At 43.2% G+C, this 235,355-nt stretch overlaps 1 protein-coding gene and 1 long non-coding RNA gene across 5 annotated transcripts; one reads left to right on the forward strand and one right to left on the reverse strand.

The window, feature by feature from the left end:
* Nucleotides 1-23,676: 23,676 nt before the first annotated feature.
* Nucleotides 23,677-169,586, forward strand: FNDC1 (fibronectin type III domain containing 1). 4 transcript variants are annotated; one of them, XM_053294409.1, is made up of 20 exons: nucleotides 23,677-24,009; nucleotides 75,878-76,084; nucleotides 82,945-83,043; nucleotides 91,418-91,535; nucleotides 92,131-92,318; nucleotides 93,998-94,105; nucleotides 96,043-96,231; nucleotides 98,985-102,182; nucleotides 102,975-103,093; nucleotides 103,188-103,299; nucleotides 104,283-104,624; nucleotides 110,086-110,151; nucleotides 114,471-114,641; nucleotides 120,425-120,655; nucleotides 127,031-127,139; nucleotides 152,853-152,932; nucleotides 157,760-157,789; nucleotides 162,660-162,821; nucleotides 165,977-166,099; nucleotides 168,623-169,586. In XM_053294409.1, exons 1-20 carry the CDS (start codon nucleotides 23,913-23,915, stop codon nucleotides 168,736-168,738), a joined length of 5,865 nt encoding a protein of 1,954 aa, XP_053150384.1. In that variant the 5' UTR covers nucleotides 23,677-23,912; the 3' UTR covers nucleotides 168,739-169,586. The 4 variants fall into 4 exon arrangements, 3 of the variants coding, with proteins under 3 accessions (XP_053150384.1, XP_053150402.1, XP_053150394.1); XM_053294419.1 differs by lacking the exon at nucleotides 23,677-24,009 and adding an exon at nucleotides 84,123-84,167 and having other exon boundaries at nucleotides 76,069-76,084; XM_053294427.1 differs by lacking the exons at nucleotides 152,853-152,932; nucleotides 157,760-157,789; nucleotides 162,660-162,821; nucleotides 165,977-166,099; nucleotides 168,623-169,586 and adding an exon at nucleotides 133,426-133,538.
* Nucleotides 169,587-184,013: 14,427 nt separating this feature from the next.
* On the reverse strand, nucleotides 184,014-185,506 carry LOC128329107 (uncharacterized). The gene is made up of 3 exons (XR_008309516.1): nucleotides 185,447-185,506; nucleotides 184,632-184,797; nucleotides 184,014-184,122 (listed from the first exon to the last, which is right to left on the reverse strand). It is a non-coding gene; the product is annotated as an uncharacterized LOC128329107 (long non-coding RNA).
* Between the last annotated feature and the right edge of the window lie 49,849 nt (nucleotides 185,507-235,355).

The following is a 235,355-nucleotide window of genomic DNA, read 5'->3' on the forward strand; positions in this document are numbered from 1 at the left end:
GCCAAGGATTTGTTTCAAGCACATGTTCCTTTAGTTATAAGTTAATCTCTGCTGGAACCAAAAAAGAAAGAAAGAAAGAAAGAAAGAAAGAAAGAAAGAAAGAAAGAAAGAAAGAAAGAAAGAAAGAAGCAGTGGATACCAAAATAATCTTGTTGAGGGCTAGAAGAGAAAAACCTCAAACCCCATCCAGATCATCTCTTATCTCTTTATTTCAGTTGCCATCCACACAGAACAGAACGTACCTCATCACTGTTAAAAGCTGGAACTATTATTCCATTTCTGATGCCAGAGGTAATTCCACGGATAATGCTCTGGAGAGGTAAATTAATTACATCATGTTTGGTATAGCTGGATGTTCTCCTCATCTTTGTATTTTATTTATTTATATTTTTTACATTTTATATCCCACTCTTCCTCCAAGGAGCCCAGAGCGGTGTACTACATACTTAGGTTTCTCCTCACAACAACCCTGTGAAGTAGGTTAGGCTGAGAGAGAAGTGACTGTCCCAGAGTCACCCAGCAAGTCTCGTGGCTGAATAGAGATTTGAACTTGGGTCTCCCCGGTCCTAGTCCAGCACTCTAACCACTACACCATGCTGGCTCTTTGTAGTGTTTTCCTATTAGGCAGTGGCTTCCTTAAGGGGGGGCCCTAATGTCGTTAGTGGTGTTAGTGGGGCACAGGCCCCTAATGTTTGGGGGAGTGGCCTGCATCTCCCCTGCCTTGCTTCTCACCTCACCTCACCTCGCTCCTCCACTGCTGCTGCCACTGCTGCCTTGATGGCAGGAGAGGAACTAAACAGTGTGCCACCCAGTGGTGCCCCGTGAACACGCCCCCGAGGGGGCGGCGGGAGGCACCTTTACGAGTAAATGAATTCGGTGCTCACCTCCGCAGCGGTGGCACCGGAACGCTGTTCGGAGCCTCAACGTGTCACCCAGCAGCCCCTACAGCAGGGAAGCGCCTCCACCTCTCACCTGGCCACTGGTGGGGCTCAGCTGCCCACCATAGGGGCTGCTGGGTGGCACGTTGCAGCTCCGAACAGCATTCAGGTGCCATGGTGGCGGAGGTGAGCACTGAATTAATTTACTCTTAAAGGTGCCTCCCCCTAATTTTTTTAAGGTGCCTCCTGCCGCCCGCCCCCCCCCCGCCGGTGCATTTACGGGCCGCCACTGGTGCCACCAGTGTGTGAAAAGTGAGCAGGGAAGTGGATGTGGGTGTACATGCAGGTTTACCACGAGGCTTTACTGCAAGTTTGGGGCATAACTGATACTCTGATGCAAAAAGAAGATGTTTTTACCCTTGACATAAAATGGGCCGATATGGAGAGGAAAACCCGAATCGTGTGTGAAGTGCTCTCTGAAATATCGCAGGGACTATGGGGTAGATCTGGCCACCGGTATGTGAATGCACACCCACTCTCCAAAAGTAAAGGCACCGTTAAGTTGCGATCTGAAAAATCTCCAGCTAGTCCTGGGAGAGATGCCTTGGAGACCCACTGCCAGTCAGAGTAGACAGTACTGAGCTCGTAGATGGACCCGTGGTAGAAGGCAGCTCCCTATGTTCCTAGATTCCTAACATTGTCCAGCTCTACACCTTCACAGAGATCCAAGCAAGCAGCATACACTAGCCAGAACTTTGAGATAAATAGCTTATTTTCTTTCTTTATAATCCTATTCCTTCTTGAAATGTCAGAGTAATTCACCTTCTGAGCCTACTGCTATAGCCAAGAGTTACAGGACTGCTGGAACATTTAATATAAACATGAATGCCTTAGGTTATTAGATAATCCTATAAACACAAAGGCTTTGCGTAAGGAACTGCATGGCTGGTAGATGAACCTCATGAACAGCACTCAACAGAAGAGAGACAACTTGTATATTCACACAATCTATTGCATTTTGGGGGTGGGGGCATATAGCCCTCTGCTCATGGGGCAACTCATAGAGTTAGAAGCTCTTGGCAGCCTCGTATTGTTGGTGTGAGAGCACAAGAAGCAAGAACCTGTGCCTTAAAACTGTTGTGATATTCCTTCTCTGGCAACAGACCTTAGCCAGGGAATTGTTCTCCAAATCTCCAAAGCAGAAGAATGCCATACGAGGCATGGTTAAGGATGGGTTAGTGGTCATATAACTGGAGGAGGCAAGGCTACTTGCTGAAAGAAGTTACTCAGACTGCCAAACTGTCTTGCAGTCTATGTGGGTAGGAGTGTGCATGGAACCGGGAAGTGTGGTTCGGTTCGAATCAAACTGGACTCGAACCAAAATGGGCCCAGTTTGGTTCTGTGCATGTCGAGCTGGGCCCCAGTTTGACTCATGGCCAAACCGGTTTGAAGACAGCTGGAAGTGGGGGGGATTTCTACGTTTTGTTTTGTTTTTAAATTAAACTTACCACCTGGTCTGGCGGCCTCTGGGGGTTGCTGCCGTGGCTGCGGGAGGGTGTCCAACGATTCCTGCTCCCCCCTGCCGACCTTCCCCAGTTTTCTTAAGGCCAGTTTGGCCTTTTTATGGGCCTTTCCAGCCCTCTGCCTGCTTGTGGGGGCCATTTTGAAGGCCGCCATGAATGTGCACTGGCCAGTGTGCACGTGAATGTGATTCTTTAGCAAAGTGCCAAAAGAAGCTACCCACTCCAGTTACAGAGTAGAGTGCCAAGTTTAGTTGTTGAAGTTATTTAAAGAACATGCATGGAGATTGTTGTACAATCTAAACTAAATAGGTTAAGTTTTTTGGTGAAGTACATTACCTACCTTAAGTGGCGCAGCAGGGAAATGCTTGGCTAACAAGCAGAAGGTTGCTGGTTTGAATCCCCACTGCTACTCTATCGAGCAGCAGTGATATAGGAAGATACTGAAAGACATCATCTCATACTGTGTGGGAGGAGGCAATGGTAAACCCTCCTGTATTCTACTAAAGACAACCACAGGGATCTGTGGGCGCCAGGAGTCGAAATCAACGTGACGGCACACTTTACTTTACTTTACGTTTGAGATAGGAAAAACCTATCACCTACATAATGGATAGGTAGGGAGAGAGAGAGAGAGATGTTTTCATCTTCTCTCTAGGAGGAAAGAAAGAGGATTGACTCCCTTCAGGAAGTACCTGAGGAGTCAAGGCAGGGGTCATAGTCTAGAGTAGAGGCAAAGAAGGGACAAAGCTACCTAGTTGCACCCCATGGCAAAAGCATACCCTCTAACAGTTAGCAGATAAAAAACACACTTGTCATAACCAATTTCTCATACTGTCCAAGCCTCACGCCCACTATTACACATCACTGAAGTCTGGATCCCACCCTCTATTTGCATTCCACCCACTACATGGTTCCTTGATGTTATACAACCATTTACTTGAAGGTGCACTGAACATGTACCTGCCCACCCACCCTCTTGGAGATCTAATGTCTAGAGACTCAGGGGAGGGAGCTGAATCCTGAAGAATGACAACTCTAGCAACTCATTTGGGAGAAAAATGGACAAGGCATCCCCAAGAGTTAAAATACCAGTGAGAAATCCCAGCTGGAGCCTATGCTGAAGTTTCCAGCTTCACACACACACACACACACACACACACACACAGAGCACCTTACATTACCAAAACTCCCACTCTTCATCTGAAGGGCCCAGAGATTTGTACTTGGTTATGTTTATCTTCACAGCAACCCTGTGAGGTAGGTCAGGCTGAGACATAAGTGGCTGGCCCAAAGTCACCAAGTGAGTTTCATGGCTGAGTGGGTATTTGAACTCAGATCTCCTCAGTCCTAGTCCCACACTGACCACTGCACCACACTGCACCATACTTAAAACATAGAGAGTCTAAGGCGACTAATCCTACATACTTTCCCCCTAGTGGAGTTCCTTGCCTAACATTCCCTGAGGGGAAAGGACAAGATTAACTGATATTTGCTTCCTGTGAACTCCATCGATCAACCAAATCTATTGAAAAGATATTATAGTTAAAGGGTGTATTCTTTTCTTTCCTCCTCTCTTTCTTTTCTGTGATTGATTTCAATCACAGAGGCCCAAAGACCGATGGAAAGCCTATTTGGAACCAAATTTCTTTCCTAGGAGAAAGTCTAAATCAGTTTCAGCTGAGAACAAATTGCCATATGAGGCATGTTTGTTGCATGTATTATCAAATCTATGGCCAAGACATTTTGAAATCTGTGCCAAACATCACTTGAGTCTTCCATTGCTTCCCTTAAATCTGGATTAATTCTGCTGATTAAACTACAGAACTGCGCTTTGGCTCTTGGCCTTTCTCTTGATGTAACAATAAAAGATCACAGAGGCAATTTTCCCTAAACATTTCCTGTATTTCAGTTGATGCCAATTGCTAAGAAACTGGTGTCATGACCAATTAGGTAGGTGAAGTGTCATCTGAAAGCGAATAACAACAACAATATACCACCTGACTGGATCAGGCAAATTGTGCCCAAATTAAATGAAAGAAAAACCCACTTGAATAGTTAGAAACACCGGACAGCCACAACATTAGTTCAGGTTTATGTGTTTTAGCCACAAGGCATAACAAACACTACAGCATGGCCCACCAGTAAAGAAGAATGGGGAAGGATTATAGCTCATTAGAAGGGCATCTGTTTTGCATGCGGAAGGTCCCAGGTCCAATCCCTGGCATCTCCAGGCAGGGCTGGGAAAGACTCCCATCTGAAACCTGGGAGAGCTGCTGCCAGACAGTATAGACAATACTGAACTAGATGGACCAAAGGTCTGACAGCTTCTTATGGCAGCTTCCTATGTTCCTAATTGGTCACACCGATGCGGATTGGATCTTGTATACACTTGTTTGGATTCTATATTCTTGTATGCTACGTAATACATGTTCTGTTTGTGGTCTCGAATACCTGCTGGCGATTGCTTTTTTAGGATAACAGCACAGGAAGCCAGCTGATGTTTGTGGAGATAAGCTGGAGAGATTGCCCCGGAGTAAAGAAAGATTTGCCTAGAATACACCGTCACAGTTTGGTAAAGTGACACATCCCCACCTCCTGGTAGGAGGAGCTGAATTAGGCAGGATGTATGAGGGTAAAGGAAGATGAAAGATTGTGCTGTCGAGTCAGTGTCGACTCCTGGCGACCACAGAGCCAGGAGAATACAAGGGTGATTTACCATTGCCTTCTTCCGCGCAATATGAGATATATATCGCTGCTGTCCTTAGAGTTTAAGGAAGAACAAAAGGAGGAGTTTGGGACAGATTTTTTTGAGTTACTGGACTGGAGGCTAAGAGAGAGAGCAGAGATCTGAAGTACCCTTGGAGTGTAGGGTCTCAGGGGTGTAGTTATAATTGGACAAAGTTCGACAAATTGGACAAAGTTGGGGGAAGAAATGTCCCTGAGGAAGTGGGTGTCAGCTGGACAACAGCTTGCTCTTCACTCCCTCCCTCCTGGGTCCTGGTTCTCCTAATAAGAAGGTGCTAGGACAGGGGCCCATCTGCACCTTTTTGTCCTGGAGCCCACCCAACTTTGCTATGCCCTGCAATGGCTGCTCTCTGAAGAGCAAATGCAACCTGTTGCTGCAGCTTAGGGATGTGTATGAAATGAATTTCACAATTCATTTCGAGTGTAAAACAAATAGCAAAATCCTTGAACCGATTTGTCGAAACAGCAGCCAAGCTGAGTCAACCTCAAAATGATTTGAGTGATTCAAGTGTTTCAGCCATAGGAAACAGTGGGGAACTTGAAACACCCCATTGTTTCCCATGGGTAGCTCCTAGGGACACCAAAATGGGTTGTGTGGTAGGGCATGATGGGTGCTACTACCACACAACCCACAAAAGAAATGGGAAAGCAGGCAATTTTAAACCAATTTTTAACCTTTTCCCCCAAACCCCCATAGGATCCTAGAGTGCACAAGACAAGTTCTGTATTGCAATTTGTGGTGCATTTTGCATCTCTTCCTTGCAAAACACTGCAGATTAGAAGCACAAAGTAAAAGAGAATCTGTCCCTCCTAACACAGAACACACATTTTTTCAAACACAGTCCAAAAATTGCCAAAAAATAATATTGACACAGAATCCACTGCCAGCCACAGTGCCTGCATTAAAGTAACACCATTGAGATCATTGATACTCCCAGCACAGTACCTCCAGTGATTGTTGGTGGTGTCTATCTTATGTTTCTTTTTAGACTGTCAGTCCTTTGGGGACAGGGATCCATCCATCCTATCTATCTATCCATCCATCTATCATTTCTCTATGTAAACGGCTTTGGGAACTTTTGTTGAAAAGCAGTATATAAATATTTGTTGTTGTTGACATAATTTGCTCTCTCACACACAGTTATGACTCCATTGCAACAGCTGCCACAGCAGCACCCTTAGCAGCAAGCATAGCCATAAGTTCAACTAGAGCAACTTCAGCCACGTTTTGACTGAATACACCTTGCAATGCAGATTGCGGAACAGACCAGAGCAGTGAGTGAAGCACAAGTTAGTCCCAAGCTCATTTCACAGCAATCACCAAGAAAATATCACACACACACACACACACACACACACACACACACACACACGAGTTGTCACTGTCCATTTCTCACCACAACACCATCTCACAAACAAACCAAGCCACAACTCAAGGATGGAAGGCAGGCACCTAAGTTTTGCCTTTGTCAATCTGAGATACAGCAAAAACAGATAGTTAATAATACAGCAGCAATAACACAGCATACTATATACTCAGTGCTGAGAAAAGAAAACCAGCAAATCAAACCTTCCTTGATTCCTTCTTTTCTCCTCTCTTTAGGTATCCTCTTCAAGAGTATACTAAGGGCTCTCTCTGCCTCAGGCCCTTTGAAAACATTTTGAAATTTCATCCTTTTTTGCTTTCCCTCCTCCCTCCCCCACACAGTTGCCCATGATAACACTTGACCTGTATGATAACAAGCCAATCAAGAAGCATGGAGATCTCAAGCCAATCAGAAACCAGTGTCAGAAAACCAATCAGCAAGGGGGGGAAAGCCCACCAAAATGGTGCTTGAAACACTCAAATCGATTTGAGCTTGAATCTGAATCATTTTGATTCGAAATTGAGATAGGCCCTTTATTTTAAGGGTGTTTCATTTTGAGTTCGAATCACTCAATATGGCCTATTTTGAGCACAAGATTCAAATTCAGATCAATTTTCACATCTCTACTGCTGCTTGTAGGACTGCTTTCCTATTTAAATTCCATCTAAAGCTCAACTTCTATATTTATAAATAAACCAAATATTACAAAAACACCATACGCCTCAAGTGATCTCTCCTCCAAAGGAAGCTGGCCTCCAAGTAGCACTGCACCCTTGGAATGTCTCTCCATCCACGCAAGCTGGTGATGGTGGTGGGACATGTAACAATACTGGATTTGTAATTACGGCTGTCTCTTGCATTGACTGACTTCGTGGCCTTACTTTGTTTGTATATGTGTGGGCACTTAGGCTGCAATAGATTTGTAAATTCTGAAGGTGCCTCAAGACTCTTTGTTGTGTTTGCTGCAGAAACAAGAGTGGTCTTCCTGTGGTGTTAAAGTTTCTTTTATGCTGCAGTTTGCTAAATTCTATTCAAAAAAGCTTAATGTACATATTATACATATATTCTATGAACAATAGTGCAAATAACCCTAACCCTAACCCTAACCCACTGCATGCATTTTACTAATATAATGTACCCTTTCTGTATGCACTAGGGATGTGCATGAACCTGTTCGGAGGCCCTTTTAGGGATTTGGCCAGTTCAAAGGCGAGGGGATCCCTTTAAGGGCAGGGGAGGGTGCTCTTACCACTCCCGCCGCATTTCCCCCATTGGCGCTGCACTTTAAAAGGGTCCGGCATGGCAGCAGCATAGTTCCCTGCCACCCCATTACCTTGGTAGACTGAAAGTGACTAGAAGTACCTAATGTGCATGCACATGCGTTGGGTACTTCTGGTCACTTCCGGTCCAACAAGGCAATGCGGGGGGGGGGCAGAGAAGTACGCTGCTGCCCCAATGGACCCTTTTAAAGTGTAGCGCCGGTGGTGGAAATGCAGTGGGAGGGGTAAGAGCACTCCCTCACAACCTTAAAGGTATCCCCCCGCCTTCAAGCCCCGCCCCCCCCCAGTTCCGTGCACATCTCTAATATGCACTTCTAAGGGAAACAGCATGCAACATTAAGGTCACCACTTGGGACTCTATCATACATACCTGTTTTTGTTTTGTTTTGTTTGCTGCATGGGAAACAGTGAACAGTTGCATAAGTTTGTAGTTAAGACATTATCTGAAGAGACTGCAACATTTGTTTTTTAATGGATTCCATCTGTATGTCAACTCAGATTTAAGTTACTTTAACGATACCACTGTCTGCTTTTAATATCTCTCTGAAGAAGTGCTTTGTGATGCTCAAAAGCCAGAATACTGTTTCACTTATGCACATTGGTATGGCATTAGTACTGGTATGGCATTATGGCAACCCTTATCCATACCATGCTCTTTCAGGCATCGGGCCTATGACTTATTGTGGGCTTTAATGCCCCCTAGTGACTAAAATATTATCGTTTTCATTTGATTTATTTCAAGTACAGATTAGAAAGTCCATGGCTTCAAGAAACTTCCAGAAGGCAGCATGTAAAAAATACTGAAAATTATTCCAAGTGTAGCACCTGAGGAATCACAGGTAATAACAAAAGAGAAGCAGAAACATGCTTCATCCAAATGAGAGGACAGAGGGGAATCTGCTCTCTCAAAGCTGCATGCTTGGTGTTTCCTCTGACTTCTATCCTGCAATCCTTATTTTCAGTCTTAAAAATAAATGTAAAGCTCAAGGTTTTGGACTCAGAGACAGTTGCACACTTTGATGAGTCAGGCTATTGCTGGTAGGTCGGAATCTAAGAGGGCTTCCTTAGATTTTCTTTTTTTAAAAAATGGATCTAGGCAGGGCAGGATCACAAATGAACAAAGATGCTGCTAAGAGTCAAGAAAGTTTTTTTAACCTGCCTCGTTGCTACCAAGTATAACAATTGAGTAAGTGTCCCCCCCCCCTTTAAAATGTAGAATCTGTTTGTTGTACTGTGAATTTATGATATATTACTTTTTATTGTATTTTGCTTTGTTACAATCTATGGTCAAAACAATAAAAACATCTACCTACTGACCTATGTCACATGGAGTGGCATGTTTTATTTTATTGCAAATGCCTGAGCTGATGAAGCAAGAAAATGTACTTAATCCAGCCATATTTTAGAACAAAGGTTCTCAAGCTTGCGTCCCCAGATGCTGTTGGATAACAACTCCCATCATCCCCAGGCACAATGGTCTTCAGACATTATTATGGGGATGATGGTAGTTGTAGTCCAACATCTGGGGATCTGAGCTTGGGAACCCTTGTTTTAGGACAATGTTATGGTTCTCTTTCTCTCCAGACTTTTTTTTTTTTTGCATAGATTAAAAAAAACTTAATAACTACAAATAAAAAAACAGGTGTTTCAATGTACAGACGTCAACTTCAGTGTTCCATGTTCAATGTTCCACTGAAGTTGATGTCTATACATCAAAACATCTGTTCTTTATTTGTAGTTTTTGATTTTCTTTTAATCTACACAGTAAAAAAGTCTTGAGAGAAGAATTTGGTGTAGATCTATTATGTGTATTGCATCACCATTGTATCAATTAAGGTCATGTTTTGCAATACAAAACAAAAAGAGTAGGTTATAAAAGTTCTTCTCTTTGTTCTAGTATTCCAGCTGATGGCTGAGGATTAGATTGCAAGTGGAAAAAGAACAAGGCATACAAGTACATCAATTCATTTATATAAAACATCCAGGCCTAGAAACATCGGAAGTCCTTCACAAGGCCTGATTTGAAATATTTTTTTAAAAGGAAACTTAGGGCAGGAGCATGAATGTCTGATAATGTGAAGTGTTTTCATTATGAACTGGGAGCCACTTCATAATAATTGATCCAGTTGTGCAAGTGGTTCAGAATGACAGGAAACCTGTGATGGACACATGGAAAACCAGTCCCCCAGATTGGTTGTGTTAATTAGACAGTAAGCCATAGCTTTTGAAAACCACCTATGTAGGCATTCAGCCCCTGTCCAGATTCTAATGAGTTGTCTGGATAGCTTTAGCATGATTCTGTCATGAATGGGACAGCACACTTACTGTTGAATTCCAGTTGGAAGCTAAACAATACTTTTTGGTTTATGTTTCTTTGCAGTTTGGATTGAAATTCCAGACTGTCTCTTTTCCATTGTCCTCCTTTCTAAAACGTCAGAGGCCTTAAACATATTTATGATGAACTTTTAATATCATGCCCACGCATACATCCATTGGGACACCTTGTTACGTTCTTCAGCTCATTTCTTTTTAAGCAGAAATTAAATGCTGCCAGTTTGTAATTCCATCTCCTGCTTCCCCTCCTTCTCTTGTGGGACATACCCTTTGGTGCGCCATATGCAATTTATTGGATGCATGTATGGGACCATGGAGGCAATTATGCACATTCATTGCTGCAGTTCTGGAAAGACAGTGGATGTATGAACAGGAAAGGAGAGCTGGTCTTGTGGTAGCAAGGATGACTTGTCCCCTTAGCTAAGCAGGGTCTGCCCTGGTTGCATATGAATGGGAGACTAGAAGTGTGAGCACTGTAAGATATTCCCCTCAGGGGATGGAGCCACCCTGGGAAGAGCAAAAGGTTTCAAGTTCCCTCCCTGACTTCTCCAAGATAGGGCTGAGAGAGATTCCTGCCTTCAACCTTGGAGCAGCCGCTGCCAGTCTGTGAAGACAATACTGAGCTAGATAGACCAATAGTCCGACTCAGTATATGGCAGCTTCCTATGTTCCTATGTTGAAATGTGCATAGATGAGTCCTGAAACAACAAGCAACAAACTGAACTGAACTGCACTAGCTGTATACAGGCAAAATGATTTCATGCTCTGCTTGAAGAATACAGATTGGAATGGGCAGGTCAAAGTAAAATATAAATGAGCTCTAAAGTAAAAGGTAAAATGTGCTGTCAAGTCGTTTTTGACTCTTGGCACCCACAGAGCCCTGTGGTTTTCTTTGGTAGAATATGGAAGGGGCTTACCATTGCCTCCTCTCACACAGTATGAGATGATGCCTTTCAGCATCTTCCTATATCGCTGCTGTCTGATATAGTACCAGTGGGGATTCAAACCGGCAACCTTCTGTTTGTTAGTCAAGCATTTCCCCACTGTGCCCCTTAAGGTGACAAGATCACATTTCCAAGCACTAACAACTTCTTGTGATTTCCCCTAAAACATATGTAGGTTGACAGGACGAAGAAAATTACTCAAAGTATTCCTATTGAAATTAAAAGGACAAGTTGGGCTAAGTAACTTTACTCATCATGTCAGCCACAGTCAGATATGAAGTTGGATTGATTCAGGACCCTGGCTGGGTTTACGAAGCAATGAATGATGGTGTTGGCATCAGGAGATGAATGAGCTACTGAGAAAGAGGCCAAACCCAGGCGCGTAACAATGATAGGGCAAGGGGAGACAGTTGTCTGGGGGCCCCACTGCCTGGAGGGGCACCCCAGAGGCACCTCATGTGACTCCCCATTGCCCCCTGCCCAGCCCCATAGCCTCTCAGCCACTTGCCCTCTTCGCCATCTCTCCTGCTTGTTCTGCTGGCCCGCAATCGAAGCAGCAGACAAGCTGCAAAGAGCTCCTTTTCTCCCGCCTCTCAGCTGATCGGCGGGTAGGCGGGGCTTCCACGGAGGCCTCGTGTAGGCCGCAGTGAAGCCTGAACTCGAGTAGGGCCCAAGCAAGCCAGGAAGGAGGAGGCAGCCAGAGTGCTCTCTGTAGCAGAAGACCCCTTGCTGCCCTGCCCAACCCAGACCAGCATTTGCCAGGTAGAGTGTGAACTCCTTTTTGTGGTTACCTTTCCCGCCCCCCCCCCATATATAGGGATCTGCTTGCCATAGGGCTTGGATATGGGGGGGGGAGGAGGGACCGAGAAGTCTCTGAATATTTATTTTGAAACAGCTTGGAAAATTTGCTGACTTAAAAAAACTATCTAAAAAGTCCTATAAGTGGCTTGTTTCATGGCAGAAAATTGCAAAAACTTCTGGAACAGTATTTTATTAATTTTATTCATTCATTCATTTATTTATAAATGCACTTATGTTCAAGTTGTTTTGCAACCCAGAAGGTCTGAGTGAGAACTGTGAAGCATGTGTGGTGCTTTTATTTTATTTTTCTTGTGTGTGAACTGCTCCCCAATAACTTGCAGGGACTTCAGGGTAAATCTGGCCAAAATGTGAATGCAGCACCTCCATTCCAGAGGAGATGTGTCTTAAAGGGCTTTAAAAGCCTCCTGTGAAAAACCTCCTGCAATCAAACTTGACTGAATTTGTTCAGAATTCTGAGAAAACAAACATAGGCTCACCCTGCATGGTTGAAAGTCTCCTTTGCTAATCTGCAGCGAGGGGCCCATTTTAATAATTCATCTTTCTAGTATGTTCTAGGCATTAAAAGTAATACAAATGTATAGTACTCAATGTATATCACTATATATTGTGATGTGTGTGTGTGTATTCAGTGAAATGTATTTGCAGGCAGCATACTTATTTTGGAATATCAGACTTAAATCCTTGGGGGCCTGGGGTGTGCGGAGGCCCTGGACTTGGGGGGGGGGCATTTTAAAATCTTGTCTCTGGGCCCACTCCAACCTTGCTACGCCCCTGGCCAAACCAGACTGAGGTCTGCAGAAACCCAACATCATCATCTTTTATTTAGAAAATGCTTAAACTTGACATTAAGGCATGTGAAAAAAAGAACTTGAGGATATTATTAAATATTGACAAACAATTTAAAAAAACACCATAAGCAAGAAACAAGCCAAGGAGACAGTTGGACTGCTAAATGACAAAGGAGTGAAAGGATAACTAAAAAGGGATGAGGTGACTGCAGAGAAGCTGAACAAATTCTTTATAGAGTTCTTTGGAGAGGATGTTGGTACATACCCCTGTCAAAACTGTTTCCCACCACCACCACCCCAGAGTGGGCATCTGAAGAAGTGAGAGAAATAGACAAGGCAAGAGATAAAGTTCTTGGGTTATCAGAAGAATTAAGCATCAACAACTCATTGGGTCCAGCTGAATCATTCCAAGAATAGATACAGAAATAACAAGGCCTTCACTGAACACATAATTTATGAAATCAACTGCTGCAAGATTTGTGATGGTTTCTGATTTAGATAGCTTGAAAAGGTGATCAGACAAATGCATAGTTTATCAATGGCTGTTAGGATGACAGCGGAACAGAACCTCCATGTTGAGAGGCTGTATGCCATTGAACACTTATTGCTGGGTAGCTGGCACAACAGCTCAGCAGGACTGTTGCCTTCCTTCCCTGCTTGTGGACTTCATGGAGACGTCTGTCTGGGTATTGTGGGGAAGAAAGATGTTGGAGAAGATCAATCCATGGTCTGATCCAGCAGGGTTCTTCTCATGTTCTTATGTAAAGCTGCTAGCTGCAACACAAGAACTTTAAAAATCACAGGATCCTGTCATCAGACTTGTGGCTATCTAAGAAAAAACTCTTCTGTATCTAACTCATTGCAGCCTGCAGAGGGAGTAAAAGCCAATATTTGTACTTGAACCTTCACTTTTTTTGTACTTGAACAACAGTACCTTCACATTTATTTGTACTTGCATATTTGTATATTTGTACTTGAACCTTCACATTTATTTAAAATACCTACATCTCCCGTTTTCATTATCTAGCATACAAAGCAGCTTGGAAGAATTAAAACATGACAGCCACCAAAACCCCATTTATTCTCTAAAAATCAAATCTATATGACTAAATAGTAAAAACAGTAGAGAACACATCATTGCATTTCTTTGAATGACTATCTTTGAAATGTGTTTCAATTGTTGTCTACCTACATTTTTATAATAAAGGTCTACATCGGGGAAAGTGAAATCCTGAGGAGTTGAAATGACTTAAAACATGAGACAAATCCCTCAAATGCTGAAAACATTATTTAATAAAATAGACCTTGAGTTCCTAATGCACTTCAAACAAATTGGTTCTTCCTTAGAGTAGGGATGTGCAGAATGTTCCGAGCTCAGAATGTTCTCTCTCGAATCATAGCAGGTATTCTGTTCCAAAATGGAATGCCTTTTAATGAAGGTCTCATTCCATCAGAACAAGCGGCTTGACCTGTTATTCCTATGGAATGTTCTGGACATTTGCGTTCTGCAGAACGGAATGCAAATGCCTGGAACATTCTGTCAGAACAACTGGAACGAGCCCTTCATTTGAAGGGCATTCCATTTTGGAACAGAAGACTCACATCAGCCTGTTTCAAGTGAGCACGTTCTAAACTCAGAATGTTCTGCACATTCCTACCTTAGACTCAATAGTATCTTCTGCTTTCCACGAGTGCCAGAGCTGTCCATCAGCCATGTTGTATCAAGGGAATATGAGCCAACAGGCCCTACCTCAGCCAATGGTATCCATCCATTTTCATAAGAATGTAATACTTATGAAAATGGATTGATACCATTGGCTGAAGTAGCCAATGTACAATGTATTACTTCAGCCCTATTGCCATGCCCAGTAGTTTTCTTTTACTGTCTGCCAAAGTTGTGAAAGCAAAGATGGATTATAATGTATTAACAGATTGATTACAGAATTGGGAGTATTTCAATGGCAAACTTCATAGTGATATTCAATCATTGATGGGTGGGAGAGATAATAACCTCTCAGTCAACTCCACCAAGGACTGTTTAGGTAGTGTGTGTGTGTACCCAATTTATCAACTTCTTTTACAAACATGCTGACACCAGAATCACTGTATGAGGGATGAGACAATCAGCTCTTCTGAACTTTTGCAATGACACATTGCCTTACTAGAGACGTGTGCATTTTACTTTTTGATGGTTTATTTTTGTGCTCACTCTCTTTTTTATCAGCAAAGGATTACAACTGTATGTTCTTTTTTTAAAAAAAGCAGTACCTAGCTCTGTCATACCTCCCTTCATGCCACCTCTGTTTATTGCTTTGATAAGAAGACATGCAGAAAGAACCACAGTCTTTTGGCATTAATATGCTGCCCTACAAATAACTGCTTCCCACATGCTTTTCAGTGAACAACTGCTTTGCATCATTCACTCAGGGATGTAATTTATGGAAGACTCAACATCAAGTGGAATTCTTCTTCTTCTTTTCCATGTGCATTGCAATAGCCACAAATGTGAACCATGAATTTGGACTGCAAGCCTTCCAAAATGATTCCCTTTACACCCTCAGTGGAGTTAATATAAACACCAGACAGACCATTGACAGACAATTTAAATCACTGACCACTGGGAAGCAGTCATTCCTGCTCATTCTGCATTTGCTATTGTTTAAGGACATAGGGCATAGGAAATTGCCATATTCTGAGTCAGACCATTGGTCCATCTAGCTCAGTATTGTCTACACAGACTGGCAGCGGCTTCTCCAAGGTTGCAGGCAGGAATTTCTCTCAGCCTTATTTTGGAGATGCCAAGGAGGGAACTTGGAACCTAGATGCTCTTCCCAGAGCGGCTCCATCCCCTGAGGGGAATATCTTACAGTGTTCACATTTCTAGTCTCCCATTCATATGCAACCAGGGTGGACCCTGCTTAGCTAAGGAGACAAGTCATGCATGCTACCACCAGACCAGCTCCTCACTTTGTCAGGGGAAACTGACACATATGCCGAGAGGTGAAATCCATCTCAGTTTCCATCTCTTGATGGGGTGGGGGCAGCCCATTTTTTCTGCTTGCTTGTATTAATTAACATATGCCATTTTTTTAAAAAAAAGCCCATTCCCTTCTGTCAGGGCCCTTATCCCAAGGGGGTAGCAGAGGCTGAGTAGACCATCCCAGTTCTCTACACAAACACAGTAATACGAGTTTTCTTTACCTTTAGAGCTAATGCTATGGGATACAATAATGCCTGTTCTGCAGAGAGGAGCTCTAGGCTTGTCCCATATCAACAGTCTGACTATGCCCCATGGTAGGCTTGGCGTTGTCAGGCCTACCTCCCTCTCCACTGGCATACTCAGTTCTCGGCTAGCCTCCTCCTTGACTTGCTGCCTTCTGGCTCAACGACTCTCTCTGCTTGCCTACTCCCTTGTTTCCTGCCCTGCTAACTGAGCAAAGAGGCACCTTTTGGTGGTGATTCTCTTATGTTTAGCAGGGGGCGAGCAACTGTTCCCATCCAAACCCAGCACAGCATCCTTTCAGTGGCTGTTGCTAGTGTCTACCTTATGTTTCTTTTTAGATTGTGAGCCTTTTTGGAATAGGGAAGCACCTTGTTTCCTCTTTGTTTTTTCTTTGTAAACTGCTTTGTGCACTTTGCTGAAATGGCGGTATATACATGTTTGTTGTCGTTGTCATCATCGCTTGGGTGGGGCTTTCCCAGTGGCAGGCCAAGCCATTTTGCTGCCTGAAGCAAAGAACAATATGATGTCCTCACACCCACTGGTTTACCTGGTGGAGATGGTAGAATAGAGGAAGGGAGGGAAATCTCTCTCCCTTTCCTTTTTGGTGCCTGGCCTACTGCTATAGCTACAAACCAAGGCATGCAGGGATATGTAGTTTCCCATAGAGGCAGGGAGGGAGAACTCGATTTCTTCTTCAGCTCACATTAAAAATGATACAGTCTGAGCCAGAGAAGAACCTTTGGAGGTCAGCATTACAACCACTAAGATTCATTTTTGCAAGCCAGGGAATAAGGAACAAAGCCACATAACTATTTACAAAGCAAATGGTAGACAAAGATGGGAGATGACATGAGACGAATTCTGGGCAGAGCTTGGAATGGAGATTTAGCACCACCACTTGATGGGGGGGGCGGGGCATCATCTTACCAGTTTGTTTCTTTCATATCCAACTGAAAATACAGCAAGTTTATACTAGCAAACCAAGGATCAGACAACATAAAGACACTAAGGAAGACAACACACTGGGTTTGGCAGCAACTGTGAGTTTTTCATATCAGTGTCTTCTATTTTTCAAATTTGGACGCACAAAATAGAATCCCCTTGGTCCTAGTGATCATCACCTTCAAGTATAAACCTCCATCCTGCCACATCATTAAGACAGCATGGGGCAGATGTGTCAGAAACATCTGGCAACTCCTCTCATAACAGTCACAAGTTGTGGGAACATGCCTGTATGCCTAACACTTCCATAAGCCACAACGAGCAGCCATTAAATAACAAATATCACCCCCAAGGTCTCACATTCTCTTAAAAGATTCCAAAATATTGTTTTGGGGGACAAATGACAAAAGCAGCCCTATTTGCTTCTGTGAAATGTGTGTGTGTGTGTGTGTGTGTGTGTGTGTCCTCAATGTATGAAACTTTATTTATAATACCCACTGAATATAAAATTCAGCGCATCCATTCATTCACTTTCTAAGAGGCATCTCTACACGACGCTGTCAATGTGGAGAGCATAGCAGCCGGCCAGTGGGATCTGACTCAACACACACTGTCCCTGGGTGTAGAAGGGAAGAAATCCAGGTAGGTGATGCTAACTCCTAGTCCGCTGGATCCTGAGTGTTTCTTTCCCCAACTCAGAGACGCCTAGCTCCTATGGTGTGAGGTCAATAGCTTTTCGTTCCCCAGCTTTCTGTGGGAAAGAGCAGAAGGACATGTCACCTTTGCTATTCTGTCCCCAGCTCAACAGAAGCAAAGGTTTCACTCCCTTCCTTTCTTTTTCAGTGCTGTGATAAAGTTGCTATCGTAGGATCAATCGGTTTAGGGATGGGAGATGTTTATATCTGGACAACCTTGTCCTGTGACAAATGAAATCATATTTTTGTTTTGTTTTGTTTGTTTTTAGAGTGAAGGGTAGTACAGGAATCTAGAGCTCTTGCTTTCTTAGCTCCACAAATTTGGGCTTTTCCTGAGGTCTTTTGTGTGCATCTATGTATGATCCATGCTTTTTTCAAAACTGCTAGCTGTTCAAAAAGCCAACCTCAAAAAAATGTCTGCATGCAGGGGCTTTAGATTGGAGATAGAAAATATTTAGTAGACAGTGGAGCTCTTCTCACGATCACTGAGAAGAACTCTGGGGCAGTCTGCAGGGAGACTGGGTTTCACTTACCCTGCCTGCAGATGACTGGCCTCCCTTCCCTCGGCAGGCAGATTGCCTGCCCAGACGACTGGCTGTGCTTCCAGCAGCTGTGGGGTTTGGGATGCTGGGACACGCCGCTGTGCGCCCCCTGCCCCGGGAGCTTTAATAATGCACCACATGAGTGCAAGTAGCCGCGGTTGACAAACGATCAAATAAACAAGGTTAAGGGTTAGGGTCACACAATCAAATAAACGAGGTTTAACCTGATTTTAGAGGGAGGCTACTTTGGCGGGTTTGCCACCGTGTAGCCGCTGGGATCGGGCCTGATCCCGGTGGTTTACACGCAAGTGCAAAACCAGGCTAGGCTCCCTTATCCCAGTTTTGCATGCGTGTTTCATTTTTCAGTTTCAGTTTCATTTTTACAACTTTGGCTTGGTTTGCACAATTGTTTGAATCTAGGTTTAATGTGTGTTACTGACATTAGTGTGATTGTGTGAACTCATGTCAAGGTGGCTTATGGTCCAAGATGAATCTGAAATCCCCACTTTGGATTGGGTTCATAAAATTATGTTAATATCGGTAGCCTACACTAAACCTAGTTTTGAACAACTGTTTGAACCAGGCGATTGTTTCACATATAGTGCTTGCATGATCAAATACAAGTGGAGACAAACCAACAAAGAGAGAGAGAGAGAGAAAGCCATGTTGGAAGTATCTGATTATGATGCAATGATATCCCGAGGAAAGCAGATGTGAGATGAGGATTGGTGCACAGCCATGCCACATCTGAATTTAATGTGAATATGAGCTTATTCTAGTTCCTGCTGAAAACAGTGAGAATCTTTTCACAGACTGCAAAAGGGAGATGTATTCAGCCATGTTAGCATATATAAACATGATTTTTTAATTATTATGCAGTGACAACAGCAACAATTATGTACATAATCAAGAGAGAAGTGTTAACAGTGACAATTAGAGGTTTGGATAAATCTCTTCTTCCTGGATGTTTTAAACGGGCCTTCTAAATTATGGAAGTGTTCTGACTTTCCGCACTCCATCAGCACCCCACTACTGGCAACACGAAGGTAAGAGAGCAAAACATATTCCACATAACCATGGATACAAGTTTGTGCTTATTGAAACATGGCACCCAGGCGGATTCACTGCCTCGTTGCATTCAGTGAGGAATTCCATTTGTCATCCCCGCTTCCCCCACCCTCCAATGTTCTCTGAGGCTCTGAAATTTGCAGAGGTAAGCCAGCTCAAAGGTGCCCGAGAAACTGTCAGTTCCACTCCTACACTCTGAGTCCTTTCCCAAGTTATGTTTGCAATCTCCAGCTGTTAAGAAAAAGTCCACTGAGAAGTTTTTACGTAGCACATGCACCAATTGAAAGAATTTGTAACTGAATAATCATATGCCTTTAACTATTTAAATGATTGTTTTTAAATATATTTGCATATTTGATTAAATGCCGTTGAGTTGGTGTCGACTCTTAGTGACCACATAGATAGATCTCCTCCAGGATGATCTGTTTTCAAGTTGGCCTTTAAGGTCTCTCAGTGGTTCATTCATTGCTGCTGAAATCGAGTCCATCCACCTTGCTGCTGGTCATCCTCTTCTTCTCTTTCCTTCAACTTTCCCTAGCATTATGGACTTCTCAAAGGAGCTAGGTTTTTGCATAATGTGTCCAAAGTATGATAGTTTGAGCCTGGTCATTTGTGCCTCAAGTGAAAATTCTGGATTGATTTGTTCGATGACCCATTTATTTGTTTTGGTATCCTCAAAAGTCTTCGCCAGCACCAAAGTTCAAAAGTATCAATACTTTTTCTATCTTGCTGCTTCAAAGTTCAGCTTTCACATCCATAGAGTGTCACGGGAAAACCCATGGTCCGAACAATTATAATCTTTGTACATATAGACACATCACGGTATCTAAATATCCTTTCTAACGCTTTCATTGCAACCCTACCAAGTGCTGGTCTGCGGCGTATTTCTTGACTGCTGGGATTCTTTACTGTTGATGGTCGATCCTTACCAACCATCAATATGAGTGTCTTTTTGAAATATAGAGGCAAATGTAAGATGACTTAGAAATGTATTCTCTTAGCATTTTCCACTTGAACTAGAAAGCCCATTCAACAACAGTCCTGAAAGGTGATATCAAAGGATCCAGACTGCCTTTTCCTCTGTATCACCCGCTTTCCCTCTAATTTACCAGTCTCTTCATTTTTGTTTGTCTATGGCACTCCAGCTGTTGTTGAATTGCAACATTGCAGCTGCGGAAGGGGGAGTGATGCGAGTGGTAGGGATATGTGAACCGGCTTGAGGTAGAGCTGGTTCATCATTAAACCAGGCCTGTTTGACGACTCACCCTTGAGCCTAACCGGGCGCAGTGCGGTTCTGTTCAACCTCGAGGCAAACTCCCCGGGCCAGCTCAGGGGATTGAAAACAAACAATGTTTTTTAAACAAAACTTACCATCCAGTCCGGCAGCCTCTGAAGGGTGCTGCCACGTCTGCGTGGGGGTCTCCAATGGTCTCCACTCCTCCCCCGTCCCCCCTGGTCTTCTTAGGGCTGGTTCAGGCCTCTGCCTGCTCATGGTGGCCATTTTGAAGGCTGCTGCACATGTACGGCACACTTGGGTACTCTTTACACATTTAACTTTTCCTATGCTGAAAATGCATCCATGTAGGAGAAAGCATAAAATCCATGTGCAGCTCATGTAAATCATAATGAATATGCATGTGTGTTCTTGCTGTATAAATGCAGCAAAATACATGCGTGCTGTATTTTGGGTGATGATTAGCCCGCTTAGCCCGCTCTCCCCACAGACGATTGCCCGCAGAGCCCTGGGTGGCTGGATTGGCCACCCACATGACTACCGGCTCTGTCACAGAGCTGGTGGGAGCTGCGGGGATTGGGGGCCACTTGGCCCCCAGAAGTCCCACATGAGTTCACAGGGCATTCTGGGGGGACCCCCGAGCCTGGGAGGCCTCTTGTAGCCTCCCGGTTGGGGGTCTACTCATGTGTCGCCACACACTGCAGCGGCACATGAGCTCATTTAAGGGGGGGATTAGGTGGGCTAGCCACCTTGGGACCACGGGGCTCACCTACGAGCCTGGTGGTTCTGATGATCAGCAGCAGAGCGAGACTGCTGATGGCCTGTGTGCGGCTGCGGCGGCCGCCCCAGTGACATCAGACACGGGGCTAGCCACGCCCCCGCATCTGACATCAGATGCGGGGGGCGGGGTCTGGCTCCCAAATGGAGCCTTGAGGCTCCATTCAGGAGTTGGAGTTTAACTCCCGAAGGGGCTGCGAGGCTGCTGCTGCATTCACAGCGCAGCCAGGGAAGAGTCGCTCCTGGCTGTGCTGTGAATGCAGCGACTGCCTTTTAACTCCTGAAGGGGCCGCGCGGCCCCTTCAGGAGCTACTTAGGCTGGCACTGCCAGGAGCAGCTCTTCCCTGCGAACGTAGCACCAGCCTTAGTTTAGCTCCCGAAGGGGCCATGCGGCCCCCCCGCAGGAGCTGAACTAGCACCCCCCGCGTCTGACGTCAGATGCGGGGGACGTGTCGGGGCTGCCAAGCGCGGCCCCTGATTGGGCGTGGCCCAGGTTCCTTGAGCCCGTTTGCCCAATGATAGCTCTGCCCCTGCTGACGATCACCAGGAAGCAGGCTTGGCTCCCTTAGCCCGCTTTCTGGTGACCATCAGAATAACTTCATAGAGTCCATGATTATGCCTTAGTGGAAGTGCTTTCTTCTGTCAGCCCTGTAGCTCGCTCAGTGAGGCGGAACTCCTGTTGGCAATGTTAATGCTTTTATAAAGCTGGCAGTGGCTTTCCCCCCTGCCATAAAGGAGGTGTGTGGTGGGTTATTTTTGTTAGGATTAGCTGAACTTTGCATTTCTAAGCCTTGTAATGTTTAGCCTGAAGGGTATGTTGATCTTCGGTAGACGTTAACATGGGATATTGTGTTGCTGGATGAAGACATCACATTGAGTGATGATCCACACCATATAGGTAACTGTATAGTCTGGTATCCTAATTGGAACAGTGTTCTGCAAAAAGGATTAAGAAAAAACGATTACTTTGACCATAATTTTTGGAATGCATCAAATTCAGTGGGGAAAACAGACTCTGCTCCTTGAACTTCATTTTGTTTAATCCATCAGAATATGGCCCAGAGCAACGACAAGTGCTTGCATGGAAGAGAATCCAGTGGGTGTACATACCTGCTATATTGGAAACCATACCTCCTGGTTTCCAAAACATGAGCCCGCCGGTTGTCTGGGGTGGTACATGATTCCTCCTCCCATGCAACCTTTGTAAAACAATTGATTAACCATACTTGTGAACTCAGTCATGAATGGCTTTTAGATTCATCACTGAAAAGTAGTGTTTATGGGAGAGGAATTTTATTATTTGATTCCTATTCTGTGAATAGTTTAATTAAAAAGGCATTTTAGTACATGCAGATTGTCATGTGATAGCAATTGAGGGGTGACAAAAGAGCTTTCTTCCAAAATTCCTTACTAATGGGGTCCTTCATAAAATATATTTCATCATCGAGGGAGGATTGAAATGTGTTGTCATGCACTCACATGCATTTAATTCTTTAGTGAAAGCATACTTAGTGTCAAGAGGTACATTTCATTGCTGTCTTAACAAATTTTGGTGGAGTGGGGAGAGAGGTGGGTGCTAGAGTGAGCAATTGGGACAAGAAGAGGAAGGATGGTGGGGGTGGTGTTGGTGTTTAAAGGTTTATTTTAAATGTGATGTACTTGAATGGACAGACCAATTCAAGTTCTGGCCTCTTATTGCACCAGTTTCTCCTCAGAGAAAAAGAGCTACAGCATCCATGCAATCAATTCAAAAGAAAAGTGCAGACTCAAAATCACTGGTTTGGGTGGATCTGAACTGAACAAAGCTTAAGGCAACGTGCGCTGACGAGGAACACAAGAAATGCACCCGCCTATTCTGCACATTCTACACAGAATGAAGTGCTGGTATAGAATTCTACTATACCGCTTCGGACTGCATATGGGGGTGGGGTGGGGCTACATTATGAACACTCCCGACGTAAAAAAGTGAGGGGCTGGGATAGTGGCTAAAGGGTTGGCCTTAGAGTGAGGGGCTGGGATAGTGGCTAAAGGGTTGGCCTACCACACAGGTTTAAATCAATCATGAAGCTCTTTCGATGACCTAGTCTCCTTTGCCTAATCTACCTTACAGGGTTGTTGTGGTGATGAAAAGGGGATGGAGACCATTATGCTGCCCTGATCTCCTTGGAGGAAGAGTGCTATATAAATGGAACAAATAATAATAATAATAATAATAATAAAAACTCCCTACATGAAGACTGCATCTGGGAGACAAGCAGAGCACAGCCCCTCTCACTAATGGTGCTTGTTTACCATATGTAGGAAAAACTGTTAAAAAGAAATGCGGGGGAGAAACATTCGAATATCTAACCCCCTCTTGCCGTCTAAAGTGGTACAGCCCAGGATTCTACAATTATATCACCTTTTATGTTACGACGACTCAATAATTGAGGGTCCTCTAGTTAGGCGTCGTGGCTGCAATGTCAGCGTCGGCCAGCAGGTGGAGACAAGGGGATGGGGAGAAAGAACCGCGGGGGGAAGCGCTGTAGCGGCAACTCGGAGCTCGAGATAGCAATGAAGAGAAGCGGCGAGCGACGACGGCACCGACGGAGCGCGCGTGTTCTCTGCCAGTAGGCTTGGAGGGGAGCTGTGGAACCAGGCGGCGCCTTCTGCACGGGCTTGTCACTGCGGAGCCCCCTCTTGGAGACCCCACCCCAGCTCAATCTCTCCCAGCTGCGGAGCTGCGGCTGATCTTTGCTCCCAGCGGCTCCATGGCCGCTCCGGCTTTGCGGATCCTGTTGCTGTCCTCCTGGGCGCTTCTTTTGCTGCTGGCTGCGCTGCTCCACTCCGCCTCCCCAGCGGCACCAGGTACAGTCCCCCTTCTCATGGCTTCTCTCTGCGGCGGGGAGGGGGCAGGATGACTCAAGGACCCCGTACACTTCTCTCCGCGGGGCATCTGAGGGGCCGATGAGGGGGGCTCCGGCTCTTGGCGTGCATTTTAAAATCCCAGTCCCGGATCCAATATGATAAAAAGGGGACTTGATCTCCTCCTGTCTTCTGCCCATCCGCTTCCATCTCGATATAGCTTTCTCTGTCTCCTTATAACTTGTCTTCTTGCCTTCCGTCCTGCCTACTTAGCATTCTAAACGGGGCAGGGACCGCGTCTAGCCTGTGTTAGGTATAGCAGCACATGCATATCGCGCTGACATGAAAGTTAACAGTCGGGTTTGGCTCGTGTGTGTGTGAGTGAGAGAGAGAGACTTACCTCCCCTACAAAATATTTTTATTTATGAGGGGGGGAATGCTGTTAAAAGCATCTTGTAAACAGTCGCTTCCTGGTTTTAAAAAAGCCTTACAAGTGAACACATTTCAGAATCTCAATCCCACCCACTGCCCCTGAAATTACCCCACCTCTTATATCTTCTGGCTTCATGGTACCCAGTGCCAGCTGATTCCAGTCCATTTACCCAAGAACAAAACTTTGTGACCAACTGGGAGTCCCAGCCCTCTGTCTGGGAATCAGTCTTGGAAAGCAAATAAGTCCAACTGAAGTTGCTGGGAATTACTTCTGAGTAACATGCATAAGATCCGGTTGAAAGTGCAGTATCAGAGGAGAGCAGGGATGAGAATATTGGATGAGAAATAAGATCTGGATGCCACAGAGAAATAAACTGGTGTGGCAGATTGAGGGAGAATTTGTCATAATTACCATTGAGAGCTACTTTCCAGGGGCTGAGATTTCATTTGTTCTGTAGTTCCACCTGGGATCCCCAGGTGGGGTCCCCACCTCCTTTTCTCAAGCTGCTGTGCTTTGTATACATCTCTTGACTTGCAGGAATGGAAGAAGTCGCTGTATGTGTTGATACAAGTTCAACATGCAGCCAAGTGCAGGAGGAATTCCAAAAGCAAAGTTTGCCTAGAGGGGTGGTGCCTTGTCAGCCGTCCTTGATATAATTGTAAAGACAAGGGACCAAGGCTTGTAGTCCAGCTGTAAGTCCTAAACAAGAGTGCTTGGAAGGAGGTTCTATTTGTTGGAGGGTGTAACTTACCTGTGATGGGGTTTGTGACTAATTAGCAGAGCACTAAGGAAGCTAGCCACTCCAGTTACAGAGTTGAATGCAGAGTTTAGTTGTTGCAGCTATTTAGAGAAGACACATGGAGATTCTTGTAGATTTAAAATACTAATTAGATTTATTAGTATTAACAGCAGGAGAGAGGGTATATGCACATACCTCTTGCCTGTGGGCTCCCTAGAGGCATCTGGTGGGCCACTGTGTGAAACAGGATGCTGGACTAGAAGGGCCTTGGACCTGATCCAGCATGGCTGTTCTTATGTTCTTATTGGTGAAGTACACTTTGGACAGGAAAGACCTAATCCTACCTATGGGCTACATAATGAATAGGTAGGGAGAGAGAGATGTTTCCATCTGCTCTCTAAGAAGAAAGGAAGGGATTTTGACTCATCACAGGAAATGCCTGAGGAGTCAAGGCAGGGGTCATAGAATAGAGGTAAAGCAGGGACAGGTAAGGAGACCCTCACTAGCTACCTCTACTCCCAATGCCCCTAGTGGTCATTAGGATAGTCGGTGCAAAAGGCCGATGCACTGGAACTCTTATCTCCAACACTCTTGAAATCATTGAGACATGTCTCCAAGAAAAGGAGAGTAGGCTCATGTTGCCAGCTGAAGAGGAACCCCCCCCCCAACTCTGCTTATTTGTGTGATTACCCCTGCTCTGGTAATATTAGGCCCTTGTCCTAATGTCAGTGGTGATATTACAATGATGAGTCAAGTAATTTGCACCATGATTGATTGGACTGTTTTCATAATGAGCAGTTTGTGTCAAAGGCTAGCTTTCTTTTGACTTTGCCTGCCTTCCATCATATTTAACATGATACACGTGGCAAGGAATGAACCTTTCCCTGTGCATTGCAGCTCTGTTTCTTTTGGAAGGGTGTAGCAGGACACTGGTTTCTGGGGAATGGCTGCTGGAGCTCCATCATATAATGTGGAATGTCCTGTCTAGAAAGCCTATGGCTAAAACACCTGTACCTCTTTCAGAGCTCTTTTCTTCCTTCCCTTAGGCCCCTGATGCTTTTCTGGAATCAGTTTTGTTTGCTGTGGCTTGCTAACTTCTTCCCCACTTGGCCCACCCTCTGCCTCTCCCACTCACTCTTGCAGCCTATCAATCACTCCGGAGAGATGGAATGTTTTTGCTGATTAGCTTCAGTCTAGAGCCTGGCACTGAGACTAAACTCCACCCTCCCTGTTAACACAAGATTAATGGTGTATGGATGGACAGATCAAAGATAAAATACTTTGGAGAAAATCAATCAGATTAGTGGCGGGGCGGGAGTCTTGTCTTTGTTTTGAATAGAAGCGGTCACAAGATTTCAGAGTCTGATTGATCTGTTCTATGTAAAACATCTGCTGGCTCCCAGAAACATCAGCATCTTCAGGCTCGAGAGGTAACTGAAGCAGCCATTGGGCTGCTGGATATATGGATAATTCAGAGTTCCAGCTGAAATGACATTCATGAATCCCTGTCCTGGATGTTGCTCTCTCTCTCTTTTCTGTTGCACTTAATGCTCAGCTGGGCAGTCTTTATTGCTCTAAAACTGGATGTCATGCATCATCACCACTGATGATGGTTTAAATGTTTTATTCTTATTTGACTGTGGATAAATCCTTGGTGAATATCTTATTTTTGTGCATGAGGCTTGCTTCTTCCCACAATGGATTTGATATAAAGCAGAACAAAAGCTCTCGTTGGACATTATTAAGTCTCTGGAGAGCTAATGTCTGAGTGGGGCAAAAGCAAGTGCACCTGCCTGGCTAGCCATGTCCATGCCCCCATGCCAACACTCTCCCTGGCTGTGCCCTGGACACCCCCAAATTTAGCACTTTTGTGGAGACAAGCACTGAACATAGGGATGCCCAAGGGGCATGGCCAGGGAGTGCATCTGTGTGGTGTGTAAGGCTAGCCAGCATGCTCCTATTTGCCTCCTTCATGCCTTGGACCTCCATGAACATAATTATGTTCAAAGAAGGCTGAAATGGCCCAGGATGGATTAACATACATTGCACAGACTGATCTGTGGTGATAATACATTTGAGTTGAAGGGTCTGGAATAGCAAATGGCCTTTAGTTTCATTCAGCTGTGATTGTGTACTCGAGGTGAGAGAGACTTGGTTGAGCAGACTATTCAGATCATGGTAGCTTATTTGTACTATCTCAGTACTGAGGCAAGTAGAGACCAGTATAGACCCAGAGCTGCTTCAGAGCATAGCTTGCTGCCCATGTTATCAATAGGGTGCTGTAGTGACCAGCTTCCCCTCCCTCGGGTTAACTGGAAGTGAACCTTGTCTTGACTGACATGCTGGTGAACTCCAGGGCAGCCAATCATTACACCAGGTGGGTGGGACCTAGCGAGCAGTTGCTGGGAATTCTGGGAACAAGAAGGGCAGTCTTTGTTGGAGAGAAGTGTGTGTGAAAAGGCTTAGTGAGGGGCAATGGAGTTTGCTCCCTCATGGTCAAAGCCAGCATGGAGATTTCTCTCATGGAATAACTTGGTAAGTCCTTAAAAGAAAGGATTGAAGGAAGCTTGATTCTCCTCAGGAATTGGGTGAGTTCAAGGAAAAGGGAATTCAGCATAGGTAATAGTTTGTTAGTCAGATTGCATGTTAGAAACTTATATTTCTTTGGTGTGTGTTTTGCATATTCCTGATACTGTTCTATTGTTTATCTGTAATGTAATTAAAATAAGAAACACTAACCTATGCTCACCCTACCTAGGGTGTTGCAAAAGACTCTGTAAACATTTAAGCATGCATTAAGACAACCTATTTTTGTAACCTACTAAGTATTTTTGAGTGTATCTAAGAAAGCTAGAAGCCTCAGATGGAAGCAGTCTGTAGTAACTGAATAAAACATTTTTTTTAGTTCTCTTCTTTTTACAAGCCTCTCCGAGTTGGTCTTTAACTCAGGATATGGAGGTTTACTCTGGTGCAAACATGTCCTCAAATATTTAGCAACTATCAGTTTGTACTTGTCCAAGAGCCAAATTGAGAGTGTGTTTTTCTGGCTTATCCCACCCCAAACCCAGAGAGTTTCTGTAGACAAAAGGGGTGGTGGTGAAATCATTTTTGAATCTACCGATAATACAGAATAGTTTTAGGAGAAGCCTAGTCAGGCAGCTTGGCAGGGATGATTTAGCATTTCTTTCCCTCATGTGAGCTTGCTCTGAGACAAAGGCTTTAATCTGCTACATGTACACATAAAATTGGGGACATGAGGCTGATGCAGTATTTTCTTCCACCACATATTCCCCAGCCAATTCACAGCTTTCTTCCACTGCTTGATTCTGACACACTCAACACTCAAAAGAATTCATATTTGAGCTGAAACAAATATCAAATTCTTAGAAAATTTCAGATATCTGTGAATTCAGCTTCTTGATTTTTGAACATGTTCCAACTTTGTTTCAACTTCAAGGAATCTTTTTTTAAAACTTAAGCATTTGTGTTGAAGAATTATCTAGCAGTTATATGTATTAACTTGCTGAATTCAATAACCGTGCACATTTTAAAGTCCAGATCCCAAAGTATCCATAATAAGGAATGTTTTAAAAATATGTATATTGAAGAGGAGAAATAATTAGATCTGTTGCAAACAAACTTAAATGAGGATAATTTTCATTGGGATGCCACCCTCCTGACTGGTTTATTCTCCAGCTGAAATGAAAATCCATAGTAGCTTGGTTGGGCTGCATTTATTTCTTTTTCTGTATGTATTCCCATGAGGACACCAGCATAATTTAGGCAGGTGTAAGAATTATGCCCCAAGGAGGTTTTCCATGCAACTGCTGCTTATGACCTTTTCCTGAACAGATCCTGCTGGATCAAACTTTTGGAAACTGGAAAGATGTTCATGTGTGCTTCTTCTGATATATCCAGAAGAAAATGCTATATCCAGTCAGGACAATGATTTCAGCAGTGTTAAAAAGATGCTTGCAAATAAGTGAAGAAACCCCTGATACACCAATAATTGAGGAATAGTGTAGGAAGGTTTGGTTGTTTATGAATATGCGTAAATTAATCATATTGATTTAGGTGTGATCTGGCAGATTGCTATGGCTAATTTTCAGGAGGATTGAGATTTGTTTTTTGTTTGGTTTTGGCCTTAAAAAAAAAAAAAAGCTTTCACATGCACCTTCGGGTATTGTAAGTGTGGCAGAGATGTTTATTATGTGAATAGTCATGTATCTCTCTTTTTTGCATTTATGAGATGTAGATTTTTTTAAAAAAAGGATCGTGTGATGGTGTAGTGATTCCTGTGACTATATAGGAAGAGAGACGGTTTGGGTGGAGCACTGACAGCTGTGTTTGGCCCTGCCCCACCTCCTCCAGGTGTGTCCATCACTGGGGCTGCTGCTGCTACAAAGAGGCTGAGCAGGCTGGGCCAGGGGTGTGAGCCTCTTGGCATGAGCACAAGGGCTCTCATCCTTGGGGTGAGCACCCTCGGGCCTCAGAGGTCCTTCTTTTTTTCCGTCAAGAAGCCAGCAAGAGAGTATGTCTGAGCGAGTCTTGGGCCTGGTTGTTATCAAACAGAGGACCTGTGGTTGTCTGGCCTTAGGAGGTGTGTCTGGGAGCAGTCCAGGCAATTGAGGCCTGTTCCTTTTCCCAGCTCTTCTCCCAGCCCTGTGGCCCCAGGGAGCTCACAGGGTTGAGAACACTCCCTCGAGGATTAGGTTGCTGCTGCTGAATGCCAGGTCGGTAAACGCTAAAACATCCCTCATCCATGAGTTGATTGTGGATGAGCATGCTGACCTGGTATGTGTGACGGAGACCTGATGGGATGAGCTGGGTGGGGTTGGTCTCTCTCTCTCAGCTCTGTCCTCCAGGTTTCCTGATCTTACAGCAGCCCCACCTGGGAATATATACCTGTCCTAAAACAATTAGTGGCAGAGGGGTTCAGCCACACACCCCAAAAGAAATAAACTGAGGTGTGTGTGAATGTGATGAGCCTTAGCCACTCATGGCATAATTTCACATATGCTTTGCATGTGCTTGGTCTTGAAAGAAGTTTTAATGCTGTTCTGATTCTTGGCAAAGAGCCACACACGACACTCAGCGCTGATTAAAGCATCTTTTTGAGTTGTTGGCTTTATTTTCATGTCAGGAAGCTGCATCTTGTGCTCAACCCCCCCCCCCAGTGGTGTTTGCTCCAGGAGGCTCCTTTTCCTGTATCTGACAAAGTTCAGTGACTGTTCACCATGCTGAAACAACACTGCATAGTTTGACAAGACTGCACAGTTTGGCTTCGACAGCTGTTCTGCTTCCTTCCTGCACAATAAGAAGCTGAACAAATGAAAAAGCCATAGCTAGCTATCTTGGTTAGCAGTAGCCCAGGGAATGCAGATCAGAGTAGCTGGTTCTGTAGGAATTAAAAGTGTTATTATGGTATTTACCTGAATCCAAGACTAGGTCCCCCCCTCACCATTCTTTGAAGTTATAAATCGGGGGGGGGGTATCTTAGATTCAGAGTCTTCAGGAAAATACAGGTATAACCTGTCTTTAATCTCTCTTTTTTAAGGTGGCCGTCTTAGATCCAGAGTTGTCTTCTATTTGGGTAAATACCATAACTTTTGCACTCGGAGACTGCTTGCGTGAGCGGCTCTAGACCTTTCATAATTTATTCTGCACCAGTTCCATTGACTTAAGCAAAATCAATAACGTGCATGAAGGTTTCCTTCACCATGTTGTGTATTTTGTGGCTTTTAAAAAAGGAGTGTTTCAGAGTAGATATCAGTATCTTTTCCCTTGAGGGGAAAACGGTAGCTGAGGGGAAATACTGATGGGCAGAATAGCCCACAGGGAAAGTGTTAGCAATAGCAGTAGCAATAGCACTTACATTTATATACCGCTAGCCGGAGCTCTCTAAGCAGTTTACAATGATTTTAGCATATTGCCCCCAACATTCTGGGTACTCATTTTACCGACCTCGGGAGGATGGAAGGCTGAGTCAACCTTGAGCCCCTGGCCAGGATCGAACTTGTAACCTTCTGGTTACAGGGCAGCAGTTTTACCACTGCACCACCAGGGGCTCATTTAAGCACCTCTCCTCCTGTGCTGCTGTTTTGATCACATTCAGAGCCTCCACAGCTGCAGTAAAATAAAAAACAAAAACCACCTGGAGAAACTGCATGTATCCCTGTGTTCTTACTGGGCCAAACTGCGCACTGAGGCTGTGCACACGAGCAGCCAAACCCAGGCTTGGGCAGCTTTGCCTGGGTTTAGCTGCTCATATGCAGCGCTGGGGTCGTGGGCGATCCCGGCGCTGCCTCCCCCACAAGCCCTGGCGAATTTAGCCCAGGTGAGCGTGCCCTTTACTTTTTATTTGAATTTACCGCAGGCAAGTGTGCTCTTTATCCCAGGTTCGGAGTCATAAGTATGCTTGGACTGCCCACAGCCTGAGCATACACAGAGTTGGACACCTACAGCACCCAGCTCCCAAGGGAATCCCCCAGTACAATACGCTTGTTGCACGGTGCATTGTGGGATTATTGGAGCCCAGAAAAATGGAGCAGTGTGGATCATGTGGGTGTGTGATGGTGCACCGATGCAAACATCGCCGATCATCTGGGGGGAAAGGTAGGTCCATCCCTGCCTCACCGTGCCTCACCCTTCCTGCCCCATTATGGCCGTGAGAACAACCTTTTATGTGAGTAAGGTTGTCAGTCTTCCAGGGGCTGGGCTGGTGCCTCCAAGAATTGATATCAATCTCCAGATGACTGTTGAATCCTGGAGATAGTAATGAGTTGATTATGAAAAATATTAGGCAATGAAATGTCCAAGAATAGCTTCAGTCCAAATTGGCAAGACTATATGTGGGAAATCTATTACTGGATCTTTACACACTGTCTCTTTTTTTAGTGTAACATATTCACGGGGTCTACCAACAAGATTGGAGTAGTGTCATGGGTGGAGGGGGAGGGGAGAAAGTGAAGAGTGTTTAATCCTTTCTCCCATATTGTGTTCCTGATCTAAATCACTTCTCCCTGTATGAGGAAGAAAAGTACCATTGATAATTTGGCCATAAGAAATTGGGAGACAAAGATCCTGCCTTTCCCCTTGAGTACTCTATAACAAAGGAGTGAGCTTCAGAGAACCTATTCTTCTCACCCTGCTGACTCTAGATAGAAGGTAATGCATGATCCAAAGCAGTATGGGTTCATCTGTACCCAAGATCTCCTTGAACTCATCATCCACATCTGGACTGAATACAATAGCAATAGCAATAGCACTTACATTTATATACCGCTTTATAGCCGGAGCTCTCTAAGCGGTTTATAATGATTTAGCATATTGCCCCCAACATTCTGGGTACAAGGCATAGAAGGTGGGTTCAGGCAGGGCTGAGGTCAGAAATTGGCATTGCTGGGTAGCTGCTAAGTCCCAAGGCCCCCAGAAAGGTGCACTGCTGAACCCTGAGTCCACCATTGTGCCCACGGTCTTCATGTGGTGGTGGCAGAGTGTCTTTCTCAGGCCCATCCTGTAGGTCCCTTGAAACGTAGAGCCAGTCCTGACTTTGGGTATATAGATGAACCTGGTATCATGCCAGGTCTCCTATTGTATTTTCTGCTTAGGAGTATGCTGAGTGGAGGAGATGCACACAAGGCTGAGGCTCATTTCCCTCTGATATCATTCATTCATTTATTCATACAAACAATGAATATTGATATACCGCTTTTCAAAAAAAGTTTCCAAAGTGGTTTACATAGATGGATCCCTGTCCTCAAAGGGTTCAAAGTCTAAAATGAAACATAAGGTAGACACAGGCAGCAGTCACTGAAGGGATGCTGTGCTGGGGCTGGATAGGACCAGTTGCTCTCGCCCTGCCAAATATAAGAGAATGTGTTGTTTCATTTGTATGTGTTGTTTGCATACAAGAATAAGACTGAATAAGACTCACTAATACATCCCCTTTACAGCTTATTTTTTGGTTGATAGTTCAAAGTTAGCTTCCCTCTGAGCTGCACAGATTTTTGTACACTCACTTCCATTTTTTGAGGCATCTCAGATCTTTCCAGGTGTTCATTTGTACCGTGCAGTAAAAGAACCTCTTTCATTCAGCTGTAGTGAGGGATCAAAAGTCTTTGTCCCAGCAAGTAGGTCTTTCAGAGGGGAACTGCATTTGTTCACCACTCAGACGACGACAGTCTTGGTTGCCAGAACATGTGGCTCTTCTCTACCCCATTTGGACTAGCTGATAGCAATTGTGAGAGCAGTCTGGCGATATAGCTTTGTCACCATCACAGATATCTATTGGTAGTCCCCAAATTTCACTGGGCATGAGCTCCACAGTTCCCAGTCTCCCTCACTTCTGATATTTTGGAACATTTAACTTTTGCTTCTTTAAACACTGGATTAGCCTCATGGGTTATTGGGATTAATGATTAGCTATTTTCATTGTAGCATAGGAAACTGTCTTATACTGAGTCAGATCATTGGTCCAACTAACTCTGTATTGTCTACAGTCACTGACTGGCAGCAGCTCTGCAACGTTTTGAGTAGAAATCTTCCTCAGCCCTGCCTGGAGATGCCAGGGATTAAACCTGGGACAGAGCAGATGCACTAGCACTGAGCTATGACCCTATCCTCTATAGCTTTGCTTGGATGGGAAGGGTGCTGTTCAAATCCATAGCTGAACCCCACTGCTTGTGGTGGAGAGTGGAACCTTTTGGGGAAATATGGCCCTGCCTTTGGACAGTGAGCATCTGCAAATCTGATGTTTGCACTAGGAAGCTAGATTAGGCCCTGTATATGGAACTGATTTAGAAATCTGGAATAATCCATGCTCATGCCACATATAGCACAGCTATAAAGCCTTCAGGAGAACAAACTGAAAACATTCAGTGTCAAAACAAGGTCTGTTAAATTTACTGATTTGAATGCACCGTTTCATAATGGAGCAAAGTAAGCACTCAAGAGCTAATTTCTTAGGCACACAAAAATATAAGGGAATTTGTTACTGAAATACTGTAGTTGTGTCATCAGGTTCTAGGAAGAAAGATTCACTTGATATTCCTTGTGGTCATGGTTCTGAGAGCCTTAGAAAAAAATCAGATGGCTTCTTTTCCCACCATAACTCCCTCTCACGGTGAAGCAAAAAATCTGCCCAGTGCAAAAGTGGTCATGTGATTCCATGCTTTGATGCCACAGCTGGGTAGTACCTTTACTAGGACCAGCCAAAATAACACACTGTGAACAGTGAACTTCTGAGTTATCAGAAGTTTTTCAGACTGAATGTAAAGCAAAGCAAAAAAAGAAAGTGTGTGTATGTAGTTAGGCACTCTGTAGGAGCTCAAAAGTCTGTACTTTAACAGTTTTAAGATGGAATGCAGGAGAAGTTATGCTAAATAATCAGCTTCACGAAGTGCGAAAAGTTGATTTCAAGATGCACTCCAGACTTCTAGGACAAAGAAACAATAATAACTCCCCCCCCTCCCCACCGCCGCTTTTGGAAAATATACAGTCTAGCAGTTACCTGCTTCTGTAACCAGCACTGATCAAAACCTGTGGGCTTCTTGATAGGCAGAGAGCAGAAGTAAAGAGAAACATGGCTTCTGTTCGTTTCAGTTGATTCTGTAGCTAGTGCCTGACCTGCAATTAATCTCCAGTTTTGTTGCTATAAAGACTACCAACAAAGCTGGAGATTAATTTTAGGTCAGGCACCAGCTACAGAGTCCATAGAAGCCAAAGTGGATAGTATGAACTAGTGGGTGGAGGGCATAGAAACCCGCCCTTCACAATAAAGTCACACCTTCAGGTGATAGTGTTTATTTTTCTTCAGCAGGCCTGCCTCCAGGTTTCAGAGGGCCCTTGGCAAAGCGGCCTTCTATCTGCCCTCTTGTACCTGGGTGGACCCCAGGAGAGTTGTGCTGCCCTGCTAGCATAATAAACATGTCACAGGCACAGAGGTGGTCTCAGGGATCAATCGTGGACCCTTCTGAGGTTCCTTGGCCCTTGGCAGCTGCCCAGTGATGCTGACCCCTGGTGCCAGCCCTGCTACTGTATGCTAAATGCAGCGTTCTCCACAGAATGGTGGCTTTTGTATTTTTTTTCTAATGGGCTCACAAGGCTACTTTTAGAAGACTTGCATGCTTTGATGGCTGTTGTGGTACTCAGTCCAGTGAAGACTGAGATAGGCTTGGTGGGAATGACTGTTCTAGGCTTTAAGCCTGTATCCAGCCATACTGTGTGCAAATTCTATAGATTTCAGCTAGAATTGCTTACTTTCAGGGTAGGTCTTACTTTCTGGGAAACAGGGTATGTAACTTGACTGAAGAGCTGTGCTCAGGCAGCTTGATGTTATCAACAGAAATGATGGTTTGTGCATTGTTAGCTAAAGAGTAATCACTAAGGGTGACAGTTTTTATTTTATTTTAGAAAAATGCTGACTCCCTGGAAAGAGTTAAGGGATTGGACCAGCGCAGGAGAAGATGTGGCAGAAGAATCTCATGCATCATAGGTATCAGTGTTTCCTGTAACAGGGATTCCCAGATGTTGTTGACTACAACTCCCATCATTTCCAGCTGCAATGGGACCTGTGGTCGACAACATCTGGGAATTCCTGTTGTAGGAACATTGATGGGTGTAGTCTGGTGGGACCTGGAAATCACTGGGCAGGATCCACACTAAGTTAGTCATGACTAACTTAAGTAAAGGTAAAGTGTGCCATCGAGTCGATTTCAACTCCTAGCACCCACAGAGCCCTGTGGTTTTCTTTTGGTAGAATACAGGAGGGGTTCACCATTGCCTCCTTCCACGCAGTATGAGATGATGCCTTTCAGCATCTTCCTATATCTCTGCTGCCCGATAGAGTACCAGTGGGGATTCGAACCGGCAACCTTCTGCTTGTTAGTTAAGCATTTCCCCCGCTGCGCCACTACCCCATTAATTCAATGGGATTTAGTCATGACTAACTCAATCTGGATCCTGCCTACTGGTTTTCAGATCCCAGTACTGATTATCTATCAGTACATGGTTTTACCAATAGGCGAGTAAAATATTGGCTGCTTGGCAGGGCATCCTCAATCATTAGCCCTAAATCTGCTCACTCTCAAGTCTAGCCTCTTGACAAATTTAGTATAAAAGGGCAAGTCATGCAGTGAAATGGAGGTTTCCAGGAATAAAACTGGGATGAAGCCAAGGGGGAAACTACCTATGGTCCATGGAAGAGCACTTCTCACAGCTGCTGAACTGGTGCAGGGGCAAGAAATGGGTCACAGCTTCTGTGCCAGAGTTGGGTCTCTGGTGCTGATAGCCTTAGGATTGGTCACCTGTGCTTTTGGGAACATAACATCAGGCTGTACTTTTCCTTGTAAATGTGAGGCTAATGGATATTTCCTGACATTTTTCAGATTGTGCACCCTTTTGGGATAGGCAATCACCTTCCATTTTCTTTTCCTATATATGTAAACCTCTTTGAGAACTTGTTTTGTTGAAAAGCAGCACAAATACTTTGATAATGATAATGAAAATGATTTTTTAGATTGTGAGCCCTTTGGGGACAGAGATCCATTTTATTTATTTATTACTTCTCTGTGTAAACCACCCTGAGCCATTTTTGGAAGGGCGGTATAGAAATCAAATTGATGATGATGATGATGATGATAAATAAGCATAAAAGCTTCAAATGGTATCATACCTTGGTTTGTAGTGCACATGAAAAGACTATGAATTTCTACTTGTGCTATTAAGACTACAACTATTATACATTATTTTTGCTAGTCACATGAATACTGGACAAATGCATACTAACACAGGACAAAGATATAGTACTTTGTTTTTAAACAGCAAAAAACTACTTTTTATTTAAAAATCGATATAAGTGTGGCTGCATGGGCATGTTCCTTTCAGAATGTGATCTTCAGAAGTAAACACGTAGGATGGACCAGCCCTGGGGATTGGCATTGCTGGGCAAGTGCCAAGGACCCAGGGCACTGCTGCTCCCTGAGACCACCTCTGTGTCCCCTTTGTGTAGTGGTGGCAGAACAACTTTCTTAGGGACCACCCAAGTAGGAGCGGGCCATGGAGGGCAATTTGATAATGGCCTCCTGAAACCAGCTCTCAGCACTTGGGTCTCTCTTCAGGATTAAGATCTATGGAACAGGACAGTGATTAGATTTCGATGGGCACCCTTGTACTGCAGTGGTATATAACCAGAATGCTCAGATCTCTGCAGAGATTGCACATCTGCATTACAGCTGGTGCAAAAATGCTAATGCAAACTAAATTCTTTAGTTTGGATGGCCTCACTCACTTTTGCATTGGCTGTGCCAGGTCAGGGGATTCCCAGGGCAAGGCATGGGCTAGAAGAGGGCTATTGCAGGAGGACAATTCTGTTGGAAGAGGGGTCCCTGTTTCTTAGCTTTTACCTGTGCAGTGGGGTGGGACAAGGGCCACAGCAAGAGCAACACCTTCATCCCTACTCTCTGTCTCATCCTTTGTGCAATAGCAAAGCCTTTTGGGAGCTCTGGGAAATAATCTTGTCCCAAAGAGTAACTGACTCATATTGGACATTGGTGGCACTAACTGTTTTGTGTCTAAGTTAAGCAACTGTTGAAGTTGCGAGGACAGGGCTACTATTTCACATTCACATTAGTTATTTTGCTTGTTTGTTTGCAGGACCAAGAGCAGGGGGGTAGTGGAGGGGGGATGTGCAGGGACGGAGCGTCGGTACTTCTCAGCTTCTCTGGCTATTGGGGTGGGCATGTCATGGAGAGTGCCTGCACGCTTCCTTTTAAAAAATGTTTTTTGATATTTTGTATATTACATACATATTTCCCCACCCTCCCATCCCTTCGCCCCACCTGCCCTGCTCCAACCCCAAGCCCAACCTCCCCTCCACTAACCAGCCTTTGTGCACTGCACTGGTTGGGGGTGGAGGTGGGAAAAGAAAGGAGAGATGGTGGGTGGGGGCAGAGAGAGCAGAAGAGGGGGAGCAGGAGGGGAGGGAGAGAAGAAGAGAAGGAGATACATACCGTTGCACCAATAGATGTGGGTAAATCAGAAAGGGTGCTTGGGCTTGTGTTTTGTTTGTGTGTTTTAATTATTCTAAGAATAGTTCAATAAAGGTGTCCCAGATTTCTGACCATTTATGCAGTTTATTTACTTTTATGAGAGCCCAGTGCGCCTGCACTTCTGAATGTGCAACTACATCACTGGCTGAGAGGGGCTGGAGTAAACAGGCAGACAAGTTCCAAAGCCTCCGAGTGTAACGAGATAGCATTATGCTTGGATTGCCACTAGGTGTCTCAAATAGCACATCAATATCGTCAAACCCTATCTTCTCCCACAAGCTGCACTCATCTGAATGCCAAAGGAGAGTTCTTGTCAAAGAGTAATGCTCCTAGAATTCTATATCAGAACATCACCGTCCCATCTCTCTCTTCAATGCTGCTGATAACAGTAACAATGAAATTAAATAGATATGCCATATATACTGTGCATGATTTTGTTTTTCAATAGGATATTTTTATGAACAGGACTGAGGAACCCATCTTCTCATCCCATATTTTCCCTTCTATGGTAAACTATCTAAAAGGAAATGTGATATTTAAATGGAATTAAGAGTTAGGCTGACAATACATTTTTAGAAACAGCTATAGGTTGAAGATTAAATGAGTGGGCATGAGCCAGCTAAAATTAAGTCATTTATTTCAGCTGGGGAATTGCTTAAATATTTCTTACTAAAATTAGTTTCTAAAAATAAAAAGAAATTCACACTTTGAGATTTCAGGTATTTGATATTTGGCACAAACATCTATATTTTGAGAACAACTTTTGAAAAGTCCAAAACCTGGATTTCATCTTCAGAATCCAAATTTCATATCAACCACCATGTTTGGTTTGCTTTGAGGCTATTGCTTAAATCTAATTAATATCCTGGCTAATATATTTTTCCCTGCCACAATACAAATAATAGTATTGGAAAGCAAATTATAATAAAATAATTTTAAATAGCATTTTATTTGTCACATTTGTATCCTGCAATTCCTCCAGGGGTGTACTGTGTACATAGGTTTATCCCATTTTATCTTCACAATAATTCTGTGAAATAGGATAGGCTGAAATATAGTGAATTAACTGAGTCCTCCTAGTAAATTTCATGGTTGAGTAGTAATTTGAACCCAGGTCTCTCCAGTCTAAACTGGACAATCTATTCTCCTCAACACTCTGGGATATTTTTACAGGATGTAATAATAATTTAATAAAATTGTGTGGCTGATGCGGTATCTTTGGTTAATCCGTTGCTTGATCCAGGACAGCTTTTGAATGGAACTTTAGTTACTTGTATTCCAGTCCTGGAGTTGAAGCGGGCCAGCAGCAAGAGCACTGAAAAGCAATATGTCCTTGTCCTTGCCGCTCTGTACATAATATCTATTTCATTAAACTATTAATATTCCTGATTCCACTCCACTACCTTGTCCTTGCATACCAGCAACAGCAGGTGAGAAGGCATGCCCTCACCTCTTGCCTGTGGGCTCCCCAGAGGCATGTTGAGAAAGATGGAAATCCTCTTCAGGCCAATGTGAATTCAGGCCAATCCTCTTCAGGCCAATGCGAATCTATACTATCACAATAGTGATAGTATAGATATTAAAATATTAAGGCAAAACCTTAAACTTAAAGTATTAAGGGAAAGCATTCTGCCATACTGAAACAGAAAAGGACGACTGCTTTGCCTTTTTGAGATGCTTTTAAAAATACCCCTTTTTGAGAATGTTTGACAATTGCTTATAAAGAAAGAGATTTTAATAGCAAATGGGCCTACACAAGATTCTAGCGCTTGGTAAAGTTGCATTTTAAAAACCTCACTATTCTTGCTGATCCATCAGATATCTTCAGAGTAAAAGGCAGTTCTAAGGCAGACACTTGATTTCTTTACTGTGTGCACGTTAAAGCGTCAGTTTGTGTTCCTTGACTCCTTTTTGAGACTCAGAGAATTTTGGCAGTGCCTAATGGAAAGTTAAACTTGCACAGTAGAGATGGAATGGAAAGATTTTACATAAACATCTGAATCTTTTCTGGACTGAAGAAAAATCTTGTTACAACACATGGGCTGGAGAATAATTTCACTATTTGTGCCTAATCATCATAACCCCAGATGCACACAAAGTTTCAGGACACTGAGTGTATGTATATCTGGTTTTATAAGTAAAGGTAAAGTGTGCCATCGAGTCAGTGTCGACTCCTGGAGACCACAGAGTCCTGTGGTTGTCTTTGGGAGAATACTGGAGGGGTTTACCATTGCTTTCTCCCATGCAGTATGAGATGATGCCTTTCAGCATCTTCCTATATTGCTGCTGCCTGATATAGGTATTCCCCATAGTCTGGGAAATATACCAGTGGGGATTTGAACCAGCAACCTCTACTTTATGAAAATCTCAAGATAAGAATGCATCACTCTGTTCTGAGAAATTATAGACTTTGTTGTAGATATTTTACTCACTTCCATAGTTATTAACTGTTACTAATTGCTTGCTACAGAGCTTGTCAAATCCCAGACACCAGGGAGCCATGATGGCACCTAAAAATTAACTGTGGTACCTAGACTAGGATATTCAGAGAGAGTGAGATACTGTAATAACATCTTTATTTGCCCCAGGCAGCAGCCCTGTTTTCTGTTCTAAGCATGTTAATTATAAAGGGGATAAAGAGAAGCCCATTTACCTGCCACTTTCACAGTATCCATCACTAAGCTGGTAACCTCCAGTTTTGACTATTGCAATGCGCTCTACGGGGGCTGCCTTTGTGCATAGTTCAGAAACTTCAATTAGTTCAGAATGTGGCTGCCAGATTGGTCTCTGGGGCAACCCGGAGAGACCATATTATGACTGCTTTGAAACAGTTGCACTGGCTGCCGATACATTTCCGAGCAAAATACAAGGTGCTGGTTATTACCTTTAAAGCCCTGAATGGCTTAGGTCTGAGTTATCTTAGAGAGCACCTTCTTCTGCACGACCCGCACTGCATGTTAAGGTCATCTGAGGAGGTCCATCTTCAGTTACTACCAACACGTCTGGTGGTGACTCAGAGGCGGGCCTTCTCTGTAGCTGCTTCTGGGCTGTGGAATGCACTCCCGGCAGAAATCCATAATCCAGTGAGTTCATCATTGGCCTCTGTGAGAGCCCTTAAGACCTATCTGTTTGGCCTGACCTTCCAGGGTTTTTAAACCATTTTTTAACCGTAAAGGTTTTGCCTGGTCTTTCAGCGTTTTAAAAACTGTTTTTACAGTTTTCGATTTTAATAGTTAATTGATTTTAGTTTTGTTTTAATGTAAACCGCTCTGAGCCATTTTGGAAGGGTAATTTAGAAATCAAATCAATCAATAAAATCTAGTAATTTGCTCAAGTGTGTGTTGTCTGACTTCTAAACTTTTGAGTGGGCTTCTAGATCCAAAGAAATTTTGCCTGGCTTACTAATAGCTCAGTACTGTGATCCAGCAGATTGGACTTAAGGACTCTACCTCCAGTGAAAGAACTCATCTGCTGTCATTGTGCACAAGTTAAGACTCTCCACCCTATACTACTTCTGTTGTATTGATGGATGCCCTTCAATGCAGGGTCACGTGTATTGTGGCAGTGGTGATTGGAAGGGAGACAACAGTCCCCTTCGGGATGTGGAAAATCTGTCTGAGAAAATTTTCTGAAATTTCTCCTGGGGGAACCCTGAAAACCCTGAAATTCAGAGAGAATTTCCTCTATAGAAAAATGTTTCCACATCTGGCCCTAGGCTTTTGGACTATCATTAGAACAGCAAAGCCTGGCACATCTGCTCCAAACTCTTTGGAGAATAAAGGCAGTCAGCACATGCAGACACTTGGTGCAGAATTTCATTTCAGGTTGCAGGTGGGGATATGAAAATCTGAAAGCTTCCTTTAGTGAGAAACTCCCTGCCACTGAAAAGATAGTGTTTTTGGGAGAAAGTCCTAGGCTAGCCTTTTCCCCAACATGCTTTTTTATTCATTCATTCATTTTTAGATTTTAAACCCACTGTTTGCCAAATGTCCCCAAGGTGGCTGACAGTATAAATTAAATGCAAAACATAATCAAACACATCAAAATAACTACAGAGACATTGAACTGTGGAAAATCAAATAAAAATAGTAGCTGTCCCTGCAACAAGGCCACCAGCAGCCCCTTGCCAAAGGGAACATAAGAGTTTTTAAAGTCCTCTTGAAGGCTGGGAGGGATGAGGCAGCCTGAATCCTCTGTAGGAGGGAATTTCAAAGCCTGGGGTCTACCACTGAGAAGACCCTGTCCCATCTGCAAATCAACCAAGTTTGATTTCCAGACAGGCAGATTAGGATTCTTTTTCAAGGATCTTAATGGGTTGGTAGAATCACATGGCAGAAGACAGTTCTTAATGGGTTGGTAGAATCATGTGGAGTAGACAGTTCTTAAGATATGTAGGGCACAAATCGTACAGGACCTTGTAAATAACTACCAGTAACTCAGAAACAGTTGAGAAGCCATTGAAGTTCAAATGAGATTGGGTTAATGTGATCCAGTTAATGTGATCCAGTTAACAATCTGGCTGCAGCATTTTGGATCAGCTGAAGTTTCTGAATACTTTTCAAGGGCAGCCGCATGTAGAGCATGTTGTAATAATCCCAATTGGGTGTGACCAAGACATGTAATAAAATAAACTAGCTGGGCCAGGTGCAGAGCATCTGCACCTCTGATGGCCCGCCCGGCCTGCTTCTCATCCCCCCTCCCCGCTGCCATGGTTTCTGATCGGCTTTCAAGCTGGCCCATCCCCGCCTGCTCCCAGCGGCCGGGCCAGCCTGCCGCCGCCGCATTCTGGCGGCCGGGTCGAGCCGGCCCACTGCCGCCGCCTCCTCATCCCGGTGGCCGGGCCTGCTGACGCTGCCTCCTCATCCTGGTGGCCAGGCCCGCCACCGCCTCCTCATTTCGGCGGCCATTTTCTCCTCATCACTAGTCTGGCAGCTGCTTACGAACTCTTGCGAGAGCTCCCACACATGGGATTAGCGACAGATACGCCTAGGAGAAATAAATATATTGATAATAAATAAATAATGGGTGACAGATCTGCTTTCTGGGTAGGGTTGCAGCTGGTAGACAAACCAAAGCTGAGCAAATGTGGAAGCCAGATTGAAATGGGTCAAGATCATCAGTTTCATCGAAGGCCTTCTGAAACTGAGACACCACCACATGCTCAATCACTTTGCCCAAGAATGGGAGATTAGTAGAAACCACCTGGTCATTGTTCCGGTGGAAGGATCTAGTTAATCAACTGCTGGGAGGTTTTTATTTTACACAGGAGAGCATTCAAATATGGAATCCCATGCTTGCAATCTGAATTCATACCACCCCAGAACTGCCTGCATATGTAGACTGGCTTCCAGGATAAAAGAGGAACAAGTTAACATGTAAGGCCACTTGCTATAGAGTGTGGCCTTCACTGCTGCACTGCAAGTTACTGTTTGTGCTGCTGTGACTGACACAGATTCATGGAACAGGTACATTCTGCACCTGTCAGTGAAAGGAAGAACCATTGAAACCAATGGTACTTTGACTTTGTGCTAAATTGTTGTGTGTGAGAACTAATATTAATTTGTAACTACTGTTTTGAATCAGACAGTAAGAGTGCTTTGCTGGGACTATTTTGCCAACCACAGATCCCCCTAACTTTATATGCCTTACTCTACAGAAGTTTTTGTAGCTTGGAGGGTTTCCCCCAGAAAAATGGAGTTTAGCCAAGTTGATACATTGCAAGTGAAGAATTAGACACTTGTGGATTTTGCTGGAATGAAGCTTCTGCTTCTGCTTTTATGTGTAGGTATGCATAATGTGTTGCTTGAAAAGAATATGGCCTCTCTTGAGGCAAGGTGAGAAAAGACATGGTTAAATAAAGGTCAACTTGTGCATTGTTTTCTGATATCATATTTTTAGAGTTAGGTCATGAAAGCATTTATTTTCTCAGAATAGAATTGCAGTAACTGAAGGTGACATTTTCTTGGCAATAGAAGCATGTTCTCTGTCACTATGCATCTTATCATATGTATCTGTACTTACCATTTTTCTCCATTAGAAAATCTTAATACTTCTTTAGCTTACATGCACCAGGTGTCAGCTGGCATCCTTTTATGGGAAAAAGAAGTGCTCAATCCAGGGTTAAACTAGACATGATGTACGATATTTTAAAAACGGTCATAAAGGCCAGATTTAGACTGAAGCTCCAGGGTGGAGGAGAGGAGAGTCCAACCGTTGCCCCCATGGCACTACTCCAATTCAAATTGCCCACCAAAGCTGCTGTGAATTCTGTGTGCTGCAGGGGCAAATTACAGGTGCAAAAGCCGTGTGGGGGCAAAGGGTTACAATCCCCTTCCCCCTATGCCACAGCTCTGATCCAACCTTTCCCTCCTCGCAGAGCTGCTTTTTCTTCAGATCAGCTGTAGATGAAGTTGCCACATAACTTCTAAGGCACAGTTCAAGGCAAATGCAGAGGTTCTTTCTTGCTGTGAAATATCTGAGGCTGTGCCAGTATAGTTAAGACCGAGAGTAGTTTCAACATTCCCCTCTGAGGGGAGGGGAGAAGAAAGTGAGACAGGCTGGGGAGCTGCCACCCTCCAGCTCCTTGTCCCAGCTGAAAAGGCCTCCCCCTGCCCCCAAACAGCCACCACAGAGCAGCCCAGGACCATCTTGCTCTGAGGGGAGGAGAGAGGAAGTGACACTAAGGCCCAGGTAAACAGGTACATGGGTGGCTTGATGCATTGTCCTTTATTTAAGTTTTCTGTAAACTGCTTTGACAAGCAGTATAATTTATATACTGCTTATATACTGAGGATAAATAAATAAACATTCTACCATTATAAGCCCTGAACATTCTATTGCTTAGAAAATCAATGTGATTTGTCTGCTCCACCTGGCCATCAGCACACATTCACTAGGTGACAAGAGACACTTCCCCTACAAATTTGGTAGTCCATTGAAAAATGGCGTAAATAGAGCACTTTAAACCCCTGTTCAAAAGAGAAAAACTTCAAAGGGTTGGTGCTGTTCTTTCAGACTGAGGGAGTGGTATTTAAATGATTTTGTAGTCCACACTTTGCCTTGGTCTTTCAGTTGGACATTGGGCTGGGGAGGGATGCAGACATTCAACAGGTGTAGTTTCCCTAATGCTTCCTAGAGATGCCCCTGATTTCTGAGATGCCCCTGATTTCTGCCTGATGCATCTCTGATTAAGGGAAAGTGGGGGTGCATGGAGCGTCATTTCTAAAGCTGTCATCATATACCAGACTGTACAAAGTCTTTACAGCTTATATGGTGAGGAAGTTAAGGTGGGCACCTTAACTTGCAATTTCCATTCTTTTTAGAGCACTAGTGAAAATGTAAAGCATCTTAACTCGCATCTTAAACCAAAGGTTTTTGGATGACTGATATATTGTAGTCTGTCATGAGCTTGACAGCCATTCCATTTTTGTACTCTCAGGTATGCAGCAAAACCAGAATTGCAATAAGTTGATTGTTGTGCAATTTACATAATCATCCAGTGATGGCAAGTGATGTGAAATTACTGCTCATTAAGAAGGGTCTGAAAACCACATGGGACCCATCAAGTGAAGCAGACAATGGTACAGCATACTGTGCCCTGTGGGGACACCTTGAAAAGCCTTGGGTAGTATGTCAGTGAAGGTATCTATTCCCTCACTAGTGAGAGGTGGCTAAGTTAAAAATCCGTACCCAGATTCACTTTTAAAATAAACACAAGCATGGTCATTCACTCAAAACCTTGTACATCTGTACAGAATCCTGTATGTGCAAACAGTGTAATGTCTAAATAGGGCTAAGTATGTTTAGGCTCTGCTTATACTCTCTACATCTTAAGAGTGGGAAGGAAAGTCGCTGTGGTGTCCTTTCAATAGCCCTGTCTTTCAGTATGAGTCCATGCTTTATATTGATCCTCATGTCAGACACCACAGAGGAAAAGGATGACTGTTTAGTAAATTAGCTGATCAAGTACAGGTTGAGTATCCCTTATCCAGACAACCGAAATCTGAAATGCTCCAAAATCCAGGCACCACGCCGTAACAAAAACAAAAAACAAAAAACAAAAGGCCTCAGCTCACTCACTCACAGATTCCCAATTTTACTGCTTTTAAACATGCAGTCAAAACTTACTTATTTCAGAGGGCTGTTAGTGACAGGGGTTGTGTCTGTAATTCTCTCTAGTTGTGGCTCTGTTTTTATTGTGAAGCTTTTTAATGTTTTTGATGCAAATATTCCAAAATCTGAAAAAATCCAAAATCCGAAACACTTCTGGTCCCAAGCAGTCCGGATAAGGGATACTCAACCTGTAATGCTAATTTAAGCATTATGATAATTGATTACTGACAGAAGAATTCAGCAGTGTGGAAGTCTGCATTGAATTTAGAAATGTTGTGCACAATGTACACAGTTGTAGAATGAATAAAATGTACCATTCTGATTATGTGTACAGAAAGTGAATTGGAACATTCTTTATTCACTTGCTTGAATAAAACCACTTCTTACTCATTCATGGTGTTTCGCATTATCCTCTTTTGCCCCTGTGTTTTTTGTTTGTGCAAGGATTAATACTCCTTTTTTGTAGATCTCCTGGCTTTCCCTGAGAGGGACAAGGCACCTGAAATGCTCCAAGAGAATGAAGTGATAAGGCTTGCAGATACTCTGGTTCAGCAGTAGTGTCGGTGTCAAAAACATCAGGGGCTGGTATAGGTCACACTGGGGTTGTGTTACAGAGCAATGTTGGTCATGGATGCAGATTCCCCCCACCCCGCCGTTAGTCACTTCAGACACATGCAAAACCTGTTTTTCTAAACACACATGAAAAATGACTAGCAGAAGATTACAGGCTATTATGATATATTATTGTAATAGTCTGTGTTTGGTAGATCAAGGTGAATAGTTTCCCCCAGTGGCAGCTATCATATGTACCAATAGTTTATATATGGCTTGCAAGAATGGACCCATCTAATGTTGGGTGCTTGCATGAGGTGGCATGGGGTGATAGGAATTGTTAACAAGGGCTTGTACCAAATGTGGGCGTAAACTGCGAGCTGATTTTGTGATATTTAAAAATATAGTTATGGGAATTGTAGAGGAGGTGCAAGAAGCTAATCTGTGCCAAACCCTGAACTGAGATTGAATTTTTCATAGTCCAAACCTTCCAAATAGCTTAGGCCACCTAATTCTGATAAATGTTCCACAAGAAGAGAGCAGAAGAGACCAAAACAGTTCTGCATGCAGGGTTTTTAAAAATCAACTCAAAATGCTGCTGTAGTGTCTTCCAGATATTATTTATTTCAGAGTTCAGTCCTGTCCTGGAGAACAAGAACTGGAGAATAATTTTAAAAAATTCAAATATAGGGTATAACCCAATATATAACAAAATGGCATTCTGTATAGTCAGTGGTAGACATGATTTGTTGGTGACAAATTGGCAGGTATTGATTGGGATTCTGATGAAAAGATCAAAGACACTAGCAGATAGGGCTATCAGGAGGAGAGGAGGTAGGAACTTAGGAAGCTGCCATATTCGGAGTCAGACCATTGGTCTATCTAGCTCAGTATTGTCTTCACAGACTGGCAGCGGCTGCTCCAAGGTTGAAGGCAGGAATCTCTCTCAGCCCTATCTTGGAGAAGCCAGAGAGGGAACTTAGAACCTTCTGCTTTTCCCAGAGCAGCTCCATCCTCTGAGGGGAATATCGTACAGTGCTCACACTTCTAGTCTCCAATTCATATGCAACCAGGGCAGACCTTGCTTAGCTAATGGTACAAGTCATGCTGGCTTCCGCACGGCCATTTCACCTCTACTAGGCAAAGGAAGAGGCAAAGTGTCGGCAAAGGGAGTGATGGAGTAACAGGGCAGAAGACTCTGCAGCTTCATTCTCCATCAGTTCCTTTGTGGTTTTAAAGGTATCCAGATGAATGCCTGGCAACTGAAGTCAGTGGGAAGACAGAAGCAGCACTACTTTTCCCCAGTTGCTACTTGCACAACTATTTTGGCATTTATTTAGTGGCAATAATTTCTAAATGCTCAAGTGGCTTCTAAACTGGGCCCTGGGAAATTTAATAGACTCCTTATTCAAATAGTGTCAGATCCCCTTTTATTGTTCCCAAGTAATGGTATATGAACTGAACATATTTATTTCTTGTGGTTGAAATGTCTGATCTGCCTGAATACAAAGAGATTTCTGCATTGGTTTTAAAAACTGTTAATCTTTTATAGTTAAAAAAATGCACTAAGAATTCCAGGTAACCTCATCTGAAGCTTTATAGTGAAGAATTTCATATAAATCGGGCATTACTGTTGGGCACAGATATCTTGCCCAGAATTCTTGGCACAAGTCTTGTGAATTATGGCAGGCTTCCCCATTGTTTTATGGCAAGCAACTGAAGAATTCCTCATTCTGTGCAAACAAAAATGGAGAAAAAAGGAATTCTTTGAAGAAATTGCCCTGCGACAGACAAAGAATTTACACAGAGCCTGCCTTAAATCTTTTAAACTGATGGGCCACGTCCCAAAAGAGATCAATTTCCTGAATCGGAAGATTATAACAAACCTCCCTCCCCCTCTCTCTCAAAAGGTGAAGAATTTGGCTTTGTGTTACTGTCTGTGGAAACAACTTCTGAAGACTAGGGAAAATATCCCTATCAGTTGAGCTAGGACTGCATCCTTGTCCCTTGATTCCCATACAATACCGTCTCATGCCATAAATACATATAAAGCTTCATCCCCCAAGCCAGATCATTGGTCCATCTGGCCCTGTACCGACTGACATTGGCCCTTCAGTGTTTTGCAAATAAGTCTTTCCCAACCCTGCTGCCAGAGGTCCTTACATAGGCTACATAGGCAGCTGTCTTATACTGAGTCGTAAGGCAGTATAAGTCAGACCATTCATCCATCTGTCACATTATTGTCTATGTTGACTGATGGTGGCTCTCCAGGTTTTCAGACTGGAAACCTTTCCAGCTCTACCTGGAGGTTTTGCACACACGACTTTATGCCTCGGGGTATCTGAAGAGCGAATCTGCTTCGTGGCAGATTTGCAAGATGTTTACTTCGGGGGATTAAACTGACAGTTCACAGCTCTTTTTTGTGCGTCCCCACCAGGTTGCTCCAGGTGTTTCCTCCAGCCTATCAGAAATAAGAAGAGGTGATGAGAGGGGTTTTTTTTTTTTTGGTAGTTTGACAACTCTTAATGGAAGAGCAACATGTTGTGAAGCCTTGCCTTTCCGATTGACTGCCAGCAAGCTAGCTGCTCCCCCCTGTTGCCCTTCCTTCTCCACAGTCTCAGAGACAAGAACTATACTTGGCGGTGGCAGCAGCAGCAGCAGCAGCAATTTCTGTGTCATGAAGGAAAATGCAGCCAATGAAAGCAGCTCAGGTTACATGGAGGAGGAGAACAGCCTCTAGACATAGTAGCAACCAGAGCTCTGTGTGTGTGTGTGTGTGTGTGTGTGTGTGTGTGTGTGTGTGTGTGTGAGAGAGAGAGAGAGAGAGAGAGAGAGAGAGAGAGAGAGAGAGAGAGAGAGAGAGAGAGAGGAGCAGTCTGCTTCTGAGGGCCGTAAATTCAGATGGATGGGAAGCTGAACTTACATAAGGTTGTTGTGAGCATTTCTCTACTGGAAGGGCTCACAACTCAGATATCCTCAGCTGCTTGGATAATGCGGTCTCTAGTGCACTGCACTGGGGATCTTTGTTGTTGCAACTAGTTACCTATAATCAAATGAATTTCCAGAGATGCATAAATGGTATATCTGCTCTCCTCTTTTGAAAAATGTGGAATTACTGGCATGGCCAGCCCACAATTCTGTGGGGCATAACAGAAACCCCGGTCCGCCGCCCCCCCAACTTCTGAAACTAGAGGATTTTAAAAAGCCAGACATACTTTGCGCCAAACTAGTATACACAGCCTCAGTTCGGGGGAAAAAAGAGTCATGTCTGTCGTGATCCCTGATAGCCCGCAGGGACTTTGGAATAAGTGCAGCAAAAATGTGGACTGGAACACTCCATTCAGGAGTAGATTTGAACCAAAAGCCATGTGTGTAAAGCCTCCTGGAGATGCTCAGTATTGAGCCTAGGATCTTGTGTATCCAAATCAGGTCTCTACCACTGATTTAGGGCCCCGTGTTTTTACTGGTGCTCTGACTGAACATGGGGGCTTCTGTATGCAAAGCATCTTCTCTACCACTGAGCTAGTAATCCCAGTGAAATTGTTCTGAGGCAAAAAAAAATGTTTTTACTCAAGCACTAGAGAGACAATGAAGATAAAGTAAGCTCAGTAGATAGAAGCCTACTGAACATATACGATCCCTTAAAAAGGTACCTGCACTGCACCTGCCTTGCCACTCTAACATCTAAAAGTGTGGAAAGTGGTTGTCGGGGCACAACTTTGTTCGTTCATCATGAGCACAGGGAGCCATTTTTTAGTTTGTGGTGACTGACTTGGGTAGCCACTTCACCATAAATGTGTGGGGTAGGAGTTTGGGGCAGGAGCTGCAGGGGGAGTTATGCAAGATTGGAAGCTCTGGAGCATGCCCCAAGTTCCCTGTCTCTTCCCCTGCCATGTGAATATTTTAGGAGGGAAGATCACTAACTAGCTGTCCTAAGGGCGATTGATTGGTAGGTGGGATCAGACATTGTAAATTTAAATTAATAAACTAAGCAAGGCTTGCAACCTCATTCTCAGGATGGTTCAATGTGATATCTCCTTATTACCTTGATCAGTTTTAAACTTTCTCAGTAGCATCTGGAATTGACTTCCATCACAGGCAAGGAATTATTTATCTGGCTTTAAAGGCAGTTCTTCCATTCTTTTTATTCTCTCGTATGAAGCTGGCGCTTTGTTCTGATCCTAGTTCTCCTTATGTGTCTGACTTTTATACTGGTTTTTGTTCTATCCTTGCACAGCCTATAGAAGCCAGCAGCCTTTTCTTCTGGATGAATAGCAGACTCATATAAAAACCTTGTGCTCTACAAATTAATGCAAACTTTTATATACTATGCTCTGCTAGTAAATGTCAGTGTTCTTTTCTTTCAAATGTACCGTATTTCATAATCAGCACATTTCAGATGCTTTGAAAATTCAAGACGGCAAGCTGGAATTATGGTTATATGTAGAACAGATGTATGAAATAGGTTGCCTCTTGAGAAATATAGAAAGCTAAGAAGAGCACAATAAACACCATGAGGCACAAGCTAAGCATATGGTGGTTAATCATATGTTAATTATTTATTTGGACTTGATGGTGCATTCAGTGGAGGCAACTCAAGGGGAGAGACCATAGCTCAGTGGAAGAGCATTTGCTCTTCATCCAGAATGTTCCAGATTCAATTTCTGGCCTCTCTATGCTGCCAGTCAGTGTAGACAGTACTGAGCGAAATGGACCAAAGGCCTATTCCTATGTAACTTACATAGAGGTTCTTGAGATAACATGCACTCTCAAGCATAGGAATGGAGAGAATGGGAGGACGTGTTAGAATAGAACGTGGTAGTCACAGGGTGGTAGGACATGGTAGCTACGGGATTAACTCTGGGTCAAAGCCATTCCTTCTGCAATGTGTCTTCTCCCCTCCCCCTGCCCACCCTGCTGTCAAAACAAAGGAGGTGTGGAGAAAGCAGTACCAATGGCAACCAGACTTACTGGTAGTCTACTCCATGAGATGGAGGTTGAGATATTGGCCCTTCACTCCTTACTCATCCATCTCTAAATGGTCCTGACCTCCCAGAACACTAGCTGCTGACCAGAGCAATTTTGCATTTGAGAAGGCATGTCCTAAATTTGAAGGAACTTGGAGTTTCCACTGTTGGATGATTCACAAGTTCCTGAGTGCTGTTTCACAGATTATATATTTATCATATGCACACAAATGCACGTTTACAGTCCTGTGCATCATGCAAAATTCTGGTTTTTAGAATGTGAGACCTTTGGGGACAGAGATCCACTTTATTTATTTATTATTTCTCTGTGTAAACCGCCCTGAGCCATTTTTGGAAGGGAGATATAGAAATTGAATGATTAATAATAATAATAATGATGATGATGATGATGATGATGATGATGCAAGGTACACAGGCTAGGGAGCTTGCTGCATGTATATATATTGGTATTTTGTTGTTTAACTTGGAATTTAGCCCTGCATTGGGCCTGAAATATTAGTTGTCCAGATGTGGGCTAAGAATGAATGTGTGGCAACGAAGTTGTGTGAATGTTTCACTAAGTGGAAAAATCTTTTTCAATAAGGGTTTATAATCCACCTGGACATGCAGGGGCATCATACACACAGACCTGAATGCTGGGTGTGGGTTTTCACTGCACAATAACCATATGTCCATGTGGATCCAACACAGAATGGCAAGCCATATATAGAAGTCTGTTGCTGGGTAAAACATAGAAGAGTCTCAGGTGGATTTCAGGGCAAACAGGTGGGATATCGGATATGCAGAAGGAATGATACGGAATGCTGCTCTTGGCATAGAAAGGAGAAGTATGTCTTCAAGTTACAGCTACAGTAGCTCCTGGGCTGATGTTAGGTAGCTGGAATTCTACAGCTGCTCTCAATATTGCCACATCACAAGAATTGTGAATCTATGTATGGGAGGTTACAAGAGAAGATTATAAATACAAAAAGTAAGGGTTAGCAGCATTTAAATTTATGAAGGTAGGAACATAACTACACTGGCTGCCAAAACACAAAGTGCTGATTATTTCCTATAAAGCCCTGAACATCTTGGTCCCAAGGTATTTAAGAGACCACATTCTTCATTATGAGCCCTGCTGCCTATCGATATCATCAGGGGAGGTTTGTCTGAGGGTGTCACCAGCTCATCTGGTGGCGATTCAGAGGCGAGCCTTCTCTGCAGTTGCCCCAGGGCTGTAGAATGCACTTCTTGCTGAGATTAGAGCTGCTCCATCCCTGATGGTTTTTAGGAAACAGCTAAAGACACAGCTCTTTAGCCAAGCTTTTTAGCTGAAGTTTTAGCTGATGTTTTTAGTTGAATTTTATTGATTGCTTTAACTTTAAATTTTATATATGTTTTATATGTGTTAATTTTTTTGTTTTGTTTTTGTTGTAAACCACCTAGAGACTTTGGTAGTGGACAGTATATAAATGTGCTAAATAAAATAAAATACGAAATGGAAACCCCCATTTTATCAAGCAGTGTGATATAGAATTGTTTAATCCAGGCCTACAAATAAGTGTATAAAAGTTTGGTTCAGGCTTCTAAACAGAATGTAAACCAGTGGGCCAGAATGAATTGTTCGAGTCAATAATGTGAGGCCCCTTGGCCAAAAGGTAGCAAATACCAGAGCCTAACAAGAGATACTGTATGTAGCCAAGGTCCTGAGACAAATTCCCTACTCAAAAGAAAAAGAAACATAGCTGGCACCAGAAGATACTGATAAGGAGTAGGGAGGGCGGATAGGCCAAACAGTAGCTTATGCCCAAGGCTAATTGGCACCACATGAAACCATCCGTTTAATTACAAAGACATGTATTGTAGGATTTACTGATCTGCTTCCTTTAAAAAATCTATATAAACTGGCAACTGCATATGTTGAGTTCGCAGTGCGTGTCAGACTTCTGACTTGTACTCTGCCTTCATGATCATGAATAAAAAGCGAATTTGAGCACACACACCTCATTGAATTTGACTCAGTTCTGTCAGGCAATGAGCTCTATTGCGGGAACCTTGTCAAATCCTCTTTAGTTCAGTAAGACGCCCCATTCTCTGTCAAATCTTGATGGAAGAATGAACGCAAGGGGCTGAATTAAACAGGAGGGCAAGGTTCCAGAGGATTTTCCTGCAACAAGTACACCTAATTTGAGGCACTGCTTCCAAATTTTGGGAAAAACAAAAGGCACATTTACATTCCAGTGACTTCAGTGAGAGAAAGGGCTGAATTCCGTCTTAGTTACACAATTTATCTCCATATTTACCTTCACATATTCAGTGAATGCCCAGAGGAGTCGAATTCTGCTCACCATGCCCACTCTGACACTGGTGTGCCCATCTCCTGACTGCCTCACATTGGGGTAAAGATCTGAAAGGAGAGCCTAACTTCTGTGCATGTACCTGTGCACACCTCAGATTCATTTAAATGGGCTTTGGAATGACTCTCAGACAGAAAGAGATTTATCAGAGTTGGTTGGATTGCTTGGAAATAGGTCTATTCTAATTTATTTAGTACTGAGTCAGAAGCTCAGCTTGAAGATTTGTATTTGCTTCAAAGAGACTAGAAGGGCTGTTTCACTTTAGCTTCTTCTTTATTGTGGCATGGACTTTTTTAGGTAAACAAGTTGCCTGCAAAAACTGATGCCATAATAAACCAGTTTGAAATAAATCTATGCCACAGACTTAAACTTATTTAACAGACATATCATCTCCCCAGGGAGCTCTAGGACTTGTAGTAATTATCTTTTTGTTGCTGTGTGTGTGTAAGAGAAAGGGATGGGAGTCTCTACCGTAGATTTTTCAGTATGAAACTTTATTTCCGTGATGCTTTGAGGGAAGGCACAAAAGCTATATTTGGTTTCTAACTTCCAAGGTTTGTATTTTTTTTGCTAATATAGACTAACTTGTCTGTTCTTTTGAATTTGTTTGCTTCTGTGTGTAGGCCAGGGTGCTGCATAATTGCATCACTTTTACACTATTGTTTGTTCAGTATAAAACACAATTAATGCACTTGTGTCTGTCCATTCTTCATAGACCTAATTCTTGGCTCCGCTCCACTACCAGGAGACAGAGTCTCTAATTTTGCAAACTTGGTGGTCTTTGCAACTCTGCAGTCACTTTGGGGTGGTTAGGTTGGCTTTCTCACTTTGCTAGCTCCACAGTTTTTCTACAACTGGGACACACAATGCATGCTGGGATTCCACTGGCTGAAGTCCTTGGGTTGGCAGACCCTTTGAATACTGTAACTGAATAGCCGTGGTGTGACTGCTTGTTTGGGTGATTTTGTTCTTTTATTTGTTTAAATGTATACTTCCTCTTAGCCAAAAGCACTTTTAGATAGGCAGATGCACACATTAGCCTGTAAATAATGGACAAAATTAAGTCCTTAGTCTGTGCAAAGCTTAGGAAAGCAGCAAGTTCTGTGTTTCTTCATATTTTATAGCAGGGGTGGCCAACCTGAGGCTCTCCATCTGCTGTTGGACTACAGCTCCCATCATCCTCTCAGCTGTGGCTGGGGTGAATGGAGTTGTGATCCAGTAACAGCTGGAGAGCTTTAAGTTGGTCATGCCCTTTCCAGGCTTTTAAAGATCCATCACATGCTTGGATCTCATGTGATCTATGGTCAAGACAACTGTTTGCCCTATGGGATGCCTGAATGAGTTGGCTTGCTTTCCCTATTATTTTATTTTAATTTAAAACATTCAAAGATTACTAAAAGCCAGGCTAAAAACATGCATCTTATGGGCTCTTTTAAAAGCTGGTAAAGGTGTTAAACAATGAATATCCCTAACCTTTTAAGCCATTAACTTGTATGTAGTTTTGCACATATCCTTTGGTAATGTTGTGAACTTGCAATAGCTTACAAGGTCAGATGAGTAACAAAAATGAGCTGAACCTTGATGGTAGTGTTAGTGGCTAGATGGTGAGACCCTTAATAAATACATTTCAGGCTTTTGGGAAAACTATGTCAGTCCTGGTGATGATTCTCTTATGATGGCTGCAAGCCTCAAGTGGTAACTATGATATATGAAAATGTTATAAGTGGCCTCTCTGGAGTATGTTCCATAAGTCCAAAGACACTGGTTCACATGTACAAATTTGCTAGGTATGACCACACATTTACGTCATCCACTGTTATCCCAGATATCAATGGTTTAAATGGAACCTCCTTGTGCTTGTACAAAATGAGTTATTGGTAACTTGGGCTGCAGTTCTGCTTTCGTAAATTCATATGCATCTTCATGTCTGCAGAGGGAAGGCAGTTCTGATCCCCCAAATTATTAATGAGGCAAGCATGCGGGAAAGAGTGAGTGAGCCCTAGCATTTGCATGACCAGCAGGAGAGGGGGTCATAGCGCAGTGACAGAGCACCTGCTTTAAATGCAGAAAGCTGTAGGTTCAATCCCTTTCATCTCCAGGTAGGGCTGGGAAAGACCCATGCTGAATCCAGCTGCCAGTCAGTGTAGACAATACTGAGCAGATGGTATTGTCTGCTCAGTCAATAGTCTGCCTCAATAGAAGGTAGCTTCATTCTTGTGCTAAATCCCAGATCGTTGTACGTCAGTCATGCAGATGGACTTTCAGGAGGGAGCAGTATCATTGGTGGGGCCAGGGTATCACAGCATCCCACAGTAGCTGGAAGTACTCACAGGTGAGAGGAGCAACTTGCCCCTGCCATGGAACTGGAGCCATGGGATATTTCATTGGTGGGTGCCATCAAGCAGTGGTGGATGCTGTTCTGCTCTTGATCCCATGTACTGTAGTTTTGTTGTTAGTGATTTCTTATTTGATATGCTCACTTCCACAACAGCTGAGGCCAAGGACTGAACATAGAGGAGGCTGTATCTGGCAGAGATGTGCACGAATCGTTTCTTGCTATTTAATTCAACCTCAAATCAAATTGCAAAAACTTGAATCAATTCATTGAAACAGCCGGCCAATGCTGGGTGGTTCAAGAATCAAATCGAATTTGTTTTTTTTAAATCATGTGATTCACCCATAGGGAACAATGGGGAACTCGAATCACTCCATTGTTCCCCATGGGTAGGTCCTAGGGACACCAAAGTGGGTTGGATGGTAGGGTATGATGGGTACTACCTACTACTGAATCCACAAAAGAAATGGGCAAGCTGGCATTTTTTAAATTTTTTAAAATGCTCCCCAAACCTCCCCCCCATAGGATCCTATGAGAGTTTAGGTTTAAAACTGAAAATCACCCACTTCTTTCTTTTGTAGATTGGTAGTAGGGAGCACCCATCACGCTGTACCACCAGACTCATGTTGGTGTCCCTAGGACCTACCCATGGGGAATGATGGGGTGATTTGAGTTCCTATGGGTGGAACAAGTAGAGTTCAGTACAAGCATTTTGCAACCCTGCCTTGAAAAACAACACTGTAGAACAGAAGCACTCACAGTCCCTCCCAGCACAGAATAACACACTTTGCCAATCATGCAGTCCAAAGATGGCCAAAAAAGAATCACCAGAGGTGTAACTATAGGGGGGGCAGGGGGGGCACGTGCCCCGGGCGCCATCTTTTCAGGTCACATGGGGGGCGCCACCATGACCAATTTTTTTAAAAAAATTTTAATACAAATTTCTCCTGCTCAGTGCAGCAGCGCTGCAGCAGTCAAGGGAGCGCATTGGCGCCCCCTCCCCCACGAGCGGTCCCTTCCACGCCACCCACGCCCCCCCCATTGCTTTGCTGGCGGCCAGTCAGTGGCCTGGCTTGGTGGCGGGCGCCTTTCATGCTGCTCACTGCGCCTGCCCTTGGCTGAGGCTCGCTCGCTCCGTCGCTCGCTTAGTCTGGAACAGCCAGAAAGAGGCCCTCTAGTGGCTTGCCAGCCAGAGGGTCTCTAGTCAGTGACGCACGCATGCGCGACTCGGCCGGTGTGCCGAGTCGTGCTGCGCATGCGTGCGGTGCGTCCGTCCTCCTCTGTTTGCCTGCACGTGGTGGCGCGGTCGCCGTCGCGGAGTTTGCTGGGGCTGGGGCTGGGGCTGGTGGCTGGGGCTGGGGCTGCACTGCAGCAGGCGCAGGCAGGACGACGAGGACACACACGGACACCCGCACGGAAGAAAGGATTCGGCGGCGGGCGGGTGGAAGCAGCAGACCAAGTGTCAGGGTGAGAATGAGTTGCAAAAACTACAGAAGCCACATGTGGGGGGGGGGGACATATTAAAGAATCAGGCTTTTATTTAGCTGCCCAACTATGGTTCTCAGGTGCCCAACAGGTATTAATGTTTGCGTTATACGTTCCTCTCTCCGCCCCAAAAGAAAGAAAAACAATCATAAAGATTCTTTGGCACTCAATCTTAAATGCATGCATGTATATGGAACTGAGAGTCAATTCCCACAGCCTGGGTAGTACAGCAGTGTGAGTTGACTCAAGCAGTGTAACATAGCTGACTGTGCATTGTTACAAGGTGTTTCAAGAGAGTTTTACCATGAGTTCTGCTTGCTGGCATGCTCATTTTTGCACTGTGAAAGCTTGCCTTGTGATCTCAGTTTACGCTGAAGTGCTCCTATAACAGCTCCATCTCAGAAAAACCTGCAGTGTTAGCTTTAACAAGTGCCTGTGGTATCCTGCTAAAGACACAAAGTTTGGCAAGAAAAATGGGGGAGGGGGTTATATGCTAGGACCTTTGGAGATATTCTCTTGCTTGTGAGGAAAAATCAAAGTATAATGTGGTGTGTATCATCATTGCATCATAATTCTGTTGTTTGAGATTCAAGCCAACTTCACAGGGTTGTTGTGAGGAAAAAACACATGTGTGTCAGTCAGATGTATGCTGGGGGGGCGGCGGCAGGGGAGGTGTGGCGGGGGGGCGGGGCGCAATTTCAGTGCTTGCCCCGGGCGCCGTTTTCCCTAGTTACGCCTCTGAGAATCACTCAACCAGAATCCACTGCCAGCCACAATGCCTAGGCTGCAGTAACATCATTCCACAAGTTGCTCTCTCACACAATTATGACTCTGTCCTCACTTGCAACACCTGCCACAGCAGCACCCTTTGCAGCAGCAAGCTTAGCCATAAGCTCAACTATAGCAACGTCCTCAGCCACATTTCAACTGAGTGAGTGCTTGGCTACAAGCAAAATAAGAAACTAAGATTCCAAGCAGCACTCAGATAAAGCCACTGGTGCTGCTGGTACAATTTTTAAAAAATCAGCAGGGGGCAAAATAAAGCAGTTGGCACTGCAAATTAAATGGAGAGAGAGAGAGAAGCCAGGTAGTCACTTTCTGTCTGTCTGTCTCTTGCTCCACTCGCTGGGGCCAGGCAGGCCCAGACCACCATGACCACCGCCGCCACCACCACCACCACTCTATTCTCACTGCTTCTGCAGTCTCTCTCTGATCCTTCTCTCCTGGGACACAAAAGCAATGGCTCTCTTACTCCAAGCAGCTCCTTGTATACATGTCACTCCTTTGGCCTTCCCCTACCTGTTTCCTCCCAATCAATGGGGGCACAATTGCCCATGCCAACACTTGATTTGAATGACAACAAGCCAACCAAGAAGCAAGGAGATCTCAAGCCAATCAGAAGCTGGTGCCAGAAAAGCAATCAGCAAGGGGAAAACACATCTGCGACATGAATCACTTGGATCAATTCAGGTCGAATCAGGCCTGATTCAATTTGACCTTGAATTAGGCTCTCTATTTTAGGAGCGATTCAATTCGAGGTCAAATAAACAAATTTGACCTCAATTCACAGTCAAATTGAATTGCACAACCCTCGATTCACACACAAATTGAATTGCACAACTCTGGTAGCTGGCTGAGGTCCTCTCACTCCTCACAGATAATTTGCTGCAAGATCCATTTAAGTAGTCAAAGCTTCTCCCTTTGTATGGGTTGCTGCTGCAGATTGAAGCCCCAGCGCCCTTAGTAGTACTCTGTCAGTGAGAATGTCTATAGAGAAAGACCTCCTCAGACCTATTTTTAAAAGCCTTTAGTGAGAATTATAGCAGATAAACAGTTCCTTGCCTCAAGCCACATTTGTTTTAAATGGAATACTTTCCATATGGCTTTCTGGCTGATTTGGTTCCTTTTGTATCCTTTGTCCCGTGAAAACTCTTTATACTAATTCTGGCTGGAAAGCAGTAATGCTTATTGGTGGAGGCTAAACTGATCAACTGCAGACTCCCTTCCTGCCAAAGCTAACCACCACAAGTTAAGTTATGTGGCTGGTAGGAACATATTCAGTCTTTATTAAGAGAGAAATAAAAACTAGGCAATAAAAATATTTCTTCTTCATATAGGAGTAGCAATAACTAATTTTACTGCCAAAAAAAAAAAAAGCACAGGGAGAGATAGCAGGATGTGGGTGTGTAGCTCTGTAGATCTCTGAAAACTAGATAATTAAATGTCTTGGAATAAAACAAGCTACATAACGGAATATCATCTACGTGGCTCTGTGACTGAACCATGCTGAGCTGCTAGAAAAATTACTTCTATTGATTATAGGGCTCATATCTACTAGGGCATTCTGTCTGAGTTACACTACAAGCCACAGAATCTGTAAACGAGACATAGCTAGCTGGTAAATTTAGGTTTTCACTGCTGGGTTGCTGGAAAAATGCAAACCAGACTAGAAGTTATCCAGACAGACTAGTAGTTAAAAACAAATGTTTATAAAATATCTGAAATATAAATACTTATTGAAATGTTTCTAATTTATAGAAAGGTCGCAGTTGATCAGATTGCCAGTTATGCAGAGATTATGTTTAGAACATATTTGAAATATAAATACTTACTGAAATGTTTCTAATTTATGAAAAGGTTATTGCTTATCTGATTGCTATTTATGTAGAGATTACATTAAAAGGATAGTTTATTGTACTATCTAGTACATAAGCCTGTAAATTAACTGAGACTACGCAAAGAGCAGAGTTCTTTGGATACATTTGCTAATCCAAACCTTGTCAAATGTTGTCCTGGATCGTTCCTGGACAGCAGACTTTACTGCAGGTTCACTGCGAGTTCGAAGTTGCCCAAAAAAACCAATGCAAAAAGTGGATATTTTTTACCCCGGATATAAATCCAGCTACTCTGTAATGTGTCACGAAAAACCCGAATTGTGTGTGAAGTGCTCCCTGATAGCTCACAGGGACTTTGGGGTAAATTTGGCCAATATGTGAATGAACCCCCTCTATTCTATGCAATCTAAAAGCCAGGTGTGAAAAATTTCCTGGTGAAAAGCAGGTGCCAGGCATGTGTTCTGCGACCAGAGAGTGTTGGTGTCCTCTGAGCTCTCCTATGTACTTCTCAGAGAAAACACCTTTAAAAAAGGGTTTTCTGTGTAAAGTGTTTTGAGAACTTTTGTTGAAAAGCAGTATATTTGTTGTAGTAGTATGGATGCACTCTGAGGGCACATGTAGATGTATCCCTTCTTTATAGTTTAGGGATCAGTATCGGGCTGCATTCCCCATAATGCTGGGGAAATCTGAAGGAAAGAGAAGAAGAGGACGACCAGCAGCAAGGTGGATGGACTCGATTACGACAGCAATGAATGCACCACTGAGAGTCCTTAAAGGCCAAGTTGAAGACAGATCACCCTGGAGAGAATCTATCTATGTGAACGCTAAGCGTCGACACCGACTTGACGGCACTTAATCAATCAGGTTGCAAGGTTATGCACTAGGGTGTTCACAGACCAATCTTGTCGGTTCGGTCCACGAACCTGTTCAGCTTGTTCAATGCTTTAGGTCGAACTGGTTCAGTGGTTTGAGGGCCAGTGAATGTGGCACCAGCAGATGGCAAGAGGCACCTTTAAAAGTGAATTAGCAGGTCCTTACTGGCGGTACCGCTACCAGGCAGCTTCAGAGTGCAGCGCCCCCCCCCCCAACAGCCCACACGGTACCGCTGGTGAGGCCCCACTGATTTACTTTTAAAGGTGCCTCTCACAGCCCCGCCCCCAGCACTGCCCTCAGCGGCCCTTGAACTGCCAAATGAGCCAGACTTGTTTGCGGACCTGGTGAAGATCTCCCTTTACAAGCAAAGGGGAATCCTGCCTTTAAAAGGTTTCTAAGGGCAGCTGGTGGTGAGGGTGGGGAGAGGGCACCTTACTGGTGGTGGTGGCAGCTCCTCTAAACCCTTGCGCTCCTCCCAGCAGCACAGCCCGAGTGGCGGTGTTTTCCACCTCCTCAGATGTGCGGAGGCCATTTGTGCGACCTCCATGCAGGCATGGAGGCCATTTGTGCAACCACCTTTTTTGATGCTGGTTCAGTTTGAGTTCGAACTGGTCAATCTTGGCTGGTAGAGTGAACTCTGTCACCATCTCAAGTAGCCTATGAGAATATACTCTTGGTTTCCCCCCTATATTTTACATTCTCCTGTTTCTTAAAAGACTATACTTTGCATACAGTTGGACACTTTCTTTCCTGTTTTTTTTTTTAAAGAACAACTAAAACCACATATTTTTAAAGAGGCTTTTAAATGCTCCATCTTTGGTTATGTCTGGTAGGTTCATTAGTTTTTATAATTCTGAATTTCTTGCTTTTAAAATAACTTTTAATTTGAAATTTAATTCTGATTGTGGTTTTAGCCGGACTTTTAACTTGTTTACACAAATTGGTTAATTTTATTACTTTTATTTTGCATTGTATCTATTTTATTGTTGTGAGCCACCCCAAGCAGTAGTGTACTGGAGGGGCGAGGTATACATATTTTAAATTTAAAATAATAATACAACATAACTGCTCTTTTCTCATAACATCACATAGTCCATTTGGATCGTTGGCTTTAGTTGCTGGATCATACTGAAAATATTCTTTGATCCGCTTGATAAGATGGATTCTGTTTCAAGCTCTTGAGCATCAGTAATTGTTACCTTCTGTTCTATATAACATTTTCTTCTGGTTGTACTTTTGAGTTCAGGTTTTTCTGGTCTCTTGGTAGGTGGTATTTTCTATTTTTCCGTTAAACTGTCCCTAAGTGTATGGCATTCCAGCATACCTCACTTGTCTTCTGTTCTGCCTGTACTATGCTTTTACCTCTACAGTGACACTATGTATGGTGTTAAAACATAAGAACAGCCCTGCTGGATCGGGCCCAAGGCCCATCTAGTGTTCCTGTAAGTCCCTGTACCACTGCTGGTTCCTAATATTTATTTATTATTTTTATTTATTTATTTATTCGATTTTTATACCGCCTTTCCAAAATGGCTCAGGGCGGTTTACAATTAAAAACAGAAATCATTAAAACCAATAACAATTAAAACAAAAATACAAATATGAACACCAATTTAAAAACATCTTAAAAACAATTAAACTATCAGAACAATTAAAACCCTGAAAACCAGGTTAGCTTTAAAACAATTAAAACAAATTAAAAACCCTGAAAGGCCAGGCCAAACAGATGGGTTTTAAGGACTCTCTTGAAGGTCACTAAGGATTTAAGATTACGAATTTCTGCTGGAAGTGCATTCCACAGGCCGGGAGCAGCTACAGAGAAGGCCCGCCTTCTCTGTAGTAATATCCATTTTATTAATAACTAGCTGACCCGTGCGGCCGCCGCCGCCCTGCGGGGGCCGAGTGCAACCGCCGCCGCCTCGCCTCCGCGGCCGGGCCCGGCCAGTCCCGCCGCCTCGCCTCCGCTGCCCGGCCAGTCCCGCCGCCTCGCTTCCGCGGCCGGGCCAGGCCAGGCTACCTCTCTCTCTCCTCCCGCCCCCCGTCTCCGGCGGGGCAGAGTGCGGCCGCCGCCGCCAGCGGGCCTGGCCGGCCCCAGAGTGCCGATGCCGCGGCCGGCCCCAGAGTGCTGCCATCAGGCCCGCCGCCTTGCCTCTGCGGCCGGGCCCAGCCCGGCCAGTCCCGCCGCCTCGCTTCCGCGGCCGGGCCCGGCCCCGCCGCCTCGCTGGGCCCCGCCGCCTTGCCCCGCCTCGCTGGGCCCGCCGCTCGCTGGGCCCCGCCACCATGGCCTGGCCCGCCGCCATCGCTCTAGGCCCGCCGCCTCGCCCCGTCTCACGGCCGGGGCCGCCGCCACCTTGCTGGGCCCACCGCCTCGCTGGGCTCCGCTGCCGCGGCCCTGGGCCCACCGCCTTGCCTCCGCAGCCGCCCAGCAAGCGAATTCTCCTGGGTGTGCTGCCAGCCAATCAGGCGCCTCCTGCAGCCCAGCCAATCAGCTGGGCTGCCGGGACGCATTTCTCCTGGGCACACCCAGGAGAATTATATATATAGATATCCATTTTATTTAAAGCATCTTCCTTCCTTCAGAGGTTTGAGCAATTTGGTCCTCTGTTTTCTGCTTGAGATTTGAATACATTATGTTTTTCTTTATTTCAACTCCTTGTGATGTATGCAATTGTCTAGGAATGCCGTGTGGAAGAAAACGCTGCTTTCACACTATGAGGCTATTCTCACGGTCATACAAAATCGGAAGGAAGCCTAGTCCGGTTTTGCATGACCATGAGAACCACTGGGCTCACAGCCAAGCCCGGTCTCACCCAAGAGGGTCACCCGCTAAAACTACCCTCCCCTAAGCCCAGGTTAGCGGAGCAAGCGTTCCGCTAACCCGGGCTTTTCAATCATGTATTAACGCGGCACGGGTCCACGCTGTGGAAACTCATGAGTAGACCCCCGACCGGGAGGCTTAAAAGCATCCTCTCTCCAGCATGCCCTGCGCGCTCGATCCCCCCAGCCCCCGCCGGCTCCGTAATGGAGCTGGCAGTTGTGTGGGCCGCCCAGGGCTGCCTCCCTGCTCATCTGTGGGGAGAGCAGGCTATTGACCTGCTCATCTGTGGGGAGAGCAGGCTATTGACCCGCTCTCAAGGCGGGTCTCAATGATTGTGAGACCCGCCTCTGTGTTTGGAAATCCAAGTAGATTGCTTTATTGACACAAAGACAGTTTCAGCTGAAAATGGTTCTGAGAGAGCCCTTGCAGGTCACAGACCTGACCAGATTCCAAAGACCCCTTGCAATGTACAAAACACTCTTATCTTGTCGAAAGAGAAAGGAAAATTTCCTTGTCAAAATTTCCTTGTCAAAAGGAAATTACATCATTTTTGTCTTAGTTTGCTCAAACACTTCAATCGGTTAACTGGAGGGTTACACATGTATATTAAAGCGAGGAAGTTACAGTGACAATCCATATTTATCCTGCATGATCAGAATACTCTGGGAGAGGTTTTGTGAAGTGCAGTTCCTGTCACTGTCTGCTAAGGATTGTTCAAATTTCTAGGGACCTTTTCCTGAAATTTATTTCAAGCCTAACTCCAAGCTTGCCATTGCCTGCCTGCCTACCTGCTTGTTTTCTCCTTGCATAGCATTTCTGCTCAAAAGCTCTTGCATCAAGCTAGAAAAATGGCTTTGGTTTGGTCATGCGAGGAAAATGATTTCCACAGCCGGAACAATGAGATTTCAGTTTCATTGCTCATTAAGAACCAGTGCTGGAGGATGCTTCTCCCACTGTTGCTGTGTTTCTGTAGCTGAGCAAGATTATGCTTATGTCTTGATTGTTCTGTTTTTTCCTTTTTAATGATTATTTTTTCATTATTTGCACATACATCTCAACTAGACCATTTGATTCTGGGAAGTATGGATTCATAAATTGTTTAAAATCTTACTGTTTGGCAAACACTGATAATTCAGCTGATATATCCTGGGAAGTATTGTTGGCTATAAATGCCACTTTGTTTCCGTCATGGAAAAGTGACCTATACATTTAACAAACAAAGGAGGCTGTGCACATGAGCAGCCATACCCAGATTAGGGCAGCCCTACCTGGGTGGGGCTGCTTGTGTGCAGCCCCTGGATTGAGTGCTGGATCGATCCTAGTGCTGCCTCCTACAGTGGCCCGAGTTTTTTACCTAGGCTTTTACCTGGGTTAAAGTGCGTGCTATTTACCCCAGGTCCAAGGTCATGTGTTTCCTCCGCTGCATACAGAGTTGGATACCTAGAGTGCCCAACTCCTGGGAGAATCCCCCAATGTACCGCACTCATTTCCCAGTGCATTCTGAGATTCCTTGAGGCCAGGAAAATGAGTCTCAGCCTCCAAAGATCCATGCTGCATGGAGCAGCATGGATTGTGTGGGCATGCAGTGGCGCGCCAAAGAGAGAATAGTTGCTTATCTGGGAGGGATGGTAGGTTCATCCCTGCCCACTCTCTCTGCCCAACCAACAGCCGTGTGTATGACCTTAATGAATTCTTCACATCTCATTATTGAAGCTGACTACTGTGCTTACTTTGGTACCCTAAGAGCTGTACATTTTCTGCAGTCTGCTCTATTATCCCATAATGAACAAATAGTTGTTTTGTTTCCATGACAAATCTGATCTAATTCACTATCTTGGTCTGTTAGGGCTGTCTCGAAGTGTCATTCTCACTCTATGGCATTTCCTTTTTGATATTTCAAACATGTGGCGCATCTGGATACCATATCTTCTATCTGACTCTTATGCCGGGTCATATAGTCTGTCATATATCCTTTTGCACAGTTCTGTGCCAAAATGTCCTGTGTGGATCTTCTTTAATATGCTTGTTATCAATAATTTTTGGAATAACAATTTGCTCTCCTTGGAGTAAAAGTCTCTTTTCTGCTGTTAATTCTCCTTGATGTTACAGAAGTCCCTTATTCCCCATAGCATTTGGGATTTGATTTTGGGCCAACCTTGTCTCATCCTAATAAAGTTTTCCATAGTTTCATCTTTTCTCTGTTTCTTATTTCCTCTGCTTTTTCTTCAGTGGCTGGAAAGTCCCTAAATGTCATGTGTATGTGGTGCTCCAGATTGTCTTCCTCTGTAGTATTCTTTCCAGGTAGAAATGCCATAGATCACATGTCTGCTACAGATATTTTTTCATGGTTTGTAGGTGATTTTTCAGATTGTACTGCTGAGGATGAATAATAATACTTTATTATTATTCTCATTATGTTCTCACATGTTCTCACATTAGAGGGTTCTCATTATGTTCTCAAATGGTTTGTGGTCTATCCTCCACCATTTCTGTATAGATATATTGATGGAACTTTGCCATAACTACTACAGTTGCAAACATTTCTTTCGAATCTGTACATAATATTTCTTTTGGTGACAAACCTGGAGAAAATCTGGCTAGGTAGTTAGGCATTCCCATTGTAGTTAATAACTGTAATCTGAATGTATGACTCTCAGTTCCTTTTTTATTACAGTTTTGTCTTGATTTAGATTGATTCCTTCTGGAGTTAGTGAAGCTATTCTCATGAGCAAGCAAAACTGGGCTAAGGGAGCCCAGCCCAGTCTTGCTCGCTCATGAGAACCACCAGGCTTGAGGGCAACCCCGGTGGCTCCACGGCGGCAAGCCCACCTATGTAGCCACCCCCTTAAATGAGGTTAATGGAACGAGTGCTCCATTAACCTCATTTTCCGGATCATATGTCAGTCATGGCTGCTTGCAGCTGTGGTGAACACACTTGGGGGGGGCGGGGGGGGATCCCAGGAATGCACCCCACACTTGCACGGTACATTACTGGGGCTCTGGGGTGTGGAGCACTGCATGATGGTGCTTTCCTTCACCTGACCCCCAGAGCTGCCAAGTGAGGTGAGGCATGGGCGGCTCACAGGAGACCTCCTGCTCATCTGGGTTGGTGAGTTGTCCACCCAGTAACAGGTAAGTGATCATCTGTGAGGAAAGCGGGTCAAAGCCACTCTCCCCACAAACCTCCTCTCGGTGCTTCACACTGCTTGTGTGAAGCGCCTCAGTGTATAACCAAAATAAGTACTACTGTTGAGCCTAATCTGCATCTTATTTGAATTTAGTTTTAGGTTGTTCTCTCTCCACCTTTTCAGTACTGCTATCATGCTGAGATATTTTTCCAGATGGAGCCATTCACTAATATGCCATCGCTAATGATTTTCAAACCTTGTAAACTACTCTTATTTATTTATGTATTTATTTATTTATTTGATTTCTATACCGCCCTTCCAAAAATGACTCTGGGTGCTTTACACAGATAAATAATAAATAAATAAGATAAATAAAATGGATCCCTATCCCCAAAAGGCTCACAATGTAAAAAGAAACACAAGATAGACACCAGCAACAGTCACTGGAAGTACTGTGCTGGGGGTGGATAGGGCCAGTTACTCTCCCCCTGCTAAATAAAGAGAATCACCACGTTAAAAGGTGCCTCTTTGCCAAGTTAGCAAGATTCCTGAGATCAAGACATTCCAAAAGATACACCGGCATAGACCAAAGAGCAAGTCAGTTCCCAAACAGCAAGTTTTTTGGTTTCTTCATCATTTCAGCTGTCAACTGGAAATATCCAGAACCCTTGCTTGTATGAATGGACAATATTCATGTTGCTTGCATAAGGGGTGGTGGTGGAACAATTTGCACCAATCCCCCTTCTGTCTTCTCCCTCTGTACTCCCCAGACTCTAATCCTGAAAGTCTTTCAGTCCTCAGGAATGTATTTTTAGGAGTGAGATGCAGAGGGAATGTATTTTTTCAGTGAGATGCAGAGGGAAGGGGCGATTGCCAAAAATCACTTCTCCCTACTTTACTCTTCTATTTGCTGAAGTATCCATTGGGATGATGCCATTATATTGTTTGTACATCCAGAACACTAAAGTAATTGGGTTTAAGTTGGATAGTTTTTGTTCTATCCTATAGCGTAGGAGGTTTGTAGTGCTCTCTCATGATTACTTCATCCAAGTGTCTTGGATCAAAGAAAATTCATAGAAGAAAAACAATCCATTACTTTTCTTCTGTGTGGCAAGCATAGACTTTTTGTGCTCTGTAGGTTCATCAACTTTCAACAGTACTCAGTTTGCTCCATTTGCTTACTTCCTATTTTAATTTTGTCTTTGAGAGCAACAGGAACCTTTCCAGGTGCATGGATAACTGGCTTTGCTTCTGGTTTCAATTTTATTTGACACTGATGTTGTACGCAGCCTAAATTTATAAATACATCTGCAAAGCATCTTTTTTACTTTTTGCTGTGCTAGTTCTGAACTCACCAGCCTTACAATATGTATCAAGTTCAGCACCTTGCATGCTCAATACCATGCACTAGTATTGCTGGAGTTTCCCCTACATGCAGTTCTAGAGACTGAATAGCATGATTGTATTCATCTCAAGTTGTGCCTGCTAGTCACACTTAGTGGGTGCTCATATCCTATCAAGATTGGTATTTCCTAAGTTCACCTCATCTGCTAGAATTTTCTGCTACTTCTGTGCTGCTCCTAGAGATGCCAATGAACGACGCCATGTTTGGGCTTGAAGAAGAACTTTCGAGGCTTGAAAAACACTGCTTCAAATCGGTGATGACCCCCCAAGAGTTCTTATCTGAGTCTAAGCTTGGAGAAGTTAGCCAGGCAGCTTCCCTCCCTCTCACTGCAAGCCTGCTTGTCAGCCCCACAAACACCTTCCTGTTTTACTTACTAGTCCAGTGGCAGTGGCAGCAGCACTTTGGTGTGTAGAGAAGAGGGAAAGCTTTTCCCCCCACCCTTTTCATTTTTTGTATGCTGTGACACGATGCAGGGAGTGAGGAGGCTAGCTTTCCTTCTACTATTGTTGCTCTTATGACTGCATTGGAGCCTTTTCAAACAATTTCTAGTCCAAATTTCTTTGATATCCCCCAGTTCTGTTCTCTGCAATGCATATATGTTACATATAACTCCTTTAACTTAAACAGACAAATCTGCACTGCCTTGGTTTTACCAACAAGCATTGTTTTTCCAGGTCTCACTACAAAGGAAGGTGAGCAAGCCTTTCTAAACATCTAGCCTTTCCCCCTTCAAACAAACTAACAGGAAGAGGGGAGTTTTGCAGGGGCTGTTTCTCTTTAAAGGGTAGGTCTTAGTCTCTCTCTCTCTCTCTCTCTCTCTCTCTCTCTCTCTCTCTCTGTGTTACTTGTTAGGGTTACTTGTTAGGGTTAAGATATTGCAGGGCTAGGAGTTCTTAGGAGTTCTTACTTAACTCCAGTGTTTACTTAGTGGCTGCCTGGAGGGGGTGGAGTCAGCTAGGGCTGGGAGAGGCCCCACATTCCTTTCCTTTGACTCACATACTGTGTGACACTCGGAAGGCTACTCTACATATGAGGTGAAGGCCTACATATGAGAGCCTAGCGAACAGGGATAGCAAACAGAACGTAGGAGTTTTGCAGGAGTTTAGCGGGAAGTGTGTGGGGGAGCCTGGAACAAGCCCCTGTGATCACAAGGATCACAAGGAGCCTGGTGGAGAAGAGAACGTAAGTACATATCCCTCCCTCGTTTCCCTCATATTCTTGGGAAAGGCTGTTTGGACAGTTAAATAGTTGACCATTACAGCTGAAACCTATCCTAATAAACTATCTAATAAATGGACAATAATCTCCCTAAATACTGTAAACAGCCAACAAAAACAGCATGAAGATAGAAGGTCAGCAGGTGAAGGGTCACTTCCCAGTGTATTGCACAGAGTGCCACATGTATGACTATTTGCCCCATGGGCAGAAGTCATGGGTGTGTGCTCGGTGCAAGGAGCTCCTGGCTCTCAGGGAACAAATCCATTCCCTTGAGACAAGGTGGCAGATCTGGAGACTCTCCGAGAGACAGAGAGGCATGTGGACAAGACCTTCAGGGATGTGATAGAGGCATCCCACTTCAGGACTGGTAGCTCCTCTGCTGTCGGGGAGAATAAAGGTCTTGGGCAAGGAGGACATCGGTCTGAGAAAGAGGGAAATGCTCCTTTAGAAGGGACCCCTTCCGTGGACGATGAGCCCATATCCTCTCGCACAGGGGATACTCCTCTGGGGGGTGGGGGCCTCCTTGTAGTTGGTGATTCGATCATTAGAGGGATAGAGAGATGGGTTTGTGACCTGCGTGTTGACCGCACGGTGACTTGCCTGCCTGGTGCGAAGGTTGCGGACATTACGCAATGTCTAGACAGGCTCCTAGGCAGTGCTGGGGAGGAGACAGCTGTTGTGGTGCATGTTGGCACCAACAATGTGGGGAAATGCAGTCGGGAGGTCCTGGAAGCCAAATTTAGGCTGATAGGTAGCATTTTGAAGTCCAGGACCCCCAAGGCAGCATTCTCAGAAATGCTACCTGTTCCACGCGCAAGTACAGTGAGACAGGCAGAGCGGAGGGGTTTCAATGCGTGGATGAGACGTTGGTGCCGGGAGGAGGGGTTTAGATTTGTTAGGCACTGGGACACATTTTGGGGCAAGCAAGGCCTGTACAAAAGGGACGGGCTGCACTTGAACCAAGATGGAACCAGACTGCTGGCGCTTAAAATCAAAAAAGTTGCAGAGCAGCTTTTAAAATGACACCTGGGGAACAGCCGATGGGAGCTGGGCAATATCCCGTTTGGCAAAAGCCATCCTTTAAAGTGTGAGGCTGCAAAGAATTCAGATATAACAGAAGGGGACAGAGCAGAACCGCACAAAGAGCAGACGGGAGCCTGTGCCAGCAGGTCAAAGAGTCAAAAGAATAGCATACATCAAGGGAGAGATTCAGCATATAGGTGCTTATATGCCAATGCCAGAAGCCTCCGAGCCAAGATGGGTGAGCTGGAGTGCTTGGTCGCTAACGCAGAAATAGATATAGTGGGCATAACAGAAACATGGTGGAACAGTGAGAACCAGTGGGACACTGTTATCCCTGGGTATAAACTCTATAGAAAGGACAGGGAGGGGCGCCTTGGAGGAGGGGTAGCACTGTGTGTTAAAGAAGGGATAGAATCTAACAAGCTAGAAAACCTAGGTGGACTGGAGTCCTCCACAGAAACCCTGTGGGTGATTATACAAGGCCGGAAAGGGAACATTCTACTGGGGACGTGCTATCGCCCTCCGGAGCATAATGCCAACAGTGACTGGGAGTTGCAGGAGGAAATCAGGGAGGCGTCAAGGAGAGGCAGGGCTGTAATTCTGGGTGATTTCAATTACCCACACATAGACTGGGTAAATTCACATTCAAGTCAGGACAAAGAGGTCAAATTTCTAGATACGCTAAATGACTGTGCCCTAGAACAGTTGGTCATGGAACCAACCAGAGAGAAGGCGACCTTGGATCTAATTCTGAGTGACACCCAGGACCTGGTGCGTGACGTCAGTGTCATCAACCCTTTAGGGAACAGTGACCACAGTGCCAGCAAATTCAGCATACGTGTGGGGAGAGAATCACCAAGGATGTCTAACACAGACATTTTGAATTTCAGAAGAGGAAACTTCTCCAAAATGAGGAGTATGGTGAAAAGAAAGCTGAGGGGGGAAATCAGGAGAGTCACTTTGCTCCAGAGTGCATGAAGTTTACTCAAAACCACAATACTAGAAGCCCAGTTAGATTGTATACCCAAAAGGAGGAAAGGTACCACTAAGTCCAGGAGGATGCCAGCATAGCTAACGGGTACCGCCTAGGAAGCCATAAAAGGGAAGAAGACTTCCTTCCGAAATTGGAAGGCCTGTCCAAACGAAGAGAACAGAAAGGAACACAAACTCTGACAAAAGGGAGGCAGTTGGACCATTAGACAAAGGGGGAGTGAAAGGGATTATTAAGGAGGATATGGAGGTTGCAGAGAAGCTGAATGAGTTCTTTGCATCTGTCTTCATGGCAGAGGATACTGAGCGTATACTGTACCTGTTCCTGAACCAGGCTTTTTAGGGATGGAGGCTAGAGAGCTGAGTCAGATAGAAGTGACAAGGGATGATGTTCTAAACTGTCTGGAAAAACTGAAAGCTAACAAATCACCAAGGCCGGATGGCATCCATCCAAGAGTCCTCAAAGAACTCAAATGTGAAATTGCCGACCTTCTTGCTAAAATATTTAACTTATCCCTGAAATCAGGCTCTGTACCAGAGGACTGGAGAGTAGCAAATGTAACACCGATTTTCAAGAAGGGATCCAGGGGCGATCCGGGAAATTACAGGCCGGTTAGCGTAATGTCCGTTCCAGGCAAATTGATGGAAAGCATCCTCAAGGATAAAATTGTAAAGCACCTAGAAGAACAGGTCCTGCTGGGAGTGAGCCAGCATGGCTTCTGCAAAGGGAAATTTTGCCTCACCAACCTTTTGGACTTCTTTGAGAGTGTCAACGAGTGTGTGGATCAAGGTGATCCAGTTGACATAGTCTACCTGGACTTCCAAAAAGCTTTTGACAAAGTTCCTCATCAAAGACTCCTGAGGAAACTTAGCAGTCATGGGATAAGGGGACAAGTACATGTGTGGATTGCTAACTGGTTGAAAGACAGGAAACAGAGGGTAGGTATAAATGGAGAGTTTTCATAATGGAGGGAAGTAAGAAGTGGGGTCCCCCAGGGATCTGTACTGGGACCGGTGCTTTTTAATTTATTCATAAATGATCTAAAAGCAGGGGTCAGCAGCAAGGTGGCCAAATTTGCAGATGATACCAAACTCTTTCTGGTAGTGAAATCCCAAATGGATTGTGAGCAGCTCCAAAAGGATCTCTCCAAACTGGGGGAGTGGGCGACAAAATGGCAAATGCGGTTCAATGTTAGCAAGTGTAAAGTGATGCAACATTGGGACGAAACCCCCCAACTTCAAGTATATGCTGATGGGATCCGAGCTGTTGGTGACGGACCAGGAGAGGGATCTTGGGGTTGTGGTGGACAGCTCATTGAAAGTGTCGACTCAATGTGCGGCAGCTGTGAAAAAGGCAAATTCCATGCTAGGAATCATTAAAAGGAGATTGAAAATAAAACGGCTAACATTATAATGCCCTTATACAAAACTATGGTGCGACCACACTTGGAGTACTGCGTACAGTTCTGGTCACCACATCTTTAAAAGGACGTTGTTGAACTGGAGAAGGTACAGAAGAGGGCAACCAAGATGATCAGGGGCCTAGAGCACCTTTCTTATGAGGCAATACTACAACACCTGGGGCTTTTTAGTTTAGAATAAAGACGACTGCAAGGAGACCTGATAGAGGTCTATAAAATCATGCATGGTGTGGAGAAAGTGGAGAGAGAGAAATTCTTTTCCCTTTCACACAACACTAGAACCAGGGGTCACTCCATGAATTTGATTGCCAGGAGGTCTAGGACCAACAAACGGAAGTACTTTTTCACACAATGCGTAATCCACTTGTGGAACTCTCTGCCACTGGATGTGGTGACAGCTAACAACCTGGATGGCTTTAAGAGGGGTTTGGATGACTTCATGGATCAGAGGTCTATCAGTGGCTACTAGTCTGAGGGCTGTGGGCCACCTCCAGCCTCAAAGGCAGGATGCCTCTGAGTACCAGTAGCAGGGGAGTAATGGCAGGAGAGAGGGCATGCCCTCAGCTCCTGTCTGTGGCTTCCAGCAGCATCTGGTGGGCCACTGTGCGAAACAGGATGCTGGGCTAGATGGGCCTTGGGCCTGATCCAGCAGGGCTGTTCTTATGTTATATTAAATTCTAGGAACATTGACTGACATCTTGACCGGTGCAATGGGAAAAGCACTGGTCCTTCTGAAAGGTTAACTAACTCAGTTCCACTGCTGGCTCAATGGTAGGGGCAAATTTGAAAATCTCCTCTTCCCCAAAAGTACTCTGTACCACCCCAGAATATGTTCCTGAGACTGGTTCTGGTCTAGAACTCTTCAGAAGCAGTGGTGTTTATTCCACTGAACCTGTGCTTCATTAGTCAGAATGAAGGAGGGTGCACTTACCCCCGCCATGTTTCCCCCACTGATGCTCGGTTTCCTCAAAGTCCGTCAGGGCGGCAGCATACCTCCCTGCTGCCCCGTTGCCCCCTTTACCAGAAGTAACTGGAAGTACTTGATGCGCCTGCACTCTCACACATGTGCACACTGAGTGCACGCACCCAAAATGCACTCTTATGAGTGTGGCAGGCGCGCTGAGTACTTCTGGTTACTTCCGGTAAAGGGGGAAATGTGGCGGCAGGGAGGACTTTGAGGAAACTGAGCGCTGGTGGGGAAAACGTGGCTGAGGGTGGTGGTAAGTGCACCTTCCCTCGCCCTTAAAGGCAGACATCCCACCACCTCAAACCTTCGAACTGGCCTGTGTTCAAACTTATTCAGAGGCCCATAAATGGGCCTCCTAACAGGTTTGTGCACATCCCTAAAACTCACTGGATGACTGGGCTGGTCACATATGTTTCCACCTAACCTGCCTCACAGGATTGTTGTGAGGATAAACATAACCATGTATACCTCTCTGAGCTCCTTGGAGGAAGAGCAGGATAAATGTAAGTAAATAAACAAGGCTGGATTGCCTTATTGAAAATAAATATTGCTGCTTTTGTTTTGTTTTAGTTAGTGCCACAAGAAACTCAGTGGGGCCATGAAATTCTTAAGGAGAGGTGCCAATGGAAAGACCAGCCAAAAGTTCTTTCTTAACCCACTAAAATACTGAAGGGGTCTTTAAGTGCTCTAGGAAGTTAAAAGTGCTAAGCACCCTCTCCACTGCCAAGGTCCAGTTTTGGACTCTGGGATCTGAAGGAGAAGCAGTCACCCGAGGCTACTTCCCCACTGTCAGAGAAGCTGATCCTGACATAGAACATCTCCCTTTACAGAGGGCACAGGTTCTTCTTCCATTGTGTGTGTGGCTTCAAGTCTTACTAAGACCTGGAAACCAAATCATGACAATCCTAATGGATCATAGTTGCTCTCATTGCACCTCTGCATCCTCAGTGTGCATCCTCCTTGTAAGTGATATAAAGTAAGTGAGCCCCAACACAATAACCCTTTCCAATTGTGAATTAATTTGTGTGTCTCCACTAGGTTTGTGCCTCTCTCTAGGTTTGTCTCATAGCCATAGAGCCAGTTTGGATGAGTGGCTGCCATTGCATGGGTGATAATCTAAATTGCCGCACTGCATGTGCTGTTTAAACAGAGTTTTGTAGTACATGTAGAGGGGTGATTCTGATGAACAGACATATGACAGCAGACACTCATCTGAATTATCTCACTGTGTCATACCTTTTTCTGCTCAAGTAATGAATCTTCAAATAATGAAGTAACTTCGGAAGCATCCTTCCTTTAACTCATTAGCAGAGGCAAGCATATGAAGAACACTTAAGAGTAACTCTTTATTTGTGTGTCTCTCTGTGTGTGTCATTTTTTTAAGAGAAGGAAGTGCCAAACAGACCTTTGAGAACACGCATCCGATCATCACCTGACAGGTCATCTCTTCGGTGGAGGCCACCCTATTCTTCAGGTCTAAGGAGCCCTCGCAGATATCCAGGTTACCTCTCGGGATATGGAGAAAGCAGCAGAAAAATAAGTTATAAACCACTGCCAAAAGAAGAACAAGGCCATGAGATTAAAAAAATTGGTAAGTCGTATATGTGTATTTTTGTGATTGTGATAAGGTATTAACGCACCAATTTTATTTCATGCACAGTAACATTTTCGTATTCCTCTGTGATGCAGAACTGTATCTGTTGCTTCTCTCTAATGATTTGGTCCAATGTGTTATTTCTTCTATTACAAGATTATTATGAGCACACCTTTGCCAGTGTGATTATCTTTAATCATGGTGGAGATGGTAGTTCATCCAATTGACTTTCCAAACATGCTCCGAATACTACTTTAAAGGAGTTTTTGGAGGACATGTAGAGGGACAGTTTGGATTAACTGTGCCCTCATGCTATTACAATTACAGCGCAAGTGGAGGAAGACTTGGTGCGAGTCTGACCAGGCACAACACAGAGCACATTTGAAGACCTATGCTCTGGCAGTGCGGGCAGCAAAGAAACAGTTCTTTTCTGCCTGCAATGCTTCCGCAAATTGAAATCCAGCTGAGTTGTATAGGGTTGTGAAGGGGCTAGTATGTACCCCTCCTCCTTGAATTTAAACTTGGAACCATCGGTCACTCGCTGTGGCATTTTTTATGACTTTTTTGTGGATAAAATCTCTCATTTGGGCTAAACTGGATTCCACAGTTACTGCAGAGTCTATTTTGGAGGTGTCTAGCAACTCCTCTTATGGGATTAGATTGGATCATTTTTCGTTTGTGACTCCTGAGGAAGTGGACAAACTGCTTCAGACTGTGCGTCCTACAACCTGTTCTCTTGACCCTTGCCCAACTTGGCTTATCTCATTTGGTAATCATATTATCAGAGAGGGACTGGTAAATATTATAAATGCTTTTCTGAGGGAGGGCAGGATGCCTCCTTGTCTTAAGGAGACTATTATTAGACCACTCTTGAAGAAAGCTACACTGCCCATCAGAGTTAGCTAATTAGACACCTGTTTCTAATCTTCCATGGTTGGGCAAGGTGGTTGAATGAGTGGTGGCCTCTCAGCTCCAGGCAGTTTTGGATGATGCAGATTATCTAGATCCATTTCAAACTGGCTTTCATGTGGGCTATGGGGTTAAGACTGCCTTGGTCGGCCTGATGGATGATCTCCAACTGGCTGTTGACAGAATGTGTGTGACTCTGCTGAGGGAGGTGGAATTGGGTGGCACTGTTTTACAGTGATTCCACTCCTACCTCTCTGGCAGATTCCAGATGGTGTCACTTGGAGGCTGTTGTACTGCTAAGTGAGAAATGAAGTGTGAAGTTCTACAAGGCTTCATACTGTCTCCAATGCTTCTTAAAATCTACACGAAACTAGGGGTGTGTGAACCGGCTCGACGTTCAAGAGGTTTGAAGTTGAGCCAGTTAGGTTCGACAGTCCGGGTTCGAACCAAACCACCCCCTGTTCGGTCCAACCCCGGACTGAACACCCCCAGACTGTTCGAGGGTTGCGAGGGTTTTAAAAAAAATTTATGTCACTTACCCCCTTCGGGGGAGTTCTTTGAGGGGGGGTCGTTCGCAGAGGTTACCCCTTCCCCACTGGCCTCCCTTATTGCTGCTGTGGGCCTTTGAACTGAGGCATGGCAGCCATTATGGATGCCGCCGCACCTGCGCAATTGGCCTCTGCGAGGCATGGGTCATGCCAGGCCTTGTAGAGGCCAATTGCGCAGGTGTGGTGGCATCCAATATGGCCACCATGCTTCAGTTCAAAGGCCCAAACTGGCCGCTGGTGGCAATAAGGGAGGCCAGCGGGGGAACCTCCGCATACCCCACCGCCGCCTCAAGGAATTCCCCCGAAGGTGGTAAATGACTTAAAAATTTAAAAAAAACCCTCGTGATCTGCCCCCGAACTGAACTGAGAGGGGTGGTGGTTCGAGGGGTTGCTGGGCTGAACTGGCCTGGTCAGGTTCGAGTCCGGTCCAGACTCAAACCAAACTGGGCCAGCCAGTTCCATGCACATCCCTACATGAAATCACTGGGAGAGATCATTAGGAGGTTTGGTGCTGGGTGATCAATATGCTGAAGACACTCAGATCTAATTCTCCATGCTGATCTCATCAGGAAATAGCATATCTTCCTTAAATGCCTGCTTGGAGGCAGTAATGGGCTGGATGAGGGATAACAAACTGAGGTTGAGTCCAAATAAGATGGAGTTACTGACCATGGGGTGGGGGCCAGGACCAGAGACATGATTTAGATCTGCCTGTTCTGAATGAGGTTACACTCCTCCTGAAAGATCAGGTACGTAGCTTGGGAGTGCTCCTGGACCCAAAGCTCTCCCTGGTTTCTCAGGTTGAGGTGGTGACCAGGAGAACTCTTTATCAGCTTTGGTGATATGTCAGCTATGTTTATTTCTAGAAGCCAATTGAACATATAGTGGTACATATGATGGTAACCTCCAGGCTTGACTATTGTAATGCACTCTATGTGGGGCTGATTGAATAAAAACAAATTTTATTGTTTTTATTGTCCTGTATTTTAATCTGTGACTTTTAAAAGTTTTCAGTATTGTACACTGCCTAGAGTTGTACATATCAGGTGGTATAGAAATTTGATAAATAAATAAATTAAAATAAAATAAGGAATGGTGCACTGTCAGAAGACGTACACTTACGACGCACTCACCTCTTTATCATTTGGGTCAGGTGATAGGGCAAAGTATCATCTGAACTGGCCCTTCATTGATTTATTGGAGGAGGGCAGTTTTTAATCTGCATGGGTTAATTTTAATCAATGGCACTTCAAGTTAAGGGCACCCTTTTGAGGCTATTTTGATTGTGATATGTTACTGTAATAAGGAATGAACAAGAACATATTAAAGATACACAATAGATTTTGTTTATTATGTAGGAAGAATATGTGAAATTAGAACAGTTATCTCAGATTTCCTGCAGTGTATCAAAAAAGTACATATACTGAAATTGGATAACCCAAATATATTTGCATTTAATCAAATAACCTATGCATTGGGAAAATGTAGGTTTAAATTTTTAATCAGTTGACACCCCTAAACAGTATTATTGTTGCCCTAAGTGTATATACTATTTGCTTTTTTAAAATTAAAAAACATAAAGCAAGATTACGCCCCCCCCTCCCCCAAATGGCTTTCAGTCCAAAAAATATAGCCTAAAGAGCACAAGGTCATGCTTAAGGAAAATAACAGTGTCTGCCCAGAGCACATTCCAGCAAAAGTTGAACACATAACTCCCACAAATTTAATTGGGACTTAACTTTGACTCATCCCATATATTTCAATCCAGACATTTCTTCCAGGAATTGAAGTTTATACACAGATGGGCTTTTTCTTTCAGTCTTTGATGAAGAGGTGTTCTCCATGCACATATCTGTTGTGTATGCAGAGCTACCATATCGACAGAGGTAAATAGAATACTACTGACTTTGCTGCTCTGTGTGTGCAGTTCACCTCTTGGATGACAGTCTGTCTTGCATACTTTTTCCTAGAGCTATTTTGAGACTATACCCTAAATTATATTAGCACAGATCAGAGTGTTGCAGAAAGCTCTAAAAACTCCCTTTTGGTATAGATGCTATTATGTGTCTAGAGTAGACTTTTGCTATGAACCTAAACACAGTGAGGTTATTCTCGCTACCGCTGGCAAGTGGGCTAAGGTAGCCCAGCCGGTTTTCCAGCGGTCGTGAGAACCTCCGGGTTTGTGGGCGAGCCTGGTAGAAATCCCACTTAATTCTCCCTCCTCTAAAATGAGATTAGTGGAGTGAGCACTCTGCTAGCCCTGTTGTCGTGATCGTGAGTTGCTGCAGCATGGCTCTGCACCATGGTGACTCACAAGGAGACCTCCGACCAGGAGGCAACAACCGGCCTCCTGGTATCGGGCGTCTCTCCAGAATGCCCCGTGTACTCACACAAGGCATTTTGGGGCTTCTGGCAGCCAGCCAGCTCCCAATCCCCACCGCCCTAACCGGCTCTGTGATGGAGCTGGTAATCATGTGGGCGGCCATTCTAGCCGCCCAGGAAGGGTGGGGTGCTCATGTGCGGGGAGAGCGGGCCAAGCCCGCTGTCCCCACCAAACCCTCCTTGGCTCTCCACATTGCTCATATAGAGAGCTCGGTGTCTACTGAAATAAAAAATAAAATAGAAATAATTGCTTGCTGGACTGTTATAAAGAAATGAGTTCCACATATAGAGAAGGAGTCCAACTAGTCTGCAGATTTCAAAGTTCCATCAGTAAATATTTAACCCCAGATGTTGCACCAAACTTTGCTCTCAATGCAAAAGTTTATGTTCAAATGCAATGCAATGTTAATATTGCTCTCAATACAAATTTTACTTTCAAGGATGATGTTCTCACTGTTCAATCCCTGCCCGCCCCCAGCAAAAAAACCCAAACAAACCTGAAAATATTTGGGTAACTCAAAAATCAAATCAACTTAAGATTTTCTGTTTTCCATTAATTACTTTTATTTAATGTTAGATAGTATTTTATTCTCACCTTTAATTCAAGGGTTGTTTTTCTTAATATTGTTGGGAGTGGAAATGGCACCTTTTGAAATTTGATGGTGTGCAGTGAAACACTGACTGGGATAATAAATTAGCATAAGATAACTCAAATTTTAATTGGTATTTAAAGAACTTATATTAGCATTTAAATTAATTATCTCACAAGAAAAATATAGCTGTCAGTGACAGACAGTTTGAGGAAATCTAAATTTTAAAGCTGTAGTTCTTGTATCTTCAGCTTTTTGTGTAATGAAAGTTAACATTTTAGAAAGATGAATATGGGTCCAGGAATTTGGGGGAAACCTGGTCTGCATCTAGATCTGTCTGTCTGAATATCGCATACAAGATTAATACTGTTTAGGAAATCCACCCAGAACTATATCCAAAGAAAGTCATGGCTAAGCACCATTGAAATCAATGAGACAAGTTAGTTATATCAAGAATAAATCCCATTCATTTCAATGTGATGTAGTCATGGCTCCCTGTCTTTGGATACAAACCTATAAGGTTGTTTTCTCAATCGCTGCTACCTGAGTTAACCCTCTTCTACCCACATAGCTCTGGTCATCTGTGGCAGCAGGAGCCCTCTGAGCCAGAAGCGCCATCCCTGATTGTCTACCCAGGTTAAAAGTGAGAGGAAGAGGACAAATCCCTTCCTATCTCACTTTCTGGTCATCTGTGCCACCGCCTGCCTAGAATCAGTGCTCATTTTTTCAAAGAGTCAGGGGGAAAGAAGGGCCAGGCAGAGCTGAGCTGCTGCAATGCTGAGATCAGCAGCTTTGTTGCTCATGCATTGCATTGTGGGATCCTGGAGGACCTAGTGTGAGTTTCCCCACTTCCATCTGAGCTCTGCAGCTTACCGCCGCACTGCTCGTGTGGGTGCATGAGCCGCAGAGCCAGAGTCGGCTCATGTCGTGTGTGAGCAGGAAGGTAGGATCTTGCCTTCCCTTCTCCCCCCACCTTTAGTCATGAGAATGCCCTTTATGTGTGAAAGGATCCATCAGATTATTGCAAAATGTAAATAGATGGATACAGCCATGCCTGAAACCAAGTTTAAGATATAGATTTTCATGCTCTCTTGAAGCTGATGGCCAGAGCATTAGGGAGGGTCCCTTGCATGCAGGAAGTCCCAGACGCAGTCCTTGGCATCCAGTTCCAGGTCTGGGAAAGGAAGACTCTGCCAGAGGTCTTGGAAAGCTGCTGCTAAGCAGAGTAGACGATGCAGGGCTCGATAGGTCAGTGGTCTGACTCAGCATGACAGCTTCATATGTTCAACCAATTTTCAGTAAATTTTCTTAATTCTAAATGAGCACATTTGTATTATATACCTATTGGAGGGAACTCCTAATTGTTACAAGGTGTTTAGGGAAGGAGTCAGGTTTTTACCTTCCAATTTTGTCTTTTAGTCATGGGAACCTAACCCATTTTTATGTGTGCTGAAAACTTTTGTTGACAAAATATTAAATAGTGCCACTGAAATGGGAGCATTTTATTTACACCCACACACACACACCCCCACACAGAGACCACTGAAAGGAGAAACTCACAATCCCCCTGCTCATTTGGCAAAGAGGCACTTCTTAATGTGGTGATTCTCTTTATTTAGCAGAGGGAGAGTAACTGACCCTGTCCACCCCAGGCACAGTACCTCCAGTGACTGTTGCTGGTGTCTATCTCATGTTTATTTTTAGATTGTGAACCCTTTAGGGACAGGGATCTATCGTATTTATTTATTATTTCTCTGTGTAAACCACCCTAGGCCATTTTTGGAAGGGTGGTATAATCGAATTAACAAATAAATTAAATAGATTAATAAATTAAATTAAATCTTATGTTCTAAATTGTTTTAAACATTGACCTGTCTGTCTCAATATGAAACCAACTATTTCAGAGCTCTATTAGAAATGCTTCAGTTTGCATTTGAATCTGATGCTCCGGTTTGTCTTAGCTTTAGTCTGTGGCAAGAAGCTACATTTTCAATGAACTGCAGGGGCAGATGCTCCTCATTTAACTTTTTTTTGGTAGAGGAGAGGAGAAACACTTTTGAGGGGAGACATAGTTTATTAGGTTTGGTGTGTGGTGCGTGAGTTCAGTAGCATGAGATTGGGTGGGGGTGTGTGTGCTCAAATGCTTGGGTGGGAGGATCTGCACCCCTGATGAAATAAATGCAGATCATGTGGACATGTGGTGGTGGACCAAAGAGGGAATCGTCACTCATCTGGGGGGGGGGGTAGGTAGGTTCATCCCTGCCTTCATCCTGGGGGGGTAGGTAGGTTCATCCCCCGTGCCCACCCAACCAATGGCCATGTGTATGACCTTCACGAGTCATAAATTCCGCCTTAAAACACTGACATCCTTTGAACTGTTTCTGTAATAAAGGTAATAGAATTGTGTATGTTTCCCTGTTGTATACAGCATCTGAATCAGTGTATGTGGTTTCACTGCAGTCAAGGAACTCCCAAGGACAGAGTCAATCTGCACATCGGACTGCTTTAACCAAGAGGAAAGCCACAGGTATCTTCCTGAAGTCAGCATGTAAACATGGCATATGCCTCATTACTTTAAATGGCACGTTTCTTGTGCACTCTGGAATGAGTTGTCTCATTCATTTATATACATTACCACCACACGCATATTAACTAGTGCCTGGGGTTGTCCCCTTTTTCGCTGTATATCCAGCACAAGATATCTAAAGTTGTTGCAATTGCTGTTTGAGACAAAACATCTAAAGCCGATCCAGTAATAGAAATAGTAGGCATCCCAGTGAGGAACTACGGATTAAAGTATTTTATGTGATAAGCAGTTGCTTAGCACTTCCATGCTTTAATATAGCAACAGGGGTGGGGGATTCAAATCAGGACTATGGCATGAGAGGAGGGAGGTTTAACCCCTTTGCCCCCGCCATTGCTTCAATCCGGATTGGTTCCACTGTAGTAATTTGCCCCAAGGGACAAAGAGCTTCAGAGGGGAGGGCCTGATTCGGATCATAGTTGGGATAAAGGGTTAAAGCCCCTCTACCATGCCATAGGGAGTCCCCACAGCTCGTAAACATGTCTCTAGCTGTAGCAGTATGCTTGTAGGGAACTACACCATTGCTGCTAGCTATCAAGGCAGCAGCATTTTAAAAATCCAAGTCCAAGAGAGAGGCTACTGCGCATCTGGCGGGAAGGCTTCTGATTAATCAGCGCAGCACTACCACCTTGATTTAATTTGGACACCCCTCCAGTGCATCAGCAAACTGTTGTGCATTACCGAAATTGGATCAGATAAGAACTGATTCCAATCAAGTGCACCGATGCACAGCCCGGCTATTTAGTATTCAGGGAACTGAACTGAACCCAAACCTGAAAACTAGTTCAGGGTGGTGAACTGAACTCTCAATTGCCTTGTCCCAAACCCTGAGCACAAAAAATGATAACAGGTTCAAGTAGCTCAGTAATCAGGCACTCAGCTTTAAGTTGTATCATTGATGTTTTGTTTTCCTAGTTTTTTTAATCCCACTGTATGTATTTTGTATGTTAAACCTTTAAAAAATTAATATTAAAAAAGAAAGTTTTCCTCAACATATAGTTATAATTCTACTTATTTTATAGAATTACACTGCAAGGAAGAAAGTTTGATGTTATTCTGTATTAAGTGTAAGTGTCACTAAACCGATTTTTAAAGTTTATGTCCGAACCAGAACTGAACTGGAGTGTTAAGATTCCCTTAGTCACTTAATTCACTGTAATTAACATCTCAGATCCATTGTGGCTGCTTGAAAACTGGGCTAGCCCTTCAGTGGCTCTCTGGCATTTTCCTTCAGTTGTGTGACCAACAGGTGGCCAGAGCTCCTGGTGTGTGTTATCAGATGAGAACATGAATGACAGCTGGAAAAGTTTTAAGGAGGACTTGATAGCTGCCTTCCTACACTTTCCCATGCACATAATCTGTATAAGAGAAAATGTTGCCCTTCCCATTCAATTCCCAGACAATGTTTTTACAATCTCTAGACCCTTGGAATATGGGGAGAAAGGAGAGATTAAGTTGAGCTGTCATGAGAATTTTGCCTGAAGCAAATTTGCAACAGAGTCGAAGCATCTGAAGAATTTCAAGGGAAGCCAGCAGTTTGATACGATCAACAAAAAATTTCTGGCAGATTTTCCACACCCTTTGGTTTTGCATGAAGTGAAGTTCCAAGTGAATTTAGAATTTTCTCCCTACTGATACATTGAGAAATGTTGAAAGAACTCTGAAGGGTTTTGATTGGCCTAGTGACGTTCTTCAGAGAACTTGTTATGATGAACAGCTTCCTCTACATGCAAGGAGGACAGGGCCATGGTGAGAATATCACCTGGCCCGATGTCTCTAAAGGACATGCCAAAGCAATTTCACAATGTCCTCTAATCACTTGTGAAGGGTGTTTATCTGAATTGTCCCTCTACACACACTCCAAAACCCTGTTTAAGCATGTAAGTATGACCTTTGGTGTGGGGCTGGGAACATCCTCACTCGGCCCCATCCTCCTTGCTTGTAGAGGAGGCTGTTCATATGAACTGGCTCAGAGGATTCCCTCTGCCATGTTCAAGAACAGTGTATCCCTATCTGGGGTCCTCCAGATGTTGCAGAACTAAAACTCCCATAAGCTGAACTCCCATTATGGAAGTTGTCGTTCTGCACAACTACAGTCCTAGTTCTACTAGAACTGTACTAGTTCTGCACAACTGTAGTTCTGCACAACTACTCTGGAGCCTGATGGACTCCAGGTTGGGAACCATTGTTCTAGAAGAAAGACTACAGATATGGAAAACCTAACATTCATTCTACACTGCATAGGCCCATTCAGACTTTATTGTAACTGTGCATTGCACATGCTTATAATTTGGCCTTTGTGGAGTGTACCTGGAACTCATCCTCCACCCTGATGAATCTGTGAAATGCCAAATGCTGTTTGACATATGGATGGCAGGGCTATATATCTGGGTAGTGGACAAGGCTCTCTAGATGCCATTGTAACCATGCATACTATACATAGTGACAGTAATTGATATGGAGGTTGCAGAGAAGCTAAATAAATTCTTTGCATCCTTCTTCATGGCAGAGGATACTGAGCATATACCTGTTCCTGAACCAGGCATTTCAGGGATAGAGCCTAAAGAACTAAGTCAGAAAGAAGTGACGAGATGATGTTCTAAACTGTCTGGAAAAACTGAAAACTAGCAAATCGCCAGGGCCGGATGGCATCCATTCAAGAGTCCTCAAAGAACTCAAATGTGAAATTGCCAATCTCCTTGCTAAAAGTATATAACTTAACCCTGCAAATCAGGCTCTGTACCAGAGGACTGGAAAGTAGCAAATGTAACACCGATTTTCAAAAAGGGATCCAGGGGCGATCTGGGAAATTACAGGCCGGTTAGCTTAACGTCCATTCCAGGCAAATTGATGGAAAGCATCCTCAAGGATAAAATTGTAAAGCACATAGAACAGCAGGCCCTGCTGGGGGAGAACCAGCATGGCTTCTACAAAGGTAAATCTTGCCTCACCAACCTTTTGGACTTCTTTGAGAGTGTCACCAAGTGTGTGGATCAAGGTGATCCAGTTGACATAGTATACCTGGACTTCCCAAAAGCTTTCAACAAAGTTCCTCATCAAAGACTCCTGAGGAAACTTAGCAGTCACGGGATAAGGGATAATGTGTGGATTGCTAACTGGTTGAAGGACTGGAAACAGAGGGTAGGTATAAATGGAGGGTTTTCAAAATGGAGGGAAGTAAGAAGTGGGCTTCCCCAGGAACCTGTATTGGGACTGGTGCTTTTTAATTTATTCATAAATGATTTAGAGGTAGGGGTAAGCAGTGAGGTGGCCAAATTTGCAGATGACAACGAACTCTTTCGGGTAGTGAAATTCAAAACAGATTGTGAGGAGCTCCAAAGGATCTCTCCAAACTGGGGGAGTGGACAAGAAAATGGCAAATGTGTGTCAATGTTAGCAAGTGTAAAGTGATGCACATTGGGATGAAAAATCCCAACTTCAAGTATACCCTGATGGGATCTGAGCTGTCGGTGATCGACCAGGAGAGGGATCTTGGGGTCGTGGTGGACAGCTCATTGAAAGTGTTGACTCAATGTGTGGCAGCTGTGGAAAAGGCCAATTCCATGCTAGGGATCATAAGTAAGGGGATTGAAAATAAAACTGCTAATATTATCATGCCCTTATACAAAACTATGGTGCGGCCACACCCGAAGTACTTTGTACAGTTCTGGTCACTACATCTAAAGATATTGTAGAGCTGGAAAAGGTGCGGAAGAGGCCAACCAAGATGATCAGGGGTCTATAGCACCTTTCTTATGAGGCAAGGCTACAACACCTGGGGCTATTTAGTTTAGAAAAAAGACAACTGTGGGGAGACATGATAGACATCTATAAAATCATGCATGGTGTGGAGAGAGAGAAATTCTTCTCCCTCTCACATAACTCTAGAACCAGGGGTCATCCCATGAAATTGATCGCTAGGAAATTTAGGACCAGCAAACTGAAGTATTTTTTCCACACAATGCATAATCAACTTGTGGAATTCTCTGCCACAAGATGTGGTGACAGCCAACAACCTGGATGTCTTTAAGAGGGGTTTGGATAACTTCATGGAGGAGAGGTTTATCAACGCCTACGAGTCGGAGGGCTGTAGGACACCTCCAGCCTCAAAGGCAGGATGCCTCTGAGTACCAGTTGCAGGGGAGTAACAGCAGGAGAGAGGGCATGCCCTCAACTCCTGCCTGTAGGTTTCCAGTGGCATCTGGTGGGCCACTGTGTGAAACAGGATGCTGGACTAGATGGGCCTTGAGCCTGATCCAGCAGGGCTGTTCTTATGATCTTAATGCCTGAATTTGGCTCCTGAAGTGTGATGCTGTGATTTGTTGCACATTGATTTATTACTTCATACCTAAGATGAGATTCAGAATGGAAACTCTTATAATTTCCGTATAAACAGAGATCCAGCTGCAACATGTTAGGACTGAAGACAGAACAAACAATGATCAATGAGGTCATATCATCCACCCTGAGTTGCAGTAGGAGGAGCAACTGGTGGGAAACAAAAACTGGAGACCGTTTTCCATGTTCCAACTTCAAGATGGCTGTGCCAGCCCATCATTGTATGTATGAATTCGTAGGGCAAGTTTAGGGAGGTTGCCCTGAAGAATGGCAACATCTATCTGCTTGATCTTAAACAGCAAAACTCATCTTGGCTACCGTATAAACAGAACAAATGTAATGGAATAATCTTATCTCCTGTTGGTTCAGTCCAAAGCTATGTGATCTAATTTGTCCCTGGAAAAATATGTAATCCTAGTTGCTTAGTGGTGAATTGAGAACAGGTGGTGTAAGATAGGAAGCAGAGGCTCTGGCTGGTTTTAGCCCATTGACTTACAGTGTGTTGATGTTTGTTGAGCATTTTGTGCTGGCTTCAGGGAAAGGAAAGTGTCTCAGAGAGATCTGTGGGTGGCATAGAGATGGAGGAAGCGTGGATTGGAGCTGCCGTTGATGAATTTCTAAGACGCTAGAACTCAGGCATCAATGGACACCCTGCTTCTAATCTTAATAAGGCCTTGCACCCTATTTCCAGGTGTGTGCAGGCTTGTCGTGATCACTCGGTAGTTAGAAACCAGTTCTGTGCAATGCTTAAGAATATCTCTTTATTAATTTGCATAATTGCACTGATTCTTGTCTGAGGTTCAGATTAAGGCTTTGAAAATGTGCAGTTATCAACAGCACTCCTGAGGTTACTTCTTACGCCAGGAGTCAAGAGAGCACCCCCGGGGCATGGTGGATGCTACAAAGTGATATTTCTTCCATGTTGGGGTTGCAGGGCTTGAAATTTCAGTGAGTTAGGCTTGTGTAAGGCCTTCTGGGTGCAGGATTAGTCAAGGAAGTGGTAGTTCTTAATCAGTGGGATTGGTATGGCAAGATTTGGTGCGTTCCAAAAATGAATGGATGAAGTTTGTTGTTTTTGTGCTATTGAAATCTAGAAAGAAGGAGGGCCTATTGAAACATTGTGTTTTTTTCATACACTGGACTACTCCCCAGATATTTGAATACAAACTCTTAAATGTGTAGCTTGGTCTTGCTTGTTTTTTCTAAATAGCAGTTGTGGGGAGAGGGGAAAATCCAGACAGGGACCATGGCTTGGAACTTTAACTCTTTCCCCCTACTGCTATACCAATCTGGATCCTTTCTCCCTGTGGTTTCTATTTTCCCCAGGAGGGAAGCTCTTGTTGGTGCTGGGGAAGTAGCAGGTGTGAGGGGACACAATCCAGATCAGGATCATGGTGGATGGAAAGGGTTAAAGTCCACTACCCCCATACTGTGGTCCCAATCTGGATTGCACCTGTTCCCCTGGCTGGTATTATATCTGGGAAAACATGCACACAGGACCAAGCTACAAATTTAACATAACATGTAGTTTGTCGCTTTGTATAGTGTACCTGGAACTGATCCTCTGCCCTGATGAATCTGTGAGCTACAACACTTTGGAAGCCAGCTTCCAGTTCACAGGTTCTTCGGGTGGCAAACCCAATGGCTAACTCATTTGCACAAAGTGTGGCATGCGAGTAGGGACACATGCCTTTTCAGAAGCTGTAGCTGAATAATATTTCATACACAGCTGGCTAAGCTCATATAGGTTCTCAGTTGTACATCTGTTTGCTCAAGGCAAGCATAGAACAACAACCATTGTATTGCAGTCTTACTTATTAATAGCATCTTTTGGTGATTTTTTCTTACTTCACTCTTTATATGATCCACAAGTACTGAAGTTTTTAATTTGCATATGAAATTAATCCCAGTATGTGCCACTTCTTCTCACAGCTGTATTTTGCAGTCAGTGCCTGCTGTATGTTGCTGGTACACAACTCTAGCCATTTGGGGTATTGATTGTGGTTTTACTTCCATGAATAAACTAGTCTGTAGTGGCAGTCATGGTGATGAAAGAGCCCTTGTTTCATGAGGATCTCCTGAGACTGAGTGAGAAGGGCTTATTACTTAGGAATAACTGTATAGGTGAGAGCACTTTAAACCTAGGAATCTACTGTGTCAGACCATTTGTCCATCTAACTCAGTATGATCTAAACTGACTGAGTAGGTATTGAGCCTATTCTCACGACTGGTGAGAAGGGCTCCACAGCGAGCTGCAGGGAGGATGGGTTAGACTTACCTTCCCCGCAAATGACCTTTTCTCCTGGGCTGGGTGCACTCCTCACACGCCCAGGCAGTGGAGAGGACCAGTGGCCCGGATGTGTCATCCCAGCCCCCAGAAATACCATAATGATCTACTTCTCCATGTCAGCTTCTTCAGGCGTTGGCATATCCTCCCTAAATGCCTGCCTGGAAGCAGTAATGGGCTAGATGAGAGAGAATAAACTGGAGCGGAATCCAGATAAGATGGAGGTACTTATTGTGAGGATCAGAACTCTAGAGACGGTTTTGATCTACCTGTTCTAGATGGGGTCACACTTCCCCAAAAGGAACAGGTTCGCAGTCTGGGAGTACTTCTGGATCCACACCTCTCCCTGGTTTCTCAGGTTGAGGCGGTGGCCAGGAGTGCTTTCTATCAGCTTCAGTTGATATGCCAGCTGCGCCCGTTTCTCGAGATCAATGACCTCAAAACAGTGGTACATTTGTTGGTAACCTCCAGACTTGACTTATGTAATGTGCTCTACATGGGGCTGCCTTTGTACGTAGTCCAGAAACTTCAATTGGTTCAGAATACAGCAACCAGGTTGGTCTCTGGGTCATCTTGGAGAGACCACATTACTCCTCTGTTGATGGAGCTACACTGGCTGCCATTAGGTTTCCGGGCAAAATACAAAGTGCTAGTTGTAACTTATAAAACCCTAAACAGCTTAGGCCCTGGGTATTTAAGAGAGCATCTTCTTCGTTATGAGCCCCTCCGACCATTGAGGTCATCTGAGGAGGTCCGTCTCCAGTTGCCGCCAACTCGTTTGGTGGCTACACAGAGACGGGCCATCTCGGTTGCTGCCCCGAGATTGTGGAATGCGCTCCCTGTTGGGATACGAGCCTCCCCATCTCTGGCAATTAAAAAAACAACTTCTGAAAACCCATCTCTTCAACCAAGCTTTCTCAGCTTTTTAAAACTTGTTTTTAAATTGTTCTGATTATTTAATTGTTGTTTTATGGTGTTTTTAAATTGTTAATTATTATTTTATGCTATTTTTGTTTAATTATTTGTTTATTAAATATATATTACATTTTTGTTTAATTATTAATTGATTTTAATGGTGTTTTAATGTAAACCACCCTCAGCCTTTTGGAAGGGCGGTATAAAAGTTTTAATAATAAATAAATAAATAAATAATGTACCGTGTGAGTGTGTGGTGCATCATGGGAAGCCCCCCTCCCCAGGCTCGCTGCTGTCCAGCAGCCACGGCTGCAAGCAACCGTGGCTGCCAGACAATTTTAAAAAAAGGGGGGGGGGTAAAGGAGTGCTCTCTCCCTTAACCTCATTTTAAAGGGTGGCTGCTTTAAACAGGCTACATTTTAAACAGGTGGCTACTTTAAACAGTTCACTTGCACATGCAAAACTGGGCTGGGCTCCCTTAGTCTGGTTTTGCACGCGTGTGTGAATAGCTTCATAACCTAACTCAGTATTATCTACCCTGAGCAGCAGCTTTCCATGATTTCAGATTAGTATTATCTACCCTTCCTGGAGTTGCCAGGGATTGAACTTGGAATTCTCTGCATTCAAAGCAGGTGCACGACCACTGAGCCGAGCCCCCTCCTCAATTAGTCATGCCCCAGCACAGAAGTGTAGTGTAGTTTGGATGCAATGCCAACACTAATAAAATATGATGTCTATAATTCTCATTACTGGCTCCCTGCTTTGGTCTCATTTCAGAGGAGGATGAGGTGGAGGAAGCAAAAGACATCACTGTTCGAGTTATGTCATCCCAGTCAGTGCTTGTTACGTGGACAGATCCCATCTCTGAGAAACAGAAGAAACCTGTTACCTCTAGGTACTACTATGACTACTTTTATTTATATACCACTTTTCAGCCAAAAAGAGGTTCTCAAAAACATATTTTATTTATTTATTTATTTATTTACATTTTATATCCTGCTCTTCCTCCAAGGAGCCCAGAGCGGTGTACTACATACTTAGGTTTCTCCTCACAACAACCCTGTGAAGTAGGTTAGGCTGAGAGAGAAATGACTGGCCCAGAGTCACCCAGCAAGTCTCATGGCTGAATGGGGATTTGAACTCGGGTCTTCCTGGTCCTAGTCCAGCACTCTAACCACTACACCACACTGGCTCATAGAAGGAGAAGATGATGATCCCCTTTCCCCAAAATGGCTCATCAACAGCCACTGGAAGGATGCTGTGCTGGGGTTGAATAGGCCCAGTTGCTGTCCCCCTACTAAATAAAAGAGAATCACCACTTTGAAAGGTGTCTCTTTGCCCAGTTAGCAGGGGCAAGGCACTACCAGACAAGCATGATGTTGCTCTTTTTGGTATGCCAAAGATGTATATCATTTCTTTGTATATCATTATTATGAGACAATGTCATTGTAATTGTTCTGTAAATACTTTCCTCTGAATATTATTCTCAGGCAGTACAATGTCCGTTATCGAGAAAAAGGGGAATCAGCAAGGTGGGACTATAAACAAGTACCCAACAGACGGGTGTTGGTGGATAAACTGATTCCAGACACCATGTATGAATTTGCAGTCCGAATTTCGCAGGGAGGAAGGGAAGGCAGGTGGAGTGCCTCTGTTTACCAAAGAACTCCAGAAGCTGGTATGTCTTGCCTTTATATTCAAGTGTGTGTGGATGTGATTTAACTGTTAAATGCTGGTTTTACAAATTAGAATTGCTTCACACATGGATGTGCATCACCTGGCATCTCATCACATAGTGACTCACAGCTAATGGAGCAAATGTCTCAGATGAAAAATATTGTGTTTGCAGATGTTGTGTTCAATGTGCAGCTGCCGCCCAGTTGGAAGAAGTCATGCATTTAGCTCCCCTCTACCCCACTGTCACATCCAGTACAGCTTCTCTCAAGTTGTGATGTCACAACATTCTGTATTTCTCCCCCACATCCCAGCAGTGTGGATCTGCAGAGGCTGGGACTCGTTTCCCTGGCCTCTGGATATTCCACAAAGCACCATGGAAGGAGCACAGTGCCTTGGGGGATTCCCTCATCAGATGGGCACTCTAGGAGCCCATCTCTGTGTCTGGGCTCTAGGCGCCCATCACAGGATCCTGGAAGCCAGGTTGAGTGCACTCATGCCCTTAACCTTGGCTGAAGTCCGAGCTTTCAGTTTGGGTTTGGCTGGGCGGGAGTGCCAGAATCTGCACAGATCCCAGCATTCCACACAAGCAGCCCAGCCCAGCCTAGGCTCTAGGCTGCTTGTGAGAACAGCCTTAATATAAGGTTTCCTGTTTGGTGACAGCTGCACATTTTGGCTAGTTAGGCCCAGAGGTGATATGAAAACCTTGTTTATGGTGTTGATCTGTGCTGGCAGTTTCACTCGTATATGCAGATTGTTTTGTTTCTTGGGATCATTAAGCCCCATTCAGATGTTTGGAAAGAAACCCCTCTCATAGTTACAGCCTCAAGTGTGAGTGGCTGAAGAGAGGGCTTGAGTGCCAGCTCTGGGTTGGGGACTTCCTTCCCGCTTTCAGAGCTGTAACCATGAGTTGGTTTCCCCCCACAAACATCTGAATGGGGCTCTATTCCTTAATGGTTCTAGTTAGGAATGCTTTTTAGAAGATAGCCATTCTAAGGCTGGACACCTTTAACCTGTTCTGTCCCCTAGCTTCCCCTAGCTGTACTCTCTCCTAGCTTGGTGAATGAATGTTCTGCTTCCTCTTTATAGCAGCCATTTAGATGTTTTAAAATTGCTTCATGTTATGCAAACTCCTCCCTTTAACTGCCTCTCTCTTAAGTAAAGCTGTCGAGTCCTTCACTCAGTCCACAGAAAAACTGTACTTCTTCTAGCCACTTTGTCTCCATTTGTCTTACCTCTTCTTATCCACCAAGCAATATGTATTTGCGTGTATATCTTTGGCTTTACATTTTCGAAAAGGTCATATGGTAAAGTGATGAAGTGTAAACACTAAGGATGTGCCGAAATGTGATTTGGCTTCCGAATCGTGGCACAATCCCTTTTAAAATCAAGGGCTTACCCAACCCCTTTAATGCGGATGAGAGCAGATCCATCCCTGCTCCTCCTCCACTCGCCACCCCTTCTGTATTGGCAGCGCTTCCTCCATTTATCAGTGCACGCTGGCCATGCTCTTCCCCAGCAACCTGCGCGTGATGTTGGCACACGCATGGCCTCCATGCATGTGCAGCGGCCATTTGCATGGACAGCAACCAGCTGAATCACGTTTTGAGCACATCCCTAGGAAACACTGAAAGAAACTGGATTCTATTGTACAATCCCGTTATTTGCTATTCTTTTCCACAGCTCCTACGAGCGCACCAGAAAACTTGGACGTTGTGCCAATAAGAGGCAAAGCCACATCTGTTACTGCAACCTGGGATGATCTTTCAGAGAGTGAAGGAAAAGTGAAAGGTAGGTAGTAACTTAGTTGATATATAGAGCAGGCGATATTAGCGGTTCTAAACTACACAGATTATAACTGCTGAATAAAATGAGCAACAGAACAAAACTACATCTGCAATCCTGACCTGGATCCAGCAGATGCAATGTCATCACCTGCTGCTTGCTATATTAAAGTTCTGCTATTCTAAGTAAAGCTGTGCAAGGAGTTGATGGTCTGCTGACAGGTTAAAATGACTCTGGTCGTTCACATTGCTGCTACTGGTTTATTCGTATGCTGGAAGAGAGCAGAATAGTGTTCTACTTTCAGGTGTTTTGCCATTTGTCTTGGTGACTGAGGATTTATCTATACCACAAGTCAATTTTTTTTAAATGGCCTTACTATGTAAGGCCTAAATATATTTGCCAATATTATTTCAGTGAAAGGATGGGATGAAACCCTGTAGGGGCACCCAAGAAATTTAGGGTTTGCGATCTTTGTGTGCTCCCAATTTTTGGTTGTGTGGAAGCAAGATAAGATGAAAACTTGGGTAGAAGTAATTGTGTGGAAGCAAGGTAGGAGGAAAAGCTACCAAGGTTTTCCTCCTACCTTGCTTCCACACAACTGAAAATTGGGAGCACACAGCTCCAAAACCAGGTAGAACACAGGTTCTGATTGTGTGAATGACCTAGGTTTTTTTACGTGGAAGGGATATGCATATGAATAAATAAAACATTTATTTATGCATATGAATAAATAAAACATGGAGGAGCATTCAGTCATGCAGATCTTTGTTCTCAGCCTATAGTCACACAACCTTTTAGACAGATATGATGCCATACTGGCACGTCGTGGAATAGAGGCTGCAAATCATAATATATTGACATGCATACATTAATTTAATTTAATTTATTTATTTATTTACATATTTTTATACCGCCCAAAACTTATGTCTCTGGGCGGTTTACAACAGATAAAAACAACATTAAAACATTAGTTAAAAAACAAAAACAAGAAATTTAAAACACAAAAATTAAAATATTTTTAAAACAATGTTCTAAAACAACATTAAAAACAATCAAAACAGCATCAGTTAAAATACATATTTTATTAGCCTACGTATGAGGCTAAAGCCAGTAAAGTATTTTAAAAAGTGTAGAAATAACCTGGTTTTGATTGTTGTATATCTAAAATTATGTGTGTATGCTAGTTTGTATGAACTGCCTCCTAGACCCTCTACTTGCCTTACCCTGGCTGTGAGTGAGAGAGTGCTGCACTGCTGCTCCCTATGCCACTGGGTTAGTGTGTGAAACCACAGGGCTTGTGGGAGAAGTCCATGCTGTAGCCCCTCCCTATATTATTACTCCAGTTTCTAAGGGGTGTGTGTGATGATGATGGGATGGGGAAGAGGAGCTATAAGACTGGGCTCCTTCTACATAGCCTGCAACTTATCTTCTGCCACTTGGACAGGAAGGAGCCATGTTTCAGCACCTTTCATGCCACCAGCATAATATACGAAGGGGGCAATAGCTGTGATTCTAAAATGAAAGGAGTCTATCTCTGTCAGCATCTTGACTGTTAGAATGTTGCTACTGAGATCATATACATTACCATGTGATAATTTTTCTTTATTGCAGTTGTTTTTCCAGTCTTTGGTCAGCTCTTTTATAAGCAGCTGATATTTTGGTGTCTGAGGTAGTGATGGCGATATAAATAGTCATACTCTATGCTGGGTGAGGGGTACTCATGTAAATATATGTGGACATTTGTGTCTTGAAAGGCTGATTACATGTTATTTCAACTTACTGTATGCAATGTCTTTGATGCCCCATCTGTTGACTTGACGTGCATTGCCAGTGTATTAATTTTAGTAATGCACGTTCTAATTCATCCTACCCATACAGTCTGTCCGCTGGAAACAGGATTGTTTTCAGTTTCCTCCTTCCAACCGTCTGCCAAATCATTTCAGAATACATTCTCTCATACGCCCCTGCTCTCAAGCCCTTTGGAGCAAAGTCCATTACCTACCCGGGAGACACTACTTCTGCCATAGTGGATGGTCTGCAGCCTGGGGAGCGCTATATTTTCAAAATTCGTGCAGCAAACAGGAGGGGACAGGGCCCTCAGTCTAAAGCCTTCAGTGTTGTTTTGCCAGCAAGTAAGTATGGTGTCTTCATGGTTCAGTTTCTCAGTGTCCTCATTGTTGTTTTCACTGTATTCCATTAATATCATTGGATTGCCTGGGAATTGTGACAAGCATGTTTTTAGTCTCTGCTTGTTTGAGGGCAGTTTTGAGAGCAAGGGCAGTTTTCCAGAAGCATTTCCAGATGGGGCTTTTAGCTCGGAATGGAGGGCGTGCTTTTGCATATTGGCTGGATTCGTGCAGAAGTCCATGTGAGATACTGGGGAGCACTTCACACACAATTTGAGTTTTTCATTGCCCGATTTATGTCCAGGGTAAAAAAAATTGCCCGATTTTTGGCCTTGCCCGATTTTTTGGCTTTGCCCGATTTATGTCCAGGGTAAAAAAAAAATCCACTTTTTGCAACTTATTTTTAGTGGGGGGTGGGGTGGGGGACAAATTCAAACTTGTAGTAAACCCATGGTAAAGCCTGCTGTCTGGGAAAGCTCCAAGTGAGTGAATGTGCTGCATCCATACCTTTGTTTGGAGGGACCCCAGAACATTTATTCTTAGGCATAAACTGCTGTAGGATTTGGGATCAGACTAAAGAGAAGAACTTGTGTCCCAGATCCTGGATCTATAGATCAGTACCATAGACCTTAATTTTAAACACACACACAAACACACACACACACTCACACACATACTGCTACCTAGAGAGCAATAGCTATACAACCCATTGAAACCTTGCTCAAGGGTCCCCAAAGTTGGAAGAACAACTTTGTTCTTGAGCTACTTTCTTTTCATCTGCAGAGCTCATTGGTATGACCAACTACTGATTTCTGGGAACTTTCACCAGTTTTTGGCATCAAGGACTACTAAATAGCACACAGTTCCATCACACACAGTAGGGATTGTTCTTTGCATAAGCCTCATCCTCTAAACGATGTCTGCTAGAACCTTATTGTAATAGGATTTGGGGTGAAAACCAGGCAGGCATGCCTTGAAATAGAATGTGGGCTGCATGCTCTGGATATGTGGAGATTCCCACATTGCCTCACATATTAGGGTTTACATATGTTGTTGAACAACAATATAAGAATGCTGTACAAGACTATATTCACATAATATAAGAATGTGTCATGGTGAGCCTGTGACTCGCACACTCACCCTGTCTTTCCTCTCCCCTTGGTACATGAGATGGCAAACTTGAAGCTTCTGTTCAAGTTTTGTAACTGTCAGCAATCTCCCTCCTGGGCCGCCTCAGGCCTCAGAGACAGAGGAAGGGGTTTGATTCATCCGCTTCTTCCTCCCTCTAACAGCGCTCACAGGGTTGGTCTCTCTCCGGAAAACCACAATGCTCTCAGTCACACCACACGTCTGCCCATTCTTAAAGGCTGTTGTACATCCTGGGTTGGGTGTGGTGGTGGTGGTGGAGGAGTGGTTGGCTGCTCCTTGGAAGCTGTGCTGAGTGTCGATGCTGGCTATGGCCCTGTCATGGGGGTGGGTGAGCACTGCACCCAGGCCGACTGGACAGTAACAAACTGCAGTTTCACGTATCATCCAAACATGGAGAACTGTGTTTTGTACAAACAATAGTGGGTTAACAAACCAGGATATTGTACTGTTATCTGACTCTGGTTCGATATCTTGAGTAGTTAATGAACTATGATTTCTACAAACCACAGTTTCCCATATTTGTATACAATAGGGAACTACATTTCATTACAATCCATGAATTGAAGCTTTAAAGTTCTTCTCCATTAACGTTCTCATCTCTTGCACAAAGAAGGAAGGAAGGGGAATATGTGAACCAGAGGCTCACTGTGGCACATTCTCAAAGCAAAAAATAAGCTTATAATTGCCCGCAAAGATAAAAATGAAGGAGAGGAAGGAATATATAAGCCCATGGCTTGCCAGTGTACTGATAATTCTAAGCCATGGTTTAAAGTTAGACTAAATTGGACCTCAGTGTAGAACTGAAATAAATTTGCTTCCCAACTCTCTCTACTGTGATTTTAATGTCAGGTATTCATTGGATGCTTCAATATTTACTGAATCTCTGCCAAGTATTTGATGCCTATCTTTGATATGTAGCTATGTTTTAGTTAAACATTGGACTTTGTGATGGTATTTAGTATTTGCATGGTATTTAGTATTTGACAGTATTTATTGTTCATTTCTTAAAAATATATATATCACATCATTTCACTCCTAATGTGCAGGTGCCCAAGGCACTTAATATAGTAAAAAATCAGTATGATTGTGAGATACACACACACACACACACACACACACACACACACGACTATAACACAGTGATCAAATCATAACAAAAAATGAAGACTAGCCAAAATAAGACCAGCATAAAAACAGAAACAGAATAGCCAGACAACCCAAACCCACAGAGCAAAATTTAAATTTTAAAAGTCTGGTGAAACAGATGGGTTTTAAGTTGCTGTTGGGACACCAGTAAGTAGGCCCATCTGACCCCCTGTGTCAGGGAGTTCCACCTGTTGGGTACCAACATGGGAAAGGTTCTCTCTCATTTCATTGTCTAACAAACCTCTGATGGTGGCAGGACACACAAGAAGGCTCCACTGGCTGACCTCAGTGGACAGGCAGTTTCATATGAGAAGAGGTATTCTTGTCCTAAGTCTTCAGCCTTAATGTTGTGGGCTAAAAGTTCACATAAAAATGCAAATTCAAATTTTAGTTCAAAGTTTCAGACTCTTTGATATTTATTTTATTTATATAGATGTTTTTGCTGTATCTCTTTCTTTTTGCAGCCGATACAAATGAACCAACAGTTGATCAACAAACAGATGTCAAGGAGGAGTTAGAGCCTAAAACATCTGGGAATACTGTGCCTTCTTCTCCTTTTCAAACCTCTTCTGCCTTGTCTCAAAAGCTCTCACCCTCTAAGCACGCTTCTGGTCATCCCTCCAGTTTTCCTGGTGGTAGAGAGTCAAAAAGTTCTGTTTCTGACCTCAAAAATAAACTTTTAGCTGGTAGTGGCATCTCCCCGAAACCCCAGCCATCTTCTAAAATGGTCACAGAGCTGAAAACTGATTCTGACAACACAGAAGATACTGGTGACCACAATTCCTCCAATGAAACACCAATGACACAGCACCAAACTCAGGATATTAAGAGCAGTGTTAGGCCACACTCACCTGCTAAACCTTCACACTCTGTCATTTCCTCAGGAAGAACATCACTTAGATCACGTACACCAGTAAAGAATGGTCAGACAAGTACTGATAAGCATAGGCCATCCTCCTCCTCTTCCTCCTTGCCACACACACCTTCATCAGCATCTTCTACAACTAAACATACAAATGATAAAAAAAAGAGTCTAGAAGAAGACCCCTCTAATCTTCCTTCTTCCCCCAAAGTAACTTTAGGTAATCTGCCAGTTGAAAGTGATGATCAAGTTGACAGTAGAGAGGAAAAGCCAGTGATGTTTCCTAAATCTTCTGAAGATCCCCGTTTGATTTTACGTTCAAATCAGCAGCCTTCTGCATCTCGGAAGGTAGTTCAGAGTCATCCTACCAAATTGCTCACCCCTTCTATATCAACCAAGTCTTCTTCATCCACAGCCTCACATTCTCAAAGTCATTCTCGCCATCCATCTTATAAACTAGCTCCCTCTGATACCAGTGATACACCTGACAATTATAAGAGTAGAGAAGCAGGAAAAAAAGAGCAAAGACCAAATTCCAGGCCTTCTGCTTCTCAGGATAGTTCATCTCCATCTGTGCAAACGAAGCCTCTCTTGCATACCAATCGCCATGGGTTAAGAGATCCCAGAGTAGTCACCTCTGCTGTTTCTGCTGCTGCCACTCATACTTTACCTCATTCACATGATTCATCTGCTGCTAAAGAGAAGCCTGCTGGAAGACATGATTCTGATGATAATGATCGTGAAAACAGTGCAAGAGAAGATGAAGAGAACAGGCAAAGACCATCATCTTCTAGAGTTAATTCTAGGCCTTCTTCAGGTCAGCCTGTATCTGAACGTTTTAATTTGTTCAAATACAGATCAGCTCTTTCTGCCAACAGATTTGCAAACAAATCCAATAGTATCCACAATATTAGGATACCACCATCTAAAGCCCCATCTTCCACACAGTCTCTAAAGGTTCATCCTCAGACCAGTTCTCATTTAATGTCAAGTAGCAGTCACAAGTCTAATTCAAATACTGATAAAGATAAAGAACTGGAGGGTGAAGATGAAAGTCCTCTACCACCAACACGTCCCCATGGTTATTCACTATCCTTTTCTAGACAGTCTTCTTCATTAGATTATCCCAGAAGGAGGAGTTCTCTGGCTGAATCTAGGAATCCTCACAGAGTTGCATCCACTGACAAATCTAATCTCACAAACACACACGAAGGAAGCTTTAGTAAGGAACGGGAAGACGCTACTACAAAAACAGATCTTTCACTTAAAGCTCCAAACTCTGACTCACAGCCTTCAGTATCTGGCCAATCTCCCTCATTAAGCAGAACAAACCAGCGCTCCAGTTCTAGTTCTCATCATTTAACAAATGGTCAGAGTTCAAGGTCCAGAAGCTCATCCTTATCCACTGATTCTGTAGCAAGAACACATGTGGAAAAGTCATCTCCTTTACGGTCTCCTGCTTCCAAATATCAACCTGATGATCTAGATAGCAAAGATGCAACTCCTAAGTCAAAACAAACTTCACCTTTGTCCAAAAATCCAAAAATAGGAAGTTCTCATGCATCACCACGTAAAACTCTCCGTTCAGAAACCAGCCATTCCCAAAAGGCTGATCAGTTACAACATCAACCCTCATTAAATTCAGGAAGCTACCTCACAATCACATCCCTCCAAAGTAATGAAAAATTAGAGGATAATGAACATTTGGAGGAAAACTATTACCAAGAGGCAGGTGATACAGAGGAACAGAGGAGTTCTCATTCAGAACCAGCACCTGCCAAAGATATCTCTACACCCAGGAGACCAAAAACATCTTTGTCTAAGGGAAGTAGTGGTACTCTTTCAAAGCATTCTGATTCTCAGACAAGAAAATCTGGTGAAAAACCTCCCACTCGTCATGATTCTTTAACCTCCTCCAGGGGATTAAGTTTGTCACCAGGAAAACATCTTGGGTCAAAGATTATTTCTTCTAGTGAAGATACAACTGATGCATATAAATTGCCTGCATCTTCCCATCAATCTAGAAATGTTCAGCCAGTATCTACCTCTGTCAGGGACACAGTCCGAGAGCATCACTACAACAGAGAAACGTCTTTATTTTCAAAATCATCCTCCACTTCTCTGAGACAAACTCATCCTTCAGTGCCTCATTATCCATCTGGATCCAGAGTCCCTAGTCGGACAGCATCCCAAACTGAAAGAAAGCATGGACTCTTCCAACCAGTTCCAACAAAAGATGAACTTTCTTCCTCTAAAGTGCAGCAGTCACTTTCAGACAATGAGGATGATTATGAAGATTATGATCAGTCAGAAAGACAGGAACATCCCACCTCATCTTCAGCAGTAACAAGGTCATCTTCCTCCATTTCTAGAGGCAGTAAAAACCTCAATAACAACGTTGCTGGTGACAAAAGTAAATCACCAAGTTCTGCTTTACCTCATAAAATAAGATTTACTGGTGCAAAAGAATACAAACAAAAAGAGGAGGAGGTGGGGGAGGGGGAGGAGCAGGAACACCCCACACCCAGAACATCAAAGACTGCACTGCTGGATAGATCTACTTCTGTAACTTCCAGATCTTCTCAATCTCCTAACAGATTGAATACTGTGCCGAAAGTAAGCTCGGCTTTGCCACATTCCTCTGGATCTGCTTCCGTCTCTTCCCAGCTTCATCTCACTCACTCTGCTTATCCAACACATTCTTCATCATCTCCCTCAGAGCCCCCCAGTCAGCGAGTACAGAACTCAAGATTATTAAAACCATCTCAACGACAGCAAGCTAGGTTTCCTCATAGACAAGGTAATGTGTTGTCCTTGATTATTTTATGTGACAGTCCCCTTTCCCCACTCCTGGTTTTAAAAGCAAATATTTCATGATGAGAAGTTCCCCAACTTGTACATTGAGATCCCATGAGTGGGGTTTGTCTTTGTTCTAGAACTGTCTGTTCTATTACTTCATTGAAAGTGACATACACCTTTCAATCTTTGCACCATTTCCTTCCCAAATCTTGAGTGCAACCAGTCTACCAATTCTCCCATCATGCCTTACTAGTGGGTCCTAATTCATTATCTAATAATTGCTACTGAAGAGGAATTCATTGAACCTAACAAGATGGGCTCAGCAACTAGTGAGTGGGTGTTCAGTATTTTCATTAGACTTATTCAACGGATACCCCGGTGGGTCAATTGAATACGCTTTTTTATTAGACATGTCTGAATCTTGTATGACTATCTAGCATGTAGAATTATAATGAAAAGCAAGGGCCAAAAATCTTTCAGTGGTGAAATTTACCGGAACACAAGAATTCCCCTTGGATTAGTGCAATGTGTAGGCAAGCCCATTGTATATTAATTGCTCTGATGACAGACAGCTCAACTCACAAACCTCCTGTGCAAGTGTACTTAGCATATCTCTAGCATATTCCCACTGAACATAACCAGTCTAGTCTAGTTTAAGCAATATCAGTATGTCACTGTTAAAACCAAATAATCATTTCTGCTAAGCTGGTTTTAACTTGAATTTGTTAATGTACAATTTCACTGAATTGACAAGGTGATGAAGGCAGCATGTCTTGTGCCATGTGTATTTCAGGTAACGGCGGCAGACCCAATCTAACATCAAAACCAGATCTAAATAATAAAATAACACCTGGTAATAATGGAAAACGCAATGGACAGAGAGTAATAAATGGTCCACAAGGAATAAAGTGGGTAGGGTGACCTTATTTGAAAATCTATCATGCTTATAAAATTTATTTATTTTTCTTCATGTTGGAGAGCCTTTCAATCTACACATTGCTTTTAGATTGTAGATCTTGACCGGGGGCTGGTGCTGAATGTTGAAGGAAGGTACCTCCAAGATTCACAAGGGAAGCCTCTTAGAGTTAAATTAGGAGGAGATGGGCGTACTATTGTTGGTAAGCAAAGTATATTTTTTGGTTAACAGAAATCAAAACTGCTATGAACTGGGACACAATGTGGATTCTTTGGGCCAAAATACCTGATTGGTTACTTTCATTTATGAGCTACATAGATCTCAGCTGAATGAAATATACATCACAAAAAGCTATCAAAGAATGGAACTTTTGTCTTGCCCTTGTGGTATTCTTCAGATACCAAATTTAACAGTTTACTAAAATGGCACCTGGCACCCCGTGCCATGAAATAAATGTGGTGATACAGCACTTGTTATAATTTGGGTTTTACTGCAATGTTCTGGGGCACTGGCAACTTTAGGAGCATAGGAAGCTGCCTTATGCTGAGTCAGATACTCCATCTAGCTCAATATTGTCTACACTGATTGCAAGTGGCTTTCCAAGGTTTCAGGCATGAATCTTTGCCATCCCTATCTGGAGATGCCAGGGAGTGAACCTGGGACCTTCTGCATGCAAGCATGAAGATGCGCTTCTACTGAGCTATGCCCCCCACCCCCCGCCAATGTTTGCAAAAGCCACCATCACTTGATATGATGCAGTGGCACCTTACATCCTGATCAGATTTCTTCAAGGAAGTCCCATTGAAATTAAAAGGACGGGTTAGGCATGTCTAACTTGTTCTTTTAATGTCAATGGAACTTGCTTGAGGAAATATAATCAGTATGTCAGCCTCTATGTCTATGAACTGCTATGAATTACTAAGCTGGTTTATTCTAAAAGCCAGTGGTTCTGTCTAAGGTGGGTGAATAAATGTGGAGGTGTTGGTAAAGACCATTAAAGAAACAAAAGTCTGAGAATACATACTTTATAGAATAGGTATATATGATGTTAGTAATTATTCTTAAAGAAATTGGATGGAGATAGTATTGGATAAATAGCGCATATTGAGTTTTCCGAAATATTCAGGGTTTCTGAAGGAAAACTTCATGGAATTTGAAGTAAGATTTCATCTCACTGTGTTTTAGATTCTAAGGGAGCTCCAGTGGTCAGTCCTGATGGCCTGCCTTTGTTTGGACATGGAAGATTTAGCAAACCTGTAGCAAATGCACAAGATAAACCAATAATAAGCCTTGGAGGAAAGCCACTGATAGGTCTTGAAATGGTTAAAAGAACAACCACTCCTTCTACAACAACAACTATCATCACCACCACCACTACTGCTGCTACTACCACTCCTGCACCAACAACTACTGAGCCACCAACAGAAAAACCATTGCCTACCTGTCCCCCAGGCACCTATGCAGACTATGATGAAATGGGAAATCTTCTACTGGGCCTTGATGGTCTGCCTGAATGCAATTCCGAAGGTACCACATTTTACTCCAGCTAAACATCAGTGGTATAAGCCATCAATGATATAAGGCTGCACAGTAAATATTATGCATCAGGGAAAAGGCCTTTATGTTCAAATAAATATTTCTGGTTGCTGTGCAAATAAGGCGAGTAAGATGCAGGTTATTGATGCCTCAAATTAGCCCTGGCCATGAAATGAACAACTAGTAGAGCTATTATTTTAGTCTTTCATTTTCATATCTCGATATGGTTTCTGTTGTAGTAGTGCAAAGTTGGGGTGGGTGTTTGAATTTGCAAGGCTGGAAGACAAACCGAGAGCCTTCCTTATAGACTTTTATGGAAAATTGTCGCATTCCATTTTTCAAGCTGGGAGAATGGATATCCTGTTTCTGAGTTCCACAATAATAGGAGTTTTTGTTGAATATCTCACCCCATGTGTGGCCTTGTACCTCGTTAGCTGCTCTGTTGGAAGACAGTGGGACAAAGGTTTGGTCCTTCATCCATTATCATGTAGAGCAGGGCTTCCCAACCTGTGGTTCTCCAGATGTTGCTGAACTACACTCCCATCATCCCTAGCTACAGCTGTGGCTGGGGATGATGGGGGTATAGTTCAGCAACATCTGGAGTACCACAGGTTGGGAACCCTGATATAGAGGACACTTGAAACAGCTTCTGTATTATGCTCTGTCCTTGTCGTTGCCATAACATATAATGATATGGTAAATTACCCAGTGAGTAAGCTACAATAGCATGCATATAATGATTTAGCAAATTGGTTCACAGTATTGTCTTGCCAGTTCATAAGAAGAATCAACCCTGCCAGCCTAGATTTAGAAATTTGATAGGATTTCCCTCACCACTGCCTTACCAAGTAAGTTATTTGCACATTGCCTTAAGTTACCATTGGGAAATGTTTGTGTCTGTGGTTTCACTGAACATTCCTTGGTTGTCGTCAGCATTGTTCAGAAGTTAAACTTTTTTGTGTGTAAATGCACTGAATGGGCATTATCTTGTCACCACCTACATTTCAACACCTTTAACATGGAATGCCACATCACGAAATGACTGCATTCATTCAGCTGGATGATGAAATACTTGCAGACATTTCCTACAGAAGAGGCCACTCACTGGATTTGGTATCAAGTAGGATCAGGAAAGGCCACTCACTGGATTTGGTATCAAGTGGAATCAGGAGTAGCAAAGAAGAGGCTGAAATGAAAGGATTGGATCACTGACAATGAACTTGAGAAATAAACTAAAATTTCAGCAAGAAAAACTAGATGAAGACTAATATCCCCCTTTCTGTAAAATTGTATTAGGTAAGTAATCTGTATTTGAGTATTTCTTAATCCTTTTTCTGATTGGAGTCACTATTGTTTGATAATACTGTTGGCTATGATCCAATAAACTCTTTTAGGCATGTGCAAGGGCTTTCAGTTGTCTTTACAAGGAGCTGTCAATCTTTCCTGCATTGCAAATTGCTTTTTGAAACTCCCAGATTCACCATGAAGTATGAGCCAATGGAGGATTTAGAAAAAGGGTGTATAACAACAGGTGTATTAAGAAAATGCCGTTACATGTACTGATCAGCATAATGCCCACATATTTCTCTGGAATATAGATATTATTGTTAGAAATTCTATTAGCAGCACTGTTTTTATGTGGGCCAGTGACTTCTGGCCTTGTGATGCTAGGCATGAAGTAGCTATCATTGGAATGAATAAAGATTTTACTAAATTATTTTAAATTGTATACAAACATTCTACCTGAAGCCAACTATGCTTCTATGAGGGAAAAGAAGGGTTAGTTTGATATACCATGTTGGAAAGTACTTCTGAACTCTATAATCATTTCTGAGTTCTTCACCATAAATTGTGAATTTATAGCCCCCCTACCTTGTATTATGATTGTAGCTATTGTATTCATACTTACATCAAGCTTACTTACTTACATAAATTACGTGTATGTGTGTGTATGTGATATGAGAGGCCACTTTTCTTATAAAAGTATATATAATTGTGCTTACATGGAAATCATTACCAGAGGTTTTTTCCAATGGTATACAGGAAATTTATGATATACAAAGTATAAAAGGAATCTTGAAGCAATATTGGAAATGGCCAATGAGGGCAGTACTTGGAGAGTTTTGGCTTTGGTGAACTATGCCTGCAAGTCAAATCTCACATGCCCCCTAACAATTGTGGTTCTGATCTCAGGTTCTGTGTAGACAGAGCTGCAGAGTGGCAGAGAGTCTGCTTTACATGCAGAAGGTCCCAGGTTCAATCCATGGCATCGTCAGGTAGAGAGAGATCCTGCCTGAACCCCTAGAGAGCTGCTGCCAGTCAGTGTAGACCATACTGTGAGTTAGATGGAGCAATAGTCTGACTTGTTATAAGGCAGCTTCCTATTTTCCTCTGATGCATACATGGAGTTCTAAACCAGGATAGCAGGTCTGAGAGGAGAGCTGGTCTTGTGGTAGAGAGCATGACTTGTCCCCTTAGCTAAGCAGGGTCCACCCTGGTTGCATATAAATGGGAGACTTGATGTGTGAGCACTGTAAGATATTCCCCTTAGGGGATGGAGCTGCTCTGGGAAGAGCAGAAGATTCCAAGTTCCCTCCCTGGCTTCTCCAAGATAGGGCTGAGAGAGACTCTTGCCTGCAGCCTTGGAGAAGCCTCTGCCAGTCGGTGAAGACAATACTGAGCTAGATAGACCAATGGTCTGACTCAGTATATGGCAGCTTCCTATGTCATTGAGCTTCCACATGGAACTCAGTATGTGGTGCAGCTCGCTGGTACATAGAAAGGTTGTTCACACAAATTAAGCGCTGGGGCTGGGGATGTGGGGAAGGCAGGATTCTTTCTGCCTCCCCGCCCCCAGATGATCCTCATCCTCTTCTTGGCAGTGCTGCTCACGTGCCCACATGAGCAGTGCTGTTAGCAATAGCAATAGCAATAGCACTTACATTTATATACCGCTCTATAGCCGAAGCTCTCTAAGCGGTTTACAATGATTTAGCATATTGCCCCCAACATTCTGGGTACTCATTTTACCGACCTCGGAAGGATGGAAGGCTGAGTCAACCTTGAGCCCCTGGTCAGGATCGAACTTGTAACCTTCTGGTTACAGGGCGGCAGTTTTACCACTGCGCCACCAGGGGCTCCCTTGAGAAAAGCGTGGAGATCTGGAGGCCAGGGGGATGCAACCCAGCCTCTAGAAATCCCATAATGTATCATGAAGGGATTTGCCCACAAGCTGGGCACTCTAGGCACCCAGCTCTGTGGCTGCTTGGGCTGCAGACACACAACTGGGATCCTGCCCTTCTACCTGGGTAATAGTCTGGAGGGGAACCTTGGGCTACCTGGCAGGTGAGCACCGGGATTGGCTCAATCCTGGTGCTCCACACAAGCAGCCCTACCTGGGTAGGGTTGCTTGTGTGAACAGTCTCAGATAGTGTGTGTGTGTGTGTGTGTGTGTGTGTGTGTGTGTGTGTGTGTGAGAGAGAGAGAGAGAGAGAGAGAGAGAGAGAGAGAGAGAGAGAGAGAACACATGGGTAAATGGTGCTACCCCTGACATTGAAGTCAATGAATGTGCATGCAAAGATTTCCTTGGGTCTACATAAGTGCTTAGGATCTCTGCCAAAGTAATATTTTGATCTCTCTCTTCTTTCCAGCTACCACTTCTCCAGCTGCTCTGGCCCTAACATTGCTCTTCACACAATATCTTTCATGGAATGAGGCAAATCTATAGAGAGACTGATGCACTGCACAAAAACAGCTGTTCTTGTACAAAGGCTCAAGATTTAAGGGCTCTTCTGCCAGATGGACCTGTGGCACGAAAGGATGCTACCTGCGCCGTTTCTGTTATTTACATACTGAAATGCCTGGACTATAACAATCCCACCTGGAGTGTTACAACATTTCCATGAAGAATGAATGTGTCTTTTTCAACAGTTGCTCTGAAGTTTGACTTGCTGGCTGACAAAAGCAGTAAAATAGCCACTGGAATGAGGGGAGCATCGTGAGATAGCTATTCTGTTGATGCCTTCTGAGCAACAATTATGTGAAGTCACAGAAAGACAGATACAGTCTTGCTTTACATATAACCCAAATGATGTAAATATAAGCCTTCTACTTCCTGAATGGTCTATCATGGCAGAAAATCACAGAAGCATATTCCACAGAATATACTGTTTTTTCTCAGAAATCTGATATATTGACTGCATCAGTCTTTTGTTTGGTTTCAAGAAAATGCGGTGGAAGAATGCCGCTGTGGGTTCTACTAACCCTTTGGCCCAATTTCCTCACTTCGGGATTTATAAAGATGAGTTTACCAGATTTGGTTCTGTTTTACAGTCAGAGAATACATGAGGAACCCAAGCTTATGTGGCACTGAAACTCCAGACGGCTCAACTTCTTAGAACTATAGTCAACAAAGCCATTAAAAGCCACTTTTATAACTGCTGCTATCACATTACTGGAAAATATAGGCCTATAAACTTGGGGAACAGTAATAAGCTTGAAAGTATTAAAGGACCGATCTTTCCATATTTCCTGCATATCTGAGCTTCAGTAATTTCCTGGCTCCTCAGGGTTTCTTTTCTTTTCTTTTAAAGCGGACTTGGTAAACCCCACCCCCCCACCCCACTTATTCTTGTGAATTCACTTGATTGGTGCATAGTAGATCTCCTGTAAATCTGTTGGTTGGTTGCTTGGATGGATAGTCGGTAGATAGACATAAAATGATGTGGTTAATATGATCTTAAGAAGAAATGCTGGCAGTGCATTTATGGAAGACTAAGAATGAACTACTTTTCCTATTTTTTCCACCAAGGTTTGCTTTGGCATTGAAACCACAATTGCATTACTCAGGCTTTTTTTTTTTTTTTAGAGATCTGAAATGTAAAGACATAAACAAATGTATTGGTTAATACAGCTAATTTCACTGTATTGGCTATGCTCGGAAACAATGCTGTGGTTCAAGTTTGGTTTATATCTGTTCATTTGCTACTGAAAACTTTGGTTGATTGTAGGGATGTGCACGAGCCAATTCAGCGCCTCCTTTGGGAAGCACCGAATTGGCTTGGGTGCCCACAACCAAACTTTTTCTTCTTCATATTAGCAAATAACAAAAAGGACTTTTCAAAGTTTTTCTTATTCTTCAAAATATGATATATGATATGCATTGGACAAGTCAAATTTTTTGATAGCTGTTGCATAGGCTCCAGAGGCTTACTTAAATTTATGTGCACTTGATATTTTTTGCAGTTCACTTTTCAGAAGCGACCCCCCAATTGTGTGTGTTTTTAAAATTCTCTTTGCTTCAAAAATAGTTGTAATATATAGGATGGCTATTATTGTTTGGTTGATGACCATAGCAAAAATTAGTCATAGATTGTTGTTTTAATTTTTTTTAACAAAGTCATAGGCAAAAGGGAGCCAGATTCATTGTTTGGATGTCTTCTTCCTTCCATAGATACATTCTCAGGGTTTGATGCAGATGTGAGAACAACTACAGAGTCTTACGTGATATACGATGAAGGTAATGACTGATAATAAAAATCCTGTTTTGAAATAATGTGACACTTTTCTTTCTTGCCCTCTTCCATAAAGACATTTCCAGGAGTGCATTCTATGATCTCATAGCCTAGTCCCAGTTGTATCTGAAAAATAAGATTTGACCTGGTATTCTGATCTCAGTATTCCCAGGTAAGGCTCAAATCAGAAGTGATGCTGGCAAATCGGTGTGTTTAAACACAGGTCTGTCCTAGCCATCTAGAAAGAGAGGTTTGGGGTCTGATTTAAGCAGCAAAAGGTGTGCACAACTGAGAAATACTGAACTCTACTTTGACCCATTATTTGCTCTCCCTATTCCCAAAGGTTTTTGTACCCGCCAAACTCAGTCCCTGTATTGAAGCTTGACTTTGGAGGAAAGTGCCTGTGTAGGAAAGAGGGAAGACTGTAGGATAGGAACAATGTGTGGATGCCCCTTTTGCTGCTGAATAGCCCTCTTTCTGCAATATTGGCGCAGATCTTGGTGTAAATACACACATCTTGCATTGTGTTCTCTAGTTAATATTATTTACCACATATGTATCCTAATTTCTTTCAGACAGTTTAGAGTGGCATATAGGGGTTTATCTCAGTTTACCCTCACAGGTCACAACCTGTAGATTTTGATTGTTTTTATGATTGCTTTGATGTATTCAATAATGATTTTATTTTTATTTTTGTTATATATTGTTATTGCCTTGTGCATTTTACATTTAATGGCAAAATGGGATACAAATAATTAATAGACAAACATAAATAGATCTTTTTCTATTAAATAAATAGATGATAGATTAAGCTGAGAGAAACTGATTTGTTCAAGGCCATCCAGTGAACTCCATGGCTGAACAAGGATTTTGACTTTATCTCCCTCTCTCCCTCAGTTCACCATACTAATTCCAGGTTGCCTCCCCAAAAACATCACTGTTGCATTCTCATTGTTGAAACTTAGTAGCTGATGTCCTTTGTCCAGTTAATCTAGTGCTGGTAGTTAGCCACACCATCTTAGACCAGTTCTGTAAAAAACAAAGAGGCTGTTCTCAAGAGCAGCCACACCTGGGCTTGCTCAGGGCTGCTCATGTAAAGCAACAGGGTCATGTGGAAATGTATGGTGGTATGCATGTGGAAGCATAAGCTGCATGGCCCATGAAGCAAAAATTGTTTGGTGGAGGGCGGGGGGGAGGAGCACTTCTGCCTTACCCCTCAGGATTCCCTGCCCGGCCAAAAAGGTTGTGTGAATAACCTTGATATATAGTAGACAACTCTACAAAATTAAGATTCAGCATCATCCACCTAACATTCATGTGTGGCCTACAGCCTTTTGATAGGAGAGGAGAGCTGGTCTTGTGGTAGCAAGCATGACTTGTCCCCTTAGCTAAGCAGGGTCTGCTCTGGATGCATATGAAAGGGAGACTAGAAGTATGAGCACTGTAAGATATTCCCCTCAGGGGATGGAACTGCTCTGAGAAGAGCATCTAGGTTCCAAGTTCCCTCCCTGGCTTCTCCAAGATAGGGTTGAGAGAGATTCCTGCCTGCAACCTTGGAGCAGCCGCTGCCAGTCTGTGAAGACAATACTGAGCTAGATGGACCAATGGTCTGACTCAGTATATGGCAGCTTCATATGTTCCTATGATAATTTGATAACACCACCTTGAGATACATATATCGGGTGGTATATAAATAAAATAAAATCTTATACTATAAGAGAACTGCAGCCAAAGTTTGGTTAGTTCACATCAACATGTGAGACCTGGTGCAAGGCCTAAAATGGATACTCTTGTCACATTAAGAATATACAGCTATGTAATCCACAGCTGGGATCCTGTATAAGGAGAGCCTAATAGCAAATTCCACTCTGGCCTGCTAAGATACACTCTGCCGCCAAACAATTTCATTTCCTATGACTGTACTAGAGAGTAGAGTACTAATATGGCTGGGGAAGTGTTTTGCAGACAGCGGATCTGCTCCTTCAGTATTAGGGCCAAATTAGGCATGAGGTTAATTGTGTCATTGGCCCTTGTATGTTCAGTTTTTGTAACTGTAAATAGCCACCTGATCAGGTTGCTGATCAGGAGCACAGTACACGAGGAGGGGGAATTTAACCGCCCCCCGCCCTTTACACTGTGGTCCTGATGAAAATGCCTGTAACTGCAATTTGCTCTGTAAGGGAACCTGCCATTGGTGTCAATGCCAGCGTCCCTCCCAGAGCTAATATTCATCTGTCTGTCTGTCTGTCTGTCTGTCTATCTATCTATCTATCTATCTATCTATCTATCTATCATATTTTATACTGCCTGATATATACATCTCAAGGCGGTGTACAATATTTTAAATTTTAAAAATCAACACAGATTAAAATACATGACACAATAAAAACAGTTATTAAAATAAATTATTAAAATTATTAAAATTCTAATTAAAAGCTTGTGAGAACAGGAGAGTCTCTTGAGGGTCTTCCTGAAAATAAACAGAGAAGGAGATGCTCTTACTTCAACAGTGAGCATATTCCAAAGCCCTGGGGCAGCCACAGAGAAAGCCCAGTCCTGAGACGCCAGCAGACCTCTCCAGAAGATTGTAACAGGCGGGAGGGGTCATGACAAAGCAGGCGCTCTCTTAAATAGCCTGGACCCAACCTGTTAAGGGCTTTATAGGACCAGCACTTTGTTTTTCACCTGGAAACATATTGGCAGCCAGTGCAGTTCTTTCAAAACCGGTGTTAAATGATCCCTTCGTGTTGTTCCAGAGACCAATCTGGCTGCCGCATTCTGTACCAATTGTAGTTTCTGGACTACGTACAAAGGCTGCCCCACATAGAGTGCATTACAGCAGTCAAATCTGGAGATTACCAGCATATGTACCACTGTTTTAAGGTCATTTACCTCTAGAAATGGACGTAGCTGACATATCAGCCGAAGCTGATAAAAAGCACTCCTGGCCACTGCCTCAACCTGAGAAACCAAGGAGAGGTGTGGATCCAGAAGTACTCCCAGGCTACGTATCTGATCTCTCAGAGGGGAGTGTAACCCCATCCAGAACAGGCAGATCTAAATCATCTCTTGGGTCACGACCCCCCACTGTAAGCACCTCCATCTTATTTGGATTCATCTTCAGTTTGTTATCCCTCAGCCAGCACATTAATGCCTCCAGGCAGGCATTTAGGGAAAATATGCCATTTCCTGATGAGGTCAACATGGAGAAGGAGATCTAGGTGTCAGTAGCATATTGATAACACCCTGCACCAAACCTCCTGATGATCTCTCCCAGTCGTTACATGTAGATGTTAAAAAGCATTGGAGATGGTTTGGAGCTTTGTGGAACTCCACACTTCAGTTCTCGCTTTACAGAACAATAGTCTCCAAGTGACACCATCTGGAATCTATCAGAGAGGTAGGAGCAGAACCAGTGTAAAAAAGTGCCACCCAATCCCACCTCCCTCAGGTGGACCAGAAGGATACCATGGCCGATGGTATTGAAAGCCACAGAGAGATCCAAAAGTATCAGCAGAGTCACACTCCCTCTGTCGATAGCTGGTTGGAGATCATCCATCAGGCCAACCAAAGCAGTCTCAACCCCATAGCCCACACAAAAGCCAGTTTGAAATGGATCTAGATTAGGGATTCTCAAGCTTGGGTCCTCAGGTGTTATTGGACTTCAACTCCCATAATCCCCAGCCTCAGTGGCCTTTGGTTGGGGATTATGGGAGTTGAAGTCCAATAACACCTGAGGACCCAAGTTTGAGAATCACTGATCTAGATAATCTGCATCATCCAAAACTGCCTGGAGCTGAGAGGCCACCACCCATTCAACCACCTTGCCCAACCATGGAAACTTAGAACAGGTCTATAATTAGCTAACTCTGAGGGATCCAGAATAGCTTTCTTCAAGAGTGGTCTAATAATAGCTTCCTTAAGGCATGGAGGAATCCTGCCTTCCCTCAGAGAAGCATTTATAATATTTACCAGTCCCTCTCTGATAATATGATTACCAAATGAGATAAGCCAAGTTGGGCAAGGGGTCAAGAGAACAGGTTGTAGGGCGCACAGTCCGAAGCAGTTTGTCCACTTCCTTAGGTGGATAATAGCAGCTATGGAGGGATAGGAGTATTTTTATCAGTGTTGTTGTACAGGGGTTAAGGTTTTTTTTAAAAGCCCTTGCCATGGGACCAAACCTGATTGGGGCCCACGTGAGTTCTATTTAAGTTACAAAATGAAGAAGCAAGGGCCAATGACATCATGTCTTGCTTGGCCCTTATATGGCACTAGAATAAACTGCTAAATACCATATTAAGATTCCATCTCCTCTCTTGTCTAGATTATGAGTTTTTTGAGACTACTTTGCCTCCCTCCACTACTACTACTACTACTACTACTACCACCACCACTACCACGGAAGCACAGTCTGAAATCACCTTTCCTGAGTTTAGTGTTGCTGGCTCCGATCCTCTGTCAGAATATGATGATGCTGGAAAGAAACGATTTACCGGTATGTTCAAAACTTGCTTCTTTCAAGTAGTAACAGATTAACTAGTATATTCATTCTCCATTGTATTATTATAGTTCCCCAGATTTATTTATTTTTTAAGACTGATTCACATGGCCATTTGTGGCTGTTTCCCCCCACCCCACATGAAGATTCTCTGAAGATCAAACAGGAAATCTGTATATGAATCTCCTGCCCTTTCCCCCTACAACTGTAAGTAGCTGGATTTGGACTGGGGCTACACCATGGGGGAGGACATGTTAAACATTTCCTGCTGTATCATTTTCCAAATAGAAATTGCCCCACTTCCACAGTTAGGGTCACTGTTTGTCCAGCAGAATAAAACATGCCAGGTACCCAGTATGGCTCCTTTATGTATTGCCACATGAGGCAACTAGCAGCTTGGGAGGGCAATCTCTATTGAGAAAATAGCATGGGAGAAAGGGCTAAATTCCCTCGGACATTCTGTGGTCCCAATCTGAACTACACTCCACCCTCCACACTCCCATCTGCTTTTTGTTATGGGAAAAATGCATAAGCCTGTCATGGGATTTCTGTCATCTTGTCTCGTTTGGCCCGATGTACATGACTGTTTGAATCAATTCGGATTTGCATTGCTGTGTGTTATGTGAAGTAAAGTGTGTGCCGCCAAATCCATTTCGATTTCGACTCGTGGTGACCACAGAGCTCTGCGGTTGTCTTTGGTAGAATACAGGAGGGGTTTACCATTACCTCCTCCCCTGCGGTATGAGATGATGCCTTTCAGCGTCTTCCTATATCGCTGCTGCCCGATATAGGTGTTTCACATAGTCTGGGAAACATACCAGTGGGGATTTGAACCGGCAACCTTCTGTATGTAGTACTCACAGCTTTATTTCTGTGATTGCTGCAGAAGCATTTAAAAAATAGATATACAGCCATGATCACAAACTGCTAAAGAAAAATATGCTCCCGATCAACATGATATTTTGTCCAAATGACCATGGACACCTGCATGCTCAAGAATAATTATGTAAGTAAAATTGATGGCAAGTTTGACCATATGACTCCAACCATCCCTGCAGAATTTTGGCATTTCTTATTATTAAATAGCTCATTGAAGGGCAATTGCTAAAACTGACCCTGTGGTTACTTGAATATTCCCCTAGCATAACAGGGTCTTCACCCTGAGCAAAGTATTTATGTCTGCTTTTGTAGTGCCTCTCCAGTAATATAGCAAGAATGATCAAGACTCTCTTACATTCAGCTTTGCTGAGCAGCCCTGTAATGGTAGTTGATGCAAACTGAAACCACTCTCTTTCCTGTTGAGAGAACATTCCATGTGGTATGTGGTAGCAAACCCAGGTTTGCTGCTGAGTGACTGCAACTTGCAGCCAACCCTGGCTTTCTGATGAATGTTAAGCCCAAAAAGTCAGCATGGCAATACCAACATGAGGGTGGGGGTGGAAGGAACAGAGGTAAAGGTTAGCAGGTGTACAACTAAATGGAAAACCGTCAGATTAAAGGAATCACTATGGCTGGGTTCACACATAATGGGGACAGTCACACATCTGTTTGTTGAAAGTAGCTGAGCCGAGCCAGAGGTAATGCCTCCTGTCTGTGCCTCCCAGCAAGGCCCTGGACGCTATCTCAGCCTGCCTTGCACTGCACTGCCCTTTGACTGGCAAGTATTCCCTGTGCCAGCCACCTCGCAGCCTTGGTCCCAACTATAAAAGGGGTGAGCTCGCCTGGAATGAAGATCATGAGTTCTGACATAGAACACACATTAGTGGGAACAGCACTTTATTTGGCCAGCCAATTTCAAATCATGGGTACACATCTCAGTTTGATGCCCAGAGTGAACCTCAGGTTCCTGCCTTCATGTGGGCTCAGATGGTCAGTTACTAGTTTTACAAGTAGGTTCTGTGTTATGTGTGAAACTGGCCTGTCTGTTACCAGTGGATCCCACCAGAAATGTGATAGCCTGGGTGAGAATTGTCTCTCATTGCCCTGCAAAATATTTTCTCTCTTACATTGTGTCCTTTCTAAAAACTACAAAATATGGTAGTGGTGGGAGGCGGATCAAACCAGGATATTTGCTTGACAGCACGCCCAATTCTGTACACAGCTTGAAAGAGAAATCAGCAGGAAAGGGAGACATGAGCCCTCTGTTGTTGTTGTTTTAAAAAAAGATGAGGCCCACTGTGTAGCAAATATCAGCGGCAGATTCTTCCTTGAATGGTGCATTGAGAGCCACTTGGAAATCACATAGGCCGGTAGAGGGATTTTTTTAAAAAAAAGAATAGATAATTATCCTTGTAGAAAATGCAGAAACTACCATTGAGTTTGTAGGGTTTCTGTGATGAGAGCTGGTCTATGCAGGAAGAGGGATGTCAATTGTTTTACCATTCCTGCTGTTGCTCTGACAACAAAGCAAACATGATGCTAGAAGGGTCCTTAATCCTTTGCAGTCTCTAGCGGTGGGGATGGGAGTTGGGGGTGATCAGCATCATGAAGCATGTGATGAAAATTACCTATCCCAATGAAAATTACCCCCTGTCCCCAAAACTATTAACACCCAGAGGGAAGTTCCCATAACCATCATCAATAGGATCTTCCCTCCTGGGACTAATGGTTGCTTCAGGGTTTTTATTTTCATTGGGAATGCAGTGAGGAGGGAAGGGGTTAAGTATTCTCCCCACACACAGCAATCTTGAAAATGACTCCCCCCCCCCGCTATTTTACTGTACAAAAGGAAGCTGGAAGGATTAGTGATGCTTCTAACATCACATGTTTTCACCCACACTTTCCCTCTTTTGAAGCTGTTCCCATTTCAAATGGGCCAGTGACTTTAATAGTCTTTTATGGCTGCGCCTCTGTTCTAAAAGTCTACCACTTGGTAATAGAGAAGTGAAGAAGGAATGTACTGAATTTCTTTATTTTCTTAACTCAAACCCAACACATAAAAGAGAGAGAGAAGGAAAACACAGAACCACAAATACTAATTTAAGTGCACAGCACTCTGCATCTTGATATAATTGTTAACAGCTGATTTCCTCTTTGATGAAACAATGCATATTTTTCATTAAAGTTCACTATATGATGGGGAATGAAGCACTCTGCATCTCTACTTTAGGCCTACAAAGAAAACAGTCATTTAAAAAACAAAACCAATAAATAATATTTTTGTGTGACTGTGGTCAGGACAAGACTCATCTCTGGGTTAAGGCTCCATTCCACAAGAAGGAAAGGGGGACAGGAGAATGAAAAGTAGTAGATGACAATTGTTGGAGTTCTCAGCCACAAAGAAAATTCCTCCTATCCTGTGTGAGAAAAAACTCCCAGGAAGCACATTTTGAAATAGGAGGACATGTAATTATCTTCCCTTAGGAAGCTTCTATTGAAATTCTATTGAAATGCATTGGGCATTGTGTTTGAACCAGTACATTTTTATTAGGGTACCACTTTCCCTGCTTCTTGCTTCTAAGGTTTCTTACATGTCTTCTACATAAAGCTATCTGGGCAAGTTATGTGTTATGTGCAAAAGATAGACCCTGGCACGTGTGCAACGTGCTTCCTGTGGACTGCTTATCTGTTCTCAAAAGTGACTTTTCCTGTAGTAAAATCAGGATCTGTTTAGGCAAACTTGACAATAGACTCCACAACCTAAGATGTAATATGCTGGAAGAAAGGGCTAACATAAGCCTCAGCGTGTGCCGCTGCCACACGCAGGCTGCTGGGAACAAGGAACCAGCCACACACGTTCTTTTTGGCAACACAGCACCACGACTGGAATGGTGGTGGGCAGTGGAGGAGCAGGTAAAGGACCTGCGTACCTGCACCTTAAAGCTACCACTTGCCTCTCACCGAAACATTTTGGCTGCCGCAACTCGAATTAGAGGTGCCGAAACTATTTGTGCACATGCCTACTTCAGGGAACACTTACTGACATTATGGTGTATTGACTTAATGTAGCCAGTCAGATTTGGCCATGAGCTGCCATCACTAAGGCAGTTGAATCCATTAAAAGTAAGGACAATGTGTTCTCTGCTTGTCACATGAACAATCCTAGCCAATCAAGGATTGTTCTAACATCCCCCCCCCTTTCACAGCAATCTGAAAAAAGGGATTTTCAATGCTGACAGGTCCCTTTCTTTTGGCACAGCCCTAATATTAAGCCACATTCAACAGCAAGAAGGCATTTTATTCTAATTATTTTCCCTCATGCAGTGACTTATTGGGAGTAGCTAACAGATGACTGAATTCAGAAACCAGTTCACTACAGGGCTAACCACAATATTAGCTAAGATAGAGAAGCAGGAATAGCCGTGACTTGCTGCTGCATGTCAGTGTGTGGTTATCCCTGGCTTCCACCTAGGCTGGCTGTGTGGCGCTTGCTGTGGTCACCTGGACTTTATTTATGTCCCATTTCCTGGCTTATACCTAGTCTCTAAGGCAACTCATTATAAGAGAAAATTAACACACAGTTAACATAAGATTTTTTTTTCCTAGGCAGTGCTGTCTAAGAATTACTGAGGAAATGATGATGTAAAGTGTCCTCTCCCAAATCCAGAATTTTTTATTAAGAGGTTTTTCTGTCCCACCTTTAGCCCTTCAAAGGGCTCTCAAGGCAGCTTACAAAAATAAAGCACTAGATGATTTTGTCCTTAGGAGGCAGGGCATCTCACCTGGACAGCTGGCAGCTCCTGGCTCTTTCCAGGGGCAGAGGTGACTGCAGAAGGCTCTGGGATGGGAGAAATAATGCTGTGAAATGTCCACTCCTTGAGAGAGATCATAATCTCTCTTGCTTTTAATTCCAGTGCAGTGCTTTTTTGCAGTCAAGACCTATGACTAGATGTCCAACTCATTTATGTCAGTTGAATAGCTTTCCTCTCCTTTCACTGACAGTGTCTCTCAGTCATTTGGAATTAGAAAAGGGCTTGAAGTGTCCAAAGTTAAATAGATGACGTGCTGGAAATAACTCCCTGGAGGGCATGCAAGTTAACAAGATAAACTATAGACAGTTGTTCTTATAAACAGTTCATGGCATTCAGGGGGAAAGAGGGAAGAAATTATCCTTCTAGTGGATTCTATTAACTGTAAGTGAACAAACATTTCCAGCAACTAGCAGAAAAAAAACACTTTTCAACATTAAGATATCCTTTTGAGATAACATATTTGCCGCTTAATTCTTCAGCTACGTTTGAGTGAAGTTCTTATTGTTATAAAAAAGAAATACAATGTGGATACAACCATTGCATATACCCATACGTCCTCTAAGTTAGCAACTGAGGTCTAGTCCTGCAGTGTTCCTAAAAGGACCAGAATTAGCTCAATGGCCAATAGTTGCCAATCCTGTAGTGCACAATGTAAATCCTGGATTAGCCAAGACCTGCTTCTGAGATTCATGAACATACACTAATATGTACCAGTTCCTTGTAGTTCTCCATTTGTTTACAGCCTCAGACCATGCCTCAGACCAAGTCACAATGAATATTTGTTGTGCTAGCTGTTTCCACAGCACTAGGTTTTTATGTGAATTTTAATACCACTTCTTGGAGCTTTCCAGATGGCATCAGTTTACAGACTTCAAAATTTTAGCAAATAGTAGGAAAATATACAAGTTCTAAGTCCAGGAAATGAATGTCTAATTTGCAAGGTTTGAAAAACAAATGTATACTCTATTTGGTTTGCAATTTCAATACACTGTGGAAATTTTGTTGAAATGTCAGGATTTTTTCTCCTTAATAATCCATCTATCTACACAGACTTTTAGGCTGAATATTCTCTTTCTGCATCTCTTCCAGCTCCTTATGTGACTTATATAAACAAAGATCCAGCAGCTCCTTGTTCACTGACAGAGGCACTTGAACACTTCCAAGTACAAAGCCTGGATGAACTCATCCCCATTAACCTAAAAGACACAGAGATGCGTCCTCAGAAGGCCCCTCACAACATCACCATCGTAGCTGTAGAAGGCTGCCATTCCTTTGTGATTTTAGACTGGGCTAAACCTATTCAAGGGGATATGGTAACAGGTATGGTACTGCAAACTTTTTCACTATGAGTGTTGGATCAGTTATTAATGGTTGTTTTATCTTATGCCATCTGCACAAAGCAAATTCATTTTGTCCACTGTAAAAGTAAATTCTGCCCAGAGCATGCTAACTTACTACACTTTTTTTTTTAAAGTGGGGATAATGTTTGGAAAATATTTGTCACATATGGCATTCCAGGAAAATATAAAGAGGAAGGTATTGGTGCCAGTGGAAACTCCTCTCCTGAGGCTAATGGCAGCTTCTGGTGCACAATTTAAAAATCACCCCTTTGGCCAATTTCTTTGAAATTTGGGTGGTAGCTTCCTTCCACCCATTGAGCACTACCACCCACAACAACTCACTCTGGGCCATCCTGCTGTCACTCACACAGAGTTGTGTGGCTGCTGAAATCCCCATTATTTCCTATAGGTACAAGCTTAAAGACGCGCAAACTTCAAAAAATTGTTAAAGATCACCCCTTTGGCCAATTTCTCTGAAATATGGGTGATAGCTTCCACTCATTGGGAAATATCACCCATCCCACTGTGGCCACTAAATGGAGGTGTGAATCTCTGAATTTTTTCGGGTCTGAATCCAGGTGATTTGTTTTGTACCTGAATCTGGGCAATTGAGCACACGGGTGATTTGTTCTGTCTACAAATCACCCTAATCAGCTAGATTTGGGTACAAATCATTTTGTACCTGAATCGATTCACACATCCCTACTATCTACTTCAGCACCCTGTTTCACACATGGCCGACCAGATGGGGTGTACATGGATTGATTTTTGAAGTTTGGTTCAAATCTGGGACAAATTTGAACCAAACTGCCAGTCTATGGACAGGTTTGGTTGAACTGGTCACGCAAATGGCCTCTGTGTGCAGAGGCCAGGTCAGTTTTGGAACCCCAATGCTGCGCGGGCAAGCAAACTGCTGGGGAGAGCATCAGACTGGTAAGCACCTTACCTCTACTTTTAAAGGTGCCCTCTCACTGCCCCCACCTTGGAAGCCTTTTAAAGTCAGGATTCCCCTTTGCAAGCATAGCCCCTCAAACTGCCAAACCGGTTTGAAGCAGTCCACGGAACAAGTTCAGTTTGATCGTGGACCAGCCCACTTCTCCTGGAGGCCAGTAGAGTCCCTGATTGAACTGTCAAACCGACCCGGTTCATGGTGGTGTCACGCCCTCGATCTCCGACAGCGAGGAGGAAGGGGAAGCTGTCAACTTTCCTGCTGATTCAGGAGTGTCTGAGGGGCAGAGCCCGGCTGTCAGCGTTCAGGAAACGGCTGTGGTAGATCCAACTAATGATTTAGAGCAGGCACAACAACCTGAGTCAGCAGAAAGCATTAGGGACCAATCCGAAGGAGAGCTATGCAATGAAACACCACTGACTCCACAACAGCGCAGGATCACGAGGCGTAGGACGCAATTAGAGGCTGTTAGGAGGAGCAAACGCCTGTTGCTGAGGGCTGACAAGCCTTGAATTCCTACCAGCTGGGAGCTCTCGGCTTGCTCTGTAAATCACATCTCCAGCCTCCTACTCATTGCTGAGAATCAACATTCGTCAACATTCCTTGGCGACAGTGTTCAGCCAAGCCATATCCGATTTCAGCAGCTCCTCTTGCTTCGTGAACTTCCCTAGCAGCTGGCCAGATCTTGACAGGTGGACCAGTTCCGCAGGGGTTTGTGCATACCCCTATTCTCTCTTACTCTTGCTCCCCTGCAACTGATATTTAGAGGCACCTTGCCTCTGAAGCTGGAGGTGGCCTATAGCCACCAGACTAGTAGCCATTGTTAGACCTGTCCTCTATGAATTTGTATAAGCCCCCTTTAAAGCCATCCAAGTTAGTGGCCATCTTCACATCCCATGGAAGAGATAATTCCGTTGATTAATTATGTGCTATGTGCAAAAGTACTTCCTTTTGTTGGCACTAAATTTCCTGGCCTTCATTTTCATGGGATGACCCCTGGTTCTAGTGTTGTGAGAGAGGGAGAATAATTTTACTCTCTCTACTCCATAACCTTTCTTGTGCCAATTTCTTTGCCTACCACCAGAGTTTTCCAAAGCAATAAGTTTAGGATTGCAGGCTGAAATGGCTGAATGAAAACACTAAATACAGTATTATTCTTAAAGCTAATCTTTATTCTTCTTTTTTCATAAAGAAGACTTTGGGATCAAATTTTTTGCTAGTAATTATGGAACAGCTGAATGAAACAGCAATTAATGTTTCAGGTTCAGGCTTGGATTTTTCAGAAGCTTGAAAAGGCTCCCCCTAATCTTGTACTGAAGGTTCTTTGCACAAGTCATATTGAAACGAAATCTCAGATATCCCTGTCCTTCATTCCATAAAGCCAAAGTTATTAATTCGTGCTTTAAAACTTACTACCAAATTAATGTCCACATGGCTCCCTTCCTTATTTCATTTTTCTCACCTTTGAAAATGGGCCGATCCAAGTTAGTATTGGATTACTGTGTTGATCATTTCCACCTTACTCAAAAGTTCAAGGAAAGCCACCAGGTGCATTGGTTCAAAGCCAGACAAAGAGAAAATAATGTTATGCAGATGCAATGCAGAATGTAAACTGCATTCAAAGCAGATTAATCTAGATTTGCTGAATGAAAAGCATATTCATGTATTTTGTTAAGTCATGAATGTCCTGCCGGACATGAACAGGTGAAGCTCTTGTCAGGTATTGTGTTTTAGTGCATAATCAAAATTGTGGAAATCACTACTGAGGCAAGAAGTTATAATGTGGTGTGAGCTTTCCCATGCTGCCATCACACCTCTCCTCCAAGCTCTCCCGTCTGAACCCAGTATGAACGTAGACTCCTCCCATTAGCAGAACTAGCAGCCCTGTGACTTGTAGCATACATCTTTATTGCATGTGGTTGGGCCCAGGGGCGTAACTATTGTAGGGCAAGGGGAGACAGTTGTCTTGGGGCCCACTGCCTTGAGTGCCCCCCCAGAGGCAAGTCACATGACTGACTCCCCCAGCCACCCACCCGCCTGGGTGTCTGAGTTTCAGTGAGGGGGGGACAATTTTAAACTCTTGTCTCTGGGCCCACTCCAACCTTGCTATGCCCCTGGTTGGGCCAGCAGATGAACTATCATCCTAACCATCCCTAGCAGACTTCTTATCTGTACCCTGCATTTAAGGAGGCCACTACCCAGTTTCACTTTTAAAACAAACACATGTACACACAAAATCGCATACAAGTGTTCAGACACCTGTATGGACATGCAGTGTAATGTCTGAATAGGAGTCTTAGAAGTGCCCAAATCCACTTGAAGAATAAGAAAGCAGTTCTAGAAGTTTTTCTTAAAGGGAAAAGCATGCTGGGCCTGTCTGAGTAATGAAAAATGTCTTAGACTGGCCCTGGCCCCATTATCTTTATTATTGCTGCTACTACAACAACAGATATTTATATACTAGTTCCATCCCCAGATGGGAGCCAGCACTGATGCTGCCCCACCCCTACCACCATGCCCAGGCACCACCCTTTCCCTCCTCGCCACCAGCCTCAGCAATTGGGACACACCCTGTGGGAGCAGTGCAGAATGTGTGGACGGAGGCTAGCTGAGCAGTGAGGGCAGGGCACCCTCCCTGCAGGAGACTGAGCTGGCCACTGCCAGTTCCTGGAGAAGACGAGGTGCTGGTGGTGACTGAGTTTGCCTCTTTTCAAAATTATAACCCACTGCCCTCACCACCCCCATCCCCCTGGAGCAGTCCTCACTGGCCTCTACCTGGCTCCTAATAGTAGAGGCCAGCATAAGAAGGATCCAAATATACTGAGGAGAATTATTGCCCCGCAGCACAATAATACTAGTTATTCCATGCTTTTTTGGACCATGTTTGCTCAGGTTGCTGTTAGGACCCCCATCCTCTGCAATGGCTGCTTTCCCCAGTTTTAAAATGTTATGATCATTCACCCAGATTCCCCGAACCCCAAAGAACCCACACGTTCCCTTGCCCACATATTTTTACCATTAAACAGTGTTTCCAGATATGCAGGTTATGTCTACTTTGCAATTCTTTTTGTTTTTTAATGTAATACTTCCTTCCTTAGCTTTTAGTGCAGGGGCTTAGCATCAAATAGTGCCAAAATATTTCACTTCTGGCTACCAGCTGCATATTTCAGGTAGATGTCATATTGATATGGAAGTTTGCAAATCTACCAGGAGACACAATCTGACTTGTACACAATGAGTGGTCTGTATGTGGCACTCTCCAAAATGACCTCACAATGTCATATTATGTTGTGAAAGTCCCTCAGTAGCTTGTACAGCCTAAATGCTGTAAATGGTGGTTCCCCAAATAGCCACCAGTAACCCCTCCCCAAAGTTTCTTTCTTCCAGATTTAGCTTATTGCATAGGATTTTAATGCTGTTGAAGTGTCCCAAAGACCCCACATGTCATATTGCTTAAATGACACACTGTTCATAAATAAGTTCCTTTCTTTAACTGCCCCTCCCACACACACAGCCTCCCCCAAACAATACCTTCACTCATGCTCTAAAAAGCATGCTCGTGCTTATACTTGTGCGCTGTATAAACTGTAATGACTTTGTACAGTCTTGTATATTATTCTGGCTTTAGAAATGAGGCTTCATGTGCTTATACTTGCTAGAGATGCCCCTGATGAATTTCTGCCTGATGCATCTTTATAAGGCACAGTGCTTCCCCAGAATACCACTTATATATTAAATGTCCAGGCAGAAAATCAGGAGGTCACCAATCCAGCCACAGTGGCTTCCTATAGCTCCACCGGATGGATTTCTGCCTGATGCATTATTATAAGGCACAATTCTTCCCAAAAATGTTGTTAACTATAGTAAATATCCCAGCAGAAATGCAAGACATAGAGGCTCTACACATGATCGGTGTGTAGAACCTAATAGGGTTTGGCAGGGAGAGGGGGTCCACCCTGGTCTCTCCAATCAGCTGCCCACAACACTACTGGCTCTGGCACAAAGCTGGTAGGGGTGGCAGGGATCGGGGGCCACTTGGCCCCTGGAAGTCCCTGGATGCTTTGCATGAGTGTGCAGGGCATTCTGGGGAGACCTCTGATGCCGAGAGGCTTGCTGTTGCCTCCTGGTCGGGGGTCTACTTGCGAGTCGTTGTGGCACAGAGCCATGCCGTGGTGACTCACAATAAACTAAATGGGGTTAGTGGAGCACTCGCTCTGCTAACCTCGTTTGGGGGGGGGAGCAATCAAGCGGGCTAACCACCGGGAGCCACACAGCTCCTGGTGGTTCACATGTGCGGGGGAAACCGGGCTGGGCTCCCTTAGCCCTGTTTCCTCCGCACATTTGAATAGCCTCAGAGTATAGCAATTCTGCATATCATTCTTCCAGGAAACCTCCCCCCACCGCTCCCTCCTGGCTGCTGGCAATACAAGGGCTTTCTTGGCTTTTGATCTAAACAGAGGAAGGAGGAAAGATTGCCAGGTTGGAATTCTTCCTGACTTTGTGCACTATATTAAACTACATGCATCTTAGTGCATGCCAGTTCAGAGCAAGAAGATGGGGAGAACAGCAACATTTCCCATATTTTCATTGCCATGGATAACAAATGGTATCTCTTACCTAATTTGTATGAGATTAGAACCCATGTGGTGATCTTTGCAATAGGCTGCACCATGCTTTTGGGACATGTTCAATGCTGATGCCTTTACATATGGTCAGTGTCTGACATCCTGACTAATGAAGAACCAGTGCAATGGAAACAGCACTGGTGCTTCTGAAAATTTGAATGTACTCAGCTCCATTGCTGACTCAGCAGTGGGGATAGCTTTCAGTGACTTCCTCTTCCCCAGGAAATGTTCTTTGACAACCAAAAATATGTCCCTGAGGGTCACAGAGCCCTCAGGAACATATTTTTAGGTGACACAGTGGGCTTACAGGGAGAGGGGAAGAAGTACACACACACACACACACACACACACACACACACACACACACACACACCACACTCTAGCATCAGTGCAGCATTAGTATGAAATTCTTCTGAAGCTACACTGGTGCCCCACCTGCTGTTGCATTGGTGCTTTGTTAGGCAGGATGTCAGCCAACGCCAGCAAGTGGTTTGCAACTGCCAGTCACTGCTGCAGGGCAGTTGAAAGGGTCTGCAAGTAAGCACTTGCACACTGCTGGCTGAGGTTCCCCACCACCACCTCTGCTGCTGCCTCATGTCAGTTTCTAGTAAGGACAGAATTTCCCCTCCCCTCTGATTGCCCTGTAGCAGCAGCCATGATTTCCAGTTGGAACTGCTTCACTGGGCTGACAGTACTTGTTGTCCTGATGGTTGTTATGATGCTACATTGGATAGTAGGCCTAGTTTATTGTCTGATGTTCTTGTTCTGTTTTCCTTGGCAGGCTATTTAGTTTACAGTGCCTCATACGATGACTTCATCAGGAACAAATGGTCAACCAAGTCTGCAGGAAACACTAATTTGCCCATTGAAAACTTGAAGCCAAATACAAGGTACCAATCTGGTTTGGGATGTATTGTTAATTTTAAATTGTTGTTAGTAGCCTAATGATAACATGGATTACATGGGTAATCCATTATGGTTAGGGATAGAGAAGCATTTCAGGATGCTTCCCTCCATCTGCATATCACCCAGCTAAAGGCTGTCTCTGTAACAGTATAGAGATTTCACTCAGAAACTCCAGTTTGCTTGGATGTCTGTGGCCAATTTCAGGTGGGTGTGCCAGGCTTCACAGTTGGGGAGGCTTCCATTTCCCTGTCAGTGTTTGAGAACTTGTGTGGACTCTTTTGGAGCCCTAGTAGCCCATGTTCCCATGTCTTCAGAGGAGACCTTGTTCCCAGAGGTCTTTGGAGGAGACCTTGCTCTGAACGGTACTGTCATCCAAGACCCAACAGAGAATGACAAGGAGCAGGGCCTTCTCAGTGATGGCACCAGTCCTTTCTGCTTAGAAAAACCCATTGAAGCAGTTCACAGGAATCTTTTAGGTGGCTAGGAAAGCCTTTTTGGTTTTGAAAAGTTTTTTTGAACATCTGGTGGCTGTCAATGGTTGCAGGTGGTGGTCTGACTGATTAATTTTGACTCAGGGTTGACTGAGCCTTCCATCCTTCCGAGGTCGGTAAAATGAGTACCCAGAATGTTGGGGGCAATATGCTAAATCATTGTAAACCGCTTAGAGAGCTCCGGCTATAGAGCGGTATATAAATGTAAGTACTATTGCTATTGCTAGTGCTATTGCTAATTACTTAGTAATTACTGCAATTGTTAAACTTTTAAACAAGTGTTGTTATGCTAGGGTTTTTCTTGCTGCCAAGTGAACTTGTGTGTTTGGTGGGATATGACTTAAATAAATAAATTGCACTGAATCTGGTACTCCATTGAAACTTTGATACCTCTTGGTTGATTGTAGCAGCTTGCTCAGCATTAGGAGCAGCAGGAGGTTTTCACCAGCTTCCAAGCTTCAGATCAACCTGGAGCGGAATACTTGGGTCCAGTCCTACTATCCTTGGGAGAAATCTTAACGAATCCAGAACTGAGATGCATCTGAATAGTCCCCACTTTATTCACTTCTGGGTTAATGCAAAAATAGGATATATACTTGGGCATAAGTCAGCAGCTCATAAGTCATTAATCTGCTCACACAAAAACTGTGACACAAGACTGTGAAATGATGCTTTATATTATGTCCTATTGGGTGTATTAAACTCCATTAAAGATGAATGCCCTTTTCACATCGGTTCCATCAGAGATTACTTCCATCAAGCCAGTCCTTACAAACTGACTGGTTCCCATTATGCACTTTAATAAACAAATAAGGATGTTGGGTATATGGGGTGGGGTAGAGGATTATAATTTTATTTTATTTTTTTTGGCTTAGAAATGTGGCATGCACCATCAGCCAAATATCATTTGTGTTCTTCGAACTTACAGGCTGAAATAACTGCATATCTTCTGACTTAAAAATAGCTCTTCAACCACTGGCAAAATTTACGTTATTGGGCAAACATAAACTGGAAAATTAGGTTAGCCTGAAACCATGTGTTCACGATTATGTGCAGATTGTGAGGAATCTAATTCAGTAAGAGTGAGTTACTCGCAGTCCAATCTTAAAGCGTACTGTGATATTGAACAGCAAATGGAGCATATGTTTATCTCCCAAAAAATGGTTGTTTAGGTTTAAACGAGGGATATATTTTAATATATCCATTCAAATGTTGATCATATAGTGAAATCAATAGTGTTAAAAGCAAAAACAGTCAGATGATCATATAGTGAAATAGTATTAAAAGTAAAAGCAAGCAGTTGCTTCATATTCCCATGCTAAATTCAAGATTTAAGCTTTTATTTATTTTAATTTTATTTATTTATTGTTAAATTTATATATCGCCTTTCATTAAAAATGGCAATAAAAACATTAAGCTAAAAATATAAAACAAATCTAATTTAAAATCTATAAAACACAAACATAAAATCTATACATGAATAAAACACACCGAAGCAGCAATAAAACAATCATGTAAAGGCCTGGATAAAAAGCCAAGATTTAAACAGCTTTCTAGAAACTGTGATGGAGTCCCAGGCACGAATTGCCACTGGGAGAGCATTCCAAAGTCTGGGGGCAGCAACACAGAATGCCCTGTCCCAAGTGCAAAACAGCCGAGCCTCCCTCTCATCATCATTATTGTTGTTGTTGTTTACATAGTCAGACTGGTGTTATTGACTGGTTTGTTTTATCCAGACATCGAGTCCTTCCCAAGGACCTGGGATGGCTGAATTCTATTCTCAATATTGTTGCTTTTGTTATAGATATCGTCACAGAATATAGGCCATTCCCAATAAAGTTGCTTTTTGTAATTGGCTGATGGTGATTTCTGTGGCCCCTATGGTGTTCTTCAAGTTGTTTTGGAATTGCACCTCGGGTGCCAATAACCACTGGGATTATTTTGGTCTTTTTCTGCTACAGTCTTTCAATTTCAATTTGTAGATCTTTGTATTTGGTGATTTTTTTCTATTTCTTTTTCTTCTCTTCTACTATCCCCTGGTATTGCTATGTCGATTATTTTGACTTGTTTTTCTTTCTTCTCGACTACAGTTATATCTGGTGTATTGTGTGTCAGATGTTTGTCTGTTTGTAGTCGGAAGTCCCATAATATTTTTGCATCTTCATTTTCTTCAACTTCTTCAATTTTATGGTCCCACCAATGTTTGGCTACAGGTAGCTTGTATTTTTTGCAGATGTTCCAGTGTATCATCCCTGCTACCTTGTCATGCCTTTGTTTGTAGTCAGTCTGTGCGATCTTTTTACAACAGCTGATTAGGTGGTCCACTGTTTCATCTGCTTCTTTACAAAGGTGGCTGTTTGTGGTGGATTTTTCTACTTTTGCTCTTATTGCATTTGTCCTTGGTGCCTGTTCTTGTGCAGCCAATAGTAGACCCTCTATTTCTTTCTTCAAGTTGCCATCCTTAAGCCATTGCCAGGTCTTGGTGATGTCTGATTTTCCACTTATATTATGCAACTATTGACCATGCAGTGGCTTATTTTTCCATTTTTCTGCTCAGTTCTTGACTTGTTCTTTCTTGTAGGCCTGCTTTGTTTGATTGGTGTTGAATAGTTTCTCGTTATTGACCATTTGAAGTGCATCTTCTTCACTGTCCTTGATATATTCTTCAAGGCCTCTTTTCTCCTCCTGTACTGTTTGATGGATTTGCAGCATTCCTCTTCCATCTGAGCTGTGAGGGAGGTATAGCCTATCTACATCACTGCGGGGGTGCAGAGCATGATTGATGGTCATTATTTTCCTGGTTTTATGATCTAGCGTCTCTAGCTCTGCCTGGGTCCAGTCTATGATTCCTGCAGTGTATCTGATAACAGCTATAGCCCAGGTGTTTATGGCTTGTATGGTGTTCCCGCCATTGAGTTTGGACTTTAGGGTTTTTCTAACTCTCCTAATGTGTTCACTTCCAATTTTTCTTTTAACTTCAGCGTGTGTGATGTTATCAGCCTGGAGAATGCCCAAGTATTTGTAATGTTTTTTCTCTTCCAGGGTCTTGATGTTGCTTCCATTGGGCAGTTCTATTCCTTCTATTTTTTTTATTTTTTCCTCTGTTCATTATTAATGCAGCACACTTGTCTAGTCCAAACTCCATTGCTATATCGCTACTGAATATACGGACAGTGTTTAGCAGTTCTTCGATTTCTGACTGGGACTTTCCATACAAATTCAGATCGTCCATGTACAGCAGATGGTTGATTTTACTTGATGTTTTAGATGTTTGGTATCCGAGGCCTGTTTTGTTTAGTATTTGTGAAAGTGGAGTCATGGCGATTACAAACAACAGAGGGGTAGTGAGTCCCCTTGGAAAATACCTCTTCTAATGCTAACCTGTCCAAGTGTCTCGCCATTGATTGTTAACTGTGTACTCCACATGCTCATTGCTTTTTAAAATAAATATCTGAATGTTTTTGCTGACACCTGTTGTTTCTAAACATTTTAGTATCCATGTGTGAGGCAATGAATCGAAGGCCTTCTTGTAGTCAATCCATGCAACACTTAGATTTGTTTTTCTTCTCTTGCAATTTTCTAAAATCATTTTGTCAGTCAGCAGCTGGTCTTTTGTGCCTCTGGTGTTCGGGCAATTTCCTTTCTGCTCAACTGGAAGCTGCTTAATAGTTAATAAGTGTTGCATCACTTCATCTGCTATTATTCCAGTTAATAATTTGAACATGGTTGGCAGGCAGGTTATTGGTCTATAATTACTTGGAACTGCACCTTTTTCTGGGTCTTTCATTATGAGATGAGTTTTCCCAGTTGTTAGCTATTGTTCAATATCACCTCCTTGCAAAATGTGATTGAACTGTTTTGATAGTTGTTTATGAAGGCTTGTTAGGTGTTTAAACCAAAAGCCGTGCAGTTCATCGTCGCCTGGTGCAGTCCAATTTTTTATTTTCTTTGCTCTTTTATTCTGGTCTTATTAGACCTTGCATTTGTTGGTTACATTTTTCGATCTCCTTCACCCAGCCTGCTTTCTTATTATAATCTATTGGATTGTCCCATAGTTTCCCCCAGAATTGCACTGTTTCTTCTTTATTTGATATTTCTATGTTACTTGCAGTTTCTCCTTCTATGCTTTGGTAGAAATGTCTCTGATTCGACTGTTTGGTGTTTTCATTCTTCAGCTTCTTGTCTTTCATATCTTTCAATTTACTAGCATCTGATCTAAGCCTGGCGATTTTATTTTCTAATCTAATCTTCCATTTAGGTGATTTACTACTTTCTTTTTTGACAGGTCCACTGATCTTATATCCGAGCTCTTGTGTTGTTATTGTTGCTGCACTGTACATTAGTTGGTTTGTTTCTTGCAAATTATTGGTTGTTATTTCTGCAAGTGCAGCATTGACATCTTTTAATGCCTGAGCAAGTTGGTTTTGGGCAACAGTTTTTAGAGCTGGAAGTCGAACCCTGGTGGTTGTTTGGTTCATGTGCTGTTATTTTTTTGCTTTAGTTCTTGTTGCTTTTCTGTTAAATGGCATTCAGGATTTTGAGGAGGTTGCCTGGTTTTGATTTTGAAACACTTCAGCAACAGTGGCATCCTCTATTCCCAACACCTCCTCCACCTGCACCTGAGCAACTTCTTCAGTTGGTGGTAATTCTTCTTCCATATCTTGAGCCTGTGTTGCTCTTTGCAGTTCTTCCAGCTCAACTTCTGTGAATACTTTATTTCTTATTATGAATCTTCTCTGGTCTGCTAGCCTTTGTTCTGTTATTTCTGTATCTGGATGCTTCGCTTTCCAAGTTTGGTACACTCTTTTTAAATAACCTCTTCTAGTTGGACTAGACTTGTAATAGTAGATCATTATTTCCTTGTTGGCATTTTTCATATATTTTTTCTGGTTAAGCGACGTTTCTTCCAGTAACCTTGCAGTCTCCAGCCCTGGTTGCTCAACTGAAGATCCTGAGTCCTGTTGCCCACTTGCCACCAGATGTTGAGGGACTCCAGCACCTGGTGCAGTCCTTGTTGACCCAGGTGACGACCGATCCGATATAGATTTATTAAAGTTAAGTCTCACCATATTGTTGATGGGAGAGGCACTCTTCATCTGGCTCCTTTGGTGAGACCTGTCCAGTATGGTTGGACCTCTGGCATAGCTCTCACCTTCCTCAGAGCACACAAGCCCCACAACCACGCCAAGGTAGTGCCTCACTGGGGGATGATGATGATGATGATGATGATGATTTATTCTGCTCTGTTGTAAACTCTGAGTTAGAAATCTCCAAAGTGCTAAGTGTCTTTTTAAGATCTTAGAACAGAGCTACCTAGCAGCTCATATTTAGCAAAATGTACAGTTAAGACGAGTTCTGCTTTGTGGATGCTAGATTAGCCTACAAAATTAGGTACAGATTCACCTGAATTAGTAACCTGTATACAAACATCACTAAAATGTTCATTGATACATCAACATTAATTCAATCAATTAATTCAGTTATAACTGCTAATGAAACTGGGAATGTGGATGAGATCTGTGGCAACTGAGTGATGTATGAAAGCTGTTTTATTTGCTTGAACCTTTAGTATAATTGTGGATAGGTTTTCTTTTAAAATACGTAATGCTGCTTAATTCTTTCTAAAGCATGGTTTGAGGATAAGGAGTGCTTTCAGGCTCTCTCCCCACCCATAAGTGCTCTTCTTTGAGCAAACTGTAGTTTTCCATTCCAACTGCGAGGCAAATGATGGTTTGCAAAAGCCAAGCGTGTGATTCTAAACCAAGGATTTAAACTACAGGTGGAGAGCCAGCGTGGATCAGTGGTTTTGAGTGTAAAGCTAGGATAAGGAGACTGCGTTCAAATCTGCATTCAACTGTGAAGCTCATTGGGCGACTTTGGATCTGTTATTCATCTCTCTCAGCTGTACCTACCTCATAGGGTTGTGGTGAGGATATAAAAAACCATGTACTAAGATATAAAAACCTTTGAGCTCCTTGAAGGAAGAGTGGGATAAAATTTAAATAAGTGAGTTTCAGTCTCCAAGTTGGAGGCAAAATATGGTTTGGGCAACTAATAGTTTCCTTGGTTTGAATGCATTACAAAATTATGGTTTCCCAAGCAAGGAAGGGAGGGAATTAGACTGCACAGGAGGAGGAGTGGGAAGTGAGTGAGTGAAGGATGCACACAGTCCTGTGGCACATTCCTTATCTTCTTAATCATGGCTGGAAATGTTAATTTGGAACACACTTCCTGCTGAAATAAGAGCCTCCCCATCCCTTACAACTTTTTAAAAGGCAGTCAAGATGCATCTGTTCACCTAGGCTTTTCATTAGATCTCGTTTTAATTGTGTTTTTAATAGTTTTAACATTTTAAATTTTAATTGTAGGAATGTGTTAGTCTTTTTTTAATCTGTTTTTTTATTGTTTTGTTGTAAACCGCCAAGAGACTTGCATTTTGGGCGGTATACAAATGTGTTAAATAAGTAATAAATAATTCTGAAGTGTTGACTGTTGAAGCTATAATTCAATAGAAGGTAGGATATAAATCGTTTAAATAATTAAAACAATGCCATAAATCAAAACACATCAGTGTAATTAAAAAAATATTATGGTGTTTTTAGCATCTGATTCAGCTTTCACAGATTTGTCGGTGGAGGATTCTAATAACTTCCCTAGGACTGGATCAGAGCCTCAGCCCAAATTTCTGTCTGGTAGGATGAGATCATTTTTGTCTGTGTTTCAGAACTACTAATTAAATTTTTAAAAGAACAGTGAAGTTTTTAGCATTTTGATTTTGAAAGGATCCATGATAGACATTACTGCTTGGAATAATATCAAGCAGTTGAAGCTAAATCCAAAGCTTGTTTTACAATATTGTGTGGTGATGTGCTTTCATAACAGAATTAATCATTTTACAACTTGCACATTCACATTAAAACACTGCATTTTTGTGTCTTTCCAACTAGTCTGACAGAAAGCTTAGAAGGGAGGGGAAACGTGAGATATTTTCTCGGACTTTCCTGGAAAGCTATGGGCCATTATGAGCCGAGAAGGAGGATAGTTCCCAGCCAGTTCTTTTTTCCTGTAACACTGTACATCTGTACTTACAGAATTCAATTTCATTTTGAATGTTTAGCCTTTTCTCTAAGATAATTCCAAAGCTTCTCTGATTTGGGTCATATGTAAAGGTAACTGTACTTTCCACTCTTTCAACTTTTCACTGAAGAAGTTGACAAGCATGTGATCCTAAATTGGCAGATGTTTTCTCACAAATGTACAGACTGTAAAATGCATAAAATATGTATGTTAGTTTTCAAAGCATCCCTTCTGGCTGTTCTTGTGCTATTTAGTGGTCTCTCAGTGCTTGCATTAAAGGTCCCAAATTTCCCAGCTATTGTAGTGCTGTTCTTTCGCTGACCCTTGATCAAGGCTAGAATCCTGCAAACTACATATCACCAAACTCAGTTTAATAGGATTGCAAACTCTGCAAACCAGAAAGAGTTTATCTTTACCTTTAAATACACAGATGCAGCAGGAGTCAGAGCAAACATGATGTCTACCGTTCATTCACTCCCTGTCAATTTCATATACTCCTCTGATAAAGCAAAGCAACAGCTGTGCTTTATCCTAACCCTCTGAAGAGGAGTCTGGTTGGTTGGGCGCCCCCTGGGCATTGCGGCAGGTCTCTTCCCCTTCCCCGACGGCGCCTTCTTGGGGCCCATGGTGCAGGTGCCCCCAGGTTACTGGGCGGTGGGGGGGGGGGTAAGGTGCCGGCCGCGTGCACACAAGCTCCTCGCGCGGTTAATGCATTGGGGGTGGGCGTGGGGCACTGCGAAGTAACAGGCCTAAGGGTGCCTTCCCTTATATGCTCTCCCCCCCAAATGGTAAGCCTGCTAAGGAAGGGGGGGTGCACGCATGACTAGCCTCTGCTCCCCGTGGGCCAAAGGCCTGCCGGATCCCAGAACCGCCCTCCCAGGCCTTATCCCGGCCTGCCCAACCCCCGTGCCGAGTCCCCCAAACCTGGGCCAAGTCAATCCTGGCTTGTTGCTCCTTTCCGGCCGGTCTGTGTTCCTCGATTCAAGCAGGATCCCTGAGATGAAGATGATCCGGGGGGGGGGGTGATTCAGGAACTCCAGCCCTATGGCGAGCAAGCTCACAGCGTTAGTGGGGCTTAATAGCAATACCACTTACATTTATATACCACTCTATAGCCGGAGCTCTCTAAGCGGTTTACAATGATTTAGCATATTGCCCCCAACATTCTGGGTACTCATTTTACCGACCTCGGAAGGATGGAAGGCTGAGTCAACCTTGAGCCCCTGGTCAGGATCGAACTTGTAACCTTCTGGTTACAGGGCGGCAGTTTTACCACTGCACCACCAGGGGCTCAAGAGCCCAAACTACAGCCCCCAGGCAGGCAGCCAGCAGGAGCCCCCAAGCAGGCGGAGAGCCCCAAGCTACAGCCCCCAAGCAGGCGGAGAGCCCCAAGCTACAGCCCCCAGGCAGGCGGGGAGCCCAAGCTAAAGCCCCCCAGGCAGGAGGAGAGGCGGCTATTACGGCGTGCGTGCGTGCATCAAAGCCCGACTCTCCGCCAGGCCCTACCGCCCTTGGTAGGGGGACGGCGAGGGCCAAACAGGCTGGCTGCCGCTGCGCGAGTCACGTGAGCACTCCGATGATGGCGCCGATCAGGCTGCACAGGCGCTGCAAAATGGCACGCGGCATCTGCCGGGCCGCCACCGCTCACGCACTCAGGGTGCTGGGTGAAACAACGGGCGGGCCTCGGGCCTGACTCTCTGCTGTGCCCCTCTGCCGGGTCACTCTTCGGGCCAGGCCATGTGATCCGTGGCCTAGCCGGAGCTCCTGCCCAGCACGTCCGTCCTCTCTGCAGCCGAGAGGCAGACTGAGCCAGCGCAGGCGGGCTGCTGGCTCGGTTCTTCCGGCCCCGCCCCTGGAAGTGGCCAGGGCCAATCAGGAGGAGCTCCCAGCCCCGCATGCTCCTGGGAAAGGGGGCTGGGACAAACGAGCCACGCCGCCGAAGAGGCGGCGAGCTGCTTTCTTCCCACGTGAAATTGCATATGTTTTTTGAGTACATGGGTGAATGAAATGCTTCACATACGAAGTGCTTATCAAGATGGAGCTAGATGATATGAGTGACATGGAGATGCTTCCATCTCTCTCTTCTTCCCCATCCCCCTTTCCTGTTAGCATCTAGTTCAGAGCAGATCGAAAAATTATCTGATTGCAATTTTGATGAAATTTGAGGGTTCAAGGAGGAAGCAACAAAACAGGAGAAATTTCAGAAGTAGATGAGCAATTCATGTAAAGTTTTGATGGAGGCAGCTTACTGCTGTTTGGCAGTGACAAGAACGGGTGTTCTCCCCCCCCCTTTTTTTTTTCTTTTCTTTTACAGCCTATGCTGCACCTTTGCAGGTGACAGGAGAAGCAACATTGGGAGTGCTAGGTTTCCCAGGGGATGGCTCCATCTGTCTGCCATTTTGGTTCCCACAGTGCTCCTAGAATGATGCTGTGCCAGCCCTATTCGGACATTATAAGAAGGAGGTTCCCAAAGCATGCCAGAATTCCCACCCTGGCATATCACTGATTCACACACACCTTGACAAATATAACTCACAATGTAAATGTGATGGCAGGTGCTTCTATGACCAACAGGCTTGGGTGCCTGAGCCTCCCAATCACAGAAACACCCGCCATCATGGTGTACAACATTTGCCTCTTCAGACAAAAGCTGTTATTGTGATTGACGTGCTGGGGGCAAATAAGTGACATGCTGGGGCAGGACTTCTGGCACACTTTGAAAGGCTTGTACTCTCATACAGCCTCTTTCTTATAACATCCGGATAGGGCTATTAGGTAGTATCAATCTGAGGGGGACTGAGGGGTTATTTATTTTATTTATTTATTGTATTTATTTGATCAGATTTGTACACCGCCCCAAATTTTCTTCTCTGGGCGGTTAACAACAACATAAAAACAGTTAAAACATATACAAAAAACTTAAAAACACTTTAAAAATAAACCAGAAATTAAAACCCAAAATTTTAATTTTGTTGGGGTTGGGGTGGAATGATGGCTGGATGGAGTTGACTGCCAGGAAAAGGTTTAGCACTCCAGTTCTGCTTCTGCTGCTAATATAAAGGCAGAACATAAAATGAGAAAGAGACATAATGGCGCAACACAAAAGATTTTTCACCAAAAAAGGGTGCTTGCTATCACCTCTAACCAGCAGTGAGCTGCTTCCTACAAAGCCTTAAGAATATTTCATACCCACCCCCTGAACATGCAAAATGCCCTCCCATATTTGCTGCCTCAGAATGGGACCCATTCAGATCAGCAGTACTCATAATGGGGGGCTGGTCCAGCATGGTGTAGTGGCTAGAGTGCTGGACTGGGAGACCCGGGTTCAAATCCTCATTCAGCCATAATACTTGCTGGGTGACTCTGGGCCAGTCACTTCTCTCTCAGCCTAACCTACTTCACAGGGTTGTTGTGAGGAGAAACTTAAGTATGTAGTACACCGCTCTGGGCTCCTTGGAGGAACAGTGGGATATAAAATGTAAATAATAATAATATGATTTAAACTGCATGATTAGGGTTTGAATTTTCCAGCCCCACATTCTTATGTGGGGATGACATATTGGGGTAGGGGGTGAGGACAGAGTGCTGCATACTTGCTTCTCCACATATGATTGATTGCCACTTGGACAGTTCATCTGAACTGGCCCAAAGGGTCATTCTAAGAGGACTCTTGGGAAGAAATGGTGGTAGACAGTGGACTGAGAATTTCATCAGAATTTCTTAGTCCCACCTCTGAACAAATTGCAGAAATTGGCCCCCTATTTTCTCCACCTTGAGAATTTGGAGGAGAAAATGAAAGGGATAGTTTGAATTAGCTCCCTTTCACTAGCAAAGGGCCTTCAGAGGCCCTTCTCTGGGTGCCTCTGCCAAACGAAGTGAGGTGGGTGGCTACTTTGGAGAGGGCCTTTTTGGTGGTTGCAGCCCATTTATGGAGTGGTCTCCCCAGTGCGGATCATTGCTTTGTTCTTTTAAATGCCAGCTGAAGATCTTTTTGTTCACTCAGGCCTTTTACATTTTAAATTTAAATGTTTAAAAATTGTTATCTGATTGTAACTGATTTTTAAAAATGTTTTTAAAAACGTTTTCGTATTGCATTTTGTATTTTCTACCCCTCCCCCATTATTTTGGTCTGTTATGTTTTAATGTGGTTTTTTAACCTCATTTTTTAATGAGGCAATGTGTTGTAAGCTGCCCAGGGAACAATTTGTTATGGGGCGGCTAACAAATAAAGTAGTAGTAGTCGTCGTCGTCGTAGTCATAGTAATAACAACCACTGACGTGAAGTGGGGCAGAGCAATGAATAGTATGAGGATATCATGTCACACAATTGATGGTTCAGACATCACACAAAGTCAAGGATAAGTCATGGTTTTGTATGACATCCCGAGCCTTAGGAGCAAGCTCTCCCAACTCCCCTTCTCTCATACAAGTTGAAAGAATTGGGAGGAGAGCTGGCCTTGTGGTAGCAAGCATGGCTTGTCCCCTTAGCTACGCAGGGTCTGCCCTGAATGCACTTGAAAGGGAGACTAGAAGTGTGAGCACTGTAAGATATTCCCCTTAGGGGATGGAGCCACTCTGGGAAGAGCAGAAGGTTTCAAGTTTCTTCCCTGGCAACTCCAAGATAGGGCTGAGAGAGATTCCTGCCTGCAAACCAGCTGGTGCTAGTCTATGAAGACAATACTGAGCTAGATGTACCAATGGTCTGACTCAGTATATGGCAGCTTCCTATGTTCCTGATTCTACTTCCTAGTTAGAAGGCAGGATGAGTTATGTCACCTGAACCAACTGATCTTGGTTTATTCTAACCACATTGCTGGAAACAAACCTAGATTTGGACCCAAGGTCTGAAGTGCATTTCAAATCCAAGTTTGTTTCAAGCGCTGTGGTTTAACCTTGACTTCACACTGTTGATGGTTCAGACATCACGCAAAGGGTAAATCATGGTTTTGCATGACATCCTGTGCCTTGGGAGCACCCACCGAGGTCGTGCACATTACCTCGCTAGGGAGGGCGGGAGGGCTGTGGGGAAGCAGGAGCTTTCCCGACAGATGAGCAGCCACCATCCTCCCCTCCACCACATTGCGAGCCCACTTGACTGGCGGTGCAGTGAAGGGAGATGCTGGGAGTGGGAGGACTTCCCCCCTCCAGCATCCCAGGGGTGCCCTAGGTCACAAGTGCAGCAACTGCTCTCACTGGAGCAGCCGCTGCATTTGGCACAGCTGCTCCTCCCCCCCCCAGCTTACTGCCAGAAATGTTGGCAATTTAGTTTAGTTGGCAATTGCCCAGACAAAAACCTTAATATTAAAACCGTAATATTGATTCTAAATATTTCATTGATATCTTTGTAAAATTTTATAAGGTGTAATTTCAGTTTGGATTCTAGTGGGAATTACAATAAGTATCAATCCATATAATTGATGCTTTATGACTCTGTCATATATTTAGAGACACTCCTCATCTTAAGTCTGACCTACTTGTGTGTCAGATAACTTTCAATGACAGCCACAGCAACCAGGGGTTTAGAAACGTTAGAGTGGGCCCTGGGACAAATGAAGGTTCCCCCCCTTCAGTTTTTGATTGTCTGAATGACCTCATTGTGTTAAAATAGATGTTATGAGGAAGAGAGGGAACGAGATACAGAGTAGCGGCAGCTCCGTGTCTCTTAAAACATCTACTTCCACCCTCAAGCAATGGGTTTTTAAAAGCAGCAATATAAATAAGTACCTGGATGGATGCCTAGAAAGCAGCATGGGATTGCTATTTGTTTGCCATTTCTGGAAAAGGTTTATTGGCAGTTCAGATTCCTGTTTTGAAGTGTAGTCTTGTGAGTAAGTCATAGGACTTGGAAATGAAGAACTCTGGGTTGCACTCCTGGCAGCTCTGAGAACTTGTAGTGTACAAGTCACTTGGAGCTCTCTCTTAAAATTAAGCAAACGCAAGTGTTTGTATAATTGCACCACTTAATTTTGTGCTGTCATGCCTGAAAATTGGGCGGTTGTATAGCTGCCAAGCTGCTTTCTTGTAAATTCACCCTCTGGTACCAAAGAGTACTTCACCCATCTTCAAATCCATTTCAAACAGTCTGAGGACATATTTGTGGCCTGTAGTGATTCCTAACATTCGGCCTGGTTAGCTTCATTTTCAATTTTAAAAGATCTGGAGGCTTTTCTCTCCTTAGCCTTAATTTTAGCTTCTTTCTTTTTAGTCCTCATGTCTGAGCCATTTATCTGTCTTGAGTCTGGGATTACTGCAATATGTATTTTGTAGTTCAGAAATATATCTTGGTCATGCTGAACAACCATTTCACATGTTCAAGAACAGTCCTGCCATTGACAGCTTCTGGGGTTGGTTCTCCCAGGGAGAGATCTGGCCTCAAGGAGCCAGACCCTAAAACTACCCCCACTTGTGTTAACAGGTGAGGGACATGGAACTGAAAACAAAATCTTCTTCCCACCTTCCCTGTCCTTCAAGCATGAGTCTATAACCCTCTCACTGCCATTTGCCTGCAGTGGTGGGCAGACAATACCAGTCCACCTCCACTCTGAACTCCACAAGGTCTTCTTCCCCCGTTTTGTTTGAATGCAAAATGCACAGAGCTCCATTGTTTTCCCCTCTCCCATGGTCTGCATTAGGCTTGGAGGCCAGGAAGTTTTTCACATGGGGCTTTTAAAGCTCGATAACTCACATCTCCTCTGGAATGGAAGGTGTGTGTTCACATATTGGCCAGATTTACCTTGAAGTCCCTGTGAGTTATTGGGAAGCAGTTCACACACAATTCGGGTTTTTCACTGTGCATTAGAGTGTAGCTCGATTTATATCCGAGGTAAAAAAAAATCACTATTTGTGTCAGTTTTTTGGGACAACTTCGAGTTCACAGGAAAGCCTCCCTGTAAACTCGTGGTAAAACCTGCTGTGTGTAAAAGTCCCAGGGGAATGGTGTTGACGGAGGAGGCATTTTCTGCTGGCTTAAAACAACTGGCTTAAATTGAAGATTAAATGAGATAATAATAAAAAATATATATAGTGGCTTCCATCCCGATATCAGTCTTAGCCTGCATTCCCTGAGCTGTGGAAAGCCTCCTCAGCCACAGAAGAGAATGAAGGTCTGTGTTTAAACCACCAATGCATATTTCCACACCAAGAAAGACTGTGTCAGGGAAACAAAGCAAAGGAAAGAAAACATAGCTTTCCTAAATTCCAAGCTTTTATGTGGTTTGTGTCTGCCCCAGCCAGTATTAAATGGAGAGTGAAGTTATGAGGGCATTTCCCCCGCCCTCCTGTGGTCCTTAATTGTATTCAGAACCATTTTCAGACAACAGCAAGCTGGAAAATTGTTCAGTTTTGGCCACAAGTTTTGTCAGGAGGGAAAAAGGGACACATGCCACCGAGGGACATTGAAATGCCAATTTTGTGTGCAGAATATTGATGAGAGAATAATTTAAATAACACTATCCCTTTAAAAATATTGTAAACAATTCTTCCTTGTAAGAGCAGCAGCACATCTCCTACTCTGAGCTGCTTCTAGGGACATGGTTGCAATAGAACAAGATGGGACATTGGTCTCTGGGTTACCGAGGAAGAAGACAGCTGGCCGGGTAACAGCTTGCTCTTCACTGTCCCTGACTCACTGACACACCAGCCTCCCATCACTGGACTTGTCTTAGTTTCAAGCCGAGCCCTCTACAGGAGGGGAAGGGGAGGAGTGTTGGGCAGAGTGCCCCCCTTCTAACTGCTCAGGAGCTTAGGTTCAGCTCACCCCTCCCTGAGCCTGACTGACAGGCGCATATTAAAGAAATGGGGGAAAGGGAACCTTCATTTATCCCATGGTCCACTCCAACCTTTCTAAACCCCTGGTTGCTGTGGCTGTCATTGAATGTTGTTATCTGACACACAAGTAGGTCAGACATAAGATGAGGAGTGACTCTAAATATATGAGAGAGTCATATAGCACCAAATATATGAATTGATATCTCAAAACTGCAATTCCCAGTAGAATCCAAACTGAAATTACAACTTCTTATATAATTCCACAAAGAAATTAATGAAATATTTAGAATCAATATTAAGGTTTTTATATTGATTCTAAATATTTCATGAATATATGATATAAGAAGGTGTAATTTCAGTTTGAATTCTAAATATGTGACACAGTTTTTATTTGGTCTTGTTTTTAATTTGTTCTAAAATTGGTAAATATTTGTCAGTAATTCAGTATGTACTCAGAAAGGAAAACAGAGGTCATTCACACAATCAAACTGTGTCCTACCCAGGGTTTGGGAGCTCTGTGTGCTCCCGGGTTTTGTTTGTGTGGAAGCAAAGTAGTTTGAAAACCTGGGTAGAAGTGATTGTGTGGAAGCTACCCAGGTTTGCTGTCTACCTTGCTTCTACACAATCACTTCTACCCATGCTTTCTTCTTAACTTGCTTCCACACAACTGAAAATTGGGAGCACACACAGCTCCCAAACCCGGGTAGGACACAGTTTTGGATCATGTGAATGACCTCAAAGACTACAACTATACATTAAATGAATGGTTATGAAGCAAGGACCTCATAGATAATCAAGAACCTGAAATTGCAGGGGTGAGAAGAATTCTGTATGTGAATGTGGGGGTCATGCAAATAATGGGCTTTCATGCAGCATGATAAGGACACCCCACACATTGAGGCTATTTGCACGATGGGGCAAAATCGGGTTAGCGGAGGCTAGGCCGATTTTGCCCCATCATGTGAACCACTGGGCTCGGCTGCGAGCCCGGTGGTTCCTAGGCGGGTAACCCGCCTAAGTACCCCTGCCCTTAGCCCGGGTTTGCGGAGCGAGCGCTCCGCAAACCCAGGCTATCTAATCGTGAGTAGCCGCGGTGCAGCTCCACGCCATGGCTACTCGCAAGTAGACCCTCGGAGGGGAGACAAAAAGCTGCCTCCCGGCTCTGGGGGTCTCCTCAGTATGCCCTGCGTGCTTGCGCAGGGCATACTGGGGCTTCCGGGGGCCACGTGGCCCCCAAGCTCCCCAGCCCCCGCCGGCTCTGTCACAGAGCCGGCAATCGTGTGGGCGGCCGATCCGGCCATCCAGGGCTCCCTGCCCGCACACTGGAAGAAACCAGGTCTCACTGATCATGAGACCCAGTCCACTATGTTTGCAGCAGCAAACACGGGTGCTACTCCTTCTGCCACTCCAGAGAAAGCACATAAGGTGTTATTATTTCACACAAGCATATGCACATCTTAAAACATTGCTGTACCTGTGATTGGGAAAGCTGATTGGGTTGGGTTACCAAGATGCATGGATATTGGCATTTAAAGATGCATTCACTTTTTTGTGTAACATCCACACATTATGAGGTCATTCACCAGACCTCATTTCCAGGGGGATGGCAGGACCAGTCCTACCTTCCCCCACATGACTGCCGCTGCCGCCCCACACACCGTGCCACGCTCCCAGAAAAGTGTCACTGCAGCAAACAGCTGGGCAATAGAGAGGCGGGAGGAAGGACGCTCAGCCTCCAGAAAGCCCACAATGCACTGAGCTGCTCATGTGGTGTACTGAAGTCATTCTAGAGGCCGGGCACGCAAGCAGGGCTGCAGGCAGTCCATGCTGCCACATAAATGAATGGCAGCATGGACTTTCAGACTGGATAAAAAAATGATCCTGGGAGAATATTCCCGCTTGTCAGCAGTGTATCCTCTGGTTCCACAAGTGAATCATGAGCCACTTGTTCAGTGAAATAATGAATTCACTATCTGCATTACATGTCCAGCCAGTCAGTAGAACTGTAGGTATTCAAAACTAAAAGGAAAAAATCTCATTCCACACAATCTTGCAAAATCACCTGTTTTCCTGCTTGTGCAGGAAAATGTCCTCCTTTACACCCATCCACAACAGTGCGAAGCCACCTACTTGGGTGCAGTGTGTACAAGATGTACTTGGAACCATGTGGCCTGGGCTGATACAGTCGGTTTTCCTATCTCATCCTGTCCTTGTGGAAGGGGGGAAGGGAGGAGTTTTTAAAAGAACTGATTGGCCATGAGCACATTTTCACACACATAGTGCGACCACGTGGGATAGCACCACAGGTATGCATCTTCCATGTGAGTGTAAAGCAAGGTTGGTACTGAAATTGTGAAAAAGTAACATTTGAAACAAATTTCAGGGTTCCTCCAAAAGGGGAAGCCAAATGAGATTCTATAAGAAAAGTGAAATTTCTCAGGGGCAGATCCACATGTCCCTGGGGGCTGTGATCACTATTAATTGTCTGGGGATGCCATGCTTTACAATAATGAAATACACTGTTTTGAGGGTTGAAAAAAATTCTGAAGAAGTCTGTGGAAAGCTATTTGACCAGAAGCAGGTCTGTATGCCTTTCAAGGTTTAAAATTATTTGCAGCCATTTTAAGCCATTGTACTTAAGGTAAGTTATGAATCTACAGTGGCTCTTTTGAATTACCTACATGCCCAACATGCTGTTCAACTTTCTCTGAATTTTTACAGATAAGTGACTTGTTCTTGGCCAGTCTGTTCTCGGCGTGGCATATACTGCACTTTGAAAAATTACAGGTGAAACTCGGAAAATTAGAATATCGTGCAAAAGTCCATTAATTTCAGTAATGCAAATTAAAAGGTGAAACTGATATATGAGACAGACGCATTACATGCAAAGCGAGATAAGTCAAGCCTTAATTTGTTATAATTGTGATGATCATGGCATACAGCTCATGAAAACCCCAAATCCACAATCTCAGAAAATTAGAATATTACATGGAACCAAGAAGACAAGGATTGAAGAATAGAACAATATCGGACCTCTGAAAAGTATAAGCATGCATATGTATTCAGTACTTGGTTTGGGCCCCTTTTGCAGCAATTACTGCCTCAATGCGGCGTGACATGGATGCTATCAGCCTGTGGCACTGATGAGGTATTATGGAAGACCAGGATGCTTCATTAGCGGCCTTCAGCAATTCTGCATTGTTTGGTCTCATGTCTCTCATCCTTCTCTTGGCAATGCCCCATAGATTCTCTATGGGGTCAGGTCAGGCGAGTTTGCTGGCCAATCAAGCATAGTACACTGTATACTTTTCAGAGGTCCGATATTGTTCTATTCTTCAATCCTTGTCTTATTGGTTCCATGTAATATTCTAATTTTCTGAGATTGTGGATTTGGGGTTTTCATGAGCTGTACGCCATGATCATCACAATTATAACAAATTAAGGCTTGACTTATCTCACTTTGCATGTAATGCGTCTGTCTCATATATCAGTTTCACCTTTTAATTTGCATTACTGAAATTAATGGACTTTTGCACGATATTCTAATTTTCCGAGTTTCACCTGTACAAGTGACAGAGAGGAGCTTAACACAGCTACCGGAGGATAGAGTTTTTATTATCTCCTCTGTAACTTTGCCTTTCCCCCCTTTTTATCCCTATTTTTATAACAACAGTTTAACTAAGCCAGGATTTTAACCTCTTATTAATACTGGAGTATTTTGTGACTTAAATGTGGATTCAAATCAAGAGTGCTTTATCTAGTTTCGGAATTTCCCTGAGAACACAAGATGGGGGGAAAGAAACGCTCACGTCCAAGCCCAGCTGCTGATTCAGAACAGCAAAGATTTTCTAAACAATCCAGAATTGACTCTTTTGCTACTGGAAAAGTAAGTCAATCATCTTCTGTTCCTCTCCAAAATAGATTTATGCCTCTCCAGATATCGCCCTCTAAGCAAACGGCTGGAGAGTCAGACTCTTCACAAAATGCTCAGTGCCCTTCATTGTTCTCTGATAAAGATTTGGCTGATTTGTTTATGAAGCATTGTGGTTTAATTGCTGGAACTTTCAACCATTTAACAAAAACACTAAATAGTTTGGAAAATAAACTCGACACCATTAAGTTGTTGCTTGAAGACAGGTGCCCGGGGTCTCCGTTAGCATCTTGCAACCCCCATGATGCAAAGGGCTCTCAAGCTGTGTATTCTCAGTCTGCTGACCCCTTATTTTTTCCACCAATTACTGAACCAGTTGGGCTAAAATTGCAGCCTTGCAATATTTATCTTCAAATTGTAAACTCACTACTCAACCGTGGTCGTTGGTGTTATAAATCAGTAATTTTGTATTCCCTGCAACAATTAACTGGACGGGACATCCAGGGCAATGATATTGTTGCATATTCCTTTTTGCCCAGTATGAATAATTGTCAAAGGCTTATGCTTGTTTGTAAATCACCCTGGCTCCCAGAATTACTTCTCTGATCTCAGAGTTTCTTGAATCAGTTTGGAATAAAACCTCAAAGGTGTTTTGCCACTTCCAGAGTTCTGCCCCTGGTCATGAAGAAGTTAAAAACACAGCCGGCCAAGCCTGTTCCTGCAAACTCCTTATCTCAGTCTAAAAGAGAAACAACAGAAGCTAGAGCAGCAGATCGGGCGAAATGCCAAGGTCGTTTTCTTCACAATAATTCAGCATGTGATGTGTGCTAAAATCTCCACCACAGCCAGTGTCCTTGGACATATCTACTCTTATTCATCAAGAGTCATTAGAAACTTTGAATGTGCAGCAGTCTCTGTTTGTGGATGATCTCGTGTCTCTAAATGAGGGTTCAGTAGATCTCCTTTCTATAATAGTTCCAGAGAGAAATTATGGAAGCCCTGAGCATGCTGTTGGAGAGAATGACCAGCTGAGTACTCAACTTAAGCACAGACTCTTGAAAGACCCTAGCTTTGTAAAACAAGCTTATTTGGCATTACAAGAAGCTGGTCAATTTCCTCTTGATAATATTGCTGGTTTGTCTCTTGATCCTCATTTTGATTCGCTTACTACTCTCTTGGTTTCTGACCCTTCAACTCCTTTCTGTACGTCAGATGGAAAGGCTCCTTATTTGAGAGCAAGTCATCTTTCTGATGGGTTGCCTTCTTCGCTTCTTGACACCCAACACACGCTTACTCAAGAAGAAGTCTTAGAGAAGGAGAAGGATCCCGCCCCTTCGACTCAAATTGATGATCATACTGACAACCTAGCCAGCTTGCCTCAAGCTTGACTGTCAACATCGAAGGAAACAGTCCATTTGTGTTCCTGGAATTTGGCTGGCTGGAGAACAAAATCTCGTGATCCTGATTTCCTCCAATTCATAAGTGACTTTGATGTGATCCTTATTCAAGAGACCTGGTCACAAATGGAGTTATATTTACCTGGTTTTAAATCTATGTCTTTGGGGGCAATATCCAGCATGGCGAAGGGGAGGCCTCGTGGGGGCATAGCAATTCTCATTTCCACTGCCCTGCAATTTACATCTATGCCACTGGGTAGATTGGATCAACTTGCCTTGGCGGTTAGGGTAGATGTTGGTAACATATCTCTAATTTTATTGAGTGTCTATATTCCCCCTATTTCTACACATGCTGAAATAAGATCGACCAGGCAGAAAATGGAGTCATTTATTAATGAGCTCCAAATAACCCAGAATAACTCATATTTAATTGTAACAGGAGATTTTAATGCTAGAATGGCAGCAGGTGATGATTTGCTTTTTTCCAAATTTCATCAGCATCCCCCTCCTTATGATATTCCCGCCCCCCTACTTGTTAGGAAATCTAAGGATGTTGTGGGGAATTTTGCAGGTCTAAATCTTATTCATACTGAATAAGAGCTGACCTCCATTTACTAAATGGAACGCTTGCCTCAGATTACCCGGCAGAATATTTGCATTGGGCAGGACTTAGGCCGTCTCTTCTGGATTATATGGTGGTTTCTAGAAACCTGCTACCCTATCTTAAGGATTTTCGGGTTATTACACGTATTGAAAGCGACCATTCCCCTCTGACTCTGTTGCTGGCATTCAATAAATTATTTCGCTTAGAGGCTTGTCAGCCTCTTGCTGAGGAAATGGAAACGGGTTGAATTAGATCTAGATGGACACTTGTTTTCCAACAATGTGTAGATAAAATAATCTCTTCTTCTGAAGTAGTTGACCTTCGGGCAGATATTATTACAGGTTCCCAAAATGGTATAAGTTCCTCTTTAGTCGAATTATACAACCGATTGATTGCTTTTTTTACATCAGCTCTAGTAGCTATGAATCCAGCACCCTTGAAGGCTATTAAATACACTTCGTACACCTGGTTTGATTGGGAATGTTTGGAGGCTAAGAAAAAACTTACCCAGTGCCTTAAATTGTATGACACAGGTACTTCTAACATAGCACCATCAACAATAATAACTCTTAAGAATCAATATAAGACTCTGGTAAAAAAAAACACCCAAGAAATTACAGGCTAAAAGAGCTGGATGGGATGAACTTATTGCTGCCGCCAAACTTAAAAACCAAACTCAATTTTGGCGTCTAATTACAGTTTCTATGGGTAGAGTTCCCTCTTCACCTATATCTGTGATACCAGCTGAAATTTGGGTACGTCATTTTTTCAATTTATATCAAAAAGAGGGACCCGATATTGCAATAGTAGATTATAATCCTAGTCAATTGCCAAATTGGGATCCGGTTACTGTTTCAGAAATCAAAGCACTAGTTAGAAATTGCAAGAAGGGAAAGGCCCCAGGACTTGATTGTATTATAACTGAATTGGTTAGTAATAACCTTGATTGGTGGGCTCCCCTCCTTGCTTCTCTTTTTACTTACATAGATGCTTCAGCTATAATCCCAGAGGACTGGGGTGTTTCAATAATAATACCACTTTACAAGAAAGGTTTAAGGGAGGATCCAAATAACTACCAACCGATTAGTCTTCTTAGTGTTGTCAGCAAGTTATATGCCAGGCATCTTTTGAGGAAACTCCAAGATTGGTTGGATGATCTGTGTATCCTAATGGCTGAGCAAGTGGGGTTTCGAAAAGGCTCCTCTACAACTCATCAAGTATTTACATTGCAATTTTTGGCTGAAAAATATTCCTTTAGACCTAAATCGTCCCTTTTTACTGCTTTTATAGACTTCAAGGCAGCGTTAGATTCTATATCTAGGGACAAACTCTGGCTGAAGTTATAGGAATCATCTATAGACCGCCGTTTACTTTTATTAATTTACAATTTCCATCGTAATACCCATCTCAGAGTATAATGCTCTAGAAAAGGGCACCTCCCGTCTGAAATTCCTACCTATAAAGGAGTTCGGCAAGGATGCATCCTTGCCTCAGTCTTGTTAAATTTTTACATAAACTCAATAGCTTCACATTTTAATGATTTGGACTTGCACACACACACACCCCAAACTTGTTGGCAGACATGTTTCATTATTGCTCTATGTGGATGATATTGCCCTTTTATCTCAAAAATCTTAGCTCCGTAAAGACTGTATTAGTAATTTGAAGTTTGATTTTGTAAACTTTTGAAATTTTGAATTTTCTTATTAATGTTATTAATTGTTATTGCTTGTTAATCTGGTCTGTGACTGCAATAAACATACTAAACTAAACTAAGTGACAGAAATATTTAAAAGGCATCCTTTTTTTTAATCTGAATACTTTTTAAAAATCACAGTTAACTTGCTAATATATTCAAACAACATCAATCATCCCAATGTCAAATAACAGTTTTCATTCTTGATGAAGAAAAAAACCAAGGCCTATTGCAAAATTCAGTATCTAGTACAGGATAATGCAAACAGCAATCACTCAAACTACCTACTAGATGTAAAAAATGCAAACTCTGGCTGACTTATTCACTAAGTGTGCAGAGACAATATATGCAAATTGCTTCTGCAGTGTTTAGTAATTCAGAGTCCAACTGCAAGTGCGGGAGGGACAATTTTTGCCCCTCTCTCCTCCCCACAGAAGTGCTCTTTAATACTCCAGAATATCACCCTGAGAGTCGTACAGCCCTCAGGAATATGTTAGGGTGTTAAAGAGTGCTTTTGCGGGAAGGAGAGATTGACAAAAATCACACCCCATCACAGCAAGACTCTGCATTATTAAACACTGTAGTGTTTTGCATGCACTGTCTCCACATGGTTAGCCGCAGTTATTTCTACATATGGACTAAATTGGCTCTTGCCCTTTTTCCTTTTACAAAATGACCTCTTTAATGTGCAAAAACAGGATGTTAAAATAAACATAAACTTACTGACATATAAGCAAAGCAAATGTTTCATTGTAAAAGTGTAGAAGAAAATGAGCAAACATTTCTCCTCTCCCTTCTCAGTTGTTTCTACTTTCCATTTGGCTACTGTATTTAAGGCTTGAAGTGTTACCAACTGGCATGCCGAAAAGAGCATTGATGAACAAAGACAATGTATATGCAGTATACATAAATCTGAATGGGATGCATTGTACCTTGGTTTGCCTGATTGTGTGAGCTTACCCAAATCCTTCTAACCCAGGTTGCTCAAAGCAGGGTAGCCATCTCTTGTACTCTGCTGTTAACCAAGGTAAGAGGAGAGAATTGCTCTCCTACCTTGCTTTTCTGGTTGTGTGGATCTTCTTACCTTTTCTATCAACAGCAGGCCTAGAAACAATAGAGCTGTGGCTACAGGGGCTTCTGTCTGTGAATATGCCATTCTGCAGAGCACACTCTGTGATCTGATAGCTACAGAAGCTTCAGCAGGGCTGGGCCTGCCTCTTGAACATTTGAAACCAATCACAGGGCAGCTGCTGATTTAATGAGACTCTCCAGTCTACTGGCAGTGAAAATCATGCTGGGAAGGCTTTTGCGGGAGTTTCTATGCTTCCAGCTCTCAGTTTCAGCAGTTAACTTATTGCCTGGCTTAACTCTATGTTTCCTCAGGTTGCTGGGATTCTGGTCATCTCTGGCTACTAAGGTCAAAGCTCTCTAACTCTCTACCCATCCCATGTGGTCATGTGAAAGACCTTAAAATGTTTTCATTCTGCTCCTAATAATTTGGAGGGATCTTCCCTTCTGTTGTTGATCTCTCCAAATGCTGCTGACACTAGGGATGTGTGGACCGGTCCGGCAGTCCAGAGGATCGGTTCAGGGGTTCAGGATCAAACTGAACCCCGCCCCCGGTTCTGTCCAGACCGGAACCGAACCTCCTGACACATTCACAATTTTTTAAAAAAAATTAAAATAAATGTAAGGTACCTTTAGCCCCTTCAGGGGGCTTTCTGTATGCCACAGGCGGGGGGTGTTTCCGCAAGGGTTCTCCCCACCGGCCTCTGAAGTCACTGCCACAGCCCGGGAAATTGATCATTTTTGGCCTGTTTGGGCCTCTGTAGTGTGCTGTGGTGGCCATAACCCAGGGCCTCACAGAGGTCATTTGCGCATGCACAGTGGCCATTTTGGAAAAAACAAATGGCCACCGGCACGCACTACAGAGGCCCGAATGGGCCAAAAATGATCAATTTCCCGGGCCATGGCGGTGACTTCAGAGGCTGGCAGGGGAAGGGGAACCTCACGGACACACACACCCATCCCCCCGCTGCGTACAGGAAGCCCCACAAAGGGGCTAAAGGTATCTTACATTTATTTAAATTTTTTTTAAATCACAAACATGTCTGGACCTGGACCGCACCAGGGAAGTGGTGTTCGATGGGACTGGACTTGGCCAGTCTGGTTTGAGTCTTGTCCAGACTCGAAGCAAACGGGGCCAGCCAGTTCCATGTACACCCCTCGCTGACACATGCTATTCCCTTCTGTCATAGACAGTAACACTTTTATTTTTGTCTTTTATTGAAAACATCACCTAATGTCCACAGTTTCAGGAACTAGAATCAGACTAGCTGCCACTGCCAAAAGAATATCTGTTATTTCCACTTGCTTGAGTCCATGTTTCCTGACAGGTTTTAATAGTGCCCTGATTATTCAAGATATCACACAGGCTTTGTAACATGGTATTTGGTCTTTGGGATGGATTGGACAATATGTCTAATCTAATCTATGTCTAATCTAATCTAATCTAATCTCCTGATCCAGCGAAACAGACTATGTAATTGGATGGAATTCAAACATTCCATTTTTGCATGTATGTGCAGGAACAGTTGGGGTAGAGAGTATACCAGTGGGGAGGAACTGTGTGCATTTGCTACTGTTATTTGAAATTTTCATTTAAAGCATTCAGAATGAAAAAAGCAACTGTTTTCTGTTTGAAAATGTCCCAACTTTTAAATCATAGTTTGATACCATGAATTTAGTACTATTGTAATGGATGCTTGTTTTCTCTCTCCTCTTCTTTGTTTAGGTACTATTTTAAAGTCCAAGCGACGAATCCTTATGGCTATGGACCTATAAGTTCATCTGTCTCCTATGTCACAGAATCTGGTAAAGTTGTTTAAAATTGTGTGTTAAACTTAGAAATTGATTCCTGCTAATAGAAGTCCAGTTTGAACCAAGGCTAAAATAACATTACTGAATTTTCTACTGTGAGAATTTCAGAAACATTACCAAAACTGTGCCCTTTTTCCATGCTATAAAATTGTTTTCACACTCTTTCTCACTTCTAAAAACTTTTGTTCTATAAGCCCCAAACTTTAGCTTATTCGGTTTGTCAGGAACCGTGGCCTAGACATCTTTCTTTGATTTTTTTTTTTTTTTTTTGGTAATGTCATTTAGATTTGTTTTCCCACCTTTTCCTGAAGCCACAGAACAGGTTGCCAAAGTTAAACATCTAAAAATACACTCCAAATACACAATGTACAGCATAATACAATTAAAACCCCTGGAATTCCGCTAATAATAAATCCGCCTAATTTTTAAAGTAAGGTATGAAAGGAGGGAGGCAAGACTGGAGTTTGAGAGAGGTGAATAGGTAAGGGATAAGTTAGTGTAAGTTCCAAAGTAAGGGAAAGAGAAGAGAGAATTGAAAGATCTTCTGAGGATTAGCAATAGCAATAGCACTTACATTTATATACCGCTCTATAGCTGGAAGCTCTCTAAGCGGTTTACAATGATTTAGCATATTGCCCCCCAACATTCTGGGTACTCATTTTACCGACCTCGGAAGGATGGAAGGCTGAGTCAACCTTGAGCCCCTGGTCAGGATTGAACTTGCAACCTTCTGGTTACAGGGCGGCAGTTTTACCACTGCGCCACCAGGGGCTCATTGGGGCTGTGGTTGAATTAATATAGACTTAAACCAAAACAAGACTTTGAAGGTAGAAACTGGCAAGATTGCATTTCAGGGTCAAACAGAGAGAACTGAGTCTAGCAGCTAGAGTTGTCAAATCCCTAGTTTTGGGCCTGACTGAAGACAGCCCCAAACCTATCAGGTATCAGCCCAGTATTTGGCCACCTTCCACTCCTACTGCCTCTCCCCTCTCCTCCTCCATTCAAAATGAAGTATTTACTGCTGGCTTGAGAAGTGGACAGATTTTTGTTTGATCAGTTAATAGTAGGCAACCAGCAGATCCTGCCTTGTGAAATCACCGGACCCTGCCAAATCAGTGTGAGGATTGCTCTAACTTTGCATCCCTACTGGCAGCAAAGTCTTGGGCGTGAACCTATACCAGTGGCTAGAATTTGTTTTAAAGAATCAAAGCCTAAGTCAACCTGTTTGGACCAACTCAGACATCTGGCTAGCCTCAGCAAGACCACATCTGAGAATATGTAGGGACATGGCTAGGTTCATAACCTGGACGTGCTCACATGGAAATAGCTTATGAGGTCATTCCCATAATAAAAAACTGTGTTGTAGCCAGGTTTGGGAGCTGTGTGTACTCTCAATTTTTTTATTGTGTGGAAGCAAGGTAGGAGGAAAACCTGGATAGAAGTGATTGTGTGAAAGACATCAAAAGCATGTGGCTATTTGCTGGTTATAGAAGTGCACATCTTTGGATAGCACAAATGCTTTAAAAACATGTTAGAAAGGGTAAATTGATGATTTTGGGAGGTGGTGACAGGAGTAGCAAGCAATTTTTGGTAGTTCCATCAAGGGGTGAAACATTGACCTAGCAAAACCTGGGGGACCTGTCAGGCTTTGCATCAGCCTCAGCCAAACAAGAGTGAGTAAATCGTTTAGCTCTTGCAGATTCTAATACAGGAAGCCAACACTTAACAAATGTTGCTAAAGAGCTTCTTAAGAAGGCCAACTGCCCTCAGGGCTTCCTAATGTGAATTTGATCCTCCTTACCCTGATAGTGGAAGAGAAGATTAAATTAAAACATGAAAAAGAGGAAGTTGAACGTGCTTTTGCTAGATTGGCGAGACACTTAAAAGTAGTGTTTTAATTGCGAGCAGCTGAGCAGTTGGAAACAATTGTGTCTGGAAGAAATATGGGAAACAATTTTCCATTTCATTTTAAAAATCATCCTCTGTTGAAGCTTGTTCCATTTATTTATTTATTTATTTATTTATTTATTTATTTATTTATTTATTTGAGTTATATACTGCCCTTCCAAAGTGGCTCAGGGCAGTTTACAACAAGGTAAAAACAATTAAAACCAGTCAACAGTTAAAATCAAAACTATAAAAACAGAATAAAACCAATTAAACAATTCAACAGCTAAAAAAACCCTAGAGAACCAGGGCAACCATTTAAAACAATTTAAAAACAATTTTTCAATCATCTAAAACCCTGGAAGGCCAGGCCAAACAGATAGGTTTTAAGGGCTCTCCTGAAGAGAGAGAATGCTGATACCGTTATTGGAGGTTAATAATTTTTAAAAGTTTTCTTATAATGTCTTTAGCAAGATATTCTTTTTTCCATTTTATTTTTGTTTGAATGGTTGGTCATCATTTATTTGGCCCAATTAAATAACCAAATACAGTGTGTTGATCCCTTAAATATGTTTGCTGGCTTCTGCTGCCATAGACTTGGGTCCTACAATAAATCCCCTCATCCCAGTCTGATCCTAGAGTTCCTGTTTTAGGAACACGTTTATCCATCAAAATTCAGTTAGTGAAAGTAAAAACTTCAGTAAGTAAATGATCCTATATAACAAATTTAGAGAGTTTAAAAAAGAAAGGAATGTGTTTCTTCAGTAGTAATTGCTGGAATCCCAACAACACACATACATGACATCTATCCCATACTACAGGTTTCTGAGTCCCTCAAAAAGCTCCTTCTGGGGCATCCCGAGGAACAGGGTGGAAAGCACCATTGAGGACTGCAGGGCAAGGGGGAATCTGCAGAACTGGGAGGAGGCACCTCATGGATGGTACCTCCCCCTGATTTCTGAGGTTTCTCCCCTCCTGTAGCCCCCTGCACAGCGCTCCATGATGTTCCTGATGCCCCTCAATTCTCAGGTGTGATGTGTCAGGGGATTCAGGGAACTACAGTGGGGAGCAGATGGTGGGGAAGATGCCTTGCAGTACTGGTGCCTGGTTTTGGGGGCCCTGGGGCAGGATTCTACATTGGACACCCCCCCATTGTTACATTTTCTTCAAGCTTAGCAGTAAATGGGAAAGGAGACTCAGCACCAAGTAGATGGTGGCTTCTTCCATCCTCCACATCCATGAATGGGGGGAATCTTAATTGATGATGACAAAGAAAAGCTACTGCCATGTTCCCTCCATTTATAGGGAAGGTGGGGAAAAGAGGAGTTGCAGGCTTGCAGCCACTGCCCAATCACTTGGCAGCAGCTTCTCCCACCATCCCCATCAGACAGGCTGATGTACCATTGCAGGGGCCTTCTGGAGAAAGCCTACTGTCTACAGAAGAAGGCAAGAGAAAGCAGTGGCAGCAAGAGTTCCTGAGTTGCACTGTTGCTGCCTTCTCCTGGCACCCCCATTTTCAAATGATGGTGTTCCACAGGCACTCCTCAAGTTACAAATATCTGACTTACAAACACCTGTATTTACAAACAAAGCTCCATAATACATTACATTAAGGAAGTCCCCAACTTACAAATACCAGCCTGCCCATACAAACAAGTTATCCCACTTGGGAACTATATGTGTTCCGAATTCTGAACATCTGATTTATAAATGAACTTTTGGAACACAATCCATTTGTAAGTTGGGGATTTCCTCTATTGTGCAGAGTGTCAGACTATTTCTTTTAATTGTTGCCCATTCAACTTGCTATCTAGCTTGCTATTTCACATAATTATTATAATGCTGGGTTATTGTTCATCATCATTCTCTATTTAAATTTCTGGTTGAATTCCTATTATACTTGGTTCTGGACTGTTGTCCATCATAATTCCCCATCCAAATTGGTTACTGGCTTGCTGTTTTCACATTGAACAAAGCTTCTGCTAAACAGATTGGCTAAACAGATTGGTAGGGATGTGCATGAAGCATTTGGGCACTTTTATTTTGAGGCGCCAAAATGCTTCAAGCTTCACCAGCCAAATTGTATTGGCAGGGATGAGTGGTCGCTTTAAGAGGAGGAAGGCAGGTCTTACCTGCCCCTCTGTTGCTCCTCAACTGCCCCAGCACGGCTCTGCCCATATTAAGCAACTGCGCTGTCTGTTCTGAAAATCCACACTGCGCAGCTACTTACTGCTTGGGAATAGGAAGTTCCCAGCAGCCCACGGGTGGCATTGGCATGTAAATTGTGCCTGTGCATGTGTCGGTGCCATTTACATGCCAGTGCCACCTGTGGGCTGCTGGGAACAGGGAACTTCCTATTCCAAAGCAGGAATCAGCTGTGTGGCGTGACTTTTCAGAACATATAGCACAGCTGCTTTATAGACAGCGCTGTGCTGTGGTGGCAGAGGGGCAACAGAAGGGCATGTAAGACCTGCTTTCCTCCAGTTAAAGCGACTGCTCTCTGCCCCCGACCCCCAATGTGCATGATACGCTTCGTGCACACCCTCACAGATTGGGGTGTCGTGCACTTTCACTATTTTGTACAATTTTCTTGAGTGCAGAATAAGTCGCCAGCTTTTGTCTTTCTCTCTCTTTTTGACAGATCCATAATAACATATTCAGAAATCTATTGCTATACTTATCAAAACTCTTCATATGCGAATATAACTTCCAGAAATTAAAATAACAGTTATTTGTTGTAGCCGTAATATAATTTTAAGGAATTCCAAAAATAAAGAAAAACTGAGTATATTTTGTTTTGAAATATAAATGGGAATCAATCAAAAAATTCTATCCACCAACTTTTTGATGGGCAGCATCTAGTACATGTTAGCTTTAATGGACATACATCTTCAGAGTAAATCACCCAAGTGCTTTTTTGTTGTCTCCTTGCAGATAATCCTCTACTTATTGTCAGACCACCAGGTAAGTCTCACTGCTGTTTCCAAAGAGTATCTTTTGCTGACACTGTAACATGTAACCCATAGGGGAAAGTGAAAGCAGGGTATGGGATCCTCCTTAGTGCCTTGTACCATTATACACTTTCCTTACATCTTCTGGATCTGACCAGTGCTAGTGACAGAATACTGAGATTATTGTTTTCATATATTGTAAATTTTTATTGACATAAAAACAACTAAGCTTTGGTATATACCTGGTTTTACTATGTTATGAAATTTAAGTTTCATCTATGTGGAACCTCAGTCAGACCAACCATTAATGAACACAACTACTACTGCTACAAATATTTATATACTACTTTTCAACAAAAGTGCTCAAAGTGGTTTGCTCAGAAGATCAATAAGAAATAAATAAGAAGGTTCCCTGTCCCAAAATGGCTTACAATCTAAAAGGAAATATAAAGTAGCCAGCAACAGCCACTGGAGGCATGCTGTGCTAGGGTTGAATAGGGACAGTTGCTCTCCTCCTGCTAAATATAAGAGAACCACCAAGTATTGTGGCTGATGCAAGATTTTCCCTTGAGATTGTTCAAAAACAGTCGTACACAGAGGAACAAAGAACAGGACTTGGGAATATTGAAAGCATTGTCAACTGAAATGTACTGTATTGCAGTTTTTTGGTAGTTCATTGTACTTGATTCATTTATTCATCCCATTTCATCTTAGCAAACATTAAAATTATGCAAAAATGTTTTTATAAGGCTGTTCTAGAAAATACTGAGCCTCTTCTCACGATTACGGAGAAGGGCTAGAGGGCAATCTGCAGGGAAGGTGGGTTAAACTTACCTTTCCCGCAGATGGGGGGTGGGGCGGGCTGTGTTAATCCTGGCCCCCAGAACTACCAGGATGCACTGTGTGAATGCATGGTGCATCATGAGGTTCCCCCCTCCCCTCCCCTCCCCAGGCTCCCAGCAGTGTGGCAGCCGTGGCTGCCACTTGATCCAAAAAACAAGGTTAAGGGAGCACTCGGCTCCCTTAAGGGAGCAAGGTTAAGGGAGCACTCATTTTATAGGGTGGCTATTTAGGCAAGTTTGCTTCCATTTAGGCACCAGGATCAGCCTGATCCCAGGAGTTCACACACACGTGCAAAACTGGGCTGGGTTCCCTTAGCCCAGTTTTGCACGCGTGTGTGAATAGCCTCACTGTGTGAGCCTTTCTGCATGACTAGTTTTCAGCATGTTCAGTTCTTGGTTGGGGTCCCAATTATGCTTATGGATTGTATGCACAATATCTGCTTGACATTGCTCTTCTCTTACTAGAATATCACATTTTCACACACTACGTTTGAAAATGGGGAGTCAGTCTAGCCCACTATTCTCCTCTCTTCCACTTCCTTTGGGGATTCAGGGGCAACTTCCTGCCCTTTCTACTTCTCCAGTCTCAGTCACCCCAACCAGCAGCACTTTACCCTCACTTAAGTAAGCCAAATATTTTTCAGAAGCTGGCCTGGATTAAGGAATGGATTCATTAGAAACACCACAGTGCTTAGTTTGTGAAGAAACCCAAAAGGCCTAGCTCGTGCCTTGCTTACAATGAAAGTGCGCCTAAAACTTGCTCCAGAATATTTTAAGAATGTTCCCCTATTCTATTCTATTCTATTCTATTCTATTCTATTCTATTCTATTCTATTCTATTCTATTATGGCTTAAAATATGAATGGACTGATAATTTTACCACAGTGCTTCATATTTAATATTAAAAACTTGGCAAGTGCCAAATAATCCTCTCAAGCAAGCTAGAATATATAATGCAATCCATACAGCATGCTTCACAGCAGCAACTGTTGTGAACTTTGGTCGGTTTCAGCAAGATTTGTTCACAGGGACCACTATGCTGATGAACAGCAAGGGAATGTTGAGTGTGCTGATTCAAATTCATTGTGTAGTTTTCTTTCCATGAGCACTTCATTGTTTTATGTGCACAGAGAATATTCTGGCTGAAATGCTGGAAATAATGGCACATGTGAGAAACTTTATGCACAAAAGAAATCCCATTAAGCTCAAGTCATTTGTACTGAAGCCCATTTCAGGAGTGTTCAATGGGACTATTCCTGCGTGTTATTCGTGAATTTATGTGTTTACAATGTTGTGGCTTGCTTCTTTTTGAGAAAAAAGTATCTATTAAAGAAAAGACAAAAAGCTTTGTCTCCCCCTGCCCCCTTTAAAAATGTGGTTCCCATGCAGTGGAACAGTTGCCAATAGCATAAGAGAGACAGGGCGCATAAGGGAATTTCTTGAAAGAAATGAAGCAACAACTTTCACACCATAAGCTTCCAGCAGCTTTCTTGTCTCAAGTGTGGCTAGAGTTACACAGAACAAGGTAGATTTTTCTGTTTGATCTATTTACAAGTTGTAGACAAGAATGTTATTTTATGTGTCCTGCCTGCTCTTGCATTTTTATTTTAACAGCCTGATCCACACATAGTCTTGTAAGCTGAAATGCATAGGTTTAAAAGTCTATCATGCCGATTGCCTGATCAAGCGATTTGCTGCAGGCACAGGGGCCCTGATGCAGACATGGGGCTCTCCCACCCACATTGGCTTCCCAATTTCAGCCAAGGGCATGATCGTTTGTCTTCCTAGATGGTTGTCTTTGTTGAAATGATTTGAGCAACCAGTTGGCACTGGAGCTTACACATGGGACTTTGAATCAGGATAGTTGCTTTCCAAAGTGAATATTAACTGATTCTCACCACCCTTCTAATGCCAGGTTGTGGGATACGAGATTCATGGTGAGCATTGATTCCACGCTGACGTAGTCTTCTGATTTAATGGTGTCCAGATTTACCATGTCACCTTTCCAAAAGTGGCACAGAGAAGGAATCAGAGGGCTGTTTCAGCACTTTGTAGCCTGTTTCTTTTCATAATCAATGCCATATGAGTTGTCCTGTAATACTTCCATTTACATAGATTGTGGATTTGACTGTTAATAAGTAGCACTATTTAATTATTGCACCAGCATAATTTAAAATAGCTAAAGCAAATGAGTGGCTAAATCCCATTGTTTGGGAAAGACATGCTTGGCTCTCTTGCTTATAAGGAAACTGTTTTGTTTTAATGTTAGCTTCAGTGGTAAAAACCACAATTTAAGTTCAGAACAAAACTCAAAAGCACTTATATTTCCCAACTCATTCTAAAATGTCCTGTTAATAGATTGTAATGCACACAAAATCAATAATAAGCCTTTACATGGTCTATTGGCCTTTGCTCTCTTTTTAGATAATATAAAACCACAAGAGTAAAGTTGTTTAAATATTTGTTTTGACAAAAAATTTAAAAAGTATTAATGGTTTGAAGTCCTGGCGGGGGGGGGGAGTATAATTGTTTCATTGAACAACTTTTATTTCACATCTCTCCTGCACTCCAAAAAGATTAGGCTCTATTAAGATTGTAAGGTATGATATATTCTAACAAGTCAAGAGCATTCAGAGGTGATGCTGGATGAACATAATTCCATTATGTACTGTAGGCTACAGGAACAAATATATCTTTACCTAATTAAATATGCTATAAGAAAAGTGGCTGAATACAGACTCTGCACTAGCCAGTGAAGGCTAGCTCTAACTATGGCCCAGTCTAAGTAAATGATTTATAGAGGTGATTCACACGAACATCCTGCTGGTAAGGCATGGGGGGAAAGTTGCACTTAACGAACCTTCCCCCCCAGATGACCAAACGTCCCTGTCTCAGCTTCCACATGGACAGCCCTGCTCCTTGGAGCTCCGTGAAGCAAGGAGTAGGGTGGAGGGATCTGGGGCCGGAACTTGTTGTTCCAGCCTCCAGGCATCCCTCAATGCAACACACGGCATGCACATTGCACTGGGGATTCCCCCATCAGACAGGCACTCTATTCACCCATCTCTATGACTCCTCGGGCTGCATGCAGCCCAAGGAATCACATGATTCCCGGTAGCCAAGGTAAGAGTGCGAGAGCACCCTTAACCTCAGCTAAAAGCCAAGTTTGTTCAGCAGGTGGGGGACTGGGGAGTGGAATGATCCACGAGGATCCTGCTTCTTCTCACAACCAGCCTAACCCTGCTTGAGGCAGCCCAGGCAGGGTTAAGCTGGTTGTGAGAACAGCCTTATAATGTGGCAAAAATGTTCCTGGAGTGTACTTCAGGCTGCAGGTTGATGACTGCATGTCTGAAAGCTCCCCTACCTTCAAAAATAACTCTATCCCTGCACATCTGACCAGGCATGTAGCATACTCCCTGACTTCTTGGGACTTGTTAGATGTGAGGAAGTCCCGATCCTTGGTTTTTGTGGGCCTTAGTTGCAACATGTTTTGGCTGGGTTTTGCCTCCTGAATTTACTCTAATCGAATGTAAATTTTGTTGTGTGGGCTTTTTCCTTTTCACTTTCCCATCTTCAGGACTTGGCTGAGAGGCGCTTTGTTTTCCAGCCAAAGAAGAAGTCTTCTCACTGGACATTCTTTCATCTAGTATAGAAGTTCCTAATTTCCTTAGCCCTCTTTTAGATTATGCCTTGATGCTATTATTTTACTCCATTCAGCCTACTCCATTTACATTCCATTCCAACCACCCTGAAGGGTCTTGGTGGAGTATAATAGATTTGTGACTGGTTGTGATCCCAAACTCATTTAATTGTAACAAGCTCCATTAAAATCCATAGGCTTCCAAGTGAATGTACTCAGGGGATCCGAATATTGGATAAGACTTTCCATGCATTCTTACAATAATTGAATGCATGAATTAATTTATTTTGCTTCCATTTATCTTACACTAGTTAAGCTAAGGGTTTTATCTTTGCTTAGCTTTAAATAAACAAACTTGATGGCTGAACCTCTGGGTGTGTTCTTTTAACTCTGCTTTTTAGGTGGTGAACCCATCTGGATCCCATTCACCTTTAAATATGACCCTACATACTCTGAATGCAGTGGAAAGCAATATGTGAAACGGACATGGTACAGGAAATTTGTCGGTGTTGTTCTTTGTAATTCATTGAGATACAAGATTTACCTCAGTGATGACTTAAGAGGTAGGTCTCTGGATCATTTTACATGCTGTGATTTGATACAGAAAGCTCTTATGAGCAGTCCACTAGCAGATGAATTGCTTTGCACAAGCATGCTTAAATCCAGGCAGTCAGTGAATTAGCCTTATTCCCATTCTCTCCAGCCCCATCCAAGGTGTGCATGTTAGACAAACTCCTGTCACTTGAAAGCTAAATGTCTATTGTGCTATAAACTAAAGGAAGTTTGCGGGGTGGAAACATACCATGAGTTTTAAAAGGTGATCATTCCACAGAATAATTGACACAAGGGCAGCATTTTGTATGTGATAGAGCGAAACATTTATTAGCCCCAGGGGTAAATATCCCCCTTTATGCACCTTCTTGTGTATTACAGGGGATGATTGATTCTTAAGTGTTAAACACTCATATTCTCATACAGTTTTTTTGGGGGGGGGGCAGGATTTGAGTGACAATGGCATAGTCTTCTGTTCAGTCTTCTGTGATTATTGATGAAATTGACTGCAAGCCCAGGGTCTCTGTGGGGAGGAAAGATCCAAGGTCAAGTCTTTGCCAAGTGAGTTCTGGCCAGTATGTGTGTGGAAGAGTGTGGCTGACCATTGTGGGAGGGGTTAGTGGGTGGATCCTTCATAGTAACATCTTCCTGATGACTTCCCACAGGGAAATTTTATAAAGAGAAGCATTCAGTTATGAGGCTAATACCTGGAGTTGGAATTGGTACAGCTTACATTCAAATGTATCATCTCACTGAACTACTCGGCCACCATGATTGTGTAATCATGTGTGTCATCTCTATGTAGTCTTATCATCTAATGAAGTTCATAAGAAAGAAATCCAGTAATGTATTTGAAAATTATGGAACTAGAGTAAATTGAGAGTAAAAAGCATTCCTTAGGGCCAAGAAACACAGTATATTAAAACAAATAGTTTGGCCCTGTGCATTCATTTTTCTCATTATAACTAGCAGCCATCAGGATCAAGATGGCAGTGAAGTGGGAGGAAGTACACTTTATTTTAACCCTCTACCTCCAATACTGTGTTCCTGATGCAAATCACCCCTCCCTCCAAAGCTGCTATTTACCAAAGGCGGCTTCCCTTCCTGGAGCAAATAGCAACTTGGGGAGGGGCAGTTTTCCTGATTAGAAAATACAATTGTTTTCATTAGCTGACATCTAGACTACCAAAGCTCTGGTCCTATGGGAGAAGCATCAGTGCTTCTGAAGAGTTCGACTTAACTCAGCTCCACTCCTCATACGGTAGGGTGGGGAGATGTCAACAATCTCCCATCCCCAAGGAGTGCTTTGTGCCACTCAAGCATATGTCCCTGAGGGCTTCACAACCCTTAGGGACACTTTTTGGATGTCACAGAGCACTTCCAGGGGAAGGGGTGGTTGTTGATATTCCCACCCCACTCTGCAAGAATGGTGGAACTTAGATAGTTGAACCCTGGTGTATCTCCCATTATACTGGTGCTTCATTAGTGTGGATGTCAGCCATTGCAAATAGTCACTGCAGGATGGGAGTAATCAGGATCAGGAAAATCAATCAAGTTTTCCTGATCACTCCCACGCTGCAACTCCTATTTGCAATGAAAAAGAAAAGTGCACATGGTCAAACTGCCAGTTTAAAGTCATGTGTAGTTGGTCTTCAGAGAACTGCAAATCAAAATAACTACTTTTGCCATTAGGAAGGAAACATGTGCATCACCAGAGCGCAGACCTGTTTTCTAAGCCCACTACAACTATTTTTCCTTTGTGTGAATTGACCCAGACATGTATGTTGTTGTCTACTGATCTATAAAGGATAAGAGAGTGCTGCCTTGTCCCAATAATGCATATTCTTAATTACACGTGGACTCATTTCATAGACTGCAGCAAGCAAGTGGGCTTGCTCTAAGCTACTTGCAAGTGGGTCTGCTCTAATTAGCTTGTAGCTACTCTTAGCACAGTGGCAGAATGAGCTAGTCTAGAAGACACGAGAACTTCAGCAGCAATTCTCAGCCAACAGCAGACATACAAAGCTGTTTTATTGAGTTCAGGAATGTTGGCCAGGACCTCTGGCTTTCTTTCATACTGTGCCAGTGGATTCTTTTACCATAACACTCTTATTATCTTAGAAATATATAAAAATAATAAATAAGATCATTTTTGAAGTCTGCACCCATCATTTCCAGATTAATATTAAATATTACTTTTGTCTGAGCCTTTTCTTGCCCTCTTTTTAAACAGGAATATCTGCTGTGATCTGTTCTTGAGGCCAATTATATCAGGGCAATTAAACATTTAAATGCCCAGAGGAAGACATAGAGACCCTTGAATATGAATTCAGAGCTTTCCCACATCTTTAATTTTTGAATATAAATAGAATTGTTATGCATGGGTATTTAAGAGAATGTCCGCTTCCGTCATGAGCCCCACCACGCATTGAGATCATCATCAGGAGAGGTCTGTCTGCACTTGCCACTGGCTCATTTGATGGGGCCTTCTCCGCTGCTGCCCCAAAGCTTTGGAACATGCTGCCTGTTGAAATAAGAGCCTCCCCATCTCTAACAACTTTTTAAAAGTCTTTAAAGACGTATCGGTTCACCCAGGCTTTTAATTAAATATTGTTTTAATAGTTTTAACATTGTTTTAAAATATTGTTTTAAATTTTTAAATTGTTGTAATGTATTAACCTTTTCTGTTGTCATTTATTTTGCTTTGTTATAAACCACCCAGAGACTTAAGTTTTGGGCAGTATAAATTAGTTGACTGCTAATTTAGAAGCCTGTGACTGCGCGCCTTAAACAATATAATTTTTTTAATTTGTGTGTGTGGATGATCAGAATTTGGTAAAACAAGACTGCAAAAGCCCACAGATGGTTGGCACTAGCAGTGCTGAGAAGAGAATTTTGCAGAGAAGAGAGCGTTAGAATCTGTCTTTACCGTTACACAGGCGATTGGCACAGGTGATCTTTATAGCAGTTAATTTGGTGCAGGATTGCCACATATACAAACCCTGGTAGTAGATATAGGATTTCCCCAAATACAGCACCCTTTTGCCAGTAAGAGACCTCGTGAAGTTATGGTAGCTATGGGCAGAATCCTCTTTCTGCACATGAAACAACACTCTTGCAGTACTGAAGCAGTTGTAACTTCTAACCACATACACCACTTTTTCAGATACATTTTACAGCATTGGGGATAGCTGGGGAAGAGGTGAAGATCATTGCCAGTTTGTGGATTCACACTTGGATGGAAGAACAGGACCACAGTCATATGTAGAAGCCCTGCCTACCATTCGAGGTAAAAGAAAAATAAAATTCAGTGTATTGAGTACAGAAAATTTATACTGCACAGCAATTCTGGGTTGGACTATAACTGGTTTTTGTCCAGGTTTACAAATTTTATTATTTCCAAGCAAATTGTGCCTTGTGGTCCCTAGTAAAGAAAGCCTGTGAAGTGCATTGAATTTATGTTGTGCTCTAAATTGTGAACTTGCCTTTGGTTATTTTGTTTTATTATTTTCAGGCTGTAAGTGGTGGTGTTTTTATAAACCTTGGGTTTTTGGTGTCAGAAGATGAAATATGCCGCCACAGAGCTCATAGGATCATAATGTGCAAGAGTAGTTAATCCAGATGTACATGGCTAGTCATAAGAAGCAGAAATATTAAACACAAAGAAATTATGGAATTGGCACAGTACTCAGCATTTCAGATAGTACACCACATATGTGGAAAGAATGCTGGGAATCTGCTAATGCTTTAAGCAGTCAGATTCTTTCTACAGATTGGGAAAGAGGTGTCAAATGTTGATTTTTATTTTTTATTTTTAAATGTTGCTTTTAGCCCTGTACCTATTAATTTCTTATCTTAATTTGCCCCCTGTTTGGATTGCTAGTACTGCTATTTCACCCTCCCTGCCCTTCCATGCTACCACCTCTTTAATTAAGGACATTTCTAGCTACTCAGGATTTTGGAACAATAAATCTTGAATTATTAAGTTGTTTTGAATCATCCAGACATCTTGCCTCATAGAAGTACATCTGTTGCAGGTTCTGGGAAACTGCATTTTCCCAGAACATAGATCACATCTTTTTGTCCTAGGGAAAAAGTGGTTATTTCCCCAGCCAAGCACACTATAGCTGTGTGGAATGCAGTGGTGCCATAGGCATCTCATGGATCGTGATAGTTGACATCACTGCCATGACAAGCAACATAACTTCTTAATGCCTGTGCCATGTTCTGAACTATTTTTTTTGGGGGGGGGGACTTCTAAAAGTTTCATTATGTCCCCAACGGTGTACATTCCCTCACTATGCCACTGCAGCACTGGAGCATTCAGCCACCACTAGTGTTTGGCTTTTTTTAAGCACCCAAGGCTTAAAATGACTTAGTTCCTTCTCTTTATATGGCATTATCATTTTGTGAATATGGGTGAAACTGATGAAAATAATACTTTTTCAGGAAAGGATTGTTCAAATGAACCTGCGCTGAAACTTGACAAAGCAAATGGGAAGAGTTTCAGGATAAGATATTTGGTTGTACATCATCTTTCTTTGGCTCAGAGCTAGGGATGTGCATGAACCTAGGTTTGTGCACCAGTTAAAAAATGAACCGTTTCATGGTTTGGCGAATTGGTTCGTTCCAGTTCAGCCCAACACGAACCAGTGTGGTGGTTCAAGAGTGGCACCAGGTGGTGGGCAGCGAGCGGCACCTTTAAAAGTGAGTACAGCAGGTCCTTACCTGCATGACCGTTCCATGCAGCTTCCTGATGCTGCGGCACTCCCCGCAACAGTCCTCACATGGCAGTGGCACACACATGGCTTCCGGGCATGCACGGAGACCATGTGTGTGCCAGTCCTGCTCTGCCACGCACGGGCTGTTGAGGGGAGCAGCAGGAAGCTGCATGGAGCAATGGTCATGCAGGTAAGGACCTGCTGTACTCACTTTTAAAGGTGTCACTTGTTGCCCACCTGGTGCCACTCTTGAACCACGAACCAGTTCATTTTTGAACCACTGCACAGACTGAGGTTCATGCATATCCCTACTTTGAGCTAAGTTGCAGTGGGAAATCCAGATGGCTAGCCCAGCAAGAGTGCCAAGCTCTGCATATAGCTCTCAGCACTGTCATCTTGGATCTTCCCATGTGACACTGTTCCTGCATTCTGCCACTTCTTGCCATGGCACTGGGAGATGCTGGCAATCTAAAATATGTGGTAATGTGTGCGAGAGGCTCCCAGTAAAAGTCCTAATGTTCATGTCTGGCTCTGAAGGTAACTGATATGTCTACAAGAGTGGACAAGTCAGGTCAAGCTGGCAATCCACTATATAATGATTCCGTCAAATTTGCTACTGGCTCAGGAGAGGAACTGGCTGTCTTGACTTTAGAGTAGTGGTAGAAAGAATTGAGCATCAATCATTTTGCATGGAAATGGATAAGTTCACAGACTAGATGGACTGGAGGTGAGAGACCATCCAGAGGAAAGCTGGAGATAAGTGTAAGCAATAGGGTTGATAAGAGAATGTATTAAGTCAGGGTACAGTACAGGAAAGGCATACTACCCAAAGAAGAAGCTGTCCCTTTATGTCAGTCATCTTTTGTACCTCACAAAGTGAAAGGAAATGTTTACAAGGTGCTTCTTATAGCACTGACATAGGAGGGTTCAAGTTGCATACTGTGCACAACCATACAGTCCCTATCCAGTGAGGCAGCATGCCCGGACAACAGGGCCTTGCTCCTTTTCAAATAGCTCCATCTTCTCTACTATAACAAAAGCTTTCCTTTGCTGCTATTAAGCTATTAACTTTCACATCTTGGCTCCTACAGGTTATTATCGCCAGTATCGACAAGAGCCCGTCTCATTTGGACGCATTGGATATATGACACCATATTATTATGTGGGCTGGTATGAGTGTGGTGTACCCATTCCAGGAAAATGGTAACTCTGCTGTGGTCTTCGTGTCATTCTTAAGCACAGCGCACCCACCTGTGCCTTTCAAATGACTGTCATCAGAGGACTCTGAGCAGTTGGTTTGGAAGAAGATACAAGAAAAATACATGGAAAGGAGGCAATGAAGACCTAATAGACATTGATGAAACTGTATAGGCTTTTGTCAACCTAAGTCTATGGTCCTGCTTGATTACTCTGCTTCGGAGCACAGACAGGAGTCAGATTTGGTGCCTGGCTTTCCTTCTCCTTGCCTTTAAAAGGCATGGAGTTGTGGCTGTAGTGGGTGCTACCTGTGCTCAATGAAACCTAATATATTTGACTAGCCACGAAAAATTGGAATTGTGATATATCTTGCAAGGAATGACTTAAGCATGCTGTGCTTGCATTATGGAATGCTAACCACTTTCCACTGCTATTAATGGAATTCTCTGTTACCTCCCACTGGCAGAGTCTTATGCTTCAGAATGTTACTATGCAGTCATGCTGTGTTTGCACCCATGAAAACCAATCAAGGTTACTCAAGACTTATCCTGTGAGTTTGCACATTGTTGGATGAAACACCAGGTCATAATGTAAATTCAGGTTTCAAACCACCACCAGTACTGTATGCTTGCAGAAGTACTACTTACAACTGAAATTTTCTTGTTGACTTTGATAAATAAGTCTATGGGATGATGTTTTATGTAAAAGGTGCTATTAATTAACAAATCTAAAAATTTTATTCTGTGAAAAATATACTATGCACAATACATTAACCATGTAAAGAACCAGGCTTCTCTTCTTGTGAGTATTGTTGAACTGTAAGATGTTGATGTTTGTATAAAATAGAAGAATCCCGCATCAGGCTTCCTAGCAAGTTATGTTTCAATGAGGGTGAATTATTTGGTGCATATATTAATGTGACTAATATTCCAACATAAGCATCAGCCCAACAGCGTAACAATGTAGAAATTAAACTTCTGTTTGATGCTCTTTGAAGCCTTACAGATATAATCACAAGCCAATTAAATTGTAATACAGAGATAACTTAGTCTCAAATGTGACTGGTTACAATCCTATAAACATTTTCTTGAGAAAAGGTTGCATTTGTTGCAGAGAAATTACAGGAAGCAACTTTAACTGAGAAACAAGAGTTTACTATTCATTAATAATTAAACAGAGGCTAAGAAAACAATAAACTAACAGTCTCTTATGCAGGGAAAGGGAGAACCTCTCAGTTTGAATACCAGTCAGCAAGTGAGGAGGAGACAAACAAACACAGTGACTCCACCCCAAAGCCAGTACACAAATACATTCAAAGATATACAAGCAAACCCCATATAAAGAACTGAAACAATGTCCGTGGCAAAATCCCAACATTCCCCTTCTCATGGTCTCATTCCTGAATTCAGAGTCCTATATTTTGTTTTATGGTGTGAAGCAATCTTTTTCTTTCCTGATGGCAGCAATTTTTCTTTCTCTGAATCTGGCATGCCTTCAGTTTTGTACCAATCTGTAGGTTTTGGCATTTTCGCCTCTCTGGAAGCCAGTGACAATCTTTTAGGTGGAATCCCTTTATTAACTCTGCTTGAGTGTCTCATTTTTTGTTCCATCTCAATCTACCCTTCTTGACTGGAACTCTCTGGTTTAGGGGTGTGCATGAATTGTCCGATGCCAAACTGGTTCAGCTCTAACTGGACTGGTTCAGCAGCTTCATCGTGAACTGAAGTGCAGGCCATTTGTGTGACCTCTACACATCCACGGAGGCTGGAACTGCACTGCCACCATGTGACTTGCTAAAGGGGGAATCGCCCTGCACTTGGGCTGCACCAGGGGGGCGAGCAGCAGCTCTGGCAGCCATGCAAAGCAGGGGCGTATCTAGGGAGGGGCAGGCAGGGCACATGCCCCAGGCGCCACTTGAAGGGGGGCACCATTCTTTTAAAAAAATGGCTGCTGAAAACAAAATGGACACCATGCATGCTCAAATTGGCTCTGTGAGGCCCTAGGCCATGCCAGGCCTTGCAGAGGCCATTTGAGCATGCACAGTGGCCATTTTGTTTTCAGTGGCCATTAAAAAAAAAAGTTTAAAAACGGCCACCGCACATAATCAAATGGTCCCTGCGAGGCCCTAGAGGCCAGCAGGGGGAGGGGGGACCTTTGCAGACCCCCTACACATGGCCTTTAGGGAGACCCCCTGAAGGGGCTGCGGGTAATTTCTTTTAAAAATATATAATATGTCACTGTACACATATTTAGTTGGGCACTAAGTACAGAGAATCAGGGCTTGTGAATACTGAGCTGAAGCTTATGAGCTAGGATTGTATTCATTTGCTCTTACTTTGCTTCTTGTGATAAGTGAGTTAAATGTGATGTCTTAATAATATGGCTATTAATGGTGAGTTTGAATCAGTGTGAAATCCTTAGTATTAAGGCCCACTGGGAGTTTCTTGCTCTCTTTCTCTCATTTTAACTGTCTTTCTGAAATACTAGAATATATTCCAAGCAGTGACACAGTTTACTTTAATTATTTTCAGAGTATCTGGGAAAAGTCAAATTCTCCATTTATTTTTAAAACTTATATAATAGTGATGCTACAATGCATAGCAGAGAATTAGACAGGCACTTCTGTTTAGTTTTCCAAGTACACCTCCACAGAGTTTTGGGGTATTTCATGAGCCCCAGCATACTGAAATTTGTAGTTTCCCAGCATTTTTTGGTCTGGCTATGTCCACTGCTGAATAGTTTTTGAAATATCAAAAGATTAATAATAATAATAATAATTCAATTTCTATACCGCCCTTCCAAAAATGGCTCAGGGCGGTTTACATAGAGAAATAATAAATAAATAAGATGGATCCCTGTCCCCAAAGGGCTCACAATCTAAAAGAAACAAGACAGACACCAACAACAGTCACTGGAAGTACTGTGCTGGGGGTCGATAGGGCCAGTTACTCTCCCCCTTCTAAATAAAGAGAATCACCATGGTAAAAGGTGCCTCTTTTCCAAGTTAACAAGCTTGACTTGTATTTTTCAGCTGATATTATGGTAAAGTTATCTGAAAGATGGGTGTCAGATGTTTGGACAGGGGGCACAATTTCAGTGCTTGCCCTAGGCGCTATTTCCCCTAGATACGGCTCTGATGCAAAGCCAATAAGAACTTTAAACTCCTTCTCTCACCACTGCCCCCACTGCCACCCTTTAGAGGATTCCCCCCACCCCTTTGCTTTTAAAGGGGAATCCTCACCAGATTCCCCTTTACACGTATAGCTGCTCAAATGGCCAAACTGGTTCTATCAAATGGACCGGACCGGCCAGTTGGTTCAACCGAATCAGTTTGGGGACAGCCGATGCAGTTCTAATTCAGTCTGAATTTGAACCAAACTGCAGTTTTTGGTTCGTACACACCCCTACTTTGGCTCTGTCTCAATCTTTCCTTCTTGATTGGATGTCTCTGGTTCTGCCTCTGATTGAGTCTCTCTGTTACATCATAGTCTATGATTACTTGTTAATTTTCATTTATTGGAAAATCCAAGTCACAATCAGATATCACATTGGCATTTGACTTTTGCCTAGCAGTCTCTGTGATAAGATCACGAATTCTGTAGCTTTTGCTCTTCAGTTAATAACCTATGAATCTTCTTTCTTCTGCAATCTAATTTTCTTCTTAGTTCTTTAGGAATATATGCATATGCTTTGCATCCAAATGCCCTAATATGCTTGAAGTTAGGTTTTGTTCCATTCCACAATTCAAGGAGTGTTACTCCTTTAGTTTTAGCTGCACATTTATTCTGCAAATAAGTTGCAGTCATGACAGCTTCTCCCCAGTATTCATTTTCCAGACCTGAGTCAAGAAGTGTACTTCTAGACATTTCAGTCAAAGTTCTGTTCTTTCTTTCTGCCACTCCATTTTTCTCTGGAGTATAAGGCATTGTTCATTTAAGTATTGCTCAACATCCTTCCCAGTATATTCCCCACCATTATCAGTGCGCAACGTCTTAGGTTTTCTTCCAAACTTGTTGCTTACTCTAGCCACATATTCTTTAAGTTTTGGCAACTTTTCACTTTTCTCTTTGAGTAGGTAAGTATAAACATAATGAGAAAAATCATCTATGAAAGTCAGGAAATAGATATTCTTTCCTGGTGTCTTTACTAGGAAGGGCCCTCAAATATCACTGTGAATCATATCCAGAACTCCATTGAATTGCCTTTTTGTGGTTGATGAATATGTTCCCCTTGTTGCTTTTGCTTTAATACATTTGATGTATTTGACTTCAGATTTGCAAGGTTTAACTGTAGGTTTGTTGCCATTTGTTCTTTTACTAATTTTTAAAAGCATTCCTTGCTTGGATGTGCAAGTCTACGATAAGAAAGATTCATGCAGTTGTGCACACTCATTTGCAACATTAGTTTGCTCTCTTGCAATCTGTCTCATACAGTTCATTTTTCAACATGCCTTTCATTAGAAGCTTTCCTCCTTTGAAAATAAAGCAGTGGTCCCTTGTGAAAAGAACTCTACATCAGTGCCTTGTAGCTGTTTTTACACTCATTAAACTGTTTTTGCAAACTTGGAACATAGTATGCCCCTGGAATTCACACCAAGATTACAGATAGTCTGTCCCTTTCTCTTATGCAAACATTTGACGCCTATTAACAAGTGATATAGGACTTCTATGTTCCACCCTTATCGCAGAGAAATCTTGCAGATTATTGAAGAAATGTGAAGTAGGGATGTGCGAAACGTTTCGGGTACAGAACGATCTGTACCCGAAACAGCCAATATCGGGTGATTCGGATCTGAACCGAATCACCCTTCTAGCCCTCCGAAATTTTTTTGGGCCAAAACAAATCACCCCCGTTTCGGCTCCGAAATATCTGTTGTTTCGGCCCTCCATTTTGTGGCCAATAAATGCCTTCTTGTTCCGCCTCCATTTTGAGCAATTTGAATTTCCCGCATTTTTGCCTCCCATTGACTTCAATGCAAAAAGGACTGATGTGACGTCTACTCAGATTTTGGGTCCCAGGGGCAAAATAGTGGGGTGGGGTGGTAGTGCCTAATGGGTGGAGGCTACCACCCCAATTGCAGAGGGATTGGGCAGAGGGCTGATTTTTTGTGAATATTTGAAGTTTTAGTGTCTTTGCGGCATATTTGGGGCATAACGTGGGATTGGGGGCAGAAGAGTGGGGTGGGGTGGTAGCACCTAATGGTTGGAGTTTACCATCCCAATTGCAGAGGGATTGGGCAAAGGGCTGATTTTTGGTGAATTGTTGAAGTTTTGGGGTCTTTGTGGCAGATTTGGGGCATAACATGGGATCGGGGGCAGAAGAGTGGGGTGGGGTGGTAGCTCCTAATGGGTGGAGTCTACTACCCCAATTGCAGAGGGATTGGGCAAAGGGCTGATTTTTGGTGAATTGTTGAAATTTACGTGTCTTTAAGGTTTTTCCTCATAAGGTGTAATGGAGGTTTCAGCAGCCCCATAACTGCACTTGGGGGGTGCTGGGGTGGCCCAGAGCGAGTGGTGGTGTATTGCACATAGGGTGCCAACCACCCCCATGGGTTGCTAACCCATGGCATACAGGGTTCTGTTGTTTCTGAGGTGTTCTGAGTGTGGATTCTATGATAGCAAATGAGATTTTCAATGAGACACCATGAATCCACTCTCATTTGCTATCATAGAATCTACACTCAGAACACCTCAGAAACAACAGAACCCCATGGGTTAGAAACCCATGGGGGTGGTTGGCACCCTATGTGCACTACACCACCACTCGCTCTGGGCCACCCCAGCACCCCCCCAGTGCAGTTATGGGGCTACTGAAACCTCCATTACACCTTATGAGAAAAAACCTTAAAGACGCATAAACTTCAACAATTCACCAAAAATCAGCCCTCTGCCCAAATCCTTTGAAAAAATTCAGGTAGCTTCCTTGCCCCTACCTTGCACTACCACCAACCCCACACTGCTCTAGGCCACCCCTTTCCCCCTGACGTGAAGCGATACACCGTCCATTATATCTAATGGGGGAAAACCTTAAAGACGCGTAAACTTCAACAATTCACCAAAAATCAGCCCTTTGCCCAATCACTCTGCAATTGGGGTGGTAGCCTCCACCCATTAGGCACTACCACCCCACACCACTCTTTTGGCCCAGATCCCACGTTATGCCCCCAATCTGCCCCAAAGACACTAAAACTTCAAAAATTCACCAAAAATCAGCCCTTTTGCCAATCCCTCTGCAATTTGGGTGGTAGCTTCCACCCATTAGGCACTACCACCCCACTCCACTCTTTTGGCCCCAGGACCCGTTTTTTAATCTGAATCAATTCAGATTCTGATTAATTCAGATCCGAATCGAATCGGGGTTGATTCGGAAGGGCCAGATTCTGATCCAAAACTAATCGGGGGTGTTTCGATTCGGATCCGAATTGAAACACCGAAAATCCAAATTGCACACCCCTAATGTGAAGTAGCTCCACTATCTAAATATATTTTGTTTCTACTTTGACTTGCATCAATCCTGCAAATGATTTCCCTTGCAATGCATAATTTCTCATTATCCTCAGCATTATTTTCATTGCTTTCACTTTTTATTTGTTAGAAAATCCATTTTGTGGAATTTAGTCTCTCTTGTTCCCTTTTCTCTGTTGAGAATAATTCCCTTGCTTTTTATTAGGATATGTATTCCTTAAATGCAAGGTGTTTCCACATATAAAACATTGCCCAACATCAACAACTTTGCAGGCTTGATTTTTAACTTTTTCCTCCCTTTCTCTTTTCTTTCTAAAATCACATTCTTGCAAGTATTCCTGCAAAAATTCCAAGGTCACTTTAAAAAAAATATTGCTGAATGTTGATGATACTTTCGTATTCCTTAGGCAAGGTATTAAGCAAAGTCCATTTTTTGCTGGTTCCGGCATATTTATCTCCTGCAGTTCCAACTCTTTCAGTATTTGCAAAAATGAACATATGTGCGCTTGCAGACTTTTTCGCTCTAGGAATCTTTTATTACTATTCTTTCTTGAACGACCTCTTTCAATCTTTCCTACTTCTTTCTTGCTAGATTTTTGTTTTCTATTTGATAAATTAACTGATTGCTTACAGTCAGAGATATGTGTCCCATGGCTTGCTTCTTTGCAGAATCCCATTCTCATTGTCTCTCTTCATTCTCTGTTGGTCTTTGTTCCTCTAGAACAGGGATTCTCAAACTTGGGTCCTCAGGTGTTATTGGACTTCAACTCCCATAATCCCCAGCCTCAGTGGCCTTTGGTTGGGGATTATGGGAGTTGAAGTCCAATAACACCTGAGGACCCAAGTTTGAGAATCACTGCTCTAGAACAAAAGATAATCCAAGAGTATTCAACACATCTTCACTCTGAAGGACCATTTTCTGTAGTTTGTTTCACTGAGCAGTTCAGCCGTGGGATGTATCCCCACAGATTCAAAAGTAGTCATCTTGTCTAGCTTTCTTGCCTATAAACCCTTTGTTATCTCATAACACATTGAGGCTGCTCTTGTGGAGCTCTGGGATCTGCAGGGATCTCAGTGCTGCCACCCAGCCTAACCCTGCTCCCAAGCCTGGCTCTTAGCCGAGGTTAAGGGAGCAAGCACTCCCTTAACCCAGCTACCAGGATCATGTGTCTCCTCAGGCTGCACACAACCCAAGGAGACACAGAGACAGGTGCCTAGAGCACCTATTTCATGGTGCGGTGCATTGTGGGATATCTGGAGATTGGGATGTGTCAACCCAGCTTCCAGAGCTCCATGCTACATGTTGTAAAGTGGATCCTTTGGGAGCGTGGTCCTCCCAGCACCATTTCCGTGAGCGTCTGGGGAGAAGTTTGATTTGGGGCTGCTTGCCTGCCTGCCTGATAATGTGAATGGCCCCATTGCTTCACAACTGAGCCCATAGCCCAATGTTGCAGGAAAATCACAGGAAGCAACATAAACTGAGAAAAAAGTTTGGTATTTATTAATAATTAAACATGGGCTATGGAAACAGCAAACTAACAGTGAGGCGGGTCTCACAATCCGTGAGACCCGCTTTTGTTAGAACTGCGGGGAGAGTGGGCTAAGCCCGCTTTCCCCGCAGATGAGTGGGCAGGGAGCCGTGGGCAGCCGGATCGGCCGCCCACACGATGGCCGGCCCCGAGACGGAGCCAGTGGGGGGAATGGGGGCCGCGCGGCCCCTGCAAGCCCCAGTATGCCCTGCATGAGCGCACAGGGCATACTGGGGAGACCCCCGAGCCAGGAGGCTGCTTTTAAGCCTCCCGGCCGGGGGTCTACTTATGAGTAGGCACACAGCAAAGCCGCACCGCGGCTACTCACGAGCCTAAAAAGCAGGTTTGCCGGAGCGCTCGCTCTGCAACCCTGCTTTTTAGCAGGGGTTCTTGAGCGGCTTACCCGCTCAAGAACCACCGGGCTCGGCTGCGAGCCCAGTGGTTCTTACGACCAACAAAAATCAGGCTAGGCTCTCCTACCCCGATTTTTGTTGGTCGTGAGAATCGCCCCCATCTCTTTTGTAGGGAGAACCTCTCATTTTGAATAACAGTCAGCAACTGAGGAGGAGACAACCAAACACAGGGACTCCACCCCCAAGCCAGTACACAGACACATTCAAATACATACAAGTATGCCCCATATCATGCACTGAGAAAATGTCCTTGGCAAAATCCCAACAGCATTGAACTCATTGTATAGGATCTTATTTATCTACATTTGCTTAAATTCAAGAACTTGGTCTTTGACAAGTTGAAGATGTGGCTTCTACTTCTAATTGATTGCCAGGAAATTTAGGACCAGCAAACAGAGCTACATTTTCACACAACGCATCATCAGCTTGTGGAATTGTCTGCTACAAGATGTGGTGACAGCCAACAACCTTTAAGAGGGGTTTGGATAACTTCATGGAGGAGAGGTCTATCAACAGCTACTAGCTGGAGGGCTGTGGGCCACCTCCAGCCTCAAAGGCAGGATGCCTCTGAGTACCAGCTGCGGGGGGAGTAACAGCAGGGGAGAAGGCATGCCCTCAACCCCTGCCCGTGGCTTCTCAGAGGCATCTGGTGGGCCACTATGTGAAACAGGATGCTGGACTAGACAGGCCTTGGGCCTAATCCAGCAGGGCGGTTCTTATGTATTTTAATGGGATTCCCTGCCCTTTTGTTCATTTGTTGTTTGTTTATATCGGGATCCAAACAACTGTGAAACTAGTTCCATTAAGCCAAAGGCTTTTAGACTTGTATTCCTTTAACACCAGCTCTTCATGCCACATAGCAAATTGCTTTTGAAACAGAGGTCTTTCAGAAGCAGTTTGCATGTAATCACTGACGGAGCCAAGGAATGGAGGCCCAGGTTCTGCCCCATCCCCAGAGCCCCCACTGTGTGTGTGCCAGTGATGCTCCTTCTGTGTGACGTCATGCACATGTGGGTGTGTCCCAATCACCAGAGGGCTCACGTGAACCCACCGGAATGAATTATTAGCCAGTGTTTGCCAGCTGAGTGCATTTATTTCCCTTCCTTTCCCTCCAGCATGGGAGAGAGAGGGAAGTAAATAACTCAGCCAGCAAATGCCCTTCCGTGGCTCGTGGCTGGGTTCTTTGCACCCATCCACTCAATGGTGGCTCTGCCCCTGCTTGTAATGTAACATTCAGGTCAGCTCTTCAAGGGAAAAGAGTCCAAACATGTGCTGGGCTAGCCTGAGCCCTTTGCATATCTCCATCTCTAAGTAGTTCTTGGGATGTTAAATAGCACCCCACATAGATCAAACCTATTTTGACATTCTAGTTTATCTTGTGAGTACTACTCATATACCATTGTCTGCTATGAAACTCCTGTTACTTTGATACACCAAAATACAATGTGGAAACATCATATTCTCAAAGATGACCCTGGCTGTAATCCAAGACTCTGCAAGTCCCCAGTGCATGCAGGAAGCTCCATCTGCATAAGAGTTTCATTCCTCATGCTATTTAGTGTCAGTCAATGCACCATATATACACCTTCACTGCATATACAGAATGTTGAAGAGAATGCAGTAGCCTTACTGATACCAAGTCCATGTACACACTGCAGCTCTTTGAATGCACAAGAGCCATTTCATCCAGGGGTTAGAGTGCATTAAGTTTTACACTGAGCATCACACACTCAAAATTGGTATGTGTGATGGATTATTTCTTATTTCAAGAAATATTCTTGGAGAAGATCACCTTCATCAGCATGGGAGCTAGGGCTTCTCTGGCCAAACTGCTTAGGGATTGGCATCAGTGATCACATAGCCCTCTCCTCTAGGAAAGGGTAGCAGCCCCCTCCTGCAAAAATGGCTCTGACCCAACTAAAAGCTGTGTTTGTGTGTGTGTGTGTGTGTGTGTGTGTACATTTACATACAAAGTAGCTGCTTCTGGATCAGTTGCTTCTCAGTCCTCACAGTAGGAAACTGAGAAACAATCTTGGAAGCCTCCAGGCTATCTCTTTTTTGTGCCAGAAGAGCTGAGGTGCTGATACAACCTGTGCAGCTCCAAAGCAGTGCCCTAGAAACTTACACACCTTTTCTGAGCTAGTCTAGCCATACGACCTGTCCCCTTAGGGTCCACCCTGGTTGCATATGAATGGGAGACTTGAAGTGTGAGCACTGCAAGATATTCCCCTCAGGGGATGCAGCTGCTCTGGGAAGAGCAGAAGGTTCCAAGTTCCTTCTTTGGCTTCTCCAAGATAGGGCTGAGAGGGATTCCTGCCTGCAACCTTGGAGAAGCCGCTGCCAGCCTGTGTAAACAATACTGAGCTAGATGGACCTATGGTCAGCCTCAGCATATGGCAGCTTCCTATGTTCCTATGTAAGAGGGATGTACCTGAGAATCCTTTTCATTTGGCACAAGAGATGCTGGGGAGTTGCCAGTCTGGCAAAGAAGGTGGACAAAACTTTCCCACCTAAGGTAGGTGGGGAAATGTTCCATCTAAGGTAGGCCAGCACCCCCCCTGTACACTCAATGCAGATACAAACTAGTGGCCACTATATCAGCACAGAGGTTTCCGAGGTGCTTCACCATTTAACATAATAAAGACTGGAGAACTACCAGCCTGGCTCAGAAATGGCATGCAAGGAAGTAGATCACAATTTCTAAGCAGGCTGACAGCTTCCCAGCCCTCCCAGCATTAAATATGGAAGGGTGAAGATATTTCCAGGGGGGGCTGGGAAAGACCCCCCCCCGGCAAACCATGGTGAAGCTGTTGCCAGTCAGCATAGACAATGCCAAGCTGACCAATGGTTTGACTTCCTTCTCCATATCATTATTATGTCATGACAAAAGGACAACCAGTGTTTTTTTAGGACAACCAGTGTTAGCCAACTGCAACCTTCAGGAAGTTATCCAGACAATTCTACAGTACTATCTAAGTCTGTTGTCACATCAAAAAAATGGCAGAATGTTGACAGCCTGGAAAAATCTCAGAATACCTGAGTTAGCTTGGGAATGAATATAAAGATGGTTTTCAAATATTTTCTTCAGCACAATTCCAAATATATGAAACATATCTAGTTTTTAAGGCTCTAAAATGTATGTTATATTGTTCAGTCATTTAATTGTATTGTTTCTGGTTATCTATCTGGTTGGGGCCACAGGACATACAAACCCTAAATCTGAACTGCTTGAAAGGGAAGTCAATCATTTAAAGTTTCCTTTAGAATAAGAAAGTTGGTAATTCAATATTTCACTTATGTTAGGAATGTTCATTGAAAAGTTGCAATGACTATTTCAGAGTGAAATGTCTGCAATGTGGTTATTCGGAAACCAGCCTTAGTTTCTACCTCATGAGAGTTTTTCACACCCGGCTTTTACTTCACATCTCCTCTAGAATGGAGGGGTGTGTTCACATATCGGCCAATCTACCCCCAAAGTCCCTGCGAACTATTGGAGAGCACTTCAAACACAATTCGGGTTTTTCATTGCATGTTAGAGTGTAGCCCAATTTATATCGGGGTAAAAAAAATCCACTTCTTGTGTCAGTTTTCAGGGGCAACTCACAATAAAGCCTTGCAGTAAATCTGTGGTAAAGCCTGCTGTCTGGAAAAGCTTCTGTTATTTTTGAAATGAGAAGACACCCCACCCAAACGATGTGGAGTGTGCTCTCTTGAAGCATGAAATGCAGTTAGAAACACAGTGAGGAGATTCTCACGATCAGCCAAAAGTGGGCTTAAGGGAGCCTAGCCCGCTTTTGGGTGAGCGTGAGCACCACTGGGCTCACAGGCGAGCCCAGTTTCCTCAAAGCAGGTAACCCGCTTAGGTAGCCCTCCCCTTAGACGAGGTTAGCGGAGTGAGCGCTCCGCTAACCCAATCTATTGGATCGTGTATAGCCGTGGTGCTGCTCCACGCCGCAGCAGCACACAAGGAGACCCCCACCGGGAGGCTGAAAGAAGCCTCCCGGCCCTGGGGGTCTCTCCAGGATACCCCATGCGCTTGCGTGGGACATCCTGGAACTTCTGGAGGCCACACGGCCCCCAATCCCCGCAGCCCCCGCCAGCTCCATGATGGAGCCAGCAGTCATGTGGGCAGCCAATCCGTCCACCCAGGGCTGCCGGTGTGCTCGTCTGCGAGCCCGCTCTCCCCACTAACCCCATTCAGGCAAGTCTCTCTTATACTTTTTAGCTTTGTAAATAAGAAGAAAAACAACAACAACAACTATGTGTGTGTTTATGTAGAATAGTTTTATATCGTGTGTGTGTGTGTGTGTGTGTGTGTGTGTGTGCGCGCGCGTGCAGCTTTTTTACCATAAAAAGAAAGAAAAGACAAAATGATTACATAAACATCTCTTGAGCTTCCCAATTCAAAGATTATATAGTCAAGTCAAGTCAAGTTTTATTTACGGTCCTAGACCAAACAATCCATGCATGCAAACAGCAGAACAATTTATAGAAAACTCTATAGGTTCTCATTATACATCTTAAAAGCAATATAACAAAATTTGGCTACGGAGTTAAAATTTAAAACATTTTCATCAGAAAGTAAGAATTTAACAAGTTGTTCAGCAGATCGATCTGTCTGTTTACAGACCAGAGGTAAAATTAAGTGCTCCCTTGGTTGCCTATGTAATTTACAGGATAACAGAATATGCTCAATAGATTCTATTTCCCCACTGCCGCACCTGCAGTAGCGTTCTTCCAAGGGAACACCACTGTATCTCCCGGCTAATAATGCAGAGGGAAAAGAATTTGTTCTTGCCCTTGTAAATGCCCACCGGAATTTGCTGAGTGTAATATGGGACAAATAATTTGATTATATATAACTTGTTACAAATAACAATCCAAAATTCCCCTTCCACCCTTCTTTTGTCCTTCCCCTGTAGCGAAAATTACAAACCAATATAAGTAATGGATAAGGCGACCCTCAATGTTAAGAAAAGCCAAACATTGGGTGTGAATTCAAACCTTGTGATATGTTAAAGTTTATAAAAGATTCCCAGGCTAATGTAAATGTTTCTTCCGAGTTATTCCACAAATAAGCTGTCACCTTAGCCATCAAAGCATATTCCCATAATTTTAATAGATAAACATCCAAAATTGGAATTTCCTGTAATTGCCAATTAGCAGTATAAAGAATCCTGGCAGCAGTAATCATATTTAAAGATAGCTCTGTATATTTAGCAATAGCAATAGCAATAGCACTTACATTTATATACCGCTCTATAGCCGGAGCTCTCTAAGCGGTTTACAATGATTTAGCATATTGCCCCCAACATTCTGGGTACTCATTTTACCGACCTCGGAAGGATGGAAGGCTGAGTCAACCTTGAGCCCCCGGTCAGGATCGAACTTGTAACCTTCTGGTTACAGGGCAGCAGTTTTACCACTGCGCCACCAGGGGCTCTGGTGGTATATATTTAGTAGGTATACTGGCCTTAAGTCATGTTTAACAAAAAGAGTTCAGGTGAATAGGGGAAATTTATGTTTAGAATTTGCTGCATCTTACCGTGGATTTCCCCCCAAAATTGTTGTACTTTAGTGCAAGTCCACCACATGTGATAAAATGTCCCTGGATGCTGCTTACATTTCCAACAGTTCCCTGGATAGTTACTATCCATCTTACTGATAGTCATAGGAGTAATATACCAACAGCAATACATTTTATATCAGTTTCTCTTAAAAGACTATTTGCTATGAATTTAATATTCACTTTCCATAGTATTCCCAATTTTGCATTTCAGTTGTTTTATTTAAGCTTCACATCCATTTAATCATACAGTCTTTAACCTGTTCTGTTTCCGTGTCATATTCAACAACAACTTGTATATTAACCCCAGTAAGTGGTCAACACTCTTAGTTATTAATGCTTTGAATTCTGTTAAATCTCTAAGCTTCCCTCCTTGGTTTTGTATCTCTGTCTGCATGATCGAGCTAATTTGTAAATATTGGAACCATGGAGGTTCCTCAGACCATTCTTGCGTAATAATTTGGAATGATTTAGGTTTTAGTTTCCCAATGGTTAAGTTTTGTAAGCTATATGCTTTCTCTTTCCAGGGATCATACTTCTTGGATTTTTCTTCTTCATGAAAGAAAATATTCAAAATAGATGCCAGAGGCTATATATCAGGACTAATCCTTTTCTTGTATTTATCCCAAATGTTCAGCAAGCTGTTTCGAATTGTGTGGGATTTTATCGCTGGATTATTCCTTGTTATATTAATCCATAAAATTTTATGTAACCCTTCTGATAGATCTGATTCTGCCATGTCCATGAACAAACCATATGGTACTGTAATCCAATCTGAGATCCATGTCAAGCAACTGGCATGGTAGTATAATTTCAGGTTAGGAACAGCCAATCCTCCCCGTTCCTTAACATCTTGCATAATCTTGAACTTAACTCTAGGTTTCTTGTAAACCCAGATAAAAGAATGCATATGCCTCTGCCATAGATTCAGTGTTATATCTTTGATCCTAACCAGAATCATTTGAATTAGGAAGTTCATTTTTGGTAGAATATTCATTTTAACTGATGCCATCTTTCCTAACCAAGAAAGATTTAACTTTTTCCACCTATCTAGGTTGGTTAAAACAGATTTCCATGCTGGCAAATAGTTGTTCTTAAACAAATCTTTATTATTTCCAGTTAGGTTAATCCCCAGATATTTGATGAGTTTTGTTGTTATCTGAAACCCAGTTTTATCTTGCAGGTAACGTGATTCCATAGCTGACAAATCCCACGTAAAAATCTGTGTTTTGTTTTTATTAATTTTGTATCCTGAAACCTTGCTGTATTGGTCAATTTGCTCCATTATTGCCTCCAAAGAGTCTTTTGACTGGCTAATAGTGAGGACCACATCGTCAGCATATAATTTTATTTTATATTCTTGAGCTGCCATCTTAATTCTGTGGATTCTTTGCTCCTGGCGAATCTTCTTTGCCAAAGGTTCTAAAGCCAAAATGAACAACAAAGGGGGAAAGGGGCACCCTTGTCTAGTACCCTTATTAATGACACATTTTTTGGAGAGAAATTCATTTACTATTATCTTAGCTGATTGTTCCTGATCAGTACTTGGAATCCAGGAGAGGAAGTTTGGTCCACAGCTGTACAGCTCTCATGTGGAGGCTGCCACAAAAGCACAGCCCTGTTGGTGCTCCATGTAACAAATTTTACATGCAAGTAAGGTCCACTGTTAAACAGCTTACTTCCTGGCAAACATGCAAAGAACTGCAGCTTCTCACCAATGATCATCCCCATTGGGGCTCCACAGTGACTCACTACGTTACCAGAGCATCATAAAACAGTTTAAAAATTATAAAACTACAATATAGCATATCAGGCCATTCAGTTATGACAGCCAAACCAGTCACTAATCCAGCAATCTATATACTTCCCTAAACAGAACATCTTGGTTCATTTCCTCAAGCTCATAGGAGAATTTGAAGAGTTATGCCTACCACATGGAGTGCTGACATGGTTAAGCATTTTTCAGCAGGATTTGTCTAGGAGCCAGAAGGTTAAAATCACCCTGGAGTCTCTAAGATCCTAGAATGCTTTTCTCTTCTTGATGATATAGAGGAACTTGGCAAGTCTTCCAAGATATATTGCCTCCAGAGAGCCACCCTGTTGAAGAACAATGCACACACTTTCCACTGAACAACATTTTCCCATCATACATAGAACTTGACTTGTGGAATCTGCTACTCTCCTAGCGTAGCATAAAACAGAACAGTAGGAGCCCTGGAGAACGTTAATGGCCATGATGGAAATATCATTCAACCAAACAACAGCAGCAAGGAATTAGCTGCTCCCATTGGTTCCTCCTCCTCTTCTGCCTTCTTCAGCTGATTCCTGGCTTGAAACATTCAATCACTTTCTAGCCAGGGAACATACTATTCCCTCCCCACACGATTTCCTTCCCATATAGACACGTTTGTGCTGCGAATTACGATTTATTAAATATATGCAATGACAGACTATTGAGCTCAGACTACACCTGGGAGACCTTTATGTGGCTTCCCAGAGCATTACTAGTTCCCAAAAAGTGTTGATTTTCAGTGTGGTTTTCAGACAGCAGCCTAATGGGGAGGGGTTACAGTCAACATGTTTGTGGATAGTGCCAGTAGCTATTTTTTCTCTCAGTTGAGCTGTTCTGCTCTTATTAGCACTGGCCTTTCCATTAGGCACACCTAAGTGGTCACCCAGGGCACCATGCTATGCAGAGTGCTGCATGGCCGTCTTCACCTCCAACCCCCACTGCCCACTGGCTCACCTGCCTGTAGCTCCTGCCTCCACCTTCTGCCTGCCCTCTGTATCCATTTCATCCGGTTGCTACCAGCCTGCCCCCTCTGCTAGGCCTCGAAGTGCTACAGTGCATTATGATGACATGCTGCAGCAACAGCATTATAAGGTGCTGTGGCACTTTAAGGCCCAGCAAAGGCCCATGCCACCAGGGGTGGGGCAGCACTCTGCAGACTTTGCCTCAGGAGTCCATTTATGTCGAGCTGGCTGTGCATCTTGGATGATCGTGAGATATGATACAAGGTGATGGGAGTGAGTAGGCACTAGGCCTGTGCACGTCAGACCCCTCCCTTTAAGAAGTCCTGTACAGGACTACAATCTCCAGAAGCCCACATGTTTTCCCAATCATGCAAGGGCTTCCCAGGGAGCAGTTCTGCGCTCCCTTCCCACCCCGCCCCTAACTCCCAATCATCTCTGCACTGCACAGCCACCCCTGCGCCAGTGCTGGGTGGTGATTTAATGGCCCACCACCACTACCAGGATGCTACCCAGGCCACTTGTCCACTGTCTATTGGTGGGGGGCAGGGAATTCTGGTGTCGGCATTCCAATTATTCTGACATGCACAGGCCTAGTGAACACTTCTGAGGTGCACAAATGGAGAACTATTACAGCTCCAGAGCCAGGAGGTAGAAAACAAGGGATGGCGATGGGCAATGAAGAAAAGTTTTTTTAAAAAAAGATGTTCTCATTTCCGTATCCAATGATACACATCCACTTGAGCCCATGAGAACTGAGCTGTTCATATGTGCTCCAGCCATAATTTTTAATAAAAAGAAGACCAGTTCTACTTCATTTGCAAGACATAGACTCTTGCTGTAGGAGTTGTATGGCACAGCTAAAATGAATGGGTATAACTCACATGCACTAACTTGTTCTTTTAATTATTTTTGGCTCTATTTTGACTAATTTTCCTCATCATGTCAGCCATTACTTTTGTATCTTAATGTATAAATCATGTTGAAGCCTCTTATTTTAAACAATGGCAATTTCCCCTGAGTAAGAATTAAAGCAGCTTCCTTGCAACTGATTTTAGATTTTTCACCAAATATTAAATATCAACCGCTTCTTCATGAGGACTCCAGTTTGACATTACAATTTTGCATGTGCATACTGGCAGCTTTGTTTCATTGTCTGATCCTTACGTTTCCTTCTCTTTCAGTCTCCTAGACTTTTAAAATACACTCTACTCTTTTAATATAATTCAAATATGGGCTTTTCTAAACCATTAATGAAATTTGCGGTTCATTGCTCTAAATATTCAGAATTAACTTAAAGACAAAGTTATTAGACCTCTCCCATCCGAGTTTCCCCTTTGAATTCCTCTAATATGTAATCTGAGATTGTTTTATGAGCTCATAAAGGAATGTTGTCTGAATGTATGTTCTTATTTATGTCCAAGAATCTTTCAGAATTGGAAATTCTACCCCTATGTGGAAGAGTTCATTGTATACAGTGCAACATATAGTTTCCTTTAGCCTAATAAATTTAGCTGTTATGCCAGGAAATAAGTATTCAGAATATGCTGATCACTGCACTAGTATAATGTCAGCACCTGTGACCTGAGTATAAAAAGACAAGAAAATCAGAACCACTTTTCTGGAATTCACAATAAGATCAGGTCAAATTGCTAAAATTCTACTGGGAAAGTCAACTCTCTATGACTTCACTGTGGGGAAAGATTGCATATATCAATCCGTGTGTTAAGTCAGGGAAATCTTGAATTTAACCATATTGAAAATTATGGTCCACTCATGCTTCACAAATACAGAGGGAAACAAGATTCTCTTGTTTCAATGTTGTGCAGAACTAGCGTACTGGGTCCCAAGTAGTCAGTACAAGCAACAAATTATTTTGAAGTGAGAGTAGCTAAAGCAGCACTGATGTCAATAAAGACAAAACTGCTACATGCTACCTTATGGGTTACTTATGAGAGTATTAATTCTGCACTGCTTATGTCTGCGCTTGATGTAAATGCACATATTTTCTAATTGTTCTCTGCAAAGAGGATCAGGATATCCCAGAGTTCTCTTCTGCCCTGTTCCTGACAGAGGAAATAGTCCTTGTGCCAGTGTGGATATAAAGTAGTTTTATGTTAATGTGGAAATGCCAAAACAGAATGGCTGACCTCCATACTAAGTTACTCAGGAGTCACTATAAAGGGCTCCTTAATTTCAATAGAACTACTCAGGAGTTCTTTAGTGTAGATGTCAACCAATGTGTGAGTCACATTTCACAACAATGTGTGAAGGGTTGCACATTTGCCTCAACATTCTTGCAGCAAGTGTCTATGCATCTTCCAGTAGGAAAAGACATGTCACTCTCACTTCACATACTGTTTGGGAGGAACCACTTTTGCTCAAGGAGGTACCTGTAATTGAACAACGTGTGACCAGTATCCCTGGGCCCTCAAGGAGATGGGGCTCTGTTTGGGTGACAGCTCACTCTTCATTCTCCCCCTCCCACCTCCCCAACTCTCTGGCATACTGTTGACTCCTGATCAGAAGACTCACCTTGGCCTCAAGCAAAATGAGTTCTCTCCAGAAGCATTGGGAACAGAAGTGTCAGGCAGCATTCCTCTCTCCTCCTCTCCTCCTGACTGGCTGACTAGTGGCCAGGTTTAGCCCACTCCTCCCTCAGTCAGACTAATAAGCTCAACAGGGAGGGATATATTGCTGAGCATCAGCCAGCCAGTTATGAGGAGAGGAGGAGAAGGAGATGCTGCCTGACACTCCTTCCCCTCCCACTTCCCTCCTGAGTTGAGAGAACTGAATTGGTCTTCTGTTAAAGGAACTTAGCGAACCTTTTTGAACCCTGCCCTTGTTTTTTGTTTGTTTTTAAAGAACAGGGTAGAACTCTAAAACTCCCTTTCTCTGCTTCCTCCCTCCCGCCACCAAATATTCCTCAGCATCTGGATTCAGTTTTCTGCGAAATCTGTTGAAACATAAGAACAGCCCTGCTGGGTCAGGCCCAAGGCCCATCTAGTCCAGCATCCTGTTTCACACAGTGGCCTACCAGATGCCACTGGGATGCTTTTGACGTGTGTGTGTGTGTGTGTGTGTGTGTGTGTGTGTGTGTGTGTGTGTGAGAGAGAGAGAGAGAGAGAGAGAGAGAGCATGCACATGAGTGGGGGGGAAAGAAAGAAGCATAGTTGACGTCGTATGAATATATGAGATGATTGTAATTGTATGAATATATGAGAGTAAGAAAAAGTGTTTCTGAGCCAGGAATGTGTTCGGATATGCACAAATGTGTGCATACGAAGTTATCTACATGCATGGACAGTGTATGATATTATTTGGCGAGGATTGAGGGAAAGGGTGTGCTCATAACATTTTTGGTTTTTTCCACTATGTCCTTACCGTTCTTCTGCAGCAAAGACATCAGGGATAGGGGGAAGAAGGCAGGGGCCCCATCTTTACTCCTTGTCCCAATGCCCATTCCAATCTTGCTATGCCCTGCCACCACTTCTCTCTTTACACGGTGAGACCTGTACAAGTGTTAAGGTGCATCAAGCATCTGTTAAACTAAAGTAGTGATTTGTGTGACCATGGCCTGCAGGGAAGAAGGGATATGAATGTGAGGAGGAAAGTGTGGCATATAATGTATGGGAAGTGAACACCATTTCTAACCGTTATAGTGGCTTAGCAGTTACATAGTGCTTTAAAATGTTCCAAGCACTTTGCATACATCATTTTTGTAATCCTTAAAACAACCCTGTAGGGTAGTCAGTGTTGTTTTCTACACATCACAGGTGGAGATGAAGCTGAGAGTGAAAATGACTCTAAAGCTACTTAATTAACTCATGGCTGAGGGTTAAGTCCATATTTAAAAGGGCCTCTATGTAGCTTCTGTGTAGAAAAAAGCTTCTATGTAGCATTCCCTCAAAAATAATTTTTTTAATGATCAGGGGTTGATGGATGCTACAAGCAGATGAAGGTGGGGGTGGGGTGGGGAGGAGATGCTTGATCCTTCCCCAGTTAGCTGTTTTTCCTCTCAAAATCCCCCAACTCAGTTTTTCCCCATAGTAGAAAAGATACCGAACTGACTATACAGCTTGGAGCTCATCAAATGAGCACCCAAAAGGCGATGATGTGCCTCTTTTTTCTTTCCAGAGATAAATGGTAATGGTGAAATTCAGCCATCCATGTTCCAGGGATGAGGTCCAGCCATTTAAGAAATAGGTTCACACAGGGAGGCTTTGAAGAGTGTTCTCATTATTGTCATGTCTGTGTTTTTTCTTTCCACTAATGTTAGCCAATGTTATACTGTTTTCAGCAAATCATAAGGCTACAGAAGCCTTGGCAGTTAAGTCACCTCACAGCAGTACAAAATGATTTCCTGAAATACCTGCACCACATGTTCATGTGGTCTTGTGCCAGGTAGGAGGAGACATGTGCACACATGCATCATTTCAAGACTGGGCATGCCATTTGGGTGATCTTGTCTGACCCATTCCAATGAGTTCACTCATTCCTATCATCTGCTTGGAAACATTCCATAATAGAACATGGGGTAGGTATTATCTCCCTTCATATATCAGTCTTTCCTACTGTTGGAGACTTGCACCAGATGTTAAATTAGCTCCTAATCTGAGCATATGGGTCAATGGAACCAACTGCTGACCTGGCTGAAAGGCAAATAATGGCTCCGAATGGTCAGTTCTTGTCCCTAGGCTACCTAAGATGAATCCTTACAGATCAAGCCTTCTCCTTAACAGATCCGGGTCTGAAAACATGCCCTGGGTTACAGAAGGTAGCATATAATGCAACAACAACAACAACAACAACAACAACAACAACAACAACAACTTAATGGCAGGAACACCATACAAACCATAAACACCTGGGCTATACCTATTATCAGATACAGTGCAGGAATAATAGACTGGACCCAGGCAGAGCTAGAGACACTAGATCGTAAGACCAGGAAAATAATGACCATCAATCATGCTCTGCACCCCCACAGTGATGTAGATAGGCTATACCTCCCTCGCAGCTCAGGTGGAAGAGGAATGCTGCAAGTCCATCAAACAGTAGAGAAGGAGAAAAGAGGCACTGAAGAATATATCAAGGACAGTGAAGAAGATGCACTTCAAGTGGTCAATAATGCGAAACTATTCAACACCAATGAAACAAAGCAGGCCTACAAGAAAGAACAAGTCAAGAACCAAGCAGAAAAATGGAAAAACAAGCCCCTGCATGGTCAATATTTGCACAATATAAGTGGAAAATCAGACATCACCAAGACCTGGCAGTGGCTCAAGACAGGCAACTTGAAGAAAGAAACTGAAGGTTTAATACTGGCTGCACAAGAACAGGCACTAAGAACAAATGCAATAAGAGCAAATGTAGAAAAATCAACAATAAACAGCAAGTGCCACCTTTGTAAAGAAGCAGATGAAACCATAGACCACCTAATCAGCTGTTGTAAAAAGATCGCACATACTGACTACAAACAAAGGCATGACAAGGTAGCAGGGATGATACACTGGAACATCTCCAAAAAATACAAGCTACCTGTAGCCAAAGATTGGTGGGACCATAACATTGAATTAGTTGTCAAAAATGAAGATGCAAAAATATTATGGGACTTCCGACTACAAACAGACAAACATCTGCCACCAGATATAACTGTAGTCGAGAAGAAAGAAAAACAAGTTAAAATAATCGACATAGCAATACCAGGGGATAGCAGAATAGAAGGAAAAAGAAATAGAAAAAATCACAAAATACAAAGATCTACAAATGGAAATTGAAAGACTGTGGCAGAAAAAGACACAAATAATCCCAGTGGTAATTGGCGCCCTACGTGCAATTCCAAAACAACTTGAAGAGCACCTCAACACCCTAGGGGCCACAGAAATCACCACCAGCCAATTACAAAAGCAACTTTACTGGGAACAGCCTCTTGCGACGATATCTATAACAACAGCAACAACATTGATAATAAAATTCAGCCATCCCAGGTCCTTGGAAAGTACTCAACTTCTGGATAAAACAAACCAGTCAATAACACCTTTCTGACTGTGTAAACAACAACATAATAAATAAATAATATTAATACTGTGCTCAGAATAAAACATACAACTTTATAATAGATCTATTTGCATAAGTATTGCATATTTTATTTTGGGCAAAGAATCTGAATTTTCCTGGAGCAGTATTTGGACTTTTTGGGCTGAGCATGAACAGTCTTGAAAGTATCTTCCAAATGAATAACATATGTTACAGTGATGCAAGGATTTTTCCCATAAACCCTCAATTCCATTGTACTCTTTTAATTCATCCTAATCTGATGGCAAAGCATATAAGTAGGACAGAGATAAATGTTAGGTCCCAGTACAGGAACCACTGCAGTCTGCGGATTTGCCAAGAATTGGCAATTCCTTCAAAGGTATTATGCAGAAACCACAGTTACTTCATTACCCTTGGAAGAAATCCTGACATATAATTCCAAGATTGTAATGGTAGGCCTTCGTCTGGTTTATCTGCAAGTTTTATAACTGGGCCTAACAAAAGAATGGAAGAAGTGCTGAAATGTTCTTTGAACTGACACCTTCAAGAACGAAACTTTGAACATATGAAGCTGCCTTATACTAGGCATCTCTCCCAATTGTACCTGCAGCTGTCCTGGGATTGAACCTAGGACCTCTCTGCATGCAAAGCAAGTCTTCTACCAATGCACTGCAACCCCTCACCTAGAAATGTGTTAAAGTATGCAGGGGCGGAGGGAGACCAGCGGCGGCCCCGGGTTCAGCCCACCACTGCTGCCCTAGCCCCATCCCCTGTGTCATCCCCTGTGTCCCATCCTCTGACGCAGGGCATGTGGTAAGGCCACACCCCTGTGTCTGAGGTCAGATGCAGGGGGCATAGCATAGCTCACAGACAGGGCCAAGGGGCCCCATTTGTGAGCAAAGTCCGGCCAGTACTGCATTCTCAGCATGGCCAGATCAGCTTTTCCTGCCTTTTTAAAGGCAGGGAGAGTCACTCCCAGCCACGCTGCGAATGCGAATATATGATCTTTCTTCAGTTTGGACTTTTAGCTGCAATAAGCATTGCACGAGCACAGATGTAGCTACAGAATACCGAAACGAACCTACATAGAACTCTTTGTTGTTTGCAGTCTCCATTCTTAGAAGGTAAGAAGGAAGTTTCACAAATTATAGTACACGATAGCTCTAAAATAAAGAATGCTATTAAACAGACCAGTCTATCGCCAAACTGCTGTAGCTCACCCGTACTAGCCACAGGTGCAGTGGTTTTTCCCACTCAGCCTGCTGAAGCACAAGGCTGGAACTTCCCCAGACAGCAGGCTTTACTGTGAGAAGGAATTTGTCCCAAATAACCAATGCAAAAAGTGGGGGTGGGGGTTGTTACCCCAGATAGGGCTAGGTTCTAAAGCACAATGAAAAACCCAAATCATGTGGGAAGTGCTCCCCAATATCTCACATGGACTTTGGTGCGAATCTGGCTGATGTGTGAATGCACACTTTCCATTTGGAGCTAAAAGCCCCATCTGGAGATGCTCCTAACGGGGATCTGTGATTAGCTGAAGACCTGGGTGGGCGAGATAAGCTAGCCACTCTTGCCTGTGCCCCTCTCAGGCCCTCATTCAACTGAAGAGTGGCCTCCCTCCCTCTCTGGAACATAGTATGAGCTTAGCTGGGCATCCTATTGGGGGCCGGGTAGGAATTTTTTTGGCTTTCCATGTTTTGTTTCATCAGCTTTGTTGTGGATGTCTTTTTTTCTTTCTTTTTTTGCCTACCACACATTGTTCCTCTTAGTTAGATAGGTTTCCTGGTCACAACTGGCAGGTACAGTGTGGGTCGGTAGACATCTAGGTCAGCTTATTGGTGAGCACCTAAGGTCTGTGTTTGGCATGATGAGGGGTTCTATTAATTGCTTAGAAACTTCACAGCTCAGGGAGTCATGGCTGGAGCTTCTCTAGACATCACCAGTCTTAAATGTTGCATGGTTTTGCATGTGTGTGTGTGTGATGCTTCCTGTCAACCTTGACCTTATTAGGTCAGCTAAGAGTGGCAGCAAGTAGCCTCAGGGTTGTGATACTGCTTTGAGCCAGGGTGCAACTCCTCAACATAAATTCAGGGTAGGAGATCACAGCTGGGCCTTTGTTTTAGGTTAGACCCACACTTGGGGTCGGGGGTGGAATGACAACCCCCTCTGATATCTCAAATGGCTGGGTTTTTTTAAAAAGCTGTGGCCCTTTTCTTCCAGTTTCTGCCTCATGTCTTCATTGATGTGGGAACAATGTTTCTCATTCCATGTAGACACTAGAATGTCTACCACCTTCACTCCACAGTGATGATGGAGGCTATTGGTACAGATATTGCAATCTGATTGCACATTAATTATAGCCAAAGTACAACCAGTCCTTCGTGTGGTACAGATTGCATAGGTCTTTTGTGCACTGGTACACAAAAACTGTCAAAGCATTCCATGGGTCTGTGCCCATGCTACTGCATTTGAGAGATATAGAGCCACTGAGGATTCTCTGCCCCATGACCCTGAACAGACATCTTGTCTGGACAACCTATTGAGCAAGCCTGTATTGGTCAGATGCTGATATTATTGGTCAGTGAGGTAGGGCTAGTTCACATATATATGCCCTTCACTTGGTAACACAGCCTTAAGTGATGACTTGCATGTGTGAATGAACCATCATAGATACAATACCACAGACAGGACTTTCATATCTCCTCCCATCACCTTAAAGACAGGCTGAATTGAGCATTATGCCAGCCCTTCACACGGTAAGGAGTGAGTGAGCTCAGGTCTTCCCTGACCACCTGAGATGCCTTCCCATACCTAGCTGCACTGTATAAGGTAGTTTATCTATCATACAATTTGGTGGCATTCAGACATTGCATCTCTGTATGTTGCGGTGGTGGCTGGAACTAAGGACAAGCTGCACACCTTTGATCCTCTCTGCACAATGGGCTGGTTATCATCTGATCCAGCCCAATGTTTTTCAGTGAAGTCAGTTAACACATTCAGCTGTGAGTTGTCAGGTTTTATGTAATCAAGTGATGGACATGCATGTGTGATCTTGCCTGTAGATTTTACCTCTTTGCTCAAGAGACTTTCCACAGTTTTATGGGTCTTGCAATTCAGTAGATTTCTTCTAGTGCATTATACTTTGTTATTTACCCTTACTTAGTGTGAAGGTTTGCAATTACTTAGACAAATAACTGATATTAGGACTCATGTACATTGTGGATTATGTATGCATAAGCCTTTAAGAAATAACATAATAAAATATACAGCATTTAATAGTCATTCCTCTGTGTGCGTTTTTTCTCCTTGCCACCATATTTGGAAATATGAAGTATTACATGGTGGTTTTACCCAACAAAATGCATCCTACCAGCTACAGATTGTGGCCTGCTAGATGCTTGATAGCCTCTCTCTTTTTGCAGTGCATTTCTGGTGGTGGGGGTGGGGGAGGTCGTTGAGCCAAACTGGGCCATTAGACAAGGGCTGTGACTGAGTTACCCCAGTTTACTGAATGCATGAATACTATTGTGTAATCCTTATAAAAGCACACACCAGAAATCTTGGCCTCCAAATCTCTCAAACTCTCAGATGTTCACAGTGACCACATTCTCATGATGGTGGTGTGCATGTGCAGAGCATGATGTGGGAACCTGGAACTTCTGGGCAATTCTGGCCAAACCACTGTGGTTAAACTGCAGTTAACCAGAATAAATAACTAAGATCAGATAAGTGCAGATTTATCACTAGCTAAACTAAAACAAAATGGGATAAATGAGATGGAATTTTTTTTTTTACATCCTCCCTTATCACACAATAGCAAGTAGAAATATCGTAGTTTAAATCTTTATTAACCATGGAAAATCTGCCTTTGAGAAACTCTGGTTGCTTTACAGCTTTTAAACAATGCTTCTAAACAATTGCTCAGTCACTCTGGGAGTTTTATATAAGCTTGCAATTCATTGCTCAGAGATGTTTTGGCTTCACATGAAAAGTAAGTAGCCTATAAAACTGGGCAACTAACGATTGCAGACTTAACGTTGTAAATAAGTATTTTACGAGTTTGCATTTGTGTGAGTACCAGTTCCTCTTCAGAATACTGACAGTAATAGATCACGATTTGTCCAAGAGATAAGGGATGGTTTATTTTGCAAAACAGCCATTTGTCAGATATGGTAGGGTAGCAAAGCATATAGAGATCTCTCAGTTGTAGTCCTGTTGGGCTTTGCTATTAAGATATTTGTAAGTTAGTTTGAATATTTTTATGTTCTTATGTACTTCTGTATCACCCAGATGGAACTTCTTATCTGGGCTGGCCAGCTTGAGACTCTCCAGTTGTTACTGGACTATGGGCCCCATTAGCCACAGCTGCAATTTAAATTGGGGGTTGTAATCTAACAGCAGCTAATCTAAGGATAGCTCACAGTCTCTAGTTGGTCACAGTCAAAGTTTTACACATTAATGACTCAGAAGCAATGTAAAGAAGAATATATATGTGCAAGGGGAGGAAAGAAAACCAACGTATGGACCATAACACTATTGTTTGGACTCCTCCCCCGCTTCCATGACATTTCTTTCTTGCATGGAATTTAACCATCTACATTTGCCCATCATGGGGAAGAATTATAGCTCAGGGCTAGGGCACAAGTTTTGCATGCAGACAATCCCAGGGCCAGGTTCAATCTCTGGTATCTCCACGTAGGGCTGGGGGGAAGCCCTGTTCAGTACCCTGGAGAGCTACTGCCAGTTAGTCTAAACAATATTGAGCTTGATCAGTGGTGGCCAACCTGAGGCTCTTCAATTGTTGTTGGACTCCAACTCCCATCACCCCCAGCTGCAAATTGGGCACCCCTGAGCTAGATGAGCCAATGCTCTGACTGTGTAGAAGGCAGCTTAAGACATCTGCTTATTTGTACATCCACCTACCCTCATCTCACACAGTAATATCTGTTTGGCCTTCTACTTACTTATCCAAAATTTAGAACAGATGAATGCTAGATATTTGCCAGTTCTACTGCAAGTTTCAAATACAGATCACATTGTTGGTAAATTTCACTCTTAATCTTCAGAATATAATTTTGACAATACACTAAAAAATGTGCTTCCAGACTAAAGAGAAGTGCGGGTTAGCTCCCCAACTTCATGCTGAAATTTCTCACATCACTGTTTTTCAAGCATTTCAGAGGCTAGATGCAAGGTCTGGGAGATCACCCCTTGTTGTTTTGTCCTAGCATGTCGTCTTCATTTGTTTGGCCCCTAGTGTGTACATTTCCAGGCTCAAGAGAAGGACTGGAAAACCTGCAAACCTCTGTCATGTCAATAATAAAGACTGGACTTCTGAATGTTAATCTCTTTCTATTGCTATGGATAATGGCCAGTTACTGGTAAATTGGCTGATGTGCACCAGTAAAACCTGTTCCCCTCTGCTTCACAATAACAACCAAAAACCAAGATGCGGCACTGAATTGCATAAGCAGATCTTTAGCATTACTGCAATGCTTCTCTAATCCATTGTATAGCACAGGAGGCATGGCCACACAACTTGGAGATGTTGTGGACTATAGCATAGCTGGATCTATTGCCTCACATAACTAATAAATCCTCTCTATTTAACACTCCCAACATGCTAGTCTGTGGAGGAACGTCCAGAAAGGTGGACAACATAAAAAAGGATTATTATTCTAACCTTTCTTGAGAAAAAGCTGAATTCCTTTGGACTGATTTCCAAGCTGATAAACTCAAAATACAAAGGAAATGTACATACTGGCCAAACAAATGAGGACCAGATTCTGGGGAAAAACAAGAGGTGATTGTGAACTATTAATTAATTAATTAATTAATTGTGTGTTATTTTACATCACAAAACTCAGTTTTTTGCAGGGTTCTTTTGTAAATCTATGCAAACTGATGCATATTTGATTGCTTAATCAACTGAAACTCAGGTGATGGTCAAGTACAATAAAATATTTCCCACATGTTAAATGACTTGTTCTTTGAAGATTTTGTCAATTAATTATCATATTTGTATATCCTTTATATTAAATTACAAAAGTTTTTAAAGGAATATTTAAACTGTGGGTAAGAGAAGAAAGAAGTGAGTTAAATTTGCTGAACATTGTATTAAACATTGTGTTAAAACAATGGTGACTCTGAAGCCAATTAATTGTGTATTCCCTCTATAGGACCATGGGACTAAAACTAGTTTTCTTTATTCATCCAGTATCTTTTCTCCCATGTCATACAACTTGAGCAGCTGTGGCTAACAATTGCCTAGATGAAGCTTTGTCCTTGTTCTCAAATATTTGGACTGTGGGCCAGCTTCGACAATACCTCTCCAATCGAACACAATAAGGCCATAGATGCACACATCCTTTGCCCCCTTCAAACGTGTGAGGTCACCTTTCCCTAATTATGTGGGGGTGGTTCATCCAAACCATGCCTCTACACACACTACAAAGACTAGTTTGAAATCAATTTTAATATAAGCTCAAAATGGCTGCAGTTTGACAAATACCCTTTCTTCAACTTCTCTGAGACAGAACAAATGTTTTTTTCATTGTCAATGGCATATGGAATGAGCCACTGAGGAGATGAAGTACTGAGGGTTGACCAGGACTTCCTTATACAGCTTCTGCCCAATGGCATTGCCTGGTACTGGACCAAATGTCCTTACATTGCTTCATGCAGTGCAATGTATTCCACTGCTTCAGCACTTCTGGAGTCAGGGGCAAGACTGTCTTTAATCTGAAATTGTCCCACCTGGTTCACCCACATTTTATGGGGAGGTCACACTTCATCATACATTCACTGTATTTTTTTTTCTATACTTAAATCACTGCATTAATTAATGCAGAAAATCCAGCTTTTTTTTTTTTTTTAGAACAGTGGAACAGCTATCCACTGTACCCCCACTAATGTGGACAGGACATCACACAATGGGAAGCGGTGTACTTTTGTTTCTATGTGCTGCAAAAGGAACACTGCATTTCTGCATGTGACTAAAAGTGGAAAAGCAACGGCCTAGTGGTGCTACAAGGAGCACATCTGGAATTGCTTTCAATCTCTATCCCTTTGTCTCCATATATATCATAGGGCTGTGCATTGCATTGGACCAATAATCAGGACCAGGGCGTTGCAAGCCTATTGAGGCATTTTCCTTCAAAATCAATTCTGATTAAACCCTGGATGTATCACTTCATAACCCTGGCGGTGTTGCATAATTTGGACTGCTATGAGCATGCCTGAAAACTGACCCAAGAATACAGTTGGATTGCCGTAGGCCTGAGGAAAAGTTTCAGGTTCCCATCAAATTCCTGCCAATTTCTCAATTATACCATCAATTTCCATCCCACATTGTCATATTTCTCCATCCCACTCAACTTATTAATCATTGTTCACTTGTCATGCTAGTTAGCAGGGCAGGAAGGGTTGTACAGAATGGCTGGACAGGCCTCAACAATTGCCTTTTTGTTTAAGTTTTTCATTTGTGGTCCTTCTAAGAAATGCATCCATCCATTCCCTTGTCATAATATAGAAAGACTGCTTAGCATATTAGTTTTCCTCTTGCTAAAAGCAACTCTTCATTTCCTGTGGTAGTGTTCAAATTATTTGATTATTATTAGTAATTCAGTAGAGAGGAAGGTCCAGGAAGCAGGAATACTAGGTTCTCAGAAGACACAGGATTCAACACGTTCAATATAGGCTTGTTTCAAATGTCCTTCCCCATTTCACTGCCATGTTTGCAAGCTGCAGAGAAGGACAATCTCTTTCAGAGTTTCCCGAGGGCTTGGCAAACAGGGGTGAAGTGATACAAGTGGTGATGGTCGAGAGACAGTAACTGGATAAAAGCTATCCAGTGAGATTTGTGGCTGAGCAGGAACTTGCTCAAAACTCCTCATTGAAAATCCAACACTCAATTCACTGTACTCATTTTTAAAGAAGCACCTTTTAAAGTGGTGACTCTTTCATATTTAGCAGGGGGAGGGCAACTGTTTCTATGCAACCCCAGCACAACACCCCTCCATTGGTTGTTGCTGGTGTCTACCGGCTAACTAGCTCCTGCAAAGAGGCATATTTCAAAGTGATTTTTCTCTTATATTTTTGCAGGAGAGGAGAGCAATTGGCTCTATTCAATCCGAGCACAGCATCCCCCTCAATAACTGTTGTTGGTGTCTCCCTTGTGTTTCTTCTTAGACTGTGAGCCCTTTGGGGACGGGACTACGTTGTTGTTGTTGTTGTTTGTTGTTTTATTATTTTATTATTTTATGAAAACAGCTTTGAGAACTTTTTCATCAAAAAGCAGTATATAAATAATAGTGGTAGTAGTAGTAGTGCACTGGCTTTTGGGGTGGCTTATGCTCCAAATCACTACCGGTCCCATCCCTAAAAAATGGGAGGAAATGTATCAAGATAAGATTCTGTGTTCACATGAGAGAGTTTTTCCTCTTTGTGGATTTTTTTTGGGGTCAGACTTTCTTCCATAACCCATTTATTTCAACTGCCCTTCCTGTGTATTCATGGGAAATTGTTATGACTGTTAACTCTTGTGGAAATCAAATTAATTGCATGCTGATTCCCACCCCAAGTAGAAATTGTTGTTGAATAAAACTTAAAACAACCTTGGCTTGACTCCTACTATGCTTGGGTCAAGGATTAAATGTTTTTCATACTTATGGAAACATTCAGCAGTTTAGTGCAACAGGTGTTATTAATATCCAGTCAGGCAGCTGTCAACACCCTTCCTCAAAGCTAGCTGGATCACCTTAGATTCGCTTATTAACACTGTGAAAGAATGTGGTCTCAGAGCATGACAGGAAAACGTTTGTCAGGAAGTGCCCTCTTCACCTTTTCCTTCCTTAATAATGCCAGCCATAATCTAATCTTTATTTCTGGAATATTCCATTTCTCAGCCATCTACAAGTCTGAGGTAGCTCGCATCATGGGAGTGCTGCCTCCATGGGGTGCATGGCTTGACCTTGTTTTGTAGGGGGTGACTTGGTGGTGACAGGTGATGGCTCCTCCTCCCACCCTCCACATCAGTGAGTCTCTCAGCCAAGAGAGTCATGCCGCTCATTGTCCAAAAGTGGGCACTGGGGCTTCAGGGGCCAGCCAAATGGACCCCCTGATGTCCTGACCCCCGGCCAGTGCACCACCTATCTGACCCCTACAGTCAGATCTGTCCTTAATAATAAGGATTTCCACCAAGTTAATAATGGTGAAGATGCTTCCAGCAGATGTTGCAATTACTCATTTTTGACAGTGATATGGCATTCTTGGAGGTTCCAAGTCTGGGTAAAATATTTATATTTTTACCTATTGGTAAAATATTTATGACCCTACAGTAGATAGCAATATCTTCCCATTCAGATGCAGAAACAACCAAACTCTCCTCAGATTATCTTGTGTGCAAAGAACAAATCAAAACAATCTGGAAATAATAAACTCACCAGAGTATTATACTTTTGTCAAAATCTAGAATGACATGTATATTCAAAATTTTAAATTATATTGAAAATAGATCAATAATTTATATATAGTGATCTGGATAAATACAAACAATAGAACAATAATATTGAAAACTATGAGACCAAGACAGCTTCCTGGTATTATACGTTATTTCAATATACATTTTTCAAGTGTCCACTAAGTTCAATTAATCTTCGATGAGTATCAGCAGTGGTGTCTTGTTATTGTTTTTCTGTTGGACGATGAGTAATTTTCAGAGAGAATCCTTCAGTTATTTCTCATAATCTGTCATTTGTCCATTCTGTCTCCTCGAAGGTTTCCGATATATTGAAATGGCATATGAAAAGATATGAAACAGCATATATGAAAAGGTATGGAATGGCATATATGAAAAGATATATTGAAACGGCATATAATACCAGGAAGCTGTTGTAATCTCATAGTTGTCAATATTATTGTTTTACTGTTAAATCTAAGGCGGACAGTCCCGCTCTGAAATCAGCCTACTCCTCTGTCAGTACCCTTCACATATACGCTGATGTGATCTGAGCTGTTGGTGACTGACCAGGAGAGAGAATTTGGGGTCATGGTGGACAGCTCATTGAAAGTGTTGACTCAGTCAGTACACAGCAGCTGTGAAAAAGGCAAATTCCATGCTAGGGATCATTAGGAAGGGGACTGAAAATAAAAATGCTAGTGTTATAATGCCCTTATACAAATCTATGATGGAGCCACATTTGGAGTACTGTGTTCATTCTGATCACCATTTCTTAAGAAAGACATTGTAGAACTGGAAAAGATGTGTAAGAGGGCAACCAAGTTGATCAAGGACCTGGAGCACCTTCCTTATGAGGCAAGGCTACAGCATCTGGAGCTTTTAAGTCTGGAAAAGAGGCAACTACAGGGAGACATGATAGAAGTGTATAAAATTATCAATGGAGCAGAGAGAGTGGACAGAGAAATTTTTCTCCCTCTCTCACAACACTAGAACCAAGGGTCATCCCATGAAACTGAATGGGATGGAAACTGGGAAATTTAGGACTGACAAAAAGAAGTACTTCTTCACACAGCGCATAATTCACTTATGCCACTCTCGCCACAGGATGTGGTGATGGCCACCAGCTTGGATGGCGTTAAAAGTGGCTTAGACAAAGTCATGAAGGACCGGTCTTTCAACAGCTAGTAGTATGGTGGCTATAGGCCACCTCCAGCCTCAGGGGTAAGATGCTGCTAAATACCAGTAGCAGGGGAGCAAAGGCAGGAGGGAGGGCAAGCCCTCACCCCCTGCCTGTAGACTTCTTGAAGGCATCTGGTGGGCCACTGTGTGAAACAGGATGCTGGACTAGATGGGCCTTGAGCCTGATCCAGCAGGGCTGTTCTTATGAAGCTCTAGATATGAAGGCAGCTCTTCAAGTTCATTTCAGTGAAGATGGAATAAAGTGTGGTGTAAGTTGTTTCTTTTGGCACACATTCACAACACTTCTGTTTGCTGTTTTTTTCCCTAGAGTTATTTGTTTTCAGGACAGAGGATTATATTCAAACCATTTCACCCCACTTTGAATATCTTCTTGTCAGACTCCTCATCTTTTTTTTACCTTCCACAGGGAGCACAACAGGAAAAGCAATTAACTTGCACTTTCTCCCCCCATCCCAACCCTAAATGAAGATATCCAAAGGGTTGAGTGGACTGTACCATTGTAGGTGGCAGGCAAGTTATGCCAAATTTCAATGTGCAGCCTTCTAAAAAAAAACCTCCCAGGATGTAAAAAACAAAACAAAAACACCAAAGCAAACAAATAACTAGCAGATCAGGGAAAGAATTTCTAGCCTCGCCTCCTCCCTGCTGTACCTTAAAAAAAACCAAAACCTGAGGAAGTGGTTTTAATGTAGGGGAGCATTCAAAAATGTCATCTCCCACCTGTATTTCTGAACTGATACCATTCACACTACGAAGACATCAAAAAAGAATCCAAGTGCTATATACAAATGTTCTAATATAAGGGTAATAAAACTGAATAGTTAAGAATTATCCAAACTATGTTAAAGATAATGAATCCAAATCTACACTATATCTATATATTACAATAAAGTTGATGAAAAATGATCAATACAATTTCATTAAAATAGTCTCTGTATATCTGATCGAAAAAGTTGAATCCAATTATCCTTGTCTAAAATACGGTGCCATCAATGAATGGGAAGAATGTTGACAATGGTTCCCAAGTAGTTGCAATGTTTCATTTTGTTTGAGAGACAAAATGTCCAGTCTTGGTTTTGCCAATTTCTGATCAATCTTGTGGTTTTGCCAAACACGTTTCAACTAAGCTGTCTTCATCAGTGGCAATTATCTGAAAAATTATTGCTTCTACAAGTAGTCTCCACTCCCAGCATGGAGACTGAACTGATACTAGTTTCTCCGTCCAGCTCCTCCCTTCAGCTAATGTCAGTTCAATCCCCATCTTCCTTTCCTGCTTACAATCCCCAGTGCTCCTTGTATCTGATATGGCCATAGATTTTCTTCCACTCCACTGATACCATAGAAGCAATAAGAAAGGTAACTGCAAAGGGGAAGAGGGAAGTGACAGATGCACAGGAAGGTGAGTGGGAAGGATGTTGACCATTCATGGGAGTCATGAAAGGAGGTCAGACCCTGCAAAATTCCCCCAAAACTTGATTGGCGGTGCTACAAGATCCAAAATAGGCTCAGGTCTGAGTATGAAAATAATGAGCTAAGGGAGGAGGATGAATAGTTTACTTTTCCCCATCCAATTCCAGGATGGGACCTGGGAACAGGTTGTTAACCCATCATTAATGCATCCCACTGTTCTCATTCTGTGTAAATAGGAAGCTGAGAATTAAAAGTACTCAGTGAAAATGAAATCCTTGAACACTGAGTTTGTTTCAGAACAAACATGTCATATGGTATCTATAAAGCTCTGCTTTTAAAAAAGGCTTTAATTACTGTTAATAGAAATCATTTTTCATTTTGGAAAGAGAGGAAGACAGTGTAAAGCAGACTCCTGGAGCGGGTAAAATTAATTAATTAGGCCTGATAATCAAACAGAATATTTACATTATATCATTTTTGCCACCTCTGACCATCCATTATAATTTCAGACAAACAAGTGGCTTTAGCTGTATGTTTGACAGCTATATGTTCTGCTATATAAATGTATTCCATTCCTAGCCTAGTGAAACTGTTGGGGAGAAATCCATTGACTTCAATAAGTTTTCTATCATGCCTCATGCATATCTGAAGTATCTGTGGTTGAGACCACTGATGATGATGAGGGCACTGCAGCCTATTGCCAAGAATCTTATGCAGCTATTATTGGGGCATATTCTGATGGATGCCAAACACCACTGTGTTTTCCTAGCACATTGCACAATGACAAATGACACTTCTAAATTCATGAACACAGAACCTTTTTGTCTTTGGGCAACACTGGCTAACTGTACATAGCTGCACATAAGAACAAATGATTCTGCCTCTCTTAGGGATACCTGATGGGCACATCTCCCAGCTTGAGAAGAGCTGGTTTCCGGACAGCCTCTGAAATGTGATAGTTAGCTGAAGAGCTTGTGAAGAACCTCTTAGAGAAACAGGCTAGGTAAAAAATTCAGCAACTATACTGGTTTCCCATTATCCTGCAAGCTGCGCTCAAGATAGCTGGGCAAAAGAGACACCTTTCAAAGTGGTGGTGAGAGCAACTGTCCCCATTCATCCCAGCTTAACATCTCTCCAGTGGCTGTTGCTGGTGTTTCCCTAATGTGAGTATTTCCTGTTTTTAGACTGTGGACCAGGTCTCACAATCAGTGCGACCCGGTTTTGTCCGGTGAGTGGGAAGAGCGGGCTAAGCCCGCTCTCCCTGCTCACGAGTGGGCAGGGAGCCCTGGGCGGCTGGATCGGCCACCCACACGATGGCCGGCTCTGAGACGGAGCTGGCGGGGGGTGGGGGGAGCGGGGGCCATGTGGCCTCTGCAAGCCCCAGTATGCCCTGCACGAGCGCGCAGAGCATACTGGGGAGACCCCCGAGCTGGGAGGCTGCTTTTAAGCCTCCTGGCTGGGGGTCTACTCATGAGTAGGCATGGCGCGAAGGCACGGCGTGGCTACTCACGATCGCAAAAGCAGGTTTGCAGGAGCACTTGCTCCACAAACCCGCTTTTTGCCAGGGGTTCTCGAGCGGTTTAGCTGCTCCAGAACCACCGGGCTTAGCTGTGAGCCTGGCAGTTCTGACGACCAACAAAAATCGGGCTAGCCTCTGCTAGCCCGATTTTTGTTGGTCGTGAGAATAGCCCCTGTGAGTCCTTTTGGAACAGGAAACTTTTTTCCCATACCTTTTACTATATAAATTGTTTTGAGAACATTTTTCTTGAAAAGTAGTATATACTACTACTACTACTACTACTACTACTACTACTAAGAATAATTAATACAATAATAATAATAAATAATAGTTTTGACATATAAAATCTTAATCAACTTGGACACTACATACCACAGAATTTTCTTTCGTCTCTATGTTTCATCCTCTCTTGTTGAGAGCACCTTTAAAAATTTTTACATTACATCCTAATACATGCAACAGAGCTCCCATAACTTCTCTTTTAACTGAAAGCAGCTTCAGAAGTGGGTGCTTTTGAGTACAGGAGGAGGAAGCAGAGGAAGGGTGCTTAAACCCTATTTCCATCTGCCGTTTTTACACTCCAAAATACCTAGCCAGTTTTAAAGCTATTTTTCATTTAAGCAAAGCAAACAAACAACCAGAGCTTTGTTACATGCATTTTTGCATAATGTGTAGTTTTCTCCTTGATTGTGCCATCCACTTTAAACAGCAAGGATACACAGAAGCGTTCTTGGTTACTCTTCTGCTTTTGTGGAACTGTATAATTTTCTGACTAATTAAAATAGTGGCATCCAAACTTTTCAAAACACAAGGTGGAATAGTTAAAAACATATTAAAATGGCAACAGGCTAAACTGTTACTAGGGATGTGCAGAACGTTCCACAGTTGGGATGTTGTACCTTGAAAAGTGCCATTGCGAGTATTCTGAACTCAGAACAGATCACCCTTCAAATGAAGGGCCTGTTCCAAGCTAGCAACGGAACAACCCTGTCCCAAGTCAGAATGTTCCAACTATTCTGAGCGTCATTTTGGAATCTACAATGGTTCTCTTTTGTCCTCTGCACATGTGTGGTGGCCATTTGCATGGTCAGCACCACCACACAAATGGCCGTCATGTGTGGACAGAGGCCAGAAGAGTGCCATTTTGGATTCCAAAATGGCACTCAGAATGGCTCAGAATGTCGCAAGTGTTCCGAGATCATTCCGTCAGAACAACTGACTCGACCAATTGTTCTGATGGAATGTTCTGCGCATTTTCCATTTTGCATGCAAAATGTGTTTTGTGCACCAACCTGTTACAATACAGTACAGCAATTATTAGCATAACAAAAAATCCACAAGACGCCAAATAATCTCTGAAATAAATAAGTTCTACTTTCCTTACAGAAAAAGTCAAAGGAAGAGAGGCTTTGGTCTGGACCTTATTATGGTGGGCATTCCAAAGCCTTAAGTAACCATAGGAAACACTCTGCTCCATGCAGCCAATGTTCTCATTTAGTGCAGTGAAAGAGGAGACTGATCAGCAGAATGGAGACAGTGAAAAGCTTCATATATGAAAGGAGGTCCCAGGCCATGAATGGGGTAAGTAACAGCACCTTGAACTGGGCCCAGAAACTGGTGGCAACCAGTGCAGTTACTACAAAACTGGAAATGTTCTTGCCTCCCAATAGCCACCAAGACACAGGGAGTGGCATTATGCATCAGGTGCAGCTTCTGAGTTGCCTTCAGGAACAGCCCCATGTAAAGTGCATTACAGTAGCTGATCCTAGAGCAGGGGTGTGCATGAATGGTTCATAGTGAACCAGTTCACCTCAAACTGGGCCTCTTTCAGATGTAAGGGCAGCTGGCATGGCTGCTGGCACCACCATTCACCACCGCTTGCCCTCCTGATGTGGCCCCAAGCATGTCCTCCCTCCTTTACCAAGCCACCAGCTTGGAGTCAGCTTGGTTCTGGCCTCCACACATGTGCATGTGAGCCAGCATCTTGGTGAAGGAGGGAGGAGCATGCTTGGGGCTGCACTAGGAGGGCAAGCGGCAGTGAGTGGGGGCCAGGTAAGGAGTTTACCTCTCTCACCTCTCCTGCCCATCCACCCCTTACCTTTGAAAGAGTCCCCCACTCCTGTACTTATAAAGAAGAATCCTCACCGGATTCCCCTTTACAAATATATTGTCTGCCCGAATCACCGAACTGGCTTGGTCAAATGGACCAGACCTGCTGGTCGGTTTGACGTATCCAATTTGGAGCAACACAGTTTGATTTGAGTTGATTCAAAATTGAACCAAACTGCATTTTTTGGTTCCGTGCACACCCCTGTCCTAGAGGTTCAACTAATCTAACATGGCACTCCCTTTCACTAGAGCCCTCTCCCTTGGAGTGAAGGGAAGAGATCTGGGCTTGTGGTAGGAAGCATGACTCATCCCATTAGCTAAGCAGGGTCTGCCCTGGTTGTATATGAATGGGAGACTTGATGTGTGAGCACTGTAAGATATTCCTCCTTAGGGGATGGAGCCACTCTGGGAAGAGCATCTAGGTTCCAAGTTCCTTCCCTATCATCTCCAAGATAAGACTGAGAGATATTCCTGCCTGCAAACTTGGAGAAGCCACTGCCTGTCTGTGTAGACAATACTAAGCGAGATGGACCTATAGTCTGACTCAGTATATGGCAGCTTTCTATGTTCCTATGTTCTTTTCCACTAGAGCCCTGTCAAAGCTTGAGCCTGGATTCCTTCCAAAAGCAAAATGTGTTGAGAGTACCTCAACACATTGCTTCAATAAGTGACAGCAAACAGCAAGGAAATACCTAATATCAATGATATTTGTTATAAGAATTAAACTCTCCTTTTAAAAGAGCTGTTTTAATCCTATTACTTAAAAGAGGATGGATCACGCCATAGAAATGAGAACTATAGCCCCAAGATGAACCTGATGTAAAATGCGTGAGACATAGCTTCCATACTGGACAAATAAGCTGGGAATTCAGTGACCTTCATAATAACAGGAATAAGTTGAAATATTTGTTATGACTTTGTTTCATTAAAGCTTGGGATACACAGTGAGAAGCAGCACAGCAGCTGACAGCCACTCAGTATTAACTGCTCTCAACCTGAGTTTTTATTTCCATCCTAGATGAACCATATCCTTCCTTTTTTCTTCAGAGTCACAGAGAGGCACTATTTGCCTTATCCCCTGTCTCCAGAGGATTTGTAAGTGACAAAGGCATTTAAAATTTAAGTCTAAATAAAGTACATGAAGACCAAAGTACAAAAAATATAGTCATATATCACGGATGTACAGTAACTCCTTTGTTTTGAACCCCAAGTGTCATAAGGTTTATTTCCAGTTTGAGGCTATGACTTCTTAACAGTGAAGGAATGACGAAAAAGAAGAAATATGGGTAATCTGTAACATGTGTTTGGCAAATAACTTCATTTTTCTCTCTCTTAAGGCTTTAATGAAGTTCATTGCCAGGGCTTCTCTATATGCTGTGTAGCTTAAATTGGTTTTTTCAACATCAAAATACTTAATGCAAAGTAAAACAGGTTTAAGTATTTTGAATTCAATATAGCTGTCCAAACATTGGATAAAATTAATTGGTTTGATTCCAGAAAGGATTTTTCAGTCTTATTCTGTATGGTATCGTATATTTTATTAAAATACATTAAAATGAATGGCACACATTAAGTAAGGCATATAAAGAGGTGAGAAAGGCAAATAATTTAAAATACTGTGGGAAAGGCAATAAAACAAAGGAAGCTCCTCACAGTAATTTCCTTCTCTGTGTTTCCCCATCACTACCCACACAACTCTGGTCTTGGTGAACAATTGTTCTTGCATATCAGCAGACATTTTCAGTGGCTGCCCCACAACCATTTTGGCTGGAGTCTCAAAAATGCTGGAACAAGAGCATCCTTCAGAAGCAGGCCTTTTCGTTGTGGTTAGATCTTGGTGCTTATGGAGCTTTATTTGTTGTTGACTCAAGGTTCCAGTTGTATGCATGGTGTCAGGGGGACACCAAGGTTGGAGAAGGCCCGGAGACAAGACTTTAAAATGGGCCCCTTGCTGCCTTCCTCTCATTTTCCTGGCCCCATGTCTCTGCTGCAGAAGAACATTAAGGAAACATGTTGCAGATTATATAGTATAGCAGATTAACAGAGGACAGGAGACTATAGTTACAAAGTGTAAACAACAGCAGAACCAAATAATACAACAGCATCAGCTTTGTGAAATACAAGGGGGCAATTCATGCTTGCTACCAGAAGACCAGTTCTCCTCCCCTTTGGCGGGTGCCAGTGGAAGATTCTGTGCCAAGCTTAATCATTTTTGTCAGGGCTGTAACATGGTGGGTTTCTTTAAAAAAACAACAACAATATTTTTCATTTGGAAAAGGTAGGTGAAGGGATATCCAACCCTCAAGTATTGTGAGCCATTCTGAGAGCAAGGAACATTTTTTGAGAACTTGTTTTGTTGAAAAACAATTGAATATATTTTCAACAACCGCCATCAATGAACCAAGCAATAAACCCCCTGCCGCCACCCCCTCTTGCCTTTCATTGCAAGTTCTGAAGGGAAGATCACAAGGGTCAGGTCTTAGAGGGAAGAACCCAATCACTTAAAATCATTTTTTTTTAAAGTTAAAAATAGCTCGGACACAAACAAAGGCTTGGGTAGGGGGACAGACACACGTAAATGAAGGCTTTCAATTGGGGATAGAAAATCTCTCTCTCTCACACACACACACACACACACACACACAAACACACCATAAATGTGGGAAGCAGAAAACCCCCCCCCCAAAAAACACACACAGAGATAAGTGTTGTTTGACTTTCCTTTCCACTTGAACAGCTAGCTCCCAGCTGAGCTCTGTCCTTAGTTCAGCAACTGCACTCAGTTGCCAAACGTGGGAGGAGCTCAAGATGAGAAGAACCAATCAGAGACGGCTGCTGGGGAAAGACAGGGCTACTTTAAGCTGGGGAAAGACAGGGCTACTTTAAACCCTATCTTTTTCTGCTGCTGCAGCCGCTCTCCTCCCAACTGACAAAAGAGAAATCAGGAGTCACAGAGAGCCTGCTTGTGGGGACCGCAGCTCAGTTGGGGGCAAAAAGAAACTTTTGAAGTGGCAAGGCCTACTATTGCCCACACTCCTGGTTACAGGATTGGAGAGAGGGCACGTACTGGCCTTGGGGGCTTGTCAGAGGCTGTAGGCCAGGAGACACTTGTTTCCCTTTGTCTTATTGATGGCATGCCCCTGCATGGTGTGGATTAGGGATGTGCACAAAACCAGTTTGCCTGGTTTGATTCAAATCCAAACCAGATTCGAACTGAACCAGGCATGTTTGGTTTTAGGTATCACCCCTTGAACAGGGCCCGGTTCAGTTTGAATTAGAACCAGTTTGGGACCTGTTCAAGAGCAGGGGGATATTAATTTTTTTTTATTTTTCGTTTTACAAAATGACTTCCTGCCTGCTGAGGGCAGCGGTTGCCTTTGGGGGTGTTGCAGGAGCTGTGGGGGGGCAGGTCTCCAGTATCTCCCCCTCCTCCACCACTGGCCCATTCTGGGTCTGTTTCAACCCTCTGCGAGTGCACAGTGACCATTTTCAGGGCCACCGCTCATGCACATGGCCTATTTGCATGATCATGCACATGTGTAACGGCCTTGTAAATGGCCGCCACACACTCACAGAAGCTGAAATGGCCCCCAAATGACCAGAGGGAGGCCAGCAGGGGGAGGGGGAAATGTCTAGTTTGCACGCCGATCATAATTGTGCACATGCCCATCTGACAAGCACACACACACACCCGGTACTTCTAGCCACTTCCAGCCGAAGAAGCAGAGGGGAAGGCAGGGAGGTACGCTGCCACCCTGAGTGATTTTACCTTACTCCAGTGCTGATGGGGGGAAAGCGGTGGAGGGGTAAGTGCACCACCCGCCCTTTAAGTCCTACCCCCCACCCCTTTGAGCCACCCCTGCCCGGTTCTGTGCACATCCCTACAACCCAGCAGCAGCAGAGGGTAGGGGGAGCCATTTTCACTGCTTTCTCCTCCCTCTTTAAAGGACTATTGACTTGCAGGAATGTGTCCCCTTTCTATCTCCATTACCTGGCTGCCTTCCACCATTACTTGTTTTAAATGCCACCTCCTGCTCTGACATTCCTGGAGTTAAAATTGGGCCTGCTGCTCTTCCAGGGTAAACATAAAGTAAATTGGCAAATAGTTGTTAATTTCATGACTTCTTTTCTTTTCTGTTCTTTTCTTTCTTTTTTGCTTTATACTGAGGGGGACTTATTGCAGAGATGACATGGGAGAATGTCTTCTCAATTTTGCTTTAAAAAAGAAAGCGTGGATAGATAATTGAATGTAATTGCACTAATGTTGGCTTGGTTTTTGTTAGATCAGAGCTTTGTGAAAATGAAAAAAAGGATGCTGAAAAAAGATGTGGAGGAAATTCCCGGTGTCCCAAAGTGTTTAATGGAGACAGATCTAGACACCTGTGTAAAAAGGCTAAGAAGGCACTTGTTATGAAGAAACACCTGCATCAGGCAATCATATACTTTCCAGATGTCAGTATCTTTCCACGTTCTATTTGTCAGAGCTCTGAGCATTGTGTGCTGTTTTATGCTCGATTCCAGGCCAGGGGATATTTCTCACTGAAACAAAGTAAATGAGGCTATCTCTCTGCTCAGGAAGCTGTATATTTAATATACTAACAATCATTTTGCAAAGAAAGGATATTTTCTGCAGCATTAATCCCAGGGGGCTAGCATGTTACATTGTTAAGATTGCAAACTCCATGAGGACTGAATGGAGATACAGAAAGGCTTGAAGAGGAGGAAAACAAACTGAAATAATCATTTTGGAAACCTTTCAACATAATTATTTCATAATTATTTCAATAAAATTATTTCTGAGGTTTTTTTGTTTCTAATCTTTAATAAGTTTTTTTCACTGATGCCATCTAAAGTCCTAGGCTCAAGTAGAGCTCTAGTCAAAGGCAATTAGTGACATGTAACAATTAATGGCTCTGAATGGGAATGCATATCTGCGTGGACTTCCAAATACACATCCAGTGGGTTCCAGCTGAACAGCATGATGTAGAAGATGCATGTATTTATTTATCACATCTGTCCTTTAAAGAGCTCAGAGCAGTTGATATAGTTCCCCTGCCTCTAGTTTAGTCTCCCAAGAATCCTGTGAGGTATAGTAGGTTGAGAGATAGTGGGGCAAATCTCACAATCAGTGAGACTTTCTGAAATGAGGTCTGTGGGGAGAGCTGGCTTAGCCCACTCTCCCCACAGATGATTGCCCGCGGAGCCCCAGGCAGCTGGATCGGCTGCCCACATGACTGCCAGTTCCATCACAGAGCTGGCGGGGGCTGCGGAGATCGAGCATGTGGGCATCCTGGAGAGACCCCCAGGGCCAGAAGGCTTGTTTCAGCCTCCCAGTGGGGGTCTCCTCGTGTGTTGCCGCAGCACGGAGCCGCTGTGTAGCAATCCATGATTTTAAAAATGGGGTTAGTGGAACGCTCACTTTGCTAACCCCATTTAAGGGGAGGGGTATTTTAGCAGGTCACCCGCTTTGGAGAAACCGACTCGTCTGCTAGCCCGGTGGTTCTCACACTCGGCCAGAATCGGGCTAGGCTCCCTTAGCCTGATTTTGGCCGATCATGAGAACCACCTCAGTGAGGTCATTCACACAGTCAACAACTGTGTTCTTCTTGGGTTTGGGAGCTGTGTGTGCTCCCAATTTTGGGTTGTGTGGGAGCAAGGTAAGAGGAAAACCTGGGTAGAAGTGATTGTGTGGAAGCAAGTAGGAGGACAAGCTACCCAGGTTTTCCTCCTACCTTGCTTCCACACAATTAAAGACTGGGGGCACACACAACTCACAAACCTGGGTAGGACACAATTTTTGATTGTGTGAATAACTTCACAGCTTTCAAATCTGGGTAGAACAACAAAAAATTATTGTGTGAATGACCTCAGTGACTGGCACAAGAAGCATAATGAGCTTCATGACAGAGTGGGATTTTGAACACGGGTCTCCTGACCTTCTTGCTGAATTGGGGCACCACTTCATCTGGAGGTTTGGAGATGACACTTCTTATATTGAAATCATGAAGCTAGGTCATCAGGGGATTTGGTGCAGGATATTATCCAAATGTATTTTTCCTTGTCATCAATATCAAAAAATGGCATTATCCCCTTAAATGCCTCCCTACAGGCAGTAATGGGCTGGATGAGGGATAATAAACTGAAGCTGAATCCAAGAAAGATTGAGGTGCTCATTGTTGGGGGTAGGAATCTGCAAGACGGGATAGAACTTCCTGTTCTTGGACCCTGGTTTCACCCTGGTGCTTCAGGTTGAGGCTGTGACCAGGAGTGCTTTTTTCCAGCTGCAATTGATTTGACAATTCCACCTGTTCTTTGAGGAGAATGACTTGAAAACAGTGGTGCACCAGCTGGTAACCTCCAGGTTAGACTACTGCAATGCACTCTATATAAGGCTGCCTTTGTACATATTTCAGAAACTTCAGTTAGTTTGAAATGCGGCAGCCAGATTGGTCTCTGGGGTATCACGGAGAGACCACATTACACCTGTTCTTAAACAGTTGCACAGTTTCTGGGCAAGGTACATAGTGCTGGTTATTACCTTTAAAGCCCTGAATGGCTTAGGTCTGGGTTACCTGAAAGAGCACCTTTTTCTACAAGATCCCCACCACTCATTAAGATCACCAGGAGGGGTTCATCTTTGAGTGCCACCGGATCATCTAGTGGTGACCTGGCATTGGGCCTTCTCAATTGTTGCCCCTGGGTTGTGGAATGCACTCCCTGTGGCTATAAGAGGATTGTCTTCCTTGGACGCCTTCAGGAGAGCCTTAAAGACCCATCATTTTAGCCTGGCTTTTAATGATATTTAGTATTAGTTTTAATCTGGTTTACATTTTTTAAATTTTTTAAATTGTTTTATTGTGGGGTTTTTTTCATTTTGATGTAGACTACCCTGAGCCACTTTAGGAAGCACAGCATATACATTTTATTTATTATTATTATTATTATTATTATTATTATTATTATTATTATTAAAATAGCCTGGTTGCCCCACAATATCCCAGTGGGGCTACACAAAAAAGACAGCTGTACTTAAACCCCATTGGAATCAATGGAACTTAAGCACTTTCCTATGCACTTATGTCCCAGTATTTCAGTGAGCTCATGTGTGCCTAGTAATTGCCTTGGGTTGTATTCAATCTATGCAGACATAGGATGCTTCTAAAATATCACTACTACAATGGAAGGAAAAAACATTAAAACACAAATGTAGCAAATCTATATTGTATCAAGGAAAAGTGTGAGTTGATGTGCAGTGCTGACTTAGGGATGTGCAAATCGATTCTTTTACAAAACTATTTTTACCCAAATCTACCTGTTTTGGGTGATTTATGGACAAAACAAATTGCCCCTATGCTTGCTGGCCAGATTCGGGTCCAAAACAAATTGCACAGATTTCGGACCTGAAAAATTTGTAGATTCAGACCTCCATTTTGTGGCGATCTCTCTTGCTGTCTCCATTTTGTATTTGGATTTTTTTTAAAATCACCTTTTCAAGCTTCAGATTGGTGACTTACAGTGTGCAACAATTGGCTGGCAATTCCCCCCTTGATTCCAGATTGGCTCGTTTCCATTCAAGTCTTCTGTTGCTAGGGGTGACTGGCTCTGCATTGGCTACGGGAGGGTTCAAAGAAGAGAAAAGGGTGGGGGGGGGAGTTTGAAGGTGGGATTTTCAAATGGAGGCAGCCAGCTGCCATTCTGGAGAGTGAGAGTGAAATGATCTTTGCTTTGCCTTGCCTGCCTGCTGCCTGGAGTGGTTTCTCTGCTTTTTGTTCCTGCTTTCCTGATTGACGGGGGGGGGGAAGAGTTCCCCCCCCACACCCCCTTCCTGCTGCTGAGAGATTCACTGTCTGCACCTGCTGTCTGTGCAAATTGATTTGGGTACAAAAAGATTTGTACCTAAATTTACCTGTTCTGGGAGATTCATGGACAAAACAAATTGCCCCTGTGCTAGCTGGCCAGATCTGGACCCAAAACAAATTGGCAGTGATTCAATTTGGGTACAAATCAAATTTTTTTAAAAATCAATTCATGCACATCCCTATCTGACATTATCTGAGGTCTTTGGAAGACAGAACATCTAGAAACAACACAAATGAGGCCATTTTGATCCACACATGAAGTAAGTAAGTAAGTAAGAAAGTAAAACTTTAATGTTGTAACCTCAGGTCATAACAAAGCAAGATGAACAAGTACATACCACATTCACCATATCTCACAGAAATACTCTTTCTAATGAAACAGAAATTATAGTTTAGGACATGGCTTCTACTGGTAAATATCTTCCTTGTTTTCCATAGATAAGACAAGAATAGCAACCTGGTGGGAAACATATGGGAATACATCTGCCAAAGGAAATATAAAACATTCCATAACAGAACCCTTAAAGTTGTTAATAATTTGTCTTAAGGTCCTCTCTCTAATTGACTTGTACTAGGGGCAATAAAATACATAATGAATAATGTCGTCCACCTGACCAGACCCACAGGTGCAGAGACATTCTTCTACAGGAAATTTGTGAAATCTTCCATAGAGATAGGTCAAAGGCATAATTTGAAAGTGCATGGCAGTGAAGGCCTTCCTCAAAGATTGAAAATAGCCATTAATCAAATAGTGCAAAAAAATTTAAATGGTTTTTATAGTATTGAAACCAGGAGTATTTCCAAATACTTAAAGAGCTTTGCTCAATTTGACAGTAATTGATTGACCATCTATGCCTGATTTTTCTATTGCCAAAAGCTACCACCTTAGTTTAATCATAGTCAATGTTAAACTTTTCATTCTCACAATAGTTAGCTAGGCAAGAATTAGCTATCCTATAAAGCCCCACCTGGGCATAGGAAATGAGGGCCATGTCATCCCCAAACATAAAAATTCAGACTTTACATCCACTAAGCAATGGAGAACAAAACCTTGAAGACTTCATAGCTGGAACAATGTCATTAATATAAAAATTAAATTTAAAAGTGGCTTAAAGTTTGAAGCCTACTCTGGGAAGAGCAGAAGCAGCTTCAGGAGGTGTGCAAGCTTGTCTAAACAGAACAACATCTAGACTCCCCCACTTCAAACTAACTAACAGGGAGAGAGGAGATTTTGAGGGGCTGATTTTTCTTTAAGGGATAAGTCCTAGTCTGTGTGTTTGTTATTTGCCAGGGCTAGCAAACTCCAGTGGAATCAAGTTATTGTTTGTTCCTACCTGGAGTGGGTGGGGTCATTTAGGGCAGTGGGAGGCCCCACATTCCTTTGAGCTGCATCCTGTGTCTCAGTTTGAAGCCTATTCTCTACATAAGAGGTGAAGGCCTGAGAGCATTGCCAACAGGGATAGCAAACAGAGCATTGGAGTTTTGCAGGAGTTTTGTGGGAGGTGTGCAAGGGAGCCTGAAACAAGTCCCTGTGATCATAAGGAGCCCAATGGAGAAGGTAAGGTAAGTACAAATCCCTTACTCCTATAAGTACTGATCTCTCCCTCATATTCCTGAGAAAGGCTGTTGGGACAATTAAATAGCTGACCAATACAGCTGAGACCTATCCTTCTAATAAACTATCTCTAAATACTGTAAACAGCCAACAAAACCAGTTATGAAGATAGAATGTCAGCAGGGGAGGGGGCACTTCACAGTGTATTGCACAGAGTGTAACATGACTCCATGGGCAGAAGTCATGTGTGTGTGCTCAGTGCAAGGAGCTCCTGGCTCTCAGGGAACATGTTCGTTCCCTTGAGTCCAAGGTGTTGGATCTGGAGAAGCTCAGAGAGACAGAGAGGGATGCAGATGAGACCTTCAGGGATGTCGTAGAGGCATTGCACTTCAGGGCTGATAGCTCCTCTGCTGTCAGGGAGAATGAAGGTCTCGGGGAAGGAGGACATGGATCTGAGGAAGAGGGAAATGCTCCTTTAGAAGGGACGCCTTCCGTGGAAGATGAGCTCATATCCTCTCGCACAGGGGATACGCCTCTCTGGGGTGGGGGGCTCCTTGTAGTGGGCAATTCCTTCATTAGAGGTATAAATAGATAGTTTTGTGACCCACATGTTGACCGCACGGTGACTTGCCTGCCTGGTGCAAAGGTTGCAGACATCACGCAGTGTCTAGATAGACTGTTAGACAGTGCTGGGGAGGAGACAGCTGTTGTGGTGCAGGTCGGCATCAATAATGTGGGAGAAAGTAGTCGGGAGATCCTGAAGCCAAATTCAGGCTGATAGGTAGCATATTGAAGTCCAGGACCCCCAAGGTAGCATTCTCAGAAATGCTACCTGTTCCACACGCAGGTACAGTGAGACAGGCAGGGCTGAGGGGGTTCAATGTGTGGATGAGGTATTGGTGCTGGGAGGAGGAGTTTAGATTTGTTATGCACTGGAATACATTTTGGGGCAAGCAGGGCCTGTACAAAAGAGACGGGCTGCACTTGAACCAAGATGTAATCAAAATGCTGGCACTGAAAATCAAAAAGGTTGCAGAGCAGCTTTTAAAATGACCCCTGGGGAATAGCTGACAGGAGCTGGACAGTATCTGGTTTGGCAAATTCCATATTTTAAAATGCGAGGGTGCAAAGGATTCAGATAAAACAGAAGGGGACAGAGCAGAACCACATAAAGAGCAGACAGAAGACTGTGCAAGCTGGTCAAAGAGTCAACAAGATAGCATACACCAGGTAAGAGATTCAGCATATAGGTGCTTATATGCCAATGCCAGAAGCCTCCTAGCCAAGATGGATGAGCCGGAGTGCTTGGTTGCTAACGCAGAAATAGATATAGTGGGCATAACAGAAACATGGTGGAACAGTGAGAACCAATGGGATGCTGTTATCCCTGGGTATAAATTCTATAGAAAAGACAGTGAAGGGCGCCTTGGAGGTGGAGTAGCACTGTATGTTAAAGAAGGGATGGAATTTAACAAGCTAGAAAACCTAGGAGGACTGGAGTCCTCCACAGAAACCCTGTGAGTGACAATACAATGCCTGAATAGAAATGTGCTACTGGGGACGTGCTATTGCCCTTCAGATCAAAACGCTGGCAATAACTGGGAGTTACAGCAGGAAATCAAGGAGGCGTCAAGGAGAGGCAGAGCAGTAATAATGGGTTACTTCAATTACCCACACATAACTAGGTAAATTCGCAGTCAGGTAATGACAAAGAGGTCAAATTTCTAGATAACGCTAAATGACTGTGCCCTAGAACAGTTGGTCTTGGAACCAACCAGAGAGAAGGCAACCTTGGACTTAATCCTGAGTGGCACCCAGGACCTGGTGCAGGATGTCAGTGTCAATGACCCTTTAGGGAACAGTGACCATAGTGCAATCAGATTCAGCATACATGTGGGGAGAGAATTACCAAGCAAGTCTAAAACAGACACTTTGAACTTCAGAAGAGGAAACTTCTCAAAAAGGAGAAGTATGGTGAAAAGAAAGCTGAAAGGAAAAATCAGAAGAGTCACTTTGTTCTAGAATGCATGGAGTTTACTCAAAACCACAGTACTAGAAGCCCAGTTAGATTGTATACCCAAAAGGAGGAAAGGTACCACTAAGTCCAGGAGGATGCCAGCATGGCTAACAGGTACCATCAAGGAAGTCATAAAAGGGAAGAAGACTTCCTTCCAGAATTGGAAGGCCTGTCCAAATGAGGAGAACAGAAAGGAACACAAACTCTGGCAAAAGAAATCCAAGGTGACAATAAGGGAAGCAAAAAGAGAGTTTGAGAAACATTTAGCTAAAAGCACCAAGGGGAATAACAAAAACTTCTTTAAATACATCAGATGCAGGAAACCTGCCAGTGAGTCAGTTGGACCATTAGACAATGAGGGAGTGAAAGGGATTATTAAGAAGGATATGGAAATTGCAGAGAAGCTAAATGAGTTCTTTGCATTCGTCTTCACGGCAGAGGATATGAGCATATACCTGTTCCTGAACTAAGCTTTTTGGAGACGGAGGCCAAAGAACTGAGTCAGATAGAAGTGATGAGATGATGTTCTAAATTGTCTGGAAAAACTGAAAACTAGCAAATCGCCAGGGCCGGATGGTATCCATCCAAGAGTCCTTAAAGAACTCAAATGTGAAATTGCTGATCTCCTTGGTAGAATATATAACTTATCCCTGCAATCAGGTTTTGTACTGGAGGACTGGAAACTAGGGGGGGAAGGAATCCAGGGGCAATCTGGGAAACTACAGGCCAATTAGCTTAATGTCCATTCCAGGCAAATTAATGGAAAGTATCCTCAAGGATAAAATTGTAAAGCACATAGAAGAACAGGCCCTGCTGGGAGTGAACCAGCATGGCTTCTGCAAAGGTAAATCTTGCCTCACAAACCTTTTGGAGTTCTTTGAGAGTGTCAACAAGTGTGTGGATCAAGGTGATCCAGTTGACATAGTCTACCTGGACTTCCAAAAAGCTTTTGACAAAGTTCCTGATCAAAGACTCCTGAGGAAACTTAGCAGGATAAGGGGACAGTACACCTGTAGATTGCTAACTGGTTGAAGGACAGGAAACAGAGGGTAGGTATAAATGGAGGGTTTTCACAATGGAGGGAAGTAAGAAGTGGGGTCCCCGAGGAACCTGTACTGGGACCGGTGCTTTTTAATTTATTCATAAATGATCTAGGAGTAGGGGTAAACTGTGAGGTGGCCAAATTTGCAAATAATAACAAACTCTTTTGAATAGTGAAATCCATAACAGATTGTAAGGCGCTCCAAAAGGCTTTCTCCAAATTGGGTGAGTGGGCAACAAAATGGCAAATGCGGTTCACTGTTGGCAAGCGTAAAGTGATGCACATTGGGATGAAAAACCCCAAATTCAAGTATATGCTGATGGGAAATGAGCTGTCAAAGACTGACAAGGAGAGGGATCTTGGGGTCATGGAGGACAGCTCGTTGAAAGTGTCGACTCAATGTGCGGCAGCTGTGGAAAAGGCCAATTCCATGCTAGGGATCATTAGGAAGGGGATTGAAAATAAAACTGCTAATATTATAATGCCCTTATACAAATCTATGGTGCAGCCACACCTGGAGTACTTCGTACAATTCTGGTCACCACATCTAAAAAAGGACATTGTAGAACTGGAAAAGGTGCAGAAGAGGGCAACCAAGATGATCAGCAGCCTAGAGCACCTTTCCTATGAGGCAAGGCTACAACACCTGGGGCAATTTAGTTTAGAGAGGGGAAGCCATCGGGGAGACATGATAGAGGTCTATCAAATCATGCATGGTTTGGAGAAAGTGAATAGAGAGAAATTCTTCTCCATTGCACATAACACTAGAACCAGGGGTCATCCCATGAAACTGATTGCCAGGAAATTTAGGACCAACAAATGGAACCACATTTTCACAGCATAATCAATTTGTGGAATTCTCTGCCACAAGATGTGGTGACAGCCAACAACCTGGATGGCTTTAAAAGGGGTTTGGATAACTTCATGGAGGAGAGGTCTATGAACAGCTACTAGTCTGAGGTCTATAGGCCACCTCCAGCCTCAAAGACAGGATGCCTCTGAATACCCGTTGCAGGGGAGTAACAGTAGGAGAGAGGGCAAGCCCTCAACTCCTGCCTGTAGGCTTCCAGTGGCATCTGGTGGGCCACTGTGTGAAACAGGATGCTGAACTAGATGGGCCTTGGGCCTGATCCAGCAGGGCTTTTCTTATGTTCCTATGTAAAGGGCAACCTTGTGTGATCCCCATGCTCTAATGCCATCAGTTTGGACAGGGACCCCTGACTACTCACCTAAATCCTAGCTTTAGTATCAGTGTGCAATTCAATCAGCGGTCTAAGAAGGCAATTATCGATATCTGTCCTTGTGAGTTTACCCCACAACCCAATTCTATCAATTCAATCAAAGGCTGAAGAAGAGTCTATAAAAACAACATATAGTTGTCTACTGTGCCCAAGGACTATAAAGAAAACCAAACCATGCATCTAAATTACCTGCTGGGAAATATGCATTAATACAGAAGATGGAATCAAGAAAGGAATTATCAATCTGTACAACTAAAATTGGCTATTATTTATCCACTCTCTCTGCAGCACTGAACCCTTCCAAATCCACTGAAGTCAAAATTGCCAGACCACCACTGGCTCTCCCAAACTGCCTCAACTTAACTGCAAACTTATCAAAAGAACAGAAACCCAGCAAACATGGAAGGGAGCATTGTGAACACCATGTCTCCTGCAAAAACATGATATCAAAACTTTTCAAATATTGTTCAAAGTACGAGTCAACAAAATTGTTCTGCCATCCAGAAATATTCCAGGACCCTATCTTAACATAACGCAAGGACATTGGTAATCAATGGAGAGGAGAGCTAGTCTTGTGGTAGCAAGCATGACTTGTCCCCTTAGCTAAGCAGGGTCTGCCCTGGTTGCATATGAAAGGAAGACTAGAAGTGTGAGCACTGGACATTCTGAGTCCAGGTCCAGAGCCTCAGAATGAGCAAAAAGCAAAGAATTTTCTTTTGAAAGACTTGCAGCAATCAAATTGGAATAGCAGGGCTAAGTGCAGTTTCAAGTAGTAATATCTTCATATCAATCTGTCTAGGTTGTGGCTTGAGTTTGAGACATAGATTGTGAACCCCTGCTAACTGAGCAAAGAGGCATCTTTTTAAAGTGGCGATTCTCTTTATTTAGCAGGGGGAGAGCAACTGGCCCTATCCAACCCCAGCACAGCATCCCTCCAATGGCTTTGGCTGGTGTCAGCCTTATGTTTCTTTTTTGATTGTGAGCCCTTTGGAGACAGGGGACCATCTTATTTATGTATTGTTTATTTTTCTATGTAAACCGCTTTGAGAACTTTGGTTGAAGGGTGGTATATAAATATCCGTCGTAGTAGTAGTAGAACAAGATAGATCGATAGGCCTCAACAGATGAGTTTGAAACTTGTACAGGGGATAGGCATAACAAGTTGACTTCTATGGATTAAGATGGACATGTTACCAACTGTCTAGATTCAGATGGTTGATTGTCGAAGACTCCAAGTCATAGTTTGTCAGTCATCCTCCTAATCACATTTAATTCCTCTCCCTCATCTATATATACAGCTCCATTATTCTTTGGAGGTACCCTTATCATTACCTCAGATTGTCTTTCTAAGATAGATGTAATTTCACCCAACTCAGATGGTTCTAAAAAGCCTCTTTGTAACCACTCCTCACTCTGAATTGGGTTGGCTGTAAATGAAGTAAAATTAAATTCTCTCGCTATCTATTTTCAATCCATTCATTACTCTTTTGTTTATTTTCCTGCTCAACTCTTGTGAGCTATTAATAATAATAATAATAATAATAATTCGATTTCGATACCGCCCTTCCAAAAATGGCTCAGGGCGGTTTACAAAGAAAAATAACAAACAATAAGATGGCTCCCTGTCCCCAAAGGGCTCACATTCTAAAAAGAAACATAAGACACACACCAGCAACAGTCACTGGAAGTACTGTGCTGGGGGTGGATAGGGCCAGTTACTCTCCCCCTGCTAAATAAAGAGAATCACCATGGTAAAAGGTGCCTCTTTGCCCAGTTAGCAGGGGTTCAACCTTAAACTTTCTCCATATCCACACCAGTGGTAGTGGATATATCTAAGGCCATGGATATCTCAAAATTTACGTCATTGCCTTTCTGGAAGTATAATAAAGTTCCCTCAAAAATGTCAATCTTTTTATTATTTCATCCTGTACAGTACCTGTACAGATGATGCAAAGAAGGTATTCAGAAGGACTTTTTCTTCAGGAAGAAAACCTTCAGTTATATTTTGAACTGCTAACTGTGACCTTTGCATCAAATTATGATATTCTGTTCACTCCATTTCCACTTTATACTGCTGATTATTATGAACTAGGGGAGATTGCCTCTCATTCAGCTCAATGAGAGTATACACACTATGATCTTTACATATGGAACTGGAATTAGTATCAGGACCCTGCTCTAAATTTTGCCTTACCAATGGTACAGGTAAGGCCATATTTTCAAATAATCTGGAAACCAATAGCCCCATACTCATAAGCTTGTTCTTTTTATGGTAGGCCCTCCTAGCAGTTTGAATATTTTTAAAGGAAACAATACAAGCATCTTCATCATTAAAACACAAATATTCTGCATGCACAATATCAGCAATAGTAAATATCCCAGGGATAATTGGTTCTAAGACAGACATCAGATGTTGCTTACCCTGGGACTTTGGGTAATTAATTAAAAAAAACTAATTTATGGCATATCAAAACTAAATTCCCTTTTTTTCTCATGTCTGGATTCTGCCACACTAGGTAAAAAATCAGGTGCTTCTGTTTTTGCCTAAGTACATAAAGCCAAGGGTCCTAGATATCTACAGATTCATTTTTATCAGAAGAGGAGGAACTGGTAGGACTTTCAATAAAAGGCTTTACAGGGCCTTCTATTAAAGTGTGCCATCAAGTTGAAGTTGATTTCCACTCCTGGCACCCACAGGGCGCTGTGGTTTTCTTTTGGTAGGATACAGAAGGGGTTTACCATTGCCTCCTCCCGTGCACTATGAGATAATGCCTTTCAGCATCTTCCTGTATCGCTGCTGCCCAATATAGGTGTTTCTGGGAAACATACCAGCAGGGATTCGAACCGTCAACCTTCTGCTTGTTAGTCAAGCATTTCCCCGCTGCGCCATTTAAGATATCCTGAGCCCCAGTGGCCTCATGGTTAATTCTGGTGGAGGACTGAGCAAAATGACTGATCTCTTTATCCATTTGTTCCTCCAATTTTTTTTTAATTCTCTCAGTTGCTCAACCAACATATACTTTCCGCAAGATACATTTCTGTTGCCAAATCAATAGTTCCTTCATCTGTTTGTGGTTCAAGTATTGCTAGCCCATGGTCCAAAGACCTATCCAAAACAGACTTGGAGGAGGATTCAGTGTTTATTTCCTCTGCACTCTTTAATAGGGAAAAGGATAAAATTTTAGTCTTTTCCTTCTCAAAGGCAATTCCCACTCCATTGGCGGGGGGGGGGGGATCCCCGGATCCCTGTAACTTTGTCTAGTAAGGACCATTGTCTGAACTACCAAAAATCTTCTTTTGCCAAGCAAATCAGATAAGGCAGTCACAGATCTAATGTAACTGTTGCTGTTAACCACAAACTGTGCAACAGGCCAAGAGCCCTTAGGCTCACGCCCTTGGCAAGCCAGGTCCTTGAAGGTCTCTTGAAGAGGTCTCTTGAAGAGGGATGGTAGACGAGCAAGCTCTCATCAAGCTGCTACAGATTTCCAAGTGTCCTTTTGCTCCCTGCCGCTCCACACATGAAGATCAGGGATAGCCACAGAACTCTTGGCATTTGCTACCAAATTATGCTACCAAATTAAGGCAAACTGCCTTTATTTCTAGAATGTACTTCTAATATGTCTGAAAATTTCTAAAGTGTTTTGCTTGCAACTGCCTGTCAATAGCATGAGATCATGTCTGTGCAACGAACACAAGGGGGAAAAAACTGACTGCTAATTGATTTTAGAGTCCAGATCTTAATCTACAGTACTGTGACATTTGCTTTTTGTCACTAGTTCAACAGTACATTAAAAACTGTTCCAAAGGCTTTATTCGTCATAACAACATTTATAGAACTGACAAATCAAATAGCCCAACATGACAGCTATGAGACATGCTCCAGCCAAAGTTAAGCACTATTTAAAAAAATGATCAGTTGATCTCAGTAGAAGAGTTAAGCATATGGTTCAATCCTTCCCACTGAAATCAGTGTGGCTTAATGAGGGTTGGATTATGCCCATAGCCATCAAAGTCAGATGAGCATCTGCTGATATTAAACATACAGGGGCTAGAAGTTTTAGGTTGCAGTCCTATGTACAGTGACTTGGGAGTAAGTCTCACTGAACTTAATGAAGTCAGTCACATGATCAAAAACTGTGTACCTCCGTACAAGTGAGCGGCCACGGCCTCACAGAGGGCATTTGTGCATGTGCTGCGGCCGCCCAAATGGTTGCCGCTCGCTTGTACAGAGGCTCAAAAGGGCCAAAAAGGCATTGGTTACCGGCCGTGGTGGTGATGAGGAAGGCCGGCGGGGGGAGAGGGAACCCGCATGGACACCTCCCCCCCCCCACCGCCACGGCTGCAGCAAGCCCCCCGAAGGGGCTACAGGTACTTCTTTAATGTTTAATTTTTTAAAAAAATTGTGGACCAGTCTGGACTGGGGGGGGGGTTCCGATGTGGGCTGGACCTAACTGGCCTGGTTCCGTTCGAGGCCGGTCTGGCCTCAAACCGAACCGGGCCAGATGGTTCCGTGCACACCCCTACTTGAGCGGGTTACCTGCTCAAGAACCACCGGGTTTGCAGCCAAGCCTGGTGGTTCTCATGATTGTAGAAAATTGGGCTAGCGGAGGCTAGCCCGATTTTCTACGATCATGTGAATAGCCTCAGTCACTTCTATCCAGGTTTTCCTCTTGACTTGCTTCCATACAACTGAAAATTGGGAGTACACACAGCTCCCAAACCCAGGTAGAACACAGTTTTTGATGGTGTGAATGACCTCAAAGTGTTTTACATCAAAGGAAGCATGGATAGGACTGGACTGCTTGTGGACCAAAGGATTCATGATTGCAGCTTTGGATATATGTCAGTGCATCGTGGCACAGAGCAATTAAATCAACCAGCTCAATATGAATCCAAATCCTGCCATTCATTTATACAAGATAATAAAATCAAGATTACTTTACAAGCCTACATGAACCCCTCAGATGGGCACATTTGGGCATTGTGGGCACTGCACACAGTTAATAAAGCAAGGGACATTTGGGTGTCTGATCTAGGTTTTTTTCAAATTAGTTCTCAGATATGGCTTCCCAATAAGGTTCATCATTGGATGAATCTTACCCAAGAATATTCAGAATTAAAAGTGAATGTTGCTGTCAGATCTGAGGAAGTAAAAGATCAAGGTTTAGGGCAAAATAGAATCCCTGGCTAATGAGAACGTGATCTTTTTATTTCAACCTCACATACATATATTATTTCAAAGAACAGCATAATCCTGACCCCAATCCTAGCCACATTTCACATTAACAGTCAAGTAACACAATCACTTGATCTCACATTCAAAAACTGGTGATTCACATCTAAATATGTAAAATCTCCATCGGGGAAAATATTCTGTTTTACAATTATATGAAGCAATCTGGGGGGGGGGGCGGTTTACAAGTCTGTGGCAATCTGGTGGTTGTTTGTTTGTTTGTTTGTTTAAATGCAAGAGTTTATCTCTGAATTATCAACTGACGTGCATGCATGTGTGAGCAGGGCTTAATTTCCATTGATTTTTAAAGGACTTAGAAACATGGGAAGCTGCCTTAGACCAAGTCAGACCATTGGTCCAACTAGCTCAACTGTTCCCCTTTCCATCCTACTGGGGACTCCATCTTCGTGCTCCCTTGTGCTTTACACCAGGGGTGTATCTAGGGTGGGGCAGGCAGGGCAAGTGCCCCGGGCACCAATTGAAGGGGGGCGCAATTTCTTAAAATTAAATATTTTTTTAAATGGCCACCAAAAACAAAATGGCCACTGGGCATGCTCAAATGGCCTCTGAGGCCCTAGGGCATGCCACGCCTCACAGAGGCCATTTGAGCATGCACAGCGGCCATTTTGTTTTCAGCAGCCATTTTTTTAAAAAAATTATTTTTAAAAAATGACCACTGCACATGCTCAAATGGTGCCTGTGAGGCCCTAGAAGCCAGTGGGAGGAGGGGGAAACTTTGCAGACCCCCCACAGCCTTTAGGAAGTCCCCCGAAGGGGCTACAGGTAATTTTTTTTAAAAAATTAATATAATATAAGTCACTGTACACATATTCAGATTGGCACTATGAACAGAGAATCAGGGCTTGTGAATACTGAGCTGAAGTTTATGAGCTACGATTGTATCCATTTGCTCTTACTTTGCTTCTTGTGATAAGTGTTTTAAATGTGATGTCTTAATAATATGGCTATTAATGGTGAGTTTGTCTTTGAATCAATGTGAAATCCTTAGTATTAAGGCCCACTGGGAGTTTCTTGCTCTTTCTCATTTTAACTGTCTTTCTGAAATACTAGAATATATTTCAAGCAGTGACACCGTTTACTCTGCATATTGTTTAATTATTTTCAGAGTACCCAGGAAAAGTCAAATTCTCCATTTATTTTTAAATCTTATGTATTCATGATGCTACAATGCATAGCAGAGAATTAGACAGGCGCTTCTATTTAGTTTTTCCAAGTACACCTCCGCATAATATTTGGGTATTTCATGAGCCCCAGCATACTGAAATTTGTAGTTTTCCAGCATTTTCTTGGTCTGGCTACATCCACTGCTAAATAGTTTTTGAAATATTAAAAGATTAACAAGCTTGACTTGTATTTTTCAGCTGACATTAAGGTAAAGTTATCTGAAAGATGGGTGTCAGATGTTTGGACAGGGGACGCAATTTCAGTGCTTGCCTTAGGCCCTATTTTCCCTAGATACGCCTCTGCTTTACACTGGGGACCCCACAGCTACAAGTATCCCCCTCTCCACTGGGGCTACCCGAGCTGAAGTCACTACCTGCCTGGACAATTTGCTGTCCTCACACCGAGGCTCAGCTTATTGTGCCTGTCTTGAGATTGCCCCCACTGCTGATATATGCAGCTGGCCTCATGCTGGAAATCTCCTTTTGAGGAACCCCACTAACTCCTTCAACTCTCCTGCTCCCCACTTTTCCTCCCCAGATGGACACTAGTCTCCAGGACCTTCGTGAAGACAGGTGATATAGCCTCTTGCCCGGCTCCTTCAGGGCTGAATCTATCCCATTCTCTTACTTCTGAAAACTTACCCCCTCCTGTCTTAAAGTAACTCTCTCTAGCCTGTGTGGGAATTTACACATAATTTGAAACTTCAAGCTAAATGTGCCTTACAATAATTTGGTTTTAAACATATTTGTATTGCTTTTACGTTAGGACCGCCTGGTAATTTAGTCTTATTGCTTTTATTATTTTTCTTTCAATAAACTCCTTTTTGATTTAATTAAAACCTCTCTCTCAAACTGATTTTCTTGAGTTCAGTGCTTGTACAAATTAAAACTGCTTGGAACTGCCTCCCTTTTTGAGCCAAATTCCCCACATTCACCCAAACTAGGGGTGCTAACCAATCACCTCCCAAGGCAGTTTCATCAACAGCACGATACCTCTGAATACCAGTTGCAGGGGATAGCAACAGAAAGAAAGCACTATTGCCTTCATGTCCTGCTTGGGGACTTCAAGAGGCATCAGGCTGACCACTGTGGGAAACAGAATGCAGGAGCTGACCTGATCCAGCAGAGCTCCTTTTGTATAAAGGGATGCCCAAAACAGGTCAGAACACTCCCGGTCCCTGATGTCCAGCATAAAAGTCCACTTTAGTCTGAGTTCACTGGCAATGCTATGGTTTGGACCATGCACTGGACCATGATTGTCTTGACTCTGACTGAGTTTACACATTCACAAGGCTCCTGGTTAAAAAACTAATCAAGATTAGTGAGCCTTGTGGAGCTGATTGTGAGAACCACACATTTCTGGTTAATCCTGGTCAAACCACTCCACTTAACCAGCATTTTAGCCAGGATAGACAGCCAGGATTCAATCCTGGTTGTCTATCTAGGTTGGATATTGGTTAACCAGAGTGGTTTGACTAAGATTGTCCTGAAATTCTGGGTTCTTACAATCTGCTACACGGGGCTCGCTATTCGTGATTAACCAGAATCTTTGTGATCATGTGAACCCAGCCTCTATTAACTGGGTCACTGGTACCTCCACGTGCAATGTTAGTATGCTAGCACAGAATTTACCCAGGCCACAAAACTCTGGCATCATCAAGTTGCATGCATAGATACTAGTGACTCCCTTAACATAATACATGAAACCTCACAGGCGTATGGGTCACATTATGTATGGGACATGGTTAAATGTCCAGGATCACATATACACTGGATCTCTCTCTAACAGAGGCATGTGGCATTAGATCAATCCATTCAACAACTTGTTACTCAGCTCCCAGCCCTTCCTGAGTACGATACGGTACAAAATGTGATATTCTGTAATCAGACAAGTTAACTGAAACACAATAAAGATACTTAAAGCTTTACTGTTCTCCATAATAAAAACATCAGCAAAAAATTATGAGAATAATGATCTGAATCCTATGTTAGAAAACGTGGGAAGAAAGGGGAAATGCATTTTGCATATTCTCTGTGTTAAACCAGAAGTGCCACATTTAAAAATGTTTCATGTGTTTCCTTTCTCTTCAAATAGCAAGTAGATTGATTACTTGGTCATATGTGTAGCAAATCACAGTATGCTGGCTCTGCCAAAACAAGTTTTGGAATCCAGGTAGCTTCCCATCCTGAAATGAAACAGGAAATTAACACTGGTAAAATATCATAAAATACTACATTGGTTCAGCATTTACACTCCTTTTGAATCCCCATAGGTTTGGGAGGCAATAGTAAAGCTTCATGAATGGAATGCAGTTTTGCCAAATATTTCCATGACTGATGAATAATTGAATGAATAACTAACCACTTCTCATCCCCAGATTTAACCAGGGGAGAATTTACATCTATGCTTCCATACTTGCGCTCACAAAACATTTTTATGTGCCAATGGTTCATGCATCAGACAAAAATATGTGCACATATGACCAGCACCTGTGGGGAATGGTCCAAAAGTCCTTTAACCCAGAAAGGTTATGGTGGGGTTTTTTCCATTTTGCATTTTTTTTCATTCCCCCCACCATTTGTTTTTGCTAGTTAATGGACATTTAGACCAACATTCATTCCTTACAAATGACTCCAATAATCATATTACCCTCCCAAGGGAATATATTAGTATCCAGATCCATGTATGATCTCCCAGCAGGGGCAAGCCACAAGTATGAGCTGGCTTGATTCAAGCCAGGCTCAACATCAAACTCTGCTGGTTTGGGCAGCCTGAGCATCAACCAGACCAACCACCAGTTCTGGGAGTATACTTGTGAAGGGGAATCTGGTGAGGATTCACCTTTACAAGTACAGGGTGGTGAGAGAAAGAGTGCTTTTTTACTTTTAAATTTCAGGTGGCAGAGGCAACTGGGGGAGCGGCCATGGCAGCGGCGGAAACATTGGTGTCGGCTTCTCCAACCCACATGCTGGCCTCCCAAATAGCAGCCCGGGCCGACTGTGACCTGGTCTGGGCCTCTGCGCGGGCACAGATGCCATTTTCATGACTTCCATGCATGCACAGAGGCTATTTGCATCACCACCTAAATAATGTGGTGATGCAAATGGCTTCTGCACATGGACAGAGGTCACAAAAATGGCCTCTGTGCATGTGCAGAGGCCCAAAGCAGGCTGCAGCTGGCCCAGGCTGTCATTTGGGAGGCCAGCTGGGGGGGTTGGAGGAGCCCCTGTCACCGCTGATGTCTCCCCTGCTGCCTGCGCCACCCCTGCTGCCCCTATTACCTGAAATTTAAAGGTTAAAAGTACCTTTTCTCTCTCCCCCCACTTTACTCTAGGGAATGTCCTGTACTTGTAAAGGGGACCCCTCACTGGATTCCCCTTTACGAGTATACCCATCAAGCCAGCCCATGAACCAGTTCAGCCTCGTTTGAAGGCCAAACTGGACCAGATCTAGTTCGGTTGAGCCCATATCCAGACTAGGCCAGGTCAGTTTGAATCCGGTCTAGATACGAACCAAACCAGCCAGTTCCCTACACATCCCTAGTCACCAGTAAAACCAGATGTCATTGTTTTGGAAACTGAAAATGTTAGCATTTCTAGCAAACTGGAATATCTGTTTGAGTTTTTCCTGCTTTGCTTAGAAGTGTATTGAACTCAGTAATATTGTGGATACTTAAGTGGTTTTTTTTTTAATTTACTCTTAACTTGGTAATCATGTGATACCATTAACATTTATTCATTAATTCATTGGATACCATCATTCATCCTCAGTTCTATATAAATAGAAATAGTTGTTTTGAAAGTCCAGCATAGGGGCTCTCAAACTGCACAACACTCCATCAGCCTTGTAACAGAGCATTTGCACAGTTTGTTTGTTACATTTACATCCCACTCTTCCTCCAAGGAGTCCAGTGCATTGTACATGGCTATGTTTATCCTCACAACAATCTTGTGAGGTAGATTAGACTGAAAGAGAAATGACTGGTCCAGAGTCACCCAGTAAGTTTCATGGCTGAATAAGGATTTGAACTTGGATCGCCTTGGTCCTAGTCCAACATTCTAACCACTACACCACACTGCAGTGTGTATTTGTAGTAGTGCAATGGCCCTCTATCACACAACTGCATTTGCACAATTCTGCACAGTCTGTTACAAGGTTGACACAGTGTTGCACAGAATGTGGGCCAGTATGAATAATGAAATGACACTTACATCAAATAATATATCAGCCTAATCCAGCCACAGGGCATAATCCAGCCACAGGTAAAATGGGTGTGTGTGTGTGTGTGTGTGTGTGTGTGTGTGTGTGTGTGTGTGTGTGTTGTACTTCCCCCTCCCATATAAATCAATAGCATTTTAGTTGCTTAAGTGTGGTTGGATTGTGCCCAAACCATAATTGGTAAATAATTATGTTCATCTGTTTCCTCTTCAGCTCCTCCCTGCACAAAACTTCACATTGCTTTTGTCAACAAGTTCAAAAATGGGTTTGTAGGCAGGAAAGATCAGTAAAGAGAAAACTGAAAACTTAGACATGTGCATAGCTGTGGTGTAGATAGCTCTGGACAGCAGCCAGTGGTGCCACTAATATTTCATCCAAGTCGATGGCAAAATAAAGTTGTGATCGAGCCAAAGTAAAGCATCCTAAGAAGGCTTGGAAGAAGGTTAGAATGGATTCTTAGTACTGAGTTCAGTGGAGACGTACTCCATAGTAAGTGTAAGCTCCTCTCTGTCACATCTTTGACATGTTCCTGTCATCTCCTCATTTTGGGTCCTTGGTTGGTAGAGTTGTGCTAGTATTACAGTTATGCCAGAGGAGCAGGGGCACCATTAGGCCCCTGCTATTCTCTGGCCCTGACCTGGGAGTCAGGTCCATGTGCCCATTCTCCTAGAGGATCCCATGATTTTCCCCAAGGGAAAAGAGGGTCCTTTTTATATTTCTGGAATGGTTTGACCTAGAGTTCTAAAATTTGGCACAGATGTATAACAGGTTAGCAAGACTCTGAGTATTGAATTTGTAGCAGATCAGTCAATCCACTGGTTTTTAATGATTTTTTTAAAGTTTTAAGAAACGTGGTGTGTGTTTTTAGAAGTCCTAGAAGTGACTTGTTTTATGGCACAAAATTACAAAAACTCCTGGAACTGAAGAACAAAATTACAAAAACTCCTGGAACTGAAGCACCACCACCGCACCGCCCCATGGACCATCATTCCATCCCCATGTAGAGGAATCTGCCTATTGCCTTCATTTTAAAAGTGCAACCCCTCCCCCTTTCTCCAATTCTTTACATTTCAGGAATGGCTGGGCTTGGACTTCTGAAATTGTGAACATGTAGTCCATGATGGCAGGACTCTGTGTGTTTTTATTTCAAGGAAATTGCTCAATCCTGTGACTTTTAATAAATTTTTCCCTATAGCAGTAAAGCTGCCAGAAAGTGGTATCTCTATCCATAGAGTACTTTACACATAGTGAAAGTAGAACAGTTACATCTGAATAAACAAACAATATTTTCCTCCAAATGCACTATGCTCAAGTTGGTTTGTGATCCAAAAAGTCTGCATGAGAGCTGTGAAGCAAGGTGCATGTATTGTGGCTTTAATTCCCGCCTCCCCCTTTACAAATGCACTATATGTCCAAGCTGGTTTGTATTTGAACTGTGGAGGAAGGGACATGCGTCGTGTCCAAATAAATCTGTGAATGGTCAAGGAGCTGTGTGAATCCATAGGGGCTTGCATAGTTTTTTGCTTGTTTGTTTCGGTTGAATGCACTGAGCACTCTAGCCCAGACCTGTGGGTTTGTGGTGAATGCATATATGCATATATATATATACAGAGAGGATGCTTATTTTGTGGGCGGGGGGGGGGATAAACTCATTAGGTCCAGGGCCCAAAATTACCTAGCTGCAGTCCTGCAGAGGAGCATTTTACCAGCATATTTCCATTGCCAGAGCCATGAACATCAGGGTACAAGGAAGGCTTCTGCCCTATCCTAATAACTCTCAGCCAGTGATTCTGTAATAAGAGATTGTGCTTTTAAAGTCCCCTGACATTCAATGACAGAGAGTGAAGCATGTGCTTAAATTGCCTACTGAAATCCATGCAACTTAAAATCTCTCTATGTAAGAACATAGGCTTATTACATTGTCATTCATTTACTGTGCTTTTTTCCAAATTCATTCTTATTCTCAAGAAGACCTCTTCATTTTGACAAATGTGCTGAAATCCTTAAAAAACATTTTTTTAAACCCTTGAAACTCTACCCCCCCCCCTTTTTTTGCAGAGTCAGATTACCTTGTTTACATTATTCTCTGCTATATGATTAGGGGTTATGTTAGGAACATTGCAGAGATAGAACAACAGCTGTTTGATAACAGTAACTACTTTTATTGCAGAATCAAGGAATATAAGATGTCAGTGGGAGTTCTGTGACCTCTTTAAAAAGGCAACTGGATGCCTCTCTCTCTCTCTCTCTCTCTCCTCCTCCTCCTCCTCCTCCTCTCCTTCTTAAATGTAGACATATATGTTATTGGATCATACTTTGCTCCAAATAAACTTCATGATGACTTTTATGTTTTGGCGCTATGCAGTTTTTACAGTTGTGTATTCTCAGATATTAAAGTGATTCATAACAACATTAGTCAGAAACCTCATGGAGATTTGGATGGGGACCTGAGAATTCCAGATGCTTCAACTCATCTGTGGAAATGGAGAATTACAGTCAGAAAAGCAAATCAAAAAAAGGATTTATTTGTCCAGCACATACTGTACATTTGCTCTTCATACACTGTTCTTTTTCCTGATGGTCATCAATTGCACCTTCTCTGCTCCTCTGGAAGTTCTTCCACATTTATCCAGAGTGACTGCTGTAAAAACCACAGTGGGCCCATTGTTATGGACATGTTAGGGAAATTTTCAGTTTTCCCTTAATAGCCACTGTGCAACCGTATAAATCATGGGTGGCTAACCTGAGGCTCTCCAGCTGTTGTTGGATTACAACTCTCTTCACCCCCAGCTGCAATTTATTGTAGCTGATTGCAGCTGGAGATGATGGGAGTTGTAGTCCAACAACCGCTGGAAAGACCTAGGAAAGATCTTGGTATAGATGTATAGCTGTGGTTAACAAATCAAGAGTGAGTCTTGGAAATGTAGACTACTTCCCTGCAACCCCTTCCACACTTGGAACAAAGTCTTCCTCCTGCCTTAAACTTAATTCAGTGGTACATTGGCATGAAACCTAACTACAATGAACGTTAAGAAGATCCTCTTAACTCAGGATTGGAAGCCCATTTCAAGCCACAGATTCCGGGAGAAAAGGGAACCCTGGTTAACCTTAGTTCTGGCTAATGTTGCTGCCATCTCAGCTTCATCTGTCTGTGAACTGCCAGGGACACCCTCCTCCTCTCCATAAGCTGCTCTGAGTTCTCTGAACAAAGAGAGCATATACGTCTAATAAATAAGTATTCCCAATGTGAACAATGTGAACCTTCTATATATATCAGCAGAGTTGCTGAGTGCATGTTGCTGGATGCAGCTTTCTGGTGATAGATATTTTCCCTTCTCGACTGTGTGGCCAATGTGTGAAGTCATGGCATTGTTCACAGCTAAAAGGAATTTGAAACATCAGCCCAACTCCAGTTTAGAAACACATTTATCTTCAGGCTGCCGTCCCTCATTTTATTAAAGTGGAGAATAAAATAGAACAACAGACACAATATGTCTATGGACAGCTTAATTAATGGGCTGGTGTCCAGTCTAATGGACATACCATAGCTCAAACGTGATTCATTCTTAGACACTTCCCTCTGGAAGTTTATTCAGCTCATGTATGTGAGATTTGATTAACTGGTGTAGGGGACTGAGTGGCAATGACTGGCCTTTGTGATCTAGCCACTACTGACAAGGAAAATAACAGAACAGGATAGCAGCATGTCCTAAGCACATTCGGCCAATTGTACTGCTTTGAATCTTGATTTCATTGTTCTTGCCAATGGCAGAAATCCAAGAGGAGGGTAACACTTGTGCTATGGCACAAATGAGTT

Source organism: Hemicordylus capensis, chromosome 1, assembly GCF_027244095.1.
Source record: "Hemicordylus capensis ecotype Gifberg chromosome 1, rHemCap1.1.pri, whole genome shotgun sequence".
NCBI lineage: Eukaryota > Metazoa > Chordata > Lepidosauria > Squamata > Cordylidae > Hemicordylus > Hemicordylus capensis.

Bases quoted from the DNA above. Each gene is read 5' to 3' on its own strand.
- FNDC1 (XM_053294409.1), top strand. From the start codon at position 23,913: ATGGCCGCTCCGGCTTTGCGGATCCTGTTGCTGTCCTCCTGGGCGCTT. The intron at 76,085-82,944 runs GTAAGTCGTATA...TGTTGTATACAG, and splicing joins CCATGAGATTAAAAAAATTG to CATCTGAATCAGTGTATGTG. The intron at 102,183-102,974 runs GTAATGTGTTGT...TGTGTATTTCAG, and splicing joins TAGGTTTCCTCATAGACAAG to GTAACGGCGGCAGACCCAAT.